Source organism: Sarcophilus harrisii, chromosome 6 (genome assembly GCF_902635505.1).
Source record: "Sarcophilus harrisii chromosome 6, mSarHar1.11, whole genome shotgun sequence".
Lineage (NCBI taxonomy): Eukaryota > Metazoa > Chordata > Mammalia > Dasyuromorphia > Dasyuridae > Sarcophilus > Sarcophilus harrisii.
In genome coordinates this window covers 78,425,164-78,713,521 of record NC_045431.1, presented here as the reverse complement: position 1 = coordinate 78,713,521, position 288,358 = coordinate 78,425,164, and the positions used below count along the sequence as shown (strand labels likewise).

Here is a 288,358-nt window from a genome sequence, read left to right as displayed (position 1 = left end):
CCATACTATATAAAGTCAAGGTAATATCTTTGGGACATTTTTAGTAAAAGGGGAGATAAATTCCATCTAATACCAATGAGATTAAAGGGATTTAGTTTGGTAATATGCCATAATTAAGATTTTATTTAAAAAGCCCAAGTCTGTCCCAGTTGTACTGAGCATCCTCTCTCCCCTTTGTATCTTTGAGAATCTTTTTTTGTAGCACTTGTTTATGTTGGGAGGATCAAGTTGTAAGCACAAAATGGAATTTTTTTTTAGCAGTTACTACTGTAGATTCAAAAATATCCACCATCCCCAACTTGAAATATTCTAGGCTCTTTACCAATACAAATATGGTGGACGTAATAGAAAAGAGAAAGGTTTAAGCACCATTTCTCCAAACATAATTCTGAAAGTCATCATGAATTCAGAACTGTTGAATTAAGAAGCATTTAAGTCCTTACTATGTACTAGGTACTGTCAGTCATTATATGTGGGGCAAGACAAAATTGAAATAGTCCTCGCCTTGAAGGAGCTTGCACTGGGGGAAGAAGAGGAGGAGAATACAAAATAAATAGAAGATAATTTAGAGGACACTAGCAAATGGGGAGAAGGAAAAGATTTCATAAAGAAGACAGAGTCTAACAAAATAAATGACATGGGAAAAGCTGGAGTATATCTTTATAGGAATCATTAAATATTAACTGAGAACTTACTTTATACCTAACTTGTACTATAAGAATTATTGGGAAATTGTTTTCTATTTGTGACAAAGATATGCAAAATGCCAGATTTTCCCCTTTCCAATAAAAACAAAATATATGTGATTGACTATACACTTCCCAGGTAGTGCAGTGACAGAGCAATGGGCTGGAAACTGGGAAGACTCATCTTCTTGAGTTCAAATCTGACCTCAGACACTTATTAGCTATGTGAGTCATTTAACCCCATTTGCCTTAGTTTCCTCATCTGTAAAATGGGCTGGAGATGGAAATGGCAAACCAATTCAGTATCTTTGCTAAGGAAACTCTAATAGGGTCGCAAAGAATTGGATACAACTGAAAAATGTTTCAATAACAATAACATACACTTTCTAAATGAATTAGTGGGGTTCAGTAAGTAGAGAACTAAATTTAGGGTTGAAGGACCTGGGTAGAATCCTGACTTTCTCACACTATTTACTACCAGCAAGTCTTTCCCCTTATCTTGGTCTTAATTGCTTTGTCTCTAAAATGAATGAGTTGGATTGAGTGGTTTCTAGGCTCTTTCAGCTCCAGATCTTAGTATGTAATTCTTTTTTAACATCAATATCTAGATTTTTTATATCAGCCTACTTCATATTTTCTACAAGTTATTCAACTGATACCAAAAGAATTGCCCCCAAGAAGATTGTAAAATTGCCAATAACAGTAGGGATTTTTATCAATATTATTTATCATTGGTTCTAGTGATTTATAAGTATTAAGTGTCATTAATAATTATTAATTCCAGTAATATTTAGACAACAAACGATTTTCAAATTACTTCTGTTGAGACAGAGTAACAAGTTATCTCTACCAAAGAGATCTCAGGCCCAAGTAGGAAGTCAGGAGACTTAGCAATGATCCTCTCTATATCTAACTGTGCTCCCTCACAGGAAGAGAAGGAAGATGATGATTGATAATGATGATGATGATAATGTATGTCTGTACATGATATGTGTCAATAAAACACCAATCATAAGCAATATCATCATACTTTATAATTAAAGACAAGAAAAATGTGGATGATTAATTTTCTAAAACTTTTAGCCACTTAAATTATATATTCATATGTGTATAATGTATAATTATACATTCAAATATGTAATGTAAACAATATATATATTCAATGATATTTTTGTGAGATTTCTCTGTAGACTTCAAGGCCTTTTGCAACTTATATTTAACAGAATCTTCACCTTTTGAAAATATATCAAACACAAACTGGATAGATTAAATCTGAAATGATATTTCCAAAGTCACAGAGAATTAGTATTACCTAAAATGACACATTTTAAAGTGATTATTTGATTTACATAATAAATTTTCTTGGTTTCACAATAAGCTCCCTTAAAATTACCTCACTGTGTATATTTTAAGCAATGCTTGAATTTACAAAATCCAATCAACACCCAAGTTTTCAGGACTGTAGCTCCTACATAGAGAAAAACACACACACATCTCTGATGTCCTAACATTTATGGCACAAATTTATCTTAGAATGCTTGAAATGGAGCCAGGGTTATATAGAGTACATACCAGTCCATCTGTTAGCAGCATCCTTGGCTACTTTATTTGCTTGCCCTAAAAAATTTTTAAAAGAAAGAAAAAAAAATCTTACTTGTTATATATAACCTCATATTGCACATTTACAAAAAATTAAATAATAAGAGAACTGATGTAAAAGATTCAAATATGGTTACAAACTGACCTCAGAAAGTTAGAAAGAAAGACCACTTAAGAGAGAAGACTTTCTTATTTGTTTTTAGAAAGCCTCCTGTTTTAATATGGTAAACTAAATTAGATCAGTGGAATAATTATTCACCTATGGAATGTTATTTGAAACAACCACTCCATCTACCAACCTACTTCCTCTGGGTCCCTAAAAATAGGAGTGTAAACTATCATCACCATAAAGCTCTCTTCAGTCAAGTCTTTAAAAATGAAAATGCATCCCTTAGACACCTGTTTTGAACCATGCTCAACAAAATTTCAGATCAAGCATAAAATTAATTAGTGGGAACAATTATTTTATATTTGATATCTTCTTGCTTGTAGCATATGCAATATTCCCTTCCAGGAGGGAGGTACATTTGGTCTAACTTCTTTCCCCTGAAAAAAAAAATCCTAACACTGGGATTCTTAAAAAGATTCTCTTCCCTTTCCCTCTCCTTCTCGCTTTTTCCTGTCCCTCTCCCTTTCTCTCTTCTCTTTACATCTCCCTTTTCCTCTTCCTTTCTCTCTTTTTCCTTCTCCCTCCCTCTTTTCCCTTTCCTTTTTCCCTCTCCCTTTTTCCTCTTCTTTTTTCCTCTCCTTCTCCCTCTACCTTTTCCCTTTACCCCTCCTTCTCCCTTCCTTTCCCTTTTTCCCTCTCCTTCTCTTTTTTTTCTCTCTCTCTCTTCTCCATCTCCCTCTCCCTTCTCTCTTTTCCTCTCCTTCTCTCTCTGATTCTCTCCCTCCCTCCCTTCTTCCTTCTTTTCCTCCCCATCCTTCAAAATTCCATGAGAAATTCCTTTGAATTCAGTTGATTTTACCTTTTCCCACTGAAAGAAAGCCAGAGAAGTTAAATTCATATTATCCCAATGATTTCTCACATAGTGATTATTTCAAATTATTCTTGCTAGTGCTTGCCTGATAATAGTAATATATCACTGACAGCACAAACTGTAAAATTTATCCCCTAGGGATTATTGAGAAATGAATAAGAGATAAAAGAGTTATGCTTGCACGAACAAAGGGTATGCCTTTAAAAAAAATCAATAGATAAATTATGTTCCTAAATAAATGGAAGAAGTGTACAAGGATAGGGCTGATTGTTTTACTCCAAGTGCTACAGTTATGAAAAAGTTCCATATCACATTAAAATCGGCTAACAAAATTCCAAATATTTTAAAAAGCAGCACTCTATAATTTCATTGCCTAAGGGCTGATACTGATGGGGCCGGCTCTTGAGTTCTCAAGGCCTGAGTCATACCTTCTCCCCCAGATACACTTATGTCTTTAATTTTCTGGTAGCAATATTTAGGGTTTGTAGAATTTTCTATCTTATGATCAATGGTAATGGTTTGGCAGGAGGAACACCTGACATTCACAAAGTGAATATAGTTTATTCTCTATAAGACAAAGTTCTGGGGCAGACAAAAGGGTTTTCAAGTGGAGGAGGAGAAAGAGAGGATGGGAGTACTACATATTTTACTGATGCAAACAGAAGACAGCAGAGAGAAATAGCTCATTTAGAGGTAGTACTCAGCAGTAACAAAAACAACAAAAAGAAGCCAGAGGATTTGGATTCAAATCTTGGCTTTGCCACTTAGTTCCTATGTGACTTTAGTTAAGTTTTCTGTTTCCTCAAATCTATGATGCTTTGGTACATGAAATATCAGTAAGAAAGAGAACAAATTATAAGTAGCAGGATCAAGTAATGGGGAATCCAATTAAAATTGTGAAACTACCAGAGCAAATGAGAGGCTGATATATTGGGTATCTGAAGTCTTTTTTTTTTTTTAAAGCTAAAAATGGCACAAAAAACTTTTTTGGGACATGCTTTATAAGCAAGGAAATAAATGAGACAAAATAGATTGGGCAAAGCACCTTGGTCAACAAGGGCAAGAAGAAATAAGTAAGCTACCAATGAGAAAAAGATGTTAGGGAGATAGTATGAAAAAATGAAAGCCTGATGGGATTTTATGGGAACCTGTGCCTTTTTGATGGGCCTACTCTTTTCAAAATTTTTTTTTTATTGCTGAGGCAATTGGAATTAAGTGACTTGCCCAGGGTCACACAGCTAGAAGTGTTAAAAGTGTCTGAGGCCAGATTTGAAATCAGGTCCTGCTGACTTCAGGGCCATTTAGCTGCCACTCCCTTTTCATTTCTTAAATGAGGCCTGGGACCTAAAACTTTTGGGATGTGAGGCCCTCAAAGTCAGTTTAGCATGCAAATTAGAATCAATGGTAGAAGTAGGTGAGGCTGTTGGTTCTCCCTCCTCCCAACATTCTAATTTTAGTCAGCCAAAAAGTACCTAGTGAAGACCTAACATGGCTGTCCTCCTTCTCATTGCCATTCGCTCTTGGCATGAATTACTTCCTAAGGAAAAACTTAGAAGAGAATAAAAAGAAGAAAGAGAAAAATCATTAAGTGACAATCTCAAGGGTAGGTGGATATTCTGAAACACTTCTGATTTCAATGGGTGCTCATTCACTAATTCAATAAACTTTTGTAAAATGTCAATCTGGGCAAGATAATCTCCCAAAGACAGAAATGGCAATGACCCTCTCAAAGCATGAACAATTAAAAAAGCGGTAAAGATATGAATAAGAATACTTATTAGACCATCAATGCACAATATAATTTCCCCATGTTACCCCTTTAGACCATGTTTTCCTTACATCTTCAGTAGAGAATCTACTTAATTCAACAAAGCCTTCTTTTCTTATAATAATGGGGACAGCAGGACCTGTGTGCCATTTGAGCTACCCATTAGTTTTTCATTCTTTCAAAATTACTTGCCTGCCTTCTTTTACTCATACATGTCCTCAGTAATAGCTTTTATGCCATATAAGTTGGCACCAAACTGTAGTTTGCTTATATCATTCATCAGGCATCTTTTCATTGTTCATCGAATTACATTTAATTTTAATTTCTCTGAAATTATATATCTTTTTTCACGATTCCCAGGATTAGATAGATGGTGAATGGAAGAATACCAGTGTTGCCAGAAATAGGTTTCTGTGACAGCAAATGGTTTAGAATCAAAGTAGGGAGAGTTCATTTTCATAAATGAGCTCTCTCCATTGTCCTGAATTCTGTCCCCAGCTCATTGAACATCTATGTGCCTACATATACATGTAATATAAATACGTGGGTACATATCCATATGTATATCTTCATGTACACAGAATGTGTCTAGATTTCGATATGTTTTGTTGTTTTCAGTTGTGTCCAACTCTTCCTGACCCCATTTGGGATCTTCTTGAAAAAGATATTGATTGGAGTGGCTGGCCATTTCTTTCTCTAGCTCATTTTACAGATAAGGAAACTGAGGCAAGCAGGGTTAAATAACTTATCCAAGGTCACACAGACAGTAACCGCCTGAGCTAGATCTGAACTCAAGAAGATGAGTCTACTCTAAGTAGTGAGCTACCTAGTTGCTTCATAATACAGTTTTCTTCTCTAGCTCAGTACCACCTCTTCCTTTCTCCATCACTAGACCCAGAAGAATATGAGTATGGCTTCAACCTTCTCAAACACTGGATTTGGGAGGTCTCCTCCCCTGGGACCTACTGAAATACAAGCAGGAAATGCCTAACCTAGCAAATCACCGAACAGCATTGTGAGTGGAAGTGGGGAACATATTTAAACCCTGTGAGCAGCTTGCGAATGGGAATGACCCCAAGATTCCTAAAATCGAGCATTAGCAATGGAAGACTGAGGGGAGACAGGGAGGCCTGAGCTGAGCCTTGGTGGAAGAAAAGTGGGGAAGGAGGATATTCCGGGCTGTTGGAGGGAAAAAAGGAATGTCAAGTTTGGGGGCGGAGGCAGCTTGTCTACTGCTGGTCCCAGACTGCTCCTTGAAGCCAGGCAATTGATGGGACGGTAGAGTCAGGAAGTCCCAAGGTCAAAGACGGCTTCAGATACTTATTAGCTGTGTGACCCTGTACAAGTCACTTCCCCTAAGTTACTTCAACTGTGAAAATGAACATGAAAATGGCACCTGCTTCCCAGAGTTATTGTGAGGTTCAGATGAGATAATAATTGTAAAGCACTTAGCCTGGCACATAGTTAGTGCTACATAAATGTTACCTATTATTATTTGTAGTAGTCACAGTAGAAGTAGTAGTAGCAGTGGTGATGGTAGTAATAGGATCTACCTTGCAGAACTGTGAGCCTTAAATGAGCTAATATTTGAAAAAAGTGTGAAGCTTTTGGTACAGAACAGGCATTATGTAAATGCTTATTTCCTTTCCTTGCCCTGAAATGTACAGTGCTTTTGCATACCTCATTTCCTGTGTATGAATGCATGCACACACACACACACACACACACACAGCCCCAAACACCCCCATATGTTTGGTCTCCATATTGCCAAAGCCTTTCTTGGCACCTCCCACTAAAGGTTGCCATTTATTTCAGAACGTACAGCGCCTATTATCAATGCAGCTCAATCAGCAACAGATCTTCTGATCAGAAAGCCAAAAAGGTGGTAGGAGGCCATTTACCAATCAATCAGTTAATCAAACACTCAGCTAACAGCTGTTAAGTATCCAGGTCATGTCAGGCACTCTCTAAGGTGCTGGAGATACAAATATGGCAGGTTTTCCAGAAACTTATGTTCTAGCAAGGGAGACACAAATCCGGATACAAGTATATTCAGAACAAAATTACCTTTGGTCCACCCCATCCTTTTAGAGATTAGGAACCTGAAGCCATAAAAGTGAACTAACTTTCCCTGAAGGATATAATTAATTAATAGCAAAGCACAAGCTCAGAGGGCTTTGTGATGCTGCTTCTGCTGGGATCTCCCACAGTGGAAGGCCATGGAGGGGCAGCTATTTTGTACAAGTCTGTGTCAAAGGAGGACATTACCCTCAGTAATGACTGACCTCCTGGAGTAAAGAAAGACAGACACTGCCTTATTTGTCTTTCATGTGCTTAGGTCTCATCTTCTCGGCTCTATCTTCAGAGTTTTCTCCCTTTTGAAATTACTTTATATTAACTTATCTATACACACGACCCATCTTCCCAGGAGAGTGCAAAGTCCTTCAGGGATGGTCTAGTTCATTCTTGTCTGTGGTTTGGCTTTTTCTTTGCATACAGTAGGCATTTAAATATTTGCTTCACTAAACTGAATTATAAACATATAGACAGCAAGAAGTATTCTCCTTGGTGTTTCAAACAAACATTTATTAAACACCTCCTCTATATATGCGACCTCTATAACAGTTCAATATGCTAGGTACTGGATATACTGATATAAAATAAGGTAGTTCCCAGCTTCCAGGAGCTTGTACTCCATTAGCACAGTGTTTTGCATATATTAGATCTTCAAAAAATTATTGTTCATAGTAACAGCACATGCACCCTACCAAATTAGAAAAGTCACAGAAATACCTGTCAATATAAATGTTGATCAATAGTTATAATAAAAGCAAGGATATTCTAAAAATAAGCTTGCCACTTAGCTCACTCCAGGCAAATAGCCAGGCAGCTAGGAAATGCAGTGGAAAGAGGACTGGATCTACATCAGGACAGACCTGAGTTCCAATTTGTCCTCAGAATCTGACCAGCTGTGTGACCCTGGGCAAGTCATTTAACTAAACTTTGCCTCAGTTTCCTCAACTGTAAAATAGAGACCACATTTACCTCAAAGGGTTATTGTGAAAATCAACTGTGTAGAAAATAATTGTAAAGTGCTTAACATTGTGCCTGTCACATAGTAAGCCCTAGATAAAGGTTAGCTATTTTGTAAATATTCTCCATGCTATGCCATCTGAATGCCTCTGGTAAGAACCGAAGCTACTAGTGAATTAAGGGGAGACTCACGGGTGGAGGCTCCATGCTGTTGTCTGGGACAGCCACCTTAACACTGAAGGCAGTAACAGGCATTCAGTGATGGGGAGAGCTGGGTGAAGGAATTGATTCTAACCCCTAAGAAGGCATTATAGATATTTATGGAAAGTAACAGGGTAAACCCTGGCTTCCCAAAGTCACTAAGGACCCGATGCAACAAGAGTTTGCTTTTATTTTCATGTTGAGAGTTACTGAGAAAATACATTCTAAGGCAGAAGTACCCCTTTGTACAATTTATAATCTCAGAGTGATCTGCCCAGGATCACGCAGTGGGGATATTACCAGAGGCTGGACTTTGGGTATCACTCAGTCTGAGGCCATTTTTTGGGTTACTATTGCACAGCTGCCTCTAATAAAAATACAATACCAACTTAAATGAATATGCCACTAAATATTTAAAGCATACCTTTGGAAATATTTTTTGCTTTACTAATCTGTCATAGGTCTTGGTTTCTGGGCAATCATCATAACAATTTTTTTCACCAGTTTCATCTGATAATATTTAATCCTGAAAATTCCCTGAGGCACTGTCAATGAAACTCTTTTTATTTTTATTTTTAATTAAGATAGCCTTAAGATTCTTCCATCATGTAATGTTATTTCTCCTTATCAAAAGCTTTATGGAATCCTTACTCTGTGGCTGATACTGGAGATGAAAAAGCAAAGAATCAAAAAAGAGTCCTTGGAGAATATATAAACATAAATTAGTAACTTATATAGTATATATTATAATATGTAGTATACAATTTATAAATTGAAATATAAAGTTAATACAAAGTTTGCATAAGAAAATTTAGGGTATAATAATTTTTTGGTGGGGAGCTCTGGAGGCAAAGGGGCTGAGTTCCACTCCCCTCAATCAACATTCAGATCCAGGAAAGATCTGAATGGTTAGGGGAGGTTTGTAGCTGAATCAGAAGATTCAATGAGTCTGAAGTGATAGAAGGATGCACTATAACCTCTCAGGGTGAGCACACCTGTACAAAGGTTCACAGCTGGAAATGGAATGTTGTCTCCAAGGAATAATCATAATAGCTGGAATTTCTATAATGCTTTGTTATTAATAGATTATTATCTCATTTGAGTTTCATCACAACCCTGGGAGGAAGATGCTCTTATCATAAAACCCCATTTTATGTTACAGATGAGGAAACAGATTAAGGGACTGGTCCAGGATCATAAAGCAAAAACTCAATTTGAATTCAGGTCTTCCTGATCACAGACCTCGGCTCTCTAACCACTACACTACCTAGTCTGCCAGTGTGGTTGGGCAGCCAAGCACAGAAAGGGGAATCATGTGGAATAACCTAGAAGGATAGAAAGGAGCCAGAATGAAGGGCTTTCAAGATCAAACGAGAGACTGTATTTTAAACTAAAAATAATAAGGCGTCTTTGGAGCTTTTGAAACAGAGAGTAAAGACAGCACTTTGCATCCCGAGGCCCCTCTTCTGAGCACTTTTTGGTCCCCTGGGTTAAGAGCACTATCCCTCTGAATAAGCTCAGTTCCAGCTCCACCTGCTGTAGAGACATTTCTTCAAAGTCCCAGCCAGAGGTTGGCAATCACTCCCCCACTAAGAAGCCTTGACTATTTACAAGGTCATTTGCAAAACATTTAGTATTAATTAACTAGCATTGTTATTTATCTTTTCTGGAGAGGTCTAGTTTCCATCACCAAACTGCAAACCTTTTCAAAGCCAGACATTGAGGCTCCTTAATATTCCCAACCTGGGGCAAACTGGGACCCTCCCCCATGGTAGGATGTACAAAAGAAAGTAACATATGATAACCTGGAAAGATAGGCCAGAGGCAGATTGTCAAAGGGGCAAAGAGCAGCTTTTTTTTTTTTTTTTTTTTTTTTTAGCAGAGAAAAACAAAGGTCAGCAGACCTTTCAGTAGGGAAGGGTAACCCCTTGACTATCCTCTCTAAGTAGAAAGACTCTAATTGATGGGTGTTTTCCTATAGTTAAGGCAGCAGCCCATTCATACTTTCTCTGCCCCCTGCCCTCCCACAAATATTCCAGAAAGGATCTCCCTAATATACTGAGGACCTTCTTCTTGATCTCTCCACACAGCGTAGGTACCTATGGAGCATACAGGCTGCTCCATTTGGTAGCAATCAGCAAGTACTTATTAAGTACTTTCAGCTACTATGATAGAGACCCCAAATCAAATGATCCCCGCCCTCAAGGGGTTTATATTTTCTAAGGCAAGGTCAGGAAACAATTATTTATGAAGTATATAAGGCATGATCCTAAGGGTCCATAACAAAAATACAAGTAAAAAAAAAAAAAAAAAAAAAAGTCAGTCTCTGCTTTCTTTCTAGGGCCTTGCAATTTGATGGAGGAAAACAACATGCGAAAGAAATGGGGAAATTGTATGAGGGGGGAGACATTAGAGAGAGGGGCCCCAGGAGTTGTACAGCTCTCCAGGCAAGGGGGCAAGGTCTGGAAATTCAGAAGCAGAATCTGAGAAACCAGGAATTAGGGGAAGCAGCATGCACATATGCAGGTGAACACAGAGTGCATAACAAAAGACACCAAAATAATTTTAGGGGAACTTCAAAATGTTTTCCTTCTTTACTCAGACTACCTGTCTGGTCCACTTCCCCTTCTTTCCTGCTGATATCTCTCTCTGAGGACATTTTTTTAAACCAATTTTTAAAAAAAATTTAAGCTTTGTGTTTTCAAAACATATGCATGCTTAATTTTTCAACACTGACCCTTGCAAAAGGTTCCAATTTGTTTTCCAAATTTCCTTCCCTTTCCCCTACACCCTCCCTTAGATGGCAAGCAATCCAATATATGTGATGACATCTTTTATGAGCTTTTGAGGCTTAATTTTTCATTGCTAACCTGCTATAGCCAATTATAAAAAACAAACAAATAAACAAAAAAACCCAACTTAGATATTTCTCCATTTAATTCCTTAAGATCTGGAACCATACAGCACTACTCTCCTTGGGCTCCCGGCTTCATGTCAGTGGCAAACCCTTTGGGGAAGCTGCTGTTTCTCCCTCTTAATGCAAACCAGAGGGCGGTCAAACAAAACTGTCTGGAGCTGTCTTTCATGAACTTTTGTATGTTTTTTGGCACCTGCAGGGAAAACACTCTGCTGGAGAGCCTTGAAGGCAGAAACACTCAGGTGACCTGGAAGACCTAGGTCTAGCTGATCCATGACTGGAACAAGAACATTCCCTACAACATGATTGACTAGTTCATGTTGTCATGAATTCTTCATATTGTGCTTGGAGACTCATGTTTAGGGGAAAATCTTCATGACTCCTTCAGGGAGGGAAAACCATTCTCTTTAAGGGCAATTGGGAGATACAAAGGACCAGGCTTGAATTCAATTGTGACCTCAGATAATAGCTGTGAGCCAGGACTTCAAGCTGACTCAAATAATCCGATCCATCCCAATCTGAGATCTATCATTTATTGCAATGCCATCGCCAGAGGAGGAGAACGAGTGGGATTTTGCCTGTTCCAAAGTGCCACCCCACAGAAGGTAATAAGCTTCGTTCAGCGCTGGCCTGCAGCAGAGAAGTGTGGATCTTGGACAGATACCTGAGTTACACTCCGGATTCCACACTAATCCAGAAGCATTGCCAGAAATGTGGTTGGGCAAAATTTGGCATGGAACTTTGTTCAAATCAACTGGAAGAATCCTCGGTTATCTCACTTATAAAAGGAGGCATAATAAAAGCATCTACTTCCCAGAATTGTTATAGGATCAAATGAGAGCGTCAAGTGCTCAGCAGAGGGCCTGCCATATAGTAAATGCTATTTAAACGTTAGCTTTTATTATCTCCTCAAGTAATCTATCCCATTTTTGGATTGTTTTAATGGGTGAATGAGCTTAAACTTTCTGATTTTCACACACTCTATACATGTATACATATCAGAGACCTTTAAACACTTGAAAATGGTTATCATCCCCCATCCCCTTTCTCCATACTACATATCCCCAGATTCTTCCATCCTTATATGGCATGAACCAGGGCCCTTCATCACGAGGGTTGGATAATGTCCAATTTAACAGTGTTCTTCCTAAAGTGAAATACCCAGGGCTGGCTTTCCTCAAGTCTCAGCTAAAGCCCAACTTACAGGAAGCCCTGACTGCTCCCTCTTAATTTTAGTGCTTTACCTCTGTTGATCATTTTCTATGTGTCTTGTTTATTCATAGTCACTTGCATATTACCTTTCTAATTCCTTTGTGAATTTTCCAGGTCAGGGACATCTTTTGCTTTTTTCTATATTCCAAACACCACTCAGCAAAAAATTCAGCAAGTAAAAGACACTTAATAAATGCTTATTGCCTGACTTACTGACTGGGGCACAGCAGGGTGGAGGAGGAGAAAATAACTATAACCTCTAGAGATATGGACATTTCCTCTCCCAGTGCAGCCTAAATACACATAAGCTTTCTTGGCTGCCTAAGGACTCTCTGTTGACTAATACAACCTTGGCAGTCCTCTGAATTCCTAGATCTTTCAAAGACTAGCTCCTGTGTTGTCACATCTCCCTCACCTTATACTTCTGAGGTTGATAAGCATGGCAGGATCTGGTATTCTTTGAACTTTTCAGTCAATTGTCTGACTGAAAAGATGTGATCTAATAGAGAATATCCTTTGTGAAACTTTACTATTCCTTTCTCATACGTATCTTCATCAAGAATATCTTTTGATACCTGTGCAGATAACTCTCATGATGATTTAACAGGCATGAGAAAGCAGGGTGATGGATCATTAGTTTTTGATTTCCCTCTTTTTTTTTTCTCCAGTAGTAATAACATCCATGATTTCTGTCCAAATGTTAAATCCTTCCTCTTTTCAAAGAACCTAAGAATCAATCCTATAATGTCCTTAAAATTGTCATCTCCAGCAAATGAGTCATTTAAAATTTAAAAATTGCTGATGTAGATTTAGAAACCTTTTCTGCATCAATAAGGATTTTTGGAAAAAATTTTTTTGCAGGCAATTACTTTTTTCTTCTTCAATTTTTTAAAACATTTTTGCTTAAAATTCTGAGATCTAACTTCTATTTATCCCCACTCCCCTTAGGTGGTAAGCTATCAGATATAGCTTATAACTGTACAATTATGTAAAACATTTCCATATTAGCCATTTTGTATAAGAAGACCTAAATAAAATGGAGGGAAAAAAAAAAGAAATAAAGGGGAAAACAGCTTTTTGAAATTGTCATATGTGCAAGTGAAAATGTTTGGAACTTTATCAAAAAACAAGGCAAACAATCAGAGATATGGCCATGCATATCATGTTTTTTCCTACTTAAAATCTTTCATTCTCCTTGCATATTGCTTCCATTCAAATTCCTGATCTGGCATTAAAAGCTTTCCACAATCTAATGACATTCTTATCTGTTCAGCCTTATTTCACGTTTCTTTCTTTCACTTTCACATACTCTCTACTCTAGCAAAATTAACCTACCTGTATTGGTTCATGCTCTTTTCTAGGCCTAACAAATGCTCTTCCTTTCAGCCTAAGTAAAATTGTCTACACTTTTTGCAAGTTTTCTAGGATCTTATCGGGTGATTAAAAACTTCCCTTCTCTCAAACTCCATACTTCATACAGAGTTTTGATCTGATTTACTCCAATGTATTTATAGAATAATACTGTACATATGGTTACCTATGTTATTGTCTTATATCCCTTTTACAAGGGGTCAGTCAAGTAACTAGCATTTACATGCTTACTGTCTGCCAGGCACTGGGGGGGAGGGGGGGAGGGGAAACCCAAGCCAAACCAAAAGCCATCTCTGCTCTTAAGAAGCCCACAGTCTAATGAGGAAGACAACATGCAAACACACTATGTTTAACTTATGGATAACTTATGGAGGTTTCAGAAAGAAGGCACTGAGATTAAGAAGGACTAGGAAAGGCTTCTTGCAGAAAGGTCAACTAGCTGAGACCTGAAGGAAGTGGGGAAAGTCAAGAGGCAGAGATGAGGAGGGAGAGTACTGAGGGAATGGGAGAAAGCAGTGGAAATGCTTGGAGTCAGGAGACAGAGCATCACGTGGGAGGACAGCAGGGAGGCCGGTGTCACTGGACTGCATGGTACACAGAGGGGACTGAGATATATGTGGCAGCAAAGAATTGGAAATTGAGGACAGGCCCATGAACTTGGGAATGGATGAACAACTTATGGTATATGAATGGTACCTTCATATGTTGTACTATAAGAAAAGATGAAGGGGGCAGTTTCAGAAAAAAAAAAATGTGAAGAGAGCAGAACCTGGAGAACAATTTATACAGTAACAGAAACATTGTAAAGATGATCAACTCTGACTTACTAACTCCGGTCCACACACTGACAAACCACAATTCCAAAGGATTCATGGTATTCTCCAGATAAGAGAAGCTAATGGACTAAGAGAACAGGTTGAAGCATATTTTCTTCTATTCATTTCTCTTTGGGTTTTTATTTTTGTTTGTTTTTGGAATGTGACTATTAGAGATAGTTGATTTGTATGTCTATGCATGTTTGTAATGGATTCTGTTTTTCTTTCCTTCTCAACACCTGGGGGAGGGAGAGAAGGAGGAAGAAAAATCTGGAACAGAAAATAATATATAATTGAATTTTTAAAAAAGATGAGTTTAGTTTTGGACATATTGGGTTTAAAATATTCATGAAACATCTAGTGTAAGATATCCAATAGGCAGGTGGAGCTATGAGATTGGAGGTTGGAGGGGAGAGGGTTAGGGTTCAACAAGTAGATCTGAAAATCATCTGCATAGAGATGATACTTGAAAACATGGGAACTGATGAGAACACCAATTAAAATAGTATAGAGGGAGATGACTCAGGACTGAGTTTTGCAGGATCTCCAATGCTTTACTGGATGAAGCTAAAGATTCAACAAGAGACAGAAGTGGTCAGACAAACAAGAAGAGAAACGAGAGAGAGTGACATAAAATTCTAAAAACAAAAGAATATGAAGAGGGTGACTAGCAGTGTCAAAGGCTGTAGGGAGATCAAAAAGGATGAGATTAGATTTGCCAATCAATCCATAAACATTCATTAAGCACCTCCATGCTACAGTGCCAGGCACTGTGCTCAGCTCTTGGGACACAAAAATTCTGCCCTCAAGAAGCTTACTGGCACTTTGAAGAAAGGAGGTTTGGTTGAAAGATGAGGTCAGAAGCCAGACCTTTACAAAGACTTGCCTTTCTTTGTATCCCTATCGCTTAGTAAGGAATTGGCAAATAGTTGATCACTTTGTTGGCCTAAGCTGTGAAGTGGTAGGTACAAATTCAAGGCAATGTTTGACATCTTCCTTTTCTGGTATCTCTGCCCCTTTGAGAAATGTGGGAAGGAATTTTCGAGTTGCTTTAATGTACATTTCTCTAATTATTAGTGATTTGGAGCATTTTTTCTCTATGGTTGTTCATAGTTAGATTTCATCCTTTGAAAACTTCCTGTTCATATCCTTTAACCATTTATCAATGGGATAATTTGTCCTTAAAATATAATTTTGAGCTAAAATTCATTTTAAGTTCTAAAATAGTCTCTTTTTTTCATAAAAATGGAAATGTATTGTAAAAGCAAAATTTCAGTGAAAATGAAATTGGTAGAGAATTGGGGGAAGAATAACTGCCAGATAGAATAAAAATGTTTGCATCATGATGATTTGCTAACTAGTTTTAGTTTCTACCTAATTTTACCCACAAAATGAAGTTATAATATTAATTAAATTACACTCCCTAGAAGAAGAGGGCTCTTTGAACTAATAAGAACATAATCTAACTAAGTAAAGCATTTTCTGAAGGTATGGAATAGGTATAAAAATATTAGGTTAACAGAGGAACAAGGCACAGTGAATAGAAGGTCAGGCCTGGAGTCAGGGGGACCTGAATTCAAATCTGACCTCAGACGTTTATTAGTTGTGTGACCCTGGGCAAGTCCTTTAACCCCATTTGCCTCAGTTTCCCCATCTGTAAAATGAAATGGGGGAAAAAAAGGGTCAAACCACTCTAGTATTTTCATCAAGAAAACCGTAAATAGGTTATGAGGAGTTGGATGCAACTGAAAAATGATTGATTCATGCAGTGGTAAAGAATCAGATCTCAAGACTAAGAAGACCTGGGTTCAAGTCCTATCTCTAATGTTCCCTGGCAGTGTAACTCTAAGCAAGTTATAAACTCTCAGGGCTCTGGGCAACTCTCCAAAACTATAGTTTCTAGAAAATGCTGACCTGCGATGACATAGTTTCCTCATCCTTTTAACCAATGAAACCACAAGAATCCTTACCCTATAATGGAAAAGCAAAAAGCAGTTTCTGAAAATGGAACTAGCTGACAAATAAGCTACAAGTGCTTCTCAATTGGATTTTTTTTTTCCTCCTTAAAAGCATACTATTTACCCCAAAGAGATACTAAAGAAGGGAAAGGGACCTGCATGTGCCAAAATGTTTGTGGCAGCCCTGTTTGTAGTGGCCAGAAGCTGGAAAATGAATGGATGCCCTTCAATTGGAGAATGGTTAGGTAAATTGTGGTATATGAATGTTATGGAATATTATTTTTCTGTAAGAAATGACCAGCAGGATGAATACAGAGAGGATTGGCGAGACTTACATGAACTGATGCTGAGCGAAATGAGCAGAACCAGGAGATCATTATATACCTCAACAACGATACTGTATGAGGATGTATTCTGATGGAAGTGGATTTCTTCAACAAAGACAAGATCTAACTTAGTTTCAATTGATCAAGGATGGACAGAAGCAGCTACACCCAAAGAAAGAACACTAGGAAATGAATGTAAATTGCTTGCATTTTTGTTCTTCTTCCCAGGTTATTTAAACCTTCTGAATCCAATTCTCCCTGAGCAACAAAAGAACTGTTCGGTTCTGCACACAAACATTGTATCTAAGATATACTGTAACCTCTTTAACTTGTATTGGACTGCTTGCCATCTGGGGGAGGGGATAGAGGGAGGGAGGGGAAAAGTCGGAACAGAAGTGAGTGCAAGGGATAATGTAAAAAATTACCCTGGCATGGGTTCTGGCAATAAAAAGTTATATATATATATATATATATATATATATATATATATATATATATATATATATATATATAAAGCATACTATTTGATGATAAGCCATGCTATCTGTGGACTTGTGTTACAATCAACTTTAAATTTTCTATGTTGAAGACCTCTCTATGACAAGGTATTGGTTCTAAGTTAAGATTCATAATTATTTAGAGAAACTCATGCAGTTGGTCTAGTTAAGAATGAAGAGAAAATTCAAATGCAGGTAATTTTTTATTCGATAAAGACCTTTTAAAACAAAAAAAAAGGAAAAAAAGAAGGAAGGAAGGAAAGGAGAGAAGGATAAGAAGGAAGGTGGAACTAGATTAGAAAAATGAAATATAAATCTACGTGTTCCTATTCATGTCATAGTATTTATTAACTTTTGTGATTCTTTATATCATCTTAAAACTATTATAGAATAATAATTCCAAGTGACTCAAGGGAAATGGAATATCATATGAAGAGTAACTGTGCAATAAAGCATTTTTAGCTTCTCTATGACATACCTATATACACTACAATAAAAATGTTGTGAGAAAAGTTTAAAGCTAATGGGCATGCAGTAATTACTCCCTAGGAAATGCATTATGAGGTTCTATCTAGAAATACTATCATACTGTTCCTGATCACAATCTACTAAATTACTAGTCTTGAGCACTAAACAGTACCCTTATGGCCTCGAAGAGTTAGAGAGATACTCTAGTAGCCTGGTGAAGGTGAATGTTTGGCACTGCTAGGATGAAGGGTTCAGGGACTTAAGAAGATATTCAGTCACTAGGCCAGTAGCAGGAAGGACGAAATGATCAGGAGGAAGGGGATTAATATCTTTAAGGGGCAGTAATTCCAAGGCAGGGTCAGGTTTCCAAAAGAGAAAGGTAATTAGAACAGAAAAAAGTTGGCCTCTCACCATTTTTTTCCTCTGCTTCATTTTACTATTTTCCTCTTTAACACATTTTCATCTCATAGTGTTCATCAGTCAGTCAATACACATTTAAGCACTTGCTATGTGTCAGGCACTGTGCTAAGCCTGTCATATTGGAACTGAAACTGGATCTATGAGTTCATTGGCAGAGGGGACTCCCAAGTGAAAAGATACTCTCGGCTAATGTACTCAGCACCTTTTTTGCAACTTTACCCTTTGAACGCTATCTAGGGCATTGATGGGTCAAGTATATTGCCAGTATGGGTCTGAACTAGTTTTTGGATTTGAAACAATCTCTACCCACCATACCCAGTAATTTCTCATAGACATACATAGTAAGTGCTTAATAAATGCTTGTTGATTGATTTACTGGCTAAAAATAGAAGTGAAGCATAAATTTGTTATTTGCTGATAAATTAAGTTTATATCAGCAATTACTTCCTTTATGTAGTCTTAGGCCTGATGCTTTCCTACTCAAATTTTCTCGCTAATATTTGATCTCTTCTACATTCTAATTCTGATTATTTGGTATTAAGGTTATTTGTGAATTATCTTTGTCTTATGTGCTATATTGCTCTTGGAGAGAAGACTTAGTAAAGTTTATAAGGGTTCACCTCTAGTCAGTCAACTAACAAGCACTTATCATAGAGGTTCTTAGCTTTTTTGGTACTACAGACTCCTTGGGCAATATGATAAAGCCTACAAAATTCTTCTCAAAATAAAAATTTTAAAAGCATAAAATAAAATACATAGGATCACAAAGAAACCAACTGTATTGAAACAAAACTATTTTTCCCCCATCTAAGTTCAAAGACATCTACTCTAAATTTACATACTCACCTCTTGGAAGTCCAAGGACTCCAGATAAAAAAAAAAAATTTCTCCAGCTTACTATATGCTATATATTAAGTGCTGGAGAAACAAAGAGAGGCAAAACCAATTCTAATAAGAGGTGATAGCATGTAAAGAACGAGATATAAAAAATATACATACAGAATAGATGCTCAATAATCTCAAAGGATGACAGAAAAGTCATCTATAAGGCAAGGAATTTTTCAGGCCAAAGTAACTCACAGAAACAACTTATTATATTGTTCATAGATTGAGGGATGGAGTGGACTTCAGAAGGCCTTTAGATTAACACATTTTGGATTTAATAGACGAGAGAGCACTTAGGCTACTGAATTTAAATGACTTGTGGAGAATCACCTGGGACACTAGCAATGAAAGGATTTGAACCTGGAGCCCAGACTCCAGAACCAAGACTCATTCTGTCATACCATGCTTGCATGGTGGGACTGTAGTATAAAGTGATAGGTTTCCCTCAGGGAAATCATGGATCCTTAAAGTTCTTATTTTAAGGGAGTGAGCATTTACTATCAGTCTAGTTTAAATTTCAAAATGCAACAATTTTCTTCTTACAGTCAAGACCAGAATTTTCTAATTATGAAAGTGGCTGCTAATGAAATTTCTTACTTTAAAAAAGAATAAAAAGTCAGGTTTTACTATTACAAATACTAAGCTATCCTTTTTTTTTTTTTTTTTTTTTGCTGTGTAATTTTTTAATGACAATTATCTCCCAGGGGATAACTGGGAAAAGGATGTGTTTACAATTTCCAAAAGAAATGCAAACTATTAGGTACTACTTTCATGAAAAATAATTCCAAAACAGCTAAGAAAAGAAATTGAACTGAAAAAATTCACTAATGTTTCACTTGATGCTTAGCAAACTGTCAAAGATGAAAACATATGAAAGCTGTCAATATTGGAGTGGTTCTTAGAAAGCCAACACTAATAGACAATTGGTGGAGCTGGAAATTTATTTAACTTTTTGGAAACACATTTGGAATTACATGAGAGAAGTCATGAAATTGTTCATGGTCTTTGGCCCTGAAATATCACTGTTGGGTACATTTCCAGTGAGGTCATAGAAAGAGGTCCCGTATTCACAGAAATATTTACAGCAATACTTTTTGCAGTGCAAAAAAGTGGAAACAAAAAAATGTCTATTGACTGGGTATTGGCTAAACAAACATCTATGAATACAAGGAACAGTGCTTATAATAAATAGCACATATAAAGAATTTAGAGAAATATAGGAAGACTTATAGGAGACATTGCAAAAAGCATTAAGCAGAAACAGAAATATGAGCAATGTATGTTGTTCAGTGATTTTTAAGTTAAGTCTGCCTCTTCATGACCCCATTTGGGGTTTTCTTGGCAGAGATACTACAGTGGTTTGCCATTTTCTTCTCCAGCTCATTTTACAGATGAGAAAACTGAGGCAAAAGGAGTTAACTTACCCAGAGTTACCTATGCAGCAAATAATTTGAACTCAGGAAGATGAATCTTTCTGATTCCAGGCTGATCATTCTATTCTATTTACTAAGCCACTGCACTGACATATAATGTATAGAATAATAATATGAAGACCCATGTCCATTTCTTTTGATAAATTGATTTTTTCACTTAATAGGTACTATATAAATATCTATCTTCCCCACCCCACCCCTTTTTTTTTTTGTAATAAGCTTAGGGTCATTAAATGGGATGGGAATGGGCGGTATAGATAGAAATTATTATGATAAAGGAAAAACCTGGATAAAACATTTTTCCCCTGAGGCAACTGGGGTTAAGTGACTTGTCCAGGGTCAAACAGCTAGGACGGTTTTAAGTGTTTGAGGCCACATTTGAACTTGGGTCCTCCTGACTTCAAGGGTGGCACTCTATCCACTGTGTCACCTATCTGCCCCAAAACATTTTTTTTGAAGGAATTTAGCTCTCATGGTAGCTGAGAATAATAAAGTCTTAGTTCACTACAAATCAGGAAACTATTCCCCTTTGCATTAAGTGTCTCATTAATATCACAGTACAACAAAACAGGGCTACTTTGCTATAAAAAGCTGGCAAAAAAATGTTTTTTTACTAATTAAAATGAAACTATATTGGAATACCATAATGTGTAGGATTTAACTGATTATCAATCTTTGTTTATACTCATTCAGCTACTGAAAAATATGGACAAAGAAAAACATTTGCTCTGAGTGAGTTAGAAAGAATTATAGAATCATAGGCTGAAGCTAGAAGGGACCTGCAATGTCAGCCTATCCCACCTTCTCTGAACAGGTCAGGGAAGTGCAATGATTTACCCAGAATCACACAGATACTAAGTGCCAGAGACATGATTTCAATCTAATTCCTCTACTCCAAAGTACTCTCTCCACTGTCTCATGCTGCCTCGGAAAAGGATCCGAGAATGTTCTAGAAAGAATGAAGACTTTTTCCCCCTTGAAAATGACTTATGGTTTGGGGAGAGGGAGATGATCAGCAGAACAAAGAGGTTATCACTTATTATAGAGAGCTAATCTGTGAAAAGTAGCTCTGGACCAGACAGGCAAGCTTTGATGTCTTATTTAACGAGCTGCCTGCACTTCTTCATGATGAGTCACCATAACTTCGCCCACTCTTGCTTTGATGTGATCTCTTTAGTGATTGCCATGTAGCTAGCTACATTTGATTTAAGTGGATCTCCATTAAAATAATCTATAATGACCCCTTTTTGGTGCCATCTAGGAGTGCTTTCTTCTGCTGTGAAAAGGGGTTCTGATGCCCACTTATTAGGTCCACTAATGGCAACATCAACATGGCAGGGAGTCACATCCTCAGTCATTATCTGGGCTCTTCAACCCTCCAGCAGTGAAAAGATGGGATGTTTTTCTGGTATGGCACCAGAGAATACAAGATCCCATTAGCAACCCATTTTTGTGGAATTGTTTTTTCATTTAAAATATTCTTTTAAAAAAATGGATATATTTGAGGTTTCTCTGGACAGGGGGAAAGAAAGAATATAAAGGAAAATTTAGGCAATATAAAAATACCAATAAAATTTATTTTACAAAAGGATGTTTCTACATTCAAAGTTACCTCATAGGGAACATTTTAATTCTCTCTGAGGTGTATCCTATAAAAATACAGCTTTGGTCTTTTACTTAAGTTAAATATTTTAGAGCTATGGAAAGACAAGTATATTCATCCCCTGCTGGTGTTCACTGAAATGGTTACACAATTTGTAATCCTGCAAGAAGTTACTATAAAAATTTATACTTTTCACTAAGAGACTTTACTATTCAGGCCAATGTAATGTAAAGAGGTTACTGAGAGTAAGAAAAGGCCTATGTAAATTGAGGGAATGCTCATTAATTGGGGCATGGCTGAACAGGATGTGACATATCATTGTGATGGAATATTACAGTGCTATAAGAAAAAATGAGCTAGATGATTTCTGAAAAACCTGGAAAGACTCATGTAAATTGATGCAAAGTGAAGTCAGCAGAACCATGAGAACACTGCACACAATAATAGCAACTGTAATGATGATCAACTATAAAAGATTTGGCTATTCTTTATCAAGACAATGATCAAAGACAATTTCAAAGGACTGATGATGGAAAATGCCATTTACCTCCAGAGAGAGAACTGATAAACTTTGAGTGCAAATTAAAGTATAATTTTTCCCTTGCTTGCTTCATCATTCATTTATCTATTTATTTATCTGCAATATGACTAATATGGAAATATATTGTGCTCGATTTCATATGAATGATATCACATCGCTTGTCTTCTCAATAGGTAGCACTATCTGAGATAAGAAAACTAGAAACAAAATATGTAGCCAATAGCTGGGCTACTATTTGGGACTGGAGGGACATTTTTTGGTCCAATTCTGTGACTCACCTATGGGAAAATTTTTTTCTCTACCAATGCAGATCTACAACTCAAAGAGATTTGCTGGAAGCACTAATGGTAACTTGCCTAGGATGACAAAGCTAGATTTTCCTTTATCCACATTGCCTGTGGTCTCTCTCTATGGAAAATTACTGGACCATAAAGAATGATATATATGAAGAATTCAGAGTAATGTGACAAGACTAAAAGGAAAAAAAGTGGAGCCCAAAGAACTCTATGCACAGTGATTTTAACAATGTACATAAAGACAAGAATAAGGGGGTAGGAGATAGGGAGAAACAACTCGGGGTAAAGTACAGTGGATACAGCATTGGGCTGGGTATCAGAAAGACTCATCTTCATGAGTTTAAATTTAGCCTTATAAACTTGCTTGTATGACCCTGGACAAGTCACTTAATCCTGATTGCCTCGGTTTCCTCATCTATAAAATGAGCTGGAGAAGGAAATGGCAAACCACACCAGTGTTTTTGCCAAGAAAACCTCAAATGGCATCACGAGATTTGCACAGGATGGAAAAATGACTGAACAACAAACAGTGGATAAAATCAACAAACAGCATGCCAACTAGCAAAATTAAAGCATACTTCCTCCTTTTTGTTAATGATCAGTAAACTACCAAAGGAGAAAGTGACAGGTACTATTAACAGAGATCTAACTAGGTGTTATTTGCTTAACTATTTATTGGGAATGCATTTCACAATGGGATTTGTTTGAATGTTGGCTGGGAAGTATCTGTTAGATAACATAAATGTATCAATAAATTTAAAAAGAAAATAAATGAAATACTTTAAATTAATCCAACCTAACTATGGTATTTAATGGGTAATGTAATTATACCCATTTAATATGCTTTCAAGTGCCAGGTTGGCTTTATTCCAAAGAAATTGTTGAGTATAGTAGTATAAAAATCTATTCTTTATATATTATCTTTCTCACATGTGCAAAAATGGCAAGAAACTTGAAACTGAATGAATGCCCATGAGTTGGAGAATGGCTGAATAAGTTATGGTATATGAATGTTATGGAATATTATTGTTCTATAAGAAATGACCAGCAGGATTTTAGAGAGGCCTTACATGAACTGATGCCGAATGAAGTGAGCATAACATTGTACATGGCAACAACAAGATATGATGATCAATTCTGATGGATGTGGCTCTTTCCAACAATGACATGGTTGATACTAGTTCTAATGATCTTGTGATGATGAGAGCCAGCTACACCCAGAGATAGGATTGTGGGAACTGATTGTGATTCATAACATAGCATTTTCACTCTTTCTGTGTATTTTATTTTCTTTCTCATTTTTTCCCCCCGGTTTGATTTGATTTTTCTTGTGCAAGATAGTTGTATAAATAAGTATGCATTTATTGGATTTAACATATATTGAACTACTTGCCATCTAGGGGAGGGAATGGGGGAAGAGGAGGAAAAATTGGAACACAAAATTTTGCATGGGCTAATGTTGAAGAATTATCCATGCATACGTTTTGAAAAATAAAAAGCTTTAATTAAAAAAAAAAAAAGCTGTTCAAACTTCCCCCAAAATATAACTAGATAAATAAGTAACATCTTTCTAAATTCTCTCAAAGCTTTCCTCTTATCATCTGCAGTTACAATAATCCTGAAAACAATATTTAAAATGTTTATCTAACTTGGTCACATTATGAGGTGCTCTAAACATGAAAAACATTAAATTTTTAGCCTTGGTTTCCAGGACAATTTTAACATTTTAACATTGTAGCTTATTTATCTGAACGATGTTTTTAATTTCCTCAAATACTATTAAATGTCCACCTTCACATAATATATACTCAAGGGTAGAGTCACAGAATCCAAAAGCATGTTTGTGATATACACCCTAACTTTGAGTTCTTTGCTTTTTGGGACATGCCCACAATTATGGCAGTAGGACAGGCAAATGCAATGGGGAAAATGCAAAACTCTGGAGCTGTGCCATGTTCCTGCAGTTTTCTGCTTCTTAATGACTTTTCTTTGGTACTTTTCTCCTACTGATTTCCCATGGTTCCACTGTGACATCCTCTTGATGGTAGTAGCGTATCTTTGGCTATAATCAAGATACTCAAGTAATAAATTAGTTTCTTATATGCCCCATTTGTCAAGTCTAACCCTGCATCTTGTGATCTTTGCCCCCTTAGATTTCAAAATGTTTATAATTTCTATGAACAGTTATTATTAAATGTTTCAGCATTCATTGAAACAACTCCAATGTACCATAAAAAATTGGAGGAATTTGTATAAGGTGTATTTTCCTAATACTAAGTCCTTCGTTAAAAAATTAAGTTGTTGAAAATATAATTGGGAAAATATTGCACAAAACCAGATTTCATTTTCTCATTCTTAGGGAGAAGGAATGCTGAGGGTAGTGGTGGGTGTGGGCAGAGAAGTAATGAACTGTTGGAGCAACATCACAGAATACCAAAGTTAGAAGGGTTCACAGAAATCATCTTGCTCAACCTGTAATTTGAATAGGAACCTACCACCCACTTACCTACCCACATGACATATCTGATAAAATCCAATCTCAGCTTAAAAACGGCCAATGAAGGGAACCCTACTATCTCCAGAGACATTGAACTCCAGTTTTAATTAATGAATACCTTGTCAAGAATGAAATACCTACTAGAGTTTATAAGCCATTTATAAATAATATGAAAACACTGAACAAAAAATTCTAATACACATATAAGAGACCTCATTAAGTCTCTACATTACACTCATTTTTAATACATTTGGGAGGGTAGTTAGGAGATAACTATTAATAGAGTTTTGCATATAGAGAAAGTAAGGCTTGCAAAAAGTTTAACTTTCCTTTGATAAGTCTAGATAGGATTCAGTAAGGACACAAGAAAGTTGTTTGAATAATGGAGGGAAGAGATCTGGTAGATCAAATGGTTAAATGACCCATTTTAAGCATCTGGTACACTTTCAGAACAAGTTCAGAATTAGGGGTGGCACAACCAAATAAACATACTGAAATAAATGCTTTTAAAATAGGACAATTGGTGATTTCTTCTATAATTAGGTGGTTAGACTTTTATAACCAATCCCTTCTCCTCCCTTAAATTTGAGAAGTTATCAAATTTCTTTTTTATCCTTACTTAGGTTTACAGATCAAACTGATACATTAAATTCATTATTTGCATTCCCAGTTTTCCCCCCAATTTAAAAAAATTTTATGGTACAGTGGATAGAGCACCAGCCTTGAAGCCAGAAGGACTGGAGTTCAACTCTCATCTCATCTTATCAATCTCTCATCTTGTAGATACTTGACACTTATTAGCTGTGTGACTCTGGGCAAGTCATTTAACCCCAATTATATCATTTAAAAAAAGTTTTGTGGTTCAAATTCTATCCCTCTCTCTACCCCTCCCCTTTCTCCCTTCCTGAGATGGTGAGCAATCAGATATGTTATACATGTGCAATTATGTAAAACATATAAGAACACTCGAATAAAATTAAAAATGAAAGAAAGAAAATGAAAAAAACCATACTTCAGTCTGTATTCAATCAATACCAATTCTTTTTCTGAAGGCTTCTTTCTCTGAAGTATGTTTCATCATTAGTCCTTTGGGGTTATCTTAGATCATTATATTGCTGAGAATAATGACATCATTCATAGTTCTTCACTGTACAATATTGCTGTTATTATGTACAATATTTTCCTGGTTCTGTTCTATGTATCAGTTCATGTATGTCTTTCCAGTTTTTTTTTTCTCAAAATCATCTTGATTGCTATTTCTTATATCCTAATAATATTCCATGATGAACATATACTATAGCTTGATTAGTTATTCTCCAATTAACAGACATCCCTTTGAGTTCCAAGTTTTAACAACCACAAAATGAGCTGCAATGATATTTTTGTACAAAAAAGTTCTTTCCACTTTTGGGGGGATGTTTTTGGAACATAGACCAAGCAGTGGTAGTACTGGATCAAAGAGTATGCACAGCCCTTTGAGCATAGTTCCAAATTCCTCTCCTGAATGGTTAGATCAGTTTACAACTCCACACAGAATACTAGTGTCCCAGTTTTCCCATACCCCTCTAACATCCAACATTTTCCTTTTCTGTCATATTAGACACTCTGATAGGTATGAGATGGTACTTCAGAATTATTTTAATGTGCATTTCTCTGATCAATAGTAATTTAAGGTATTTTTTCATATGATTATAGATACTTTTGATTTCTTTGTCTGGAAACTACCTGTTCATATCCTTCAACCATTTATACTTGGAGAATGAGTTATATTCTTATAAATTTGACTCAATTCTTTATATATTTGGAAAATGAGGTCTTTATCAGAGATACTTGTTGCAAAAGTCCCCTTCCCCTAATTTTCTGCTTTCCTTATAATTTGGTTAGATTGGTTTTGTTATTTTTATATAATCAAAAATTATCTATTTTTCATTTTGTAATGCTCTCTATATCTTCTTGGGTTCTAAATTTTTCCCTTATCTATAATCTGACAGATAAATTATTCCATGCTCTCCTAATCTGCTTGATAAACTATTCCATGCTTTCTAAATTTGCTTATGCTATCACCCTTTATGTGTAAATCATGTAACTATTTTGATCAATGTGGTACAACTCCTAGAGAGGATATAGCAATAACGCTAAGTCTATCTGTCCTTAATCCTAAGGCCACCTGATCTTGGAGTATGGTAGTTCCACAAACATTGCTGGCTGCCAGATAATATTCTGTTGGTCAGTGATAACAAAGTTTCTGAGATAATAATAAGGTACATACCAGACCACTCCTCAACTCCACCCCTAAGCCATAAAATTCAATAATGAGGTGCATACCAGACCACTCCTCAACTCCATCTCTAAGACCACTCCTTCAACTCTACCTCAAATCATAAAATTAGCATATCAGTGAAAAGAAGCATCCTATCTCCCCAACTTTTTCCCCACAAATTTATCTTTTTTGCTCTTGGTTCTTTGCTAACTTCTTTTGGAATTTAGTCCACTGATAGCAGCGCAATAAATCTTTACCCCTTAACTTGGAGACAAACTGAGTTAGAGAATTCTTTTGCCATATCTGCACCGATCTGGGGACTCAATGTTTTTGAGGTGCCTTATATGTCAACATTGGTATATGGTATGAGATATTTGTCTATACCTAATTTCTGTCAGTTTTCCCTGTAGTTTTTATCAAATAATTAATTTTTATTCCAAAAAACTGAATGTTTGGGTTTATGATATACTAGATTACTATGGTCATTTACTATAATGTAATTTATACCTAATCTATTTTATTTATCCACTACTCCATTTCTTAGCATGTACAAGATTGTTTCGGTAATTCCTGCTTTATAATACAATTTGAGATCTAGATCTATCTTCTTTCTCATTGTTTTTCATTGATTTCCTTGATATACTTGAGCTTTTGTTCTTCCAGATGAATTTTGTTATTATTTTTCCTAGCTCTATAAAACAATTTTTTGATAGTTTGATGGTATAGTACTGAAGAAACAGATTAATTAAGGTAGAATTGTAATTTTTATTATATTAGCTCAGCCTACCCATGAACTACTAATATTTTCCCAATTATTTAGATCTGACTTTATTTATATAAAAAGTGTTTTATAGTTGTATTCATATAGTTCTTGGGTTTGCCTTGGCAGGTAGACTCCTTTGTATTTTATATTGCCTACAATTATTTTAAATGAAATTTCTATTTGCTGCTAGATTTTGTAGGTAATATATAGAAATGTTGATGATTTATATGGGTTTATTTTGTATCCTGCAACTTTGCTGAAGTTATCAATAAGCATTTATTAAACATCTGCTACATGGGTAGGACCACAAATTGCCCTGACTTAACATTAAAAATATTAGCAAAAAGAGACAGAAGCTATCTAAGTAAATAAAGTAATTAGTAATTCTTTCACTGATTTACTTATAAAGGCTTCAGGATTTAAGGCTCTATTTACTGCAGATGTAAAGCACACTCGTCAAGAAGCAAACTTACGGATTTCTTCTACAACTTCAGGATCACATTCCTTGTATTTTTCTAATTCAGCCTTTAGCTGCTCCTTCTGCTGCTGGAGGGAAACAAGCTCCTTCAAGAAGGAGGCACGTTCTTCCTGTGTTCAAAATAATTTCATGAACTACAGTCATCACAAAGAAATATGGTTTAAGAAAAAGCTCAAATTGAATATGTATTTCCATGGGATTTTATCAAAGATGTAAAGCTGGGAAGAACCTCAGAGATCAAGTTTATTCCCTTCATTTTATGGATGACAAAACTGAGACCCAGAGTGTTTTAATTTATTTTCCCAAGGTTTCACAACTTTCACATTTGCAAGTGTCTTAAATATTATTTCAATCAGACTTTCCTGCCTCTAGTTCTCTATTTTTATATCATGCTACCTCTAATTTTATTTCTTCCACTGCCCAACACTTTAGTTAATGTCTACAGACTGATTATCACAAACTCAAACAAAAAGGTTAAGCTAAACACTAAATTATCTCCTTAGCGATTACTCCTTGCTTTGAAAAATATTTTTAACAGTTTGTGCTCTCCCCCATTCTGATGCAGATTACAACCCTCCAGGGTCTTCTCATATCCAATGACTTTTCCCATAAATTATTTTCAGAAGAGCTATCCCATGGACCTGAGAACTTGATCTTGGTCCACTAGAATGTTGGAGGTATTTAAATGCAAATCTCATTCTTGCAAAAACACTGACCAAGCATCTTTTTTTCCTTTTTGCAGTTGAACATTTGCAGGTCCTTCAGTGTTCTGTTCATCCAGAAACCATTAGTCAAATATAAATAAAGCAGTCACAATTCTTTCTCTCCCTCTGAAAGCTTATACTACTTTCAAGATGTAAGGATATGATGAAATGAGCATTATTTATGAGTATACAATGCAGGTATTGCTCAAACAAAAATCAGTCAATCAATAAACATTTATTAAGAACCAATTATGTGTCAGTACTGGTTAACTGCTAGGAATACTGTCTAAGAATGGCCAAGTTATGTATTAAAAAAAAAAAACCTTCAGTATTCAAACAGATTTACTATCTCACCAATGTGAATAACCTCTTCAACAAAGCAGACATCAAGGCTTTCTCATCTTGTGTGATTTCTGTTCATATCCTAATATAAATTTTTCACAGAACAACTCTGTATGTGGTTTTGCAGAGGAAATACCTTCCTAAATTTCTGTTTAAAACAGTGTTGGTGCAAATACTGGCTGTACGTTTCCCTCAAAATGTCTTGTGCAAAATGTATGTAGACCATAACTATGTTCTTAAAAAATTCATTTCATTCAAATAAAAATTTTTATTTATTTTTATCATCACTGCTCTAGTCATCCTATAGTCTTCACCACCATCTCTGACACTGACAGAATAATTCTCCAGATGCCAAATTTCAAAATTTCACTTTCTTAGCACTATACTTTCCATCCTTTTACCTCTCCTATATTCCTTACTTAATTCAAACTGACAAGTATTTATTATATTATATTATATTATATTATATTATATTATATTATATTACATTACATTATATTATATTGTTAAAACTATAAAATTACATACATTTAAGATAGCGTGGGGGAGGTTGAGAAAGATAAAGACAAAGAGTTAATCTTAACCCACCATACCACCTTTGTTTCATAGAAGGTCAAATATAAATTTTAAATGGAAATGTGATCTAATAAACAACTGAACTTTTTAGTCTCAGTTTTTCCTAACAGGTAGAAAGTTTTAAGTATGAAATTCAAGAAACCTTTATTATATATTTCTATTGTGTGAGAGTCCTTATTATAAAAATAAACAGAGCTTGCTCTCATTGAAAAACATAGTCTAATCAGGGGACAAACAGATGTACAGGTATGCTAAATACAAAGCAAAGGTCCAGGAATAGTGCATGAGAAACATGAGGGTTATTAATAGCTAACATTTATATAGAACTTCAGAGTTTAAAAGACAACATGCATATAATAGATCATTTAATTTTCATAGCAACCCTGTATGGTACAGGCCATGGGGCACAAAGTGGGTTGATAACTGGTGAATACTCCGATTCAGTTCTTTCTGACTCAAAGTCTAAAGCTCTATCCATTATGCAATACAGCCTCACTTTCAGTTTAGGACAGAGGGCTTCATGGTGTGTGTGAGGAGGGTGTTTGAGGTCAGTACCTGAGTTTCACCTTGAAGGAGAGCAGGTACATTCTAGACAGGTAGAATGGTACATGCACAGAAAAGGACAGGGAGACATACAATTTGGCTAGAGTGGTGAGTATATCAAGTATATGAAATGGGGTTCAAAGATTAGAACCAGATTCTTGATGACCTTGAATTTCAGGAGTAAGAGCTGATACTTTATGAGCACGTAATAGAGAGACACAGAAAGTTTATATGTAGAGGAGCAGCCACCACAAAGACATGTATTAAGAAGGAAGTTTTAGACCAGGAGATGGCAGATGAATTAGATAAGAATTAAAATTACTAGGAGTACACTGTTGGTACTTTATGAGAAAAAGGCAAATTGGAAGAGAAACAAGTTTGGAGGGATAATGTTAAATTCGATTTTGGATATGCAGTGTAGGAAGAGGTGTTAGTAGCTAATCCAGATGGAAGTGTCCAAAGCAGGAAACTGAGATACAGGATTATAGATGTAGGAGAAGATAACAGTTTTGTGGACACTGCGTAAAAGTAACAAAGGAAGCCATGGAAGAAGAGAACAACAACCGAATGTAAGGGCAAAAGGAAGATAAAACAACCTTTGGAAATATCTGTATTTTAGGGGCAGGAAGAAGATAAGGAGTCAGTAAAAGAGACAAAGGAAAAGAATCAACAAGGTAAGAAAATGAGAAAATATTCACAAGGGAGGAGATGTGGGATACTTACAAGAAGGTGTTAACTCAGTGGAATTATGGAGATGATAGTTCTTTGGTATACATATACTTAGTACTTAGCATGATGATGTAATGGTTCTCTAGTTCACACATAATCAGTATGATGTAATGATGTAATTATACAAAGATATATAAGGGCTGAGAAGGACTGAAAATGAGACATTCTATCTTTGACCATTGTCCTGGTGGCTTTCCTGTCTCCTACACTCTTCCACTAAGATCAAGAGTGAGTCAGTCAGAATCAGACAGACTGTGGAGGAGAGACTGAGTAAAGGAGAGTGTAATCACAAGAAAAGATGAATATGAGGAATTCAAAGAAATGTCAGAAGATTTTTATGATCTGATACAGAATGAAGGAAGCAGAACCAAGAGAGCACATAATATAACATTTCAAAAGAGACTAAATTCTAATGAATTTTTAAAAAAAATGTTATTAACATTTTTTGTTTTGGCATCATCTTCATTTTCAGATATAGTCTTTACTTCCCTGACAGACATCCCATGGTACAAAGAACCAAAGAAAGAAAAGAAAAATCAGTTCAGTAGAATTAATTAATAGATCAATTAAGTCTGAAAACATATGTGATAATTCACATATGGGGTTTCCCACTTCTGCAAAGAATGGAGGGGAGGCTGTATTTTCTCTTCTTGATTTCATTAAATTACACATATATTTTGTTTGTTTAATTGTTCTTTCCATTTACACTGCTATAGTCATTATGTAGGTAATTTCTGGATTCCACTTATTTAGCTCTGCATCGGTTCATGAGAGTTTTTGGATACTTCTCATTATTTATTATATTCATAATTTCAGCATATTAATATTTCATTATTCCTTGCCCTGGAACATTACAGCATCACTGCTCCCTCCAGAAAGTCTGCTCCATCTTTTGCCAAGAATTCCAAGTGAGTTCTGCCTGGATTGTGAAGGGATTCAGGCCAGTCTTCCTTCATTCTTTTCCTGAGCCTGTTTCTGTCTTTCTGGACTTAAAAATCATATCTTCTTTGGGAGGCATCTTTTCAGCTCCTTATTGTATGATGTACTCCCCACTAGAATGTAAGACCTTTGAGAGCAGACACTGTATATATATTTTTTGAGTTGTATTTGTATCCTTTGCAAATAGTACAATGCTTGGCACACAGTAAATAAATAATTCCCTTCTTTCTTTCCTTCTATTCTTCCTCCTTCCTTCCTTCCCCTTCCTTTCCGCTCTCTTCCTTATTTTTTTCTTTTCTATGACCCTCTCCTCCTTCCCTTCTTTCATTTCTATCTCCCTTTGTTGTTTCCTCCCTCCTTCTCTTTCTTCTTTCTCTCCCATTCTTATACCACAATTTGTTTAGCCTTTTCCCAATTGACAGTTATTACTTTGTTTCTAGTTCTTTGCTACTTCAAAAGTGCTGCCATAAATATTTTAGAACATATGTTTTGCCTTTCTATCTCTAGTAATGGGATTACTGGCTCAAAAGAGTATGGATATTTTAGTCCTCTTCACAATTCCAAATCACTTTTCAGAATGACTGGACCAAGGCAGAGCTTCACCAACAATATATTAGTATATTTATTTTTCCACAATCCTTTCAAGATTGACTAATTCCATCTCTTGTCTAATTTTGCTAATTCACTAAGCATGCAAGAGAACCTCTGTTATTTTTATGTATATAAATATTTATATTTATGTATATTATTAATGATTTCAGCAATCTTTTAAATGTCCAGGTATAGTTTATAAATGAGTTTGAGAATCATTTGTTCATATTCTTTTTGGAAATGGCCCTTGGTTTTATGTATTTATGTTAGTTTCTTGTATATCTCCAATATTTGGTCCTAATCAAACATATTTTATACAAATATTTTCTCTCAAAATTGGTGGCTTCCCTATCCTTGTCCTAATTGCATTGACTTTGTTTATGCAAAAGGTTTTCAATTTATGTAATCAAAATCTATTTTATCTTTTGATGAACTATAATGAACTAGCTCAGTTCTGGAGAATTAATAATGAAATATATCTACCTTCCTCTTCTCAGTAGAGAAATAGGGTTTGGAATATGAGATGCTGGGTAGACACTATCTTTGCTTAATTTTTTTCTTTGCTATGAGGAAGGGCTCTGTGTAGGATGAGGCAGAATTGAGGGGATGGTGGGACATGAAAATAAAATTCAAAAATAAATCTTTAAGAGAATATTTCTATTCATGATTGTGTTGTTTACTCAAATAAGAATGTATGAAAATGCTTTGAAAAATATATAATACTATAATTGTATAGTACTATTATTGTTTCTTTCTCATTAGTTGAGTGTCAGGGTCCTTTTTTATCATGAGAAGAGAAGTTCAAATGTTGCTGCCAAATCATGGGCTAACCAGGACCTTTTATTGCTGTCACCCAGGGAAAATCTGCTTTTAATTTGCTCTTCAATGTTTTTCTGGACTGAGAAATATAACAAAACTGATTTTTAAAAAAAAAATCTGTACAGCTAGTTCAAAGTAAATTAACTTTTTTTTTAAACTGCAAAGATCCTTTAAGTCATTTAAAATTCTCATGAGCACACAAAGGATGGTGTGGAGGTGGCATTCAGAAATGAGGAATTAATAGAAAACCACATCAAAGAGAATTAGTCCAAGCTAAAACCTAGCTTCATGATTACAGAAACATGCTGGGTGTAATATGCATTTCTTGTTCCAAGATCCTCTTTGTCTTTGGTCAATACCAGGGCATTATTGTCAAAGAAAATTAAAGATGGGAGAGAACTTACTGTGTCTTGCCGGCCAATTTTAGCTTTCTTGATGCTTTGTTGTAAATTCTCTTTCTTCTGATTCCCTTCTGAAAACTGGAGGAAGAAACAAAACAAAACATAAACAAAGGTAACTTACCAAGTGAATCATAAAGCATTAGTCTGCTAGGATTTTGTTGCATTTAGTGCCCAGTAAAATCAAAGGTGGCAATGGATTCTCCTATCACAAAGGTGAGAAAGAATGGTTCATTAGGGCTTCCTGAATTCTACTTCAAAGTTCTATGATTTTTAACAGCATGGATATTCCTTTCACTAACCCAGATCACAACCCCTCTATGTCTCAGTAGGTCAATGGCATCCAAAACGGTATTCAAAAGTTGCTGTGGTTGCAAAATTCAGAAGCACCATGGTATCAGAAGAGCTGAGTTTCAATTTTTGCTCTGCCACCTCCTATTTGTGTGATGTTGAGGGAATCACTTCCCCACTCTAAGGAGCTTGGTTTCTCCATCAGTAAAATGAGATGAGACTATATGATCTTCTGATCCTATTATCTTGTGGACAGGCTTGTAATAAGATGCTCACTGCTTAGCTATGATGGTCCATAGAAAAACACATGATCTACCAATAGCCATTTACTAACTATGTAATCTTAAACAATCCCTTCATTTTTCTAAGCCTCAGTGTCAGCATATGTAAAATGACTCAGTAGAACTAGCTATCTAGTGTTTTTTTTTTTTTTTTAGACTTCTAAATTTATGATTCTATTGGTTGCCAGAACATATTTTCACCGGCTTAAGTTTTCACGAACCCAGGGCTACTTCTCTGCCACAAGGAGATAATAAAGAAAGACTTTAGCAGAAAAGAATTTTAAAAATGTTTTTTAATATTTTCTTCTCATACTACTTTCAGTCTTTTCTCTGAGTCTTCAGTTTTCTCTTGGCAGTTTTCTTCAAACAATTTTAGATATTCTATTTCAATTTGATGCTTATACAAACTGATGATTTTGGGGAGAAGAAGTTTTTTTTTTTTTAATACAACTTCATTTTATGTCTTTTTCTCTCTGGCTTCGAAAGACTAAATTTACTTTCTTCAATTTGTTTTTACTGAGGTTAGGGACGATCATTCACTTCAGTCATCACACAATAATGAAGTTCGACTTTCTATCTCAACTATTAACAAAGTGGGATAACCAGTTAATAAAATGATATAACTGATTCAATACCAATATTGCTAATATATCTGCCATACTGTCTTAGGTCAGATAGGGCTGTGAAATACCTTCTTTAAGAAATAGAAAACCACCACACACACATACACACACACACACAAACCAACCCTAAAACCAAAACACCTTGAATTGATTTAGCCTAAAGAAGATCTCTAAGTCCTTCACTCAGGATAGTTAGCTGATACTTGGGACCAAACTTGGTGGATAGAGTGCTGGTCTTGAAGGATGGACCTGAATTCCAATCCAACTTCAGACATTAACTAACAGTGTGACAAATTGCTTAACCTCTGTCTGCCTCAGTTTCCTTATCTGTAAAGTAAGGATAATAATGTTTACCTCATAGGACTGTTGTGAGGATCAATTAAGAAAACATATATGGTGCTTTACAAATGTAAATGTATGATACTATTATTGTTATTACCAATAATGTGTGCTGCCCTCTATGTTTTTTCTTTATATAAGAATACAAAGGCATACAGACAAATGAAGCAAAAATTAAAGTTTTTCTTAATAATAGATTGTTATTTTTCAAAATACATGCAAAGATAGTTTTCAACATTTACCCTTGCATAACTTTGTGTTCTATATTTTTCTCTTTCTTCCCTCTTTTCCCCTCCCCTAGACAGTAAGTAATTTAATATAGGATAAACATATGCAATTCTTCTAAACATATTTCAACATTCATTATGCTGCACAAGAAAAATCAGATCAAAAAGGAAAAAAAAACAAGCAAACAAATAACAAAAGGTAAAAATACTATGTTGTGATCCACACTCAGTTCACACAATCCCTCTTTCTAATGCAGATGGCTCTCTCCATCACAAGTCTATTGGAATTGGCCTGAATCATCTTGTTGTTGAAAAGAGGCATGTCCATCAGAGTTGATCATCACATAATCTTGTTGCCGTGTACAATGTTCTCTTGGTTCTGCTCACTTCACTTAGGTTGACTTTATTTAAGTCTCTCCAGGCCTTTCTGAAATCATCCCACTGATTGTTTCTTATAGAACAATAATATTCCATTAGATTCATATACCATAACTTGTTCAGTCATTCCCCAAATGACAGGCATCCATGCAATTTTCAGTTCTTTGCCACTACCAAAAAAAAAAAGGGCTAAATGAAGGTTTTTCCAAGAGTTAGAGCTTACAAAATTCTTTATTTGTATCACGTCAATAGTTATATAAATTGTTCTCCTGGTTCTGATTATTTCATTCCTTATCAGGTTACAAAATTCTTCATTAAAAAAATAATATTGGTGTTGACATATGTTGCTCTGATTTTGCTCACTTTGCTTTATGTAAGTCAGTCTTTTTGGAATCATCTACTTCCTCATTTTTTTACTCCATCACATTCCACAAATCATCGGCACTTCTACAGAATACTGATAAAACCCACAAAAAAAGAGATATTTCACTTACAAATACTATAGAATGTATAAAATATAAGAACTATTTAAATATAACAACAGCAGCAGCAACAATAATAATAGCTAACATCTATATAGCATTACCTATATACCAGTTGCTCTGCTAAGTGATTTGCATTTATTATCATCTCATTTGATCCTTACAACCCTGGGAGATAGGTGCTATTATCCCCATTTTCCAGAAGAGGAAACTGAAGCACACAGAGATTTACTAAATTTCACAGGGTGCCAGAGTTAGTAAGCACCTAAGGCTGCATTTGAACTCAGGTCTTTCTAACTCCAGATCTAGGATACATTGTACTACCTTTCTATCTGTATAAACAACTATTTATTAAAATAAAGACAGCCTGAAATAATTGGAAAAATATTAATTGCTTACAGATAGGATGAGTCAATATAATAATAATGGAAATGCTACCTAAATTGATTTATTCAATGTTATACTAATCAAACTATCAAGAGATTGCTTTATAGAATTAGAAAAAAATTTATATAGAGAAAAAAAAGTCAAGATTCTCAAGAGAAATAAGGAGAAAAAATGGGAAGGAAGGGAGCTTATGAGTGCCAAATCTTCAGCCATACTACAAAATAGTAATTATTAAAATAATTTGGTATGGATTAAATTGATAAGTGGAGTAGACTGTACAAAATAAAGAAGTTCAAATATATTCAATACCCTATTATTCAATAAATAGGCAGCTAGTTGAGCAGTAGATAGAATGCTGGGCCTAGAATTGGGAAGACATCTTCCTGGGTCAACTCCAGACTCAGACACTCACTTACGGGTCAAGGTCACTTTACCCTGTTTGCCTCAGTTTCCTCATCTGTAAAATGAGATGGAGAAGAAAATGGCAGACTATTCAGTATCTTTGCCAAGAAAACCCCAAATGGGGTTGTGAAGAGTCAGGTATGATTGAAAAATGACTTAACAACAAAAATTCAATAAACATCAACATATTAGCTATTGGGATAAGGGCTTGATTCAATGCTGCTTAGAAATTAGATTGTCTATTTTAGCTATCCTGGAGACTTGTAGTTCTATGAGGCTGTGGCTACTTAGCGAGTACTCAGAAGGAGCAGTAAAGGAAGTTCTCACTGCTTAGAAAAAACCACACAGTAAAGGACATTTCATATTTATATGCTCAATACTCGGAATTGGTCAAATTAGCTGCCAAACTTTTTTATTCTATTACATATCTACTTAGGTTATTTATTTAAGTACATTATCTCCACAGTGATCAGTCTAAGCATTTCACTCAGTACACTAAGAAGATAAAAAGCTTCATGTAGAAATGAATGAAATATCATTAGCAGAAATTCGCTACAAGTATGGATTTAGGCCCATACTAAAAGGGGCTCAATAATTTTACAAAACTTCTCTTTTGTCTTTTTTTTCTGTAACTATTTATCTAGCTCAGCAAAGAAAATTCTCTTTATTAATGTCCCTGCAACTCTCTAATCCACCATTTTCATAATCTATAATCCATAATCACTCATCCTTAATTTAAACTGAATATTGTACAAATTTGAGAAGTTAACTGGCTTTCTCTAGGTCACAGAAGCTAGGATGGGCCGGAGGCAGGAAGTAAATCTAAGGCTGGCCTTCCATATATGCTACTTTACTAAATATTACAATAAATTTACCTGTGAAAAATTCTCTGTTGTGTTGTTTTCAATAAACTGATTGGAAGCTTAGGAAGTAGACACTTGGTTAAAAGCAGACAGTTTATCTTAGTCCACATGGGTGTTAATATAAAGGAAATAATTAGATGAAGGGAAACTTTTTGTCACTGATGACCACAGGAAACTGTCTTTTTTGCACATGTGATTTAGCAATATTTGAATTCTGGAAGAGGCCTGAATGTTCTCTGCTGAGAATAAAGGGTAATATCCTTAAGAAGTAGGGAGCTACACAACGTGTCTCTGCTGCTGATGTCCAACAAAAAAAAGCACTGTAAGCTTCCATTTTACATTTCCCTGGCCATTAATTCTTTTTTTTTTTTATTTTTTTTAATTTTTTTTTATTTTTTTATTTAATAGCCTTTAATTTACAGGATATATACATGGGTAACTTTACAGCATTAACAATTGCCAAACCTCTTGTTCCAAATTTTCACCTCTTACCCCACCCCACCCCCTCCCCTAAATGGCAGGATGACCAGTAGATGTTAAATATATTAAAATATAACTTATACACAATAAGTATACATGACCAAAACATTATTTTGCTGTACAAAAAGAATCAGACTCTGAATTATTGTACAATTAGCTTGTGAAGGAAATCAAAAATGCAGGTGTGCATAAATATAGGGATTTGGGAATTCAATGTAGTGGTTTTTAGTCATCTCCCAGAGTTCTTTTTCTGGGTATAGCTAGTTCAGTTCATTACTGCTCCATTAGAAATGATTTGGTTGATCTCGTTGCTGAGGATGGCCTGATCCATCAGGACTGGTCATCATCTAGTATTGTTGTTGAAGTATATAATGATCTCCTGGTCCTGCTCATTTCACTTAGCATCAGTTCGTGTAAGTCTCTCCAGGCCTTTCTGAAATCATCCTGTTGGTCATTTCTTACAGAACAGTAATATTCCATAATTTTCATATACCACAATTTATTCAGCCATTCTCCAACTGATGGACATCCATTCAGTTTCCAGTTTCTAGCCACTACAAAAAGGGCTGCCACAAACATTCGTGCACATACAGGTCCCTTTCCCTTCTTTATAATCTCTTTGGGATATAATCCCACCTGGCCATTAATTCTAATCCCCACCATGAATATGACCAATCAGGAATGCCCTGATGACATAACCAAACCAGTTATACCTCTTTATGAGAGGAATCATCTCAAAGGAAGGAGGAGGAGGGAGGGAGCAGCTGAGATAAATTCTGCTAAATGCTTAGGACCCACAACAAACTCAAAGCAGAGCACAGGTCTAAGACTGCGACTGCAAAAACAAGAGCTTCCCCTTAGAAGTGGTGAGAATGTGAATATGTCCTCCCTCAAGGACTCACTTGAAGTCCTTATTGTCATTCAAGGATATTATAGATTAACACTATGGTTCAATGTAAAATTATATCTGTATCTAGAAGAAATAATCTTCCTAAAGAACACAAGGAACCAGGCCACACTCCCCTGCTCAAAAATGATCCCTGGCTCCCTATTACCTCTAAGACAAAATGAAAACTCAGCCTTTCTTACCAGGCTCACTAGATTCTATGTTCTTGCCAGTTTGGAAAAACTGGCTTGCCTGCTGTTCCCCAGATGTACCACTCCATCCACCCATCTCTGTGTCTTTGTACAAGACTGCTCCTCTCCTTCCTGGCTTCTGCTTTTTATAGTACTTGAGCACAGCTCAGGGACCACTCACCAGTCCCCTTAGGAAGGCACCTCTTCCTCTAATTGTCAAATACACGCTAATCTTTGCATATCCACCTCCCATTAGCACATAAGCTCTTTTACTTTAGGGACTGTTTCATTTCTTAATGCAACTACCCTACACCTACCTAAGTGTCTTACACATAATAAGTGCTTAATAAATGCATTCTGTCTCTTCTTCCTTTTCAACCGCTCTCTATGTTCTCTCTCTCTGTCTCCCTCTCTCCCTCCCTCTCTGTCTGTCTCTGTCTCTGTCTGTTTCTCCCTCCTTCTCTCCCTCCCATCTCTCCCTTTTTCCCTCTCCTTCTCCCTATCTCTGTCCTTCACTCTCCCCCCTCTTTCTATCTCATTAAAGAAAGATCATAAGATGAACCATTAATTAACTGAGACTCAGCTTCACAGTTCAGTTACATAAATGACATCTGAGGTTTTGCACCAATCAGTTTGCTGAGGAAGTAGAAAAGGCAAATGAAAGATGTATCCCGAAACAGGAAGCTCAGTAATGAATAAAATAACCTGGCCTTAAAGGAGGAACACGGTATTCAAGGTCTGTCCCGTAGGCCCTCGGTAATCCACATGATGTTAAGAGCTACAGAGGACTTCCACTCAGGAGCTCCTGTACCAGTAAGTACTGAAACAATCAGGTCTCACTGACTACTGACTGATTCTTGGTATTCTGCTTAGATCACAAAGCCACAACCACTCAAAGCCACAATATATGACTCCCGTGTAAGTAGCTTTCTTATCACAGTGAAGGATCTACACTTTTCTTGGAAGTAATTTTTGCCACAGCTCCTGGCTAGTATTTTGGACTTAAATCAAATCGAGCCCTCACATGACAAGGGCTAACATGGCTCTTGAACTTCTGTGATGATATGATCTAAACTTCTAAAACCTGTTTTCTTGCAGTAACAAAATCAGCCAAGGATGATACAAGAATGGATATGCTATAAAAACCAGACTGCTGGATAGATTAATCTGAACTAGACAAAGATATAATGCTATGTTTTTCCTTTGAGAAATGAAATTCTGATTTTAAAATGGAAAGTAATTAAAGATTATTCTTTTCTTTAAAAAGAAATTCACAGTAAGAGACTTGTAAATCATAAGCTTCCTTAATCTATGTGAAATGTGATTCATTAAATTGCTACATACATAAAAATTTTCTACTGTGTGACCTGTGTAAAGTCAGAGATACCTATACAAGACAATAAAATAAAATGAGGGGAAAGGCCATAAAACCAATCTAAATTTTGTTATACTTACCACAAGTTCTTTATGTGGATAAATAAATCTAGCCATGGGATAGGTGTTTTAATCTAAAGATCTACAAATACAGGACACTGTAGTTTACTTGTACATTGGACATTAACCTATATTTTTGATAAAACAGGACGAAAAAAATAATGCCAAATGTATTTTAAAGAGAAAATCACTGCCTCAAGGAACTAATGGTCTACTCACTGAAGAAAGAGAAATGATTGATTCAAGCTGTACAGCCCAGAAGTCTTGAGCTACTTTCCTGACACAAAAGGATTACAAAGATATCATGTAGAGAGTAAGATGAAAAAATCTTAGGAGGGAGAAGTAAAAGGGAAAAGAATAGCAAAAGTAAAAAAAAAAAAAAAAATCATCCTAAAATTTCTGAACTTAAGATAATGATTTTCAGAAGATTTAGCTTTTCTAAGATTTTGGTGCCTTTCTCTTTTACAATCCAGAACTCTGCTATGGAAACTAGCTAAGTTCATGTGTTATAACCCACAACAACAACTACAACCAACTGCCCCAAACTTAAGTTGGAAGGGCATCTCAGAATATGAGACTTGGAAGGAGCATCATTTAGCCTAAACTTTCCCTACAATAAACAATCAAATTCTCCTGTACAAGTACATCTTGGAATGCTGGGTGCTATTTACACAACAGGCATTGAATAAAAACTTGCTGAATAACTCCATATATGGATATTTAGTCTTTGCTTGAAGATCTCAATGGAAAAAGAAACTCTCACCTCATCCAGGGACAAACTGGGCCACTTTTGGTGAGCTCTAATTCTGAGGAAGTTTCCTTCTATGGCGCTTTTGTTGTCCTTCTATAACTTCTACCTACTGCCCCTCTAGGGCTCTGTAGTATAGAAGCTTCAAGCCTAATCCCTGGTCTAAGGAAAAATCCTTCAAATACTTGAGGATAGCTGAGATATACCTCAGAGATCACAAGGTCCAATCCTTACCCGAGTAGTAATGCTCACTACAATTGGCTTTTGTTTCAAGACTTTTGTGAAAGTACAGACAATTCAAAGCATCCCCTTCCTCTTCCAGACTGAATTGCCAGCCTGCTGTGCTGGGCTTTAGCGAGAGTGACTTGAAAACAGGATGATACATTTAGAATTGGTTGGGTCCTCAGGAGAGTCACTTGGTCTTACATTTTACAAATGAGGAAACAGAGGCTCAGAATAAGTAAGTGACTGGTACAAAGTCATGCAGCTAATAATAATAATAATAATAATAATAACAACAACAACAATAGTTGACATTCACATAATGCTTACTACGTGCCAAGCATCTCATTTGATCCTCATAATACCCTAGAATATAGGTGCTATTACTAGCCCCATTTTAAAGATAAGGAAATTGAGACAAAAAGCCATGAAGTGACTTGTCTAGGTCATTCAGTTAGTAAGTATCTGAAGCTGAATTAGAATTCGGATCTTTGTGACTCCAGAACCCATGCTTTACCTTACCATGTCACTGAAGCTGAATTTCAAGGCCTTGCAAGGCCAATACTGTTAGGTCATGCTGTTGCATAGGGTTTTACAAATCACATATAAATAACATGAAAAAAATTGAACAAAACCTTCTAATACTTATATAAAAATACCAACTTAAGTATTTATAGTATGTGGGGTCGAGCAAGATTTGGGAGGTGGTAAGAAAAAAAGATAACTATACTAATTTTGTGGGAAGACAATGGGACCTGTGAAAACTAATCTTTCCCAGTTAGTCTAGAAAGGCTTCATCAACGAGACAAGATATAAAAAGCTATTTGAATAATGAGAGAGAAGAAATCTGATAAACAAATTATTTAAAGTATCCATCCAAATGTGGGTCTGGTGCAATCAAATCTAAATTGTAGAAAATTTTGGAAGATATAAAATTTTACATACCACTTTTTTCCTATGTGGGTATGTATAACTAAGGTGTAAGGAATGGGAGTGGGAGGATCAAAGTGGACCATGATATTAACTCTTTTTATTCTGTAAGCTGAGTAATGATGATAATGGCTAACTTTAAAGTCTGCAAATTGCTATACATACATTATCTCATTTAAGCCTTACAACAACCCTGTGAGGTGGGTATTAAAAAGATTATTATCTTTTATTTTTTAGATGAAGAAGCTGAGGTTTATGGAGGTTACATGACTTGAGTCTGGTCACCCAGATAATAATTAGTTCAAGAGGCAGCATTAGAAGCTAGGTCCTGGGTAGTGCCATGGATAGCACTGAGCCTGGAGTTAAGAAGGAGAATCTTCCCAAGTTCAAATCTGGCTTCAGGCACTTACTAACTGTGTCATCTGGACAAATCACTTAGTCCTGTTTGCTTCAAACAGGCTTTCTCCAGTATGGAATGGAGAAAGAAATAGCAAACCACTCCCAGGATCTTCAGTAAGAAAACCCCATGTAGCATTACAAAGAGTTGGACATGGCTGAAACAATGAAGAAAAAATAAAATAAACTTCTTTACCCAAAGTGCAATATGCTATCATACAAAGGTATGTAGTACCACAATTACAGATCTTTCATGTTATTTTCTCTGATTTAAAACCTTGAGTAAACTGATTTTCTTTTTTTAAAAAACAATATTCATTAAGAAAGATTCAATTAAACTCTGAATGCAGATTGAAGCCTACTTTTAAAAAATTTGTTTAAATTTTTTGCTTCTTTTAGCTTTTGCAATATGACTAATATGCAACAAATATTTTACTTCACGTGTATAATTGATATCATGCCTCCTCAATGCATGGGGGAAAGGTTGGAGGAAGGAAGGAAGTTTCGAACTTGACATTTTTTTAAAAAATGAATGTTAAAAATTAAGAAAAAAATTTAATTTTTAAAAGAGAAAAAAAAAGATTCCTCTACGAAATGACTAAAAATGTAAACAATTAATGTTCATCTTATGTAGAGATCAAATTTAAACCAATCTCAGTCACTTGGAAGAATATTAAATTCTTCCATAAGTAAGAAAGGCCTTTGAATGGGCTTACTAGCTGTTATATAGCTTACATGCTGTAAGCTATAGGAAAGGCTCTCTGGCCTTCATTTAGGCCATTGCCCTTTAGACAAATTTGAAAATCTTGACCAAGAGGTTTTCTAGAAAATAGTAAAGCAAATTAAAAGGGGATGAAGAAATGAAGATCTTGTCTAGAGGTAAATTATGAAATTAAACACTAATTAAGTAACTATGAAACCAGTGATTACAATAGGTGCTGGTGATTCAAGAGGCCTTGAACTGGAATTTCCATTCTACTGGGAAGACACACATAGTACATGGATAGTACAAGTACAATACAAGGAAAACTGAGGAAAGAGGGAACAGTGGCTCCTGAGTGAAAAGGGAAGGCTTGATAGATGAGGAGGAACCAAGGCTGAATCTTGAAGGAAAATAAGGATGTGGATAGTTGTTAAGATAGGATAGGAAACCCTGAAGGTATCAGAAGAACCAGAGAAAAGATCTAAGAAAAGGCACAAGTGTCTGGAGTGATTTAGGATAGGAGTAAACACCCCTAGGTGCCTCTGAGGACATTCGTTTATTACACCATAGTATGATAATTGATGTTCCTAATGATGACCATTAGCTTGTCTTTTCAGCTTTCCCTTTCTTGATGACTAAGGGCTTCCCTTTAATTAGCTCAACAGCTTAGGCAGGGTGCCTGGACCACCTGGGAAAGAGACAAAGCTCCCAGCCAGACAAACAAGGCTCAAGGAGTAGGCTGTGGGCAAATCACCACAAATATAGGATAAACGTACACTGAAAAGCGAAAAATGGCAGGCAGCAAGAGTGTCTGGGGGAAGCCACAAGCAAGAAAGGGTCAGTTTTGTGGATGATTTTCCATGTAGAGCTCGCTGCAAGTGCTACTATTATTTTGGTTGTTTTTCAGGAACATATACCCTTTGGAGACCCCAACATGACATTTTTCTTGACAAAGATCTGGGAGCGGTTTGCCATTTCCTTCTCCAGACCATTTTACAGATGAGGAAACTTGGGGTCACACAGCTAGTAAGTGGACTTGAACTTGGGTCTTCCTGATTTCATTCCATCTAGCCCCTAAGGAACCAACAGGGGCATTGTACCCTAAGATGCCACTAAGATTCGTTTATTGATTTTTTTTTTTAAGTACATGGCTTAATAAAAATGAAATGCAACCTTGAAGGCTCCATTCGGATGTTTCTCCTTTGTATATATAAAAGGTGTATAGTCCATGATGAATGTGAGTTAACTGCTGAAAGAAGATTTGGCTCACCTCAAGTGAGGAGTAAAATAGGAAGAAATTATTTCCAGCAAAATTATTTATTTTTTAAAAACAAATTTAGTTATCTCTTCCACATCACAGGAGTTTGGGGCATGGAAAATCTGCATAAAATCCCCTCATATAAAAGAAATCTGACTTTTTCTTTTCTTTTTCTTTTATGGGATGTTTACAGTATCTTATTATACAATTTGGATTAAATATTTGATTATAGGTTCTGTTATCTGTGGCCTTCACATGCTATCTGTGGCTTCCACAAAATTCCCCCTAAATTGCCATTTAATTTCTTATGCCAACCTACAATATATAAAAACCATGATGGTGTAAGTTGCAATGTGGAACTATGTATATTTTATAAATTTTGTACATTTTAAATATACATTTCAGATTTTTTTTTGAATTTTGAATTTTCTCGCCTTCCCTTTTGCCCAGTAAGAAGGCAAGCAGTGTGCTATTAATTTTTATACATGTGAAATCATGCAAAAAATATTTACATATTGGACTGTTTTCAAGGGGAAAAAAGCAGAAAAATAAAGAAAATGAAAAAAATTATTCAGCAAAGGTTTTTGAGAAGCTGGATTTGGAATCAGGATGTGGGAGAGCACAGTTCAAATCCCACTTAGCTCTGTGGGATACTAGGCATGTCAACTCAACCTTTGAGAGTCTTAGTTTCCATCTGTAAAATGTGATTACTAACAGCATCAACTACCCAGATCTGTTGTGAGGATTAAATACGAGTGCTTTTTAAATGCCAGCTATTATTATCTTTATCAATGTCGTGACACAGCTTGTGTAAAGGCAAAACAAATAAGAATTCTCCATGACTGGTCATGATATAAATAGCTCCTATTTATATGCAGCATTCAGGTTAGCGAAGACCTTTATACACATAATTACCTTATTTTATCCTCACAACAACCCTCTGAGATAAATGTTATTATTATCATTTTATAGATGAGGGACTTGAGGGTGATTTGGGTTAAACACTTTTGCCCAGAGTCACATAGCATGAAGGGTTGGAAGCAGGATCCATATCCAGATCTTCCCAGCTCTAATTCCAGTGCCTTTAGACACTGTGCTACAATGACATACTCCAAAGTGCATGGCGTAGTACCAGGCACATAGGAGATATTTAAGAAATGTTCATTTACTGAATTATGCCATTCTATTAACTGTTCTGGGCCTCCTATCATTCCTTACAACATCTCTTTGGTGAAATCTACAGCAGTGTGGAAGGGCTGGATCTAAACATCTACATGAGAAAGATTGGACAAATGGAATATACATATTGAACAAACTACCACATGTAGCTGGATCTGTTGAGTTTATCAATGTGGATATTTTAAAAGAATAGATTAGATATTAATTTTTCTTCTAAATTACTCTCATTAAGCAAGGTTAAAAAAAAAAAAAGGTTATTTCCTAAGTTCCAAAGGTTTCATAAAGGGTAAAATATACTTATTTTTAGTTTTTAAAAAATGTTTTTATAAAGTACAGGAAATACATGGCTATAAATTTGCCAGAGCTTAAACAAACAATCCACTGAATCTCAGCAAAGGTACATAGGCCTTAGAGTTTGGACATGTGACTGAGACATCACCACTACCACCTGGTGGCTGCAGGTTAAAGTTGCAATTTCAGGTTTTCTGAAGGTTACTAAACCGCTTCTAAAAAAAAAGTTCTGCAATATCATGTTATAAAGTAATGTAAGCATTATAGTTCTAAAGCATCCTTTGAAACTAGAAGGGAATCTTCTGGGTTGGAGTCATGAATTTCCAACAGATCAAAAGACACGACCAAGGGGATGAGGTTAAGACCAGAAACATTTCCTTCCCTCCAAATTTAGTTCACAAGTAACAATACAGACTCTTGGGTTCTAACAGAATCAGAGCTGGGAAGTGAATGGCCAGACTAAGGCTACTGCCTCCCTTCTTTATGGTTCTGGAGAGAAAAGTGAGGCAGGTAACCTTGCCCAGCCCTTCCTAATTTAAATACAATTTGCTTGCATGTCATGACATGGCCTCCCTAATTTCCTGGTCCTCTTTAAGAATGAAGGACAAACAAACATTAAGAAGTATTTTAAGTAATTATAAGAATCTAGCAGAAATATGTAAATTGTAAGTCGAATGATAAATAATTTTATTTATTTTTTATATAAAGTTTTTATCTTATACAATATGGAGCAGAAATATGCTAACATTGCTGACATAAGGCAAAATGGCATCTAAAACTAATACTACTGTATTTATATCAACTTTTATTTGTTACATAAAATTTCTCCATCTTCCACCCCAAGGCAAGGAAAGAGAAAAGAAAACATGATTTATATCCAAAGCATATCCAAATCAACTTAACAAGGATTATAGTAAAAGTACACTTGGACCATTTAGATTTAACAATGTTAATTTAAGATTTTGACTTTGGAATATCAAGTCCCAAATCTAATCTAATAATTGTCTTGACTTACAGGGATCAAAAAGCAAAAGTAGAAAAAAAAATTCTTTTTGGGGAAACACCCCAAAACATATCCAATAAGAAAGCCACCATACTTTTTTGATTCTGTAGTTATTATGATTACATATTTTATATGAATAAGAATATAATTATTCCCTTTACCAAATGCTAATTACTCTCAAACATCTAGAACAATTTACGTAAAAAGCTTTAGACAAGAACAAGAAATATATTATATTCAACATTAAATTACTATGTAACCAGAAGTACAATTCAATACATTGTCCCAGGAACCCAGAAGGAAATAACTAACTAAATATAACATTAAGTTACATACTAGGATTTAGTTTTTCTGGAAGCTTTAGAAATATCTCAAAATTTTTCTTTTTTCCCCCCCACTTTTTAAATGCTATCACTTACATTAAGTGACACTCATGCCTTGGTAAGCACCTGGTAATCAAACCACACTAAATCCAGGAAAATCTTCTCTCAAGTACAACAAATTAACACTATACTTGTTACCTTCTCCAATAGAAATTGGGGGGCTGGGGGGGAGAGGGAGGAGGTCTTCCCTGACTAGTAGGACTGCTGAAAAAACTAATCATAAACTAACAAGGATGATTCTAGAAAAAAATATGCTTCTGATTTTTTCTCCTTTACATGGCCATAAGCATTAAAAACAAACAAACAAACAAAAAACTCCATCACCACCACCAAAATTTTAAAATCTATCAAACAGAGATCAAAACAGAGACAGAATTTTGCTAGTAAGCTTTAAGATAGGGCCCTTTCTGATCAAATCCTCAGTACTTAGATACAAATGATAAGAATGATGATGATGTATGAAAAGATGCTCCAAGTCATTATTAATCAGAGAAATGCAAATTAAGACAACTCTAAGATACCACTACACACCTGTCAGATTGGCTAAGATGACAGAAAAAAATAATGATGATTGTTGGAGGGGATGCGGGAAAACTGGGACATTGATGCATTGTTGGTGGAGTTGTGAACGAATCCAACCATTTTGGAGAGTAGTTTGGAACTATGCTCAAAAAGTTATCAAACTGTGCATACCCTTTGATCCAGCAGTGTTACTACTGGGATTATATCCCAAAGAGATTATAAAAAAGGGAAAGGGACCTGTATGTGCACGAATGTTTGTGGCAGCCCTTTTTGTAGTGGCTAAAAACTGGAAACTGAATGGATGTCCATCAGTTGGAGAATGGTTGAATAAATTGTGGTATATGAAAATTATGGAATATTACTGTTCTGTAAGAAATGACCAACAGGATAATTTCAGAAAGGCCTGGAGAGACTTACATGAACTGATGCTGAGTGAAATGAGCAGGACCAGGAGATCATTATATACTTCAACAACAATACTATATGATGACCAGTTCTGATGGACCAGGCCATCCTCAGCAACGAGATCAACCAAATCATTTCTAATGGAGCAGTAATGAACTGAACTAGCTATGCCCAGAAAAAGAACTCTGGGAGATGACTAAAAACCATTACATTGAATTCCCAATCCCTATATTTATGCACACCTGCATTTTTGATTTCCTTCACAAGCTAATTGTACAATATTTCAGAGTCTGATTCTTTTTCTACAGCAAAATAACGTTTTGGTCAGGTATACTTATTGTGTATCTAATTTATATTTTAATATATTTAACATCTACTGGTCATCCTGCCATCTAGGGGAGGGGGTGGGGGTGGGGTAAGAGGTGAAAAATTGGAACAAGAGGTTTGGCAATTGTTAATGCTGTAAAGTTACCCATGTATATATCCTGTAAATAAAAGGCTATTAAATTAAAAAAAAAAAAAAGAATGATGATGATGATGATAGCTAACATTTACATAGTGCTTACTATGTGCCTAGCACTGTACTAAGCAATTTATAATTATCTCATTATATCTTCATAATAACCCTAGGAGGCAGATGCTATTATGTTCACTTTACCCTGGAGGGTAGGAAGGAAAGAAATAAGCATTTGTTAAGCACCTACTAAGTTCTAGGCATAGTAAACACTTTAAAAAAGATTCTTTTGAACTTTTACAACAACCTCTGGATGTAAGTACTATTTATCCCCATTTTATAGATGAGCAAACTGAGGCAAACAGAAGTTAAATAACTTGAACTTGCTCAAGTCGATCATAGTAAACAAGAGAGGCGGGATATGAATTCAGGTCTTCCTGATGCCAAAACTAATGATTTATCCATTGTATCACCTAGCTATGTGAGTCTCAGGTATAAGGCTAGAGGAATCCTGGAGAAGAAAATAATTACTGTACACTAGGGTTAGAAGGAAAAAAACTGAAATGAAAACTGGAAGACTTTAGCCATTGTGAACTCTTGTTCAGCCTAATCATACACACACACAGAGTATATCTCCATTCCCTTTCCTACTTCACCACCCTATATCCCCATGTTTTTTTCATTCTAATATACTGTTTTACATATAGCAAGTGTTTGAAAAACACGTGTTGCATTGAATACCATTGCAAATACTGTTCTTCTAACTCATGATTAATGCTGTTTTTTAAGTTTAAGAATGTTAAGTTAATTTTGGAGTTAAAAGCAAACTTAAGGATTTAGGTTAGACTGCTTCTAATTCTATGATCCCAGGTTGCAAAGGGAGATAAGCCCTTTCACCAGAAGGTAGGAAGACTCAAGGTTCAAGGTGTGAATGGAATAGGTAGAGCCAATTTCTGTTCTGACATTTTCTCAAGAATACAAATTAGATTGGGTGTAAGAGAATTCTTTGTTCAGAGAGCAGGAGGAGATGGGGAAAAGGAGAAAAGTGAGAATGTTTCATTTTATGACAGCTCACAAGACAAAAAGGAAATATTATTTAAGAAGCAGAATAATCTATAACACCTTTAAGAACATGTTTTGTAACTACTCTGAAAAGCTTTGATGTTCCAAGGCCAACGATAAGTGCTCAGGTAGTTAACTTCTCGGTAATGCATCCAGAATGTAGGTTTACAAATTTCCTCTTGGGGCAGTGTGTGAACCTGCAGATAAAGTATATGGACTTCTAATCTGTCCACACCTGTTGGCTATCACAACCTGATGTATTCTTGTTCTTGTTTTAACTTGAATCTTCCAGAAAGAAGTTACCTAATATACTAGACACCTTTATCTGTATCTTTTCATAGCTTCTAAGTCTTGGTGTAGAACCCATATTACTATAAACTCATTACTGGCCCATCTTTTTATTCTGATCATATATTTCCTCAGTGAATGTCCTTATGTGACTTCTAGTGCCCAAGTCACCAGCAGAAATACACCCAAGTCTCCATGCACTGGCCGTGTACCAGATGATAATGAGTCAAAGGGGATGAGCAAATTTCCAAGAAGGAGGTGGTCCTGAAGTGAGCATTTAGTAAATAGGCAGAGCTGCAGATGAAAGTAGTGTGGAGGGGTGGAAGAAAACAGAAGCCAAACAAAGAAGAAAACAGTTCAAATCTTAAAAAAGGAAAAAAGTTCCAATACCTTCCACAAACTTGCAACTCCATAGTGGACAGAATGCCTGCAAGTATAACACTTGAGGACCAATTTGTCCATATCTACCATTCTCTTATCTTAGAACTATATTAGGAATATCAGATATAAAGTAAGTACATAGAAAGGAAAAAAGAATATGGATGGGGTTACTGGAGATATTAATGTAACAAGATGAGATATTTAAGACATGGTCTTTGGTTTCAGTTGATAACATTAACCTGAGGTTCATTAGTTCTTTTCTTTTTTAATTTATAATTATGTTTCAATATAATTGATTTCCTTAATAATTCTATGTGTTGATTTTTTAAAAAAAATTTGTGCATTACAAAAACATTATTCTGAGAGGGAGGCCATGGGTATCACCAAACTGCTAGACAGGTCTGTGAACCAAAAAGATTAACACTCTGAAGTAGAAGTTTGGGATCAGTAGATAACTGTATAATGGGGAGTGTGCCAGATGTGGATCCAGAAAGACCAAAATTCAAATCTTGCTTCAGGGAAGACTTACATAACTCATTTAAGATTTGCAAAGAACTTTACATTTATTATCCTGTTTTTGTTGTTTAGTTATATGCTACTCTTCCTGCACCCATGAATCACAAGTCACTAGACCCTTCTACCCTCCACTATGTCCTTAAGTCTGTCCAAATTCCTGTTCCTTGTTCTCATGACACTATCCATCTTATCCTCAGTTCCCCCTTTTCCTTTTGCTTTCAATCTTTGTCAATATCAGAGTTTTTATTTGTTTGTTTGATTGCTTGTTTTGTTTTGTTTTTTACAATGAGCTCCCTTCTCATTATTTAAACTTCAGTTTTAGTATTTGATCTTCTAAAGAATAATCTGAATTAATTTCTTTAGGTACTGATTGATTTGACCTCCTTAGGATATAAAGGACTCTTAAAAGGCTTGTTCAGCACCCCAATTCAAGAGCATCGCTTTTGCAGTTCTCAGCTTTTCTTAGTCTAGTTCTCAAAGCCATGGTTACTATTGGAAAACGTGCAGATCTGACTATAGATGGGCATTTGTAGGCAAAGAGATGTTTCTACTTTTACTATGCTTTCCAGATTTGCCATAGCTATCCTTCCAAGGAGCAAGTATCTTTTAATTTCATGGCTATGGTCGCCATTTGCTGTAACCTTTGAGCCCCAAAATATAAAATCTGATATTGCTTCCATTTCTTCTTCTAATTGCCAGGAAGTAATGAGATGAAATGCCAAAATCTTAGTGTTGTTGTTGTTATTTTTAACGTTAAGCTTCAAGCTAGCTTTTACACTCTTCTCTCTTCTTTTTATTAAAGCTTTTTTTAAAAAATTTTTTCAAAAGATATGCACGGATTATTTTTCAACATTGATCCTTGCAAAACCTTGTGTTCCAATTTCCTCCTCCCTTCCCTTAACTCTCTCCCCTACATATAGTAAGTAATCCAACATATGTTAAACATGGTAAAATATATGTTAAATCCAATATATGCAAAAATATTTATACAATTGTCTTGTTGCACAAGAAAAATGAAATCAAAAAGGAAAAAAATGAGAAAGAAAATAAAATGCAAGCAAACAACAACAAAAGGAGTGAAAATGCTATGTTGTGAACCATACTCTGTTCCCACAGTCCTCTCTCTAGGTGTAGATGGCTCTCTTCATCACAAAGTCATTGGAACTGGCTTGAATCATCTCATTGTTGAGAAGAACCATATACATCAGAATTGATCACTGTATATTCTTGTTGTTGTTATATATCATGATCTCCTGATTCTGCTCATTTCACTTAGCATCAGTTCTTATAAGTCTATTCAAGTCTCTCTGAAATCATCCTCCTGGTCATTTCTTACAGAATAATAATGTTCCATAACATTCATATAGCATAATTTATTCAGCCATTCTCCAACTATAGGCATCCATTCATTTTCCAGTTTCTTGCCACTACAAAGAGGGTTGTAACAAACATTTTTGCACATGTGTGTCCCTTTCCCTCCTCTAAGATCTCTTTGGGATATAGGCCCAGTAGAAACCTGTTGGATCAAAGGATATGCACAGTTTTACAATCCTTTGGGCATAGTTCCAAATTGCTCTCCAGAATGGCTGGATCACTTCACAACTCTACCAACAATGTATTATACACTCTCCTCTTTCACTCTCATCAAAAGGTTTCTTAATTCTTCTTCACTTTTTGCTAAGTAGTATCACCTCAATCAAAACTTCAAGAAATATTGTGGTTAAATTCCAGAACTATCAGAACAAGGAAAAAATACTACAAGCAGCTAGAAAAAAATAATTCAAATATAGAGAAGCCCCAATAAGGATCCCTCAGGATCTAGCAGCATCCACATTAAAGGACCGAAAGGCCTAGAATCTGATATTCCGAAAGGCTAAGGAACTTGGTATGCAGCCAAGAATAACTTACTCAATCAAAATGAGCATTTTTTCCCAGGGAAGAGGATGGGCATTCAGTGAAATAGGGGAATTCCATCTATCTCTGAGGAAAAAAACTGGAACTAAAAAAAAAGTTTGATCTCCAAATATAGGACTCAAGAGAAGCAAAACATATTGTAGCATTCTGGCTTTTAATCTAGTCTGCTATCTGCTTCTGCTTTATGGGGGAGTTTACCCCATTCACATTTATAGTTAAAATTACTAATTCTCTATTTCCTGCCATCTTGTTTACCCCAGCTTATGCTTTTCTCCTTTCCTTCCCCCTTACCCCACTCCTCAGTATTAAACTTGTGAGCACTACTTACTTCATGCAGTCCTGCCTCTTTAAGATCTCTCCCCCCACCTTAGAGTCCCTCCCCTTTTCTTAACCCTTTTCCTCACAATTTCTGTATTCCCTTCTATTTAGCCTACTTCTTCCCTTTTTGCTTTTTCCCTCACACTTTTCAATGAGGTGGGAGAAGTTTCTCTGTAAATCGAATATGTCTAATATTTTTCTCCGTAAGCCAATTCTGATGCGTAAGATACACATGATGTTCATCTCCCTCCCTTCTTTCCCTCAAATATAATATGTTTCCTTTGCCTCTTTGTGAGATGTAGTATCTTCACTTTTCCCTTTTTCTGGTACAATTTCATTTTTACCTCTAGCTTCTTTTTAATATTATAACAGTAAAGCCAAATTATACATGTATTCTTTATGTATATTCATAGCAAATATAGTTCCCAAGATTTCTTTTTACCTTTTTATGTTTCTCTTGAGTCCTATTTTTCTACTATTACATTTTAGAGAAGAATATTACAAAAAAGAAAAGAGGAAAATCAAATTGTTAGTCTTAAAAATGAAAAGGGAGAACTTTCCACTAATGAAGAGGAAATTAGAACAATAATTAGGAGTTACTTTGCCCAACTTTATGCCAATAAATTCGATAACTTAAATGAAATACCTTCAAAAATATAGCTTGCTCAGATTAATAGAGGAAGAAGTAAATTGCTTAAATAGTCCCATTTCAGAAAAAGAAATAGAACAAGCTATTAATCAACTCCCTAAGAAAAAATCCCCATGACCAGATGGATTTACATGTGAATTCTACCAAACATTTAAAGAACAATTTGAAAAAAATAGAGAATGAAGGAGTCCTACCAAATTCCTTTTATGACATAGACATGGTACTGATACCTAAACTAGGTAGGTTGAAAACAGAGAAAGAAAATTATAGCCCAATCTCCCTAATGAATATTGGTGCAAAAATCTTAAATAAAATATTAGCAAAAAGATTACAGAAAATCATCCCCAGGATAATACATCATGACCAAGTAGGATTTATACCAGGAATGCAGGGCTGGTTCAATATTAGGAAAACTATTAGCATAATTGACTATATCAATAACCAGATCAACAAAAAACCATATGATCATCTCAATAGATGCAGAAAAAGCATTTGATAAAATCCAACATCCATTCCTATTAAAAACACTGGAGAGCATAGGAATAAATGGACTTTTCCTTTAAATAATCAGGAGCATCTATTTAAAACCATCAGTAAGCATCATATGTAATGGGGATAAACTGGAACCATTCCCAATGAGATCAGGAGTGAAACAAGGTTGCCCACTATCACCATTAGTATTCAATATTGTATTAGAAATGCTAGCTTCGAAATAGACTAGTTGATCAATGCAATAGGTTAAGTTCACAGGACAAAATAGTCAATAACTTTAATAATCTAGTTTTTGACAAACCCAAAAACCTCAGCTTTTGGGATAAGAATTCAATGTTTGACAAAAACTGCTGGGAAAATTGGAAATTAGTATGGCATAAACTAGGCATTGATCCACACTTAACACCGTACACCAAGATAAGGTCAAAATGGGTTCATGATCTAGGTATGAAGAACGAGATTATAAATAAATTAGTAGAACATAGGATAGTTTACCTCTCAGACGGAATTTGTGACCAAAGAAGAACTAGAGATCATTATTGATCACAAAATAGAAAATTTTGATTATATCAAGTTAAAAAGCTTTTGCACAAACAAAACTAATGCAAACAAGATTAGAAGGGAAGCAATAAACTGGAAAAACATTTTTACAGTTAAAGGTTCTGATAAAGGCTTCATTTCCAAAATATATAAAGAATTGACTCTAATTTATAAGAAATCGAGCCATTCTCCAATCGATAAAGGGTCAAAGGACAATTTTCAGATGATGAAATTGAAACTATTTCTACTCATAGAAATGTTCCAAGTCTCTACTGATCAGAAAAATGCAAATTAAAACAACTCTGAGATACCACTACACACCTGTCGGATTGGCTAAGATGACAGGAAAAGATAATGATGAATGTTGGAAGGGATGTGGGAAAACTGGGACAGTGAAGCATTGTTGGTGGAGTTGTGAACAGATCCAACCATTCTGGAGAGCAATTTGGAACTATGCTCAACAAGTTATCAAACTGTGCATAGCCTTTGATCCAGCAATGTTACTACTGGGTTTATATTCCAAAGAGATATTAAAGAAAGGAAAGGGACCAGTATGTTCAAAAATGTTTGTGGAAGCCTTTTTTTGTAGTGGCTAGAAACTGGAAATTGAATGGATGCCCATCAATGGTAGAATGGTTAAATAAACTGTGGTATATGAATGTTATGGAATATTATTGTTCTGTAAAAAATGACCAGCAGGATGATTTCAGAAAGGCCTAGAGAGACTTACATGAACTGATGCTTATGTGAAATGAGCAGAACCAGAATATCATTATACACTTCAACAACAATACTATATGAAGATAAATTCTGATGGAAGTGGATATCTTTGGCAATGAGAAGATCCAATTAAGTTCCAACTGATCAATGATGAATAGAACCAGCTACACTCAGAGAAAGAACACTGGGAAATGAATGTGGACTGCTTGCATTTTTGTTTTTCTTTCCATGTCATTTTTACCTTTCTGAATCAGATTTTTCTTGTACAACAAGAGAACTGTACAAATATATTCACATATATTGTATTTAAGATATACTTTAACATGTCTAACATGTATGAGACTGCCTGCCATCTAGGGGATAGGGTGGAGGGAAGGAAGGTTAAAGTGGAACAGAAGTGATTACAAGAACAATGTTGGAAAATTACCCATGCATATGTTCTGTCAATAAAAAGCTATAATAATAAAAAAAAATTGGGCAGGGGGATTTTATAAATAAGAACAATAAGAACAATATAGGAACAGAAGGTGATACAATATAAAGAGTATTGAGTGTAAGATCTAGACTAAAGTCATAGAAGAAGTGGTATAAAAGAGCTTAGAAAAACAGAGGACAATGATAGTCAGGAAAAGGGAAAGGGTTCCAGAGAAGACCATTGAATGGCATATGTAAAGCAGAAGGTAAGCAGAGACTTAACTTTGCTTACCTAAAAAGGAGGGATGTTACAAAATTAGGGCTGAGGCCTGAGTGACACTATAGTAAAAAGGAACAGGAGAAGAACAAAGGAACAGAGTACAGTAAATTGCTAAGGAAAGTAGGCAGTCAGAGATTAAGTAAAATCAAGACTCCCAAAGCAATGAATGTCACTAATTTCACTAAGTAAAACAATCAGAAACTTTTTCCCCCTTAAAATATATACATTTTGAATAGTTTATTGGTTCACTGAGTATATGTTTTAAAACCAAAGCTCAGAATTGATGGACTCTAGTAAAATGTATCAGATTAGGGTATATGATGGCATCAAAGGTAGCACAGATGTATAGAAAGATTTAATACTTACCAAAGGTTTCTACTGATTGAGCTGCTTTAATGCTGCTCATTTTTCCAGTGCAAAAAGTGTTATTTCCCAAAATAACAAAGAGAGAGGGGAAGGAAAATGCTCACCTTTTATACCACCTCTGGGGGGGAGTGTGTGTGTGGGAAACTGCCTTGATACAATTGCTATGAAATCCTCTTGTACTCAATTCCAAAACATATCATTATGAATAATTAGAGAAGTTTATACTAAAATTATTATTATAATTTAGTTATGCCCTAGGGAAACCTTTTTAAAAAATAGCTCTGAATCACTCTTTCATGTAGGGGAAAAAAATAAAAAGATTTTTAAAAAAAGAATTAAAATCTAAACAAGGAAAAATTTCAATATCTTTCATAAAAATGCAACTCCCTAGTGTATGGAATTGTTCTCATAATCCTCAAAGGGTTAAACTGAATGAGCTAGAATGTGTCTAAATACTTTAGCTTCTTATTAGCTTCTCATAAGGAGGAGGAAATATGGGAAGAGGAGGAGGAATAGATACACAAGTAGTATTAAGAGGAAGAAGCATTAATAGAGGTAAGGGTAATACTAATAGGAAGAGAAATAGACAAAGTGGGGAAAAAAGCAGCAATAGGAAGAAGAGGAGGAGAAAAAGGAAGAGGAACAAGTTACAAAACACTAAAAATGTCAACTTTTATTAAAGAACTAAATTAAATGTAACCAGGTATGCCATAATACACGACATGGACAATAAGTTTTGTGGATAACCAGAATGGAAAGATTATAATCTGGATTGGTATTATTCAGGAAAATTTCTAAATACATAGGGCTTGAGAAGAGCCTTGGAAGATGGCTGGGAACTACATGGCACTAAAAGGGAGAAAAGATTCCTGGCAAAGGGAAAGCACAAAGATCCAGATGTAATAAACTGAGCACAAGGGATCCTGGCTAGAGGGGAAGCTCTATGACTTGAAGGATAAGATAACTCCTTCAATAAAACAGCACCCAATCTTGCCCCTAGAGAGAAACACAACTTTTCTACTTTTAACACAGAGGTGTTTTATATATATGTGTGAGTATGTGCGGGGGGGGAACGGGGGACAGGGGAAGGAAGGAAAGAGCAGCAAGGGAGGGAAGAAAGAAAGATGATGTAAACAAAGGAAGGGAGAGTACTACACATGCAACAATTTTCAGTCTCTTTTCTTCTCCTTTAAGATAGCTCTTCATAGCAAGAAAACCTCATACACAATGACTACAACAATGTAAATGGAAAAAAACAACTACCACAAAACAATTGAAAATGAATGTTACAAAATTACAGAAAATAAACTTGGCCCCAAAGAGATATGAGAAAATGCTTCTTCCCACTCCTCTGCAGAGATGGGAGGCTTTTGGGTATGGAAAATTGCATATATTTTCAGATTTTTTCAATGTATGCGTTCATTTTGCTGATTTTCTTCTTTTTTTCCTTTTTTAAACTTTGGACAATATTTTTTGTTATATGGGCTGGTCTCTGGGAAAGAGTTGAGAGAGAGGAATACAGGGGAAAATTAAAGTGATGAGGAGAAAAAAAGATATAGAAGAAAGAGCTCTTCAAAAAGACTGTGGTTGTGATTGAAACCCTGCTGCCTGAGGGAGAAAAAAGCAAAAAATATCAGTCAAGACTCTTTGAACAGCTGTTCAGGAAGAAAAAAGTCAGCTCTTAGCTGACTGATAGCCCACATATGTACTTCAGGGTGCAGAGATAAAATTATTTAACTTGGCAGTTACTAAAACTTAGCTAAATCAGTTCTAAGCTCCATTAGTTCACTCCTCAAATGCAGAGCCAAAAGCATATGAGAACAAGGACTCGGGTATTTCTGTGTGACTGGTGAGAACTACCAAAATACCTGCTTCCCATACTATCCCTCACTACCTGGAAGCCAACAATGCACATGATAGATTAAAAAATAATAATAATAATGGCTAAAATAACAAAACATTATCACATGAAGCCTGTGTTCCTCAATGAAGTTTATTACTTCATGTAAAAAAAATTTCAAGAATAACACAGCATCATTCTTGTTCAGGAAGGCAACTTTCATAACTCTCTCTGAAATTCCAAATCCATTTTAGTTCTTAAGGAATTAATGGATTGCCTCTCAGATCTCTCACAGCTGCATAAATGGGGGCTTTTTTACCCTGAGAATTGAGAAGAAAACATGCCACTATTATAGATATTTCAGCTTATTGGTTAATATATCATTAAGCATGATGTTACTAAATAGGTCAATCTCAAATATATTCATTTTCATAATAGTACAATGGTAATAATTCCAAGGTTGGGCAAATTCAAAATTTTCATTGGCTTCCTATATAGGTCAAAATCCCAACTCTTGGGCCTGATATTCTGTGATCCCAAATTACTTTTTCATCCTTATCTTCCACTATTCCTCAAAATCAATGTTCTGTGGTGGCTAACTAAGCTGGTCCAAACCCTGAACACTGGATTCATATAATTTTCTTAAGAAGAATCTAAGTAACTTAAAATAGTATCTCACAGGATTGTTGTGAAGACCAAATGAGAGAAACAGAGAGAGAGAAAAGAAAGAGGAGGAAGAAGAGGAATAGGTGGAAGAGGAAGAAGAAAGGGGGAGCAAAAGAGAAGATGGAAAAAAAGGAGGAGAAGAAAGGGGAGGAGAGGGGAAGCAGAAGAAAGAGAAGATGGAAAAGGAGAGGAGGAGGAAGAGAAAACAGAAGAGGGAAAGAGTTGAACTAACCTTTAAACTATGCAAATATTAGTTATAGTTATATGGTCTTATAGCTATAGGTAGAGATTTGATCCTATAATTCTTTGTCTTTCCCACAGTACTTAGAATAATGCTAGGAGTATAGAAGGCACTGAAAAAAAATTGTTGAATACATGGATGGATGAATGCATTAATTTGATTCAATTTTTTTCAAAGTTTGATCGATATCTTTTTATTTCCACACTAGTCACAGGATCTTAGATTTAGATCTAAAAGAGACTTCAGAAATTATCTAATTCAATCTCTTCATTTTACATTTGAGGAAATTATAGAGCAATTTGGTGTCTTGGTCAAGATCACAAAGGTAGTCAAGAGAGGTTTGAACTTCAGTCAGAGGATCATAAAAAAGTGACCATAGCATCTCTAAGACTCTAAATCTAGTAGTTATTACACTATATTGGACTGATACAAGAAGACAGGACAAGGATTTCTTAGCAGAGGAAGGCTAGGGATACAATCAAGTAGAGCACAGTAGGAAAAAAATATTTTCCACCTCTAGTCCCAACAGTGGGTGCTTAATAGGAAATGGAGCTGACAGAGAGTTTCTCTTTTACTTTGAAAATCAATGCGCTCATTCCCCAAATGATAAATGGTCAAAGAATATGAACAATTTTCAGGTGAAGAAATTAAAACTGTCTCTATTCATATGCAAAAATTCTCTAAATCACTACTGATCAAAGAAATGCAAATTAAAACAACTCTGAGGTACCACTACACAACTCTCAGATTGGCTAAGATAACAGGAAAAGACATGATGAATACTGGAAGGGATATGGGAAAACTAGGACACTAATATATTATTGGTGGAGTTGTGTAGTGATCCAACCATTCTGGGACACTGTTAATACATTGTTGGTGGAGTTGTGAAGTGATCCGACCATTCTGGAAAGCAATGTGGAACTATGCCCAAAGGGCCATCAAATTGTGCATATCCTTGGATCCAGCAGTGTTTCTACTGGGCTTATATCCCAAAGAGATCTTAAAGGAGGGAAAGGGACCCACATGTGCAAAAATGTTTGTGGCAGCCCTCTTTGTATTGACAAGGAACTGGAAACTGAGTGAATGTCCATCAGTTGGAGAATGGCTGAATAAATTGTGATGTATGAATATTATGGAATATTATTGTTTTATAAAAAATGATCAGCAGGGTGCTTTCAGAAAGGCCTGAGAAGACTTACATGAACTGATGCTAAGTGAAGTAAGTAATTGTGCACAGCAACAAGAAGATCATGTTGTTATGGGCCAGAACTTGAAACAAGGTGCTAAGGCACTGGAATTGATAGAGATAATGCTTATGTTCACATATAGTTCACACCTTTAGAGTTCACACCTTTAAGAGAGTTCATACATTAGAGTTCACACCTTTAGAGAGCATATTTAAGGAGGAGCTCCCAAAGCTCACTAGAGACTTTGGGGTATTTACAAGTCAGAAGCCCATAAGCCCTCTCTCTTGGAGGAGGAGTCAGATTCATTCCAACTTCCACCTTTGTGCTGGCTGGAGGCTTTGGATTCAGAGAGAGTTAGAGGCTGAAGCTGGAAGAGACAAAGGACTAGCAGCAAGAGCTCTGGGAACCAAGGAGAGAGATAGGCTTCTAAGAAAGCTAACCGGCGCTATTTTGAAGGAGACAATAAAGAATCTGAACTTTTAGCTCCTGGCTGCATTTGAGGTGATTATTGATCTGAACTGAAATGAAGACTGCCTCCAGAAGCTCCCCAAGAAATCTGCTCCCAGAGAATATTATATTTTAGAGAAGAACATTACATCATATGATGATCAATTCTAATGAACATGGCTCTTTTCAACAATAAGGTGATTCAAACCAATTCCAATGGTCTTGTAGAGGGAGAGAGCCATCTGCAACCAGAAGAGGACTATGGGAACTGAATGTGTACCACAACATAGTTTTTTCACCTTTCTTGTTATTGTTTGCTTGCTTTTTTCCCTCATTTTTCTTTTTTGATCTGATTTTTCTTGTGCAACATGATAAATGTGGAAACATATAGAAGAACATATATTAGATTATTTGCTGACTGGGGAGGGAAAGGGGGAAGAGAAGGAGAAAAAAATGGAATACAAGGTTGTGCAAGGGTGAATGCTAAAAACTATTTTTGCATCTATTCTGAAAATAAAAAGCTATTAGCTAAAAAAATTTAAAAAAAAAAAGAAGAAAATCAATGGGCTCACCCATAGGTTTAAAAATTAGTTCTGATTACAACAGTTTTCCTTAGAGACCATAAGCTATATCAAATCTATGGTTATTTATTGAAAATTCAAATAACAAGATATAAATAACCAACATTTGGAAGGGATGGGAAAGTACCATTTAGAAGAAAAAGGCAAATAGTAAGGTGATATCAAAGGTTGGGGAAAAGGTATATTCTCATTCATTAGAAACAACTATGCATTGACATAATGTATTTTCCTTGAGGTCACAGAATGTTTTGTTTTTGTCCTCATATTCCCAGTGCCTGGTACAATGAGTACCTAGTAAATACATAAGTGAATTGTAAAAAAAAAAAAAAAAAAAAAGTTATGATGTATTGTACATTGAAGTTAACTGAAATGTAAATAGTTACTAAGCAAGCATAATCATTTACATTAAATTATCTTAATTTAAAATAAATGAAAAACTGCATAAAATAATTTACATGGCTGCTATTTAAAATATATGGTTTTCCATTTATTATAGGATAGATAAGGTCCACATCCGAACACAGAAAGTTACTATGATGACAAGATCAAAACATAAAAGAAAAAATGGTAAGAGAGATGAAAGTAATGCAAGAAAATTATGAAAAAAAGAATCCACAGTTTGGTAAATGAGGCCAAAAAAAAAAAAAAAATCCTGAAGAAAATAAAACCTTAAAAAACAGAATAGGCCAAATAGAGCACAAAAATCCAATGAAGAGAAGAAATCCTTGAAAAGCAGAATTAGCCAAATGAGCAAAGATATACAAAAATTTACTAAAGAGAAGAAAAGAGAGAGAGAGAAAGAGAGAGAGAGAGAGAGAAAACACGAACACTATTAAAAAGTAGAATTGGTCAAATGGAAAAGGAGGTACAAAAGCTCACTGAAGAAAACAATTTCTTAAAAGTTAGAATTGAGCAAGTGGAAACTAATGACTTTATGAAAAACCAAGAAACAATCAAACAAAATCAAAAGAATGAAAAAAAAAACAGAAGAAATGTGAAATGTCTCACTGAAAAAGAAACAGACTTGGAAAATAAATGAAGAAGACAAAATTTAGGAATTATTGGACTATCCTAAAATAATGATTAAAAAAAAAAAAAAGATAACCTAGACAGCATCTTTGAAGAAATTACCAGGGCAGCTAGGTGGCACAGTGGCTAGAGCACCAGCCCTGAACTCAGGAGGAACCGAGTTCAAATCTGACCTCAGACACTTAACACTTCCTAGCTTTGTGACCCTGGGCAAAAATTGCCACCAGATTCCAAAACCAGAGGGCAAAATAGAATCTCCTAAAAGAGATCCTCAAATGAAAACTCCTAGAAATATTATAGACAAATTCTAGGCTTCCCAGATCAAGGAGAAAATACTGCAAGAAGTCAAATACCATGAAGCCCACAGTTAAGATAACACATGATTTAGCAGCTTCTACATAAAGAGATCAGAAGGTTTGGAATATGATATTCTGAGATTACAAACTAGAAGTATCTAACTAGCAAATCTGAGTATCTTTCAGGGGGGAAAAAAGGACGTTCAATGAATAGAGAAATTTCAAGCATTCCTAATGAAAAGACTAGAGATGAATAAAAAATTTGAATTTCAAATAAAAGAATCATGAGAAACATAAAAAGATAAAAGAGCAAAGAGAGATCATAAGGGATTTGATAAGGTTAAGCTGTTTATATTCCTATATGGGAAAATGATACTTATAACTCCTAAAAACTTTATCATTATTAGGGAGACAGTTAGAAGGCTTACAGATAAACAGAAAGCAGAGTTGTGATTTGAATTGGATAGCATTATCTAAAAAAATTAAATTAAAGAATGAGAAAAAAGAATGCACTGGGAGAAGGGGAAAAGAAGAGGTAGAATGTGATATTATCTGCCATAAAAAAAGACCTGAAAAAGATTTTACAGTGGAGGGGTAAATGAGAGAAACAGGGGAGGGAGCACAAGAATCTTACTTTTTTATTGAAGTTTTTTATTTTCAAAACACATGCAAGGATAATTTTTCAACGTTGACCCTTGCACAACTTTGTGTTCCAATTCCCCCCCCCCCTTCCTCAAACTCCCTCCCCTAGGTGGCAAGTAATCCAAGATATGTTAAACATGGTAAAAATATGTTAAATCCAATTTAGGCATACATATTTATACAATTATCTTGCTACACAAGAAAAAACAGATCAAAAAGGAAAAAAATAAGAAAGAAAATAAAATTCAAGCAAACCACAACAAAAAAAGAGTGAAAATGTTAAGTTGTGATCCACATTCAGTTTCCACAGTTCTCTCTCTGGGTATAGATGGCTCTCTTCATCATAAGATCATTGGAACTGGCCTGAATCATCTCATTGTTGAAAAGAGTCACATGCAACAGAATTGATAATTGCATAATGTTGGTGAAGAACCTTATTCTCACTGGGAAAAGGGAATAATACACAAATTCAGTTGGGTGTAGAAATGTACCTCATCTTGTAAATAAAAAGTTATAATAATAAAAATAAAAAAGAAATACATGAAAAAAAAAAAAAAAAGAAATGTATCTTACCATACAGAAAAGTAGGAAGGGAAAGAAATAAGAGAAGGTAGGATAGGGACCTGATAGAAAGAAGGACTGTTTGGGAGAAGTAAACATTAGAAGCAAAACACTTGAGAATGGATAGAGTAAAAGGAGAGGAAGAGAGAAGGAGAGAGAGAGAGGGAGAGAGAGGGAGAAGGATAGATAGACAGGGGGAAATACATAATTGATTATCCTTACTGTGAAAAAATTTTTACATTGATCTTCTCTGATAAAGACTTCATTTCTCAAACATATAGGAAATAATGTCAAACTTATAGAAATATTAGCCATTCTTCAATTGATATTTGGGCAAAGGATATGAACAGGCAGTTTTCAGATAAAACAATTGAAGCTATCTAGAGTTACATGGGAAAAAATGCTTTAAATCATTCTTGATAAAAAAAAATTTTTAAATCACTCTTGATGAGAGAAATGCACATTAAAACAACTTTAAGCTATTACCTAGCACCTGCCAGATTGGCTAATAAGGCAGAAAGGGAAAATGACAAATGTTGAAAGGGATATGGGAAAATTAAAACACATAATGTATTATTGATGAAGCTGTATATGGATTCAACCATTCTGGAGAGTAATTTGGAAGCAATACTAGGCCTGCATCTCAAAAAGATAAAAAACAAAAAGGAAAGGACCTATGTGTATAAAAACATAGCAGCTCTTTTAGTGGTGACAAAGAATTGGAAATCAAGGGGATGTCTATCAATTGAGGAATGGTTGACAAAGTAGTATATGATTGTGACAGAATATCAATGTACTTTAAGAAATGATAAGCAGGATGCCCTCAGAAAAACATAGAAAGACTTATATGGACTAATGCTTAGTGAAATGAACAGAACCAGGAAAACACTGTGCATAGTAACAGCACTATTATATTATCTACTAAGAACACTTTAGCCATTCTCAACAATTCAATCACTCAAGACAATTCTGTAGGACTTATGATGAAACTTGCTATTCATCTACAAAGAAAGAACTGGTAGAACGCAGATCAAAGATAACTTCATTTTTCTTTAGTTTTTTTAGTCTTGTGATTTCTTTCAAAGAATGGCTTACATGGAAATGTGTTCTGCATAACTACACATGTATAACCCTATGTCAAATTGCCTGCCTTCTCAGTGGGGAGGGATAGAAAGGAAGGGAGAGAATTTGGAAGTCAAAATTTGAAAAAAAAAATTGTTAAAATTGTTTTTTACATGTAATTGGGAAAAAGTAAGATATTGAAAGAGATTTTAAAAAGAATCAACAAAAACTTACTAAGTGACTTCTGCTTATATGTGGGGGAAAGAATTATAGGAAAGCTATTATAAATTTTAAAGAAAATTTAATAAGCATTTAATAAACACTTATTATGTGTCAGGCACTGGTACTCAGTGCTTCACAAATATTATCTCGTTTCATTCTCATAACAACCTTAAAAGGTAAGTGCCAATTTCACTAGTATTTTACGGATAGAGAAGCTAAGGCATAAGTTAAGTGACTTCCCCAGGTTCACACAACTAGTAAATATTTGGGACAGAATCTGAACTCGGGTTTTCCCAACTCCAGGTACAGGGCTCTCTCCATTGTACCACTCAGTTGATAATAAACACCGAAGAAGCACCAGGCCAAATATGTATTCCAAATGCTTGATATTTAGGTAAAACAATACTGTCCCATCTCAGGGGTTCCTCATTCATCCGGACTCTGATCCACCTCAACCACAAAAGCTCCCTCATTTAAAAAAGAGAGCATTAGTGAGCTAGTGGAACCCTTCACCACCATGGAACCAATGAAAGCATGTGCCCTGGGTTATCTTGAAATGTGTCTGAAGACAGGCACACAGTCTATTACGACCAATTCATTTCCTTCCTAAAAATAAGTAATTTCTCACATGTCATGCTTATTTACCTGCAGATTTCTTAAACTCACTGCCAACGTCCAATGACAGACAGATCAGCTGAGCTGAAGCATTCTGAAGAGCCCACATTGTTAATCACACTTCAGCAAATCTCTTTTCTTAACAGACTGAGAAGCCAGAAGCTCCCAATCAGCAAAAGCAAAAAATAACACTGCTGTAAAAGCTTTTTACCACTTTAGGTAAGCTATTTCTCCTTTTAATCTGGGAACAGATGGAAGAAAGACTGGTTTCTGTTGTTTGTTCTTGTGTCTTTTCTCACACTTTTTCATTTCAAACTTTTCCTCTACTCAACAGTGACAATGTTCTCTTAATATAACTGACAATATAAAATACCAAATGCATGAAGCTCTACTTTCATAGATACTTAAATGACTCCCTCCTCACCAAAGCAACTAGACACTCCTCCTACAAATTCTATTTACTGCATGGATATGCAGTCATTTCCAATTGTGATCATTAGTATGATTTTATAATATTAATGACCCAACTCCTTCTCAAGTGTGACCTTTCCATTGGTACAACACAAAAACATGGCCCCCACTCCCCATCTTATAATAAATCCAATCACGGAATCATAGATTTCAAGATGCAAGGGACCTTGGAAGCCATTTAATATAACTGCCTCATTTTATAGATGAGGAAACTAATCATGAGAAATGGCTTAAGCAAGGTCACATAGTAAGAGACAAGTTTTGAACATGGTTCCTTTGACCCTTAAATCTAGTTTTCTTCCCACCTTGTCTCTATCCGACCTAATTTCACAAACCATGGAATCCTCCATAGAGGATCTGCCTACAAAGTTGGAGACCTTTCCAATTTTTGTTTCTGTTCATTGTTTGTGGCTGTCCACCTATAGTTCTGATTTTTTCTTTATTACTAACCTATCTCCTTTCCTGGTCATACATGCCTGAGATCCCTTTAGGCTATTTCTCTAATTCAAGGCATTCAGGGATGCTGAAAGCCTTATAAACTCTACTGATCTTTCCACTACCTTTTGAGTCACCTGTAATTATGATGTGTCTGAGACTGTAGTGCTCTATGTTTTGTGGTCATATAAAATGAAAGAATATGGAACAAAAAAAGGATCTTGGTGACAGGGAATCAGTTAATAGTACTAAAACATAGTGCAGTTTCCCAAATGTGACTTTGCCCACTATCCTTCAATAATCCAGGGATAGGCATAGTTCAATATCCAGCTGTACCACCAGTTCAAGATATCCAAATTGAGAGTGGAAATAATACTGCAAGCTCAATGGGTTTCACATCCCATTGTATGTTTTTTATCCAAGCAACATAACCTCTTTAGTCTTCTGGTGGTAGTCTCCTTCCATGGAGAATTAAAAATTAGTTGAGAGTTCTGATGGACCAGGCCATCCTCAGCAACGAGATCAACCAAATCATTTCCAATGGAGCAGTAATGAACTGAACCAGCTATGCCCAGAAAAAGAACCCTGGGAGATGACTAAAAACCATTACATTGAATTCCCAATCCCTATATTTATGCACACCTGCATTTTTGATTTCCTTCACAGGCTAATTGTACAATATTTCAGAGTCTGATTCTTTTTCTACAGCAAAATAACGTTTTGGTCATGTATACTTATTGTGTATCTAATTTATATTTTAATATATTTAACATCTACTGGTCATCCTGCCATCTAGGGGAGGGGGTGGGGGGGTAAGAGGTGAAAAATTGGAACAAGAGGTTTGGCAATTGTTAATGCTGTAAAGTTACCCATGCATATATCCTGTAAATAAAAGGCTATTAAATAATAAAAATAATAAAAATAAAAATAAAAATTAGTTGAGAGCATTCCAACTAAAAACAGAAACAAAACAATGGTGCCCATTTTTACTATTTTTATTTGATAAAGAATTGGAATTCTAGTGATTTAAATGAGACAGAAGATATTAGAAAGATTAATATTTTCTGAATAAGTCAAAAATTTTTTCAGATAATCTGAAAATGTCTAGAATGACCAACTAGAAAAAATTAAGAGACATTAAATGAGATCAGCAAGGTTACAAGATGGTAAGATTGACTCATAAAGTCATTTGCATTTTGATTTACCAATAAGAGTGAAGAAAATTTTTAAAAAGATAGCCCACTTACAATTGCAATAAAATGGATCAATAAATCAAATCCCCCCAAAATTCATGAATTAACTGCCTAGGAATATATATTATCCATATAAGAAATGACTAAAAACTATATGAAATAGAGGAAGACAAACTGGATGGACCATGGTCACAAATATATTATGATATTGTGAAAACTGTGTATTTTAAAATCAGCCGGAGTCAGGAATTCAGGTTAGGGGAAAACCGTCAGTCTTTATTCTCAGTGAAGAAAGATCAGAGGTGGAAGAGAATGGGCAATAGCAATGTGTGCAACTGAGTCAAGAAGCTAGCTAGATCAGCAGCCACAGGACCAGCAGCTCCCAGCATAGAACCCAGATTAATCTCTCCCAGTCTCTCTTCCTGTCTCTCTGCCTCCACCCACCAAAATCGTCATTTCCTATACAACACATCAGGACTTGCACAGAGAGTGGGCGGGAGCCATTCTTTATCCAAGCATGTATATTCATAGAGTATAGTCCAATTACTATTTAGACTCACGTGCTTGGGACCTCAGTGCATCAACTCAAGCCTCAGTCCATTACATGATATAGCAAAAATGACAATACTATCCAAATCAATTCACTTATATAATGCAGGGTCTAATTTAGCAATTTAATGCAATCAAAACAGCAAGAAGTTTCTTTAAACAAACAGAAAAAGTAATAATGAAATTTAAATGAAAAACAATGTGCAAGAATATTAAGAGGCTAAAAAAAAAACAAATTAAAGTACTTGTGCTTTTAGACTTTAAAAATATTGGAAAGTATCAAAAATATTTAGCAACATGCAAAAAGAAAAGAAATGCATAATATAAAAGGACAGAGAGAATCAAATGCAACAAAAGATTAGTATGATAAACTTTCATATAATAAAAACTGAGATGCAATTAGTTTAGCAAACATATTTGGGAAAAGTTGGTAAAAACTTGTTGGGAAATGGATTTAAACACACATTATAAGTACTATATAACTGAATTCCAGAGGTTGAAGAGATTTAAACATAAAAAATGAATTGTTAAAAAAGATGTTAGGAAGTACAATACTGTAAATATTTATTAAGGTTCAAGTAAATATACTTAAGCATGTCAAAATAAATATCTATACAACAAAAACAATATAAACCACATTGGGAACAATATCTATGGTGAACAAGAGAAATAAAAACTTGAGGTATAAAATATAGAACGACCTATGCCTTTATATCCTCTCACCCCAATCTAATTCCTATTCATATTCTTTGACTCCTAATATATAAGAAAATATCTTTTGGTCAAAAGTATTTGTCTATATATTTTGAGACATAAAATCCTTAGCTGAGATCTTTGATACAAAGCTGTTTTTCCCATTTGACCAACTCTTATCATAAATGTGTTCATTTTTGTACAAAAGGTTTTCTATTTCTTTTCCTTCCTTCTTTCTTTTTTCTTTTTGGAGGAAATTGGGGTTAAGTGACTTTCCTAGGTGACACAGCTAGTAAGTGTCTGAAGCCACATTTGAACTCAGGTCCTTCTGACTCTAGGGTTGCTGCTCCATCTATTGCACCAACTAGCTTCAATTTCGTGTAATCAAAATGTCAAAAATACCTATTTTATCTTTTGTAATAATCTATATCACCAATATATACATATAACCAATAATATATATTGGTTAAGAATTCATATCCTATCCAAAGCTGTGAAAGGAATATGATCTGCCTCTCTTGTAAGATTTTTATGATAGGTTTTTTACTATTCAGGTTACATGCCAATTTTGGATTTTTTATGGAATGTAGTATAAGAAGCTGCCCTAAGTCTATTTTTTGTCATACTATTTTCCAGTATCCCAACAGTTCTTATCAAATAGAAAGTTTTTTCCTGGGTAATATATGTTATCTGATTTATCGTACTTTGGTTTATTGAGTTCAAGTAATTGTTTCTTCTTTGTCTAGACTATTCTATTGATAGAACTAAATAAAACAAATCATTTTCAAAAGCATATATATTATATATGTTAATCTAATAAATAAAAATAAGCATATTAAAACAATTATTTAAAACAAATTAAAACTATGTTTATATTTATCAATTTAATTTAAAACAAAACAAAAAACCCATGAGGCTCCACTAGGCTGGCAGGAATCAGATTCATATTTTCAAAAACTGTTTTTCCTCATTTAAAGTATTTATTTTACTGACTAAAGTTGTACTAAGGTAGAACTACTAATGAAATATAATCATCATCTATGGCATTCTGCTTCTTTAACATCCTTCCTCAGGAACCAATGATAGCTAGCATACTTTGATACAACTAATCTAGATTTTCCTATTGCAAATATTTTTTGTTTTAAGGGTTCCCCATACTCAACAGTTATATAGAAAGCCTATATTTTCTAAGAAGAGGCTGCATAATCAAGAAATGGAACTTAAGTTATATTCAATTAAGTTCCATTACATTATATCACTCTGTAGGCTTTGCAATAGTCATTTATAATTTTTTGGTAATTTCCTGCTCTATGAACTTCCCCAGAATTCTTTTGCTCATTCTTTAAAATAATTTCCTTTTAATGACCTTTTTCATGGTTTGCAACATACTCCTCTTTTATCACTTCCCTTATTTGAAGGTCCACAAATTTCTCCTCTTTGATTTTTGGTCTCTCTGATTTTTAAAATTTTTTTCTTCAGATAAATATAATCTGTAACATTTTGATCTATAATGGTTTTTCAAAATTTTTTCATTAATCCAAGTTTAATGTATAAATTTTTTGGCAGGAACCTTTTTATTTTAAGAACTAGTGTTTGGATTACCAAATTTATTTCCTCCTGTAATTAATTATTTCCTTTGGAGTCAGTGGTTTAAAAAAAAAGGGGGGGGGGAATTTTTTTCACATGACTGTTATATTTACAAAGAAAGCAGTAATATTTGTTATACCCATGTTTTTTTTTTTGTTTGTTTTTTTAACTAGGGTTACAATTCCTTTCAGATCCTCTCAGGTATACCAAGAATACTTTTCAAACTTAATGGCTTGAGAGAAATTTTCTGGGGTTTGGGTCAAACACAATGTTGCCCCTGGCCTTGGGCTAGGTCTTTGGACTGAGGACTTGCCCAGAAAGCCAGGGGTTCCATGAGTAGCCTCAGCCTAGGGGCCTGCTCTGGTGGCACTGATTCACAAATTCAGTTCTCTCAGACTGGTCACTCAGACTCTGGGGCAACAATCTTGCACTTGGTTAGTTCCCTGATGGATTTTTTTCTCTCTCTTTTTCTTCCTGTATTTCTCCTGACTCCTCCAGTAGAATGATGTCTTGACTTGCCTGTGAATTGGATTTAAGTGGGGCAGAATCACACAAAGTTGTCGATCTGACTCCCTCTTCACGGACACCAATGGCAAGATAACAATGAAGATTGTGATAGGTCCTGGAGGCAGTGAATGATCCTGGACCCTTTGGTGTCTGACGAAGCTCTCAGAACTGCACAACATTTGCCCCAGTTGCCTTCACAACTGTTGGAGCAAATTGTCCTCTTCTACCCATTTCACCAGGGGGTAACATTCTGGGGTAGCTATCAGCCAACTCACCAATGGGTTTAAAGTCAACCTGATTTAGCCCAGGATGGTTTTAGGGAGGGGTAAGGGTAAGGGAGTGGCCCATGTCACAGCTTCCTGGAGTTACACAGGTGGACAGGAAAGGTGAATTGAGCAGTCCTGAAAAGGGTCCAGCAAGTCCTCACAGCAGAGGTGCCAGTCATCCCTCAACACCCCACATACTGGCCCACCCTATTATAAGACAGTAAGGATAGAAAAACTGGGGTTTCCACTTCAGAAACTCTCCTGTGGACAAATGTATACAAACTAGGAAAATTTTCCTTGCAGATTTTAAAAGAAGAAACTTAGCTGACAAGGGTTACAGAAATAAAGACAAACAAAAAAAAATTTTTTTTCCTTGGTTTGTAAGAATTTTATTGCATTGTAAACTAATTATAGATGGAATTTGTAACTGAAATGTAATATTTTGCTATAAACTTCCAAATTTTGGTTTGGAAATTTTTATAAATTCTGAAATATCCTAGTGAACTTCTAGAATCTGCACTCCATTAGAATTAAAGTATGTAAAAATAGCACACATTTCTATTACTATCTCCCTTCCCCTGGAGACTGACAGATTTGTTGTTTTAGTGTGAGGGAAGAAGGTAAAGAATGCTAAGAAAGTCTTAAAGCAAAGGAAATAAAAGAATGGTTTGCAGTCTAAAGCTTTTGTGCCTTAACAGGTTAAATTTGATACTAAAAGGATACTTTAACACTATTTTCTTCTGTGAATGATTCAATAGAATGTTATTGTTGGGATAAATTAAAAGTGAAAGCACCTAAAAGAAATTGAAATAGATTAAGTAACTTGAAATGTAAAAAAAAAAAATTGCAATTTATTAATACAATATAAGAAAAAGGAGTGATTCAATGAAGTATTAGACTAGGAAGTAAAGATGAGATAGACTTAAGACAATAGTGAATTTAAGAGAACTGTTGAACTAAGGTGCAATGAGAAAGATGCAGTTTTGAAATTTGTAGGGCTTTAATTAAAGTCCACTGGAAAAGAAAAAAGAAAATGAGAAAGTTTAAATGGCAGAGATTAGAGGAAAATGGGTAGAAATTTAAAGAAAGTTGGAATCCATTTGTACTAACAATATGAATTTGGGTTTGAAAGCAAAGGGTTTCAAACTATGGAAAGTGAGGTTTGAAGTGGTTTTGTTCTCATTAAAATAGAAAGGATATAATTAACTATTTTTCATATGGAATAATTTCAATACACCATTCTAAAATTCTGTCTTTAAAAGATCATTAAAAGGGTCCAATCTTTAGAACCTCAAGGGCCTCAAAAGAGGGGATGAGAATGTGAGACAGCCAACATAAATCTTTGAAACTGAGCAAATTGGAAACAATGAAGTCTAAGATTTGAGGTGGTGGCATCTAGGCACTTAGGAAAACTGAAATTTTAAATGCCATTTGTAATTGTAAATTTAGAGTTGACTGAGTTTGTCCTAAAATTAAATTAAATATGGTCTCTTTTAAAGTGAGATTTATTCTATGTGATATTTAATCTTTATAGATAGAACAGTACTTACTGCAAATTATACTTGATACTTGACTTCAAGGCATTAATGAGAATGAAAAGACTAATTATTTCAAATTTACTCTATAGTGGTTTTTGAATGCAATTAGTCAAGAATTCCAAACTAAAAGATGAATAAAGTGATTTTCTATGTTAGATGATTTGGAAATGCAATCAATTGAACTGATGTTATCTGACTGGTAATGTTTGTTTTATGTTTTAACAATCCATAATACCATCTATATAATTGTAAGGCTTCTAATATTTCTTGTATTGTGATATGTAGGGAATTGTTGTATTAAGAAATGCTATTAATTAGAAAAATGATACTAAGAAAATGATATAATTATTTCACCAGAAAATTAACTCCTCTTTTCATCAGTATGTATGAAATTATGAATTTAAATTAATTCTGTACGTTTTTCTTTACAGAGGCATTATATGTTTTTTGGGGGGGCTTGTCTAATTTTCTGCCCTTCCCTGGGTTTGCTGCCTTAGTGAGGTTGTAAAATATAATCAACAGTGGGAGAAGTTGCTGAAAAAATGCTAGAAAATTAATGAGAAATTAGAATATCTTACACTTGAAATAAGGGGGTTTATAAGTTTGTTTTATAGAGAATGGTTTTTATTAGATAGATTGTTTGGCCATTGCTTATGAAAATTATGAAAGTTACACCTGGAGTAGTACATATTGAAGTTACATCTCTGAGTCAATTTAGTCTTAACAGACCTCAGATTTAAAGATTTAATTTTATCTTAGAGATTAATATGTAAATTTCAGATAAGGAGAAGACTGGAGGCTTACAATGAATAGTCAATGTTTTGGGGGGTTTTGAGTAAATCATACTGAATTCACTACATGTGTGCAACTCCAGAATGTGATTGTTCTTAATTTCTAATGATTGATTTCTGCTCCAGGATAGATTTAAACTAGAAAGGATAAATAAAATAAGACCTTGTATTGTTTCCTGTTAACTATTATTGTAACAACATGAGAAAAACATTAACCATACTTAGTCCTTAACTTGTTATTTTAGCTAAAATATTTTAGGATTGAAATTTGTATATCACTCAAGGGAAATGTCATGTGTTACTCAAAGGGAGGGTGATCTGAAACTGCTATAGGTGCTTGGAAAGGTTGAGAGGACAACCTTGCTAAGGTAAGATTCTCTTAACTTAGTTTCCCTATTCCGCTATTTCCTTTATGTACAGGAAATTCTTCCACTCATTAATTCTGAGCTTGGCTATCACAGTCTGAGAATAATGTGGAATTTTGCTGTATGATTGGCTGTTCTAGAATAAAAGTTAACTGTCTCCTACCTGAAATCAAACAGAATTAAAGAAGCTTGTGTTCTATGAATGATTCATCAAGGAGGTCTTTTATTGGCTTATGGAACACTTAAAAAACATTTGTATAGATGAACAAGTAGGTATATATGGTCCTATTTATTCATAAGAAGTGGTTTTGTGCTGGGGGTCAGAAAAAAATTTCACATAAATTTATTTCAATTAGTTACATAGTACAATCAACTATGTAAAATGATGCCTTTCTCATAGATGAATTTTTTTTTTTTTTTGCTTGAAAAGAATAGGAGAGGCACTATGGTTTAAAAAAAAAAAAAGAACGAGGAATTAATTTTCTGATAGGATTTGAATAATTTTGGACAGAAAACGAACTGTGGCATAAATGCCGATAGTTATTATTCAGTCATTTTCTGTTATGTCTTACTATTCAAAACCCCAGTTAGGGTTTTCTAAAAGATACTAGAGCAGTTCATCATTTCCTTCTCCAGTTCATTTTACAGCTGAGGAACTGAAGCAAACAGGGTTAAGTGACTTGCTCAGGGTCACATGGCTAGTAAGTGTCTAAGGCCAGATTTAAACTCAGGACTTCCTGATTTTTTTTTTTTTTACTTCAGACCAGGAACTCTATCCACTGACCACCTAGTTATCCCATAGCATAAATGTAAAGGCTTAAATCTCCTTGAAAAAATATCATCATTTTACATCTTTTTTTCAAAGAGAATAAATTTTAATGATCTTGTGATGAAGAAAGCATCTATACCCAGAGAGAGGAATGTGAGAACTGAGGGTGGATCACAACATAGCATTTTCACTCTTTTTGTTGTTGTTTGCTTGCATTTTGTTTTCTTTCTCATTTTTTTCCCGTTTTGATTTGATTTTTTTTGTGCAGCAAGATAACTGTATAAATATGTATGCATATATTGGATTTAACATATATTTCTACCATGTTTAAAATATATTAGACTACTTGCCATTTAGGGGAGGAGGTGGAGGAAGAGGGGGAGCAATGGAACACAAAGTTTTGCAAGGGCTAATGTTGAAGAATTATCCATGCATAAGTTTTGAAAATAAAAGCTTTAATAAAAAAATAAAAAAATTAAAAATTAAAAAAATTAAAATTAGTAGAATTATACTAAAAAGACATCAACTGGGGAAATAATTTTTTCATCAAGTATCTCTGGCAAAAGTCTGATGTCACAGATAAATAAAAAACTGACATAAATGTACAAAGAATAGCCATTTCTTAATAGATAAATGTTCAAATGATATAATCTGTTTTCAAATGAATGAAAAAAATTAAAGGACCATATAGAATAGGCTCCAAATAACTAATAAGAGAATGTATAATTAAAACATCTCTGATTTCATTTTACACCCAACAAATTGGCAAAGATGCTACAAAATGGAAATGTCAACATTAGGGAAAGACAGGCACACTATTACAGTATTGGTAAAGCTGTGAATCTGTCCAAAAATTCTGAAAATAGTTTAATGAAAGAAAATTTACTAAGATGACCCAACAGTCTTACTCCTTGGCAAATATTTGAATGAGGTCAACTACTAAGAAAAAAATTACCATAACAAAATATTAATGAAGCATTTTTGTGGTTCTAAAATATGGGTGTGATGGAATATTACTATACTGGGAGACCTCAGATAGTCCAAATCTTTGATCCTACATAAGAAATGATAAATATGAAGAATTCAGGAAAATCTGGAAAGACTTGTATGAAATAATACTAAAAACACCAGAATTCAGATTAATGGAATGACCAATCTCTTCCAGAAAGCCTATTATGAAACATTTATCTTTTCTCCAGATTGATGCCACAAAAGACCATTTGTTGATTTGCTTTAACTTTTTCTTTAACTACAGAGGAGGACAATGACTAGGTAAAAGGGAGGATTTTACAATGATTTTTTTAAGGATCAAAAATTCTAATATAAATAGGTTGGATTTTTTTTTTTTTAAACAAACCGGGCTCTTTAGTAAGCCATTTGCTCTAGACTTATTTATAAATTATCATTCTGTGCTCATAGTCAAAGATTCAAAAACAAAATAATAAAATGAGCGTCTTTCAAAGGCAACTTTCAACATCATGTTGCCTAGTAAGCACAGTAAATAAGTAAACCCATTTTATCAACTTGCTCTTCAAAAAACTCTAAATTAGGGGTTCTTAACGTGTGTGTGTGTGTATGTGAGAGAGAGAGAGAGAGAGAGAGAGAGAGAGAAGAGAGAGAGAGAAGAGGAGGAGAGAGAAGAGAGAGAGAGAAAGAGGGAGGGAGAGACAGAGAGAGGAAGAGAGAGAGACACACACAGAGAGAGAAACAGACAGACAGGTAGAAATAGAGAGAAGGAGAGACAGAGAGAGAAGGAAAGGGAGAGGGAAAGGGAGGGAAGACTCCTTTGAAAGTCTGGTAACTCCTCCCTCCATTCACTCCTGCTACTCTGCCTGATTTAAACAAGAGATCCCTCCCAAGATAAACTCATAAATTCTCATCTCCCCACTCTGTTGCTAGGTCTAGGCTAGACTGACATCACCTCCTTTAACCTCCTCTTTCCTCAGTTTGGAGAGCAGACTATTGCTTTTCTCCCAAAACTTTCCCATAATTTCCTTGGTATTCCCCTTACTCCAGACCATCTCCAGCCTCCTTTTAAGCTCTCCCCTTCCCTTTAGGTAGTAAACTCCTTCAGGACAAAGACCATTTTTCTTTCTGTTAATTCTATCCCCAGGGCTTCGAACAGCGCCAGGTACTTAATAGAGACTCAAATGTTTATTGGATAGAAATGGATTAGAATACGGTATTTAAATGGATAAAACAAAATATTAGGATTACAAGGAGAACAATTATATTGAAGTAATTATCAATTAAAAAAAAAAAAAAACTAGCTTCAGGAGCCTGGAGCTAAGAAATTTTGCTCCAAAATAAAAAGTGAACATCTGCAATTCTGAGAATCAGTGAGATACTGTGAAAACAACATTAGACTGGTGTTAGGAGACTTGAGTTCACATTTCTCTCATGATCCTAGCAGTGTGACCATAGTGTGACCATTGATGTATCACATCAACTCTCCTCAAAACTCTTTTACCTCAAACCCCAAGAGTCTGAGGACCCTTGATCTAGAAAGCTAGCCTTAGAGTCAGAAAAACTTGGATTAAAATCTGGTGTCTGACAATTACAAATAGTGTGGCTATGGGCAGTGATTTTACTTTTCTGGTCTCAATTTCCTTAATGATAAAATGGAGATAACAGTATCTCTAGTACCCACTAACTGCTGTGGTGAGGCTCAATGTACAAACTTGAATGCACAATATCAACTTTATCTATAATTATCATTCCCTCTTCTTAATAACAGCAGCTAAGGTGATGCTCCACCTGGCTCCAGCCAGACCTGGAGTCAGGAAGCCCTGAATTCAAATGTGACCTCAGATAATTTGTGTGTCGTTGTTTGCCTCAGTTTCCTCATCTGTAAGATGGAGAAGGAAATGACAAACCACGCCAGTGTCTTTGCCAAGAAAACCCCAAATGGAGTTGGATATGACTGAACTCCACCTCTACAATGCTATCCACATTGTCACACATGGCTAGTACATCCTTTTATTCTGGCTTAACTGTTCTTTAAAAACCTACAAGAATGATTTTGGGGAAATGGATGCAAATAATCATTAAAACATTGAACATTTTTAAAATTAATATGGAAAAAAAATCATTTAATCTGTGTCTAAGTTTGCTCATCTACACAAGTCTGGAATAGATGGTCTCCGGGTTCCCTCCCAGATCTTAATATATGATCCTATGAAGTATGGAATGAACAATGGATTTTTGTCTATGAGACTTTTTGTAGATCTCAAACTCCAAATAATTACTGCAAGGTCATCTGTGAATAGGCACATTTCAAAGCTAATTTGAATACCATACATAATATATATGCTAATATGTATATTAGCATATCAAAACCAAGGCACTTTTCAATTACTCCAGCCTCAGGCAGATTTGTGGTTATCCCCAATCCACAAAGGATTTACCCAGAAGGATTGCATTTGGTGTAGTTTATTTTTATTTTTATTTTTTTTTGGGGGGGGGGGGGTTTGTGATAGCTACAATTCAAGGCAGATAGGATGGGGCTGGAAGAAGGGAAGAGCCTGGAAAATAAACTGAAAGCAAAGAGTCAGACTTTACGATTCTCCATTGTATCAGGGTTTGTTTTTTTCAGTGTTAGTTAGAATTGCTGACGAAGTTATGAGTTTTTAATGAAAGGTAATATCTAAGGCTTGCTATATAAAGCAAACAACAAAATTCTTATTAAGGCAAAGTTAGACTATAAAACAGTCAACAGTGTAATACTCTTGCTAGTGACTATTATCACAATTAAGGAAGATATATTATGAAAAAGAAGTTTATATTTATTAAAAGTATTTCCTTTTGAATAAAATCTCATTATAGGCCCTTAAATTGTATAAAAGGGACTATTTCCTTTCTTTGGTATTCAGTGGATCTCTCCTTCTTGAGAGGTACTCTTGGTAATTAAATGAAAATTATAATTTTTAACCATAGTAAGATAAAGTGGACTCAGTTTATTCCACCCCACCTCCAATAGGAAACTCTTTGTGAAGGTCCAGATTCAGAAATGGGATATCAAGAATCATTTTATCTAGTCCTTTCAATTCACAGAAATTTGAGGAAAGGAAACTGAGGTCCAGAAAGGGTTTAATTGAGATTTATTTTGTAAACAACAGAAAAGAAATATTAAGTATCATTTTAAGTTCCGTGCCACTCAATAGCTACCAGCTATCAGAGAATGAATTACAATAAATTCCTATATTTTCTTAAAATTAGTAAATTAAGTGCTTTTATGTTTTAGACCCAAAGACAACTCAAAATGAAATTTCCCTATATTTCTATATGAAAAAATTGCCAGGCCAAGTTCTAGAAATTAATAATGAGAAGAACTGAAAATAGCCCAAATCCATTTTCTGACAGCTATCCCAAATGAGATGAAAAGAAAATGTTTTCCAGGCTGAAAAGCTGAATGGAATTCTTTTTAAATATCCAGAGTCTGGCCATGGATAGAAACAAAAACCCAGAAAAGAGTGTAATGTTTGGAATTGACCCAATAAGGGAAAAGAAAGGAATTTGGGCTCAGAAGACAAATGCTGACATCAGTGTTAGTCCACTGGGTTAGCAGAATCACAATCTGGATGTTTAGTTCAGTAAAACTACTTAAAAATTCACAAGACATTTTGGAAAACAAATGGTAGTAGAGGACTCCAAAGATGGCAGGCTCATTAAAAATAATTAGATGTGACTGAAAGACACAGTTCAGTAAATTTCTTGTGAGCCCTAAATCAATGGTAATGAAATTGGCTTAAATGATATTAATTGGCTATAAATTTGGAGGCTTATACTGTGTTGTTGAAGTATTATATTAAAATAAATTTCTGTTTACCATCGGCCCATTAATACAAAGCTTGATTTAGAACAAAATAATTTGAGGTATTTGTCCAAGATAAAAATTGAATTTTTCTCTATCCAAATAAATTTTAATTAGTGGAAACATGAAAACTAAAAAGTCTTCGCTCTCATATTCAAAAATATCATGGAATTTGGAAGTACAATTAGAAACAAATCCTATTTAAGTCTCTGAGAGGATTTCATAAATGAATATTCAGAGTAGACATTAACATTAGACTACTTCAAGAATGAATCAGAACTAATAAACAAGAAAAATGCTACTATGAACAAGCCAGGTAATAATTTAAGATATTAAATTTAATAACAAAAAGTTAAAAAAAAAAAAAAAGTCCTGATAGGATTAAACACAGTGCCATGACCCTCCAAAAAGTTAAAAACCTCAAGTGCAGAGGGTTGGACTCATTCTCTCATAATCCTTTTACTGGAAGTCCTCTGGATACTGGTGACCTATCTTAAAATCTCATGATATTAATATCTGGATATCAATGGATTGCATAGGTTATCCACAAATTATCCCTCACTCACTCTTGGCATTTTGGGTCAACCCATCTCATTCTCATATCATACACCTTTACAATTTTTTACTCAACTTCTGCTCAACTCTCTCTAATTAATACTACAATATATTGCAATTTATTCCAATAACTTCACCATATAAAGCATGAGAAACAATGTAGGTTACAATCTAGATATTTTATATAAAACTACCACAACAAAAGATGCAATGAAATCCTATTGATTTGTTGTTGATACAAATCAGTTTCTGCCAAAAATAAACATACCACTCTCATTGCCATTCCCAACCATTTTGAGGCAAAAATTAGATGCACATTAAATAGACAACAAAAGTCAAGAGACATGAGTTCAAGTTGCCACTCTTGACCCATAAATGGATTATGTAAACAAGGGTATGACACTCAGTGTTAACTCTACTAAAAATTGCAGAAAAGTTGTCAAGTCTTTACTGATAAAGGAGAGTTTCTTCAGAATTTCCCCTTACCAATGAAATTATAGATTCAGGGGAAAAAAACCCCACAAAATATTTTGAGTAACATTTTTTAGCAATTTATTATAGTCCTAAAGATGTATTAATGATACAATATCATCAAAAAAATTCTCTTTATTATAATGGTGTAAAGTGGATTATTTTTTCTGTTAAAAAGTTTTTTTTTTTTTTAGCAATAAGTTAAAAGGGTAGACTCCAGGTAAAGAAGTTCCTTCTACTAAATGAATGGAAGATATCTATGACTTACTGGTTTAGTCTTTACCCAGAATCACTTAGAGGTAGTAATAGTCACAGACAGAATTTAATTTAAATAAATTAAATATTACGCTAAATATTTTGAGATATTTGCCCAAAGTAAATACTGAATTTTTCTCTATCTAAAGCATTTTTTTAAGTGAAAATATGAACACTGAAAAGTCTTAGCTCTTACTTCAAAAATAGCATGGAATTTAGATATACAAATAGAAACAAATTCTGTGTAAGCCTTAGAAGGCATTTCACAAATGAATGATATTCATAATAGATACATGAACTACTTCAATAATGAAAATCAGAACTATTAAACAAAAATAATGCTACTATCAACAAGCTAGGTAAAGATAGAAGGCACTAAATTTATAAGTAAAAAGAAAAACTAAAAAAAGTTCTGATAGAATTAAACAGTGTCATAAAATTTTGATTAAAGGCCACTAGGTTAGGCCTTCCTGACATTAAGCCTATTACTCTACCCTGCCATTGCTATCACTGAGAAACATTAACAAATCCTATTCTCCTTTCACAAAGAAAAGGCCTATTTTTTTCCCCTAACTCTTGCTTACCTGAGTTGACAATGTCTCTAGTTTTCGTTTCCTTGCATGCAACGCTTTGCTTGGAAAAGCCCAGAAATAATTAGATGTCCCAATCCTCTCAGAGTCCACCATGCCATCATCAACTAGACTTTGAAGAACTTCTTTCACTGACATAGCAGCTATCAGAAAGAAAAAGAGTATTTTAAACTTAATAACACACAAAGATAACACATGAATGAAAAATTGCATTAATGGCACTTAAGGCATACTTTATTCAAGAGGTCTGCTGAGTATACTAAAGAAAGCCAAAGACCTAAGTCAGTTTGCATGTGCCAGTATTTAATATGGGGAATGATACAATTAATTGCCTTTGATTTTCATGAGAGACAGCATGGTACAGAGGATAGAGGGTCAGGAGGAATTAGATTCAAGTCCAATCCCTGATACATGCTGTCTGTGTGATACTGGGCAAGTCACTTAATCCCTAGGCAACTCTAGATTGCAGGAGCCCCAATCCAGGGAGTCTCTACCATGGGAATTTGCCACATCAATGAAACCTATCACTTTGGATCCCCAAAAAACAAACAAAACCCAGCCATATAAGGAAGTTTGGGCAAGATTTAGAGTAGTCATTGGAAACAATCTTTTGAAATTATCCAACTTCTTTGAGTATGGGTCAAGGCAATACGCTGCTGAATATGTCAAACTTGATGCACTGAGTACGCTGGTCCCCTCTTCTCAAAGCCTTTGCCCCTCGGTCATCTCATGCTCACATTTATTTTCTTTAACTGTATTCTTGCTTTTGATAATAAAAAAACATCTCTTTTTATTAATTTTGAAATCTCCAGACATTCCTCAAAACTTTTGTGGGCCTTCCTAATAGTTAGTTCATAGCAAGCTGGCTCGTTTGACAAAGTTGCATGGCCAATGGTGGCAACTTGAACCCATCTCCTGACTTGAGTCTGGTTCTTCATCAACTATATGTTACCGCCTCAGAATGATTGGAGATGGGGATGGGGAAGAGATGGTAGAGATCCCCTGGACTAGTGTTTCTGCAGTTTATCCTGGGCAGTTGCCTAGAAGTTAAATGACTTGACCAGGATCACACAGCTAGCATATACCAGGGCTGGACTTGATCCCAGTTTCGGTTAACTTCTTGTATCTAATGTACCATATTGTATCTTGTGAAAATCAAAGGCATTTAGTAATAATGTCATTCCCCATGTTAAATACAGGCACATGTAAACTGACTTAAGCCTTTGAAATAAATAGAAAAGCCAACACACAACAGAATAATCTAGACATCTTAATAGCAAAGAGACTGCTTTGTCAATATGTTTATAGGACTTTCATCCATTTTTATTAATGACTAGATTCTTAAGAAAACAAAATGTTCAAATTAAATACAACTAGATACTGCAATTTAAGGTTCTAAAACAATGTAAAACATAAAGTGAATGTCTCACAAATATTCCAAGGGACCAGTGATCTCATCTATGTGAGAACTTCCTGTATCTCTGCGGACTGCAACCCATATCTATTTACTCCTTCCAAGATATCTTTGTCCCTGACTGCCCCCACGCTTCACCTATGGAGGGTCCTTAACAGACAGGACTTCTCTTGTTTTCTCTTAACTTTGTGGTGCTATTATACTAATGTAGCCCTCAGGCTATTCATTATGTTCTATTGGGAACGAATGTGTCACTGTGCAAGACTTAAATTTTTTTAACATTGAAAAGAAATTAGAGTCACTGAATCATGTCAGTTCCTTAACTGACCAGGGAATAAGAGTTCATCTGTGTATAATGATTTATTGAAAATACATAGTTATGAAAATGTAATTAAACAACTATTTGGTGCAATCAAAAGAATGATAGGCCGGGAATCAGGAAAACCTAAATTTACATTCACCCTCAGACATTCACTAAGTGGGTCATCCTACATAAGTCACAATCTATTTGCTTCAGTTTCCTCAATTGTAAATGTGGGAATAATAAAAGCCCTTACCTTATGGGGCTATTATGAGAATCAAATGAGATGTTTATAAAACACTAAACAGAGTCCCAGGCACACTTTGGTGCTGTATGAATACTAGCTATTATTGCTCTTGTTGTAAGGATCAAATGAACTAATAAAATAAAGTGCTTTGCAAATCTTAAAGAGTTACTAATCAGTATATAATTCAGAATTAACTCTTGCTCTTTAAATTTTTCAGAACTGAAATCAATTTTTGTCATCAAGTTCTCTATCTTCAGCTAAATTCTGTTAAATTAGGAGATATTGTATAACAGATAGCCTACAGAATTTGCAGTCAGAAAATCTGGGTTCATGTCAACACTTCCTGGTTTCATATACCTTCAAAAATCTAGCCAAGATGACTGCCTGAACAAAAGATAAGACTCAGCTGTTACAAACCAATTCTAGCAAACCCTTCAAGTCTCAACTAAACTGAAAATTGATGAAGAAATAAAAAGAGAAACTGCAATAAGTAACTTTTCCCAATCCAAAACTACACAAAAAGTCTGCCAGCAGTCTATGTGAAATAGGAAAAGGGTCCTAAACCAAGTAAAACTCACAGCCAGCCAGTGTGGCTCTGTGTTCAGATGAAGCAAGAGGCTCCCTAAGAAAGCTCCAGGGTGGTCAGAAAGCCCCAAATCTTAGAAAATCCAGAGAGCAGCAGCAGCAGGCAGCAACCACCATCTGACTACAGCACTCTGCCCAAGATACCCAAAGCCAGGATCTCTGAGGTCTCTAATATTCTGTCCTAGGATGCTGGAGTGAGCTCTGACAACATAGTGCTCTGAACCTTAAAGTTGAAAGGAGAATGAACCCTGAGAGGTGAAAGCAAGCTCAACAATTAGTTCTCCAAGGGAAAGAGACTAAGTAGGGTTGAAGACCTTAACCAAAATACACAAAGGGGCAAAGCCTGGCCTTGGCATACAGGCTCCAGGAAGTAAGGCTAGAAAGGAATAAATCAAAGAAACTTTCATCAATATCAACAATTATTTCAAGTCTGGAGACTATACTTCCCCAAAGAAGTATGTCTGTAACAACTTCAAGTTTAGACTCAAAGAAAAAAAAAGATTTTCTATAAGCTCTATATGAATACTTAGAACAAGTGAGCAAGAGATAAAAAATGAAATAAAATTTCTGGGAGAAAGAATTGGAAGGATAATAAATAACTTAGAAAAGAGAATGGTAAACTTTAACCAAGAAATAGATTACAGAAAACTTAAAAATAACAACAACAAAATGACTTTGCGATACAGCAAGAAATACGGAGCAAAATCTATAGGCTGAAAAAAATTTTTTTTATATTTTCAAAATATTTGATAGAAGAAAGTCAACTGGAAAAGATGTCAAAAAAATATTTTATGAATCAATGAACTTCCTGATTTAAAAAAAAAAAAAGTCTGGACACCATATGGCAAGAAGTCATAAATGAAAAATCTCCAGATCTAGTAGGACTAGAGGCCAAAGTAAAGATAAAAAAAAAAAAAAAAAAATCTACAGATCATCTCCTGGAATAAATACAGTAATGGCAAAGCCAAAATCCAGACTCCCTATGTCAAAGAAATAATGCCATAAACAATCAGAAAGAAGCAATTTGAAGGACAAAGAAATACATACAGTTGGGAATACATAAAACCTGGCAGTTTCAAATATAAATTAGAGGAGATCTTAGAAAATAATATTCTAAAAGATAAAAATATATAGGATAACAGTCAAGCTGAATATAATCCAACATGAGAAAAAAAAATAGATCTTTAATAGAATAAAAGACTTTCAAGAATTTCTAATGAAAAAGTCCAGAGTTAAGCAGGAACTTTGAAATGTAAACATAAAAGAACAGAGAAACCTAGAAAGGTAAATTTAGTTGAACAATTGAAAGGAGCTATATCATGATATAGTGCTGACATTCTGTTAATAGGAAATGAAATAAGTATACTTCAGAACTTTAATTATTTCAAAGGATATTGAGAGAGATAAACAAGAAAAAGAATGGTTTGAGGAATAGATTGATTTTGTTCTGAAGGTTTTAAAAGAGTAAAGAGAGGAGTAGGTAAAAGGAATACATTAGTATAGGAACAAAGGAGAAATGGTTGGAATTTGTTATTTCTTATCATTGGGATGTTTAAGAAAAGTATATAAACATGGAAGAAAGGGGAGGAATGGGCACCAGACTGTTGCAGGAATTTTCTTATCAATTTGATTAGTGAATGTCAATAATGCCAGAGGAACAAGCTTTATTACACCCAGAGTGTGAAATGCCCTAGTAGTTGGAGAATATGTGCTATTGACAATTCTTCAAGTAGTATTTTTATATAAGTAATATTTATATGTTATATAAAACAAATTTTAAAAAAGAGGATTGCTTATTACAGTACAGCTGGTTATTTTTTTTTTAAAATATGCTTGCTAAAGAGAATGTATATATTATTAGCAACAGGAAATACATAAGGGATATGTCCTTTATGTATAGTTAGTTTCACTGAAATCAAAAGGAACCATCTATCAGGTTAGACAAAGGAAATGGACATTCCAAAGACTGAAATTCTCCTTTAAAATTTTTTAAGCAATTAAGTCTTTTTTTTTCTTTCTTTCTTTCTTTTTTTACAAATTAGAGGAGGAATAAGGACCATATGTATACATAAACACTCAGAGTCTGATATAGAAATATATAAAGTTCAACAGAGAAATAAGTAGTATTAAAAGGAAAGTTAATAACTGGTCAACCTGCCATCTAGGGGAGGGGATGGGGGGAAGGAGGGGAAAAATTGGAGCAAAAGGTTTGGCAATTGTCAATGCTGTAAAATTACCCATACATAAATAACTTGCAAATAAAAAGCTATTTAAAAAAAAAAAAAAGAAAGAAAACAAGGTGGGAGTTGGATCATTAAATATAAAAAAATAAATAAATAAAGGAAGCTGTTCTTTGTTAAAAAAAAAAAAAAAAAAAAAAAAGGAAAGTTAATACCAAGGAGAAAATAATCTCACACACACACACACACACACACACACACACACACACAAGCATCTTGATGCTAAGGGGAAGGGGAAAGGGAAGGGCAGGTTTATAGTTTCCTAAAAAAACTTCTTTTTGTGTTCTATATTATGGAAATGCTCTTTTGGGGGGGGAGGGGTAAGGGGAGGTGTTAAAAAAACAAAAAAATTTAAATTTAAAGAATATATTTTAAAATATATGTTTGATCATGTTATAATAATCATATCTCTCCATAAATCAAAAAGAAAGAACACCAAAAAATAGCTCTCATAGACAAATGTTGAGACACAAAGAAACTAAACAAATCTGTTCACTGAGACCTAAAGATACCATTTCATGGAGAAGCTGAGATATCAGCTTTGAATGGAATTTGGAAGATAGAATTCAAATGCATTTTCAAACGTTTCATCAAAATTGAACTTTTTAGTTTTACTGTGCATTTTTTGTAACCATCCTTAGCTCCTTTTCCTTTTGGATTTATTTTATCCTCTCTATAACAATTGTCAAGAGATCTAATGCTGCTGTAATGAATAATTAGCCAATTTTGGCTTCCTGAAGACCAGGGTCTATTCCTGTCTCTGCTACATCCATTGTGTAGTCCTAACATGTTTGGTCACAGACAAGTCATTTAGACTCTCAATGTTCCAAGTATTTCTCTTCATCTTTGTGTTATAGAAGAACTTCAGATCTATGTCAGTGGAAGGTATTTCTCCACTAGGGAAAAATTCATATGAATGGAATCACAAAAATGACTACCACCACAATAGTCATAGTTAGGATTGATATCACTTTAAGATTTGCAAAATGTTTCAAATACATTATTATTTATCCTCATAATCTTGGGAGATAAATATTATTATGCTCATTTTCGATGAGAAAATTGACTCTGGAAGAGGTCAACAGAGTTGTCCAAGATCCCACAAGTTAAAGAAGCTTTAAATATGGTTCTTCTTGATTTCAAGTCTACTGTCCTTTGTATTCAAAATAAAAGGAAACAAACATAATAACACAAGTTGCAGAAAAGAAAAAGACCCATATACTAAAAACAAAAATAAACTAACAATAATAACAAAAAACAAAACAATCTAACCAAAATCCAACAGTAACCTCTTTGAATCTTTAAAGATATTAAAAACAAAGTAAAGTTGATACTTACTAATTCCTTTCTCTCTGGGAGCAATCTTCTCCATATCTTTCAACTGAAATACATCTTTCTGTTTAAAAGGTATAAATCAAAAGCATATATTTATTTTCCATTTGGTTTTTACATTTATTTCATCTCATTCATTCATTCATACATACATTTGCATTTTACAATCAAAAATAGTCAGGTACTGAAATATAAGTACAATGAAAGAAGTAATCTCTATTTACAAGCTAACCCAAGTTAAGTAAAAAAGCATCAATTAGGTGCTTACTATGTATTAGGTACACATACAAAATGGGGATACAAAAAAGGACAAAAACAGTCCCCTGCCCTTAAGAAGCTTACATTCTAATGGAGGAAACAAGGAATGACTACATACAAATAAGACACATATAGTATAAACTGGAAATAATCTTAGAGAGAAGATAATAGCATTCAGCTCTCTTTCTATAGTACCATGCTGCTTCATTGGAATGGTTGATAGGAGGCTAAGGGAAATGTGTGGGTTGAACAAATGTCTTGAAAGCTCAAAAGATTCTTAAGAAAATCTATACAACTGATATAGATTAAATGATACCTAGACTTTTCTTTCCCTTTTGCCTTTCCAAAGACTGTCAAAGACCATCACCATTTTATTTAGCCTAAGACAATATGGGAGGATCTCTATGCACATAAGAAATGGGAGAATGAGTAATGGTGACTTAAGGAAATAACATAATCGTGCTCTCTCTCTAACCACCAAAAACTTTTAGGAATATTGAGCTATACTTAAAGAATGGTGGTCAAGTTTAAAATGTAAAAAAATTCACATTGTTTAATCACAGGACTTCAAATTAGTAAAAAAAAAATAAATAAATAAAAATAAAAAAAAAGTTTTTTAATTGTAGTAAATTATTTGTCATTTTTTTCAAACACATTATCAAACATTTGAAAACAGCAGCTTCTTAGTCTTGTCTTCCGATTTGCCTAGATGGCATAATTTTTTTTAAAGGACTGAGCTTTCATTTTCTATTAATGAGAAGGCATGATTTGTCCAATGAATGGATAATGTCAGGAAGAAGAAAGGCTCAGAGAAAGCATAAAATTATGCCAAATGTCACCTGCTATTCAGGAAGCTTGCCAGCTTGGTCTGAAAGGCTATTATGGACCTCTCTAAGTCTAAGTATACTTACTTGTAAATGTGGAACCTTTAAGGTCTACCTCTACATCAATGATGATCCTCCGTAAAAATCTGCTACTAACATCATGAATAATTGTTTGAATTATTATTGATAATTCCTCTCTTTTTGGGAGAGGAGGCCAGAGTCTAGACCTATGATTTCACCTGTCTAAAGAACTTCCAGGGTGGGGAACTACCTGAAAGGTAGATAATTTGGCCATAGCCATATAGTCAGTATGTGTGAGAAGGCAGGACGAGCACTCCTGCTTTCCTGACTCTAAGTCCAGCCCTGTCATGGACTAACCACCCTCCCTTTCTCCACCTTCTCTGTTATCTTGCTAACAGAAAATCTATTGAAAATAATAAAAATGTGAAGAAAAAGTACTAACCGTCTCAAAAAAGATCTCCATCATACGAGTCCTTTTCTCTTCTGCACTCAATCCTTTTTTCTTCGACTAGAGAAAGAGTACAAACACTTCATTTTAAAACAATTTGACTGTGGAGATATAGTTGATATGATTGTACATCTATTACCTGTATCAGATTATTGCCATCTTGAGGAGAAGAAGAGGGAGACTAAAATAGAGAGAAGAAGTTAGAAGTGGAAATGAAATAAATTTTATGTTTCTTAGGGGGCAGGTCTGACAGTTCTGGTTTAATGTTGGAATTAACTGAAGCACTGAAAGGCAATTCAACAGTTAACAAAAGTTAGAATGAATATTCAAAAAAGGACAGACAAAGCTCTCAAAACCTGTACTATCAGCAAGTCTTGGGTACCCCCATTGTCTGATGGGCTCAATTCCACATAGGTGTGCCTTTTTAATGCCCTTTGGTAACCAGAAAGCCATGTCAATCTATAAGAAAAGCACAACTTGAATATAGACCCTGGACCAATTGAGTCTCAGAAATTACTTTCTTGATTTTTCATGGGAAAATAAGCTTAACTTACACTGGGGTAGAAATGAGTACTCTTTTAGGAAGCAGTTCTATCTCAAGACCACAGTAACATTGAGATATTATGATTTGTATCAATGGTCTTTGATGTATATAGATATAATAATTAAGATATAGACAAAGTAAATATTAATTAACAAGATTATTTACTTCATACTGTATCAGGCACTGCATTATAGGAGTTTATATTCAATCATAGAGATATTCAAAATGAATACAAAGTAAATTCAAAATAATTTTTATTATCTTAGTAAGGAAGATGCTAGTTTCTGGATACAGCTGTGGAGGGCATAGCAAAAGAGGGCTCATGGTCCAGTCATTTCTACCAAATGAATTTGTTAAATTCCACTCTACCATCATCATATATCCTGAAAGGGTACTTTCTCTCTACCATGCCCCATTTCAGTTTCCTTTTGTTGTTGTCTTTCCTCATTAGACTGTAAGCTTTTTGAGAGCAGGGTCTGCTTCCCCAACACTTAGGGCAGTACAGAAGCACAGCAGGTACCTAAGAGACAATTATTGATTTGAGAGGGAAGATCGGGAAAAGCTTCAGATATTAGCTAGAATTTGACCTGACTTTTGAAATAAACAAGTGATTTTAAGAGGAAATATAGCCTTTTCCCTTTCTATCCTGGTTCTTTCTAGAGTAGCACCAGGCACCTCTGCCGAGATGTGGATGCCCTCAAAGAAGTGAATTGCCATCTGAGAACTCCTTTTTAAGGATGCCCACCTGCCAAAGCACCCTGAGCTGGCAGATCTCCATGTCCTGAAGGCCAGGCACTCTCTAATGTCCCGTGGCTCTGTTAGGGAGCAGCTGCCATGGAGGCACTTCCCCTGGCACCTCACCAAGGAGGGCATTCAGGAGCTGCCTGCTACACTCCTGAAGTGTGAAGAAGTCCTGGGCAGGAAAGGCATGGCCTAAAAGTCTGGAGAGTGAGCAACCTGCCTGATTTACTCAGGTGAAGCTGACAGACACATACAAAGTACTGCTCCCCCAGTGCTGACAAGAAGGCTGAAGCCGGGGCTGGGTCAGTCAGCCAAAGAATTCCAATTCAGAAGTTGATTTGGTCATGATCATGGTCAACCTCCTCAATAAAAGCTGTAGAGATAGGTTTCTTATTGAATAAATTTTTTTAAAAGGGGAAGTATATTTCAGCCATAAAAATGGAAAATGGGATGTTCTATGTAACAACAAGAAGGCTACTCTGGCTGAATAATCCATATGTAATAAGGATAGGAAGGTTGGTTGGAAGCAAGTTGTGAAGAGCCTTAAATGCCAAATAGGAATTTGTGTTTTATCCGGATGGCAACATGAAGCCAATGGAATTTGAGGAATAGAGAAGTGACATATTTGTTTTTTCCTCTTTTAATGAAAATGATTTTGATTGTAAAATTATAACAAAATCAGATTTGGCAACTTATTTAGATAATTGAGATGAGGAGTGTAGAAGGATGATGGTTCTTTCAATAGAAATAAGAGAATTCAGAAGAGGAATGGATTTCGGGGAAAGAAAATGAGTTTTATTTTGGTTATGCCTTAATTTGAGAAGCCTATATGATCTTTCAGTTTCAATGTCCAGGAATTTGGTAATGGGGGACAAGAATGTGAAAGCTGGACATGTCAGTCTAGGAGTGATTAGCATAGATGTGAATAACTTGTTGAATCAGATGAGGTCACCAAATAAGAGACAAAAAGGAGCCACATTGGGAAGTGAAGGTGGGATATAGATGAGGAACAGCAAAGGAAAGTGAGAAGTCACAGCAAGATAGGCAAGAGAACCAAAAGAGATGCAGAGGAACAAAAGCTCAGAGAAGAAAGAATATCTAGGAAGAGAGACAATGCAACTCCTGAAGAACAATCAAGGATGAGAAATGGAAAAAAGGCTATTAGACTAGCAATTTTTAAAAATTCCTTAAAAAAAAAATCAACACCCCCCCCCTTAATGAGCTTGGAGGGAAAAAAAGAAAATAAAAACACAACTGCTTTAACAAACATTAGTAGTCATATAAAACAATTCTCTAATTAAGTCCAAAAATCTATGTCTCATTCTGCATACTGAGTATGTCACTTCTGTCAAGAGGTAGATGGTATTCCAGGCCAGCAATTAAAATAGCAGTGAGAACTCTGAAGAGAACAGTTTCAATAATGTGATCAGAAGCCAGACCAACAAAAGTTGAAAAATCAATAAGAAAGGAAATGGAGGCAACAATCATATGCAGCTTTTTCTGATATTAAATGGTCATTATAATGATACCAGATGAATAACTTCAATAAAAATCTCTCAAGGAGTCATAAAAGACCAATTATTACTTTTTTCTGCAAAATAGAAATAAAAGTAAATAAGGCTGAAGAATAAGAAATAGATGGGCATATGGTACTTGAGACTTTCAAAGTTCCCTATTTGGACAATTTCTTTTAAAGGTAATTTCATCTTTTTGTAAAATCAGAGGCTCTAATGATATTGCACCATAAGTTAAAGAATACTCGGGAACAACTCTACATATCATTACATCTCAACAGAAGACATATATATATATATATATATATATATATATATATATAAAAGTTACAGAGATAACTTGTACTGCTCTTCAACTATGTAAATATATGCTTAGTTTTACTAAAATTGTTTCTATGACAACCCCTGCTACTTCAAATTAAATAGCTATTAATTAACTCACAATCTGGTAAACTTTGCCTAGATCAAAAATACATTAAGATGATATAGAATTTCATATTTAAAACCTCCATCATCATGAGAAAATGTTTTATAAAGACTATTCGCAATTATCCTGTAGTATGTTCTTTATCAGAGATAACAATCAAAACAGTTTTAGTACTGGATTTAAGTTCTATAAAGAGCCCAGGTGTGAGGAACAGACTTTTTCCCACCTCAAAGGAAAAGGAAAAGCTGTGCCAGACAGACTTGGGCAGTTAACTCAGAACTATTAACTACCAAATTACTAGGAAGGGGGGATAGGATCAACCTGCATTAGTGACAATTTTTTTTTAAAGTTTATTTGAGCATGAGGGTGGTTCATTCACACCAATTTATTTATAGCCAGGTGGCTGGCTTAGTCTAACCACAAAGAAGCCGTTATCAGTTAAAATTACATCTGGAGCCACAGTAACTTCACACTTAAGTACCCTGGTCTGCCTGTCTGCACCACAATTTCAGCTAAAATACTGACCCTTCAGTTCAAAAACAAAAGGCTTCAAATTACAGTTAATATCAACAATCTAAACAGAGGTTTAAAAAAATTCAAGTGAAGTTAATAGGAAATAGTTAGGTGGGCCGTGAGAATGCACAAGAAACAGAATGAGGTTTGAAATTCTACTTGAATTTAGCAGCTCTGCCTAGAGCAACTATGACCTTAAGCACTATTTCTCTCTCAAAATAATCCCTTGAATAAGAAACTAGCTAGAGATGCACCTTGGAAAGCTACAGATTGATTTTATCATATACTTAACAAGAAAAGACCGCTATATCCAATAGGAAACTACAGTTTGCAATTAAATCCTTTTTCTTTTCTAGGTAGTAATAAAACAATCTCTCACTTCACACTTCTTTCCCAATAGACTACCACATGGTGGTTGAATTCTCCACTTTTGCTTTATGTTGGCTTAAATATTTCATAAATTCTTACGAAACATAAAAAGCTACAAAATAAAAGAAATGCCATTCATCCCCTTGTCTTTTGAACTATGGTGAATTTTTCTTTGATAATCTAATGTAAATTGCTGGTCTTTTACTTGGGCAGCTGCAGCCCCAGTCTTCCATTCCTTTACTCAGGGATCATTTATTTAGCACCTATTTGCCAGGCACATTGTCAGGGAGAGAAAATTATTTTTAACAATATAATATTTGTAGGAGATTTTGGGACCCAGCATTATAGTAGCTGTATGGCATTTTTTCACCCTTCACACAATTACTAAACTATTCTTCCTAATGCTTAAATCTAACCAAATCCTTTATCCCTACTCAAAAAACCTCATCGTCTGAAAAAAGTATAAGCTCTTTAGCCTAGCATTTAAGAGCACACATTTTCTGGGAAAAATCATGCTGAGAAGTGACATAAGCATTTGCCCAGGAGGCATAGGATGTATTTCTCTATTTGCCTTTTTCAAAAGGTTCAGAAAAGGAAAGAATTCAGCTATCACCTTCGCCTTTCAGTCCCCATCTTTTTATTCCCACAAGAATGTTTCTTCCTCCTCAAAAAGTTTCGAGGCAGGAGGTTTTTTTTTTTGTTGTTGTTATGGACAGAAGTTTCTTGATGAAATGATATTTCTAAATAAATAAAATAAACTATTTTCAAAGGAAGTCAATTACGTTGAAATATAAAAATATTCTTAACAAGCAAATTCATGAATTCCAAGTTAAGAACATCCCTTTTTTGTCCAGAACTCTTCAGTGTTCCATCCCACTTAACCTAGCATTACCTTTATATGGAAATGTATATATTCTTTTACCAGTAGGATCAATAATGATTATTAAGAACAAGGCAATGGCACTATGGATTGAAATAAATGAAAGTCCATCAAGAGCAATTTAGGAAATTTACCACTTTAGAATAAGCTGGAGAATAACAATCTTTTCATCTTGATTCCAGCCTTGAACAACTTAGTAACATAACATAAATGTTTGCTGTGCCAAATTTTAAATGACTTCATTTCTCCCCCAGTTTGCAAGTATTCAATGAAGCAAGAAAGTGTGTTAAGAAAGGAAATGGGGAACTCGATGTAGCTCTGACCTCGGGGAAAGCAAACTGAATCGTTAGGGGAAATGTATTTAAAGCCAGCATTTCTACATTTAGTAGTTGCGATCATAAGCAAATCCTAATTTGAATCTTAATTTACTTATATATAAAAAGCACCAAGTAGGCACTTGATAAATGCTAACTGACCAACTGTATCGCCTAGTTTTGTTGTGAAAAACAAATGAGACAAAATATAATCTCAAAATGTGGGGTTTTTTTTTTGGAGGGGGGGGGAAGAAGACTAGGAAAAGAAAAGAGAGGAGGAGAAAGGGAAGGAGATAGAGGAGGGAAGAGAAGGAAAAGGAGGAGGAAGGAAGGAAAAGAGAGGGAGGAGGAAGAGCAAGGGAAGGAGATGGAGGGGGAAGAGAAAGGAAAGGAGGAGGAAGGAAGGAAAAGAGAGGGAGGAGGAAGAGCAAGGGAAGGAGATGGAGGGGGAAGAGAAAGGAAAGGAGGAGGAAGGAAGGAAAAGAGAGGGAGGAGGAAGAGCAAGGGAAGGAGATGGAGGGGGAAGAGAAAGGAAAGAAAAGAGAGGAGGAGAGAGAAAGGGAAGGAGATGGAGGAAGAGAAGGAAAAGGGAGGAGGAAGGAAGGAAAAGAGAGGGAGGAGGAAGAGCAAGGGAAGGAGATGGAGGGGGAAGAGAAAGGAAAGGAGGAGGAAGGAAGGAAAAGAGAGGGAGGAGGAAGAGCAAGGGAAGGAGATGGAGGGGGAAGAGAAAGGAAAGAAAAGAGAGGGAGGAGGAAGAGCAAGGGAAGGAGATGGAGGGGGAAGAGAAGGAAAAGGAGGAGGAAGGAAGGAAAAGAGAGGGAGGAGGAAGAGCAAGGGAAGGAGATGGAGGGGGAAGAGAAAGGAAAGAAAGAGGAGGAAAGAGAAGGAAAGATGGAGGAAGAGAAGGAAAAGAGGAGAAGGAAGGAAAAGGAGGGAGGAGGAAGAGCAAGGAAGGAGATGGGGGAAAGAAGGAAAAGGAGGAGGAAGGAAGAAAAGAGAGGAGGAGGAAGCAAGGGAAGGAGAGATGGGAAGAGAAGGAAAAGGAGGAGGGAAGGAAGGAAAGAGAGGGAGGAGGAAGAGTAAAGGAAGGAGATGGAGGAAAGGATGGGAAGGAGGAGGAAGAGGGAAAGCAAGAGACCGGGGGAAGGAGGAAGAGAAGGCGAAAAAGAAAAGGAAGAGATGAAGAAGAGGGGAAAGAGGAGGGAGAGCCAGTGGAACACAGGGAGGTGGAAGAGAGGAGACGGGAGGGAGGGAGGAAGAGGGTGAGGAGAGGGAGCTGGGAGAGGAGTGGGGAGAAGGGAAAGAGGGAGGCGGAGGCGGAGGACGCGCTGGGGGCGGAAACAACGCGGGAGGAAGGGGGACCTGGGAGGGGAGGGGAAGGAGGGAGGGAAGGGGCCGGGAGGGGAGAGAGAGGGAGGGGGGAGGGCCAGGGAGGAAGAGGAGGGCCGGGAGGGAGGGGAGGAAGAGGAGGGCCGGGAGGGAGGGGAGGGGAAGAGGAAGGGCAGGGCGAGCGTTTGGGACAGCTTGCGGGGGGCGGCCGCAGGAGGAAGAGGAGGAGGAGGAGGACGGCGGCGCGGGCCCCCCGCTCTTCCCTCCCGGGCCGGGCCGCTCCCGCGTCCGGCTCCCCGCCGCGGCGCTTACCATGGCTGGGTGCGGAGAAGCTGCGGGCAGAGGCGGAGCCCAGCGGCCGAGGCGCGGGTTTGATTTTGGCGCCGGCTCCGCCCCTGCCCAGCCCCGCCCCGCCCCGCCCCGCCCCGCGGAGGCGGGGAGGGCAGCGCCCCCTGGCGGCCCGCGAGTGAGTGAGCAGGGCCACGGGGAGAGGAGAGGGCCCGAGCGAGTCTCTTTCTCCCCCTCCCCCCTCCCTCCCCCGCCTGCAGCGCCGCGTCTCTGGGCCCGCCCCTCCCCCGCCTGACTGCCGGAGACCTCCTCCCTCCCCGCCCCTCCCCCTCTCGCGCCCGCCTCTCCCGCCCACGGAAGAAGCCGTTTGCCGCGTGTCTGATTCCGCCCCCGGGGCCCGCCGGCCGGGCGTCCGTAACCGGGCAGTCAGCGTTTTCCGGGCGCTTGGTTGGGAGAGGGGCCGCCCCATCTTCACTGACTTCCTCCTTTCCTTCCTTTGTGAACCCGGGCCCCAAACGTGGTCCTAGGAAGGGCCCGGGCTGCCCCGGACGTGTCTTTTGCACGCAAAAGCTCGTAGCGCGCCTCTGCCTCCGTCTCTGCCCTCTCTCGCTCCTCTCTCTCCTGCGGCTTTCTGCGACTCTTTGTCTTTTGCTCTTGTATTTCTTCTGTCCTGTTAACGATGTGTGTTCGAGTCTGTTCTACTTAGGTGTCAGTCTCCTGATGCTCGCGGTCTACTTGGGCTCGATCTGCCCTGTATTCTATTCCTGCCTTTCTCTACCCTCTCTTTTCTCTTCCATTTCCCGATTTCTTACCTCCCCTCCCCCCTCCCCCGCCCCGTGTGTGTCTCTCTCTCTGTCTCACTGTCTCTGTCTCTCTCTGTCTCTGTCTCACTGTCTCTGTCTCTCTCGCTCTATTTTTCTATCTCTCACTGTCACTGTGTGTCTCTCTCTTTCCCCCTGTTATCTGTATCTCCATCTCTCTCTCTCCTCACTCTGTCTCACTGTCTCTGTCTCTCTCTCCTCACTCTGTCTCTCTGTCTCTGTCTCTCTCCTCACTCTGTCTCTATCTCACTGTCTCTGTCTCTCTCTCCTCACTCTGTCTCTCTGTCTCTGTCTCTCTGTCTCACTGTCTCTCTCTCCTCACTCTGTCTCTGTCTCTCTGTCTCACTGTCTCTGTCTCTCCTCACTCTGTCTCTATCTCACTGTCTCTGTCTCTCTCTCCTCACTCTGTCTCACTGTCTCTGTCTCGCTCGCTCTATTTTTCTATCTCTCACTGTCACTGTGTGTCTCTCTCTTTCCCCATTATCTGTATCTCCATCTCTCTCTCTCCTCACTCTGTCTCACTGTCTCTGTCTCTCTCGCTCTATTTTTCTCTCACTGTCACTGTGTTTCTCTCTCTTTCCCCTGTTATCTGTATCTCCATCTCTCTCTCTCCTCACTCTGGTCTCGCTCCTTCTCTTTTTCTCTCTCACTGTCACTGTGTGTCTCTCTCTTTCCCCATTATCTGTATCTCCATCTCTCTCTCTCCTCACTCTGTCTCACTGTCTCTGTCTCGCTTGCTCTATTTTTCTCTCTCACTGTCACTGTGTGTCTCTCTCTTTCCCCATTATCTGTATCTCCATCTCTCTCCTCACTCTGTCGCACTGTCTCTGTCTCTCTCGCTCTATTTTTCTCTCTCACTGTCACTGTGTGTCTCTGTCTTTCCCCATTATCTGTATCTCCATCTCTCTCTCTCCTCACTCTTCTCACGTCTGTCTCTCTGCCTATTTTCTATCTCTCACTGTCACTGTGTCTTCTGTTATCTTTCCATCTCTCTCCTCCTCTGTCTCTCATCTCACGTCTCTCTCCTGTCTCTTTCTCTCTCGTCTCCTCTGTCTCACTGTCTCTTCCTTCGCTCTATTTTTTCTCTCTCACTGTCACTGTGTTTCTCTCTCTTTCCCCATTATCTGTATCTCCATCTCTCTCTTTCTGTCTCTGTCTCACTGTCTCTGTCTCGCTCGCTCTATTTTTCTATCTCTCACTGTCACTGTGTTTCTCTCTCTTTCCCCTGTTATCTGTATCTCCATCTCTCTCTCTCCTCACTCTGTCTCACTGTCTCTGTCTCTCTCGCTCTATTTTTCTCTCTCACTGTCACTGTGTGTCTCTCTCTTTCCCCTGTTATCTGTATCTCCATCTCTCTCCTCACTGTCTCTCTATCTCACTGTCTCTGTCTCTCTCTCTGTCTCTCTCTGTCTTTTCTCCTCATGTACTGTTCTCTTCTCTTTCCTATTCTTCTCCATCTCTTCTCTCTCCTTGTTTGTCTCTTTCCTCACTGTCACTGTGTTCTGGTCTCCTGTTGTCAGTATCTATCTCTGTCTCTTTCCTTCCTGTTCCATCACTCTGTCTCTTTGCTCTTTCTCTGTCACTTCAGGTCGACCCCGTCCCATTCATTCCTCTATTTCATAATTCTATTATAGGGATGGTTTTCTCATAACTCCCTAAGTCTTGATCCTTTGATTATTACATGGACGCCGTCACATTTGACACTTTTAGTTTTAAAGCAAATCATTTACTTCAAGAAAGAATTTTATCATTTACTTCAAACAGTTGCCTGGGTCTCTTTCCCATTATCAATTACTAGATAGCTCTTTTAAATCTGATAGTTTGTCATGAAGGCATGTTCAGGGTACTAGGATACAAACTGGTGATATCTTGGTTAGTTAAAGTTTTGACTCCTCTCCAACTGCAATCACTTCTAATTCAAATGTAATATTATTTTCTTAAAAATCACCTTAAATGCTTAAAAGTTTTCTTTTGGATAGGGTCTATAAGGAGGAAAACAGCAAAACGCTCAGGCTGGCTATCTCTGGGCTATACAGACTAACCCAGTCAGCTCTCCACTTACCAGAATGCTGTGTTGTTCAATCAGAATCGAGTCTGTGGCAAATAATTAAGGTAGACTTAGAGCCAATGAGTCTAACCTGACTTTTCTTAAACAGAAAGGTAACTAGTTACCTGTTAAGCCCCTTTCTGCTTTTCCCTCTTGGAACAGAGTGGGGCAGAAGAGAGCAACATACACTTAAAGTTCAGGTAGTGGTACTGATTGATGGTCAATAGCTGGAACTTTAGTCTTTAGTCAATCAATCAGGAACTGACACCCAAAATAGACTAGTTTAAGGTCAATCTCTTAAACATCTCCAACAAACTGCTTTTCAGCCCTTGCTGTTTCTTTTTATTTTATTTTGAAAGTCTTCTCCGCACTCCAAGTTTCTTCCTTTCCTTCCACCAACTCCTTTCCATCGAGCAAGCATGATATGGAATATGTACAGAAAGTAATGCAAAAGATTTCCATATTAGGTATATAGCCAAAATAAATCAAATAAAAAGGTAAGAAAAAACATAGAAAGCTTAAAAATGCTCCAGTCTCCACTCAGAGTTCATCAAGTCTCTTTCTCTGGTGGTAGATAGGTTTTTTCATCATGTATTCTTTGTAATTATTGTAGATCCTTTATTGATCAGCAAGACTAAGTCTTTTATAGTTGATTATCACAATGCTATTACCATGCATAATGTTCTCTTGGTTCCCCCTGCTATTTTCCTCTTTCCTTTTCTCTCAGGTTATTTTTTTTAATTAAAGCTTTTTTATTTTCAAAATATATACATGTATAATTTTCAACATTCACCCTTACAAAAACTTGTGTTCTAATTTTTTCCCTCCCTTCCCTCCACCCTTTCTTTCAGGTTATAATACAGTCTTCAGTGTCAGCTTTCTTTCTTTAATACTTTTATTTCTCATACTTTTAAACTTTTCACTTAAAAAGTAACAACTTCCTTATTTTTTCCCAAAGATAACAATAGTCTTCTTAAAATTTTACCTGTGAGAAAAATGATTATCAATAATCAATGATTTGGGGAGGTTCAGATTTCCTCCTTTTTCTTTTATCCTCCTTTCAAGACCTCAGTCTCTGAAAACTGAGCTAAATTTCTCTTTTAATCAGACCCCATCCAGGTGGGGCAGTCATTGTGTTCAGTTCAGCTTTGGGTGGGAATGAATATTTTGAATAGATTGCCCAAGAAGGGGTTAACTTAAGAAGTAAATGACATAAACAACCTTTCTAATTTTCATTCTTTCATTAATTGTTAACCAATCAGAGTTGATTGTTCTCCTTGGGAACAATCTTCCAAAAGGCTATCTAAACTGTGAGTCACCATGATAGTCTTTGGTCTGAGAGACAGCCAAATGACTATCCTTTTATTAAAATGCTGGCCTTATTAATAACATTAAATTACATAGAAACTATAACTCTTAAATTTTTAAAAATGCCACACTTGTCTCCAAATATGAATATGATTTCTCATTTCCTTAGTTTTACCTTCTTTAGTTATAAAATAATTGAGGGACCATAATGCTTGGTATTTCTAATGTACTTAAAAAACCAATTGCCTACCATGTTTATCTGTAGCATCCTCTCTGAGCTACATCCCCAGAGAATGGCTAATACCCCCAAGTTCAAAGACATAGTCTATGAGTATTCATTCCTACTTAAAAATATAGTTCACAATCCCCTCTTGGTAAATTTATCTTTAATAGTAAATCAGTATTCATAATAAGCTCAAAGCAAAGGCATTTACTAAAATGGCACAGTAAAAACAGTAGCTTCAAAATATTTCCCCAATGTATATGAATGAATACTTCATTATATTTTTCTTATTTCCTGTAATGACTGGACTCAGGCCTTGGCCAAGGACCTCCTCAGAGGAAAGGGGAACAAAAAAGCATAACTATGTTGGTAAATATTTAGGGGAAGATCTTCTACCAGGTCAAAGTTGGATAAATATAAGTGACTTTCATTAAGCACTTCCAATCTTTGGTCCTGTTCCTTCCTCTGTAATTTTAGAATTTTGAAAGTTCTTCATAACCTGACCCTTTTCTACCACATAATTTACTCCCCTCCATGTATTCTAAAATCTAATGATTCTGGATTTACTGCTAGAGGAATACCTCAAACAAACATTCCATCTCTCCCCTCTGGCCATTTTCATTGGCTGTCTCCCTTGCCTAGAATTCTATTCCTCCTCATCCCTTCCTCTTCTACTTTGATCCCTTCAAGTTTCATTTCTAATTTCAGTTTATGCAAGATGACTATTTTCTACTCCTTAATATTAGTGTCTTCCTTCACATTACCTCCATTTTATTCTCTATATATCTTTTTTGTACATAGCTGTTTGAATGCTTTCTTTCCTTTCCTTTCCCTCTCCCCTCCATTAGATTGTGAGCTTCCTTAAAGGCAATTTAAAGGCAATCCTCTTCTTTATATCTCCATAGCTTAACATAATGCTTTCTATATCATAAGTGCTTAACAAATGTTTCTTGACTTGCTTTTAATTAGATGAACTCTAAGGTTCTTTCTAGCTTTTAATGTATGATCTTATGAAAGAAATAGTAACAATAACTGTTTTTCAGAAATAACCACAATCTTAACTATGAAACATTTTAAAGTTTGCAAAGCACTTATATATTCTAAAAGTTTGAACCTCACACCAACCCTTAACAATAGGTAATACAAATGTGATGATCTCCATTTTACAAGTGAGGAATCTGATGTTTACAGATTTAGAGATTTATCCTGGATCACATAGATACTGTCACTAATGGGAAGCAGACCCAGTTTTTTCCATCTTTAAGTTTAACTCACTATGTGCTGTGCGACACTTCCCAGATATGAAAAGAAACCCAGGATGTAAGGCTCTAGGAAAGTACTGTACCCTCATCATGGGATGGAAATGATGCTGGATTCTTAAAAGTCATTACAGGCCCAGTATGAGTTTTGGCGGATGGAAGAGAGATCTTTATGTTCTTCCTGCCTGTATGTCTGTTTTCTGAGAACCGACCCTAGCTAAGTGTAGAAAGACTTTTTATTGAGGCTGTCTGCAAGATTTTCTTTTAGCCATAAAATTCATAAAAGACAGACTAATGGTGTTGCCAGGATGGTACAAAGAGAACTTTCTTTCACTAATGAAATTATAGGACTTTGAAGATGTGAGGCTGAAGTTTGCTCCTGGGAGCAAAAGTATTAGTGTGTCTGCTATGATGCAATTTATTTTTTGTTGTAATTGGTGACACAAGTTGTTTATTCACTAATATATTTCATAAGTGACAATACATTTATTGTCTGCTAAAGGATAGACAAGTGGCACAATGGATAGAGCACTAGATCTGGATTCAGGAAGGCCTGAGTTCAGATCTGACTTCAGAGACTTACTAGCTATGTGACTCTGGTCAAGTAACTTGACCCTGTTTGCCTCAGTTTCCTTATCTGTAAAATGAGTTAGAGAAGGAAATGGCAAATTACTTTGCCAAGAAAACTCCAGAGAGAGTCATGAAGAGTCAGACACAATTGAACAAGTGAACAGTATTAAGAAAACCAAATAATTTATGAATATTCATTTTTAATGAAGTATGATGAAATCTAGAAAATAGGTATGTATATGAGCATGAAACAAGTTGATGTCTGCATAATCCTAGAGTACTGTATTTGTATTCTGAAGACTGGTATGAATCTCAGCTCTTGCTATTTTAGACAAATCACTTGTCCCATCTGGGCCTATTTCCTCCTTTAATGCATGGAAAACTATTGAAGCCCAAGTATTGCTAGAGTTAGGGATTAGAGCCAAGGACTAGTTTTTGAAGAAGTGGGATTAGAGAGGTATCCTTCCTCACCAGAAGGGCAGAACCTGATAAGCAGATCTTTCCAAGCAAGTAACTACATTATCATCCTTTCCTTTGTGTTGAATATTATAAAACTGTAACAAAACGGAATCACTTTTATCACATGGTTGGCTATTTTTCTTTACTCTTCATCCAAGGTTATTATGAGCATATAAATATTATTTGGAAATTTCTTTAAGCAGAGCCCTTGGCCTGACAGGAAGAAATTCCTGTATCCTCAAAATTGTTTATAACTTGAATAAAAGGGGCTTTGAGAAAATACAGGATGAAGCTTATTTCTTCCACAGTTTAAAATTAGGGGGTTATAATAAATCATTTCTGAGGTCCTCTTCCACTCTAAATCCTTTGCTCTATTCTTTAAAGAAGATATTCATACTCTAAAAAATCTCCCCTTGAGAAAGGGTAAGTTCCATTTTTATATAATGCATTCTATTGCCTTGTATCCTATAAGTGAGTAATTGTCTTGACTTACTGGATAAAACCATCAAATTTGGCCAGAATCTTGAAGTACAATGTTGGGAACTCTACCATACATCTATTTTTTTCATAGGTGTGGATTTCCTTGAAGATATAGGGTTTCACCGAAGTTTGGCAGTGGTTGAGACTCCTGAATTTGGATTTTCCATCTATTCCATACAAAGTATTTGAGAATCAGGAGTCACAGTGAAATAGACAGCAATTTTGGTGCCCAGAGCTAGAGAAAAGAAACATGTCCTCAGTTCAGCTAAGAGATGGGAGAAGATTTCAAAATATTGCAAAGCTGCTGCTTGGCAGAACAGTATGGTGGGTTGGGTAAAGAAGAAATTCACTTAGGGAGTGAAACCAGGAGAGTTGTGGGGGAATGGTATTTGGAAGTTATTTATCAGCTTCTTATTTTAACTAATTAATGTTGCTAAATTAGGTTGTTTATGCTGATGGAGAATGAAAGTGATCATTGTCCCTCTCAATTTTGGTACCCCAGAGAAAGTCTCATTTGTCTTGCCTTAATTATATCTCAAAGGATACCTCACTGGACCTCAGTTTCCTTATCTATAAAATTATTGATTTATATGATTCTTACTTTCCTTCCTTTCAGCTCTAAAAGTCTGTGATGTGTTATAGATTTTCAGGATTGGCACAAATCCACATTCTTCCTCCCTTCTAGTAATAATGGGTGTTGTACAAAGCAAACCTCCAGGACAAAAGTCAGCAACCTTTGAATTTGGGAAGGAGCCAGTGCTGTTGATACTCTTAAAATAACATAACCCATATCTAGATTTAAACCTATGGTTTCAAAAGAGAACATTTTGAAAGGCTTAATTATGTTTTGTCAACTAATGCCAGGGAAATGTTATGCCAACTTCATTTGTGCTAATTTATGCATTTCTACTATTTTATTTAATTTAAACTAGTGGATACAATGCAACAGAAATATCAGATAATAATTATTTGTCTCCAGAAAGCATCAAAAGGAAGAGAGAAAGGGAGAAGGACAGGAGGGACAGAAAAGGTAATATGATATTAGGGCATGAGGAGCTGGGAAGTAAAAAATAAATATCATGAGAGTCCTAGGCCTACACCCTATTCTAATATGAGTAGGTTACAGTTCACAGGTTTGTAGACTTAGAACTAGATGATAATGTAAAGCTTATTGTTTACTTTTAGATGAGGAAATGGAGGATGAATAGGGAAGGGACTTATTCAAGATCTCACCAGGATTCAAACCTATCTCTCTGTCTCTAAAATTTGATGATCTTCATGTATGACTGAATGGTACTGTTGCTAGTATCAGTTCTCCTTTAATTTCTGAGAATAATCTTCCTGTAGTAACCTCTACTTAAAAGAATATCTCATGACTGCTTCCTCTTCACATAAGATACAAACCATTGACCTAGAATTCAGGGCCTTCAATAATGTGCCTTTAATCTACCTTTCCAGCCTTCTTTCCAATTTCATTTTTATATATACTCTGTGTTCCAGCCAAATTGGATTACAAGTTATTCTCTGAACATAGTATATAATATTTCTATAGACTCAAAATGATCCTGTCATCCATGTCTAGAATGTTCTTGCTCCTCACCCCATCCTTTCTCAATTTTTAGCTTTAAAAAGATAAGAATTAATATTATTAATATTAGTAACAGTTTCTACTATATGGATTTCTACTGTATCGATTCTACAATGTATTTTATTGATTTCATGCTGTAATGGTTGTTATAATTGAGTTTACATCTTCCTAAAGTTACCTTTCTATATCCTTGAGTTGAGCTTAGGAATTTAGCTTTCATAAAATAGGGAATGAAGGAGTCCTACCAAATTCCTTCTATGACACAGACATGGTACTGATACCTAAACCAGGTAGGCTGAAAACAGAGAAAGAAAATTATAGACCAATCTCCCTAATGAATATTGATGCTAAAATCTTAAATAAGATATTAGCAAAAAGACTACAGAAAATCATCTCCAAGATAATACACTATGATCAAGTAGGATTTATACCAGGAATGCAGGGCTGGTTCAATATTAGGAAAACTATCAATATAATTGGCCATGTCAATAACCAAATTAACAAAAACCATATGATCATCTCAATAGATGCAGAAAAAGCATTTGATAAAATCCAACATCCATTCCTATTAAAAACACTTGAGAGTATAGGAATAAATGGACTTTTCCTTAAAATAATCAGCAGCATCTATTTAAAACCATCAGTAAGCATCATATGTAATGGAGACAAACTGCAACCATTCCCAATAAGATCTGGAGTGAAACAAGGTTGCACTATCACCGTTACTATTTAATATTGTATTAGAAACGCTAGCTATAGCAATAAGAGCTGAGAAAGAGATTAAAGGAATAAGAATAGGCAATGAGGAAGCCAAATTATCACTCTTTGCCGATGACATGATGGTATACTTAGAGAACCCCAGAGATTCTGCTAAAAAGTTATTAGAAATAATCCACAACTTTAGCAAAGTTGCTGGTTATAAAATAAACCCACATAAGTCATCAGCATTCTTATATATCACTAACAAAATCCAACAGTCAGAGTTACAAAGAGAAATTCCATTTAAAGTAACTACTGATAATATAAAATATTTAGGAATCTATCTGCCAAGGGAAAATCAGAAACTTTATGAGCAAAATTACAGACCACTTTTCACACAAATTAAGTCTGATCTAACCAATTGGAAAAATATTAAATGCTCTTGGATAGGGCGAGCAAATATAATAAAGATGACAATATTACCTAAACTAATCTATTTATTTAGCGCTATACCAATCAGACTCCCAAAAAACTATTTTAATGACCTAGAAAAAATAACAACAAAGTTCATATGGAAAAACAAAAGGTCAAGAAGTTCAAGGGAATTAATGAAAAAAAAATCAAATGATGGTGGCTTAGCTGTACCAGATCTAAAATTATATTATAGAGCAGCAGTTACCAAAACTATTTGGTATTGGCTAAGGAATAGATTAGTTGATCAGTGGAATAGATTAGGTTCAAGGGATAAAACAGTCAACAAATATAGCAACCTAGTCTTTGACAAACCCAAAGATCCCAGCTTTTGGGATAAGAACTTACTGTTTGATAAAAATTGCTGGGAAAATTGGAAACTAATATGGCAGAAACTAGGCATTGATCCATACTTAACGCCGTACACCAAGATAAGGTCAAAATGGGTTCATGACCTAGGCATAAAGAATGAAATTATTAATAAATTAGAGGAACATAGGATAGTTTACCTCTCAGACCTGTGGAAGGGGAAGGTCTTTATGACCAAAGCAGAACTAGAGATCATTACTGATCACAAAATAGAAAATTTCGATTATACCAAACTGAAAAGTTTTTGTACAAACAAAACTAATGCAGACAAGATTAGAAGGGAAGCAATAAACTGGGAAAATATTTTTACAGTCAAAGGTTCTGATAAAGGCCTCATTTCCAAAATATATAGAGAATTAACTCTAATTTATAAAAAATCAAGCCATTCTCCAATTGAAAAATGGTCAAAGGATATGAACAGACAATTCTCAGATGAAGAAATTGAAACTATTTCTAGTCATATGAAAAGATGCTCCAAGTCATTATTAATCAGAGAAATGCAAATTAAGACAACTCTAAGATACCACTACACACCTGTCAGATTGGCTAAGATGACAGGAAAAAATAATGATGATTGTTGGAGGGGATGCGGGAAAACTGGGACATTGATGCATTGTTGGTGGAGTTGTGAACGAATCCAACCATTTTGGAGAGTAGTTTGGAACTATGCTCAAAAAGTTATCAAACTGTGCATACCCTTTGATCCAGCAGTGTTACTACTGGGATTATATCCCAAAGAGATTATAAAGAAGGGAAAGGGACCTGTATGTGCACGAATGTTTGTGGCAGCCCTTTTTGTAGTGGCTAGAAACTGGAAACTGAATGGATGTCCATCAGTTGGAGAATGGCTGAATAAATTGTGGTATATGAAAATTATGGAATATTACTGTTCTGTAAGAAATGACCAACAGGATGATTTCAGAAAGGCCTGGAGAGACTTACACGAACTGATGCTGAGTGAAATGAGCAGGACCAGGAGATCATTATATACTTCAACAACAATACTAGATGATGACCAGTTCTGAGGGATCAGGCCATCCTCAGCAACGAGATCAACCAAATCATTTCTAATGGAGCAGTAATGAACTGAACTAGCTATACCCAGAAAAAGAACTCTGGGAGATGACTAAAAACCATTACATTGAATTCCCAGTCCCTATATTTATGCACACCTGCATCTTTGATTTCCTTCACAAGCTAATTGTACAATAATTCAGAGTCTGATTCTTTTTGTACAGCAAAATAATGTTTTGGTCATGTATACTTATTGTGTATCTAAGTTATATTTTAATATATTTAACATCTACTGGTCATCCTGCCATTTAGGGGAGGGGGGGGTAAGAGGCGAAAAATTGGAACAAGAGGTTTGGCAATTGTTAATGCTGTAAAGTTACCCATGTATATATCCTGTAAATTAAAGGCTATTAAATTAAAAAAAAAAAAAAAAAAAAAAAGGAATTTAGCTTTCCCTTTGAGTTAGTTTAAAAGAAAAGTTATCATTCTCCTGCTGTTATCCTCTGGGATATTTCCTAGATATTTGTTTGTTAAGCTCCACAAATTACTGGCCCAAAAGATACATTGTATATGCCCATTACCCATATCTATTCCCTTAACTACAGTTGTGATCCTCTATCCAAAACTGCATCCAAGATGCAGAGAGGTCCTATAAAACAATGAACATTCCTTAATTTTTAGACACAAGTGTCATTAACCTCACCTAAATACCAGTCCACTTTTCTCAGTATAGCCAACTGTATGTTCCTACCCTTATTATTTATCTTTTCTTCACGTCTACTGAAATCCTTTCTTTATAGCATGTCAATAAAGAGGGTCCTGTATACATATATTGTATTTAACTTCTACTTTAACATATTTAACATGTACTGGTCAACTTGCCATCTGGGGGAGGGGGTGGGGGGAAAGAGGGGAAAAATTGGAACAAAAATTCCAATTGTCAATGCTGAAAAATTACCCATGCATATAACTTGTAAATAAAAAGCTATAATAAAAAAAATAAAGAGGGTCCTCTCTTCCTTTTGGGATCCCTGGCTTTGCTGAGGTTGCCAGATGACCTGCTCTATTAATTATTACACATATCACTATTAACAAACTGATCTTGCTCAGAGGCTGTACTTTAGTCTACCCTTATAAAAATTTTCTTTATTTTTTAAAAATTAAATCAGTTTATAAAGACAGTTTTTTTCTAGACAGGGACAGCTCTGTTAAGGCTTCCTCCCTAAAGGTTCTTTTCTGATTGTCTAGTAGTTACTACTTTCTCCCTCCTCAATTTCCTTGATATTTACTTATTTGTGTAACCTAGGTTTCTCTGGCATTAGCCTTACATGGTACCCCCTGCATCCCCTATGGTATGTGTGGATAAGTGTGTTTGTGCTGGGGAGAGGGTAACCTTTTTTGATTGGCTGTCCTCCTCTTAAACACTGGCAAGACCAAACCACTGTTTTCCACTACTTTCTTTCTTCTGTGTATTTATCAACTGGTCCAAGGGTGAAGGGTAAAGAATCTGAGCTGACCTGTTGAGAGATCTTCCTTGCTCTGTTACCTGGATCTGTGAAAAGGGGTTTGGAGTGTTTGTCTCTGTTCTGTGTTGTTTGTTCTCCTCAGTTTCAGGTGCCAGAAGGGATCATCTTGGATGGGAAGCTCAAGCCATGGTAACCTTAGAGTCAAGATTGTTGCAGAGATGGTGCAGCCAGACATTAGGTGTGGAAGCCTTGAGCAAAGTGTTCCAGGACGTGAGCCCCAAAGGGTTTGGGCCTTGAAATTATGTCTGTGCTCTTTGGGAACTGAGCTAAAATATGAGCCTAATCCCCCTCCTCTCCTCAGAGACTGTAAGAAGGGGAAGAAATTATACTTCCCATATGTTGGGGGAACATGTCTATATTTGTGATTATATCTACTGAAGAAAATGTTTCTGTGTAAAAAAGCTAATTTGGCAGTCAGTATCTAATAGAACTGGGCTGCAGGGGTCTACATCTACTACACTTGGAAGAAGACCATAGGGTGGGGGCTGAAGCCATCATGGGAGAACTTAAAACTTCTAATCCTTTTAAGAGTCTTGAAATCCCTGGGAAAGAATAAAGTTTAATGTATCTAACTTTCAGACACTGTAGGCAAAGTAATCTATCTTACATGTGTAAAAGTTAAAATTCATATTCCCCATTGCAGAAATTGTTTTTCCTTACCCTATACCTTACAAACAATAAATGACAAGCCTTTGTCAATTTGAATAAAATTTCTCCTTTTTATTTCCACTTTACAAAAAAGAAAATTAAGATAGAGAGAGAATAAGTGAATGACTCAGGCCCATAACCTGATAAGTGTTTGAAACTATCTTTGAACTCAAGTCTCTAATTCTAGGCAGATCTAGCATTCCATCCACTTCTGTCTCCTAATTTAGTAAAGGACCATGCTCCAGCTCTTGTAGTCACTGAGAGAATATATAATACTGGTACTCAACTGGCCCAGTTCCAGGGAAATAACCTTTCAATCAGAATGAGAATTACTGAATGAAAAAGCAGATTTAGCTTCTGCCCCTAGAATAAAATCAATAAAAAGATGATTGAGTGAAAATACTGCTATATTTTGGCAGGAGAAGTACATTAAAAAAAATTCTTTTGATAAAAAGTTCAGCTGGTTAGTTTCATTTTGGATTTTTAAAAAATCCATTTGGAAGACTAAGGACATCTCAATGTCATTTTTTTGGAATGCCCTATTTTAAAAGCTTAATTTCTAAGGGTCCTGATTAGGAGAGAACTTGATCAGAGACCTTTTGGGAACAGAGAAGAAATCTGAGTGGCTTACCATTTCTTCATATATGTGTATGTGTGTGTGTAGTCCCCATTGCAAGTTGCCAATTTCCAAAGGTTTGGACAATAGTCATATTTCTAGTTAATCTAATGGCTATAAGAAATCAAAACTATTCCACCCAATCTAAAATAAGGAGAACAAAACCCATAAAATCATAGATTTAGTACTAGATGGAACTTTTGTGAACATCAAACCTAGAGGGTACAATGGAGGGATCATTTGCATTTGGAGTCTTCAAGACCTGAATTTCAAATATGACTTCAGACACTTTCTAGCTATATGACCTTGGGCAACTCATTTAACTGCTCAGTTTCTTCATCTTTAAAATGGACATAATAATAGATTCTATATCACAGGGTTGTTGAAAGGATAAAATGAGTTATTTGTAAAATGTTTTATAAATGTTAAAGTGCTCTCTCTCTCTATATATATATGTATATGTATATAATGATATATAGATATGCTAGCTATAACTATTACTCAATTGATAGATGAGAAAAGTGGGAGTGCCCTGCTCAAAAATCTCTAGAAGGTAAGATTCAAACTCATAGTCTTTTAACTACATAGTCATGAATCATTTAACACCTAAAAAGACATTTATTGAATTCATCTACAAAAAGGTTAAATTTGTTTTATTGATTAACTTTTGATTAATCATATTTTTAGACCGACAGAATTAGGTTATTTCATATAACCAATGTATTTTATTGTACATATATAACCTATCTCAGATTGCTTGCTGTCTTAGGAAAGGGGCATGTAAGGAAGGGAGGAAGAATAAAAATTTAGAACTCAAAATCTTATAAAAATGAATGTTGTAAACTATCTTTACATGTATTAGAAAAATAAAATTCTATTGAGAAACAAATAAATAAATAAAAGAATCCAATGCATTTTGCTGCATTAACAAATGGACAAGCTCATTTAGTTTTATGTGAGAAGTGTTTCCTGATGGAAATTCTGAGTTGTATTGAAACAGTAGGAAAGCTTTTGAAGTCATCTCTTATCTCTACTCTACTTCCTGCTGGGAAAGTGACGGATGCTCTTAGAGGTTAAAGGAGGCCCAGCTGGCAGTGGTCTTTGTTGCTTGATTGGAGATGGAGTGGGTACAGAGTCTTGGGGAAAAGGCAGGCTGCTGGAGGAACACATTTTTTGATAATCTTTTATAAATTAAGCTAATGCAGCTAATAAAGCAGAACTAAAGAAGATGCCCCACAGCAGGCATTGTTTTTAATCAGACTGTTTTGTCTTTTTTTTTTTTTTTTTTTTAAATTTCATCACATCTTATAGCCTTTCATTCATTAGGGTAAAGCAGCTGTAGCTTTGTCCCAGGGTGAGAAACCAAAAGGGCAGGATCATACCTTCACGGGAATTCTCCATTCTCTTTCCCACCCTCCCCAGGTGGCAGAGGGATCAGTCTTTTTCATCCACAGTCTTCTTCCCTAAGAAGCTTCATGTTCAGCAAGAAAGAAACCTTGGATTACTCAGAGTATGTTTTCTCCCTCATTGGTCACAACCCAGGGGAACCTTTGCAAGTTCACTCTCCTAGTGAGAAACCACACAAAATGAAAACTGGAAACAGATTTATGTTTGAAAAAAAAATCGCATCCTAATTTAAGAGAACTTAAAAAAAACATATTAACAATTACCTATGAGTTTGTGTGGATGAGGTTAAAGTCCACTAGAATGATGCCAGAATACTGAAAATTATTTTGATGTATGGAAGATACCTTGAAACAAATGGGGTATCATAAGATTTACATCTGTAAAGAAATTCGATTGAAACCCTTGTCTTCTGACTGCAAATTCAGTTCCTTATACCTGACTCCATCCTTTTAACTTTATGTGAAAGGAGAGACCAGATAATTTCTAGAGTGCTTACCATCAGCTCCAGAATTCCCATAGACTGAGCTTAAAAAAAAGAGCTCAAAGGCCATTTTATTAAACCCTTATTGACATATATAAAAGCAGAGGCTTGCAGGTGACTTCCCTAAGATGATACAGTTTAGGATGTAGGACAGTGATGTCAATCTCAAATAGAATGAGACCATTAAACTATACATAAAAATCTCCATAGGTTACACATTTACTTAAGCTAAATATTAACATTATCTGTGTTCTGTTGTATTTTTATTTGTCTTGTTATTATATTTCCCAATTACATTTTAATCTGCTTTGACTGCTATTTGACACCTGTAAGGTAATGGATGGGGCTCTAGACCTGGAATCAGGAAGAATTCTGGACCCTAGAGGGACTCACTAGCTGTGTGACTGTGAGCAGGTCACTTGACTTCTTTCAGACTAAGTCACCTATAAATTGAGAATATTGCCCACCTCATATTATTGTGAAGATTAAATGAGGCATCTTTGGTGAAAGTTCTTTGCTAACCTTAAAGCACTATAACTATGGTACTATTAGTAGCTTAAATCCTCTGATTCACTTCCAATCCCTTCCCCTGCATGGTTGTAATGTTACTGTTCTGTCAAGTGCTATGGTCTCCAACTGGTAGCCTAGCTTTAAATTCGAGGTATGAAAAGTATTTTTAATCACATTCCTCTGCACTTAGGAAAGCGGTCACAACTAGGAAAGTTTACTCCTAGGGCAAATATCACAATTTTTGCCCATGGAAGTGGTATGAAGACTTTTAACACAGGAAGGGAAGGGGTACTAATACCATCCAATAGGGAGCTAACAGAGACCCCAGGACATTGTTTTTGGATTAATACTGAAAGGTGCTTTGTGGTAGTGGGGATTGGAGGTTGGGGATAGAAAGAGTTCATCTGGTAGCTTCCTATTTTAATTACTTATTCTTGCTAACTAGGTACTAAGACTCTAGACTTCTGAAGTACTAAAAGTGATTTTAATGCTCTCTAAAATTCGGTGCTTTGGGGACGAGATCCTGGGTGGTCCGCCCTGCTTATAGCTCAGATGGCACATCACCCCCTTAAAATATATTTGCCACAAATGAAATGAGCAGGACCAGGAGAACACTGTATACAGTAATAGCAATGTTGTATGACGATTAATTGAAAAATTTAGTGCTTCTCAGAAATAAGTACAAACAAGGCAAGACAATTCCAAAGGACTCATGATGAAAAATACTACTCATTTTCAGAAAAAAAAACTGATGAAGTTTGAATTCAGATTGAAGTATACTTTTTCTTTATTTTTCATTTATTACAACATGGCTAACATGGAAATATATTTTGCATGCCTGAACATGTATAACCTATATCAAATAGCTTGCTCTCTGGACAGAATTTAAAACTCAAAAATTTTAAAAACCAAATATTAAAAATTGTTTTCACATGCAATTGAGGAAAAATAAAATTTAAAATTAAATATATGTATATACTTGGTACAAATGCTGCTGGAGCCCTGTGTTCTAAATGTTGTTGTGCTTCATCTCCAACTATATGTACATTCTTGGGCCACTAAAACTATTGCTTGAATTGGGTAGTAGTCAGGCTCTCGATTTTCTAAGTTCTGCCAGTATAAGCCCCAGTCAATGATTTGTGTTCCCCAGCTACCTGAAGCTTCTGATTCTGTTGATTCCCTCTCATAGATGTATTCTAAATGCTAAATAGCTTAGTGCCTTTAAACCTACTAGGAATTCTCACCGAAATCTCTATTATAGAGTACTGCCCACCACAAACTCTATCAGGGGTCCTCAAACTATGGCCCGTGGGCCAGATGCGGCAGCTGAGGACGTTTATCCCCCCTCACCCAGGGCTGTGAAGTTTCTTTATTAAAGGCCCACAAAACAAAGTTTTTGTTTTTACTATAGTCCGGTCCTCCAACAGTCTGAGGGACAGTGAACTGGCCCCCTATTTAAAAAGTTTGAGGACCCCTGCTAGATCATTTGACTTGCAGTTAAGAAGACTTGAGTTCAAATCCTGTCTCAATGAGCTATGTGACTCTACACAAATAGCTTGAATTTTGTCTTTCTAATTTCCTCATTTGCGAAATGGGGATAACAATAGCACCTTTTTCTCAGGGTTGTTGGATCAAACCAAATGTTTCTAAAGTGCTATATCCATGCTAGCTATTTTAAGGTCTTTCTTTTATTCAATGAAACAAGACTATAAGTTAAAATGAACTATGTTGCAACAACAAGCATTTATGAAGCCCCCAGTTGTGTCTAGTGCACTGTGCCAGGTAGAAACAAAGTCAAAATACACAGCTTTAAGGTACAAAGAAAAATGACCCATCACCCTGAAACCGAGAGGAAACAAGCTTTATTATAACATTTTGAGAGTTTGTGCACGGTCAATATACACATTTGAACTTTATTTCTTCTATATTTCATGACAGAATAAATTTAAAGTTTTTATTTGTAGACTAAAGCATCCAAAGTACCGTGGCACACATAATGCTGCACACACACACACACACACACACACACTTTTGATACAAGTTTCCATTCTCAACCTGAAACAAGCAGTCGGTATTTTGTTTTGTAAGAGAACCAATGAGAATATTTCAATATCAACTTCAGAGAGTGCAAGACATTATATGTTCTGTACATAAAACATGGAATAATGATGGAATGTTCAAACACCCACCCTCCCCCCCAAATACTTGCACACGCATCCATCCATACTTGCACACATGTACACACACACGCGCTCACACAATCCCTTCACATCCTCGTTCCCAGGAGTAGGAAAAGGGTCCAAAGTGGAGAATGAGCTAGCACTCTGGCACAGGTTTCCGCTACCGATGCTGATGAGAGAACATTCCCACGTCATAAAGCAAGAGCAGAAGCACTGAGAGTAAGGCCGGGTTGCTTTTTACAAACATCGAGTGCTTTACATTCATTTGAACAACATAGCCCATTGATCCATCTACTCTAGGATGCTAATTTTGTCCATATCATCTTCACATGCAGACCTCACGAGCAGTGCACACTATTTATCTTCAGAATGCATTGGGAGTTAGTTACATTATTGTAATGGGTAGTTTGCTGTCATTCAAAAGCAAAGCAAAAAAAAAATCATTTCTTTATAATAAACACATCTTTAATGGGCACTTCATTTCCATTATGGCAACACTAGATCCTTTGTTATAAAAAATATTAACAAAAATATAAAATTTAAAGCCCTGCAAATGGTATTGACAGCATCATGTTTTGAAGAAATATCAGAAGTTTGCAACAAATGTTTACCATGAAACATTTGCAGCAAAATTGCTGAAATTTTAACCTATGTAAAAATTCATTAATGCCTGTGTATGATTGAAATAAATGTGCATTTTCCCTTCATTTTCTTCTTCATTCTTTTAGGAACTAGGGATCAGAATGGATGTTACAAGATCCTAACAATTTATCCTAGTTAGAGTCTCCCCAGTACAGCCTGCTAAGCCCTTTAAAGCCTTCATATTAAAGCCTTGCATTGCTGGTGCTCCACTAGACCAACTTCTCAGCTGGTATTCTAGTCAACTAGATTATACATACCCTGTAAAGTCAATAGCACTTAGAACAGGAACTTTTGACAACCGGCTAGTGATTAACTAAAGATGAGCAACTGGGGTAGGGGGGGAGTTGTTTAATTACTGGAAAACATTTGGATAAAAATATTAAGTTTCTTAAAAAAAAAAAATGCAGATTTTTCACACTTTGGTCTTCAAACATTTGTTTTTGGAAGCTTGTAATCCAAGAGTTTCTGATTAATGAAGTGACAGTTTGGTCTCCCTGTGTCAAGCAGGGTAGTTCTGTAGGATGGCTATGGTAGATTGCTTTGTTCATGGACTTCTTACTAATTACTGGCAAGGTTTTATTCTAAGTGGGGGGTGGGGGGAGAGAAAGGGGGAAAGATCTGAATTTGTGGTTCTTTAAGTAACCTCATCATTATCACATATACTTGACAATGAAAAAAACAAAGAACCCTAGGGTCCTAATATCTCTCTAGATCTTTCTCATAGCATACCAAAAATAGTTTGACTTTGTTTAGGATGTGACAGTTATACATTTAAATCTTGCTCATTAGTATTTGATCAGAAGCACTTTTAGAATATGTTTCAGGGAAAAGGGATACAGTAAATGCACACATGTACATCAAGGAGGAAATGATATCTATATTTCAACATACAAGTATAAATATATATATATTTAAAACTTAGTGTTTCCTGGAGTGCCCAAAAGATATGTTTTTTTTTAAGCAACATTTAGATTGTGGGACAGATCAGAATTAGTTTCTAGTAAATTCCATTCCAGTTTGTACTATTATTGCAATTGAATATAAACAAAGCCAAGGGGCCTAAACAAGCATTTAGGTTCTTCCAGGTAGTATTAAGCCAGGTAAAAAGCATTGCTTAGATCCAGGATTAGTATTCCATATCAGAAGTGAAATGAATAGTTGGATTTAATGTTTTCTTAGTTCATGAACATAATTCAAATCTTATACAAATAGAAAATTCTCTTTAAGCAAAATATTCCTAAGACTGAAAGCCTGTGAAAAATGCTTAATATAAAGGCTTTGTTTTTCTCTTATATTCTGGGATAAACTAAAGTTAATTTAATTGTACCCATTTTGAGGCATAAAAACAATGTGAGAACTGTGGTGAGTCTGTCCTCCCTGACCTGCAGAGTATTAGGACAAACCAAAGTCAAAGTTGTAAGGCTTGCTGCCCATATTCTGGAAAAAAGTATTGTGATTGAACATTCTGAAAAGTTTTTATTGAATTTTACAACTACCTTGTAGGCTCAAAACAAAGACAAAGTTTAGAAATTCCACCTAAACAAGAGGTACCAAACCTCAAAGTACATCTCCCTTTAAAAAAAGTCTTTTACTAAGCTCAGTGGTTGGAGTAAAATGGTTAAAGAAAGATAAAAAGAAGGAAGAAGAAAGAAAAAAAGAAAGAAAGAAAAGAAAAATCTTCTGTAAGATAACTGATTAGTTCTTAAAATAAAAAGCTACAAACATCATTTTCGAATAGTTGTACAGATAGGAGATTTTAAAAAATAAAAAAAATCTAAGGTGCTTAAAAAAACCCTCCCAAATATTCTTTCACATAGCCACCATCTTGACTATAACTAAATAGAAAATTAAGAGAGCATAACAGAATTATTTTAAAAAATAATGGTGATACTTATAACCATTGAGCTAATTATGCTGAAAGTATTGCTTAAGATGGATTAACCTTGAGTTGAACTGTTTCATATGTTTCAAAAATTGCAAAAGTTTTCTTTTTAACTAAAAGGTGGCTATTACCACCATCAGGGAAAAATGGCCCAAATTTCTTCTTTAGAAGTTTCCAAAAAAGGGATTATGTCCCATGATTAAATTAAGTTGGGAAATAAAGGAATGTACCCAAAAAGACTAATATGAGGATGGTCTCCTCTTTCAGGGTGCTGCCTACTTCAATACATCATCAAATACTTGGCTATATATATATATGTATATATGTATATATATATAATACACTCTACCTTATCCTATAACCATGTATACAGAATCCCTTAACCTTTCTATTCATCAGACAGCAATAAATAACCATAATATGCTCTTACCTGTAATGTTCTCAAGGTAACACAACTTTGGTAACACTTGCTTTGAATGCTGAAACCATTCATCGATCACTTACACACCTTTGGCTGACCACCCCATGTCCTTCAAGGGCTACTTGTATGGCTCTCTGTCCTAGGCGCTACTATGTGTTCTACCATTTGTGCTGATGGGTTGAGGAAGGCAGAGATTACATTTTTGTGGAGTGACCAAAGGATAAAGTTGGGAGCATGGCACACATGGAAGAACTGGCTTTTTTTTTCTTATTACAACCCAATATGTTCATTTTGTATTAATGGGATTATTTGTTTATTGAAAGGTAGCATTAACTACTATAGTGTAACAATGATTTCAAAGCCTTAGGAATATCAGGTGCCCCTCCTGCAAGCATACTTTGTGTTCTGCTACCAGGTGAGCAAAAGAATGTGAAAAGAACACACAGAAAAGGTCTTTGATCAACAGATCCCAAATAAATGGGAAATTTGCATTGATTCTTATAGTGCTAATATCAAGGCATCTTGATCCCGAGAATCAGAGCAATAAGGATTTTGCAAGGCAGCCTTATTTTGTAAAAGGAACCTATTTAGTTATAGTTGCCGATGACGATGACTGAAGAATGCCACGAGGAATACATACCATGAAAGCTGAGGTCTAAAACACTCCCAGATTTTATATCTGAGTTAAATAACATATACCTACAGTAAGTTTTGTATCTGGAAGCTCTGAGCAAAAGCTACCATTCACAGGTTGAATAAACGTCTTCAATATTTTAGCTTTTCCAAAATGTCGATTCGTTTGATTCGCAAAATTGAGTCATCAGTGACGTAAATTTCTGTTCTACCAGCCAAAGTTCGCAGGTTTGAGATTCTGCTGTTTTAAAGGATTTGGGGAAAGAGTTTTCTTTTTTTAAACACTAAAGATGAATTATGGAAATCAGAGGAGCAGTCTTATAGTCTTAAGTAAACAGTTACATTTGAAAACAACCGTGAACAAATCCAATGGAGATTCTCTCAGACATGAAAATGAACTCACTCTAGCTGTAATTAGCTTCTGCATGGAGAAATCCAATCCAGGTTATAGTACAGGACAGTGGCGTAGGGTTACTCAGATGCCTGATGTTATTGCAAGTATCGATAGACCTTGAAACAGTGATTTCCAGAGTCTGCCACTACAACATGACCATCCGAAGTTAAAGCCAAGCCTTGAGGACCATAAAGTGGATCAGCAGATGTGTTAATGTAGGATAAAAATGATCCACTCCCATCGAAAACCTTAAGAAAAATAAAATTATTTGTTATGTCTGAGAGAAATAGCAAAGCTGCTAATAAGAATAATAAGAATTTCTCTTAACTTTATTAAATTCACTCCTTTTTTTAAGTTTTAAGGTGAGATCTGTGTGGGCAATCTAAACTTAAAAAAATGAATCCTGATTAAGAAAAAACTTGCTTTGGGGTGGGAGAAAAAAATAAGGCATGGAAAGAACAGATAATGAAAAATAGCTACACCTGTATTTACTCTCCCTGACTCTTCTTTAGTCTCTACTTTCTAGACAACTGGGAATGAATGGAAGAAAGTACAAAATTAAGAGTCGGGCAATGGAAGGGTTGGACATATGTTTGATAGAATCACTGTATACATTTATGTAAAAAAAAAATAGCACTGACAATTCTATTATCCTAGTTTCCCTACTTAAGTGGGAACAGTATTTTTAAGCAAAATGTAAAATGATTTTCTGATCTGTACATTTCAGTGACTTGGCTTTCTTTCATTTTCCCATTATTTGCTGCTGTAATAACTCTAAAGGATAATTATTTCTTCTATAAGAAACAGAATTTGGGTCTTCTTTATTTCCTTCACAAGGGCCTAATATAATTTTTATTAGATAATTGCTTTCTTTGTATGTAGATGCCTATGGGGAAATTAAGCAGTCTTCCAAATATGGTACTTAACATGTTTTTAGGATTTCAATTTGGTTTCTTTCAGGTAAATGACCTACAACAAGGTTTGTTAAAATTTTTATATCATGGATCCCTTCAGCATTTTGGTGAAATCTATGGATCTGCCTTTTAGAAAAATGATTTGTTACCTACATTCATAATTAAAGGAAAAGTTAAATTTCAATTAGAGGTTATTGAAACAAAAATGTACTTTTTTTCCTTATCTGAGTTCAAAAATTTTGAATTGTGTCTATGTATTCTTTAGACATCCACGGACCCTGGTTTAGAAATCTTGACGTTGAAGAATGCCAATTTTTAGTGACCATTTCATTGTGATATTTCAAGGATCACTTTGATTGGGGATAAGAAGACTGATTTGGTGCTTTCTAGATTCTAGAGTAAAGTTAATCTGAACAGAATTTGTACTAGTGGACAGAGTGGACAGGACCCTAGCTTTATACGACTATTCTCATTGATATAACTCATGTCATTCAAAGAACATGTGGGTACCTGATGTGCAAGGACAACAGAACAGTTTTTCTATTATTAGGCTATGGATTCAAGAGGATTCTCTGTAATCACTTATCTATCACTGTGATTTCTATATTTCCCCATCATCTTGACTCATATGCCCTGTTGGCATAATAATTGCCTTGTACTACTCTAAACTGACCCATTAAGAATGCAGAGGAATCCATTATTCATGACCCTCTATCCTCTGTTGTTCACCATTATCAAAATGCTGCTTTCAAAAAATATATCCATACGTCAACATTTTTAGTTACCTGGATTCTACTGTTTCCCCAGTCTGCTACAATGATATTTCCATTTGAATCCACTGCTACCCCTGTTGGGGCATTGAATTGTCCATTGCCTTCTCCATTAGAACCAAATTTTAACATGAATTCTCCTTCTTGATTAAATACCTGTATGGAATATTTTTTTAAAAATTAAATTAATGATAAAAGGAGCTGGAGCTGGGGTAAAGAGATGTAATAAAAGTGGTAGCAGTTGACAGTACCTTGACTGAATGATTATGAAAATCTGTAACAATAATTTCGTTGTTGCTGTTAACAGCTGCAAAATGAGGGCCTATAAAAGATATAAAAGAACAATTTGTGATGATAAAGTCAATATTATTAGCAACAATTATTAAGTAACCATGCTAGTTATAAAAAACCAACTCATATTAATTCAATAATTTAAGAAAAAAATCAAAGAATCAGATCCAAAAGGGACCTTGAGAGGTCACTTAGTCATTGTTTTGACTCAAGTCGAAGGGTCCCTATGATATTCTAGACTTAGGGTTCTGAAGAAATCATCTAATTCAGTCCTTCCATTTCACAGTCATAGCCTTGAGAAGTTAAATGACATCATCCATATTTTAGTCACCAGGATTTGAACTTAAGTTTTTGTATTCCAACCCCAGTTTTCTTTGCCTATTCTGCCTTCTTCAGGTCAAGATTAAGATTTCTAATAGTTCTAGTGAAGTGGAACAAGCAATAAGCAGTGAGAATCCATCCTTCATGCCATCATCTGAAAGTCACATCTATTGGCTTCCCTGAGTTCCTAGGGATTATTTACAAGAGCATCTTTTCTTTTGAGGAAAGACAGTATCTCTTCAGGCTGAGTAAAAGGTTTTATGTCAATAATATCTTTAATGTGTCAGAAAACCCACAATTGAAAATTTGGGGTGACAATCAGAACTTGGCAGAACTGGAGATAAAGCACAAACTAAGGTCAGGCACAAAGTGTTAAAATGTATGAAAAAGTCATTAAAGAAAACTTATGAAAATACTTTCAGCCACTTATTGCAGATATGGACACTTAAATGAAGTGGAGGACCTAACATGGAGTTATCAGAAGAAATGATACAAGATGCCATTCTCATTCTTGGGAAGTGCTCCTAAACTATGTTCTGTTAAAAAATCAGTCACCTACAAAGATTTTTTGGTTATTTACCTTGGGGTTCTTTAAATGGCTCCACAATTGTGCTGGGTATTTATTCTTTTTGTTCTTCAACATCATACTCATGAACTAGAGTTCTATGAAGTAGAACTCTGCTAAAAACAATATAATGGGTCCAACTTACATCTTTCCTTCTGCTCTTGTGGTTAACTGAGAAGCACTTTACATGCCTTAGCATGGCCTCAATCCCCAGCATCTTTCCAGTTTCAAAGAAACATGTTAGGGATTTGGCCTCTTCAACATGCTCCATCATCATGCATATGTGAGCAGAAGAAGCATAAAAAAGGGGATTTACATATTACCATCGAGTGTACCTGCAAACTGCCTGTCCCCATTTCCTCGGCTACCAAACCTGGTCACGATTTTCCCATTGGGCTGGAAGATGAACACACAGCATGCTTTGTTGTCCACCACTATGATGTGTCCGTTGCGGTCCACGGACACACCTTTTGGTCCCATCAGCTTTCCTGATCCAATTTTTGTCTGAAAGGTACAAAATGGATAGTGATCAGGTTGCAAGGAGAGTTTTAAATATTCTAGTATGTGGAAATAGTGGGGAAAAGAAACATTCCTAGAAAATGAAAAGATACAGTTCTGAATACCCCAAGGTATCATTATGTTGTTTAAATAAGTAATTAAATAAATAGCTAGAGAAATAAATAAAAGCCCCCTGATGAAATTATTGTTTTCTTTTTCAGAAGCCATAGTTGCCTTTCTATAGAAAGTGCTATTACTTGATATTTCTGAAACACTGGAGAGCAAGTTGGAGAAATGTACTGAATTTCATCCAGAGTCTGCAACTATTGGAAGGTCACTACAATAGTTAAATAATGAAAGTATTTTACCATATCATAGCAAAAGAAAAGCATTCAATTTCTCTAAACTTAAGGATAAAATATCAAGTAAATATTAACATTTGCCCTTTTCTGAATAGGCTGGATCTGATGTAATGCCTTTATAAGCTGAAACTGGGAAGCTCAAGCAATGGTTCAGGAGTCCAGACAAAGATGGACCTTGGTAAGGATGGATTCCATCATCACTTTTTGTATTCAACGGATTTGTGTTCACATCCCATTAAGTAATGATAGAAACAAAATAGACACATACCACATACCTACTCCCCCCCATCATCCCCTAAGATATTTGGGAGCAAGTACTCGGCACATGACAGAGGCCATTTATATCTCCCAAATACTAAGGGAAGCTGAAAACAGAGAAATGATGATGTCCTTTTATCGTCAACAGCTCCTATAACTGAACACTTGTCTCTGTCCTCCAAGGGAGCAACTTCCTTTTTTCCCTTTTTGTTATAAAAAGACATTTGTCCAACTAAATTTGATACAAGTATTTATTAAACATTTAGTACATTGCGCACAAGAATACAAAAGTGCTAAGGGTTAAAAAATATGGTTCCATCCCAGTAAAATCCATTTTACAGGGAAGAAAGAAACCTATCTACAAATGAGCAAATACAAAGTTTATATATTGAAGAATCAGATTGGCCTCTCATTGGGGATAATTGAACTAAGACAAATCAAACTGAGGGGTCAAAAGTCAGAAGTGAAGAACAATATCTGATCATGGGGAGGGGAAGAGGAGGTATAGAATCATCTTTGCAAAGACCTGGAGGTAGGAGATAAGATGTGATTTAATAGGAAAGAGCCAATAGGCTACAAAATGGTTAGAAAACAGGTTAGAAAGGTTTCTTCAAAGGTCAAATATAAGAATTTGTATTTTAGGGAAGCAAGCATGGTATGATAGAAAAATATATTGGTTTTAAAATCAGGACACCTGGACTTTAATCTAGCTTTTTAAATGCCTGTGTTATATTGGGCAAGTTACTTGCCTTGGACTTCAATTTCTTATTCTATAAAGTGAATGGGTTGGACAAATTGTATTCTGAGGTCTTTTCCAGTTCTTAATGTATGACCCTATTATCTTACAGGTAATAAGAAGCCATGGTAGCTTTTTGAGCAGGGGAATGGAATGGTCAGCTATTGCTTTAGAAATTCCCATTTGCTATTTATGTGGAAAATACTGAGCTAAGTGGAGTACTGGAAAACCTCAGATTTAAGTCCTGCCTCACCCTAATTAATAGCTGTGTGACCCTGGACAAGTCACTTAACCTGTTTGCTTCATCTATAAAATAAGGATAATAAAAACAAGTGCATTCTAGGGTTGTTAAAAGGATAAAAATGAGATAATATTTATAAAGTGCTTAGAATATTAATGATTACACAGTAGGTTCTTAATAAATGCTTGTTTTTATCCTGATATTAAGCTTTAAGGCTGACAAGGCACAAAAATGCATAATTATCTCATTTGATCTTTACAACAACCCTATGAAGTAGATGATATTATTGTACATATAATGAGGAAACTGAGGCTGAAACAGATAAAATGCAACCAGTAAGTAGCTGGAGAAAACTTCCAAGCTCCTATCCATCACTTTATCCACTATGCCATGCTTCTGTTCTCTAATTCGGAACTCCTGAAAAGTGACTCACAATCACAGTCTTAAATTCTATCCTTTGGCTTTCATCTCTTTCCATTCCCCTCGCTATGTTATTCATTTTCAGGATTTCAGCCATCATCTTTAGGCAAACAACTGACAAATCTATATTTCTATTTTCTATCTCTTTTGAAAGCCTCAATTCCTCATTTTCTACTGCCTGCTAGACATTACCACATAAACGTATGGCTGAAACCTCAAATTCAATGTGGCAAATGGATTATATTCCTCTGTAAAATACCACCTCCTCCAAAGATCACTGCAAACACCTCTTCCTCCCCCAAATATCATACATAAATATGTATGTATGTATATGTGTGTATGCCATATATATATATATATGTGTATATATATATATATATATATATATATATATATATATATATATATATGACAGACATATATATATATATGTAATATCCCACTTTGGAGTTTACAAAACACTTTGATCCTACCAGTTTTATAGCTTAGGTGACAATTACTAGCCTCCATTTTATATGTGAAGCCTGGATAAACTGTATTGGTGAAACAGTAAATTGGCATCAGGATATCAATCAATGTCTTTTGACAGCAAGACTGGGGCTTTCCCACTACACCACCTACCAATCCTACAGAAGATTCAAATATAGGGGAGAGTTGACAATTAGATTCTGTTGAGGTTTAAAAAAAAAATGAAACAAAGTGAATGTACTTTTTGTTTTGCCGAACATCCAATTAGAAGATGATGGATTTTTAAAAGAACAAGTTAATGATGTCAAAGTGGTATGTTTACATCTGTAGTTCTAGTAATTCCATTAGCACTAGGATCATTGAATCAGAGGAAGATGAAAGGTACCTTAGTTTAATTGCCACATTTTATAGATGAGGATACTGAGGTGCAGGGAAACTAAGTAAATGGCCCAATCTTTCTTTTAAGGGTACTTTTATTTTTAATTAACAAGTATTTATTATCTCCTTCTACTAACCCTTCCCCCACTGCCATCTAGAAAAGAAAAAAAAAAAAAAACAAACTCATAACAAATATATAGTCAAAGAAAGCAAATTTCCTCATTGGGTTGTTCAAAAATGTTTGTCTCATTATGCATCTTGGAGACTGGTCCAAATAGTATCAAATACGTAGTAATTGTCAGGGTTAGTATTCAAAGCCAGGTCCTCTGACTCCAGATTTTTTTAAAAATTTTTTTTTCATATCTAAAATAGTGAAGTTTAGTAACAGGTTAAATGAGCTTCTAGAGGATGGTCTGGGAATTCATAGCCATTTATAACATTTTTTAAGTGGGAAAAGAAAAGGCATTCTAAATTCTAAATAGCCAAGTTATAAACAAACTTTTTGGAATACAACCCCATCCTAAGTTAAGAACCGGCCTGAGCCACATCACACAGCTGCAAATAGGACACAAGTCCCATGACTCTATCTCCTGGCACTAAGCACTATCTTTGGTGGCCCAGCAGGCTGTCTGTGTTATCATCTGAATTTTTTATATTTATATCCTAGTGCTTAGCATGGTGTGAATCCAGAGTAGGTTCTTAACAGATTCTTGGTGACTGGTTGATCACTTTTTCCTACAGTTGTCTACTCTAGGTTTCACCTGAAAAAATGAAACTTTTTTTTAAAGAGTTAAATGATTCTATTACTCTTACTTTAAGTAACAATTAATAAATAGGGGCCAGCTAATTAGTGTAATAAATAGGGCATTGGGCTTAGAATCGGGAAGACACATTTTCCTGTGTTCAAATTCAGCCTCAGACACTTATTAGCTGTGTGGGAAAAATCACTTACTCTGCCTCTGGTTCTCATCTGTCAAATGATCTAGAGAAGGAAATGGCAAACCATTCTAATATCTCTGGCAAGAAAACCCCCAAAATGGGGCTATGGAGAATTAGATATGAGTGAAATGACTGAATCACAACAAATCATAGGGCATGATTTAGTTTGATGTGTGGATCAGGACAAAATAATAAAAGGGTTTTTTGTTTATTTCTTTGTCTGAGATTAGGCTATTTTTCCTAGGCTAGAAGTACAGCAGCCACTTCTGGGCCCTATCCTGATGTGGATGGTGATAGAAGCTTTGATTTGATCTGTTTTCAATAGGGATAGCATACTGGTTCTCAATTCCCAGTGATTCACCATGCTAGTGTTGGACCTGATTGGTTTTCATAATACTGTAGCTCAGAACTCCTGAGCTCAAGCAATCCACTAGTTTCAGCCTTCCCCAGTAACAAAGATATCAGGCAGCATCATTTCTGGACTAAAATAATTTTACATTAAGCTGAAGTATGACAAAACAGCCCCCAACACTGGCAATATGTGATAGACCTTTCTTAGTTCCCCATTCAATGGAGGTGGATAATTATCACCTAAGCTATAGAACTGGTAGGAACAAAGTGTTTTGTAAACTCCAAAATGGGATCGATCTCTCTCTCTCTCTCTCTCTCTCTCTCTCTCTCTCTCTCACTTTCTCTCTCTCTGTCTCTCTCTCTCACTTTCTCTCTCTCTCTCACTCTCTCTCTCTCACTTTCTCTGTTTCTCTGTCTCTCTCTCACTTTCTCTGTTTCTCTGTCTCTCTCTCTCTCACTTTCTCTTTCTCTCTCTAGACACATATGTGTGTGTGTATTTGCATGTGTACATATATATATACACATACACACAAATATTATATATATACATATTTATACACATACATACAAATATTATATATACATATTTATACACATACACAAATATTATATGTATATTTATACACATACACACAAATATTATATATATATTTATACACATACACACACAAATATTATATATATGTTTATACACATACACACACAAATTTCATATATATATATATATAGAGAGAGAGAGACAGACAGACAGACAGACAGACACCACAGGAGATCGACTACGAGGTGAAGAGTCACTAGGGTTCATCACTTTGGAAAGAGCAGACAAAACCAAAAACCAAAAGCTTACTTGAATAAAATTTTTGTGACCTGGCAAAGGCATTGTAACCCCATCCTAATTATAGCTCTCTTTATCTAGATTCTTACCCCATTCTCACATCACTACTCAAAACTTGGTTTACAAAAAAATTGAGTCCAGATTATAATTGTACTCTAAGTAGAAGATGAAGATACCAATAAGATGAAAATGAATAAAAAGCACCTTTAAGTACATTGAAGATATTTTTTAAATAAACATTTTAAAGCATTCACATTATGATTTTAATATGATGATTCTGTGTAGTTTTCAGAATATACTTCTATTTATTTTTTCTTCAAAGAGAACTCAATTTAGAGGTATGTTCAGAAGGAGATTATAGTCAAAACAATATGATATGTATTGGTCATCCTGCCATCTAGGAGAGGGGGTGGAGGAAAGGAGGGGGAAAATTGAAACAAAAGATTTGGCAATTGTCAATGCTGTAAAATTACCCATGCATATAACCTGTAAATAAAAAGCTATTTTAAAAAACAATATGATAATGGTGATAAAAAGGACAAACAAAAAATTCATAGTGGACTTGTTCCACTGACAACTGAAATTTTGCAATTACTTCCTCCCAACTCAAATATTGGAATTAAAAGATTTTACCATTTCTGAAAAAAAAGTAATCTCATTTTATTTAACATGAAATATGTATATTAAAAGATTAATATCTTCAAATATCATTAAAATAATGATAGATGAATAGTTCGAAAGTCAATTTGCTCATCATTCGGTCCAATTAAAAAAATTTATTGGGCATCTGGCATGTTTAAGGGCTTGCGCTAAGTCCCAAATGAGTTGTATGCAATTAATTAGCTAGCTGTATATAATTCTCCGTTAGTAAATTAGACATCTGGGAAGGAACATTAACTCTTTCTGTCTACAGTAAGGAGTAACTTAGCATATTATAATGGTCATACATGGTGTTATTGGAGTAGTTTGAAAAAATAATAAATAGTAAATTGGGCACTAGGAAACCTGGTAACAGCTTTTAGTGAATGTAGTACTAAAAAATACAGACCGCTGGGGTTTGTGCTTCCAATTGGTTCAGGTGCTTGTAAACCAACATAACCTGGCACAGCTAGCTTGTGGAATTGTTGGAGAAATGATTTCCTCTCCTGATCCTATATGTCTGAAATAGCCATTTTAGCTAAAGAACAAGCTGGCCATGGGCGCTTAGTCTAGATATTCTGAGATTCAATACTCAGGCTATCTTTGTATTTCTCAAAACATGCCAAGGGAAAGTCCTTCTGTGATAGTTCTTTTTTTTTTTTTCCAAGTCAGGTATGGGCCTGAGTACAGACAACTTGGGAAAAGGAAGAATGAAGATTCTTCTTCCATCATATAATTCACTGTTTATTAGATTTCTCACATAATGAAATCATAATAATGGTCCTGAAGAGAATCTAACAGTAAACTTGTATCTAGATAAAAATGGAAAGGACAGAAAATGTAGGAAAGTGATGGCAAAAGTTTCTTAAAGATCATGTCATTACATTGTTGGTGGAGCTGTGAACTGATCCAACCCTTCTGGAGAACAACTTGGAACTATACCAAAAGGACAATTAAACTGTGCAGACTCTCTGATCCAGCAATACCAGAAAAAGGTCTATTAAAAAGGGGAAAGGACCTACATGTACAAAAATATTTATAGCAGCCATTTTTGTGTCGGCAAAGAATTGGAAATTGGGGGATGTCCCTCTATTGAGGAATGTATGACATATGAATGTGACAATGTTATTGTTCTACAAGAAATAATGAGCAGGCTGATTTCAGAAAAACCTAGAGAAATATATGAATTGTTGCCAAGTGAATTGAACAGAACTAGGAGAACACTGTACACAGTAACAGCAACATTAGGTGATAATCAACTACAATAGACTTAGCTTTCCTTAGCAATACAGTGATCCAAGACAATTTCAAAAGACCCATGATGGAAAATGCTATCTACATCCAGAGAATGAACTGAATGCAGCATAGTATTTTTACTCTTTCCTTTTTTTTTCCTGTAGCTTTTTTTTGTTCTTTCACAATTTTAGTAATGTGAAAATATGTTATGCATGATTGGATATGTATAACCTATATCAGATTGCTTGTAGTCTTGAGGGGGACAGAAGGAGAAAAATTGGGAACTCAAAATCTTTCAAATAATGAATACTGAAAATTGTCTCTATACATAATGGAAAAAATAAAATACTATTAAAAAAAGACCACGTCATTATTTTCCTCCATAGAGAATGGCATCCCCATTTTTGGATGACCCATAGGCTTGCCTTTTAAAATCATGATTAGCAAGATGACACATTTGTCTATGAATTGAGGAGACAAAGCTCTATTACAAATGGAAAAAAGAATGAAAATAAATCATCACAAGTGAAGTTGTTCAGGATCCAGCAGTCTGTGTACTTAAAAGCTATAATCTGTCCAGATTATGAGTCTTGATCTTGAGTCCTTAGATTACACCAAAGGATCATAGATTGTGCTTAGATTGTATCTAGGTAAAGTCAATACATTTAAAATAATTATTTCAAGACACAATTTAGAGGAAGGCTTCTCAGCTTTGTGTCATGTATTCCTGCAGCAGTTTGGTGAAGCCTATGGAAGCTTTTTCAGAGTAACATTTTAAAAATGCATAAAATACAAAGGATTAAAAAAGGAAATAGATTATAATGAAATAGTTAAATAGTTTTTTTTTTTTAAATTCAGGGACATTAGGTTAAGAATTCCTGGTTTAGAGAAAATTTTGCCTCTTGGATTTGCTCAATTTCCCTAAAAAAGGCATTTTACTGCTAAAAAGTTTAATTTATAGCTAGTTTAGAAATAAATGCAGGGGCAGCTAGGTGGCGCAGTGGATAAAGCACCAGCCCTGAAGTCAGGAGAACCAGTGTTCAAATTTGATCTCAGACACTTAACACTTCCTAGCTGTGTGATCCTGGGCAAATCACTTAATCCCAATTGCCTCAGCAAAAAAAAGAAAGGAAAGGAAAAGGAAAAGGAAAAAAAAAAAAGAAAAGGAAAGGAAAGGAAAGGAAAGGAAAGGAAAGGAAAGGAGGGAGGGAGGGAGGGAGGAAGGAAAGGAAAGAAAGAAAGAAAGAAAGAAAGAAAAGTAATGTCATAGGGATGGATAACTGTTCTTAGAATCGGGAACAAAAGCCTTCTATTCCTTCCTTTGACACATACTGAATGGTACTTTTAAAAATTACAAATTACAGAGAAGGTACTAACTACTTGATTAGAGGGTTTGTTTTGTTATTGCTGGTGGTTTTTTTACCCACTAGTCCCTTTATACTAATAAAATCACAGGTCTTGCTCCTATCCCTTAACGGACATGCATGATGGGACGGTCTATTTTAATTAGATGGCTAAACACTTTCAGATGTATACTGAAGGTGACTGTCTCACCTTTTGATGCTATGACTAATCTCCTTAAAAAACTTACAACAGATTTCTATAAATATAAAAAAATTAAATAGAAATAATTCAAAATTATAGAATTGTCAATTACAGGAAAATTATGAATAACGGATTTTACACCTGACAGATATAAGAATGATTTCAAGGTCAGATGACTGAGCATGGACAGAATGATATTAAAACAAACAACCATTAGCACATCATTTCCATATGCAATAAGAGTGCTCAATAAAATCGATCTGTATTACTCTTGCATGAAGAATTGAAATTTAAAAAGCAGAAGCAGGATTAGGAGGCAAAGTTTAAATCCTTTCCCACTTTCAGAGTTGTTGTGAAGATCAAATGAGATAATATTTGCAAAAAAACCTTAGTATTTGTACAGTGAATAAGCGTACCATCCCTGGATTCAGGAAGACTTGATTACCAATTTGGTCTCAGACAGTGAACAGTTACTAGCTGCATGACCCTGGGCACTTAACCCCAAGTCCAATAAATGCTTAAAACAAAATACTAAGATTATGAAGGAAATTAACTATATTGAATTATAGTTGTCAAAATATTTTCTTAAAAAAGCTCATAGATCTTAAATTGAGAATCCTCATTCTAGGTAATGAAGGAATCAGCAATAGCTGGGGGTTGTGACAAGCTGAGCTAGGTAAGGTATGTTTTAAAAGGAGAATCTTTTCCAGAGGACAGAAATCTAGGCACAGAAGCTAAGTGAGCTTCCCCAGGGTCACACAGGAAGAAATCTCAATGAAAATTAATGCTAATAATTTCAATGATGATAATACAATCATGGATATTAAGCACAGGACTATAATATGAGGAACCAAAACATGGACACAAGGTCTGATTTTCTGAAGTTTCACATGTAACATTCACTTCAGTAGTTCAAATACCATAAAATGAAGAAAACAGATTTTCTTGTAGTATATAGATATAATTTCCACATCCTGAACAATGAATATTTCAGTAAGCAAAACTTTTCCTTTTCCTTTTAGACCTTGGATTTGTAGTCCATACTTTTCATCAAAAGATAATGTTGAAAATATGATGGACAGCAGCTTTCAATCCTCTAGGGGGTGAAAGTGTTCTTTAGTGAATTTTCTTTTACTATACAATATTACTGAATGAACGATCATCTTATTTAACATGTGCTTTATCCTGGTACTCCAATCTCCAATTTATCTAGAATATTTGAGCATCTGAATGAAAAGGATTTAATTTAGAAAGTTGTAGATAACGCCCAGAGAAAGAACTCTGGGTGATGACTAAAAACCATTACATTGAACTCCCAATCCCTATATTTATGCCTACCTGCATTTTTGATTTCCTTCACAAGCTAATTGTACAATATTTCAGAGTCTGATTCTTTTTGTACAGCAAAATAACGTTTTGGTCATGTATACTTATTGTGTATCTAATTTATATTTTAATATATTTAACATCTACTGGTCATCCTGCCATCTGGGGGAGGGGGTGGGGGGTAAGAGGTGAAAAATTGGAACAAGAGGTTTGGCAATTGTTAATGCTGTAAAGTTACCCATGCATATAACCTGTAAATTAAAGGCTATTAAATAAATTAATTAATTAAAAAAAAAAGAAAGAAAGTTGTAGATAAAAAAAAATCCTCTTCCTTAGTAAGTTTATCCCATTTCAACATTTTTTAAAATTAGTATTCAATAAATATTTTTAATATTACCACATTTTTTCCTCTGTATCTTTCTAGTCCTCCCTTCTAAAGAGCCATCTTTCAAAATAAATAGCATTTTAAAGAAAAAAAGTCTCAGAAGGGGAAAAAACATCATAACTAATCAATAAACTGGGGGAAAGGTTAAAATATGTGCAATATTTGTGGACCCTCTAGCTCTACAAAGGGATGGAATTTGAGATATATTTTGATATATCTTCTCTTTATTCACTGACATCATAAAATTTTATTTAATTTACTACAAAAATAAACAGCAAAATATATCAGTCATGCATCAAAGCTTTTTTATAGTAGGAAAATAAGATATCTTAAAATCATGGAAGGAAGGAATGAAGATAAAACATAGTCATAGATCTTAAGGATAATAGATTTAGAGATAGAAAGGACCTTAAAGATTATCTATCTGCTCTTCTTCCTCCCCCTCACTTATTTTACAGATGATGAAACAGACCTAGAGAGTTGAAAGGATTTTTAAAAATTATGTGGATAGCAAGCAACAGAACTATAATTTGAACCCAAATCTAGCACTTAAGTTTTAAGCATAAGTTATTAGATTTAAAAAATTCTGTATGTATTAAAGTAGCCAATTTGGTCACGGCTTATTCCAAATGGTTCAAAAAAAAGACATGAGTGAAAGAAAGGAGGAGGAAATGCAGGAGGAAGAGAGAAGCTTTCAATGGTTTATGCTGCCATAATTGTCCAAGTTTCTGTAAGTTTGAAAGCAGTGAAAGAAATGAACACAAAAGATGGCACTGAGATCCATTATATTTTAATTCATATTTTCACATGGTTACTCTAGCCTAGGTCCTAAATGTGAGATTTGGGAAGTTAACAAGTTGTCAGAAATTATTAAATTAATTTTCCTAAATTCTTTTTCTGGAAAAACAAAGAAAATTCATCTTCTATTCAGACTCATTGCTCTGTATTCAATTTCTATGGGGAACAAATAAGCTTCTCTTTGAGAATGCTGCATGTATGATTGAAACCATCAAGAAGCGAGTAAATACAGATCACCACTCATACCCCCAAAACACACATTGTATTGCCACTTAACATGGAAGCTGATGGATCTATTTCCTTATAATTAGTTGAAGAAAGACTTCCTCATCCCATTTTGTGCAATATTATACTAATTTGTTTTCCTAAATAAATTTACTGATCTAGAAATTGAGACAGCATCTCACTAATAACAATAAAAACAATAGCATGTGCTGAGGAAAAAGGAGAAATTTTCTTGCAAATTTTCCATGTTCATGAGAAATGGAAAAGAATTATTTGAACCTAAATTCTCCTAATTTTTTGGTTTTTCTACTACTATAAAACCAACTTTTATTTTTTTTACTTAAAATTTTAAAAATATTTTTTCTCAATTACATGTAAGAAAAAAATGTACATACTTCTTAAGATTTAGAGTTCTAAATTTTCTATCTACTTCTCTTCTTCCTCATTGAGAAAGCAAGCAATTTGATATAGATTATCCATATGGCGTTATGCATAACATATTTCCATATTAGCCAGGGTGTGAAAGAAAACACAGACTAAAAAAAGAAAAAATCCTAAGAAAAATAAAGTAAAAAAAATTGCTTCAATCTGCATTCAGCCTCCAAATATTTATCTTTTAAAATCTAGCCATCCATATTTAATCAGTGTGTTTCTTCATCAACCTTATTATAATATCATATTATTGCTCTTGATATTTTAAAAGCAATTTTGAGGGTGTGAGAGTGGATTGTTACTGAAATAATGATTCTTCTTTTTTTTTTTTTTTTTTTTGAAACATGTTCCTTTCTTTGTTCTTTTAGTTCCTGTCCAAGGTCAAATTCTTTATTATTAAACTTACCTTAAACTTTCCATCAGAAGAGAAAATGCTAACCCATTTATTATCATAATCTGCAATGATTATATCCCCACAAGGATGAACAGCTACCCCTGTTGGTCGCTGTAGTTGGCCAGGAGACCGTCCTCTTATGCCAAAACGACTTTTGAATTGGCCATCATTGGAAAATATCTGTTAAAAAAAAAGAAATAAGAAGTAGCACGAGAATTACTTGAAAGCGACACAAGAAAGACCATCTGTTACAATGAATACATTCAATTACACAGAAGAGGAACATGTTTCTATCCCTTGAGAAACATCCTGTTAACTAATTATCTAAGCTAATTTCTTACACACAGACCATATTGCCTAAGTGTTTTAGATCCTTAAATAATAAATATTGGAATCATATGCCTTCTCTCAAAAAGATCGTTTCAATTTTTAATTCCATTTTCTATATGACCCAGTGGATAAAACATTGTTGTTGTTTGTTATTCATTCTGGAAGAGGACCATAACATCAGGGGGGATGCCATGATGTGTAAGTGGGTTGTATTTAAGTGAGGATGGGCTCTGAAAAATCACCAGGATCATTTTCTCCTTCAAAGCCATCTGGGTCCAGTGGCGAGAGATAGATCAGGATGATTGGAGATGGTCATGAATGGAATAGAGCATTACACATGGAATTAGAAAGCTCCGAGTTCCTATCTAGCCTCAGCCAGTTATGCAATGTATGACTCTGGGCAAGTCACTTAAATCATAAAATGAAGATTAATAATAATAGCACCTAATTTTCAAGGCTGGTTGTGAGGATTAAGTGAGATAATATTAGGTAAAGCACTTTGCAAATCTTAAAAGGACCATATGAATGATAGCTGTTATTGTTAATTTTCAAATCATACCTGCACACATTGATTGTTGCTGTCTGCAATTAATATCTTTCCTGTTGTAGATGCAGCTACCCCCTGAAGATTTGTAAATTCTCCTTTATTTCTTCCTTTGGTACCTGAAAACAATCACAAAATAGTAGATGTTAAAAAACTACATAATTAGGTCTCTAAGTTCCCAAAAAGAAAATAATTAGGTTTCTTTCCATAGATGGTCTTTGTTTACTTCATAATGATTTTTGTTTCTTACCAACCTTTGATAATTAATAATTTTATTCTGTCCCCAACAACAGAATAAAATAAATCTAAGTCACATATAACAACACTTTTCTAAAAAAAAGAAAAAAAAAACGTTTAATACAATTAGATGGTTTAGGATCAAGTCTGCATTGTAATTCTTGATCTAGAATTGGAAGAAATGTCAAAAGTCATCCAGTCCAATTCTCTTTTGCTACAAATGAGTAAAGTGACATCAACTTGATCATGGTCACATAAGCTATAAACATCAGAAGTAGAATTTGAAAGATGACAAAAATAGGGAAAAGGTCCTACATGTGCAAAACAGGTTTGTAGCAACCCATTTTGTAGTGGCAAGGAATTGAAAGTTGAATGAATGCTCATCAGTCAGAGAAAGGCTAAATAAATTATGGTATATGAACATCATGGAATATTATTATTATATAAGAAACAAACAGCAGGATGATTTGAGAAAGTCCTGGAGAGACTTACATGAACTGATGCTGAGTGAAGTGAATAGAACCGGGAGAACATTATATACAGCAACAGCAAGATCATACAATGATCGATTCTGATGGACATGGCTCTTCTCAACAATGAGGTGACTCAAGCCAATTTCTTTTTTATTATTATTATTATTATAGTAACTTTTTATTGACAGAATCCATGCCAGGGTAATTTTTTTAAAACATTATCCCTTGCACTCACTTCTGTTCCGATTTTTCCCTCCCACCCTCCACCCCCTCCCCTAGATGGCAAGCAGTCCTATATATGTTGAATATGTCCTAGTATATCCTAGATACAAAGTATGTGTGCAGATCCAAACAGTTTTCTTGTTGCACAGGGAGAATTGGATTCAGAAGGTAGAAATAACCCGGGAAGAAAAACAAAAATGCAAACAGTTTACATTCATTTCCCAGTGTTTTTCTTTGGGTGTAGCTGCTTCTGTCCATCATTGATCAATTGAAACTGAATTAGGTCTCTTTGTCAAAGAAATCCACTTCCATCAGATTACATCTTCATACAGTATCGTTGTTGACGTATATAATGATCTCTTGGTTCTGCTCATTTCACTTAGCATCGGTTCATGTAAGTCTCTCCAAGCCTCTCTGTATTCATCTTGTTGGTCATTTCTTACAGAACAATAATATTCCATAACATTCATATACCACAATTTACCCAACCATTCTCCAATTGATGGGCATCCACTCAGTTTCCAGCTTCTAGCCACTACAAACAGGGCTGCCACAAACATTTTGGCACATACTGGTTCCTTTCCCTTCTTTAGTATCTCCTTGGGGTATAAGCCCAGTAGAAACACTGCTGGATCAAAGGGTATGCATAGTTTGATAACTTTTTGGGCATAATTCCAGATTGCTCTTCAGAATGGTTGGATTCGTTCACAGCTCCACCAACAATGTATCAGTGTTCTAGTTTTCCCGCATCCCCTCCAACAATCATCATTATTTTTTCCTGTCATCTTAGCCAATCTGACAGGTGTGTAGTGGTATCTCAGAGTTGTCTTAATTTGCATTTCTCTGATTAATAATGATTTGGAACACTCTTTCATATGAGTGGTAATGATTTCAATTTCATCATCTGAAAATTGTCTGTTGATATCCTTTGACCATTTATCAATTGGAGAATGGCTGACTCAAGCCAATTTCAATAGACTTGTGATGGAAAGAGCCATCTGTATCCAGCAAGAGGACTACAAGGACTAAATGTGGATCACAACATAATATTTTCACCTTTTGTTGTTGTTGTTGCTTTCTTCTTTTTTTTTCCCCCCTCTCATTTTTTTTTCTTTTTTGATTTGATTTTTCTTGCGGAGCATGACAAATGTGGAAATATGTTTAGAAGAATTTGCACATTTAACCTATATCATATTGCGTCTAAGGGAGGGGAGCAGGCAGAGAAGGAGGAAAATTTGGAATACAAGATTTTACAAGGGTAATGTTGAAAACTATCTTTGCACGTATTTGGAAAAATAAAATATCTTTAAAAAAAAAAAAGTAGAATTTGATTCCTTGTCTTGTAACAGTTATTTCTCTGGATTCTACTACTGGGATGTTCTTCCATCCCAGTCCTGGCAATTTGTTTGTTTTCCTGCCTTGGTGGTCTTCCCTTTACCTTATTCTGCATTAGCATTATCCTGTTATTCTTTCACTCTTTGACAGAAGAAGCCAGGTAGAGCAGGGAAAAGAGTATTGGGTATAGAGTTGAGAAGACCTAAGTTCAAATGTGACCATGTGGGCAAGTTGTTTAACTTCTGTCTGCCCTAGTTTTCTCCATTACAAAACAGTATCTATCTTCCAGTGTTGGGTCAAATGGAACCTTGCAAATAATTCTAAATGGCATTTAATAAAATCTCATTTCCTTCCTTCCTACCTTCCTTCCTTCCTTCCTTCCTTCCTTCTTTCTTTCCTTCCCTCCTTCTTTCCTCATGGTAGAATTTACACACTACCATGATTTAACAGGATTTAGTTCCACAAATATTTCAACAAAAATCCAATTATCAATATTTTTGTACATGCATATATTATGTCTATGTGTATGTGAGAACCAGAGGATCACTCTTAGTGTGGGAATTTCCTTCACCCATGCTGATTGCAGTTCATTTGTGACTAAGTCCTAGAAAGTTGCCTAAAGTATAAAGGGTTTAAATAATTTGTTCGGCATCACACAGCTGATAAATATCAAGGACGCATTTGAATCAAGGTGGGTTTTGTTTTGTGTATTTTTTTTACCCCATAATCTGCTCTCTATCCATTGCACCATGCTGTCTGTTTGAGGAAAAGGGCATTTTTGGAGGGTTGTAAGAAAATCCGACTGGCATCCACAAATGTTGGTTCTGCTTGAATGTAAGAGGATAACACTTCTTCTCTTTTCCTGCCTTTTAGGAATTAGATTGTTCTCTATGGTGTAGGTTTCACTTTACAAGATTCTAAATTCACAATGACTTTTTTTTTTTTTCCATTTACTGGTGAGGTACAGAAACCAAGAGCTATTTTATAACCAAAAAAATCCTATTTCCCATCTGAAGAACACAAAGCAATCAGTCAATATCAATTTCTTGATCTTCACTGACCTCTTAGTGATGGATAAGTGGAAGTATTTTTCCCCATTTAGCAGAGAGAGAAGCTGGGCTGTTAGCAGTACTTAGGAGAAAAACAGGACACCTGACTTGAACTCTATTTATCAAAATGTGAGGCTACAGAAAGTAAAAGATGAAAGCCCCAGATGGACTTTTTTTGAAGTAAAATTTTTTATGAGCATTATTTCTAAAGGAATGACAGTTATCCACATAGTGCATTTTCTTCCTACATACATAAATGCTACTCTGACAATGTCCATTCCAAGTTAATAAGCAAAGTATAAGGGAATTTTTTCCACCAAAGGACTCCTCCAAAGACTACCAGAAAACAAAATGAGGCAAGGAGAAAAAAATGTCAAGGAGTCTTAAAGGAGAGTAGATGTTTGCTGTATTTCAGAAATATTTAGAACTCATTTTAATTGAATTGGGAGACAGCATGATGTTGTTGTTATTCAGTTTAGTCAAGTCCAATTCTTCTTGGGTTTTCTTGGCAAAGTTATTGGAGTGGTTAGTTATTTCCTTCTTTAGCTCATTTGACAGATGAGGAAACTGAGGCAAAAGAGGGTTAAAGAGTTGCCCAGAGTCCCATAGTTAGTAAATGTCTGAAGCTGGATTTGAATTGAGGAATTCCTGACTCCAGGCTGGGCGCTCTATCCAATGTTGGGCTAAGAGTCAGAAAGACTTGAATTTAGAAAGACACATATCTGAAGCGTGCTTAATAAATGCCTGATGAGGTTGGTTAAGATGACAGGATAAGATAATGATAAATGTTGGAGGGGAGGTGGGAAAACTGGGACACTAATGCATTGTTAGTGGAATTGTGAACTCATCCAACCATTCTGAAAAACAATATGGAACTATACTCAAAGAGCTATTAAACTGTGCATACCCTTTAAATATATCCATCAGTGTCTCTACTGGGTCTGTATTCCAAAGAGATCAAAAAAAGGACCCACATTATGGCAGCCTTTTTGTAGTGGCAAGGAAGTGAAAAGTGAGAGGATGACCATCAGGTGGGAAATGGCTGAATAAGTTATGGAATATGAATATTACGGAATATTATTGTTCTGTAAGAAACGACCAGCAGGATGATTTCAGAGAGGCCTGGAGAGACTTACATGAACTGATGCTGAGTGAAGTGAGCAGAACCAAGAGAACATTGTACATAGTAACAAGTTTCTATGATGATCAAATTTTTCTCCCTTCCTTTTTTTATTATGGGTTTTTAATACAACTTCTGCAGACAGATTTCAGTAGAAATTTATTGTCTGAAACTGAGGAAAACTGAGGAAACTGAGGAAAACAGGGTCACAGAGCTAACAAAAAGAAATAGACCAGGCAGGGACATTTCTATGGGATTCCCATAATAGGTAGCTATTGTGTCAGGTCACATTTGAATTCAGATCTACCCTGACACCCTGATTATAAAATGAGGAAGTTGCTGATAGAAAGATTGTTATTATCTGGATCTTAAATCAACAAACCATCAACAACCTTAATTAATTTCTGAGATTCTCTCCCCTTTTTGTTTTTAGATCTATGTTCTCGGTTCTGAATAAGTAAGATTAGCATTATTGCCAGTATATTTCATAAATATATTTCAGTTTATTATGAAACTTTATCAGGAAATGTACATCATATATTAATTTTCAATTACATATAGATGTATAACAAAATCACACTGTCATCTTTGAAAATGAATATATCTTTGAGTCAGTATCTTCCTGATGGACAAATAAAAATATTCTCTTTTAACCAAATCAAGATGGGAATAATAGTCTATTGTTGAATTATAATCCAGAGTCATGTCTGTGTTGGATAATGAAAAAAAACTATTGGATTTATAGTGAGAGGGTCTGGATTTTAATTCTTGCTAATACCCACCGACAAACCCATGCAAATTTGAATGTCTACTGAAAAACAGCATATGATGATGTGTGCTGTGGAGATAACTCCTGATTGGCTGAGAGATGGAGGTTAATTGTGTTCTAGTCTCTATTTAGTCTAAGCAAATCTCTGCAACAGCAGTACCAGTAACCAGGATTCAAACTATTACATGTGGAGCATGCCCAAACCATGGGAATAACGAAAATGTATTATATTACCTATCATCTGCGCAACCTTGAGCAAAGCATTTAACCTCTCTGGGTCTCAGTTTCCTCATTTATAAAACGGGCAGACTGAACTAGATGACTTCTGATGTCTACATATGTATATGGATTCTTAAACATTTGGGTTCAAGTCCCAGACCCATTAGTTACTGCATATGTGACCTTAGACAATTTACTTTGAGCTCTCAGTTCCTCAATTATCTCATTTGTAAAATGAAGACCCACAAATGCATTATCTATGCTTCATAGAGTTGAAAGGATTAAATAACATGTGCTAAATTAGAAAGTGCTACATAAATGGAAATGAATGTAGTTAGTTCAGCCTGGAGCTAAAACAAAATAAGATGAATGTTCATAAGAAGAGAATAATTTGTGCTTCTGCTGGTTCTTTAAAAATTTTAGCTAACTCTACAAAATTATAAAAGCTCAGACAAATCATTTTTTGAAATCCTAAATATACACTGAAGCTTATCTGTATTCTATCCTAAAGTTTGTTAATGTGACATGCATTTTCCATAGACTTTATCCAGGAAATCTTTTAAATTTTACTTGATACAAAAGATTTCATCAAAAGACCCCAGTACTGATTTGATAATGCTAAATGTTTTTTGAAGTTGATTTTTAAAGGAGTATGAGAATAATCCCTTTAAAATTATAAAACAATTCTTCCTGAATTATTTTACCTTAATTAAGTTAGCAAGATACCAATTGCTTGCTATGTGCCAGGCAATCTGTTAAGCACTAAAATACAAAGAAAATTTTAAAAAATAGTCTCTATCTTTGAGAGTTTATATTCTTATGGGACAAACATGAAAATAACAAGATATGTGTGGAGTAGATATAATTTCAAAGGGGAAGGCACTAGCAGCCAGGAAACCTGGAGGGGCCTCTCACAGAAAGTGAGATTTGAAATATTTTTTAAAAAATTTAAGTTTAGATGAAGAGGGAAACTAGGTATAGAGGACAGGTAGAGAAAAGACATTGGACTTGGAGTGCAAAGAACAGTGAAGAGGCCAGTGGAGCTGAGGGTACAGAAAGAAGGAAAATTAAGAAAACTGGAGAAGTGAGAGGGACCAGTTATAGTAAGCTTTAAATAACAGAAAACTTTATATCTATCTGGTTCTAGAGATAGGGAAACAATGGAATTGATTGGGGAAGGGGATGAAAGGTAATATGGACAGATCTATAGGAAAATCATATTGGCAACTGAATGGATAATTGGATGGGAAGAGACTTGTATGAGAGAGAACATATTATATCACATTATAATGGGCTACCAAGCAGAGGAACTTATGAGCAGACCTAATGCTCATCAGCTAAGGGTATGTCTCTGTTCTAGCTTGAAGGAGCTGTGTGACCTTGACCAATTTAACTTTTCTAGCTTCATTTATAAAATAATGAGGCTGAATCTCTAAGCTGCTTTCCAATTCTAGCAATTTCTGAATTTATAAATGAATCTAATGACCAATTTAGCTGACTATCGTTACTAAAAATTAACCATATTCCACCTCTGAAGATAAGAGGCAAAAATCCAATCTTCAAACAACTTAGAAAAAACAGACTAGAAAAGTAATAAAAAAAAAATGCCCAAGTTTCTATAAGGATTTGCCATTTAAAAGCATGCTAATATGTTATCTCATTTAATCCTCCAAAGAGACTTGTGATGGATGTCTTATGGCTATTCCTCATTATACAGATGGGAAAACTGAGGCTAAATGAGTTCATATATGAGGTTACATAGCTAGCAAATAACAGAACCAGGCCAAGAACTCAGTTGTCCTCTGGGATTTGCCATGTTCTGGATGCACCCAAGTATTGCCTCGCTTTTGCCTCTGCTCTGAACTGAATGTAACTCAAGCCAGGTCATTGGTGTGAAATTCCCCTCAGCCCTCTCAGAGAGCACAGAATGAGGAGTAAACATTCTCATTGCCAATGAGAAGACTCTTTTGCCAATGACCAGTTTTGAGATGTCAGGATTGTATTCCCACAAATGTAATTTATATCTGAATTCCTGTAAAGTAGGGATTATTTTATTTTTCTCTTTGTATTCTTTGCACTTAGCTCAGTGCTTGACACGTAGTAAATGCTTAATAAATACTTTTTGTTACATCGTATTCAATGTTAAGAAGGGCTCTTCACCTCATCACAGGATATATTTACCTGAGAGTTATTTAAAACATCTGATTTCTATAATTGAGGTAATCACTATTTTGGTTCACTGTTAAGAGTCCCTTAATTTTCGTTTTTCCTATGAATATTTTCAGTCTTCATTTTATTATCTTAAATGAATGAAAAAGTGATTATTAAATACTTATTATGAGCCAGTCACCAAATCTATTCTTGTACCCCATCTCTAAAGGGAAATGGAGCTAAGAAAGGATAGTCCGTTCAAGGGATGAAATTTGGAGCTACATATAGTCTTCCTTAGTTATCAATGAAGCATGACTTTTCATCTGAAGTATGTATATTTGTTTCTCTCTGTGTGTCTGTCTCCCTCTCTCCTTCTGTCTGTCTTTGTCCCTCCCTCTCCCCCTTCTCTCTCTCCCCCCGCTCTGTCTCCCTTTCTCCTTCTCCCTCCCTCTTCTCTCCCTCTCCCCCTCTCTCTTTCTTTTCCTCTCTCTTTTTCTCTCTCCATCTCTCTCTCCCTCCCTCCTTCCCTCCTTCCCTCCTTTCCCACTCACTCTCTATCTCTGTCTTTCTCTCTGTCTCTGTCTCTTTATCTCTCTGCACATGAATGGCAGGGTTGGAAGAACCCACATAAGGCTAGGAACGAGAGCCACAAAAATGACAAAAGAATTTCTTCTTTCTAGGCATTTGAATCTAATCTAAACAACCTGAATGATTCCACAAACTCCATTTTAGACTGAAAGGCAAATGAGTACAAATGCCTATTACTAGGGAAATTTCCATTCAAAAGCCGTTTTTTTGTAGCCAGGATGATAGCATATTAATTACATATTTAAATTGCCTCTAAACTGCACTTTCACAACTTCCCACAGCTTCTGGTTTCTTCTCTTTGTTCAAGGACTTCCTTGAGGAGCTGACAAAATTAGCTTATGGTGTCTAGTCAGCAAACTGGGACACAGGAGAAAAGAATTCCTGACATTTCAAGGCCCTATTATCTTACACAGATGCTCAGATTACTTAACTAAGACATTTCCATTTCAAGGCAGTTTCGGAGATGGTGTTAGATCCCAATCATCATTCATTCATTAAGGCAACATAATTAGGTTTTCAGAGTTGAGAAGGAAGAAAAAATATTAAGTATCTCTTCTTTAGAAAACAAAAGTAGTAAAAAAAAAATTAATTTCAGATAGGAATCAAATCTTCTAAGCTCCCAAAATTTTGTATCAAAGTTGTATCCTAGAAAAGCCAAATACTCCCATTGATGTCATGGAAAGCTTTGGAATAAGCATGATATATTCACTCTACATAGAGTAATGTGACATTTATTTACACAGTTCTTTCTAGTTCATAGGGATTTATACAATCATCTCATCTGTGCCCAAGAACTGCCCTGTGGTGAAAGAAGGGTAAGTACAAGTATCCCCAATTTACAGATTAAGAAACTGAGGATCTGAGAAGTGGAGTAATTTGCCCAAGATTGCACCATTAATAAAAATAAAAAGCGGAGGCTTGAATTTTGATCTTCTTTTGCAAAATCCAGTGCTCTTTCCATGACACTACAAGTCAACACATTTATTAATTGCCTACAATGTACTACTACAGATACAGTGTCCTTGTATAAATCTTTGAGATGCCTATTATTGTGCACAGATTATTAATATATCATCAGCATGAACAAAATGTGATAATCAATTGAGTTCTAAGACAGCGGTGATTAACTGCCAGTGAAATCTGTATCTCTGTATGTTTCTCATTGAAAACAACTGGGTTCTGAACACTGACAAAGGCTTTCCTGCTTGTAACTAATGTGAACAGAGGTTTTCAGTTATCATTCTGGAGGGTCTAGCAGACCTCCCAGGCATGTGTGGGTAGCTAACACACAATTGCAGCTCTTCAGAATTCAGTTCAGAAATATTTTGCATGTGCCTATGTCCCAGTTAATAGCATGCAACAGCGGGGGAGGGGGAGGGGGAGGGGAAGAAGATGAAATCTAGATGTAGAATATAGCTCATGATGCAGTTAAAAAAAAAAAAAAAATCCTACACTCTGCTTAATAAATGCTTGTTGATTGATTGATTGATTGCACATCTCAGCCACCTGTGCACCCAAGCTGCAATTAACTATTCTAGTCCCAACAGCTGCTCTGCCAATGGATTTGTTACATCACCTCCATTATTGAAGAGATCAAACAATTAGTGTCATCACAGCCTTAATGAAGATTTAGCTTTAATCATTAAGGCGCAAGAGTCGATTAACAATGGAAAAAAAAACAACAAATGAAATCATGGAACTTTTAATATTAAATGATCTAGTTCAGCTTCTTTTTTTTTTAACTAAGGAAGTAACAAACTCAGAATGGTTAAATCCAGAGTCATTCAGGCAAAGCCAAGTTCTCTCAAAGAAAACTCCTGTAAATGTCATTAGGAATTTAGGAGTAAACACAGCTTAATTGTGTTTAAAGAGGAAAGAGGAGGAGGAGGAGGAAAAAGAAAAAAAAAAAAAGAAGATAACAAGCTGATTTTCTCTTTCCCTCATCTCTCCAATTTTTATCTTCTATTGTAGAATGTAATTAAATACTTGCTTCTATAAAAGGCATGTCAATTAACTTTCCTATGGCTACTCTACCATGACTTCTCAGACCAAAATATTCTTTGAAAGGAGTATTATACTACTTCTCTATATTTGTTGTCTTCCACTATTCTAATCTAAACACCTTGAGGGCAGGGACTATCTTGCTTTTGTATTTGTAGGACAGTGTTTGGAAAAAGATAACTTTATTTTCAATAGCTCATTCATTCATTCACTCACTCACATGAGTATTGAGTTACAGACCCAGAATTCAGAACTAGATCTTGACTCTAAATCCATCTCTCTTTCAACTCCACCATGATGCCTGAATAATAAAATGTTGCATCAGTAAGCTTCCATGTTTTCCTTACCTACTCGAAAGATTAAATCATCTTCAATGGGATTCTCTTTTCTTTTTCCAGTGCTGTACATACTTGCAGGTCTTTTCACAGCTTTTTGTTTCACATGACCACTTCCTGGAGACTTAACACGCCTCTTGACCCCTTCAGTTGTAGGAGACACATCTGCTGAACGAATCACTTTAAGTTTAAATGGGCTGCCTCGAATATGCTGGTCATAGAGTCTCAGGGACAGAGTAAAATCTCCTTCCTTCTGTACAGTATATAAGAATTCATAAGTACCATTTTTATTATCAAGTATTTCTCCATCGGCCACACTGCCATCAGGAGTACTCAGTTCAGCAGTGATATAAGCATTCCCAGATTTGCACAGCTCTCCATCTTTGTCCTTAGTTGTTATAGTGACGGACATGGGTTGTCCAATCACAGTCTGCCTCAGGCCTTCACCTGTAGCAACCGTCTCAGAGGCCACAGCATTGGTGGTTAAAATAGTCCCCAAGTTGTGAATAGATTTCTTAAGTCCTTCAGTCTCTACAATGAAATCAAGCTGATCATTTTCCCGCGGCTGCAAAGGGAAGTCTTGATCAGCAAGTTCATTGAGCTTCTCGCTCATCTGTTTTTTAACTAGCAAGACTTCCGTTTCAGTGCCATGGTTGAGAGCCTGAGCAGTAAAATTGCTACAGCTTTTGATGTTCTCCTGTCCCTCCAGCAGAGTATCCAGTTGTGATTGAAGGACCTGCAGCAATGTTAAGGCACCCAATTAGTGAAAGAATAATATTTGACCTTACAACTAGAAAAGACATTTCATTATTAGACAGATAAAATGAGATTGGTACAAGTAAGGATAAGGAGAAGAGATGGGAACAGATGGGGTGCTTTGTGATGGTGCTTTTAGCAGACAAGAAGATTCCAAACCTATTCAATGAATGGCTCTTACAATGTATAAATGGTGTTTATTTAACCTATTGAGGGTAAATTTCACTTTAAATGAGAAACTATTCACAGAATCATAAAATCATAGATCTAGAGCTGGAGGAAACCTTAAAGGATATTTACTACAACCCCTTCATCTTACTGATAAGGAAACTGGAGCCTGGAGAAAATAAGTGACTTGTCCAAAGTCCCAAGGGAACGCTTATAAGTAGTAGAGACAAGATTTGAATAGAAAGAAATATTCTAACCTCTTTATACTTAAGTTTTTTCCCCTTAAATTACCTTCCTTTCATACCATCTGTATAAAGGAGATACATAATTCTTTGTGGTTGTCTCTCCGATTTGAATGGGAGATCTTGAGAACAGTTCTATGAGTTTTTAATCTTTCTTTGTACAATCAGTGCCATACACATAATGAATACTTTAACAGATGCTTGTTTTGGTATATTTGAAGTCTCTGAAAATCTTAAGTGCTTCAGAATACTTAAAAGCAAACATTTCTCCTTTTCTCCTTTCCTTGTTCATTGCCTATTTCAAAGGGCACTGGGTTTTGATGTGAATAGGTGGGCACCTCACTATAAAGAACTTGTCAGATAAATAGATCCTCTTATCACCTGAAATATTCACTATTCTAAACCTTTCCTTTCCCCACTGCTGAGATCAAAACAAATAAAAAAAATGAACAAAAAACACTTTTGGGGCTGGAGTTGCCACCTACTTTTAATACTTTTTATTCTTAGTCAAACTAGCACACATACAGATTGCTTATCTGTGTTCAGGATAAAATTATTTGTAGGGAATGGTGTAGGTGTTAGTGAGCAAACAATGAAGATGAAGCAGTCAAGCTTTAGGGCTCTGATTAATGGAATGATTTACAAAGAGCCCAGAGGACTAAGGATGATTCACACTACCCACCTCTTGCCTAAGAGGTGAGGGACTTAAAACTCAGAATGAGACATGTATATTTAAGCAAGACAACTGTGGACATTTGTTTTGTGTATTTACTGTGATTGTTTTGGTTTTACTCATTTATTTTGTAATTGCTCCATTATGAGGAGATAGTGGGAAGGAGAGGTTAAATAAATGTTTATTTATTAAAATAATTTTTAAAAAGATCAGCTATTTGTACAGTAGAGTAACATGTGTGCATACATGTGCCTTTCTCTCTCCCTCCCTCTCTCCGTGTGTGTGTGTGTGTGTGTGTGTTGGGTAGGGAGAATAGAGAAGAATCATTTACTATTAATTGGTGCTTAAGATCCTAGATCTCAGTAGATAGTAGAAGGGGGAAAAAACATCTCTGAGCAACCATCTGAAGAGTTTATGAAGTACAAAAAGTACAGAATGACCTTCAGTACCCATTGGGGAATTTCTCTGTACTTTTGGATCCCAAAAAGGTAAACTCCTGATCCACAGATAGATAGCATGCACTTACTTGAAAAACAAGAAAACAAATCTGATTTTTAAAATTTTTTTGATATGATTAAAAAAAAAAATCAAAGACCTGAGCACTTACTTTGTGTTTAAGGCCATAATTCACCTCCAGCTCCATAAGCAGCACACTCTTGCGCACATTGAGAGTCTTCTGGAGCTCATCAAAGGTGGAATGGATGTCATCTACGATGCTAGCCTTTTGGTTGGTTAACTGATGGATGATTTCAGATATGAAATGAAGTGCAGAGTCTATCTCTGGGAGCCTGGGGAAGAAAATCATCAAAGATTACTCTTTGAGCTCAAAGTTTCTGCCCTTAAAAACAAACTGCTAACATTAGATTGTGAGCTACTTGAAGGCAGAAGCTTTTTTCTGGTCTCTTCTTGTATCTTCAGCCCCTGGAATAGTAGGAACAGTAGACATTTAGTTGTTCCTTGGTAATTGGTTAACATCACTAAACTGTACTGTTGCTAGTTCTCCGAATATGATGCATAATAAGAAAATAATTTCCACATCTTTCAACATGACTGTATATAAAGAGTTTTATAAAGCTCATCAGCTAAAGACATGTGAGTTATGATTTTGAGGAAGTCAGGAAGGAGTGTCAGGGTCTGTGATTTTATTGATTTGGAACCTATTAGTGATGAAACTCATTCTATATCAGTTCTGAGTTCTAAAAGAAAACTATCTGTATATAAAAAACACTATAAAAAATAAATATCTTTAAAAGAGTTAAGAACATTGATCAATTAGATCTGCAATTAGAGGATTCATGATGAAGAATGATTGAGAGGTAATGGACTCAAGATACAGCATCAGACATACAGTTTTGACTTTTACAAAGCACCTTTACATGCTTAAATTCCTTTTATCTTTACCTATAAGGTAAGTACTAAAAATATTATAGTACCCATATTATAGATAAGAAAACTGAGGCAGAGAAAGGTTTAGAGATTTACCCTAAATAGACATAGGCAAAGCAAGACACAGCTTTATTTCATTCTGATGGGCCTAAAGTCCCCAAAGCCAGCAATGGTCAATGGTGGGTGTCAGGCCAGAGCTTAAAAGAGATTGAATCCTGATAAAAATCACTTAATTGCTTTATAAGCACGCCCCTAGATTGTACTTTGTTTTTTTTTTTTTTTTTTTTTACACGAGCTGAATAAGTTGGATAGTCATCCTCCTGTTTATTACACAGCTGGGTCTGAGCACACGGTACAGAATCTGCTTCTGTGTTAAGTAGTCCATAGATGTTTCTATGAACAGTAGTGAAAATGGATGCGAAAACACCAGTTCTTAGAGAGGTAACATGACCCCACTAACCTATTTTAGGTGATAGCCCCACTAAGATGGATGATGAGGTGAAACATCACCCTCATGGCTGTGAATCAGGAAGGAAAAGTGAGACACGTCTCCTTACCTCTTGTTGACAGCATCGAGCTGGACTTGAAGGGAAGCTTTATGCTGTTCAACCACATCTTTGAGTGGGACAGTGGGATGTTCGGCGTGCTCCCCTTCTGTGCACTCTCGACACATGGCAGTCTCACAAGACTGGCAGTAAAATTCCATCACCTAGGAGACACAAGAGTAATTCCACCTCTGACATAAGGACAGATAACAGCATTTTTTCCCTCACTAGAGTGACATATTATAGTTGCCCCAAAACAAAAATAATAAAAATAATTATTAATACGTGGCTTAAGGAACAGAAAGCTGGAGTTAGGAAAACCTGAGTTAAAAAGCCATCTCAACCTTTTACTAGCTAAGTGATCCCAGCCAATTTAATAATCCTCTCTCTGTCTCTGCTTCCTCATCGGTAAAATGGGAATAATGATAGCAAGAATAACCTCATAGGAGGTTTGTTGTAAAATTGAAATGAGATACCACTTTGTAAACTTTAAAGAAATATATAAATATTAGCTATTAGTGTTATAATAGTTGATGTTTTTGCTTTATTTGTTATATATTTTATACCTTTTATATGTGTTATGAAAATTATATAAATATTAGCTATTAGTCTTATAATAGTTGATGTTTTTGCTTTATTTGTTAATATATATTTTATATCTTTTATATAGTGAGTGCTATGCAAATTATTATTTAGAAACTGCTTCAGAGTTCTGTTGTCTTTCAGTGGATTTTGCCTTTATATTATTGCCAACCCTGCAAATTGTTTCTGTAGTTCTTCCTGCTTCAATAATTGATATTACACAGTGTTCTGGGGTTTCAAAGGACTTATGTACATTATATTTTTAATCTTTCATTGGCTCCTAGGAAGTAAACAATAACTTCTATAATGCTTACTATGTGCCAGGCACTGCGCTAAGCACTTTACAAGTATTATCTCATTTGAATTTCCCAACAATCCTAAAAAAGTTAAGCAAACAGCATAAATCTAGCTAATAGAGCAAAAGTCAGTTAAAATGTATGTATGGATCCATCCACACCACATCCTGGGAATCATTTTCCTAAACTAGTCAATCTAGTTAAGATTAGAGATAAGAAATAACCTTAATTAGGTTAAAGGGTTTTTGCTCTTAAGTCCAATTACTACCTGAATCCATTTTCTAGGAACTAAGAACTCTTTTTTAAAATTAAAAGTTTTGGGGGAATTTTTATATCCAGTATTTCTGATAAATATAAACATTTTCCTAAATATATATTTCTAAAATATATAAAAAATTCTAAAATTTCAAATTTATAAGAATACAGGCCATTCCCCAGTTGATAAATGGTCAAAGGATAAGAATAGACAATTTTCAGATGAAGAAGTTAAAGCCATTTCTAGTCATATGAAAAATGCTTTAAATCATTAATGATTAGAGAAATTCAAATTAAGACAATTCTGAGGTATCACTTCACACCTCTCGGATTGGCTAAGATGATAAGAAAAGATAATGATGAATGTTGGAAGGGATGTAGGAAAATTAGGACACTAACACATTATTGGTGTAGTTGTGAAATGATCCAACCATTCTGGAAAGCAATCTGACAATTTCTCATCTTTGAAACATTGCTATTATCTTTGATTACCCTATCCCTTATCACTCATATGTGAGCTACCACCAATTCCAGTCAATTTGACCTCCATGACATTGCTTATATTTATCCATATCTTTTCAGGGTCACCACTTTATTTCATCCCTAGACTACTGCAGTAGTTTGTTACTCACATGAACTAATTTATCTTTCACATTGTTTCATTTTTAAATATAGCCTTTGCAAAGATGTCAAATCTCTTCCCAAAAATCTCTGCTTAATAATATTTGTATTTCCTTGCTTTGCAGCCAAAATCCCATAATCTGGCATCCTTATATTTTCCCAGCCTTATCTAATATTAATCCCCTTCATGCAGCTTATACTCTAGTTAAACTATTTATTACCCTTCAAACATAACCTTCATTTTCTTGCCTCAAATGTCAGTGCCTTTGCTCACACTGCTCCCTCTGCTGTTGTGTACTTCTGCCTTTCTACTCACTGAATTCCTACTAATCCTTTCAGATCCAACAAAAATGCTTCTCTTCCATGAAGTCTTTAATGGTCCTTTCTCCTTTTTATAACTGCTGTTCTTTCCCTCCTGGAAGTCGCATTTAGTTTTGTCCTAGACACTGCAAATGTACTTATTACATTGTATATTAGTTTGATATGTATTATTGCTGACCACATTTTAAGCTTCATGATGGCTAGGACTATTTGTAATCTAAACGTTATATTGCTCCCATAGCAAGTACAAAACTCTGTACACAGTATTTAATAAATATTTAATCAACAATATTAAAAATTTCTGATTTTTATGATACTTAATTTTTCCTTCTCTTTCACATATTCTGAAAATGAGATTTTTGTCTGGTTTAAAAATTATTTTCTACCATTTTGTGTTAATTCATTTGATAATATGGCAAATAGACTTATATTCCTTTCTTCCTGATCCATCTACATAGGGTTCAGGAAGGATATAAAACATGACAACTTATGGGAGAATGTTACATTTTTCCATGAAGTACTGGGTCTTGGGGAATTATTACTGATTAAAGGAGAATAGAAAACTACTTTTCTGGGGAGCTGACCTACCATTTCAGACTCTGATAAGTGTTGAGAGAGAGGAACTGTTGGAAGAAGGGTATTAATGAGTATGAAAAAAGGCCACATGGAAGTTTAAGATCAGTGAAAGATGGAGATTTCTTGGTTGAAGCAGAACAAGGAGATCCGGCTTTGGAAAAGTTTCCGATTCTAATTTTTTTTTTGGAGCAGAGATTTTTGGAACACAGATACTGTGCCCTGAAATCTAACCTCTGTCCCCATCTCTTTTTCAGAGACAAACACTGGCTATGACTTATTGTCCGGTTTTCCCTTATGAGAGTTGGGAGTCTTTGACAGAAGTGAACCCCAAATTATTATGGAGAGAAGGAATAAGAGAAACTGTAGTCATAGGGAGTACAGGCTATGATTACATTCTATTGTTTTGCTGTTCATTTCTATCTCAAATGTTTTATATTTCAATTCCAACTGTTGGCTTTTGTTTTCCTAACTGATGAGTCACCAAGAAATAAGCTAATTGGAGAAGATTCCAAGAGTTTTAGAATATGAGAGAGGACAAAATGAGCCAGAAAGATCTATTTATGATTGTTTAAAAATTATTAACACAAACATAAAAATATACCATATACCAAAAAAAGAACAGTCATTATGTACAGATTTTTAAGAAAAAAATTAATATGGAAAATATTATATTCAATTCAATGTTTAGTTTCAAAACTGTCTTACTTATGTATAGAACCTCCTTCATGGTAAAGGTCTATGACATCCCAATCCCCTGGGAGGAAGTAGAAGAATTGGAGGGGAGCCCAGGAAAGGGTTAGACCAACAATGGAAATCAGTTTGAAGCTTGGTCAAGTGCTGGGGGTGCTATTATATAGAACATGGGGCTGATAATGTCACTTTAGGGAGGAAACACACTCTCTAGATACTGATTTGGTATCTCTCTATGGGACCCCAGACCCAAACTCTAATCACCCCATCCTTGTTATTGCTATGCTGAGGTTACAAATATAGTCTTTGGGTCAGAAGGTAATTTAGATCTTCACAGGATATATTGATTTGGTATTATTCCAAATCAAATAATAATTTCCTTCACTTGTGGAAAATGTAGGAATCTAAAGCAGGCTAGAAACAAGGGAAACCAGAGACTGTCTCATGCAAAGGTCTTGGCAATAGCTTACAGCATGAATATACTTGGCAGACTCCCAAGATTTATTCCTGGCCCAAACATCAAAGATATTTTCTGCATTCTGCAACAATGGAAAGTGTCTTTCCAAAAGTAAAACCTAAGTGTGCTGTTTCTTTTATAATTCAGTCAAATTCAGCACACTATCAGCACTTATCAATCAATAAGAGAAAGATTTCAAGCAAAGGAGATAGTCATCCCATCTCCCTCTCTTATTTAATTAGCAATATTTTTAGTAGCAAAAAACTAGAAATGGGGTTATAATGCTGAACAAATTTTGGTATATGAACATAATACAGTATAATTGTGCTATAAGAAATGATAAAGGATATGAAGAATCATTTGAAATGATGGAAGATGTAGATGAACTGATGATAGAGTTAAATAAAGAGGCAGAATTGTATAGATAATAATTAGAATAATATACACAAAAATAACATTAAAAGGCTATCACAGAATGATTAACATTAATAACCAATCTTGGGCTCAACAAACTGATAATGGAACCCACCTTTCTCATCTCTGTAGTACAGTAGGGACTGTGGTTGAAGAATATAATATGCACTGTCAGACATAGTCCTCATGTCAATTGGTTTTACTTAACTGTTTCTCTGTTATAGGAGAGAGCTCAACGGGGATGAGGTTTAAGGTAAAGAAGTATGTAAAAATCAAATAAAACTTCAAAAAATATTGCTAGTGTCTGTTAGAGGCAAAAAGAAATTCTGCTCTTACATTCGCATTGTCATGTTCTGGTCCTCTGTGAAGGTAAATTATGATGATCTGATATTATAGAAAATATTATACAGAAATAATTTAAATACATTTTAAAAAATCACGAGGAAGAGTAATGCTGCCTTAAGCATTTTAGTTATTCTAAAAATATTCATAAACTATGTTTTTTTTTTTTAACAGAAAAACATAAAAAACAATACTGGAAAAATGTAGGATTTTCCCCTCACACACAATTGTCCCTTTGTCTGTGTTTGGGGGACTTTTGGGAACATGTCCCTAGTCAACATAGTTCCTATGGGCCTGCCAACACTCGTTTGCTTCCAAAAGATGAATGCATTATTTCCAGTTTGCTCATACCCGGCAATTTTAAAATGCCTTCATTCACAATTGTTCTGGCAGACAATAATCCTGTGCTATCACTACCATGAGGGGACCCAGTTTGCAGATGGAGGTCAAAGTCACAGAGAATTAAAAAGCTCTCCCCTGACAAGGCTTGGGTCATGTGAGCTAGTGATGGCAAGCTGCTCCTCTGCATCCTACCTCCCATAATAGGATTTCTGCCCATCACTCTGTGTGTGTTTGTGTGTGTGGGGGGGGGGGCTGGAGAAAGCGGGGCAAATTCTTTTATCTTATCCTCACTGCAAAAATTAGGAAAGAAAGAAAAAGAAATAAGGAAGGAAGGAAGGAAGGAAGAAGGAAGGAAGGAAGGAAGGAAGGAAGGGGGGAAGGAGGAAAGGAGGGAGGAAAGGAGGGAAGGAGGAAGGAAAGAAGGGAGGGAGGGAGGGAATAAGGAAGGGAGGGGAGAGAGGAAAGAAGGAAGGGAGAAAGGGAGGAAGGAAGGAAGGGAAAAAGGGAGGAAGGAAGAAAGGGAGAAAAGAAGGAAAGGAGAGAGGGAAGAAAGAAGGAAGAAAAGAAGAGAGGGAGGGAATAAGGAAGGGAGGGAGGAAAGAAGGAAAGGAGGAAGGAAGAAGGAAGGGAGGAAGGAAAGAAGGGAGGGAAGAAGGAAAGAAGGAAGGGAGGGAGGGAGGGAGGAAGAAGAAACACTGATCCAGTGGAGAGATAAAATACAGGTCAAAAGTCAATGATCTGAATGGGACCTTAGAATCAAAAACTAAGTTTTTAGTTTTTTCTTCCTCTAATTCATCCTCCATATGGTTGCCTAATTAATATTTTTGAAATCCAAGTCTGATCCTGTTAATCCCTTACTCATTCATCTTCATTGTCTGGAGGCCATATTTTCTTCTGTGGTTAATATTTTTTCTGTTAATTCATCTGCTTATGTTCAATGTCTTTAAGTTTTCCAGTAAATGAAAACTTTGGTAATTTCAGTCTGTTTCAGACTTTCTTTCCTCTGATATTGGTGGTTATCCCTCTCAGCCTCTTCCCACTCTGGACAATTTATGGTTTTTTAGATCTCTGCCCTAAATGACTGTTGGGTAGATAGAACTGAATGCCACTGGACACTGACATTTCTCTTTGGGTTAGTCTGCTGCATAATCCCTCACACATAGGCACACACACACACTTTCTCCTGTTCTTACTGTCCATTCTCTTTGTTTCTCAGTTCTCTGACCCAGTACTGGCTGGTCAAACTGCTTTCCACTGATGCTACAGAATTGCTTGCTATTGTCTGTTCAGGTCTTTGCAACACTAGCTTTATAGCATTGTTTGACACTGAAGAAAATATGGCCTCCAGATCTAGAAAATGAATTCAGGCAACTATGAATAATGTGAATAAAGTGAAATAAAAGAAAATGATTCAACAAAGGACTTAATGAGACAGAGGACCCTGTGGAATGTGAGGAGAACATAGAACCACAACACAATGTTCCTAAATGATTTAAAAGACAGACGAGAATTAGAATAGAATTTATAGCCTGCACAGCAGAAATAATGGGCTGGGGAAAAAAAACCAAACTGGGCTCTGTAATGGCAAACCTCACCAAAGAAACAAAAAGAGAACAGAATGGAAATGCAAATACACACAAAAAGGACAACCTAGAAGGAGCAATAAGCAATATTAAAAAATTCTTTCAAGATAGAGATGATTCCAAGCCTAGCACTTTTTTCCCATAACTAATAATGGCTAACATTTATATAGTGCCTACTGTGTCCCAGGCACTTTACTACAATTATTATCTTAGTTGATTCTCATAACAACCCTAGGTATTAATATTATGCCCATATAAGAGTTTTTTCTTGACCTTTTGTTTTTCCATATGAACTTTGTTGTTATTTTTTCTAGGTCATTAAAATAGTTTTTTGGGAGTCTGATTGGTATAGCGCTAAATAAATAGATTAGTTTAGGTAATATTGTCATCTTTATTATATTTGCTCGCCCTATCCAAGAGCATTTAATATTTTTCCAATTGGTTAGATCAGACTTAATTTGTGTGAAAAGTGGTCTGTAATTTTGCTCATAAAGTTTCTGATTTTCCCTTGGCAGATAGATTCCTAAATATTTTATATTATCAGTAGTTACTTTAAATGGAATTTCTCTTTGTAACTCTGACTGTTGGATTTTGTTAGTGATATATAAGAATGCTGATGACTTATGTGGGTTTATTTTATAACCAGCAACTTTGCTAAAGTTGTGGATTATTTCTAATAACTTTTTAGCAGAATCTCTGGGGTTCTCTAAGTATACCATCATGTCATCGGCAAAGAGTGATAATTTGGTTTCCTCATTGCCTATTCTTATTCCTTTAATCTCTTTCTCAGCTCTTATTGCTATAGCTAGCGTTTCTAATACAATATTAAATAGTAACGGTGATAGTGATGCCCATATAAGAGTTGAGGAAACTGAGGCAAACAGAAGTTAAGTGACTTGCTCAAGTTACGCAGCTACTAAGCACATGAGGATGAATTTCAACTCCAGTCTTCCTGATTTCAGCCCAAGTGTTCTAACCATAGCATCATGGTACTGTAAGAACTGCCCAGAACTCCTGAGCACAGAAAATGAAACATCATTTGAAAGAGTTCATAGATCTTCCCTAAAAAAATGTTTAATGAATTGAATTACTGGAGTTAGAAAAAAAGCTACCCTACTTATATCCAACTCCTGAGTATAATATCAGCATCTATTGTCTTTCCTAAGCTGGTCTCTTAGATTTATTTTGACAAAAAATATAATTGTATTCCCAAAAGTCAACCCATTCAATTCCATTAGGGTTAAGAATTTCAAACTCAATTTTTCTCACTTTAAATTCAGTCTTCTTCCACAAAAGCTACCAAGTTAGGTCTCTAAAATTAGTTCTAGAAGCTGTAATGGGTCATTTTAAAAGGCAGTTCCTGGTTTTTCTTTTATCTTTGTAGTCCTGGGTTTTTCACATATATCACACAATTTAATAGATGCTTATTTGATTGGACTAGATTACACAATTTAATTTCTTTGTTGGTAAGAGATTCAAGCAACTTACCTTCTTTGATGGCCAAAAACTCAAATAAGCAAAGATGTGTGTAAAAAGTTATCTGTGTCCCTTGGTTGGCTTGTGAGGCACGGAGCTAACTAAGAGAGAACATGGCTGACTGTGGACAGAGAACCCTTTTGGGGGCTGCATGCTCCTACCAAAACTGGATTATCATTTTTCTACTTTTTATGCAGGCTGTGCCAGACAGTTTAATTAGAAGCTAGATAGCATCAGAGTACTTTAATAAATGACAGAATCTGGTGCCTATGTCCTAATCTGTATCATGACAGCAGCTTCCTGGTATACAGGGAAGGACCTGTTTTATTAACTTTCAGACTCCTGAATTGTTTTAAGTGATTTACCCTGGCAATTAACTGCAGTGATCGATTTATCTGAAATGCAACAGGACTGATCTAGTTCCAGATGGGTATATATAAGGAAACCAGCTATTTAGAAAGCACAGTGGCCCCCAGTTGCCCTCTTCAAGGAAATAACGGGAGAATTCAAATCATATGCTACTAATTTTTCAAAGACTCTTGATGGCATATAAAATTTTACAACGTGAAGAATCCCAGCACTGAAAAAACATATGTGGCTTAACAAAAATGGGTTTATTCTCCTTCTGGGAAAGATCTCCTCACACCTCAGAAAGGTCTAAACTATTCAGACTGAAGCAGTTGGGATGGTGATAATGATGGCATGTAATTTCTGGCATAAATAAGAAAATAATTTTTAAAATGCTCATTCTAAAAGATGTTTTTAATTCATCTGAAGTTAAAACCTCTTAACTTCTTCATAAAACTGGAGGGATTAGAAGCTTGGAGCTGTCCCATTTTCAGGATCCTCCCTCCACTGTTTAACTGGGCTTCAGGAGCTAACAAAACATTTCTTTGCAATTCTCCCTCTCTTTCCCTCCAATTCTGCCTTCTCTTTCCTAAAGAATCAGAGAAATAGATGAAGGCTGTCAATTTTAGTCATTCCTATATTGTTTTGGTAACTCTAAAATTCCAGCTTTAGAAATTTTTACTCTCACCAGATTCTACAAGCCTTTTCTACATTAATAGAAACTGTTATAGAAGCCCATTTTATAAGGGCCTGCTTTGATTACATACTAACTGTGGGACTACATACAAATCATGTATCTCTCTAATCCTCAGTTTTTTTCATCTGTAAAGTGGTACAATAATGCTTGCCTTACCAACTCAAGAGTTTGATTATAAAGTCCCTTTGAATTTTAACATTAATGAATTTATGCATACTTATAATAGCTATTATAAAATTATGGTGATGACATTAAAACAACCATAGGTGTAATATATAGCATATGTAATATTATGTATTATATACACATGCATATGCATTGATATATACTCCCACATGCAAATGAATACACACACACACACACATATATATATATATATGCATAGTTTTGTAAATATATGTGCATACATATTGTATGAAGACAAAAAAAGGAGAGAAGGAAAAAAGAAAGGAAGGAAGAAAATAAAGAAAGAAAAGGAAGAAGGGAAAGAAGAAAGGAGGGAGGAAAGCAAAGAAGGAAGGGAAGGAAGGGAAAAGAAAAAAAAGAACACTTATGTACCTTCTGAGTTTTAGGATAAAGCTTCTCAGTTTGGCATTTAAAGCCTTCCTAGTCTGATTTTTCCCAGTCTATTCTTCCAGATTTATTTCACATTTCCTGCACCCCACCTCTCACATACTCTCTACTTTCTAGGCACATTAGCTTATTTTCCCCCCCTGTAATCAACCTTTCATCTTCTGACTCCCTGTCTAAATGCTCTTTTTACTTCTTAGAATCTCATGCTCCATTCAAGGATCAGGAATATCTTTCCCTCCCCAATTATTTTCCTTTTTGTCATAGATGATATGTTTATTTATCTGTGTACATAAATCCATTCAGTAGATTGTAAGTTCCAAACATTTTCATTTTTGTCTTCACATCCTAGCTCCTAGCACAAGTCTGGCATTATACCTTTGGCATCTGATACTATTCATATAATCTTGATCAACAAGCCCAGGTATCAGTTTCCTCCTCTATTAAAAAAAAAAAAAATGGGGGTTGACCTAGATAGCATGTAGGGATCCTTCCAGTTCTGGAATACTAAATAAATACTGAATAAATCAAACTGATTTGTCAAATATCACAGAGAAAGAGAGAGAAGAGAGAAACTTGGTCAGAAACTTTTGAAGTGTGTGGAAAAGGCAAGCGTGTGTATTTTTTTTAAAGCAATAACTTCTAATTAATCAAAGCTGTTGGTTTAGGAATTGCAAGCTCTCTTCTAAATGAGATGAATAAGATTTGTGGGAATAGGTCGCAGATTTTTCTGCCCTCTGGTTTGCTATCTGGATTCAATTTAAGCTCAATTTCTTATAAATTCTGTCAACTTATTGATGTTTTCTTTTAACTCAATCAACCCACAGTTTATGGATGTTATGGATCTCTCCATTATTGGATTTACGTTTATCATCAATCACTCCTTCTGCTGAAGTGACTCTCTTGACATTGGATACATTTTAAGATTTCTTTTACTTAAGTCAGACACATATTGCTACTATTTCTATGCATTTCTTACTCAGAAATTCTCAACTGAAATCCAACAATGTCTTTAAAATTGGCAACGGCTTGTAGGATAAGAGAAGTGTATATTAATCTAGTCGTCCAAGGCTTATACAGTACTTTCCTTACCACACTAAGAGGCAGGTGGTACTTTTATTCCCATTCTAAAAAGTGGAGAGAAAATAAAGTAAGATCAGCTATAGTTTATTATGATCCAAGTTTACACTAGCTAAAACAGTAAGATGTATAAATCTGCATCAAGGTTATAGACTGACTATAGTTGACTATTTACATATATATATATATATGTGTGTAGAAATATATACATACATATACATATAGTTGATATAGTTGACTATAGTCAACATGGTTTCAGGATCTGCACACTTCCATCATTCATAGGATTTCCACAGGATCATAGATTTGGAATAGAAAAGGAACCTAGAAACCTTCGAGTCCAATCCCTTCATTTTGCAGATGAGAAGACTGAGGCAGTTCCATATGCTGTTCAGTAATTCAAAATAATGCAATTGTATGACTTTGAAAATAAATAAAAAGTGAAGAAAAAATATGGTGTAGTGGAAAGTGTGTTGTACTAGTTTTGAATCCTAGTTCTGTTCTTACTACCCATGTGATCAAGAGCAAGTCAACTAAACTCCCTAAGTTTTAATTTACCCATCTGTAAAATGGGGTAGTTAGGTGGTGCTAGAGTGCATAGAGCAATGGTACTGAGTTCAAATCTTCATGAGTTCAAATCTGGCCTCAGATACTTATTAGCTGTTACTCTGGGCAAGTCATTTAATCTTGTGTGACTCAGTTTCCTTATCTGTAAAAAATTGGGCAGAGAAGAACATGGCAAAACATTCTTGTATCTTTGCCAAGAAAATCCTCAAAAGAAACAAAAAGTCAGACATGACTGAACAATAACAATTATACAAAATAATTATTGTAATCTGGTCTCTTCTAGCTCTAAATCTGTGATTCAAAAATAGTCTACAATGATTTGTAAAAGTGAAGAAATAGGGAGCCAAAGAGAGACCATGATATTTTGGGGTCAGATCCCAGTATTGAACTGAGAGAATGTATGAATCCAATGAAAGTGCTGGGCTACAGAAGTCAGTATTAAAGTCTGTTAAATCCATTAAAGTCCTTTTATAATGCTTTGTCATAGTGACGAGGTAGTAAAGTAGATAATAAAACAGGGACTCGAATCAGTTTGAACTGAGAACTGAGTTCAAATCCAGCCTCAGAGACTGACTACTTCTGTCTGTCTCAGTCTCTAACTTAAAATTGTTATAAAATTAGCACCTACATCCAGAGTTGTTGTGAAGATCAAATGAGATAATATTTGTAAAGTTCTTAGCAATACCTGACACATAGAAGGCATTTGATGAATGATTGTTTCTGTCCCTCTTTATAATATGGAATTGACTATAGGTTCTCAAAGGTTAAGTTTCTATCAATATGATCATCACCCTCATAATTACTAGTATTTTATTTCATTAGATCCTCAGAACAACCTTAATAAGCAAGGAAACTGGATGTGATTTGTCCAGAGTCTCATAGCTAGTAGATGTTTGAAGCAGAATTTGAACTCAAGCCTGACTCCAGATCCAATATTCTACCCATTGTGCCATCTAGTGACCACAACCTAGAAAGGGTTTAAGAATAGGAATTGATGGCTTTTGTTGTCCAAAAAAAAAAAAAAAAAAAGATTTAGATAATGAGTTTGGGGGGGGTGAGAGGGTGTTAGGGTAGGTTCATTAAAAATGGTCTTCAAAAGGATGGAGGAATTATAATCTTCATCAGAAGAAGAAATAACTACTCTGATATCACCTATTCTTTTGACTCCGGACATATTATATTCTAATATCCTGGGGATCAGCATTCACTGATCCAAATTTTCTAGCCTTTTGCAGATATTAATTTAAAAGATATTAACAGTGGAGTTGTTCTCTGAAAGGTACTAGAGAGATCCACTTTGCAATTCAGATAATTTCAACAAATATTTACTGTGTCTTTTATCATTATTTAGAATATAGAAACAATAGAAACCTTTAAAAAAATAGGATTAGAGAGGAACCAAGGATGTTTATTATTATTGTTGTATTATATAGTTCTAAAAATCCCTGCCTACAGACATAAAATATGGAATTTGGGTATTCTATACAACACAAAGAAAACACAAGAATCTCTGTAGATAAGTAGATTTACTGAGATTACAATTATAATTAATTGAAACTTCAGTTAAGGAGGACACAAAACAAACCTACATAAATCATGAGACTCATTATATTGCTTTAAAAAAAAAACCCACCTTAACCATGGGAAACAGAAAAATAATTTCAAGATAATTGTAAAATTCATTAAAAAAAAAATCAAGATGGGAGGTAAGGTATCAATCTATGCAGTATACCTAGGACATCAAATAAACTACAAAACATTTTTTTTTTACAGCAATAAAGAGCTTAAAATAATTAAAGACCTTTTCATTGGTCAGAGTCAACATGGCCCAGTAGATAGATTAAAGAATTCAGAGAAATTTGGGAACATTATACATATAAATGTATGTGTGTATATATATATAAATACATATATATATATCTGTATCTATATCTATAAATATATAAATACATATATATCTATATCTATATATGAATTAATGTAGAGTGAAAAAAACAGAACCAGAACAATTTACATACTGACCATGATAATATAAGGACGGCTAGGTGGAGTTTTAGGTAGAATACTAGGCTTGGAGTCAGGAAGACAATTCATCTTTCTGAATTCAAATGTGGCCTGAGATACTTACTAGCTGTGTGACCTTGGACAAGTAACTTAACTGTTTGCCTCAGTTTCCTCATTTGTAAAATGAGCTGGAGGAGAAAATGGCAAACCATTTCAATATCTTTTCCAAGACAATCTGAAATGGGGTCACAGAGAGTCAGATATAAATGAGAACAACTAAATAACTATAAGTAATGGTCTTTTTTTTCAAAGTAGGGCAGCAATGCTGATTTCCCAGATTAAGTCAGACTAATATTTTTTAAAAATTAATGAAATATCTAAAAGGAAAAAGGGGACTTGGGAACCTTTGAGATGATGAAGGAGCCTAAGTGAGTGCCCGCAGGTATTAAGCAAAAAAAAAAAAAATTAAAGCATGAGAGGGATGTGAGCCAAGTCTTCCAACATTAAAAAGGCAATATGGCATATTAGAAAGAGCTCTGGAATCAAAAGACCAAGGTTCAAATTCTACCTCTTCTTACTACCTATGTGATCTTAGACAAATCAATTAACTATCCTAAGCTTCCTTTTCCTTATTATAGTTGGGAGGCTGGATTAAATGCCAACTGTGGTCTCTTTCTAGTTCTTGATGTATTACACTGAAATCTTGCATATCAATTTGGCAACTGTGTGGACGACAAATTCGAGGAAACAAATACTGCAGGTGACATGCATACCTATACCTATATCTATTTATTTGCTTATGTAATACAAATATAAATTGTGAAGTTGTCCTTTGTATTATGATCTCTTTAATTTATCTGAAGTCATTTGTGCCTGTCAGTAAAAGAAAATGTGCTTTAATTTCAATCCTGAATTTCTTAATAAGAGACTGGATATTTTCCAATAATGACATTTGCAGTCAGACATATGGGCACTTAAGCTAACACACGATTATCCTTTACACCACAAATGCAGAATACCAATGTGCTAATTGTTCTTTCTGATTTGTAGATTTTAGCACCTATTCAGTCTGGCATCTGAGCTGAATCTGAAACTCAATGAAACATCTCATATCTCAGTGCATTTGGGTAATCCTTTCCTTCTTCTCTAGACTGTACTTCTCCTCATCTCTGTCAAAATCTTAATATTCTTTCAACAAAAACAGGTGCCATTGGCTCCATAAAGCTGCCTCTGATCCTTACAGTTGAAAGTGAACTCTCTTTTCCTAAATATTTCTTTAACACTTTAGATCTCTTCTTTATCCCTATCTTTTTGTACAGTGATATATATATTTCATATTTTCCCAGATGAATTAAAAATTCCATGAGTGCAATGACTATAATTTTTTCTCAATATTCCCAGAACCAAGGACAGTGACTTGTTCATAATAGATTGAATAAGTATTGTTTCCTCTCTAGCCACAACTCACTCTCCACTTCTCTGTCTCCCTCCCTCCCTTCTCCTCTCCCTCTCTCCCTCTTCTCTCTCTCTCTCCTTTCCTTCTTCCCTCCCTCTCTCACTCTCCCTCTGTCTCTCTCTTTCTCTCTGTCCCTCTCGTCTCTCTCTCTCTCTCTCTCTCTCTCTCTCTCTCTCTCTCACACATACTGCCTTCCCCTTAATGGTATCTCTATATGTGTTTGTATACACATAAGTAAATGGTAAATAGACACACATAGATATGCTGAATCAAACTGTGTGTTATTTTATGTGTAAGTGCATTATATCATTTTTTCATCCCAACCAAAAGAAAGAGTCCTTCCTTGCCCCCCATCTCACTTACATTTCCATCATGGTTGGGACAAGAAAGAGGTTTCCCCGCAGCCACAGCTGTGACTGTCTCCAGGATGGAAGACTCCTCTGTATTGCTGCCTGGTGTTCGCTGCAGCACGTCCATCAGGTTTGTGATGAAGAAGTTGTTCTGGAGCGCTGAAACCCCTTTCTCTGGCAAGATGGAGGTCTGGCGGCACACGGGGCACGACAGGGTTAAACTGTGCGCTGGGATGTAGTTCTGCAAACACCTAATGAAGAAAAAATGACAAGAGAAAGTCAGCGTGACAAAAGGAGCTAAATGAACCATGATTATACATAATATACACATACTCATATATACATAAATATCTGCATGTGAACAATTTTTAAAAGTACTTCGTAGCCAGCTGATTTCAGAAAATCCTGCAAAAACTTACATGAACTGATGTTAAGTGACGTGAGCAGAATCAGGAGAACTCTGTACACAGTAACAACAACATTAGACAATGATCAACTATGATGAATTTGGCTTTTTTCAGCAATGAAGTGATTCAAAACAATTCCCATAAACAGAGCCATCCACATCCAGAGAGAGAGCTATGAAGACTGAATGTGGATCAAAGCATAGTATTTTCATCTTTTGTGGTTGTTGAGTTGTTTGCTTGGTTTTTTTTTTTCTTGTACTTTTTTTTTGTTTCACCTTTGATATAATTTTTCTTTTTTTTTTATTTTCAAAACATATGCATGGATAATTTTTCAACACTGACCCCTGTAAAACTTTGCATTCTGAATTTTTCCCTCCTTCTCCCCAATCCCTCCCCTAGATAGCAAGTAATCCAATCAATATATGCTATACATGTTAAAATATATGTTAAAAACAATATACGTATACATATTTATTCAATTATCTTACTGCACAAGAAAAATCAGATCAAAAAGGAAAAAAATGGAAAGGAAAACAAAATGCAAGCAAACAACAAAAAAAGTGAAAATGCTATGTTGTGATCCACACTCAGTTCCCACAGTCCTCTCTCTGGGTAGATGGCTCTCTTCATCACAAGATCATTAGAACTCTCCTCAATTATCTCATTGTTGGACAGAGCCACATCCATTAGAATTGATCCTCATATAATCTTACTGTTGCTGTATACAATGATCTCCTGGTCCTGCTCATTTCACTCAGCATCAGTTCATGTAAGTCTCTCCAGGCCTTCTGAAATCATCCTGCTGGTCATTTCTTACCGAATAATAATATTCCATAACATTCATATACCACAATTTATTCAGCTATTCTCCAACTGATGGGCATCTACTCAGTTTCCAGTTTCTGGCCACTACAAAGAGACTTTCCACAAACATTCTTGCACATACAGGTCCCTTTCCTCTTTTAAGATCTTTTGGGATATAAATCCAGTATGATCTATTTTTTCTTGTGCAGCATGACAAATGTGGACATATGTTTAGAAGAATTGCACATTTCTAACCTATTGCTTGCCACCTAGGGAAGGGGTTGTGGGGGGGGAGAAGGAGAAAAATTTGGAACACAAGGTTTTGTAAAAATGAATTTTGAAAACTATCTTTGCATGTATTTAAAAAATAAAAAGTTTTTAAAAATAAAAAAGTAGGGGCAGCTAGGTGGCGCAGTGGACACAGCATCAGTCCTGAAATCAGGAGGGCCCGAGTTCAAATGTGATCTCAGACACTTAATACTTCCTGGCTGTGTGACCCTGGGCAAGTCACTTAACCCCAATTGCCTCAGCAAAATAAATAAATAAAATAAAAAATAAAAAAGTACTTCATAGATACTTTAAATAATTAGCCTTGCTATATTAAGAATAAGAATAAGCATTTCTCTAACAGCCCTTGGTCATTGAATAGTCATTGACTTAGACCAACCGAGAGCTGGAAAGACCTTAATTCAGACAGGCCAAGGTCACCCACTGCATCCTGGGCCCTGGGCTTAACTTATCTTTTGTCTCATCATGGGCTCTTTTCACTAGAGTGAGGCTGATGACTTGCGCAACTTTGCCTCATTCATGCCCACGTCAAGATATCACCCTTGTGATGTCATTGATCCTCTCTATGAAAGAATGAAGAATAACAGCTGTGTTCCAGGCACTTTGCCAAGAGCTTTTACAAATATTTCATTTGACCATCAAAACAACCTTGGAAAATAGGTGCTATTATTGTCTCCATTTTAAAAATAAGGAAATAGAAATAATCAGAAGGTAGGTAACTTGCCCAAGATCACACAGCTAGGAAATGTCAAGTGTCTTGAGGCCAGATTTGAATTCAGATCATCCTGATTCCAGAGTCAGTGCTCTACCCATTGTGCCACCTTACAACTCCTAAGTTAGAGTTTTCAGTGAATTTTGGTTGAGCAGGCAAAAGATTAAAATCCCCAATGGCAAGAAGTATGTTAAATACACTATCTTAAGTAGTGCGTCAAACTCTAGATGCCCAAGACTGTTTTCATTTTATTATTTTCTATTCCCAACATATTGGACTGTACTTGGCATACAGCAGACACTTAATAAATGCTTATTGACTTGATTTATACTTTTTTTATATCCCATCACACTGCCCAGCACATTTCTTTGTATAAATTAAGCATGACCGAGGAATTAAAGCAACGGAGTTGGTTGATGATTGGGCAATATAATTTATGGTTTAAGAGGAGAATTGATTCTCCTTCTCACCAACACAGCCTTCTTCAAGTGACATGAATAAGTTTGAGCCCAAATTCAAGATCAATATGAACTTGAGGTAGGAAACAGAAGAGGTGGTTACATAGTCAGCAATCTGTCCATCCACCTCCAAATTCTTTACAGAACATAATGTCCTTGTTTGGAAAGGACATTTCCTTTCCAAACAAGTAAAGCCACAACTTTAATAATTTTTATTTTAATAAATAAATTTGATATCAATTTAAAAATAAATCAACATGCTTAAGAAAAAAATTGTATTTGGATAAAAAAGGAAACAAATTACACAATAACTATTATATATTTAAAAGGAATAGCAAATTGTACACAATAGATCTTCAATTTCATATGCAATCATCTTTTTTATTATACTATGTTATGGAAATGCTTGTTTTAGGCCATAAATTAAAAATTAAATAAGTAAATTTTTTGAAAAAAATAAACGAGCCAATACATTTATCAAATATTTCCTAAGCACCAGGCACTGAGAATACAAATAGAGAAACAGTCCCTGACTTCAACAAGCTTGTATTCTGGGAATTAAAACTTAAAGTTCAATGGTTTACTTAGAGTGGAGCTTCCTCAAGCAGCAGAAACTAAGGCAGGGCACCTACAAATAGAAGAAGCAGAAGAAAGCTAAAAATGCCCTGGAACATCCTACAATTCAGCTGGAAGACAAGAATGCAAACAGCTAATGGGAAAACCACATGTGAGCATAGGGTTCTGAGGGGTTCTGACACCTTCCTCCCCAAACATTGTGAGTCTATTTAGATAGCAGTTTCAAATGACAAAACTAGCTTTCCATGTGTGCTTGGTGAAAGGACTCTCTCGGGACAAAGTTTCCCACCAGATCCATGTATAGACATGGAAATGACAATAAGTGGATTTAGGGAATCAGTGTGGTACAATGTGGGATACTGGCTTTGAAAGCAGAAAACCTGGCTTCAAATTTCAACACATTAATATTATATATGCTTTGTGATCTTGGGCAAGTCAGTTTTCACATCTATAAAGTGAGGATTTTGGAAGAGATGGCCTCTTCTTAACCTGACTTCATTGTGAAAGACTGAAAAATTAAATTTTTTCACAATAGGGTAGAGCAATACCACAGACCAGAATAACAATAACAGAAAATTCTTTGATCATCTCTTGGTACTTTAAACCTTCCAAAATAAACCAATATTAGACCATTTCATTTAGGCAAAGGCCAAAGTAAGCTAAATCTTTTGATGGAATGGAAAACTTTGACAGCCACTGAATTACTAAAAAAAAAAAAAATTCTCTCTATAGTGGGAAGTAAAACATTTTCACATGATGTGCATCCAATTACCATAGAAAATATACTTTTTTACTATAGTTAAATAAATGTTTTTTTAAAATCCCATGATATTATATGAATACCTAACTACTATCTATGTTAAAAAAAAGAAACCTTATTTAATAGTTGTAAATGTTTACTATCATTTTTATCCTGCATTAACAATATGGCAATATTAACAAAAGAGAGAAAGACATATTTTCCTATTCTTCAGAATGGATAGAGTGATTTAGGGGAATTTTTCCATCTGGAATAGGACCTCTCCAAGCAGCAAGAATTTAAGTAGAATACCTACAAAGGAGGTGGGTAGAAAGAATTAGGATCATAAAATAAGCTTCCCTGAAAATTGCATAGTTGAGGAATTCACAAACAGGTTTTGGTGTTGAAACACATCATATGACAATGAAATCTCAGCGTATAAATGCTAACGACTGAAAAATTATCTTTTGAAGTATCTGCAAGAATGAAGGTCTGTTCTTTTGACTTTGAGTCTTTCACAAATCCATTGATTTGTCAGATTGCATAGAATCTGACAGCCTGTGGGAGGAAGTGACAGGTTTTTAATTGGTCCTCACTGAGAACTCTCCACAAGGTGATGGTGGTTAGCAAAGGCAGTTTCAAAGAGGACAAAGATAAAAGCGAAATAAAAATTTTAAAAGCGAAAATGATGAGCTCCTTGCCGCTCCCTCCCCACCTTGTCAGAAATAATTAGTGGATGTTTGGTTGGTGTTTCTTAATTGCAGTTGTTTGAATAAAGCAAATAATTGGCAACTTATGATTATGTGACTAGATGTCTTAACAAGAGAACAAAAGACTCATTGTCTCATTGGGTAACTGTAGAGTTCTGGGAAAGTGCATGGCTGCTGTAGGTTGAGGAAGGACACTCTTCCATTGTCACACAGCCAAAATGCTTACTTACCTCTCACAGAAAGTGTGCAGACAGGGAAGTACTTTGGGGTTCTTGTAACGTTCCAGGCATATACTGCAAATCAGAAACTGCTTGTCAATCTGCCGCACCACAGGACTGGGGATGTTAGAACCTTCACTGGCCATCCTAGACCATTGGCATAAGGGTCCTGATTCCTTTTACCCTGCACGATGCTGCTAACACAGATAAAAAACCAAGACAGACAAAGAAAAGCATTTTTAAGCCACTTGGAAATAGCAGAGCCATCACTAGCATGCTCATTTTAGACATCCATTCATCAACATTGATTTTAATTGATCAGGATGGACCTGGAACTGTGATTCTAAATTTCTAAAGGTCTTCAAGTTCAACCCCCCTTGTTATACAGATCAGGAACTGAAATCCAAAGTTATCTGTCCAAGATCACAAGAATTTGAATCCATAATCTTTGAGTCCAATTCTACTACTTTTTCTACTGTTTCATCTGCCTCTACCAAAAGAAAGAATGAAAACAGTCATTTATTAAACATCTACTACGTATCGAGCACTGTGCTAAGTGTTTTACAAATACCATTTCATTTGATCCTCTCAACAATAGAAGGTAGGTGCCATTATTATGACCATTGTACAGATGGAGAAACTGAGAAAAGTTAATAACTTGATCGTGGTCACAGTGCTAAGTGAGTCTATGAAGCTGGATTTGAACTCTGGTCTCCCTGACTGCAGGACTGGTACTCTATGCACTGCACTACCTGCCTGACAAAAAGATTGATCATTGCCAGGCTCCTGGCAATGAGTCATTATGAACATAATATCAGTGATACTGGTAGAATCTAATTAAGGAGACTGGTGAGACATCAGAATTGCTAAACTATATTCAAACCTCATAAAACAGGAAGCCTACTGCTGCAGGGCACAAAGAGGGTGGACTCTATTGCTGGTTATTTTATTTGTTTTCAAAATAATTTGATTTACAAAGCTCCCTTAAGCACTTAAATACATTATACTTCCCTACCTTCCATTTTTTCATGTTTGGCTCATATTAAGAGCCTGGTAAATGTTTGTGGAATTGAATGGAAAAATGTTGCTCATACATCATTTTTGAAATAATTCAAAATTACTATTTTGTGGGGGCATCTGAGGATGCATATGTACCTCCTGTAGTAATTCAGTTTGATAATAAGATTAAAAACTGGAAAGGACCTTTCCAATTCTCCTTCCTCTCTTCAATCTCTGGGTTCCAAACATTTTTCTCTCTCAAATCAGCTTTCAAGAAAGGCTCTGACATTTATTTATAGCATCATTCAAATGACAGATGATAGCTTGAAGTGTTACCTCTCCTAAGGCAATTAGTACTTTAAACAATGATCAAAGTCTTAAGCTATGGGAATGGACATAGCTTACAGTGGATATCAGATTGCATTGTACATTAAGTTGTATATAGTGGGGGGCTCCAGGTAGATGTAGAGGGCCATTCCATTGCCCTGAAATCTTATCAATTTCCTAAGCACAATGACTTGGATAATCTCAACTTGGAGAAAATAGAAAACTGGGAAAACAAGTGCTTACAGTGATCATCAATCAACACACATTTATTAAGCGCTATTATGTGCCAGACATTGTGCAAAGGAGATACAAAGAAAAGTAAGAGCAGAGAATAGTAAAGGGTAGACCAATTTAGACCTCCAAAATCTTGCTAATTTTAGAGTTAGAAGACAGAGGATCAAAACCCACTTCAGTATTAAATTTCATCTTATTAGATTTGGTTCAAAGTTTCTGCTTATTAAGATTTTTTTTCCCCTTTGGGAATTTGGTTTCTGTCCTTTAGTGTATCCCTCCCAACTTCATGTAAGCCATGGATATAAGAAGTATTAAATCTATATCTTTGCCCAAGTCATCACTAATAATGTAGTAAAAGAGACATATAGCCCTTTATTGAAGACCTATTTCTAGGTGAACAGCCACTCCATTTATCAGTATTTGATTTGTTCAATACTTCAGCCAGTTCCAAACCCACTTAATTGTGCTATCATTAAACTTACATCTCTGCATCTTGTCCAAAAGGATATCATGAATGTCAAATGCCTTTGTGCAATCCAGGGACACAATGAACCTGACATTCCCCTGATTTACCAGTTTTTATATCAAATAAGGACAAATAGTTTGTGTAATGTGTTGTATGATGAAAAGAGAATGGAATTCAGACTAGGAAGACCTGGTTCTGCAACCAATTAACAGTATATGTCCATGAGAAAATAATAACCAATCTGGATCTCAGTTTCCTCATTTATAGAAAGATCATGTAAGACTTGATCTTCAAGGCCTTGTTTAGTTCTCAACATTCCATAATTCTAAGGTGTATGGCTTATTTTAATAAGTTCATTAGTGATCATCACTTTCGTTTTCAAAAGCTTATGAAATATTTTTTAAAATTACTTTAATTTTTGTATATACTCCATCTTAGCAAATGAACCTCCCCTTGTAAATTTTTGCCCACGTTCAGTAAAACTAGTGACAGCATGTGCAACATTCTAGAACTGCAGACCCCACCTCACTTCTTCAACAAAAGGGAGATTATTCATCTCTTCTTTTCTCCAAATCTGACCATTAAATATTCACAATATATTCAATTCTCTCCTCATGTCTCTCATCTCTATCTCTCTGTTTCTCTGACTCTCCCCAGCCTCCTCCTCCCCACCCCCTTTTCATTGTTTTCTTGGTTACTTCCCTATTTATTTCATTCTGCAACATTCCACATATATGTTCCCAATAGATTATGATTTTTAATGCTTCCTAAAATTCTTCTGGGAATTGAAGTCAAGTTCATTGACTCATGATTTGCAGATCTACCTTCTTTTTGATAAGTGGGATATTTGCCTCTCTCTAGTCTTGTAATACCTTTTCTTTCCTCCATTATTGAGTTTCATTTCCAACAAAGAAGTATACAGTAACATAGGAAGAGGCACTGGGTACAAGATCCCCCCTTCTTTTCACAACAGAAATGTCACTTGGCATTAAATTAAGCAAAAGAATGTATAGGAGTCTCCATAAAATGTAGTTGTAGGGAGATTCATGGTCTGGGGAGAAAGATAACCTAGATTTTAGTCTTAGGTCTGCTAGAAACTAGCTGTGTGACCGGGAGCAAATCAGTTTACCTATCTGGGCAGCAATTATAACCTGAGACGGGTCAGATGAGATGATATCTAAGCTTCCTTTTAGCCCTAACATTTGCTGAGTCAAGGGTTGGATGCTTCCACTATTTTCAAGATTCAATGAATTTTTAAAATAGGCAACAAGTACATGACACTGGGCTGGTCTCTTTACTCTCTAGGATTTTGAAATCTTAGATTCTCTTTCCTTTTACATTGTCAGCAAAAATAAGGGATTGTTGGGAAAATAAAATGGAATGGTAGTAACGTACTCTGCTAGAGACGCAAGACTGCAATTGTCAGAGGAAGCAAGTTAAAACCATGGGTGTGACAAGCTTTGTCTTTGTTATATTCTCATGGGAAGTTTATCATTAGTAGGACCTGTATAAGGTCATTCGGAAGGGAAATTGAGTATTGGAGAACAGAAGAATCAATGAAACAATGCTTCCTCTTCCACCTTCACCCCTCCCCAAAAAGGAAAGATAAATACTATGGTAAATATTTAATATCACATTGACATTATATTAGATTAATGTCTAAGACGCCGAATATAAGAGGTTAAGATCATATATCACATGTAGGAGAGAGATTGATGTTCATTGTCAGTGGAAAACAAATGTTGCATTATTACAGTATTTTACCCTAATTGCACGATTGCCATATGCATAGAGAGAGCTGTTTAATGCACTCTAGCGTTGAATTGGGAAAAGGAACATGTCATAGTAGGAAGAGAAAGAAGAGCTCTTTGCTACAATTCTAGTGTATAATAGGATACTGTACCAAATTCTGTAATTTGTTTTTTCTTTGGCAACAAATATTTACCTGCTTCTTCATGTAACATCTATTCATTCATTCATTCACTCATTCTATTCATTACCATCACTATTCAAAGTATTCATATCAACTGTACAAATACTAACTACTCGTGGGCATTTAGAGATAATTAAGACAAGGTCTTATTATCTTCATAGAACTTAAAACTAGATAATGTTCAACATTAGCCTGATGTTGAACACCAATGTTAATAAATACATTTAAGTATATCCCCAAAAGAGGTAAGATTAAAAAAAAAAAAAATCAAAGATCTTTAAAATGGAAAGGTGCCAAATTAAAAAGGCAGAAGTACTTTTTTTCTTGTGTTTGCAATTCTAAACAGAATTTATGCACTAAACATAACCTTGGGAAAAACACAAATCCTTCCCCAGCACTTTTTCATCACATAACATCTCTGGCATTCTTCCTGACCCATTCCACTCCCAGTTGCCCCAACATATAACCCACATTTCTGTGGGATTGAGGAGAAGCAATAAAAAAGACCCTATTAGGAATGGAGAAAATGAGAACAAACTCTTAAGTATATGTTTTCTAAGGTTTGGATTCCTTTGGGAAATCAACATATTTCATTTGGCTCACGGGTTATAGAGACAGCATAGCGTGGATTACACTGAAGCCTTAGGCTATTGGATTTAGTTTTTATAATTTCATATTTCTGGTATTTCTGGACTGCAACTTTTTCTTTTTTCTGTCATTTAAGATTTCTATCTCCATGGTAATAATGTATGATCTATTATTAACGAGTTAATGACAAAAAGCAGAGAAAATGCTGAATCGAGAATTTTGGAATTCTAGTGGTGTATGGGGTTGAGAGGGGAAAGAGGATTTGTCTAATCAGTAATGGCATAGGATTAAACAAGCATGATTGCAAAACATTGAGTCATCATTAAAGAGGAGATGTATGAATGTGTGTTATCACTCACAGGCAGTTAATTTTGATTATAAATGAGGACTGAAAGTAAGAAAGAAAGGGAAAATCAAAAAGAAAAGAAAAAGAAAATAGCCCATTTATACCAACTTCAGCTAAATAAAACTTAATTCAGAAGGGTTAGCCTATAAATTATCAGATCAGACGCTACATCTGTCCATACCATGCAGTGTCACAATGTCTATGTAAAATATAGGAAATCATAGAACACTGAAGCTGAAAAATAGGTCAGTAGGTTGTCCAATCCAATTCCCTCCTATAGGAAAGAATATCTACAAGCCACCCAAAATTCTCCATTGGAGAGGAAGTGTAGTGGAAAGAGAAGCATCAATTATAGCACTTAGAGACAAAAGAGACCCTGTAGAATCTGGCAGAGATCCATCTCATGCTGTGAAGCTGTGTGACTATGATACAGATGTATTTTTGACTCTCTTACTGTTTTCTTGTCATCAAACAATAAATATTTTTAAAGCACCTACTATGTCCCAGGCACTGTGTTAAGTGCTGGGAAATTGCTTTGCAAACTATGAAGAGCTATCTTGTTTCCAGGGATCTCATAACTTTCCTCTAATAGCTTCTCTCTTACCCCAAATCCATCCTTTTCTTTCAGCTACATATACCTATTTTTTCCTACTCTGACTTCTGGAAATTTGAGGAGCAGCTGGTTAGTTTCACAATAACCCTTCAGATTTCTGAAGTAAATTATTACATTAACCTTCAGCTTCTCTCCCCCTCCTAAGTCTGGCTCTCTATGATGGACAGTGTTTGAGCAAAGCAGACCAGTTTAAATGTAGTCTGGTAGCATGAAGCAATAAAAACAAGTGGGGTCTTCTACCCTTTATCAATCACTGGGCTACTTCTCTTCCCCTTGCTGACCTAAAACGATTGGGAAGGACACAGAGAAATAAAGCATCATGGGATTACAAAAGGCAGAAAGGGTCACAGCAAACCAGATTGCTTAGCACTAGACCCTTATTGTCTGTAGCAAAAGGAGATTACCATTCTTCATTTGGAATTGCACAAGGCACAGAGCCTCTACGGTATCCATGCCATGAAGAAAATATTTTGTCTTAACCATTTGAAATCTGTTTGCGAAGTTAATTAGGTTTGTGCTATCAAAATAATAGGTTTTTGAGGAAAGTAAGAAATGTGTTTAATACATAGAAAACAGGGGAAAATAGAGAGAATAGAATGGAAGATGTTAAAATAAGGTGAAAGATGATCTTTTTTCTAGGCATAAAGAAAAAAACATGGAGAGTCCCTTTAATGACAAGACCATTCTAATTATCAATGACCCACCTGCTACTCAATTTCTGGGCTACCCTAAAAATACAAATTCTAAAAGAAAAAATCAAATTCAAAGTCAAATCTTGTCAAATTCAGATAGTTGAATGGCAGACATCTTATTTTTCTAAGGGCAGATTGAAAATGCTCTGTGAATACAAAGCCACTTACATCAGAATACAGGGTTCAACATCAGAACTAATACCATAAAGCAACTAATGGTCATCTGCTTGCAAGTTACCACAAATATAGTAAAATTAATTTTATCTGCCACTTCTTTTATAATAAAGTAGTTCCTGAAATTAATCATTTTAAGCAAAAGTATTTATTTTTAGCAAATGTTAGAAGGGCAGACCAAAATGATATATGCTCATGGTTGAATATGGTAGCTTTAAGTGTCAGGTGTTGTTTGAGGAAAAAAGAAAAACCAAAGAAATTAAAGTGAAGGGTAATTTTTTTTCTCAAAATGACCAAGATTGAATATTTTTTTAGTTTTATCTCTTAGATAATAAAATCCAACAGGTTTCTGTCACTGCATAAGTCAAATCTTTACTACAGGATTACAAATTTAACTGGAAACAGGTGAATTGGTTTTGCTCTTAAAAGGTGCAGATCTATGCCAAATCAAGCACCGACTAAAATCCCATTTCTTTACAGTTTTTGTTAGAAGAAAAAAACTCATTGATTGAGGAAAGACTTTAGTGTGGTTTAAACTGAGTTTTAAATCGCCAAACTAAATAGTCATTTGTATCTTTCTAGGAGAAAATTGGACTGAAGCCTTTGGCCTTTCATTCCATTGGGAAAGAAAGCTGCTTTCATACCACACACACAAACTTCTCATTGTGTGCTAGGGAGGGGCATGCATTATTTAACATCACAGTTGGTTAGGAACAGAACTCTCAAGGAATCTGTGCTGAAATTAATAAAAATCATGAGGAAAAAGAGGTACATATTTGGAGAACTTTTAAATCCACCTGGCAGAGTCAAAAGAAGCCTGTATGTTATGGGGAAAAGTAAAAAAAAAAAAATTATTGGGGCTCATATGGATGCTCTTACATAGCCTCTTTAGGATTAAGAAAAAGGCTTCAATTTATTCATGAGCAATAGAATTGCAGAAACCTGATCTATGCAATGAAACCAAAGGGTAAAGAAGAATTTAAAAAATACCCTAGCTTGAGCCTACACCTGTCATTTAGATCCTGGACACTAAAATAGTCTTTTTTTCCATTTCCTTTCTCTCTTTAAGAAATGGGAATTTGTTTCCTACCTTTTAGTTCTAGAACACATTTATTGCATTTACTTCATTTCAAACAACAACTGTAATCATTTGTCTCTGCCTTTCTCCTTCCAAACTAATAATAATTAAAATGCACATACAAAAAAAAAAAAAAGGAATAAAAACTGGAGAAATCCCATTAGTGTAACAAATTCAGCCTGATGTTTTAGGATGCAATGCCCAGCCCAGAGACTCTTTCTCCATGCAATTCTGCTACAGAACTCCACCCAGATGTGAGACACTACTTCATGGCAGAAAGAATCATTAAGAAAAAGAAAACCCAAACCCCCAAATCATCTGCAGCATATTCTTTTGCTACTTATCAATGACATTTAGGATCCAAGGGAGTCAAGTCAAGTATTATATGAATGAATGGGTTTCTAATGGTAACCGAGAGCAGTGAAACTCAGGCCAGAAAGGAGGTGGGGTGGGGGATGGGCTACTTTAAATATTCCCTTTCACCCTTGAAAAGCTAGGGTGGAATTCAGTAGATGAAAGGTTTCATCCCTTTCTTTATGCTCCCCCCCCCACAAAAAATAATCAAAAGAATCCCTCCCAGTAGAATAAAACAAATTAAGATTAAATGCGCACACACACACACACACACAATAAAAAATAATAAAATTCTAGTAACTCACATTAGAGGCTTGATAAGCACAATCTTGCACGATTTTTCTCCCCACTCTTGTTAATCTGGTGCCTTTGTTTAAGCATAGAGTAAGTCTCCCTCTCTCTCTCTACTTCCTATAGTTACTGAGCATGCAGCATCACCATGAGAGAGAGAGAGGAAAAAAAAGAGCCAGAATAAAATAGGAGGAGAGATCAGATATCCACCTGGCATAATATTGAGCAAATCTGAATATTTAAGACCTACCCATCGCTGTAGATAAATAGAATAATCAACGAAGTAAAGTATTAAATCCTCCCAAGGGCTGTGGCTGCAGTTAGCTCCGCAATAATCCAAAGGAACAAAGCATATTCCTGTTAATGTCTCAAGTTTGGAAGCACTGCTTAAAATACCCTACCATACAGCACAGCCATGCTTAGCGACAGAGCCTAGCTTGGACTCTACATGTAGTGATGCTCCAATCCATGAAGAGGACAGATGAAAAGAAAAATGGAGGAAACAAGAGGAGCCCCAGTGAAGTCGTCATGAATTTTTTTTTTTCTGGGGCATTAACAAGTGGGAGACCCCCTTCAGGATTCAGACCAATCAATCTTTATTGAGTACATCTTTCTCTCACTCAGCTTGTATTGAAAAGACTGCAGCAAAGAGGGCAAAGCATTGTGGGATAGGGATGCAGCAGAGAGCTGCAATGAGATTCGCTGGGGGTTTTTTCGCCCTCCCTCCTCCTCCTCCACCCCTTCTGAGTCAGCAATCAGCTGTTTCAATGCTTTGCTGCGGAGGGGGTGGGGGGAAGGCGGGGTGGGGCTTGGGTGTATGGGGGAGCGGGAGGATGGGGCCCCTGAATTTGGAGGGTTAGTAAAGTACAAGATTGGGAGACGGCAACTAGTGTACTCCTCTCCCGGGGTGACGCAGCTCGGAAAAGCATCGCCTAAGTGACTCCTTAGCTTGATGGAGGATTGAAGCGATCTGAGGGAGAGGGAAAGGGAAAGGGAAAGGGAAAGGGATGACAGCCTCCAGATTCTAGGTGGGACGCGAAGTACACAAAGCTTGCTTCGGTATTTAAATTGAGAATTATCATATAAAAGATGCTAGGGCGCATGTGTAAAAAAACACGGGCGGGCGCACTTACTACTAGTTAGTTAGTAGGAAAAAGGCGGTTACTGAAACTTCTGATAAAATCTGAAAGGAAAAAACAACAACAACAATAACAACCAAAAAACGAACAAAGCCTAAATCTTGTTTTCTCGTCAGGATCACAGTGATGCAACCCAGACCTTGAAATTAGGAGAGCTTGGGTTCAAATGGTACCTCAGACATTTATTAACTGTTACCCAGGTCTCCGTTTCTGCACCTGTAAGATAGGGATGATAATAGCATTTACCTTATAGGGTTACTCTGTATAGTAAATAGGTTGATGTATGCAGAATGCCTTTGAAACCTTAAAGCATAAGTATCAATGTCAGCTTTATTGCTGGAGATAGGAGGTGGAGGGGTGAGAGAGGCAGGACTTAGGATTTTATTGGTATACGTCTCAGTTAAAAAAAACAAAACAAAACAACTTCTACGAAACAGAAAGGTTAAAGTTCTTTGCCTTCAACTCTCACTTGCAAAGGAGCCTTCTGCACTGAGATTTGTGACTTTCTATACACAGTGTGTGTCAAGATTTGAATGCGGGTAGGTCTGACTGACTGAGGTCAGTTCTCTCCTAGTAAGTAGTCATTAGTACATGTTAGAAGGTCTTCAAAATGACACTTAATATTATTACTTCAAGATGGTCGTGTAACAACAGATTTCCCAAATAAAATACCCCCTCCTTTTAGAGATCCTCTATACTCAAAGAACCATAATCAGGATAAGAGATTTGAGAGGACTATGTCTTGTTTATCCTATTAAAGTAACAACATGAAGTTACAGGTGAGGAACAAGAAATACAGTTTATAGATTCTATTTCCTGATTTTCCAACGAGAGTATTAAACCAAACAATATAAGTGTTATCCAAAAACTTGACAACAATTGAACAGCAGAGAAATCACATTGATTTTGCAATCCCCCAAAATAATTACATTTATTAAATATCTCCTATGTGCAAGGTGCTGTGTGAGATGCTGGGAATGCAAAAGAGGGAAAACCCTCAGAATTTTAGCCTCAGACAGCTTACAATCTAGTAGAAGGATGATACACAGTAAAAAAAAAAATTAATAATATTAAGTGTCTTGAGAGAGTTCAAAGATTATTTTTTACTAGGGATAGCTAGAAGACTCATGGAGAAGGTGGCTCTTGAATGAGCCTTGAATGGGAAGGATATCTAACAATAGAGCCAAAAATGCATTCTGAGACAGGGGATAGTATACATAAAAGTGCATGGAGAGGACAGAATGAGATCCAGGAACCATGAACTATCTGGTGTGGCTGGTGACACAAAGGTAACAGTAATTACCTGAAACACTCTGAAATAAGATTGGAAAAGTAGATTGAATCCAGATTGCAAATGGCCTTGAATGCCAAACTTATTCCAGAGGCAAAAGGGAATCACTAATGAGTTTGAGGTTTTTTTTGGTGGGGGAGGGGGGATGTACCACAATCAGATAATTTCCCATTTATAATGAAATTATTTTTGATAGAGGTATGAGTATTGAATTAGAAAAAGGAAAAATGACACAGGAAATCTGGGTGCGAGAATTGGAGGCAGCTCCTGACTTACAAATGCCCAATAGAGTGACTTCCCCTACATGGGATACCTTGAAACATTCCATTCTTTATATCAAGTGCCCCTTCCCTTTCCCCCTTGTTCCCTACCCTAGTCCACATTTTCTATCCCTCCTTCACTATTTTCTTTTCTTTTTTCTTTTTTTTTTTTTTTATTTAATAGCCTTTTATTTACAGGATATATACATGGGTAACTTTACAGCATTAACAATTGCCAAACCTCTTGTTCCAATTTTTCACCTCTTACACCCCCCCACCCCCTCCCCTAGATGGCAGGATGACCAGTAGATGTTAAATATATTAAAATATAAATTAGATACACAATAAGTATACCTGACCAAAACGTTATTTTGCTGTAGAAAAAGAATCAGACTCTGAAATATTGCACAATTAGCTTGCCTTCACTATTTTCTGATTGTTTTCAGGATACCCACCCCCCCCACGTGCTCCCTCTCCTATCTGACTTTCTGTCTCTTCTCTCCCCTCCCCTACTGTTCTTTTCTTCCTTGCATTCTCTTCCCTGGGCCAATCACATCATGATCACTATCCCAATAACAAAAGACTTGGCATCTGGAAGAACTGAGTTCCAATCCACCCTCAGATTTTGTACCTCATTTTGTACCTCATTTCTGCAAGTGTGAAGTGGAAATGATAATAACACCTCATAGGACTGTTGGGAGGATCAGATGAGTTAACGCATGTAAACTCTTTGCAAATCTTAAAGTCCTATGCACATACCAGCTATTGTTATCATAGAATCAGAGATCAGAGCCTGAAAAAATCTTGCACATCTTGTAGTCCGAGCCTCTCATTTTTATGAAGAGACAGATCCAGAGAATTGAGTAATTTGCTCAGAATCACATAGAGCCGGAAATGAAATCCAGATCCTCTGACTTAAAATCCAAACTTGCTACTTTCAATAACTGCTTTTCGTGCTCTAAAACCCCAGCTCTGCCCTTTTGTTCTACATCCACCATCGCAACAGCAGTCTCTAATTCTCATTGTCTTCTAGAACTCCAGGCTCCCTATTTGGTTCCTCAACGCGGGTCCCTTTGTCTTTCTCTTTCAAGAATGTTTGCCTCTGTTCTTCTATGGCCTGATAGAATTCTTGCTTTTAGCTGTGGGACTCCCCAAGAGCAGTACCCGGTTCCTTTTTGGAAGTTTTTTTTTTTTTTTCCAGGCTCCCTATTTGGTTCCTCAACGCGGGTCCCTTTGTCTTTTCTCTTTCAAGATTGTTTGCCTCTGTTCTTCTATGGCCTGATAGAATTCTTGCTTTTAGCTGTGGGACTCCCCAAGAGCAGTACCCGGTTCCTTTTTGGAAGTTTTTTTTTTTTTTTTTGATGGGGGGGAGTGACAGGGGGAAGCATGGGGAAAAGATGGGGTTGAGTAGGAAGGGCACTAGGGATGAAAGGGAAATCCTGGCTTCCTTTCTGGAAAAATAGTGCATTAGAAAGAACATCAGATTTGAAGCCAGGATACCTGGGCTTGAATCCAAGTGCTATTGCTGTGTGACCTTGGAAAAATGATTTAACCTCTCTGAGGTTTAATTTCCTTATGCTTTTAAAGATATTAGGATTAGATATCTCAAAAGTCCTTTCTAGCTTTAAATCTATGATCTTCTGATATATATGAGTTACAGAGATTTTTTTATGTATTCAAAGCATGACACAAAATGATGGACTTTGTATGAAGATGATTTTGACACTACTTTTACCTAGCTAAAAAACAGTAAGAACAAGATTCTAAGCATGCTCTCTCTCTCTCTGTCTCTGTGTTTCTGTCTCTCTGTCTCTGTGTGTATGTCTCTCTCTGTGTGTCTGTGTGTGTGTGTGTCTTTCTCTCACTGTCTTTGTGTCTCTTTCTTTGTGTGTCTCTGTGTCTCTGCCTCTGTGTATCTCTCTGTCTCTGTCTCTGTCTCTGTGTGTCTTTCTGTGTGTGTCTCTCTGTGTCTCTGTCTCTCTCATAAAGACACTGACTGATAGACATATAATCATTAAGGCAACAACATTACTTGTCAGTGAACTGAGCATTTATTAAGCATTGCCATGTAGGAGGCACTGCGTTAAATTCTGGGGATTAAAAGAAGTAGCAAAACCAGTCTCTGCCCTCAAAGAACTTCCATTCTTTTTTTTTTTTTCCCTTGAGGCAGTTGGGATTAAGTGACTTGTCCAGGATCACAGAGCTAGGAAGTGTTAAGCATCTGAGGTCACATTTAAACTCAGATCTTCCTGACTTCAGGGCTGGTGTTCCATCCATTGCACCACCTAGCTACCCCGTTTTTATTATTTAGTCATAGCTGATTCTTATGACCCCATTCAAAGTTTTCTTGATAAAGATAATAGTTTCTAATTTCTTCTTCAGCCTGTTTTACAGAGGAGGAAACTGAGGCACACAGAGGTACTCCCCTGTGTTAAGGCTATCTCCGGAGCTCCCCAGCGCTTCTACGCTCTTACCAAACTAATGTAACTTAACCAAAGTCACACAGTTAGAAACTACCTGAGGCTGAATTTGTACTCAGGTATTTTTGACGCCAGACCCAGTGCTCTGCCCCGAGCCACCTAGTAGTTGTGCATTTGAACTTAAAAAAAAAAAAAAAATCACATAGTAACATTATTTCTGTTCCATTTTATTTTATTTTGGTAAATATTTCCAAATTACATTTTAATCTGAATCCTGCTGCATTGCAGTATGTTGCAAAGTTGAAGTGCAGCTGGAGATCCCTGTGTTTGCCCTCAGCCTTCTCTCACGTTGCCTCCCTACTACAAGGGCAGGGAACTGGGAGTAAGCAGGCATTCTTGGATGGAACGAGGAAAGTTGATTAGGCAATGAGATGATGATGAAATGGGAATGAAGAAAAAAGATGGAAGAAACAACTTTATAGCCAAAGGGTAGAAGTCTATAAGCTGCAGCTGATATATCTAGTGATTCATTTTCCTTATCTCTGAGAATTCCAGAAAGCTTTTTTTTTTTTAATGTATATATATACAGTATCATCTGGGATGGAGGGGAAGGACCATTTCAAAATTAGGAAATGGGAACTGGAATGCAGCTGCCAGAGCAAGAAGTATGATAACCCAACCTTGCCCGACTCGGCAACCTTTCCAATTTCATAAAGAGAAAAAAAGGAATTCTGAACACAATGAACTTCAGTTGATGTGTGTATAAGTAATAATATGGAGGAAGGCAGCTAAGTGGCACAGTAGTTAGAGTGCCAGGAGGATTCTTGAGTTCCAATTAGGTTTCAGACACTTGTCAGCAGCCATCTTGGACAACCAAAACTTAAACAGGAAGCTCTAAAAGAACTAGCTTGCAAAGTGGTCACCCATCCTGTGCTTAGATTCTTTATGAATTAAAGTTTGAAAAATCATCAATTTTTATTGAGAAGTAAAGTTATTTGAACAATGATTTATCATAAAAATTATTTTTGAATATATGTCAATAGCTAGATCTTTCACTATATTGAACAACTAGATGGTACAGTCTATAGAGTACCAGGCCTGGTGGTACTTCGTCTTCATGAATTCAAATCCAGTCTCAGATACTTACTAATCCTGAACAAGTCGTTTAAGCCTGTTTATCTCAGTTTCCTTATCTTTAAAATGTGTTGGAGGAGGAAATGGCAAGCTACTTCAGGATCTTTTCCAGGAAAAAATGGGTCATGAAGAGGTGGACACAACTGAAAAATTACTAATTAACAACAACATATATATATGTATATATATATATATATATATATATATACATATATATATACACACACATTTTTACTTTTCCCTAAATTAATATTCTATTAGAAAGTAACTTAAAGAGACTCCATTTCTTTTAACTAGCTATCTAAAATGAGGGAAAAAAGACCTCTCCTCAGGATACTCTTGTAATTTTATGATCTGAGAATCAATTTGTCAAAGTGAACATTGCTATATAAGTAGAGAGGTAGACTCCAAACATCCCCAAATGTTCTGATTTTATATTCTGATCCCAGGGCGGGGCAGCCTTCGTAGAGGAAGGATGTCAGGGAAGTTCATTTTTTATTAAGCACTTCTTGGCTTCTCCCCAAGTTCTTCCTTTTACATTTTGAGTTTCCATTCATTCAGTTGAAACAAGTTTTTCAGTTATCAAACTCACAAAAAAAGAAGTAACAGCTTATGGAGTGATGAGGAGCCATCCCTCCTTAAATAGAAGGATAAGAAAGATTGAAGTACAGAAGCCACTTTGTTTGTGCCTGAAGTACCTAGATATGCCACAGTGAAATAGCTGCAGCAAATCAGAAGGTATCTCTCTCTGTCTGTCTCTCTTGTCTATCTGTCTGTCTGTCTGTCTGTCTCTCTCTCTCTCTCACACACACACACACACACACACACACACACACACACTTCTTTTCCTGAGGCCAGTTTCCTTACTTTCAGTATGGTATGAGAGGCTTAGACCCCACCAGGATCTCCTGTTATCAGGAACTCTGCTGAGGATTTCCCCCCTAGGTTTGAAGTTTATTTATTTATTTATTTTGGGGCAGTTGGCCAAGATCCAAGGCTAAACCAAACCTCTGGAGCTACAGAAGGATGATACAAACTTCATCTGTATCTCTGAGACCGAATAATTCAGACTTGACTATGTCTACTAAAAGCATGACCTATCTAGAGCATACAGGGTATAAGGTAAATCCTCTCTTCTACACAGATTTATAAAAAGTATTTTATTTTCCTCAGAACTGGGGTGCAAGACCATATCAATAGATCTGAAAATTAATTTCCAAGAAATGCTAAATGTCTGATCCATTCAACTGTGCACTGATTTAATTAATCACTGTGGTGGAAATGACTACAGCCTGGGAAGCAAGGATTCTGGGCTCTGTGACTTGTGCTAAATTGCCTGTTTCCTCTGGTGATTGGTCTTGACGACAGCAGACCTCCCTAATCTGGACAGATGTGAAGTCCTGGCAGTCTTGAGATGTAGAGTAGCGGAAAAGAAAAGCAGATTTTGGGCAAACAGCCATTTGTTTAATTAAACTCCATACCAGCTCACTTCTATATTATTTCCCCTCTGCTCCCTAATGTTTGTTATTATTTTTAAAGCAAGAAGTATGGTGGATGTAACAATGGGCATAGTATTGTTCTGAGCTCTGTAGCTTTTACAGAAGAGGTATAAACTATGACTTTTCTTCAAAAAACTTATAATCTATTAGCAAATATCACATCCCATCATCCTTTGAGGCTGCATTTGGAATCAGAATACCTAGCTTTAAATGCTGCTTCTACTTGCAGGAGTCCAATTTATTACTTAGATGGACTTTGACAAGTTGATCCATCTAGGAAAAAAGAAAGAGTTTTTTCACCTCTAACATCTATTCTAGCCCAAATCAATGATCTTAAAATCAATATGTAATAAACAAACACAAACATAAAATTGTTGAAAGCTTTCTATAATATCCTAGGACTGATTTCCCACTTAAACCATTCTAATGAAGAAAATAATTATCCTTTATAATGTTATTTTATTTAATGTATCATTTCCCCTGGAATCTTTTAAAGATATAAGATAGGTTATACTTGGCAACTCAAGAATGGTTTAAGTTAGAATTTCTTAAACTTTTTCCACTCATGACCTTTTTTCATCTGAGAAATTTTTAAATGACCCCGGGTGTATAGATATATAAAATGAGTATATAAATCAAACATTTATTGATAATAAATCATGATTTCATGACCTCAACATTGTTATGAGACTTCATATGGGGTCGCAAATCACAGTTTAAGAAGCTAGGGTTTAAATCATACCCTGCTTTGACTCTACCACTTATGTGGCCTGAGCAAAATCTCAGAATGAATTTAGGGTTACATTTTGGGGCTTCTTTATTATAAGATGAGGGTTTGGACTAGAAGACCCTTAATTAATCCTTCTAATTCTATGATATCATAAAGCACAGCAAATAATATGAATAAAATCTAATTAAATCCTGCATGTAGTTTGTGTCTGGGGGAAAGACAGACAGAAAGAAACAGATAGAGGATGGACTGAGGGAGGAGGAAAGGAGAGAGGGAGAGAGGGGAAATTACTTTAAGTGTTGAAGGAATTTATTAGAAAAAGAAATCCATGGAGGATAGAGAAATTAGAGAGGTCTGGGGAACTTGTGACCAGCCAGGCCTAGAAGAATGGGTAGGCTGTGAATAGGCAGAGGGGAGAAGGGCAAGCCTGTCTGGCTGGAAGTATAATGTGAACAAAGATCAAAACTAACCGAAAATGACCTTTTTCTCTTGGACTTTGCAGGGTTTAGAACTGAAGGGACCTTTAAAGGTCTTGGCCATTGTCATTTTGGTTTTTGAAATGATTCCCAGGAAGCATAGGGCTAGTCCCAAAGGCTTCCTCCTTTTCCATTTCCCTCATCCTTTAGCTGGCCTCTCACCATCCCCGCCCAGGGTCACAGCCGGATCTTTATGGGGACCATTGTAATGACTCTTTCCCAGCAGAGTTAGCAGTTACCATGGTGACAAGCCTCGCCTCCGGAGGGAGAGGAGCTCTCCAGCACACTGAAGGAATCTGCCTGGTTATGCTCACCCTACACCAAGGTTTGGGATGGGCTGCTGCTACTCAGCTCAGGCTAAGGGGCGCTTTTCCTTTTCTAGGGGCTCTCTTTCCAGTATGCATGACTAATATGAAAGCAGGCTTAGATTTAATGTAACCAGTGATTTAAACGGGGTGGGGGGAGAGTGAGAAGCAGATTGGTGGGTGAGCCCCAATCCCCCTTCATAAAAAGCAGCCGACCCAGAAGGCCCCCACAGGATAATCCCTGCTGATTCTGGAGAGTTACTCCTGGGAGGTGACTGGACAGCAAACAGGAGGTCCTCAGCATTTCTGGGCAACCCTCTCCTTCTTAAGGCATTCAGGAGTACATCTTGGGGTGGACAGAGAGGTGACAGATGTTTCTGTTATGTAAAAGTCCCATCTGCCCTCTCTTCTTCCTCCACTACCATCATCCATCCTTCTTCTTCCTGCCCACCATGTTCCTTAATGCTTTTGCTACTTATATAATAAACCAGCTGGCATAGATTACCACATAATGCCTGGCAGCTATCCCACATGAGGTTTTCCAGCTAATTTTTCCAGCCATTTCTGAGTTTGAACATTTAAGGAACTAGAGAAAAGGATTTAAAAAAAAAGGAAAATGTGAAAAAAGGCACTGTGGAGAGAGGTAAAGAGATATCACCCATTGATCCGCAAAGTGCTCCCCAGGTGGTTCTCTTCTAATTTTTCCAGCCATTTCTGAGTTTGAACATTTAAGGAACTAGAGAAAAGGATTTAAAAAAAAGGAAAATGTGAAAAAAGGCACTGTGGAGAGAGGTAAAGAGATATCACCCATTGATCCGCAAAGTGCTCCCCAGGTGGTTCTCTGAGACTCAGAGTTACAGATGAGATGCCAATTTGCATTAGTGGAAGTACTAACTGACTACAATAAGATTGAGAATAGTCCTATTTGGTTAGAACATGATTCCTGAAGTTGGGGGTGGGGAATTAATTGAAATAAGACTGGAAAGGTAGGTTGGAGCTAGAAGATACAGGTTTTCTTATCAGGGGGTAGGGATGATTAAGAGAGAGCATTTATTAGGCACCTACTATGTGCTGGCACAGAGGGATTGTGCAATATATATATATATATATATATATATATGCATTATATATACATACATACATATATTATCTCATTTATTCCTCACAACAACCTTGTGATACAGGTGCTATTATTTCTTCCATCTAACGACTGAGCAAACAGGCAGACACAGATTAGGTGATTTACTCAGGTTTATGTAAATACGCATTATTTGAGTTCAGATTTGAACTCAGGGTTTCCTGATTCTAGGCCCAGTGTTCTCTCTGTTGTGCCACATAGCTAGCTGCCTCTGTAATTCCAGTGAGGAATTAAAGAGCAATTAAAAAAAATTTTTTTTAAGTTAATACAATCTTAGGTTGCTTTAGTGTCCTGTATTAGGGAGATGATAGCTTTGGTATCCTGTTCTGATCAGGTCACATTTGGAGAATTGTGGCCACTTGAGGAGGAAAGAGTCTATTTTTAAGAGGACATTCACAAGATTGGAGGCTATCCAGATAAGGCTAACTAGAATGTTGAATGAAATGAATGGTTCAATTTCATATCATTTCATTATCCTTCGAAAGATCTGGCAGTGATTAGCCTGGAGAAAAGAAAACTTGGGAATAAAGGGGAAACAAGGGAACTATCTTCAAGCCTTCAAAACTTATTCTGCTTGTTTCTCCAAAGAGTAAAACGAGAAACAATGAGTAGAAATTGCAAAGAAACAAGTTTAGGCTTGATATCAAGTAGGAAATTTTCTTAAATTTAAACTATATTGTTGTTCAGTCATTTTTCAGTCACATCCAATGATCCCATTTGGGATTTTCTTGGCAAAGATACTGGAGTGGTTTTCCATTTCCTTCTCCAGCCTATTTTACAGATGAGAAAACCAAGGCGAATAGGGTTAAATGATTTACCTGGGGCTGCATGATTTTTAAGTGTCTGAGGCATATTTTGAACTCAGCTATTCCTGATTCCAGGTCCAGCAGTGAACCACTGTGCCACAAAAGTGAGAGAGTTATGAAGGCAGTGATTTTCTACTTCAGTGGAAGTCTTCAAGCATTAGAGGGACTTGTTTAGATATAGTTTGAACTGGATCACCATGAAAGTCTAATTCAGATTAGGTGAGTGAAAGATTTAACTAATGTGAGAAATAGAGTAAAAAGGCATAATCAGAAACTATATACAAGGTAAAAAGGAGTTAGGTTGGAGATGTAGTGAAAATGGTAGAGAGCATCTGAATGGTACAATGATATTCCTCAAAAAACCAATGATCTTCACCATCCTGCACAGAATCTTTTTGAAGAACTTGTGGGAAAATGGATAAAAGAATCCCATAGGATAAAGAGACAAGGAGGGGTGATGATTTTCTTTAGTAGAGGAAATATTCCCACCTGTTAATTCATACATAGATCCAACATAACAAAGCCATGGACAGTCAGCTGTCCTTGTAAATATCCATGAAGCTTCGCTCTATTTCTCTTTGAAGGATGGTATCTCCTTCCTCAATTCTAGAGGAATTGTCCTGGACTGATTAGGGACCTCTATAAGGTCAAGCTCCACTCAGGCCCAACTTTATCTGTAAAATAAGGTTAGATCAAAGAATGGGCTTATGGGATGGAGTCCTAGAAGGAATATTAGAGATCATCCTGTCCAACTTCTCTTCCATTTTTCAAAGGAATAAAGTCACTCCTTTGTGTGAGAAAGGCAGAAAGGCACAAAGTCACACATGTTAGAAATACTACAGGTGAGATTCCAATCTAGGTTTTCTGAATCCAGTTCTAGTATTTTTGTGTCTCTAAGATTCCAAAACATTTATACAATGCTTTAAGATATACTGTCATTGGATTTTTACAATGGTGGTTTATAGTTTCCAGTTTACAGATAGGGAAACTGGAGCTCAGAGAATTGACCTGATGAAGGTCATATAATTATTAAGCAAATAAGGCTGGGTTTCAACCCAAGTTTGACTAGACTCCATATCTTTCCATTATCATACAATTACCTCATAGAACTATCTCAATCAAAATCTTATGAGCCTTTCTCTTTCAAAATCTGACTGTGATAATGGATGTTTAAAAGTTAAGATGTTAAATTCCATAGGTAACATATTTGATTATTTCCTTTTGTTTTCTGGAGAAACAATACCTTAATCCAAAGGTCTCAGTTTAATGGTGGGAATGTCAGGCCCTGAACAGGGGAGGGGGAGATAATCTGGAGGACTGAGATCATTTTGATATTTCTTAGGTCATCCTTTGAGAGAGGCAGGCAAGGTATTTTCTTGGTGCTAAGCACTTGGGATACAAATACCTTATTAACAAAAAGATACCCTTTCTCTCAAGGACCTTAACATTCTAATAATGGAAGGCAATACACAAAAAGGAACAGAAAAGTTAAAAAAGTGGCGAAAGAAGGTACCGACTTAGAGGTATATATAATGCTGAAGTCCCTGGAAAGTCACAGAGTCAGAAACAGAATAAAGGTTGGCCAGCCTGGGTGAGAAAGATGTAAGCTTAAAAAGGTCAATGTTTTCCAATGTATCCAAAGTCATCTCCAGTCATCCTGAGTTATATCTGAATCCAGATGGCTCTGGAGGGGGAAATGAAGCCGTGACTTTGCACAGCCCTTCCTTACTTAAATCCAATTCACTTGCATGTCATGGCATCCCCTCCCTGATGTCAGGGCCCTCTTTAAGAAGGACAAACGATAACAATATCTTCCATAAAGATGTATGTAAAGAAGGCAATTTATAAGTAAAACAATTATCTCAGGATCAGCAAAGAATTCAAAACAAAATTCACATGAATCTCCCAAACACTTTAATAGATATAAATTAAACCCTGGTTATTTCCTAGCTCTGGATTAGCCTTCTGCTTGGATAAGTAGCTTGGAAGGACTTCACACTTACTGTAACTTTTGTAGATATAGAGAGGTGGAAATGTTATTTTGTTGCTTATGATACTTCTCCAAATGAGAGGTTTGGACCTGCTGATCTCTGAAGCCTCTTCCAGAGGCAACATTCTGTTATTCGCTACATGCTTTTATCTATTCCTCCTTATGGCCTCATTTTTTTTTCTCCTTGGGGAACAAAACCAGGATATTTTTATTATAATCATAATGGGAACAGCTGGGAGACACAGTGGATAGAGCTCTAGCCCTAGAGTCAGCCCCGAGTTCAAAAGTGACCCAGACGCTTACTAGCTGTGTGATCCTGGGCAAGTCACTTCACCATGCATGTTTACCTTAATTTCCTCACATGTAAAATAAGCTAGAGAAGGAGAAGGCAAGCCATTTCTGTATCTTTGCTAAGAAAACTCCCAACTCACAAAGAGTCAGACATAACTGAAAAAATGACTAAACAACAACAAAAAATTTGAGGGAATTAGACTGGTTCTGCTTGGCCCCCAAAAGCAAAATTAGAAGGAAGAAGTAAAAATTGTTAAGACATAATTTTAGGTTTAATATAAGGAAAAATGTCCTACTAATTAGAACAATCCAAAAACAGAATGGATACTCTTAGGAGATAGTGGATTCTCTCTCAATGGAGATCTTCAAGCAAATTGCATGTTATATATGAAAGGATATTCTCATTTAGGTATGGATTGGACAAGATGGCTCCAGTGGTCCCTTAAAACTACATAATGTGATTCTATGGCTTTAAAATGGCCTTAAGACTTATGGGTACTTCCTCCCTCTATCAGCTTCCAGTAAATGTCATTTAATTACCTTGTCTTGGGATCAAGAATTGTCAGTAAATCATGGTGGGAAACGAGTGTCCACCTGAAGAAGGTGGTGAGTAAGAGATGGGGGGGAAAAGGGGAAAAAGCAGGAAACTGGTAGATTGGGCTCCACAGGTACCATCTTAGTGTGGGATGAGAGTTAGCTTGGAAAAGTATAACAGCAAGCTTAAGACCTGCACATGCGATGTCCCACCAAAGGGCTGGCACAAAAGCTAAGATAACTTCCTATTCTTTTCTCTGGCATATAAGCTGTTTGCATAGGCCCATACTCTGGGCAATGTACTGTCACTATAGCAGCTAATTCTGAGTTTGAAATTTCCAGAGCCATGAAATTCACTTAATCTCCCTTAACCCTCAGCTTCTTTAAATGCAACATGGGGAGCATTACTAGTCTCAAATGAGATAATTTGGTTAAAATCTTAAAGTGTTAAGTAAGTGATAGTTAATAGATACTTCTTAGAGGGTTCTATCACTTAACTTTTTCTTCTTTACTGAAAAGAGATGCCTTCTCTCTCTCTCTCTCTCTCTCTCTCTCTCTCTCTCTGTTTCTCTCTCTCTCTCTCCTCGTTAATTCATTCCATTTTTGAAGAGTTCCAGTTGTTAGAAAGTTCCTTCTTACTCACGGTACTGTGCAATCATTTAAAAAACAACCACCCCAACATTACAGTAAAACCTATTCACAAACTGATAGCTAAAATAGATTGCTCATTGAAGAAAGGAAAAGTAATCGGCTGGTTTCAATGTTAGCTGGGACAATTATCATATTACACTTGGTAAGATTTCTCCCACAGTATAAAAGCTGGCTTTTCTAGTAGGTTCCTGGGTAACATACTGGTTCCCTACATACTTATCTCCTTTACCTTTAAATGCCTTCTGAGGACAAAGGCTACCTAGGAAAGGGAAAGGGAATTGGATAAACAATTTTGGCTGGGAATTGACCAAATAATCCCTGTGATTTAGGAAGTGATCTCCTTTCTTTGATTCTTTATTTTTCCCTTTGTAAAATGAGGGGGGTGGGTACAATATGTGACCTCTTTTCAGTTCTAACATCCTAGGATTCCAAGAAGTATAAACTTACAGGCCACAGAACCTGTTCTCTGTAGAAAACAACTTCACTGAGGCTCTGGAAATTAATAAATGAATGACAAATTAAAAAAACAATCACTATCTCTAAAAAAAACAACCCTCCTAAAGCTGCCAAACTTTTCTTGACTCTCATTTCCAGAAATCAATCCATAATATGTGTTTCAAACTCTGTCATTTAACAAAAGCAAGGAATGAATGGGGCATTTTGATAACTATTAGGAAACTCAGCAGGATGGCATTGAGGGGTAGTCCACACCCTGGCCTATCTCCAAATTCTATTTTTTTCCTGCTTGTGCCAGTTTACACATTCCTCCCAAGCTATCAGAGCTAATTTGTTTTGGGAGGCAACCTGGAATGGGGGGATAATCCTGGATATGTGTTCAGGTTCAAATTCTAGCTGGCCCTGCCTTATATTCCCTGGGTAATCAAGTCATTTATCTCTGTAGGCCTCGACTTCTTAATCTATAAAATGATTAAATTGGCATTCTGGAGAACAATTTGGAACCATGCCCAAAGGGCTATACAACTCTCTGTACCTTTGATCCAAGATTACCATCATTGAGTCTGTATCCCAAAGAGATGAAAGAGGAAAAGGACCCACATGTACAAGGATATTTATAGCAACTCTTCTTGTGGTGGCAAAGAATTAGAAATTGAGGGGATGTCCATCAATTGGGGAATGGCTGAACAATTTGTGGCATATGATCGTGTCTTCCATCCCCCGTTACATATCTGAAAGCTCCCCTGTTACTCATTCTCACCCATCTGTCTCCCAAGTAGGTAGTGCTGTAGTGTTTAGAATATGGGGCTTGAAATAAGGGAGATCTGCATTCAAATGTGACCTCCAGCATCACTAGCTGTGTGACCCTGGTCAAGTTTAGTGCCTACCTTCCAGGGTTATTGTGAAGTTCAAATGAGATAAATTTGCAAAGTGCTTAGGATGGTCGGTTATATAGTAAGTGTTTAATAAATATTTGTTCCTCCTCCCTTTCCCTTTCTGGGCTTTTGTTCTCTCAATGTTCTATGCCTAGAAAATACTTTACCTTTACCCAGTGATGACCTAGCCTTCCTTTTTCATGGCCCAACTCAGATATCACCTCCTTCCCCGATCCTCCCCCAGTGTCACAAGACCAGACTGGAGCAGAGAAGAGATTTGAACTCACATTTTCCCAATGCTGAGGCTGCCTCTCTAATCACTATGCTTTACCAAGACTTTTATAGGAGCTTAATAAACACTCAATTGAATCGAAAGGTCAGACCAAGTAAAAACATAAAAGTATGTTGGGGAGCAAAGAGCTCTCATTCCATAGCTGACCTCCTGTACTTAGTAGTGACTTACGAGTTCAGTTATAAATAAGCAAACACCAGAGGCAAACAGCAGGAATTCCCAAGATAGCAAAGAAACAGGAAATGCCTGACAAAAGAGCTTTCCGAATGAAAAGGTTGAAAACCTGACCACCTATAATGGCAAAGGGCAGAGAAAAAGAACTATTGCATCCTTCAGGAGGGGATTTTCCACAGAGGCAGTCCCCCTGGGATTAGAATGAAGATACATTTCATGAGAAAACAGAGAATAGAGTCCAATTTTATGAAGTTAAGAGGCAGCTTATCCCAGAAGGAGCTGGCCAGGAAGAATCACCTCATGAAAACCCAGAGGAATAGAACCGGAATCATTACAAAACACAGAATTAGGAAGAAAGCTAGGGGTGCCCTAAATGGAGAGAATAAACAAGGGATGAATTCCTACAACCAGTTGGCAAGGTGCTTTTGTTTTTTGTTTTTTTGAAATAAGGTAAATTAAGACAAACAGATGATCCCTCAAAAGTCCTCTCAATTATATGAGATCAAAGGGTTCAACTATCCTAGTCCTCCATTTGGAGTTTCCCTTCCTGAGGCCTCAGTTAAACATTAAGATTAAGTTTCTAAAATTTGTTATAAGAGAAGCTGAGGAGTGTTGAATGCAGACATATTATAACCCTTTCTCTCTCAGCAGCATCCCCACCCCCATCCCACCCACTCCTGTACCAGAGACATAGAGTCCCAATTTAACCATGGCCAGGTAGTTTATTAATTGAAAAATAGTTAAAAAACAACAACAACAAAAAAAAAAAACTCCTTATCCTACAGTGCTATTGTCATCCCCTGGCAGTGTTTAGGGTGCATTTTAACTACCCTCCCAATAGTCTCTTGGCCTCTGCCAACATTTCTTCCCACATTTCCCAGGCTTATTCTCACTTTTCAATAAGTAACGAACCATTTCCATAGGTTACAATCTTGAAACTCAAACCAAAGAATGAAAGAAATGGAGAAATGGCCTTTATTCATTGCAAAATGAATGAGTTTCTATTGGAGAAGGTGCAAGGGGCTTCTGTTTTTAAGGAGATCACATACAATGCATTTGCTCTGGACACTACTTGAAGTCTGTGGACAGTTCTGCCTTTGAGGACACAGCCTCATTGACTAAGGGAACCTCTGAAAAACCTTGTGTCATGGCCACTCAATATTAAAGCTGGAGATATGATCTATCTCTTTCACTTGGATTGTCTCTGAACACTGCAAAAACAAACTTAATTAGTTTGAACTCCACTGTGTTCATCAGTGGAGTTTAAGTAGAGGTTTAAGTATTTAAGTAGAGATAAAATTTACCTGAATTTTTGCAGGAAAATTTCCTAAAGAAAATGATATGTAAATAAGGTGACAGGAGGATTGTTTAACCTACTTAACACAATACATTTAAGCTCTTTAACTTGCTGTTTACATGACTATAATCTCAAATGATCTAATCCACTCTTAGCAGACCTAGTGGGACTTACATTTGGCCAGCAGTTAGATGGGATTACTACCCATTCATGAGAGAGAGAAATGAAAGTGTATTTTTAAAAAATATTTCGTAATTCAGACTTTATGAATTCACAAATAAAATGAATAAATAAATAAATGTATAAAAATTAAAATGAAGAGGAAAGAAAACTTTATCACTATGTTAATTCCCTTCTAGTCCAGTGAACAAAGATTTATTAAGGATCTGTGCTAGATGCTGGAGAAACAAAAGCAAAAATGACAAATGGTCCCTGTTCTCAAAGAGAACAGGTTTGCTCCTAGGCTATATTCTGTGAAAGTACTAGGAGATCTGGAAGGGCTCCCAGTAGAAGGTGCCACCTTAAATAATCCTTGAAGGAAGCTGATTCTAAGAACTAAAAAGAGAGCACAGCATGGAAGGACAGCCTATAGAAAAACATGGAATCAGGAGAGAGAATGATGAGCTCAGAGAATAACATGTTAAGCCAATTCAGTTGGAACACAAACTGTGTGAAGAAGAATATCACGAAAGATGTCCAGTAAACTAGGATAGAGCCAGGCTGAAAAGTTTAGATTTTTTATTCTAGAGGCAATAGGGAGCCACTGACTACTCTTGAGCATGGGAGTGACTAATATTATTAGATTTGTTGTTTGGGAAGATTATTTTTGAGGATATTTTGAGATGGAAAAGATGAGAAGCTAAAAATCTCAATTAGGAATCTATTAAAGCTGGGGATAAAAACCTGAAATAGGCCTTTATTAACCTGAATAAGTGAAATTTTATTGATATGAATATATATACACAAAGGAAAACAAATGTATTTTCTTACTTGTGCTTCTAGGTATTCCCAAAGTCAGAGGTGGGACTGAGAGAATAACTTTTTTTTTAAACTCTTATCCTAAGTTTCATCTACTAACACAACCGAGAGTATCTTTTTTTAGATTTTAAGTTTATTTAAATTAAATTTATATTTTAAATTAATTTTTTTAAACTGAGGAAGGCATGCTTGTTGCTTATTCTGAAGGCAATATAAGGTAACCTTTTTGATGTTCAAGTTAACCATGTACATGCACACATACACACCCCTCCAAAATGAAGAACTAGAAACTAAAATGACATATGATTTTAAAAATAGAAAAAAATCCCAATATAGCATTTTGGTTACTGGGCTTGAAATATCTATAGCAACTTTAAAGGAAAATATTTTCAGAATTGACCTTTGCTGTCCCTATGAACAGCTTTGGCAGGCACAGCCATTTGCCTTCCAACGAACAGGAGTTATGGGTCTCATTTTCTTGTTATTCAGATATATTCTTCACATCTGCAAACCATCATGCCTGTAGTCAGACATGTCCAGCTCCAAACAGGGCCCCCAATGAAGATGGTGGCTAAGCCAAATGGGATTGCTTAATAAAAAAATAAAGTGCTATAGTCTGCTAAAGAGGGAGAGATGAAGAGAAGAAAATGGACAAGACAGGAAAGAAAAAGAAAAAATTGTTTTTGATTTAAAAACTCTATCCATTCAACAAATTTATTTTGAGAACTTATAATACTATAGTACACATTGTTTAGTCCTGTGGGAGATAAAAAGAAATACTTCTGGTAAACCTATTACTTTTGATAGTCACTGATACTTTCTAGGTTTTATTTTTCTGGGATGACAAGAAGGGAATAGTATTAAATAAATAAAATGAATAAATGAATGAATAAATAAATGTATAAAAATTAAAATGAAGAGGAAAGAAAAAAATTTTTAAATAAAGAAGCTTCCTTCCCTCCCAATTATATTATAAAGAAAATCCATTATATCTAAGAAAAATATAAAATAGATATTAGAATATATTCCTACAGATGGGAATTTCATTAGGAATGACAACATAAGTCTCTTTTTCAATTATTGTATAAATAAAGATCGCATCTCTCAGAACAGCAGTAGCATTTTCTGTGGCTAGGGCAAGCTGCATTAAAATTGGAGATGGGGAAGATAGTTACCCCTGGAACAAAGGACTTGGGGGAGCCTTGAGGATTGGGGAAATCCTCACCTATGGTAAAACAGAGAAAAGGAAATTAGATTATGTGGGAGTATATGATTTTAGCTAACTGTCCTTGAGAAGCAGATGCTAAACTCAATTGTTTATATAAGTATTGTTAGCACATCAAAATTTCAGTGTTCTTGGGGAAAATCCTAAATTCTATCCTAGTCATGTCTTTGAGTTCTCCTTAAAAGTGATAGCTTGAGCCAGCATAAATCACTACAGAAGGATGAACTCACAGAGGACTTTCTTCCTAGAATCTCTGCTTTACCAAAGCCACTCTCACACACACAGACTGACTAGTAAAGAGGATAGGGATTATATAGAAGCTTCCTGTGAGCACTGGCACTTTGTGCTGCCAAGAGCTATGTTGCAAGTATATGGAAGCTACTCCTACTCTTAAATAAAATTTATGTGGTCCATCTCTTCTGAAAGGAGGAATATAGTGCACCAGATCATCTCTTAAGTATTCCTCTCCACAGAGGAAATAATTCATAAAAGGAATTTTCTAGCAATCATGAATTCTAAAGATTTCTCTAAAATAGTATTAAATTTTAAAAATGTAAATATTGGAGTTTATAATTTTATTCAAGATTATTTTAATGTTTTTGAATATTCATTTTTGTTGTTGTATTACTAAACTTAAAATAATAAAAACACGTCCTTAGTTTGTTACTGAGTGCACATATGTACCATAGACACATATATACACATACACACACACATGCACAACATCATACTCTATCCCAAGAAATAGGAAGGATGAAAAGTATAACCAAGTTATAACAACATTTACTGTTTGTTCTTTCTTAAAGAGAATGAGATGTAAATCTCTTTCTACAAGTAAATTAAGACAAATACTTGACATTTATATTATACTTTTATTACGACCTCACTTAACTCTCAAATAAAACTATAAAGTTATGCAAACATGATTATTATCCTATTTTTACAGAAATATTTTTCTGTATTGAAAAATACATGTGCAAAGTTGCATAAGAAGTGATATCGACAAGAACAAAATTAGAGATCTTACAAATTTCAATTTTAAAAAATATATCATGGTTTATATGACATTTTCCAAAAATTATTCTACTATTATACTTTTGTTGATCTATGTGTTGAAATTTCTTTATACAGGCCTATTCTTGTATAAAGAATTTAGCAATATAAGAAATCTGCATTTTAAATAGGGATATGCTGATGAATGTTTAACAATCATCTCTCTGGGGGGAAGGAATAGACTCACAATCCACTTTAGATTTAACCTGCATTATTAATATTTTCTTCATAAGTTTTTAAAAGTATAGACAATCAATGAAACAATAAATCAAGTCCTGATTTGTAGTATTTGTTTATTTCTGAGATATAAATGCTTAAAATGAAAATTTAATAATTGGCTTTCTGGTTGAAGCTGACTTCAGTATATCCTTGCCAGAGTTCTGCAGCTAGGAAATATCTAAGGCAGGATTCAAACTCAGGTCTCACTGACTCCAGTAAGAAGATCTGATCCTTTTCTTCCTTTGGTGAGTTCCTCCTGGAGCCTCATGAGGTGGCCACAGCATATCCTTTATATTAAGGTTTTATTGTTAAAGAAAAGCTTATTTTCTAGAAACCCTGAAGAACAAAGTAATATTTTCACATGCTTAAAAGGAACAAGAAAAAAGAACTTTTCACTGGTCATTCAACCAACACATTTACTTTAGTGTCTCTGCATTTTATCCACATTTCCTACAGGATGCAAGGAACAAGCTATTAAATGAAAAGACTGAAGAGTTAAGTAGTTGTCACTTCTTGGAAGAAATCCCAAAATGAAAATTCCCAGGAACATCATAGCCAAAATCCAGAGCTTTTTAGTCAAGAAAAAATACTGTAAAGTAACCAAAAAGAAAGAATTTAAATATTAAAGACCCACGAGGATCACACATGATTAAGTAGCCATCACTATAAAGGAATAGAGAGTTTGGAATATGATATTCCAGAAGGCAAAGAATATGGCTTACAGCCAAGAATAATTTACCCAGAAAAATCGAATATAATACTAAAAGAGAAAAAATGGATCTTTAATGAGATGAAAAGATTAGAGCTGGAGAGAAACTTTAAGATTTAAATACAAGTGAAAAGAAGCATAAAAGAGAAAACATGAATGAAAAATAATAAAGGATTAAGCAAGATAAACTGTTTACATTTAAATATGGGGAGATAAGGCATATGTTTCTTCTGAACCCTACCATCATCAGGGTTCACAGAGGGAGAACAATTAGACAAGATCTAGGAGTAGTTATTATATTTTATTATAAGTTACATCTCAATATTATGTTATTTTGATGATCTTAGATAAGAACAAAAAGAAAGAGAAAGAAGAATATAGTCAGGATGGGGAAAAGGAAAGAAAAGGGAAAATTATTTTTCACTATCAGGGTGCACAAATACACATCTTTACAAACAAGGAGTGGGGAGAACTTAATAACCTCATTATCATCTGAACTGATCAAAAGAAGGAAGATTATCCAGCTGAGTACAGAAATACATTCCATTCAATAGAAAAATAGGAGAGAAAAAGGAAAGGGGGGGGGGGAAGAGAATTAGAGAAAAAATAGATTAAGAGCAGCTAGGTGATGTTGGACTAATGATATATATACATATATTTTTTTTTGTTTTTTGGCTGAGGCAACTGGGGCTAAGTGACTTGCCCAGGGTCACACAGCTAGGAAGTGTTAAGAGTCCGAGGCCAGATTTGAACTCAGGTCCTCCTGACTTTAAGGGTGGTGCTCTGTCCACTGTGCCACCTAGCTGCCCCATAAATTTTTATTAGTGTAATGATTAGACAGTTTTCCAGAGGCCTAATGATGAAACATACTATTCACCTCCTGATGGAGGTAAAGGATTCAGAATGCAGAATAAGACAATTTTTTTTTTTGGACATGGCCAATGGGGAAATCTGTTTTGATTGACAACGTATATTTATAATGGATTTTAGTTTTTCTTGTGTTTTCAGTTAGAGGAGGGGTACTTTGAGTTGAGCAAACAGAACATAGATCTTGACTGATTAAAACAATTTTTTTCAAACGTTAAAGTAATAAGGTAATCTCTTAAACTGCAAAGACTAAACAGTTGAATTTTAAAGTATTATAATAGTGGGAGGTAGTGGGAGATAACAGCTAGTCTTGCATCTGAGCTCAAGTTCTGGCCTCTGATACATACAATTTAGGTGACTGGGCTTCGCTTTTAAACTGTCAGTGCCCTAGGCAGTTCTCTAAGATTAAAATTACAGAGAATACACTGCCTTGCTTTAAACTCTTTAGTCCAAGGATTCCTTTAGGGCAGCAAGATAAGCAATGGAAGAAGCATCTGGCTTGGAGTCAGGAAGAATCATTTTCCTGAGTTCAAATCCAGCCGCAGGCTGTGTGACTGGGAAAATCACTTAATCCTGTTTTCCTAAATTTCCTCATCTTTAAAATGAGTTGGAGGAGGAAATGGAAAACCATTCCAATATCTTTACCAAGAAACCTTGCAAAGAGTTACCAATGACTGAAAAAAAAACTCTTTAGATTGCTTGATTTTGGGGGAAGGGGCAGGTTAAGTAGGGAGGGAGAAAACTTAGAACCCAAAGTTTTACAAAAATGAATGTTGAAAATTATATTTACATATATTTGGGAAAATAAAATACTATTGGTTTGAAAAAGACCTCTGGAAAGGGCAAGAAAGGAGGATGATAGAGAAATCAAGACAACATAACCAAATAAAAATCTATCTAAAATATTCCAAAAATGAAAGAAAAAACCCCTTTATATCCTTAAAAATTATTGAGGCCCCTTCAAAGAGCTTTTGATTATATGGATCACACCTAATAATAGCTATCTTATTAGAAACTAAAACATCTTAGTACTACTATAAAAGTAGTTTTGACTTTGTGGGTCTCCTGAATAGGTTTCAGGTATCACCAAAGGCTCCTGGATTTCTGTCCTTATTCCATTAAACAGATAGGGAGATATCTGGTTGGTTATATCCAAACCAGTTTTCACTATGGGAGGGAAGGAGGCATTACTATGTCTCAAGCTGCCTCTGAAAACTGTTGCTACAGAAATTGAACCATTTTATCATGTCGCACACATAGGAATTAAAGTAATTTTCCTCCATCTGGTTTTTCCACTATATAGTACAAGGCAAATTGCAGTTTTCTTTGCCTTAAGTAGAATTTGGAGTAATGTAACAATAACACTTGGATAAAGCAGCCAATAGAATATCATCTCCAGGTGTGCACTTTGCTCTCTGTAATTCCCATGGACTGTGATGCCAACAGGTAATAAAGAATGTTTCAGGGGAAGAAATTATGGCACCTGGTCCTTCATGTATGGCTCAGGAACTCTGCAGTTGGAAGTGGAGGGCCCGGCTTAAAATGGGTGTGCTGGAGCCGGCTCACAAGATCTTCACTGTTAAATTTTCAGTATGAGCATTTACACTTCAAAAATTGGCACATGTAACAAATAAGGGCTTGATTTATTATTTTGTTGATTGACTAGACTTAAGAAAGTGATGAAGAAAATATTGATAATACAAAATAAGTTTAAAAGTATTACCATGTAATTAACACATACCTCTAAGACTAAACCTATATGGGCTCTTGAGCCTTTATAGAGAAATTATCAAAGCATATGACTAAAATTCCTTTTAAAATAAATTCTATTACTGTCTTGTGAAAAAAGAGAAAGAAAGCAAGAAAGAAAGGAAGAAAAAAAGAAAAAACGTCAGGAAAGAAGGAAGGAAGGAAGGATGGGGGGAAAGAGGGAAGGAAGGAAGGAAAAGATTACCTGCATACATTTATTTCCCTCAGAATACAGGAAACCAGCACACTTCCAGTTAAAACCCCATCTCAGCCATCTGTATGACTTTGGATATCTCACTCACTCTCTCTAAGTCATAGTTTCTTCATCTTTATAATTATATATATAATTCAAAGTGACCTCTAAAGACACATACCTTTAATTGTATGATCCTATGATTTTGCTTGATAGACTTGCCTTAATATATCATTTTCCCTACAGCTATATTCCATCCTTTCAAACAAACTAAAAAGAACCTTTCTTCTTCCTTTCCGATTTTATTTTTGAAAATTTTCAGTTCCAAATTCTCTCCTTCCCTCCTCTTACTCCCTCATGCATTAAAAAGACAAGAAATAGAATTAAACATTAATAGAAATAGAATTAAACCCATTAAACATATGAAGACATGCAAAACATATTTCTCCCCCTTTCTAGTGTGAATCTCTTCACCTATATTCCTGATCCTATCTCTTCCCATTTCTTCCAGAATCTCATTCTAATAATGAATGTTATTCATTTTAATTTATCACTTTATATCGCCTTTTTACTTTTGCCTTTAACCTCCAAAACACCTTCCCTCTAAAATTTAAAATAGCAACAGTAGTCATTTGGGTCAGGGTAGATTTAACATGCTCCATATATCAGACCATATCTCATTTGTCTTTCTGTTTCTTCTAGCACCTGGTAGAATGAACTATATATATAAATAGTAAGGGTTTGATTTATATTTATTGAGCTACATAAATTTCCAACTCTAAGCCTTTCCCTATGTTGCTTCTTCTGGTTTGATGGTTCTTTCCCACCTCCAATCTATTCAAATCTTATCCATCCTTTTAACTCTGTCCCAGGTTGGGTTCCCCCATGAATCTTTCTCAAGGGTATAAGGGTCTCTTCCTTTTCTTTTGTCATTTGCAGTCTGTATCATATGATTTATCACTCATGCTCCTGTTATCTTTTGTTCTTGAAGAGGACCATGGCATTAGGGAGATGATGTCATGACATGCAAGTGAGTTGGATTTAAGTCAGAGAGGGCTGGGCAAGCTCACCTGCCTCACTTTCTCCTCCAGAGCCATCTGGGTCTAAGGGCCAGATACAGGATGACCAAAGATGGTCTTGGATATAGTGGGAGAACTTGACCTTTTAAAGCTAAGATCTTTACCAGGTAGCTTCTCTTTGGCTACCTAAAACTCAAATGGAACATCATCAATGGATGGTATTCTTCCTTGTGTTGTATTCCCATATGTATTATTCCTGTACTTCCCCAATTGGACTGTAGGATGCTTGGTCCTTGTCTAAAAAGAATTGATTTCTGTGTAAGTTGATTATAGCTGTATAACCATGAAATCATATAATTTTTTTAAATGGTTATTTATATCCTTTATTTTTATGTCACCTACATTTCACACTCTCTATCTCTCTCCATCCTTTCCCAGAGAGCTATCTTTTATATAAAGAAGGGGGAAAAAACAAGAAAGTCCAGCAAAAATAACCCACATATTAAAAAAAAAAAAATCTGATGTTATATATAGTATTCACACCAATGCCTGCCTCTACAGAGAGATGCAGGTTCTACTTTGGGTCAAGCTTGGTAATTTTAATTTTTCAGCCTTCAGTTCAAGGAATCATATAATTGATGAGTAGGAAAGAATATCAGAAGTAATCTAAGGTCGCCCAAAATAGAAATTGTCTCTATTTGTGAAAGAACATTCATTTCAACTTTAATACCTTATTCTTCATGCATGATTTTAAATTCATAAGATTTAGAGGTGGGAGGAATCTTAAGATAAACTTATTCAACCAAGGCATTTTATGGAGGAGGAGGAAGTTAAGTGATTTCTCCATAACTGGCTTATCCAGGTCTGGATTTTTTCACTCCAAATATAGAGTTCCTTCCATATGTCGTAAATCAATCAAAAGGTATTTACTGAATACTTACTAAAGGCATATGATTAGCCCAATTGTTTAGATAAGGGCTTCTTAAACTTTTTCCATTTGTGACCCCTTTTGTGCCCAAGAAATTTTTACATGACCTCAGGTATATGGGTGTGTAAAACAGGTATACAAACCAAACATTTACAGTTAATAAATAATAATTTCACAATCCCCACTTTCAGTTATGAGTCCTTATATGGAGTCAGGACCCAAGTTTAAGAAGCTAAGGGTTTAAGGACCATGTTAATATGGCAATGGGCTTATTCCTTGTCTACAGACTAACTTTAGCCAGCTGCTTTGTGAACTTATGTCACTAATCATAAGGACAGCTAAGCAAAAGAGATTTCTATTAATGAAAATCTTTTGTGATGAATTCAGAGAAATAACTCACAAGACAGGCTTATGGATTAGAAGGGTTATCTTACATGTGAAGGCTAATCCCTCATCATCAAAATCTAGTCTATATTGTTATCCTAGGTACTCATTAGGCCTGATTCACAATATTTAACATTATTATCTCTGTTGCAATGAAATCATGAGGCAATAAATTACATGTTAAGTCAAAGGGCAGGTACAAAGTTTTATTTTCTGTGAATTATATTAAAAAGTGCATGGTTTTCAAGGCTAACCCCAAGTAAACCATAAAATTGTACACCAATTGTAGCTCTAACACAGAAATCAAGTACATTGTTGTATATTTATAGTCTCAATATATCTCCTTACTACTATATCAAATTCCTTGAAAGAGAAGCAGGACTTTATTTCCAGTTTCACAAGAAGAAGAGCATTAGTAGGTGTAGAATGCTTACTTTTGGTAATATTTTACCAAATTACTCTAATTACTCTAATAGCTGAACTTTTTCTGCTAAACTAGTCTTTTTAATAAAATTTCTTAAAATGTATAATATATATATAAATCTTTATAATGAGAATATATGAAAGGGATATATAGACCTAGGTTTCTGAGATCCACATGTAGCAAGGGATTGTCCTCTTTAGTGTAATTGCCTATGTTGTGAAATGTCAGTATTAATTCAGTTCATTGCTGGGGCCCCATCTGGGACAGCACTGAAAGTCTTGTGAGTTGTATGGGCCTGTAATGAGGTTAATAGCCACTAAAGGAGACAGGGTTCTTGACTCTCTTTGTCCTTGGTCATTAGTCCCTTATGTCTCTTTTGTTGCATGAATAAAAGTCCTATGTTTTGAAATCTTCAAAGCTGGAATACGTGAAACTGGTGGCTTCTCCTGGAGGGAGAACCACTGGTCTCCTTGATGTTCCTGGATTAAGACATTCCATCTCCCCCCTCTAGGCATCTTCTCTGGCTGTTCCCCATTCCTGGAATGCTCTCCTTCCTCATCTTTACCTTCTGGTTCCCTGGCTTCCTTCAAATCCCAGTCGAAATCCCATCTTCTGCAGGAAGCATTTTACCTCTAAGAATAAATAGAATAAATTTCCCATTTGTCCTGTACATAGCTTGTTTGAATATTTGGCTTGCATGTTTTCTCTTCCATTAGACTCTAAGCTCTTTGAAGGCAGGTACTATCTTTTCCCTTTCTTTGAATCTCTTAGTACAGTACCTGACATATAATTGTCACTTAATAAATGTTTATTGACTGAGAGCTAGGCATAAAAGCTCTCAAGTTGCTTCTGAATGAGGGGAATAAGATGGTTAAGAGAGAGATTGCCAAAGTTTGCCTGGGCTCTTTGAGTCAGGCAGGGGATTCTGCCAGGAATTATATATAGAATTAATTTAGGGAAAAATATAATGCAATGAGCTAGGAAAATGAAGAGTGAAAAATCAGAACCTAATCACACAAATGCACAGGAAGACCAGTTAGCACTTTCAAATACATGAATCTTAACCAACTAGCTTGTTGAGGAAGTGATTTAGGGAAAAAAAAAAATTATCTAGGAAAATAATTTTATTTATCTTGCTATAATTCTTGGCAGAAATTAAACCAACAGCACACACCCTAAAATAAAATATAGCCCAAATGGATGAGTAACTTTAATGTAAAAAGTCTTATCATTAAAATAAAACAAAATCGGAAGAGAATAAAAAGTGGTACCTTTTAGATCTATAGTTTGGGGAAGAGTCAAACACTAAACAAGAAATGAAATAGAATAAAAAAGGAAAAAAATGGGCAATTTTAATGATATGGTAATAAATAATTGACACAAAGTTTTAGGAAAAAAGTCTTGTAAAAATATTTCTAATTATGGTCTGAGATCCAACATACACAAGGATCTGATATAAATAGAATTTCCTAATAAAGAAGTGGTCAAAAGATGTGAACAGTTTCAAAAGTGAAATGCAAATAATAAATAACTATATGAAATTATTAAATTTAAAAGAAATTAAATAACCATAATAAATAACTAAATAGCTATAATAATAACTATCTGGAATAATTAAAGAGAGACAAATTAAATCTATTCTGGAGTTTCACTTCACACCCATTAAATTGGAAAAGATGACAAAAAATAGACACAAATATATTATTAATAAAGCTGTGAATTGGTTCAGACTTTCTAGAATGTAAAAAGTGAATCCCACTTCTGACACTTCTAATGTATGTGACCATGGGCAAATCATTTAAGTTTTCTAAACCTCAATTGCTTTGTCTGTCAAATGGGGAATGTAACACTTCTATTCTGTAGAGTTAACCTATGTGTGAAAAACTCATTTATAAATTTTAAAGAAGTTTAAAAAAAAAGAAGGAAGTTAATCATAATAAGCCTAAAACCAAACAAGGCCCAAGTGTCCTCCATTGCCTTTTGAAGGAAAAATAGTCCACAGGCAGATGGGGCTTAGAATCATTTAATTCAACAATCTCTCTTTTATTAGAGAAGTTGTTTTGACTATTCAAATGTTAATTCTCAAAAATTATACCCAATTCTTTACATTGTAAAAAAATTTTAAGAAGGAATTATGAGATAATCTTCAATGAACAAATATGTACATTCCTTATTAAGAATTAGAGTTCAAATAGTTTTCGACTAAAGGGGAAATTCCCTTATAACAATCTCTCTGGGATATCATAATTGTCTTGTCTTAATGGACTTTTGTTAACATGTTACTAGGAATCACATACCCGGTATGAAGGAACTAGGAAGAAGCAGAATTGATAGCTAGGCTGCTCCATTGTGAACCATCAAGTGAAAAGCAGGGCTAAAAACCACAAAAAAAATCATAGGATTGTTGATTTAGAGCTATCAAGGACTTAATGGGTGACTGCGTCCAGTCCTCTCATTTTATAAAACTGAGAAGAGGCAGCATTATCTATCATCAATGTCCAAGTGGACAAGAGTGAAATTTAGTCCAGTCTTTTTATTTTAAAGGTGAGGAAGCAAATGGAGACCTAGAGGGTTTAAACAACTTTCCCAGGCTTATACAAATAACAAAAAACAGTGAAGAGTCCAACCAAAATTCTCTGACTCCAAATTCAACATTTTTCATAAAACTGCACTGTCTCCTCCCTTCATTTCTTACCAGCTTCCTCCTCTGATTGCCTGGATCTTCTATTGTATAATGTTGTTTCAGTGATGGCTTTATCACTGAGAATGTATTTCACTTTGTGTATGTATATTGATTGTAATAGATTAACCAAACCTTCATCAGATCAGCCCTACTAATACTGCTGTGAAATAATATAGTTAATACATCATGACCAAGCCCTACCATACTGGAGACAAATACTCTGTAAAGTTGCAGATCTGAGATCTCGTCTCTAGCCTCTGATTGATAGAAGTCAGTGAGTCATAAAGATGATAATCATGTTATCTGACCTTTATACAGTAGTGTGCTGGAGCTAGCTCGAATCAGCTCATTTACTATGTAAGTATTTAGAAGTTGGAAATTAGAATTAGTAAATGCTACAGATTAGGGTTTGACTTATTGTTTTGTGGATATCTACACTTAAAGATAATGGAGAAAATGCTAATAATGTAAATTAAATTTAAAGGTGTATATATGCACAGTTCTTTTTTTTGGAGAGCTGGTTATTAAATATTTGTCATATATTTATATAATAGTTTATATATATTATTTTCATTGGGTAGACTTAACAATACTTCAAGATAAATATTGCACGCATTTTTGGCAGTGTTTTATATGATGAAATTTAGGTTCAGAAGTTAACTAATTTATAGAGATGAGATTCAAATCTATATTATAGGGTTGCAGATTTAGAACTAGAAGAGACCTTAGAGATTATCTACTTTATTCTTTGTTTCTTTCTTCCTCCTTTCTCCCTTCCTTCCTTCCTTCTTTCCTTCCCTCCTCCTCCTTTTCCCCCTCTTTTCCTTCCTCACCTCTCTTCCTTCCTCCCTCCCTCCCTCCCTTCCTTCCTTCCTTCATTCCTTCCTTCCTTTCCTTCTTTCCTCCCACCTCCTCTCTTTGCTTTTCAAATGAAGAACCAAAGTCCATGCTGCCAGTCACTAGTTTCTGGTTCTTGGGCACTGTGGCACTCTCCAGACCAACCTTCCCTCTACTTTCCCCAGACATGAAGGGGTATGTGTTAGAGAGGGACAGCTCCTTTCATTTATCAAGTGGTAAGTTCTCTAGAGCAGGGTAGAGAGGAATAAATGCAGAGAAGGGAATCAGTATAACCATTCTAAAGATTATTATCTGTGGTCTCAGATCTCTTTAAAAATCTATTTAAGTTTTTATAGTTTGACTTTTGATCACTCAAGAATGTCTCACATGTATTAACAATTCTTAGACAATTAACTGTCCCTCTCCCATGTAAGATTATTTCCTTTAGCATCATGTTTTCATAGCTGTAGTTTATATTAGAAGGATTGCTGAGTCTTTAGTTTTATTTGGTTGATTTGGATATTTGATCTTAGAAGGGATAAGAGCAATGAAGGGGTAATCGCTTCTTGGTAAAGGAAGTAAAGAGCTGTCAGGATAGAAGAAAGAAATGTGAAAGTCTCCACTGAAGTAGGTTTCAGGAGCAGAGAGAATACTACTAGCTTTGTGAGGATTTGCTGTAGTGGCCTGATGAACAAACCATTGGTTCTATGAGCTGTCTGATGGTACACAGAAATAGTTTTTTTAAAGGAAACCACCGTGAAAAATACTACATATCATAATATCACTTTAGCTATGAAATATTCCATTTCTACTTAGTAAGTAAGCTTGAGTTTGCTTCAATTGCAAACACCTAAAAAGGGAGAAGGGGGGAAAGATTGTCCATTTCATATGAGGTAAGATCTAGAGCTGGGGTGTGGGATAAGCACTTATAGAGTGCCTAGTTAGGGGAGGCTTTGCATTAAGCATTTTGCAAGTATTATTTAATTTAATCCTCACAACCATCCTTGTAAAGTAGGTCCCGTTATTATCCCCATTTTACAGCAGAAGAAACTAAGGTTAAGTGTCTTACCCCATCACACCACACAGCTGGTGAATGTCTCAGGCTGGATTTAATTTCAGGATTTCTAACTACTAGATCTGTGAGGAGGCCCAGTGAATAGAGTCCCGGGCCTAGAGTCAGGAAGACTCATCTTTGTGAATTCAAATATGTTTGTCTCAGTTTCCTTATTTGTAAAATCAGCTGGAGAAGGAAATGATGAGTCACTCCAATGTTAACTGCCAGTGGAGTCAAGAAGCAAAGAAAAAAAGGCAGCTGCCATCTGGATAAATGTGCATTTCTTTGTTCTTGAGAGGTTTACTTTCTCATGATGGGGTAACAAGTACTTATTTAAGAGCATCAGGAAGTGATTTGGGGACTGGAGTTAGCCAAAAAAAAGGGGGGGGGAAGAGAGACTAGTCTGGAAGTAGAGGAAGGAAGCAGCATGGAGTGAACAGTATTTAGGTATGAGTGCATTTAGTTTGATTTAAAAAGTGTGATAGAGGTTTGAGTGACTCCTGTATCCTTGGACACTTTGACAGAGGAGATCAAGGGAGTCAGGAAAAAGTGAGAAGAGAGTGAATTCGGTGAGTGTGTAAGGATGAAAGCAATTCAGTCCAGAATGCTGGAGAAAGTAGAGATGAGTGAGCTCCAACTGGGCTTTGAGCACTGACTGATCTGAAAAAAAAGTGTACAGGGGATAGGATAGTGATCAGGGTTTCTGAGCTCTTCCTAGTTCTTTATGGGAAGAAGGGTGTGTGTGTGTGTGTGTGTGTGTGTGTGTGTGTGGTGAGAGACAGACAGAGAGAGAAATAAAGAAAAAGAGGGAGGGAAGGAGACATGGAGAGAAGGAGGGACAGAGGGAAGGAAAGAGAGAGAGAAAAAGAAAGAGAGGGAGAGAGAGGGAGAAGACTCAAAAATAGAGAGCATATGGGGAGCTCCTGGGCCTCTAGGATCAGAAAAATCTCCTTCTTGGATAATCTTTCATCTTTGGTTCATTTTTCAACATGTAAGCCTGAAGTAAATTCAATCTGGTCATCAACAAAGGACAATTCTGTCTTTGTTTTATACAAACAGGTGTTCATGGCCGAACAGGAGCTATTTTTAGACCATTCCTTCTATCATTTACCCTGGATCATTGCCCTGAAAGAAGAGACCTTATGTTTTACCTGGGGTCTTTCAAGTCACCTTGTTTCACCCAGGTTCACTGTCAGACAATGAGAAGGTAGGCAAGGGTCTCTATCAAGTCAGTCAACTTTTAAGTGTTCACTATATATACAAAGCACTGAATTAGATGCTGACTGTACAAAGACAAAAGGGGACAGTCATTCCCCCTCTTTTCTAATGGAAAAGACAATAGAACATATCTAAATGCATATATAATAAACAAAACCAATACAAGGCAGTTTGGAAAGGGAGAGTACTAGTACATGGGGGGGAAGAGGAAGGCAATGATTGAATTGAGTACCAGCAGAAGTATAAATGGAGAGATTCTTCCTCCTAGTCAGAAGGTGCCTAAGAAAAGCAGAATGGATAAATGCTTCCCCAGACTAAAGCAAATGTTATTTTGTCCAGGAAAAGACAATAGGAAGTGATCCAGGAAAAGATAACAGGGAAGTAATCATTCTCTCTCTCCCTCCCTTTCTCTTTCTCTCTGAGAGGCAATTGGGGTTGTGACATCTAGTTAGTGTTAAGTGTCTGAGGGCAGCTTTGACCTCAGGTTCTCCTGACTCCAGGACTGGTGCTCTATCCACTGTACTATCTAACTGCTCCCCAAATATTCATCTTCAAAGAAGAACCAAACATAGGGCTGAACCTGGATTCCCTAGTGAAGTATTGGCAGTTGGGTTACAATGTAAGGTCATTGTTCTGGTTGGGTATTTCCACTAAAGGCAGAAGGCAATGAAGAGGGAGATAGAAACATTATTCTTAGAGGATTTGATATAGAGGATTGATCTTAGAGGATTCTTAGAGGATCTTAGAGGATAAAGATTAAGGTACTATCTAAATATCACACCATAAAACCATAGCCCATTTTTACTTTAATTTCTTAGTTGATATCTTTCATATCACAAATTTATGCTACATTAATATATATATATATATATAGAGAGAGAGAGAGAGAGACATGTCTAGGATCTCTTACAATAAGGGATCCCCTAATTCCTACATAAGCATTCAGGATTCCAAATGCATATCAGATATAGAGCAACTTTTAATTTATTTCACCCTTCTGAAAGTGAAATTACCCAAAAGCCTCATAGGAGCCCACAAACAGATGCAAAAAAATTATATAAAGTACTAAAATAGCTTATTGGTTCTATTCCTCTGATTTGGAGACTTCTAAACTCTTGAATTTGATTTTATCCATGAGACAACTTCCAAAGCCTGGGCTGCTCAGGAAATTTTCCTTCTCTTGGTAGAAAGCTAGGTTCTGGGCTGCTATTGCCTAAAAAAGTTAAAATCCCCTCTTCATACAAAAGGCAGGGGTTCAGGAATAATATTTTTGAATTCCCTTCTCAGGCAAACCCATATTGCTCACCATGTGCTTAATATCAGAAATCAACATAAACTTCCTAGCTGACATTTATATAGTACTCTAGAGTTTAAAAAAATAGCTTGCAGACATGATCTCATTTGATCTTCAGAATAAATCTATGCGATAATTATCAAAAGCATGATTTTCCCCCCTTTTATAGAAGAGGAAGCATAAAATGGCTTCCCATAGTTCCACAACTAGTCAGTGTCAGAGAAGAGATTCAAGCTCAGTTTTTTCCTGACTCTAAGAACAGCACTCTAGCCTCTATTCATAGTGGTGATCAAAACCAGAAAATTCTATAAAGTACACAGAGATATCTGTTTTGTGAGGCTGATGAAGAGACAATGGCTACAATCAAACTGACTTGCAAAATATTTTGCAAATTTTGAAGATAAATAAATATTATTAAACACATTTAAGTACAAAATTATTAAATAAATACTATTCATTACACATTATTATTGGTAGCAGTTATTTAAATAATAATAAAAATAAAGCAAATAAATTCAATATTTCCAAATAAATCCTAATAAAAGCTTTATCCCAATTGGCACAAAAAGATCTGTAGGGGCCAAAAGACTTTGATTTGAAAAGAAAATGCCAAATGAAGATAAATGACATCATACTAGATTAAAGGAAATAATCTTCTAAATATCAAGTATTATAAAACCGAGGGATGGGAATTGCCACCTAGATAGAGTTATTTAAACACTTCCTAGACCTCCACTTTCCTCCAGCAGTTTCCTGTGATGTGGTGCCCAAATCTGCTTGCTTGAGCTGAGTCATTTTGGTGCAGCAAAGAAACCATCTTGTCCTTTCCGGCTCAATTTACGCACTCCCAAATATCCTATGTTTCCAAACATACAGACTTTGTGGTGGTTGTGTGTGTCTCAAGGACAAATTCTAATCTTCAAGGGCAGACCTCTTACATAAACAAGTTCCGTCTAGACAAAAGAGTGTATGTTTGAGAAAAACAGAAATGCATTTAAAATCCTAGGGAGAGGATGTATCTTTTAGAGAGGATTGAGATGGAACTCAAAGGCAGGATGTGCAGAGACAATGGTTATTTTTTACCATTTGAGATCTGGGTATATGAAAGAATGAAATGAAAGCAAATGTTCTCCCGTAGAATTTTAAGTGAGCTTTTAGAAAAGACAGAAGGCCTGAGTCGGCAAGTTCTCATTCTCTAGAGGGAATTTACTATCACTATGATTTTACCCTTTTCCCCCACCTTAATTTCCCCTGTGCCTCTTTGAATCCTAAGGAGATGCTTGCTAGTGCTGTCAACCCAGTTATGGGGTTTGTCTCAGGCCAATAAGTAAGCTTTGCTACTTTTCTCACTGAGCATAAAAACAATTGTGAAAATTTCAAATTAGAGGTACTTTCTAGAGCCTTTTTCAGGCATGTCATTTGGTGAATGAATAAATGAATGAGTAAATGAATAAAAAGACATTTACTATGTTCTGGGTACTGTGTGTTAAGTACTGGGATATAAAGACAAAACGTAAAGCAATCCCTAACCTCAAGGAGCTTGTATTCTAATAGGGGAAGGAAGCACATATAGGAAAGTGGTAGCCAAGGAGGCATGTTTTGGAAAAGCCCAAGGATGTCATAGGAACTAATGTCAAAACACACTTGATTGGCTCATTCTTTCTAAGATGGAAGTGTTAATTTATGAATGTTTCCAGAGAAAGAGTTGGAAAGGAAGGAGACATGAGAAAATAATTTAGGAAGTATCTAGCATTTGTGGATATGGGCAATATGTTATCTGAGAAGCTTAGGAAGATTTATATGAATGGATACAAAGTAGAGTAGGCATAATCCGGAGAACAATTTATAGAAGAACAACATTGTAAAGACAAACAACTTTGACAAAAGTCTGATCAATTTAATTAACTGGCCACAATTTCAAAGGATCAATGATGAAAGACACGACCTGTTTCCTGACAGACAAGATAAAGAATAAGACACATTTTCACATGACCAACTTGAGAATTTGTTTCACTTGATTATACATGTATCTATAAAGTCTTTCCTTTTTCTTTTCTTCAATGGGAGGGGAGAAAAAAATGAATAATTGTTATTAAAAAAAATAAATAAATACTTTAGAAAAATAGATGGTTTTTAATTTTGGGGAATACTGTTTTATGGTCTAATCTAATTTGCTCCATACATGAAACAAGCTTGATTTACTTTAGAAACGAAAAATCAAAAACATTTATATTCTGTGTAAACCAAGGGGTTGGGAAACTAAGAAAAGAGGGAGTTCCAATCCCTCCTGTTTCAATAAGATTGCAGGCTTGGATTTTCTGGGAGGCCTAGAATATAAAAGAGTTCAGATCAATTCTCTATACGCCACAATACTATTCAGAGTTCATAAAATTGATCATTGTGGCTTTCTCCTCTTATCCTAGAAAAATGAAGATTACTTCAAAAGAATTAGACAAATACTGAGTAATCTAATATAGTCTGTGCTAATATTAACTAAAAGCATAGATAATAATGATGACATGCCTGGTATACAGTTGATGCTTAATAAATAAATGCTTGCTGATGAATGAAAGCTTCTAAGTCTCTTTTTCATTATCTCATTTCCTCCTCATAATAACAATATGAGAACAGAACAGTACTAAAGCTATTAGTATGCTCAGTTTACCCACAAGGAAATTAGCATAGAGAGGTTATAATTCACCCACGGACACATAAATGTCAGAGGAAATCTTTTCTGTTTCCAAGTCCAGCATTCTTATCATTATATCATATTTTCGATCCCAGAAACAGGCTGAGGCAAAAACAATCAGTTTCCTCAATGGGATTGCCTTGGTCCATTGGGATTTCCTTGATTGATTAGGCTTTCATTCAATTTGAGTTTGGTATATGACAGAAAAAATGGCTCACTTGCCTTTTGTGGTTAACCAGAAAAGCAAGTGAGCATAGCATGACAATGGTGGGAGCTGGAAGGACAGGGGAGACAGGATGGAGGCTCCATATTTCCTTTCCATTGCAGCAAGGAAATATCTTGTTGGCAGAACTCCCCCAAGAAATGAAGACAGGAAGTAAAAAGAACATCAGAGAATATCAATTTAAAAAAATGTTATTTTTTTTAATCTAAAAAAACTTTAGTCAGAGATAATTGTTTTTTTGAACCCCATTCCCTATGCAGTTTTGAGGTAGCACAAAAAAGGATTTGTCCAAGTTGGAAGAAATAAGAACATTCAAAGAAAAAAATACACAAAAATATCCTTTCAATAAGTAATTAGCCTCTTTTATTCTTTTCCATCTAGAGTCTCACAGTCATCTTCAGCATGAAAATTTAGCATTTGTGCATATAAACCTGATTCAGGTTTATATCCCACATTTACTGTGGAGAAGGAAAAGAATATTTAATCCAGGTTTTCTCTGTGCTTTATAAATTATTCATCAAACATGGTCTAAGGTTTTAAAAAAAAAAAAAGACCCCAGAGATGCAAAGGCTTCAAAATTATTCCAACCCTTTTTTCCCTTTGGTCTAGTTTTGCTCTAAGTGGAACCCAGTGCAAATCAGAATGATACAGCTGTCTTGTAGGTTCTAGTAGATTCTGAACAAAGCAGAAGATTTGTTCCCACTTCCTGATGACAGGAAACAAAATGACAGAAAATTCAAGTCAGACTGTTTATGATCACTTATTAAAATATAGTTTCATAAAGGGGAGGGAGGTAGACTTTCAGCTTATTATCTCTCAATTCTTTAAAAATTAAACACCTAGAAACAACCTAATCTCCTTCTAATGGAGGAAAATATAATGCTTGCAGGGGTGTGGTGAAGAGGAGTGGGAGGGAGAACATAAGTGGACATATACTCTTTCCATGGTAATGAAATATGAGTCTGCCTGGGGTTTCTGAAAATGTAGGCTTTTCTCTTTTTTGTTAAATGTGGAAAAGTCAGAAAGTCTAAATTAGCCTCCATTTTCTAACCTACTGGTAGGGATTCCTGGAAGAGAGAGTGAAAAGAGGAAGGCTGACTGCCTTAGGAAGGATGGGGCGGCCACAGGTGGAATTAGTTTGAAGGTTAGAGAATGCTGTGGAGGCTGGTAGGCTCCATACTTAAGGAAATCAGTATCCTTTCCCAATCTCTTCTCTGCTTTCAACCCTCCTTAGACCAAGGCTTTTCATTATACAGCAAATAGTTTTTAGACTTGTGTGTTTATCTTCAAAATAAGTGTTTCTGCTGGGTTTTGTTTTAAGCCCACAAACATTTCAAGGTAAGCATCTTCCCAACATTCACAGCCCCCCTTCCCCAATCTTCTCATTCAACTCCCCTCCCCAGACCAAGGCTTTTCATTATACAGCAAACAGTTTTTAGACTTGTGTGTTTATCTTCAAAATAAGTGTTTCTGCTGGGTTTTGTTTTAAGCCCACAAACATTTCAAGGTAAGCATCTTCCCAACATTCACAACCCCCTTTTCCCAGTCTTTTCTCTCCACTCAATCCCCTCCCCAGACCAGGGCTTTTCATTACACAGCAAACAGTTTTAGACTTCTGTGTTTATCTTCAAAATAAGTGTTTCTGCTGGGTTTTAAGTCCAGAAACATTTCAAGGAAGGCATCTTCCCACCATTCACAAACGAGAGATGCAGAATGGGTGGGAGGTATGGAGTGGAGAAAGAATAGAAGCAAATGATGAGCGAATTAAATTCAGTTTCTGGTAATGGATGAATTACTAAAGTTAAATAAAAAGAGGGAAAATACTTTCAAAGTTATAAAATCTGCCTATTTAAGACTCCAGGGTAAATTTTTTTCTGTTGGAATAAATACATTCCAGAGCTCTATTTCTTGCTTTTCATGTACCTAGATCACATGTTATTATTAATTAAAAAAAAAAAAAAACACAGGGTATACTTGCTTCCCCTTCATTGCCGTCCCTCTTGGCTCCCGTTCAAAGCTGCTTAATTTTGGAGTCTTAGCACTTCCAGCAGTCTCGTTTCTGACATGCACACTAGAGCCGAGCGGGGCTGGGCTGTCAAGAAACCTTCCTCCTGTCCTTCTGCCAGCACGACTCTGGCTTCTAACCACTGCAGTGACAGTTTCGGAAATGGATTACTTTACAGACTTTTTAAACATGCTAGCATCCACCCAGGAGTGAACGAAAAAAAAAAAAGGCACCTAAAATAGAAATTGGCAGCTCCCTGTGCATTGCCTGACACGAGCAGAATAACAAGTTAAACCACACACACACACACACACACACACACTCCAATTCCACAGCAATCTGGATGCATCTCAACCTTGCGCGGAAGTATTTTTCAGAGTTCAATAGCACAAGCAGACTAATGAATTATTGTGAAACGGTGACTTACTGCACTTATGGGGGAAAAAGCACATATACACAAGTCCCCAGGAGAAAGCTGTTGCTATCTTCTCTCTCTCTCTCCCTCTCTCTCTCTCCTCCTCGTCCCCCTGTCTGCTACGGGAGAGTTGTATGCTGATTTTGTGAAAAATCAATCAGACAATCATGAGACATTCCTCTTGTCTTCTTTCCTTCTTTCTCTCCCTCTGCTTTTGGGTCGCAGCTGCAATCTCTCCTTCTGATGGGATCTCAAGGTGAAGCTGCTTTGTCCCCTCCTATTTCAGAGTCAGAGGGATGGACTGAAGGTGGGAGGAAGGTCGGTCCTCGGATGGCTATCAGTTACGCAGTAAAAATAGACAAGAGGAGGGAAAACCCCCCTTCTGGCCGGATTCCGAATTGTCTTAACCCAATGTTCTCAGTCCAAAAGGTTCTCTAGTTGGTAATTTACATCCCGAGTGAAGTTCCAGCACATGAAGACATCTGTTTTTCATAAACTGAGAGGCCGCGGCCGATCTGGGATTATATTTTGTCAAACTGCGTCGGGCTTCGTAAAGCCCAAGTACGCCAGCTAATCCCAGGCACAAAGAGCTGGAAGATAAACAGCCAAGTTTGTGCCCGGTCCCAAAGAGATCTCCTGAGCGCCGATGACTAAGTGTTCCTATAGCCAGCCTCCAGGAAGGACCAATCACATCTCAATCCAGCTTATTAAGAGGTATTTGGCTCAATTTGCATTCCTTCCCCAGAAAACAAGTCCTTGGCTCCACCCCCACCCCCCAAAACGCCACCCACTATGAAAGCACAGCAAACGCTACCCCTCCGGGGAAAAGAACCTGAAATGAAGGAGGCTAAGACAGAGCCAAGGAGGACTGGCCCCTGGACTCACTGCTAAATTAGCTGAGCATGAAGGCAGCATCAGAAGTACGCTGATTATGGCACATCTCTCAGGACTGACTCAACCAGGAGTGGAGACACTCTGCTGTCCTGGAGACAATCTTCAGTTCTCTCCCTCACCCCCAGTCCCACCCCGGTGCCAGCATCGCCGGGCTCTGGGGCAGCATCCCATGGCTAGACTATAGCAGAGGTGACCGTCGTTGTTTGTCCACAGGACCATGACCTCAGGGAGGTGATGCCAAGGCATGCAAGGGAGTAGGATTTAAGTGAGGGAGGGTTGCCTCGGTTTGCCCTCCAGAGCCATCTGTCAGATATAGGTCAGGACGACTGAAGATGGCCCAGGATGCAATGGATGACCTTGGCCTTTTAAACTAAGGTCTTCAATAGGTACCCTAGCAACAGCCTTTTCTGGGTGGTCTCCCTCCATCATCCCTGCATAAAATCCATTCTCCACTAAACCAACAAAATACATTTCTTAAAAGATAGCTCTGGCCATGTCACCTCCCTATTCAATAAATTTCATTGACTCACTATTACATGCAGGATCAAACATAATGTGGTCTGCTTGGCATTTAAAGCCCTTTATGCCATTGCCTATTTCTTTCAAGTCTTCCAGCATGTGGCTCTCATTGGGATCTATTTTATGATCCAGCTCCAATGGCATCCTTGCTGTTCATTAAATCTGTCTCCTGACTCTTTCCATCCAACCATCCATCCATCCAACTGTTCCTAAATACATAGCAAATGAGTTATTTCCCACGTGTTTAGAATGTCCCTTCCCCCCCCCCCCCCACTTACTTATACCTCTTAAAATCATAAGATTGTAGATACAGAGCTGGAATGGATTCCATTGGACCATCGATCCCAGCTTCTTCATCTTACAAACGAAATAACTGAAACCAAGGAGTTAACTGATTTTCCCAGAGACACAGAGTAAGTGTGTGAAATGGGATTTGAATTCAGGACTTCCTGACTCTGTTGACAAATGTCAATAAAAAAATTAAAAAAAATTCTTTTTGGGTATACTCAGAAGAATGATATACAAGTCCTTGCCCTTCAGAATCTTATATTTAGATGTGGAGCTAGAACATGTACATGAATAACCATGCTCCAAGGCAGTTTATAGAGCATTCCACATTATAATAATAAGTGGCATTTATACAGCACTTTAGCTTTGCAATCATTTACATACATTATAGTTGAATAGAATGCTAGACCTGGAGTTCTCCAGTTCAAAACTGGCATCAGGTATTTAGTAGCTGTGTGATCCTCTGCAAGTCACTCATCCCTGATTGCCTCAATTTCTTCATTTGTAAAATGAACTGGAGAAAGAAAATGACAAACCATTCCAGTATTTTTGCTAAGAAAATCCCAAACGAGGTCATTGGTAACCCTTTTGAAAACTGTGTTCTTTGACTATTTATTTATTAGGAAAATGGCTCTGGATCTTATACCTGTGTCAATTCCTTATGCATATTGAAATAGCAAATATTTTAGGAGATATTTTGATACAAAAATATTTCCCAACTGAATTTCTTTTCTTATTGCATCTGCATTGATTTATTTTAGTATTAAGACCTTTAAATTGTATGCAATAAAAAAAAAAATCTTCTCTACTCCTTCTTTAGTAATGAATTTACCTTTAACCATAAGGCCCTAAATTAGGTCCTGCTTAAACAGATTCAGAACCCTCCTAATCCCTCCTAGAGATTCCCATCTCTAATTTCCCTATAGCCATCTACTCTTTTCTCCCTTCCTCCCTTTTAATCCATTGTAAGCACCTCTGGCAGATTAATCTTCTTAAAGGCAGGTCTGATTATGTCACATCACCCCACCCACTTGATTAAAAACTTTCAACTGGACTTTCTTTTCATAGGAAAAGGTCAAACTCCTTCACCCAGCATTGAGAGGCCTCCATAATCTGGTTCCTACCAGTATTTCCAGTCTTCATATTATTCCCCTTTTGGCACATTATACTCCAGCCAGAAATGAGCTCTTTACTTTTCTCTAAAGTGATTCTGTGTTCCTGCCCTTAGGACTTACCTTTCCTACTATTAAACTCTCTCCTGCTCTTTCTCTGCTAGCCAAAATCCTACTCATCTTTTAAGACTCAGTCAAAATGCCAAATTCTCTATGAAGTAATCCCAAATTGGGTAATCTGTTCTTTTGAACTCCTTTTGTATGTTTATAGTGCTTCTCATGGCACATATCACCTTCTTGCTAGGATTATAGTTAGTCATTTGTGTATCTTTCTCATTTCTGCCTTTCTAATTGTATACTCCAGGTCAGGGAATACATCTTATTCTTTGTAATGTTCACAATAGCAAGCATACAGTCTGTTATGTATAGTTTGCTAATACTGTGGCTTAATAAATATTTGTGGCTTAGTAAAGCCTGTGGCTTTATAAATATTTATTGAATGGATGAATAGTAAATAAATGGAAGGAGAAAATAGTAGTGCCATTAACTGAAGTACATCACCTGTTTTCTCATTTCTTCATGTTTATTTGCACTGTTCCCTGATCCAGATTATAAAAAGAAAAAGAAAACCCTTTTAACTATTATATACAGTTAAGCAAAACAAATCACACATCCACTCTAAGAACCATTAAATATCTACTAGTACCTACCCTCAGAGAACTTACATTCTATTAAAATACTCCCTTCTCATGCATCAAGATCTAGTTCCAATGGCACTTCCTATTATAAATTCAGGAATCCCTCAGGCTAGAAGTGATCTTTCCCTTATTTCATTTCAAAAGATTTTGTTCAATTATGTCTATGCCATAATCCAGAAAGGCATCCAGGCATAATGGGTAGAGCATTGGACTTGGAACTAGCAACCAACGGACTGGAATATCTTGTTAGACAGTCACTAGCCATGGGATAATGGGCAAGTCACTCAGCATTCTCCATCTATGTTCCCTATTTGTAAAATCAGGCTAAGAATATCTATGGTAATCTCAAATTGTTGTGAAGATTGAAAGTAGCAAAATGCTTTGCAGACTGTGTATAAACACATACAGAGAGAGGGAGAGAGAGAGAGAGAAAGAGAGAGAGAGAGAGAGAGAGACTACATATTACATATATGTTATATGAAACTATATCTATATATTTCCATTATTACTACTAATTATTTGTATTATATTTACTTATGCTCATGTCATATTACTCCACTAGGCTGTAAACTTCTTGAAGGTAGGTTTATATCTTGTTTATCCTGGTATCTCTTCAAGGCCCAACACACTATTTTTCACAAGGTAGGCACTTAATAAAGAAAGGAAGGGATAAAGAAAGGGAGAGAGAGATGGAAGAACGGGAAAAAAGGAAAGAAAGGACAACCAATCCAAAGTCTGTACTTGCTACAAGACATCCCAAAGCACAATGTCTTTTATCACCAAGCAAAAAAAGGAGTTGAGAAATAGACTTTTAGTTGTCTTATCATTGTGGATAGAGATCCTGCTTCATTTATTTTGAAGTCTCTAAAATCCTTTAAAAGGAAATCATGAAAGCTGATAAAAAATCACAAGTGGAAAAGAATAATCTAGTGAATGCATGCAAGGGAATGATGTAGAAATCCCATGATGGATTTTTATTTTGAATTAGGATTCAGGAGGAGCAAAAAGCATTTAAGCAATATTTCAAAATTACAGGAAGGCTGACAAGGAAATAACTGCAGGCTTCAATTAGTTCCAAAATATATTTTCTTAGAACAATTTCCTAAAATAACTAATATATTGACCTCACAGACTGGTCCATTATATACAGAGAGAAGGTATTGAGTCTCAAGGGATGTCAAGCATTAAGAGATAACACCACCAGGCTCCAGCCTTTACAATAATGTATTAAGAAAAGATACAGTAGGAAGCCAGGGCAAAAGCCAAGATAGGAAATCCTTAGGTCAGGAAACTTTTTTTTTTCCTGATTACAGTTTTCAAACTCTGCATGGGAGACACACTTATTTTAAATATTTCTTTTCCATTAATCTTTTTTTTTTTGCACTGAAGTAGAAGCATTTTTTAAAGTTTCAGATAAAATATTTAACTTTCCAAAAAAAGGAAAATAAAGTAAATTATAAAAATTGAACATAAAGTACTTTCTTTTCACCATCACACAACCGATGACACTGTGTAACTATGAATCATGGAATATTATCACATCTAAAGAAACAAGATTTGTGAGTGATAGACACATAGGTGAATAGAAAGATGCAACTTGGAGCATATTACCAATGATTCAGACACACAAAAAATGGGAGAAAGTCTGACAGAAAAAAAATCAAATGATTTGCCCAAAATCTCACAGTTAGTACGTCTAAAATAGGGATTTGAATCCCTAGATCAGCCTTCTCTATCAACTGAAATAATACCATTCTGGGGAGATAAGAGGCAGATGCTGGCTCAATGTAAGGAACAACTTTCTAAGACTTAACCAAAAGTAGAATGATTTGACCCAAGAGGCTGTGGGTTCCCCCCTCTATAAGGGGATATTGGGTGATCACTTTTTCATTATGTCATAAAGGGAGTTCTTTTGTAGGTACAAGTCAGACAACAGACCTCCAAGATTACTCAAACCCTGAAATTCTATGTTTTTTGCATCTTCAGCAGCGTGATTAGTCAATCAATAAACATTTATTAAGTGCCTCTGTTGTGGCAGGCACTGTGCCAAGCATTATATAATTTAAAGTACCCTGCACCAAGAAACAAGCTGTTTCAGATACTGCACTAACTGCCACATGTTTGGGGCAAGCCACTTTATCTTGCTGGGCCTCCGTTTTTGTTTTTTTTTTAGCTATAAAATGAAGGGAGCATATTGGACAACCTTTAAGGTATGTTCCAGCTGTAAATCTGCAAGGAATAATTATGCAGCATGTTCATCATAAGGCTAAAGTCTCATCTGTTCAGTTAATATAAGCTTAATATATTTAAATGAGGGCCTTATGACAGGTATTTCCCAATTTACAAACTATTTATGCTCCCGAAACTCATTTGTAAGTTGTCTGTCATTCAGAAGGCACTTTCCCATAAATAAAAACTGTAAACGGTCATTAGATTCCTACTTCAGCCCACAAAAGCCAAACTAATCAATGTATCAAGTGTTCTTTTCCCAAAACAACAGAATTCAGTCACCATATATAATCGAATTGTTATGGGAAAAACTGCCTTCCATTGTCTGACTAGGGATGCTCAGAACACATTATCCCTAGTCTAGCCCTGAAAGAGAGAATTCCCTCTCCTTCCCACCCCTTCCATTTGCTTAGCAGTGAAAACAGAAACTAGTTTCCCCAAAGCCAAACCACTCATGGTGGTTCCCATGGTCTGGACCAGAGGCCACACAGCAGGGTGAGTTCCCCAGGGAAAGTAAATGATCCGTTATGGTTTGGAGGGAGGTTAGACGTTGTATGTGTTGGAGGACAAGTGTTATGACCATCAGCCTATTGATCAAAGAAGCATAGAATTTTAGGTAGATACTAATAGCTATGTGCTTTAATATTCCCAAAGCACTTTACATCCTTTGATCTTTACAACAACTTCGGGTGGCAGGTCCTATAATGATCCCCATCTCACAAATGAGGGAATCGAAGGTGAGAAAGATTAAATATCTTACTTGGGATCACAGAACCAGTGTCTGAGACAGTATTTAAACTCAGGTCTTTCTACCTATACATTTTATTCACTGTGCTATCCCCTCTGTTCTTCAGTTTCCTCAGTTGTAATACTTGGCTTCTGCAGATCCTTCCATTTTCGGGTTTATCACTCAATGATCCTATATTGAGCTTAGTCTGAGCCAGCTTCCCAACATCCCCTTTTCCTCTAAGGAAGACCTCAGAGACCATCACTGACTCCCACATAGACCTGAACACACCTAACATTCTTATAAATTGTCACTCAGTACATGCTTGAAGACCTCTAGGGATGGGGAACTCACTACCTTATGAGACCATTTACTCTCTGCTCTAACTTTATCACTTTTGCTGAGGAAGAAACTGAGACCCAGTTTATTTCCTTAGGAGGTTCCAGGGATGGGCCACCCTATTTCCTTTTTTGCTGACATTAATTATTCCTCCTACCAAGTTTCTCTTCCACTGTGAAAGCCTTCTCCTGAGATTTTTTCTAAAAAATTGCTTTAAAATAAAAAACATCCCAGTGGTATCTCCCCCTTACCTTCTTCATACCCGACACCAGAGAATTCTTCCTTGGAACAAATAAATATGATTACTTGAGACAAATCTACATCCTGGTCATGTCTGACAATGTGGACCTCATTTCTCCATCTACTTTTCACCATTTCTGTTGAGAGGAGGGTCATAGATTCATCAACAGTGTTTTGTCAAAATTGCTCAGGGTTCTGAAATCTTTCAAGGTTGTTTTTCTTGTTTGTGATCCTTGTGTAAATTGTTCTTCTGGTCTTTCTCACTTTATTCTTCTTAAGTTCATACAAATCTTAAGATAATAATTATAATAATAACAACAACATTTAGGTAACATTTGCTCAGTGTCAGGCATTATGTTAAGTGCTTTAAATTACTATCTCATTTCACCCTCACAACAGAGCTGGAAAGGACTCTAAGCTTCAAATTTCTTTGCATTCTTCACATTCTTATTTCTTATAGTACAACACAATTTAATTACATTCACATGCCACAGTTAGTTGTTATTTCCTAACTGATGGGCACTTATTTTCTTTCTAGGTTTTTTGCTACCATAAAAATCCCTGCTATTAATAATTCTGTACACATGGAACCTTTCCCTCTGTCTTTGATCTCCCAGGGGCATGCACCTGGTAGTGGGATTGATGGATCAAAGAATATGTACAATTTAATGAGTTATCTGCTTTCCTCACTGTCACTACTTCATAGAAAATTTCCCCCGTTTCTCTGAATGCCTCATATTCATCATTTCTTCTGGCAAATTATATCTATCTATCTATCTATCTATATATATATATATGCACCATTGATTTTTAGTCATATCCCAGTTGATGAGCACCTGTTCAGTTTCCTGTTCTGGCTACCATAAAGAAGGCTATGAAGTGGGTCATTATTTTGTTTCATATAGAACCTTTCTGTCATTGAACTCCAAATGTCTCTATGCCCAGTCATGAGATTACTGGGATAAAGAGCATGAACAAATTGGTGGCTTTTGTGATTCCAAATTGTTTTCCAGAATAATTGGACACTCTCAGCTTCACTAATAATGCAGTAGCTTTGCATGATTTCTTCAAAAGGTGTCATCAAAAAAATCTGAAAATTCACCCTTTTCTCTTCTGGCTAACTTGTTAATACTGGTGATGAAATCCAATGATGATGAAGAAGAAGATGATGATAGCTAACACATTTAGAACTTTACGAGATGCTAAATATGAATCACATGTATTATCTCATTGGATCTTCACAATAACCTAGTGAAGTAAGTACTATTATTATACCAGTTTTACAAAAAAGATAACTGAAGATGCAAGAAGTTAAAGCCGCTCAGTACCTAAAGCAGAATTCAAGATCAGGTGTTCTTGACCCCAGATCTAATGCTTTTGTCTACTATCGCCCATCTACCTGTTGTGGAGACAAGCTCCCATTCCTAAGAGTTTTATACCCATTTCCCTCTAAGCTTTATCCTCGGTAATCTGAGTAAAAATTGGAGTTCCAATCTCTTGAATTATCGGTTAAAGCAGAAACTCTCATTGCTTTAGCTGATTCCCCTCAGGCTTTCCCAGAGCCTCAAATTCTCAGACTTGGTGGAAGCCAATAAACAAAGATCTCTTCCTATCCTGCCCTTGTCTGTATACCCCCAAGGTGGATCTACTACCTCCCAAGATAGTGCCTTCTTTTTTGGATAGCTCTGATAGGAAGTCTTTCCTTCTATTAATTTAGCTTCTGAAGTGAAGGAATACAATGAATTTTATCTGGAGGCAGGAACACCTGAGTTCAAATGTAGTCTCAGACAGTTACTAGCTGTGTGACTACGGAAAGGTCACAGCTATTGTCTACCTCAGTTTCCTCAGTGTCAAAATAGGGATAATAGCTGCTACCCCGAACAACTGTTGCAAGGATAAAATGAGGTAGTATGTATAAAGGGTGTTGTAAATCTTAAACCACCCTATGAATGTTGGCTATCTTGCAGTTTACTTTTTTATTGTTAGCTAAATGACAAACCACTCCAATATCTTTGCCAAGAAAATCTTACCAACAGTATGATCATGAAGGATCAGACATGGCTGAATGACTGAACAACGACAAAAACAACAACAACAATAATAACAGTATTATTATTGTTTTAATGGCAAATAGTTTTAGTGGCAGTTTTGATTCTTGGCAGCCAAATGGAACAAGTCAAATCCCTTTTTCTAATTTCTGCCCTTTAAACTATTTGAATGTCCACATTGTTTTTACCTAAAAATTCCCAATTTCTTCATTTGATCCTCACATAGCAACAAGAAGCTTTTAGTGCACTGGATAGAGCTGGAAAAGACCTTAGAAATCATATTAATTCCTTCATTTTACAGATAAGGAAACTGAGGCCCAATGAGGTTAAATTATTTGCCTAAATGAGACCTCAGCTAGTAAGAAGCAAAGGCAGAATTTGAATCATCGTGTTCTGACTTCAAATTCAGCGTTCTTTTCACTTGACTACCTTTTACTTTGGGCTGCCCTTCAAACAACTAAAAAGAGTGTTAAAAGCTTTTAAAAAAAAATCTGTGCCTGTGGTGCTAACTTTTTAATATTCGTTTCCAGACCTGACAGACATGAAGAGTGAGTCATTCTTGTTTTTTCAAAGAATCTGAGCCAAGCTACAGTATCCTCATGATATGGGCTGTGGCCCAAGAAAGGGGTTTTTGAAAGCAAGCAGTGAATGCAAAGAAAGAAAGCTGGAGGCCTCCTGTGTTCAAAGAGCAAGGGAGACACACCTGTTTGAGGTCATTATTTTCCTCCAACCCCACAGTAGCTTAGCACTATGGCATGCAAAGTATAAAGAGGAGACAGACTCCAATAGCTAATGGTTGAGAAAAAACATGTCTCAGTGGCAAAGAAAGTCAATCTGAAACAAAAAGTAAATCCCTGTTTTATCAAAACAGAAAGAAAAATTAGACCTAAGTCTAAGCTGGGATGCTACGCACAGTGACTGACGAAACTGAAAAAAGTTGGTTTTGAAGAGTAAGCCAGTCTAGATTGTTTTGATGAGTTTGGAAGATCAGGGTGAAGAGGAAAAATGTAGAACAATTTTCCTTTGCTTCTACCTAATTTACATACTCTTTCTCCCTCTCTCTCCCATGTGTGATGGTGGATTCCCCTTCCTTTCCCCCTTCTCTGCCCATCCACAGCTCCCACTTCCAAAAAGACACTTAAAATTTGTCAAGGATAGAGAAGGGGAAGAAAGGAAGGAAAAGTTAGAGAGAAATCTTTAAAAGGAAAGCCAGGAACCTGAGTTTATAATGAATTGGAGATAAAGAAATAGACTAGACCTATGATTTCTTTGCTATAATGATCTCCCAGGTAAGGAGACATCCTGTGCTAAGGCTGGATGGCACCTTCTCTGAAACTTATATAGAGTGTTAGAAAGTTGCCTGGAGCACAGGTGTCAAATATAGGGGCCATATTCAGCGACAATACCTCCTCCCACTGTCTCCCAAAGCAGATTAAAATATAATTGGGAAATATTTAACAAAATAAATTTTAAAACAGGATACAACAGAGATACCATTATTATTAATCTGGGGCTTTCTTTTTTTTTGGAGGCAAGGGACTTGTCTAAGCGTATATAGTTAGTAAATGTCTTGGGCCATATTTGAACTCAGGTCTTTCTAAATCCAGTCCTGGCAGTCTATCCACCGCCATCTAGCTTCTCCGGGGCTGTTTTTGTTTAAGTTGAACACCACTGTCTTAAAGCAGTGAGAAGTAATCTGTACAGAATCGGTCAAAGACAACTCTTGCATTCAGTTCTTCCAGTCCCTGCTTTCTACTCTATATTGCCTCCATTACATTGGTATATAAATATCTTAAAGAAACTGGGAGATGTCAATTAATCAACAGTTATTGAGTGTTCCCTAAAAGCTGGGCATATAAAGGCAAAAGACAATCCCTGGTCTTGAGGAGTTTACAGTCTGATTGGAGAGACATCTAGCAAACAACAATCAAAAGCATTTTGAAAAATCTTAGGAGACTGAGAGAGGAGCTAAAGTGAAGGGAAGATGGTTCACCCAATAAAATGGAGTCTGGGAAAAACAACAAACAACCTAATCAAATTAAGCTTCTTAAAGAGGCAGGTAGATTATATCTCCAGGTACAAGGTGGAGCTGAAACTTGGGTTTTGAATAGGAGGGAATGCCATCAGGCCAGATTTAGTTCTCAAAAATATAATTCAAATGAATTCAAGTACTTATTTTGTGCAGGCACTTTGGTAAATGCTGGGGATATAAAGAAGAAAAAGGAAAGGAAAGAGAAGAGGAGAAAAGAAAAGAAAGGGAAAGGAAAAAAGAAAAAAAGAAAAGAGTTCTTTCTGCTAAAGGAACTAAGAATAAGCACTTTTTTGTTTAAAAATATAAAACTGTCTCTATGACCTTGGATGGATTAGGAACTTGAGAAAATGTCTGGATTAAAGATCCTATTTTCTTCACATTCCTCATTAGGCTATCATTTTCCAAAAGGTTCCAAGGGATTGTTGAGTTAAGGAGTGATATCAGAGAATGAGTAGCCTTGGGGGGTGGGGAGAAAGGGCAAGATCCCGAGTTAATGTTTTCTGGTGTATTTGAAGTTTATTTACACAGCAGTGGTCAGCCAAATGCCAGGTTTGCCGTTCTCTTAATTTTCTCTTAATTTCCCTTTAGTACTGTATGGGTAAAGGCAGTCCGTTGTTTGGCAAATACACTCGATAGTTTGAAGACCTCAATACCAGGAAATACTTGGCCCGATAAAAAACTGAGCAGGACTGAGGCAGAGATAAGGGAGAGGCCGGTCCTTAGCAGGTAGAGCTTCCAAGTAGGACAATGACCAGGAGTGTATTCTCCCTATGGTTTGTCCCGTGCTGATAGCATTCTTCTGGCCGAGCAGACTCTTCTGTGCTCACATCAGATCTTCCCAGGGCCCTGTCTGCGTGCAGGACTAACTCCAGCCCTGGTCTGAATCTTTCCACTGAGCCCAGATGGCTCTGGAGGAGAAAGTGGGGCTGGTGACTTTGCACAGCCTCCCCTCACTTCCATCCAATGCATGGTTCTCTTTGAGAAGGAAGAACAAACAATAATAGGCTTTTGCCCTATTTTCTTTGATTCTTTGTTACATGTCTTTGATTCAGTTATAACCAGAAAAAAGAAGAGAGAATGAGCTTTTTCTTTAACAATGACAGAGGCCACATATGGCTCACAACATTGCCAAGTATGGACCAAACCAGATCACAATGTAACTGGGAATCATTTAACACAATAAATAAAAATACATCAAAAGAGAGGCATTTATATTATGTGGTTTTCTAAATCGACATGTGGCCCACAGGCATCCTCATGTATAGCTGAGTGGCCTGCTTCTATTTGATTTTGACATCCTCTAAATATATGTTTTTCTCTTTTTAACAAGGAGGTGATTCGGGCCAATTCCATTAGACTTGTGATGGAGAGAGCCATCTGCATCCAGAGAGATGACTATAGTGACTGAATATAGATCAGAGCGTAGTATTTCCACCTTTTTATTGTTGTTTGCTTGTTTTTTCTCTCTCATTTTTCCCCCTTTGATCTGATTTTTCTTGTGCAGCACGATAATTGTGAGAATATATGTAGAAGAAGTACACATGTTTAACCTATATTGGATCACTTGCTGTCTACAGGAGAGGATGCGATGAAGGGAGGGAGAAAAAATTTGGGACGCAAGATTTTGCAAGGGTGAATGTTGAAAACTATGCATATATTTTGAAAATAAAAATAAAATAAATATATGCTCCCCCATCCAGAGGGCTCCTAGATTCTTGACTGTAACTTTGAATAATAGCTGAACACGTAGATTGTGACTATTTCAGATCTTGCCTTGTGCCTGTGGCCTGAAGACTAGATTTAATGCTCCTTGGAATCGCTACTCAGATCATCATTCAGAAACTAACTGTTCCTACCCTTCTAGCCTTGCTACACCTTGCCCCCATGCACATATCTATAATTCCTTACAGTTCATCCCACAGGACACACCCATCCTTTGATGCCCAATCCAAAATTCCCTCTCTCATCATCTTCATTTGTTAGTTTTCCTTGAGTTTTAGCTAAAATCCTACCTTTTGTTAGATTGCTTTAAAATGAGAGCCTTCCCTTTGAGATTGTTGTTAAATATTTTGCATTCCCCCTCCCCCCAGTGGTTCCAAGTTCAATGCTCCATCTACTGCACCACATAGCTACCCTCAATTTGAGATTACTTCTAATTTACCCACCATCCTCTCCACTTCGTTATTTGCATGTTATCTCTCCCATTTGACTGTGAAGACTTTGTGGACTGGCAGGGGCTGTTTTTACTTTTTTTATACCTCCAGTGCTCAGTTTCTAGACACATTGTAGGCATTTAATAAATATTTGTTGACTTGAAATAGAATGGCCCAGCTGTTTCTTTATGAGGCTGAAATCCAAGTTAAACACCCTTGAAAAAAAATAACAATAATAATAAAAAATTTAAAGTGCATTTTAAAAATGAACCCCTGCACTCATTTTATCTTTCAGCCCTTGGATTCTTATCTTTTAAAATGGGTCAATCTGAATTTTATTCCTTTACTTTCTAAACATAGTACTCATGGTTGGTGCAAACTCACAGTAAGAAAGAGAGGAGTTTCCATCTGAGGAAGGAAACTTTTTAATCAGACCCTGGATAACTGATCACTGAGAGCACTTATTAGAATTACCAAGAACTACTTACTGTCTGGCTCCCTGGGCCCTCTCAGAAAAGGGACCTCTCTGGGAAACAGAATCTGTTTGACTTTGTTATCTAATTATCCTCTGGCCTACAAATGGGTATCAGAGGAAACAGCCCAATGACAGGTGGCTAGAAGCTGAGCTCCATAGACACACTGGGGGATTTTCCGCCTTGGCACCCAAAAACAGGAGGCTCATTGAGAGAGTCTGCAGCCATCTTCAGCAGAAGCATCTCCTCCCTGTTCTACTTCGAGAGAAATGCACTTTGTAAAAATGAGTTTTTCTAAAGTCTTCCAAATGCTTTCTAAGCCTTATCTAATTAGTGTTCACAATATCCCTGTGAAGAACATCTGGGGAAGGTAGCACAATTTCCCTTTTGCCAGTAAAGAAATTAAGCCAAAGAGAAATGCTGTTATTGCCTAGCTTTTATTAGAGTCATTCAGCTAGAAATAAAATTAAACTTCTCTGTTCTCTGTTGGAGAGAAACCCATGCTATATCTTTGGACTCTTAGCTAGCACACATGTGTATATATATATATATATATATATATATGCACAATTCATACAGACATGTATGTGTACAAATACACATATGTGCACGTATGTATATACAAATAGATATGTGAATGTATGTTTGTAGATATAGATGTATTTGTGATATGTAGAGTGTTACAAGTGATAAGTCATTCTGACTACCTTGCCCATCATCAACTACTTCTATAATTTGGTTCAACAGGTTAAGACAGGAGAAATATCAATAAATGAGGCTTTCACACTTTGGTAGATGGACACATAAAAGGGAACTTTTCTTGGCTTTCCATGTAGATGCCAATTAACTCCCAGCAGAGTCCAACACCTCAGGGGGACTATCTCAATGATTTCATGAGAGGCTAAGAATATAATTTTCCAACTGTATGCCAAAGGAACTCCAGTTTCATTATATAATGATATATACCTTCAGCCTCTCTAGTCAGATTTTCATTTTCATATATGTTATCTGCTGGTGTTGGTCCCTTGAGTTTCATAAACCTATTAGATAGCTAATGAATGAAAAAAAAAAAAAAAAAAACCTCAAAAAGAATTTTAAAAAATAGATTAAATCTACCAGCATGATTATTTTTATTAGCTCCAAAATACAAAGTCCTTGAGGGAAGAGACAATTATTTTTGTATGTGCCCAGCACGCACAGTATGCTACAAAATGGGCCCTTGGTAAATTTTGTGGTTGCTGTTGTTGATCAGTCATTTCAGTTATATCCAACTTTTCTGTGACCCCACTTGGGGTTTTCTTAGCAAAAATATTGGAGTGATCTGCCATTTCTGTCTCCAGAAGAGGATGAGGAACTGAGGCAATGAGGGTTAAGTGATGTGCCCAGGGTCACAAAGTTAGGAAATGTCTGAGGCCAAATTTGAATTCAGGAAGACCTGATGCTCTATGTACTGCATATACTTCAAATTGTCTGTGATACCTAATCACTGAAGTGCCTGAGATGTGCTCCCTCAAAACCAGACACACCAACACCTTTTCTATGCCATTGGTCAGGCTTGGGTAATACCCAAAAGGTAAAGAAATTGTGCTTTATGGTGGTGATGGGGGGAGGGAGCCCATAGTTTCTTTCTTTTTCTTTCTTTCTTTGTAAAGAAATTGTGCTTTATGATGGTGATGGGGGGAGGGAGCCCATAGTTTGTTTGTTTGTTTGTTTGTTTGTTTCTTTTTTAAATTTATAGCTTATTATTTACAAGATATATGCATGGGTAATTTTTCAGCACTGGTAGTTGCAAAATCTTTTGTTCCAGCTTTTCCCCTCCTTCCTCCCCACTCCCTCCCCCAGATGGCAGTTGACCAATACATGTTAAATATGTTAAAGTATAAGTTAGATACAATATAAGTACACATGTCCAAACAGTTGTTTTGCTGTACAAAAAGAATCGGACTTTGAAATAATGTACAATTAGCTGTGAAGGAAATAAAAAATGCAGGTGGCCAAAAATAGAGGGATTGGGAATTCTATGTAGTAGCCCATAGTTTCTTGAATGAAAAAAGAAAGTGTGAGTTCTGGGTGATAGGAGAGTGAGGTTACTGATAGTAGGTAGGATCCTTGCCCCTACTTCTCCTTCCATGGTCCTAAATGTTGGAAAACATTTAGGATAACCAACTTTTGTCCTTCAAGACCTTTCATAACTGGATCCTAGCCCTTTTGGATGCTGTGTCTCTAGGATCTCAACCCTCTCTGACAATGACACCTTTGTAGCAGGTAGAATGTAGAACATAAAGTTGGGAGAACTGGGTTCTAATTCAGGTAGAGACACTCACTAACTCTGTGTTTATGGACAACTCATAGCTTCTCCAGGTCTAGTTTTATAAAAGAAGCTAATAACACATGCTCCTCAGGACTGTTATGAGAAAAAGCACTTGGAAAACCTCTTGATCCTATAGAAAATTTTGTTATGATTCTAAGAGGCAGGATGCAAGAAAAGGAGAAGTATGTTGGGCAGGGGAGTCCAAGGAGACCAAAGTTCAAACTCCATTCTGCCAGATCCCACTTATACAGGGTGTTCCAAAAGTCAGTGAATTTTAAAATTATTTAAACTTAAGCTATTTGGGACACCTTGGACAGCGCTCAACAGTCTGCAAAGGACTTTACCTATATGACTTCATTTGGTATTTTTTAAAAAAATTTAATAGCCTTTTATTTACAGGATATATGCATGGGTAACTTTACAGCATTAACAATTGCCAAACCTCTTGTTCCAATTTTTCACCTCTTACCCCCCCACCCCCTCCCCTAGATGGCAGGATGACCAGTAGATGTTAAATATATTAAAATATAAATTAGATACACAATAAGTATACATGACCAAAACGTTATTTTGCTGTACAAAAAGAATCAGACTCTGAAATATTGTACAATTAGCTTGTGAAGGAAATCAAAAATGCATGTGTGCATAAATATAGGGATTGGGAATTCAATGTAATGGTTTTTAGTCATCTCCCAGAGTTCTTTTTCTGGGCATAGCTGGTTCAGTTCATTACTGCTCCATTGGAAATGATTTGGTTGATCTCGTTGCTGAGGATGGCCTGGTCCATCAGAACTGGTCATCATATAGTATTGTTGTTGAAGTATATGACTTCATTTGGTATTTAGGAGCTAGATGACTATGGGTACCTTCCTTCATCTCTTGGATCTTTAGTTTCCTCATCTGTAGATAATACAACTTGTTTCACAGGACCATAAAATCAGATCCCGAAGGATCCCTGAGTCCAATCTCCTCATTTTATGGAGAAGGAAACAAAAACGGCAAAGAGAAGGGACTTGCCCACAGTTAGACGACTGGTAAAAGCCCAGAGTTCAAACCCATGTGTTCCTGATTTCAGGAATGTTCCGTCAGCTATATCATCTTTCCATTGCTTTGGGGAGAGAAGCAGATAATCTATATAAAATATTTTGCAAATATCTAAGCCCTACATGAATGTTCACTAGTATCATTATAACCTTATGTAGAAACAGCCTCATTTTCTCATTATACAGGCAATCTTACTACTTTTCAATCAAATATCAAATACTAATAACTTCTAAACTTCAATTTAATTACCATAGAACCTATGAGAGACAATGATTTTATATAAAATGGAAACACCTTATATCAGATAGAGAAACACCTACAATATAAAAGACAATTTTTAAAAATCTCATTTTAGACATACTTAAAGATTAATTCAGACCTCTCCACCTTGATTGACTTCCCAAAGCAGGCCTTAAATGCATTCTCTTTATGCCTTTTTAAATTAGAAGGTACATCAGAAATAGAATGAATAAGTGAGTGAAAAAACATTTATTAGACACTAATCAAAGGATCATAGATTCAGAGCTTGAATTGACTTTTGAGGTTAAGGAGATAAAGAAAAACGTGGCCCTGAAGTTATACAAATTGCCCATGGTCAAGCAAGTTAGTATCTGAGTCAGGATTTGAACTTGGAGGCTAGCATTCTACTATACCAGCATTTCTCAAACTTCTGGGACTCGAGACTCCTTCATACTATTAAAGATTATGGAGGACCCCCAAAGAGCTTTTGTTTATGTGGGTTATTTCTATAGTATTTATTGTACTAGACATTTAAACATCTTAGCATTATTATAAAAATCATTTTAATTTTGTGGCCTGTCTGACAGGATCTAGGAAGCTCTGGTAGTTCCCAGATCATGCTTGGAGAACCAACGAGTTATATTATGCTAAGTCTCACTTCCAGTGTGCCAGGCCCTTTGGAAGGGCCCAAATGCTTTGACCAAGTTGCCATAAATCACTTCTCAGTTTAGCTGGAAACAGGACATTCCAGTCACATTCCAGTGCCTGGAGTTAGTCCCCTTCGATATTAATCTCCAGCTTTGAAGCTCCAATTAAGCCCAGCTGAGGCAAACCTCCTCACCGAATCCAAGTGGTACCAATGACCCTGGCAGGTGTCTTCCCTAGGGCCAACCAGGTGCTCTGAAAAGTTGGTGATGGTGATGGCAACAAGACTAGGGAGGAGATGGTCCCAGAGACAATCTTGCTTTGTTGACAATTTTCTTCTGCCCTTTCCTTTGATTCCTGAAGTTATCTGGAACTCCTCCCTTCCCAATCATTAATCAGGACACAGCTATCTGAAATATAGCTGGCCAAGCCAGTTTGCAGTGCCTCATTCCCCCAGCTCACATGAAGAAAAACTCTTTTGGTTCCTGACTTAACACACTGGTAGCCAAGAACAAATGCTCTAATTGCTCTGCAGTCCTTCCTTTATTACCAGAAATCCATCCTTCCCAACCATAGCAGCCTTTGAGCACATTTATGGGGCAGTAAAACTTTACTGCAGGCCAGTCCCAGCCTTTCCCACATTTCTGAATGAATCCCTCTCTGACTAGTGTCTACCCTCAATTTCTCCTTTGAAATGCTAGCATCCGTTCGACTCCTTTTAACATGGCAAACAAATTTAAAAGTGGCAAGAGGGAAGAAGTCCCTGGAGTCCTCACGGAGAAAGGCCAAGAGGGCAAATGTCCTGATATATCACATTTGCCCTCATCCCCTCCTCCTCGTGGTTCTCTCTACAATTTCCCCCCTTCCTTGCTCTCTTCCATCCAAAATTCATCAGAGAAGAAGCAGATCTAGTTCATTTCTCACCCCTTTAGTTTAGACTTCCACCTAAACCGGCAGCCGGAAATCCAACACAACCCCATCACTACTCCCCTGTCACCGCAATGAATGAGCAGCGAAGATGCCCCGACCATCCCAAGAAAAACTGGAAGGACACACTTAGAAGCCTACTTACTGGCTTTCCATAGCGATCATGGCTGGGCACCAGGGACGGAGCCCCAGCCTCCTTCTGCTCTGGGGCTTCAGCAGCTCCCTGCAGCAGTCACACAATCAATCCCCTTCTAGTCCCCAGGCAGCTCAGTGAAAGGGTGGCCCTAGCAAAAATATAAACAGCTTGTCAGCACAAGCCAAAGAGGCGGGACTGCAGTATCAGGGGATGAGGCTGGCCAATGATTAGCCTCTTTGGACTCTGCTTGTTTAAGATACTGAGTTTCATTGTGAAGTAGGGGAACAAGAAGGGGTGTGTGTGTGTGTGTGTGTGTATGTATGTTAGAAATTAAAATAGAGATAGCGACACAGAGAAAGAGAGGGAAGGAGAGAGGGAGATAGAGAGACAAAACACAGAGACAGAGAGATAGAGAGAGAGGAAAGAAAGAGGAGGGGGGAAGAGAGATGGAGGGAGAGAGAGAGACAGACAGAAACACAGAGAGAGAGGAGAGAAAGAGGAGAAGGGAAGAAAGAGATAGAGGGAGAGAAGGAGGGAGACAGAGAGAGAGACAAAAACACACAGAGAGACAAAAAGAAAGACAGAGACAGAGGAGAGGGGGAGAGAGAGATAGAGGGAGAGGAGGGAGACAGAGAGACAGAAATACACAAAGAGACAAAGACAGAGAAAGAGGACGGGGAGGGAGAAAGATGGAGGGAGGGAGAGAGAGATAGAAACATAGAGAGAGAGGAGAGAAAAAGGAGAAGGGAAGAGAGAGATAGAGGGAGAGAAGGAGGGAGACAGAGAGAGAAACACAGACAAAAAGAAAGACAGAGACAGAGAAAGAGGAGAAGGGGAGAGAGGGATAGAAGGAGGAAAGGAAGGAGACCGAAACAGAAACACACACAGAGACAGAGAGAGACAGAGAAAGAGGAGAGAGGGAGAGAAAGATAGAGGGAGGGAACAAGGGAGACAGAGAGACAGAAACACACAGACAGACAGACAGACAGAGAGGAGGGAGAGGGAGAGAAAAGGAGAGAGAAGAGGGGGACTGGAAGGGAGGGAGACTGTGCAGGGAAAGTTGAGGCCTCTCTATTTCATTCAAGCAGCAATCCATGTTGAAAAGTGAGTATCTCCAACTCCCTCACCCTTACCCCAGTCTTTTCAGGAAAGGAGAGGAGAACAGACTTACTACATAAATCACCATTCTTTTTTCCTCCTCTAGCCACTGGCATGTTCCCACCCTCTCTTTCCCCTCCCTCCTTTGCTTTCTAGAGTTAATAAAGAAGTTGGGTGTTTTCAATCCAAGAAGGAAGTTTGAGGCTTGAGAACAACTCACCAAACTTGTGGATCTGAGAGCTGGAGGGAAGAAAGAACCTCAGGGGCTGGCTGATATCTGACTAAGAATATATTTGTTGAATCTATTTTCTGAAAAAAATACTAATACTTGCCTCCTCTCCCAACCACGCCAAAATAAAACAAAACCTATAAAAGCACAGAGATATACAGATGGTCTGAGAGATAGACAGAGGGGATAGATAAGACAGAATGTTTCTTTTTCTTAGACATGTATGAGGCGGGGGAGAGGGAGGGGGCCCATAGTGACTATACACAGTGACTTATGGGCCTTACCTGCCTCAGCCCAGGTAAGTTCGCAGTCATTGCTTTCTGGCCGCCAGGCCCAGACTATCAAGAATTTAGCCTATCAAAGAGACAAAGCCTCTATAGTTTCTCTTCTGGCATGTCAATGCTCCTTGACTTTTCAATGACAAAGATCAAAATCAGGCGGAGAAAAACCAGCTCTTTATCTCCCTGTGTTGGTAAAGAGCTCACTTTGATAAAAAGAGAAATCAGGGATTGCTGGGTTGAAAAGATGTACCCTGTGTGTCTACTTTTTCTGTGGCTGCTATAGATGGACTAATTATTCCCTATGGTTAGAATGGTCTCCACCTCTCAGAATTTCTAAGTTCCTTTGAAGCTTATCTCAAGGACTATCTCTTACATGATATCTTTCTTTATAATCCCCAGTTGCTAGTCTAAATCTCCTCAACCTTTTTTCATTACTGTACTCCATCAACATGAAAAGAAATCAATTCTAAAGTTTCCAATGCAGATTCACATAAGAAATAAGATAGATATTAATTTCAATATGATAATGGAGTTGTTTGCCAAATATTCCATACCCCTTGACCCATGTGAATGTATATTCCAGATTGGGAACCCCCTGAGACATTATTGCTTCCATTGCTCCAAAAAAGATATTAATTTTAATACGATAATGGAGTTATTTGCCAAATATTCCATGCTCCTTGACCCAGTCTTATTCCCCATGGGAACCCCCTGAGACATTATTACTTCCATCGCTCCAAATTACTTTGTATTTTTCTTATATTTAGATCTATTGTATCTAATTATTTGTCTACATCGTGTCACTACCACATCCCTCCCCCAAAAAATATAACTGCAGAGACTTTTGTTTTTGACTATGTATCATGCACAGTACACCCAGAACAATGCTTGGCACATAGTAAATGCTTAATAAATGTTGACTGATTAATTCATATTTAGGCAATATCATGTTGTCATAACAATTAGTAAAAAAAATACTAATACAGTTGACACTAATTTGTCATCTCTAAAGTGAAATACCGAAATCATCATAATTATGTACAAAATGAGGAATGCTTGAACATCAAGAATATACACTTATTTTTAAAAAGGCAATTCAAGACCTCCAAGCCTTGAGTTAAAGGAGAATTGTGCTTTCTACTCTATGTTAGATTGAAAAAATAGTGACTCATGATTCCATCATGAAATGCTCTAAACACAGACTTTTTCCTAGAATTCCTACAGAACTCAGAAAGGCCTCTTCTGTTTCACTTGCCTCTTTTTATTACCATCACTCTAGATAAAATTGAGGGCAGTGTTGACTCACCAACTGGGATGTAACTGTCTCAGTTCTTTGATACTTCAGGGCACTAATGATACTCCAATCATCCTTGACTCTTCCCTCTCTCATACTTGACTCATCACATACCTGATATAGCCAATTATTATCAATTGTACCTCCACACAAGCTCTCTTCAATCTATTCCTTTCTCTCCATTCACGTACTACAATCCTCATCCAGATTTTCATATTAGCCTTTTTATTGGTGTTTTTGCTTTTAGTCTCTCACATAATCCACCCATACTCCACACAGATGGTAAAATAATCTTCTTAAGATAAGGTTCTGATAACCTTACTCCCCTGCTTAAAAGCCTTCAGTGGCTCACTATTTTTTTTTTTAATTTTAATTTTTCCCAGTTACATGTAAAAAACAACATTTTTGGTTATATGTGTACATTCATTTTTAAAAATATATTTCCTTACAAATTATGTTGGGAGAGAAAAATCATAAGAAAAGGGAAAAATTATGAGAGGGAAAAAAAAGAAAACTAAAAGAAAGTGAAAACAACACATATTGATTTACATTCAGACTTCATGGTTCTCTCTCTGGATGTGGATGGTGTTTTCCATCCAAAGTTTATAGGGATTGCCTGGAATCTGAACTTCTAAGAAGAATTAAGTCTGTCACAGTTGATCATGTTGCTATATACAATGTTTTCCTGGTTCTGCTTATTTCACTTAGCTTTTCTTTCCAGTTTGTTTATCATTTTTTATAAAACAATAATATTCCATTACTTTCATATGGCATAACTTATTCAGCCATTTCTCAATTGATGGGTATCTATTTAACTCATTTTCCAATTCTTTACCATCACAAAAAGAGCTGCTACAAATATTTTTGCACATGTGGATCCTTTCTCCTCTTTTATGATTTCTTTGTGATACAGACCCCGTAATGGCTGGCACTGCTGGGTCAAAGGTATGCCCAGTTTTATAGCCCTTTGGTCATAGTTCCAGATTGCTTTCCAGAATAGTTGGATCATTTCACTACTCAATCAACAATATGTTAGAACAACAATTCCAGTTTTCCCACATTCCTCCAATATCACTATTTTTTTTTTCTATCATTTAAAGTCTTCCATATCTGACTCTAATTTCTGTTGTCAAATTATTTCAATCATGTCTGACTCTTGGTGATCCCATTTGGGGTTTTCTTGGCAGAGTTACTAGAGTAGTTTGCCATTTCCTTTTCCGGCTTTTACACATAAGGAACCTGAAACAGAGTTAAGTGACTTGTTCAGGGTCCCCACAAATAAAAAGTGACTGAGGGCAGATTTGAACTCAGAAAGATGAGTCTTCCCAATTCCCGGTCCAGTGCTCTATGCACTGTGGCACCACCTAGCTGCCCCAATTTACTTTTAGTCTTATTTAACAATGCTACTGTCTTCTACAAATACAATATTTTAGCTCTTCACACTCAATCTCTGTGCACTGACACAGGTCATTGCTCTCATCTAGATTTTGTTTCCTCCTCTATTCAAAGAATATTTGTCTTCCTTCAAGACTCAGTTCAAATCTCAACTGTGTCCTAGAGCCTTCCCCGATTCCACCATTTACCAAATGCTTTTTGCTTCATTAGTTGCTTTGAATCATACTAATTTGTATAATTGTTGTGTCCTTTAAGTGGAATTTAAGCAGCTTCATCTCTGCTACCCATCACATATTTAATTGGAGCTGATAGGAGGAGGAGGAGGAAGAAGAAGACGAGGAAGAGGAGGAGGAGGAGAAGGAGGAGAAGGAAGGAGAGGAGGAGGGGGAGAAGGAGGAGGAGGAGGAGGAGGGGAAGGAAGAGGAGGAGGAGGAGGAAGAATAAAGGAAGGAGGAGGAGGAGGAGGAGGAGGAGGAGGGAAGGAAGAGGAGGAAGAGGAGGGGAAGGAAGAGGAGGAAGAGGAGGGGAAGGAAGAGGAGGAAGACGAGGAGGAGGAGGAGGAAAGGAAGAGGAGGGGAAGGAAGAGGAGGAAGAGGAGGAGGAGGAGGAGGAGGAAGAGGAGGAGGAGAAGAAGAAGAAGAAGAAGAAGAAGAAGAAGAAGAAGAAGAAGAAGAAGAAGAAGAAAAAGAAAGAAGAGAGAGAGAGAGAAGAGAAATAAAAGGTGAATGGAGGAGAGAGAACTAATTAATTAACAAGCATTTGTAAAATGTCAAGTATGTTTTAAGCATGGTGAGTATTCCTGCCAATAGGATAAATCACAATCCATCCATGACTATGTGTTCTAGTCCCTGTCCTTTCATCAATACTTTAAGCAATAGTGGCCAGGGTATATGTCCTTTTAACATTACATAGATATCAGGGCAAGATATGGATTGTATTTCTGTTTAATTCCTTATTCTTGCTATATTATACTCCTTTTCTGGTCACAAATCTCTTTAATAATAACTAGTCTATAATTTATCTTTGCCCTATGTGGCACAGTGGATTGGGACCAGACATGGAGTCAGGAAGACCTGAGTTCAAATTCAACCTCACATGCTTTCTAGCTGTGTGACTCTAGATAAGTCAATTGACCTCTGTCTGCCTCTATTTCCAAAACTGTAAAGTGGAGATAATACTATCACCTATTTTCCAAAGTTGCCATGAGGATAAAGTGAAATGATATTTGTAAAGTGCCCAGTAAATGGAAATAATAGGCACTTAATAAATGCTTCTCTTCTTCCCTCCTTTTTTTAATGCCTTACTTGATAATAATATCCAGAAGATCACTCACTGAATAGAGCTATCTCTGTTGCTGAATCTTTCAAGGTTTGATGATTCTTTATATTTGCATGGGGGAGTGTGACCTTTAAGGCAACATTTTGCTTTGAATGCCTTTTTAAATAGTCAGTTAAAAATATAAATAATGACATGTTGCATTTTCTGTATCTTCCTTATCTGTTCATTAAGGATGAGTCAGTTATGCCCGTAAAGATGTGTTGGTTGTAGGCACAGAAAGGACACTAAATAAAAGTTTCCTGAATTTGTTTAATTGAATCAATGTGGATGATCTCATCATCTAAGTCCTTTAACTCTGTATCATCCTTGGACATTCTTATCTATTTCCCCTTCATCTTCTAGGAAGAACTTGCCCAACACTGGAAGCCATTTCCTGGTTTTTTTCAATACGTCTCCATGTCAGCTTCAATGCCCTGTGTTCCCTCAATTTAACTATATGACAGATCCACTACCTTTCCTATAATACTTGTCCACAGTGGTACCTTTTACATAAGTTCTTATGCATACACAAGTCATTGTATGGTGATATTATACTCACTATACAATTTTCCAGATGGGATCTAGACCAAGCTGACCCCAAGTCATGGTTCATCTACATTGCTTTTCTCTCTCTCTTCCCCTTCCTTCCCCCTTTTCTTTCTTTCTTTCTTTTCTTTTTTTTTTTTTTTTTTTTGCTAAGGCAATTGGGGTTAAGTGACTTGCCCAGGGTCACACAGTCACACAGCTAGAAGTGTTAAGTGTTTGAAGACAGATTTGAACTCAGGTCCTCCTGACTTCAGGACTGGTGCTCTATCTACTGCGCTACCTAATTGCTCCTCTCCTTTTATTTCTCTTTCCTCTCTTCTTCTTTTTCCTTCTTCTTTTCCTTCTTCCTTTCTCTTCCTCCTTCTCCTCCTTCTTCTTCTCCTCCTCCTCTTCCTCTTCCTGCTCTACCTCCTCCTTCTTCTCCTCTTCCTCCTCCTGCTCCTTTTTCTCCTGCTCTCTCTTTTTTCTCTTGTTTTTTCTTTCTCCTCCTCCTCTTCCTTTTCCACCACTTCCTTCTTCTGCTCTTCTTCCTCCTACTCCTTCTCCTGTTGTTGCTTTTCTTTCTCTTCTGTTTTCTTCTTTTCTTTCTCCTCCTCTTCTTCCTCTTCCTCCTTTTTCCTTCTCCTGCTACTTCTCTCTCTCTCTCTCTCTCTCTCTCTCTCTCTCTCTCTCTCTTTCTCCCCTCCCTCTTCTCTTTTTCTCTTTCCACCTGGGTTCAAATTCCAAGTGTTATTTACTCCCTATATGACCTTTGGCAAATTCTTTAACTTTTCTAGCGCCCAGTTCCCTCATCTATAAAATGAAGGGGTGGGACTGGGTGATTTCTAAACTTCCTTCTCCTTTTAAAGTATTTTCGGGTATTTCTTCACAGTCCTAGTTGAAAGGAATCTCAGCAGCCCTGTCTAATCCGTATATGAAATGAATCCATCCAATGACACACCCAACAAATGGTTGTTCAATCTCTATTTGAAAACCTCCAAGAAATGGGAACCCACTGCCTCCCAAGGAGAACCACCCCACTGTGAACTGCTCTTACTATGAGACAGTTTTTCCTGCCATTTAGCCTAATTCTGCCTCTATAATTTCCATCCATTATAACTGGTTCTGCCCTGCGGGGCCTTTTCCAGAGGCTCTCTACCACCTCCTTCAACAGTAGGTCAGACAGCAGACACATTTCTTTCCTCTTACAAATTTATAGTCTAAAGACAGATAAAAGAAAACTTTTATGCTTATTATGTCTTTTCTCACTTACGTTTTTTTAATTGGAAGTCAAAAGAATATGTGAGTATGTGTTGTGATCTATGCTTTTGTGAAGAAACAACTTTGCTCTGGCCCATTTAATCTATGCTTATTTCCCAGAAAAGATAGGATATAAGATGAATTGTGCATAGATAGTTAAAAGGACCTGAGGAGAAGTTGTTCAGAAGTTTGAAGACAGCTCTCATCTCCCTCCCCTTGAATCTTCTCTTCCCAAGGATAAAGAGCCCTGGCTCTATCAAATGATTCTCATAGAATATGGACTCGATCCTCTTCTAGTTCCCCTTCTCCAGATGCTCTCTAGCTTATTTATGGTCTTAAACTCTTCTGCCTAATACTAAAGCTTAATACTACACTCCTGGTGAGATCGGATGAGAATAGAGTACAGTGGGATCTATTTAGTCATTTTCAGTCATGCCCAACTTTTTGTGATCCCAATTGGGGCTTTCTTGGCAAAATACTGATTGTTAGCCATTTCCTTCTCCAGCTCATTTTACAGATGAGGAAATGGAGGCAAATAGGATTAATTGACTTGCCCAGGGTCACACAGTGTTTAAGGCCAGATTGGAACTCATGAGGATGAACTTTCCTGATTCTAAGCCCAGTGCTCTGTGCACTATGGAACTGTCTAGCTGCACTTACATTTTATAGTTGAGGAAACTGAGGTACAGAATTTACTTGTTATCACATGGTTAGTGAAGAGAAGAGTCATTTGGGTCTCCTGACTTTAAATGAAATGTTTTCTCTCACACTAAGGATGTGTAGCATGGTAGACAGAAGCAGCCATGGAATCAGGGGGATCTGGATTCAAATCCTACCTCTGATACTTATTGGGTTTGTGACAGTAAGCAAATCATTTGACCTTTCAGTAATCTAGGTAGCTCTTTGAGACTTTCTTCAAAGAAGGTCCTGACCTGCTTTAATGGATGGTTTCCTCACCTGGAAATTTCCTATAGAAATATCTCTATAGTCTCTACTGGACTCAGAGATTAAAAGGACCCTCCCAATGACTTTCAAAGAGATTTTTTTACTTGCTAGTTGTGTGGATTGTGGGTAACATAGTCACAGGTTATAAGACTTGATTTCCTTATCTTTAAAATTGGCATAATACTACTACCTCCTTCATAGAGTTGTATTATATTTAATAGGATTACAAGTAATTCAAAAGATGATAGGAAGACTTTTATAAACAGCAAGACATTACATAAAGATAAGTAATTATTAAGCTAATTATAAACTCTACTACCTCCTTCAACAGTAGGTTGGACAGCAGACACAATTCTTTCCTCTTACAAACTTATAGTCTAAAGATAGATAAAAGAAAATATTTAACTTTTATGCTTACTATGTCTTTTCTTACTTTTTTTTTTATTGGAAGTCAGAAGAATATGTGAATATGTGTTGTGATCTATGTTTTTGTGAAGAACTTTGCTCTGGCCCACTTAATCTATGCTTATTTCCCAGAAAAGATAGGATATAAGATAAATTGTGCATAGAAAGTTTAGAAATAAAAGTGGAGGTTAGAAGAGATGTGTGTGTGTAGGTGTATAGATAGATGGATAAACTTGGGTATAGCTGGTTTAGAAATTGAAATGGAGGTTAGATGAGGAAGGCATTTCCATTCAAAATGGCAGAATTAAGTGGAAACTTGCTTCACTGACAAAGGTGCATCTTACCAACCATCCCTGAGGCCTGTTTCTTTCTTGACCACCACACCCCTTGTAGTTGGCTTAATACTATTATTAAAAATAATACACTGAATAATTATAGAGGTAGATGTGTACTTTAAAAATGTGGGCAGATGATATCACCACTTTCCACATTTTAAACCATAAGATTATGCAATTCTGTCAATGACTATGTGCCTTTTGAGAATGGTCATCATCCAATTAAAGGCCTTTCCTTGATCCAAAACAGGATGAATCTTAGTCACCCGAATCTTGGCAACCTGAAACTTCAATTATCCATAAAAGCAGAGCTTTATTTAATTCTTCCAAATGGCTAAAGCTTCAATTAACTGGGTTAATTCAATGTCCCACAGCCCACTCAGATGATCCAGAGGGTCCTAGTTGCTTGGATGCTAACACGTTGTGGGAAAAAAAGGGCTTATAAGGTATCAATTTTTCAGAGATTGACACAAGCTAAAGGCTCCACTTGGTTGTCAAGAGGCTATCAAATTTTGTATCACAAAAAAAAGTTGAAGTTACTTTTAAGTCATTGGCCATTACTTTTTAAAAATTTTATTTATTTAATATTTTCCCCCAGTTACATTCAAAACAAAATTGAAGCACTGATGATGGCATTCAAAGAATAGTTTTCAATAGTTCAAAATTGCCCTAAGGAAATGTAGCAAACAGTGTTCCAACAAACATGAGTCATTCCTGGGCTAATGTGTTACTTAATATTTTCACCAGTAACCTTAATGATGGAAGAACACATCCTTATTAAGTCTGCAGAGACCAAAAGTTTATGGAAGAAGTCATCATTTCCTTGGAAGATAGGATCAAAATGCTTGCAGACACTTAATTATTCAAACATCTCAAACCTTTTGAAACCACAAATGTTAATTTCTCCTGTGATGTAAGTCTGTTGTTTTAGTCATTTTATTTAGTCAGTAATATTAGCATTTAGAGAGATTTGTATCTCCCTTTTATTATTTTCAAACTCATATTAAGAAGGCATCCAGAAAACTAAATGGATGCCTATCAGTTGGAAAATGGCTGAACAAGTTATGGTATATGTAGATAACACAATACTATTGTGCTATAAGAAATGATGAGCAGGTTGATTTCAGAAAAGGCTGGGAAGATCTACATGAACTGATGCTGAGTGAAGTGAGCAGAACCAGAAGAATATTGTACACAGTAAGGACAAGATTATGTGATGATCCCCTGTGATGGACTTGGTTCTTCTCAACAATGCTGTGATTCAAGGCATTTCCAATAGACTTGGAATGGAAATGCCAATCATATCCAGAGAGAGAGAATTATGGAGACTGAATATGGATTGAAGTATAATATTTTTGTCTTTTGTTTGTTTGTTTCTTGTTTTTTTCCCCTTTTGGCCTGATTTTTCTTGCACATGTTATATATTATGTATATATAGAAATATGTTTAAAAGGATTGCACATATTTAATCTATATCAGATTGCTTGCTAAATTGAGGAGGGGGAGGTAAGGAAAGGAGGGAGAAAAATTTAGAACATAAATTTTTACAAAAATGAATGTTGAAAACTATCTTTACATAAATTTAGAAAAATAAAATGCTATTGAAAAAAAAATTAAAAAGCATCCAGAAAATTGGAGACTTGGTCAAAAATCAAATGAATGGGATTAGAACCTAATGGGTTCTATATGGGGTGATACAGCAAAGAGTAAAAACAAATGATAGAAATATAAGATGGCAGGGACTAGCCATGACAAATGTGGTTAAAAGGTAGCTAAAGTTCTTAGGCTAAACAGTGAGTACATTGATTATAATTTGTGAGAATTAAAACCATTCCCTAATTTATAAATGGTCTAAGAGATATGAACAGGCATTTATAAAGAGAAGAAATCAAAGCTATCTACAGCCATATGAAAAAATTCTACAAATCACTTCTAATTAGAGAAATTCAAATTAAAGTAATTTGAAATTCCCTTTCACACCCCTCAGAGTAGCCAAGATGATTAAAAGAAAAAAAGAAAAATGCTAAGTGCTAGAGTAGCAATGGGAAAACAGACACATTGATGTATTGTTGATGGGACTGTGAATGGTTACAAATTTTTTGGAAAGCAATTTGGAATTAATACAAAAACTTACTGAACATTGTTTTTTGATCCAGCTGTATCACTGCCAGGCCTATACCCAAATGAGATCAAAGAACTGGGAAAAAATTCTATCTACAGCATCTATCCATTTTTAGCAGCTCTTCTACAGGAAAAGGAAAGAAGGAAGGAAGGAAGGAAGGAAGGAAAGAAGGAAGGAAGGAAAGAAACTAAAGAGATACCCATTAATTGAGGAATGGCTAAATAATTTTAGTATATAAATATAATGGAATATTATAGCGCTATAAGAAATGAGGAGCTAGGGGAGGCAGCTAGGAGGTGTAGGGGATGGAACATAGATCTTGGAGTAAGGAGGACCTGAGTTCAAAAACAGCCTCAGACACTTGACATTTTACTGTGTGACCCTGGGCAAATCTTTAACCCTGGTTGCCTGCCAAAAAGAAAAAAAAGGAAAGAAGGAAATAGATGATTTCAAATAAACATAGAAAGACATGTGAGCTTATGTAGAGTGAAGTGAGTAAACAAGAAGAATAATTTATATTATTAGCATCATTATTTGTAAAGTGTACACTTTTGATGATTTTTTTTTTTATAAACTAAAGAATGGGATCAGAAAAACCAGTAGAATAATTTATATAATAACAACATTGTAAAGACAAGCAATTTTAACAGTAGTAAGAACTATGATCAATACAATGACTATCCTTGATTCCAGAGGACCATTGATAAAATATACTTTCTTTTTCACAGAAAGGTTATAGATTTAGGATGCAGAATAAGATATTCCATTTTTATTGCACAGTTAGTGAAGAAATTTATTTTGCTTTATTATGCAGACTTGTTACAAAGAATATTTTTTCCTTTCTTTTTCCCAGTGGGGTAGTGGGGGTATGAAGTAGAAAAGTAGATTTCTGTTAATTTAGAATAAATTAAAAATAAAGGTGGGGATCTACAGAGATGGATTGTTATATGTACTTTTATATGAGAGAGGTCACTGAATTGTTCATTGGGCTTAATTGTTTTACTTTGCTACAAGAGACTTTTTCTGAAGTCAATCTGTCTGTCTGTCTCTGTCTCTGTCTCTCTCTCTCTCTGTGTGTGTGTGTGTGTGTGTGTGTGTGTGTGTATAATCTGGAAATATTTGTAATGTCAAAACAAAAATTATTAATAAAATTGAAAAAATATTGAAAGAATGGATACACCAGAAATGGAACGGTTTTCATATATAAAGGAAAGAAGAAAGTACACAGATGTATTCAACAACAAAAAAATCTATTTAAAAGATTATCTGACAACATCTTAACTCAGTAGAGACATAGTGCTAGAGGGTACTGATCTCTTAGGATCTATGGTCCTGTCTTTTCCTTTCCTCCTCCCACAAACATTTTCACTGAGCCAGGTGTCCAGCCACATTCCCTTTTTTCCTTTTCCAAACTTGTTTTGCTTCTTACCATCTGGCTTTATGTGTTTGAATTGGCCTGAGAATTCTAAACAAAAGTACCTGGAAAACGAAGTCTAATTATATCTACGTACTTGGTGGACTTTTCACATTTTTTAACTCCTTGAGGATTCCACTCCCCACCCATTCCTTCTTCACCTTCTATTCTCTTGAGTTTCTAAATCCTTTCCTTTATCTGTGGTTCTGGGAACCCTTTCTCTGCCATCCTGGGGTGTTCTCCTCCCTACCCCCATCAAGCTCTTCAAAACACAAATCAACTCATCACTTACCTCCTTCAGGGAACTTTCTCCAATAGATTTCCCTGATGTTGTTCCCTTGTGTTGCCCTGTCCAGGCACTCCTCAGTGGTGTGATATATGTGTGTTCTGTTTCCTCAGAGAGACTGTAAGCTTTGAATTGAAGCCCTGGCTTCAATTTTAACCCTCTTATTCCTGAATTCCCAGAACAAGGGCTGAGAAGGCAAAGACTTCAGCAAAGACTGCTGCTATCTGAAAGGTATGGAGTCTTTACAAAACCTTCCCTCGGTCTTGGTGTGTTTAATTTTATCCTATATAGTTGGAGATAGAACTACTTGACCTGGGAGTGCAATAGTATTTAAACACACTAATGATTACAGCTTAGCCTTTGAGAAGAAAGCCCTAGAACTGCTTTTTTCTTTAACAGAGCTGCAGTTTTGGTTATATTCAAACATGAGTGTGAGTCACCTGGGCTTAAAAAAGGGAAATAGACTCTTTAGGATGCTTAAGCAAGAGTAGAGCTTTCCAGATTCTTCTCCCGTCCCTCTGGTAAGAGTGAGTATTGATAATATCTGTCCTTCACAATAAATGAGTAACTGGGAGAAGACAGAGAAGACTGCTGAGGTAAAAACAAAAGGCTTGGGGAATAAGACCTTTGCAAAAAGAAAGTCAAGAAATGGGAGGAACTGGACTTTCAGAATAAAAGAATATGAATGTTTCTGAATTCTTTGTCTCAAGTGAACACAAAATAAAGAGGAAGAAGTTTTAATTGGAGCACAATAAATTTAGATTAGTTCAAAAAAATCAAAAAGATCTAGATCTAGGTCATTCATCCAACCCCTTCATTCAACAGATGATGAAATTGATGTTATCAAAATTAAATGACTTATACAAAGTCATACAGGCAATGAGTGGCAAGTTGGATATGAAACAAGCACTCACTACACTGCCTTTTCTAAGCCAGAGTATTCCAAAAGGCTTGATACAGTTTTAAGCTTTAATAGTTTTCTAAAAGAGCATTAATAGCCTTAAGACTTTAATGTTTAAAATTGCACTGAAACTTTGGGGACACCTGTTATTGAGAATTGTAAAACAGGAACGCTTAAAATTAGATTCTTGGCTCTTCTGGGTAAAGTGCAACTCAAGGACCATCCCTATGTGGTCTTTCCCAATTTTCCCCCTCGCTGCTTGTGCCTTACCTACTGAAGTCATTCTGCATTTTATACTGTATTTATTTTTCATATACATACATGTGCACAGGTTGTCTCCTTCAATAAAACAAACATGAGCTTCATGAGGGCAGGGATGGTTTCATTTTTGTCTCTATATCCTCAGGGTCAAGCATACTATCCAGCACAAATTCCCTTGGCCTCGTGGATCCATCATTTTAAGTTAAGGTGGAAAAAAGCTTCCGAATCTCAACTTAACAAATTTCACAACCTTTAGGGGTTCTTAGCCTTTTTGAAAAAAAAATTGTGAGCCCCTTAGAAAATCAAGCAAAGTCTCTGAAGTTTTCCAGAATAATGTTTTAAATGTATAAAATACATACGGTTACAAAGGCAATCAATGTTGAAATGCAACTATCAAAATATATATGAAAAAATTCAGACACACATATATTTATTGCAATACTTCAATAACCTATGACTCTGTAATCACAGTATGGTATTCTCTTTGACAATATATAACATGCCTTCTCCTCCACCCTACCTCTTGCCCCTGCCCAAATTATGCTCTAGTAATTAATCTTGCTGAGTTATTGTGGTTGAAAAAATCCATCAGTTGGCAACCAACAGTGAGCCTCTCTGAATTTAAGCATATTGGTCATTGGATGCCAAAAGTACAATCTATGCTTGGGTCGGGGAATGGATATTTCAGTGTGTAATGTATACCACACACACACACACACACACACACACACATATACACATACACACACATAAACACATATACACCAGAATATACATATGATTTTTGAAAATTTATTAGCAAGTTTTAAGAGCTGTCTGCAGACTTAATCATGAGGCAAATCAATTTTTAAAAGCCAAAAATAAATTGCTTTGCTAACCAACACAAGTCGCATGAGAGTTGTGTCTAACAACCGAATACCTTTGAGGATATTTTCTCAGAGCCAAGCTTACTAGCTTTGTATATGATTTTCAAACTAGAAATTCTCAACAATCAATCATCAGCATTTTTGCATTCCTAAAGTGCTACAATAACACATTTCTCGTCAATAAATGTTAAGTCTAAAATAATCTATCTTCATTATTGAGACTTTTTAGGAATATTAGATTGTAAGCATCTTGAGAGTGACTTTTTTTTAATCCCCAACATCTAGCACAAGTTAAGTCGGTCATACATTTTTGTCATTGAAACATGGTGTATATCGTTCCTCTAATTCTAATTGACTTTCTTTCATTTTTTAACATTTATTTTTAATTTATAGCTAAAACAAGCACTTTTGTAACAGTATATTAAAGATAATTCCAAATGAAACTGCAAATCTATTGTGGACAATTTGCTACTCCATTAAAATATGTAATAAAGTTATCCTGTAAATTTCTTTTTTTCTTTTTTCCCTTCCCTCTCCTCTCACCATAGAGATAACTACCATTAGACATATTAGATAGATAGATAGATAGATAATTATTCTATACAAACTTATTTATCAGTTTTTTCTCTGGAAGCAAAGTATCTTTTTTTCATGTGTTGTTTATAAAGTTAATTAGGATATTTATAATAGTTAAGACTGTTTTGCTCAACATTGGTCTTAAAACACTATTGCTGGTACCATATACAATACTTTCTTGTTTCTGCTCATTTAATTCTTCATTATTTCCTGCAGTAGTTTCTAAGTTTTTCTAAAATCACTGAGCTCATCATTTCTTATAGCATAGTAGTATCCACCACAATCATACACTGTAATTTGTTCAGCCATTCCCCAGTTGATGGACATTCCTGCAACTTCCAGTTATTTGCCACTACAAATATATAAATATTTTAGAACAGATTTTTCCCCCTTTCCCCCAATCATGTTTGGAAATATACCTAATAATGGTATTGCTTTCTTTACCTACAGAGCTCAGTACTGCTTCCCACTTGTTCCCTTTTCTGCTTTGTTCTCCTCAGATTCAATTCTCTTGTTTTCCTTCATATTCAGCACATTGATCCATCATAGTCTTAACTAATGTTTCCAGCTCCTTTCCTTGATCCTTTTTTTTATATCCTCACTCCCTGGAGGTCATCTCTGCTGTTGCATGCCTGTCAAATCCCGACCCTAGCTCCTCCTTTAAGCACTAACCTAAATCCATGAGGCAAGAAACCCAGGGAAATTTATAAGAACTGATGAAGAGAGAAGAAGAAGAGAGAAGAAGAAGAAAGAAGAAGAAGAAAGAAGAAGAAGAAGAAGAAGAAGAAGAAGAATTTAAAGAACATATACAATGACTTCATAATGATAACAGCACTAAGGGGCCAATGGAATTTGGTTAATTGTAATGGACAAGCTTAGTTCAACAGAACTGATGATGAAATTATACACAAAAGTCACATATAAATCACATATATATATATATATAATCTGTCAGTCAGTAAACATTTATTAAGTGCCTACAAAGGGCAAGGTGTATCCCCAATGTTGGGGATACAAAGAAAGGCAAAAGACAGTTTCAGGAGAGGAAGAGGGAAAGGGTAGATATAGAGATGAGACAGACAGAATGACAGAAGGAAGAGAAGACAGACAGACACAAATATACAGAAAAAAGAAATAGAGACACAGAACAGACAGACGGACAGACAGACAGAAGAAAGGCAGGGTGCGGAGAGGCAGTATGTCATAGTGGAGAGAGAATCAGTCTTGGAGTCCATCCTTTGGTATGCCCTAGCTGTGTGACCTTAGGAAAGTGACAACCTCTCAGGAGTCCAGGCTACTAGCAGAGAGGATCTTCACTAATAGTTTGTTTCCTGAGGGAAGGTGAAGGGGAGAGGGGAGGGGGCACCCCAGGGGAAGTTGATTTCCATATTTTAATCCATTTAAATCATGTTCTAAAGCACTACTCCAGGAGCCTCATTCTAAAACAGCCTTATATAAAAAGTACAATCATTCCACAAAGCCATCGTAATTTTCTTTGCAATTAATTTTATTTCACAACAGTATTGGTCCTCTTGAGATTTTTACTTCTGCCTCTGCCTCTGTTACAATAAAAGAGTCTGAGAAAGTTTATTACTTCTCATTTCCCTATATTCTTGTTAATAATCATGGGATTTATGGAGGCAAAAATCTACAATGGAGAATAGAAACTAAGTACTAGAATCACCGTCTAATGACAGTCTCAGCTCTGCAACTCACAACTTGTGTGACCTTGGGCATTTAATGATCAGTGTCTCTGTGATGGACTTTTCTTTCCGAAGAGAAGGTTGCACTAAGACATGATCATGATATTCGTTGTTCCTTCTACCTCTGAATACTATGAAAACTATTACATGGTTTAGGTTTATGTAAAAGTAAAATCATTATTTTTTTGGTGGGGGAAGGGATACTTAACAGGAACTTCTAGCCCAATTAATCCCCAACTCCATTGCTTGGTGCTTTTATTTGACTTATCTGAATATATCTCTAGGAGGAATCCTAGAATTCTAAATAATTGTGCTCTTGGTAGAAAAACTGCCATGAAAACGATAACATTTATTAATGGGTTTAAGGAACTGTGGGAAGTACTGGGAATACAGATAAAAACTTCTGAAGACCCTACCCTCAGAGAACATCCAGAGATGTGTTTGTATGTATGTGTGTATGTGCATGTGCATGTGTGCATAATATATAACACATATGTCACATTTTGTTATTGTATACAGTTTATAATAATTTAACCTATAACAACATATAATATATTATGTTTTATTTATTATATTACATATAATAAATATATATTTGATATATTTAAGACATTACCTTATATTTTGCCATATATAATACATTTATGTGTATTTTTATTACTTTGTGAATGCATAAAGTAATAAAAACAGAATTGAGGAGGTAGAGATAACTAAAAGTTGAGGGGAATCAAAGAACATTTCCAGTAGAAAGTAGCATATAGACTGTGCTTTAAAGGAAGCTAAAAGACTGAGTTAAGAAAGGGGTACATTCCAGACATGGAGGAACACCCCATTCAAAGGAATGGAAGCAGGAGGTAGAAATATGTGCACTGGGAATATAAGTCCTGTAATGGAGAATATATAAAATTGAGTAATATGGAAGAAGACTAGGAAGGTAGGTAGGAAGGGTAGCATAGTGAATAGAGCACTGGCCTAAAGTCAGGAAGACTTTCTGAGTTTCTGAGTTTAAATCTGGTCTCAAACACTTACTATCTGTGTGACCCTGGACCAGTCACTTAACCCTGTCTGCTTCATTTTCTCATCTCTAAAATGTGATGGAGAAGAAAATGTAAATCACTGCAACATCTTTGCCAAGAAAACACCAAATGAGATTACAGAGAATCAGACAAAACTGGACAATTATAAGATAAGTGGGAGAAAGATGGTGAAAGGCTTTAAATATTAGCCTGAGAATGTTGTGTTTTATCTTAGAATCTTCAGAGAGCCATTTAAGACTTTTTTTTTTTTTTGCAAAAGCTCTTTTATTTTTCAAAATACAAGCAAAGATAGTTTTCAACATTCACCCTTATAAAATTTGTGTTGCAGATTTTTTCCTCCCTCCCTCCCCACCTGCATTAGACAGCAAGTAATCCAATATAGTTTAAACATGTGCAATTCTAAATATATTTCCACATTTGTTATTTCATGCAAAAAAAATCAGATCTAAAGGGAAAAGAAAGCATGAGAAAGAAAAAACCAAACAATAATAACAACAAAAAAGATAAAAAAAATACCATGTTTTGATCCACATTCAGTCTCTATAGTTCTCTCTCTCTGAATGGGGATGGCTCTTTCTATCACAAGACTGTTAGAACTGACCTGAATCACCTTACTGTTGAAAAGAACCATGTCCATCAGAATTGATCATCGTATAATCTTGTTGCCATGTACAATGTTCTCTTGGCTCTACTCTCTTCACTCAGCATCAGTTCATATAAGTCTCTCCAGGGCTCTCTGCAATCATCCTGTTGGTTGTTTCTTATAGAAAATAATATTCCATAACATTCATGTGCCACAACTTATTCAGCTATTCTCCAACTGATGGGCATCCAGTCAGTTTCCAGTTTGTTGCCCATGAACTGAAGAGATAGTGTTTTATCCAAGGAGCTCAGCCGAGGGATCTGTCCAGCAGAGACTTTGTGAGGAGGTGGAAGGTCCAGAAGCATATTAGGACACCAGGAGAAGAAAAAGAATATAGGGTCCTCCAGGGCCAGAAACATGTTTTGGCTACATGCAATCCCTATTCTTGATGTCTCATTCTATTTATGCATGTATTTTACCCCCTGTTAATTGTGTATATTTTGGGAAAGTTCACCCCAGGTTTATGAAGGAATTTCTTTTAAAGATCCTGTTCTTTAATAGTCAGGAGACATACTTAGCGCAAGGTAAAGATATTTGCTGAGTTTTAGTTTCCCCATCTATACTAGGAAAATAATAATATTTGCACCATCTACCTCACAAATAAGAATCTACTGAGTTAATGTTCATAAAAGCACTAAGTGCTTTCACTTAGTGTGAATTATCATGTTTGTTACCATCCCATAATATCTTGGATTCATTTTATATATACTATGAATCTATTAAGATATTGTCTCCTAAGGGAGAAGGCAAGTCCCTTGAGGGCAGGGATTATTTTATTTCTGTCTTGGTAACCCTTGGTAACCACTCAGCCTGGCATAGAGCAGTCATTTAATAGATTTTTTAAAAATTGCTTTTCAGCTAATTTAGTTGTGTCCAGCTCTTTGTGACACTATTTGAGGTTTTCTTGGCAAAGATACTGGAGTGCTCTGCTATTTTCTTCTCCAACTCTTTTAATAGATGGAAAAACAGGCAAACAGAATTAAGTGATTTGCCCAGGGTAACTGGTATCTGAGGCCAGATTTGAATAATGATTAAAAAATAAAGAAATAATGTCTTTCATATGCTATTCACTCAAATCATACATAAATGAGTGAAGTTATGATATGGTTATAATAAGGATTTTTCTTTGAACTACTGGCCCTTGAACTTATATCAAAACTCTTATGACATTGAAGATCAAATTGACAAATATGGCTTTAAGTGGATTTCTGTAGTCTTTCTTCTACAAAACTGATTTCCAACCCTGAGGCTTTTCCCATTAAGACCCTCCCTTAAAAGTCATCTCTAAAGCCTCTTGAGTTGTAAACCTCGAAAATGTTCTTTTATTTCTCATGTTCTCATGTGCTCATATTTACACTTACACATCTCATCCTTTCACTCTGTGGTTCACACCCTGATAATATAAAAAAGACTGCATGACATGGTGAAAACTACTGATTTTGGAGTCAGAGAGATTAAATTAGAATTGTGTTTCTACCTGTGTGAACTTGGGTAATCATTTAATCTTACTACCCTCCAGTTTTTGCTGAATACTGAAGGAATTTTGGAGAAGAAAGAGGTTACTCTTCTGAGTTAAAATCCCAACCATCCCTGCCACTTATTAGTAGCCATATGGCTTTTGGCCAGTCAACTCTCCGGGTCTTAATTTCCTTATCTATAAAATGAATAAGGAGCTGGATCGGATCTAAAATGTCCTTTTAGCTTTAAACCTGTAATTCTAAACATGGTACATTAACAAAAATATAGCATCTGTGTACTCAACAATACCACCACTAAGACTATATCCCAAAGATATAAAAGGGAAAGGTCCTATAAATACAAACATATGATAGCAGGATTTTTAATAGGGGCAAAGAATTGGAAATTTCCCCAAACTATGGTGTACTTCTTCAGGGACCTGATCTTGCCTTAAGAAATCTCTACATAATTGACCCTGATGGAATTATCTCTATGGGCCAAAGTGTGGAGGAAACTCTTCATTTGGTGAAGGGATTCCAGTTTATAGAAGTGCATAGAGAAGTCTGTCCAGCAAATTGAACATCAGATTAGCCTACAAGCAAGCTGCCTCTGAATGCTTCCTAAGAGTATTTTGAGAAAATTAATAAGTAAACATATTGAAGACTTATATAGCTTTTTATATTATGAAGAAACCACACATTGGAATTTACGATAACATGAAAAAATATTGCATATAGAAGTGTAGAATATATACAAATTATGTGTGTGTCTGTGACTATCATCCTAAAATGTCCAGTTTCTATAAAATTACCTCCCAAACTGTTTTTAGCTTAATAATTGTTGCAACTTCAAAGGATCTTTTAGTACCAAATCCTTGCTTTTCTCAAAGTTCTTTTTTACTAACTGCACTTACTCTATATTTTGATGTTTTCATTGGAACCTAGAAAGTCCCTTATTGAATTTATAAACTAAAGAAATTGTTCATTGCTTCTATATGCACAAAAAATAATGGGTGTGGGAAACATTTAATCAGTGCTTTGAGGTGCCTGAGTTAGGCAAACAGGATTAGTTGCTTTCTCTTAACTGAATATCCCTTTGCAGATTTTTAAAAAATTTAAACCAAAGTCTTTTTTCTCCATAAAGTGAATGTCCTATAACAAAAGATAATAACTTCAGAGGTCTAATTTGACTCATCACACATTTGAGTATAAGGTAAGTATGAAGTATATATATATATATTTTTTAAATTCAACATATACAGTGGTTAATTGGAGTGGCATTTTAAATTCAGGGGCTTATCTGACAATTATTTGAAGTTTGAGTGAACTTTATGTCAATACATTTAAAATACTATTCAATTTGATTCTAAAAGATACTTGCAGAATTCCAGAATTAGAAATTATTATTGAACATTTATTTTTCTAACTGGTGGATATCTCAAAATACATTCTTTAATCAAGAATAAATAACTTTTAAAGTTAAAAAAATGGACATGAAATCAGAAGATATGGACTAAAATCCTGACTCTTCCATAACTTATCTGACTTTGGGGAAGTCATTAATTCTGTTTCCTCATCTGCAAAATGAGACAATTGGATTTTATGATCTTTAAGTTCCCTTCCAAATCCAAATCTATGGTTGTTGCTGATGCCTCTCATTTCATCTCCAACTTTTCCATTGTTGAGATTTTAATGTGTAACTTGTACCTTGCATTTACCTAATATTTTAACATGTTTCCTCTGTTTGGATGTAGACTACTTGAGGGAAGGAACTGATTTTGTGATTTTGCGATTTTGCTTTTTTTTTTTTGGCATCCCCAGGGTTTATCACAGTGGCTGATATATAGCAAACATATAATAAATGCTTTTTGAGTTATTGATCAATTGATTGATAGATTAAAATACATCCATAACCAAGAGAACATTGTACAAGGCACCAACAAGACTATGAGATGATCAACTCTGATGAGTTGATGGATTTGACTATTTTCAATAATAAGGTGATTCAGGTCTACTCTAGTAGACTTGTGATAGAGACATCCATCTGCATCCAGAAACAGGACCATGGGGACTGAATGTGGATCACAACGTACTACTTTTATCTTTTTGTTGTTGTTTGCTTGCTTTTTTTCTTTCTCGTTTTTTCCCCCTTTTTAATCTAATTTTTTTTATGCGGCATGATAAATGTGGAAATATGTATAGAAGAATTGCATATGTTTGGCCTGTATTGGATTACTTTCTGTTTAGAGGAGAGGGGCAGGGGGAAAGAAGGAAGAAAAATTTGGAACCCAAGGTTTTGCAAGAATGAATGTTGAAAACTATCTTTCCATGTATTTTGAAAATAAAAAGCTATTTTATATAAATGTTAATTATTATTGTCTATCCTTCATATACATGCCTACAAACAAAAAATACTATCAACTTTAAGAAAACAAAATTGTTTATCCTTAGTGAGTCATTGCTGTTCTGTTAAGTTTTTTCTAACTTATATTTTAAAATGCTTCCATGAATTTTGATTGTAGCTTTCATTTTGAAGACCAAGCTACCCACTCTTTTTCCTTTCTGTCATTTCCTAGAGCCTATGGGGACAGCTTTTTCTTTCAAATGATGGAAGAAGGATGACAAGTAGTGAAGGTGGGTCTAGTCTAGTCTGCTAATAATGGGGTATCTGCTTGGGAAAGCTGTGTTCCCTGTCCCCACCCCTGTCAGCTGTCTTGACAAACTGGGGTTAATACCTACAGAGAGACTCTCAGTGCCCCCTGGGTGCAATCTTATTCCTTTAAGTAGAAGAAGAGATGATTTTGTTCAGAGTGCTATCCCTGGAGGCCCTCAAAGAATTCTTTACTAGGATACAGAGGATGAGAATCAGGATCATTTAGGTACATTAGCACCAGCGTATCAAATCACTGAAAACACAATGTTCTGCAAAGAAAGCTCCAGAAGTCTGACATACAGCATAAAGAAAACCTTAGAAAACTAATGAAACAATTCTTTCTCTTCCCTCTCTCCCTCCCTCCCTCCTTTTCTCCCTCCCTCCCTCCCTTCCTTCCTTCCTTCCTTCCTTCCTTCCTTCCTTCCTTCCTTCCTTCCTTCCTTCCTTCCTTCCTTCCTTCCATATTTTGGCCTCAGTTGCCTCCTCTGTAATGGCAGAAACCACAAGATCATAACTTTGGAGCTGAAAGGATTTCAGAGCCATCCAGTCCATCCCCACCTGTGTTCCAGATAAGGAAAGTAAATCAAGAGCAGAATTTGAACCTTTGTACTCTGACCCCAGGGCCATGCTGTTTCCATTGTACCCTGCCCTAGTTCCTCTCTATCAATGCTATTCCCTATGGTCCTATGCGGTTCCCCGAATTAAAGGGCTCAGGGGTCCTTCTCCTCTGGCAGGTGGCTTCTCGGTCTCTGAGGACCAGGATTCCACCTCATTTGCAGCTACCTGTTCAAGCTCACATCATTTCTAAAGGTTGAACTTCGTTACCTCTCTAGGCTAGTATAGTTGGCTGCACCCAAACTGTCTTATCAGCTTAATTCAATAAACACTCATCTCCACTCTTCCCCTCCATGAGATAAGGCCCCCGGAGACATCCTATAATAGGAGATGAAGAGTCAAATGCCTCCAGAGTCCATTGTACTTCCCCTGGGAATTCATTTCGATAAAAACCTTTCAAGATCACAGAGTAAGCTGGGGAGGGAAAAACCCCAGAGAGTGACGGGACGGAGTCAGACAGAAAGCACGTGCCCAAGTCAGCAGGGTCCTGAGAATGGGCCAAGATCTTTTCTGTCTCTCAGGCAAGTTGTGAATTGAGTCTAGACAAGGAAGTTCAAGAGGACCAGACCTTTTTTTCTGTTAACTATGGGATGGGCCTGAGAGAGCCTCCTACCTCCTTCTTACCATCTCCATTAAGTACCTTCTATAACTTAAAATAGGTAAATTCTAGGACACTGTTTGGATAAAGTGGAGAGGAAGGGATTTCCCCAGACACATAACACTAAGATGTGTCAGAGATTTAAACTCAAATATCCCTAAGGCTGAGAAGGTGTTGAGGGATGAAGGAAAGGATCTGAGTGGGTGTGAAGGGGGGGCAATGAGGTAGAGCAGGGAAAAGAGTTATGACATCAGGAAGACTGAGCCTAAGAGTTAAAATCCAGCTTCACATACTTATTAGCTATGGGACCCTGGACGGATCATTTAACTCTGCTTGCCTCAGGACTTTATTTATAAAATGAGATGGGGGCAACTAGTTGATGCAGTAGACAGAGCATCAGCCCTGAAGCCAGGAGGACCTGACTTCAAATCTGGTCTTATACACTTAACAATTCCCAGTTGTGTGGCCTTGGGCAAGTAACTTAACCCCAATTGGCTCAGCAATAATAATAATAATAATAATAATAATAATAATAATAATAATAATAAAATAAATAAAAATGAAATGAGATGAAGAAGGAAATCTATCTTTGCCATTCCTGTATTTTTGCCAAGAAAATCCCAAATGGTACCACAAAGAATTGACAGGACTGCATAACAACAACATTCCTACGACCTATCCTGGTTTTTCATCAATTGTACCAAGCCATTCCCATTACTTAGATCTTATTCACTGAATTTTATTATCAAAGGAGCTAAAAAAATATAATAATCAATCATGCATTCATTAAGCACTTATTGTGAACCAGGCACTAGGGATACAAAGAAAAAAATTAAAGCCATGATATCTTATATTTAGAGATGGCATCTAGTAAATACCCTCATTCTACAGATGGGAAAGAAGAGGTTCATGTGGCTAGTAAGGTTTTCCTCATTCTAAGTTGGATGATACTATGCTAGATCTCAGAGAAAAAAACCTTTCTTCAAGGAGCTTGGGTTCTATAACAGAGCTTCTAAATTGAGGTCCATGAATTTAGTTTTTAAAAAATATTTTATAACTGCATTTAATTGGGTTTTTCATAATTAAATGTATTTTATGTAATGCATTTTTAAATATTATTTTGAGAAAGGGTCTGTAAGTTTCACCAGACTGCCAAAGGGAGTCTACAGGATTGTCAAAGCCAGGTGCTCTGCTTTCTAGGCAAGGAGGAAGGATATTTATTCAAGGAGAGTAGCTATGTAACCAGCAATGTGAGTCGTTTCTATAAATGGTGCATTGTCTGTGGACTGTTTTCCTCTTGCTAAATGTCATCACTTTTGTAATACTGAGTGATGTATCTAAATATAAAAAGAGAGGGAAAATATTCATGGTTAGCAGAGGATTAGATCTGGAATCAGGAAGATTTGTCTCCTTGAGTTTAAATGTGATCTTAGATACTTAGCAGATGTCTGACCCTAAGGAAGTCACTTAACACTGTTTGCCTCAGTTTCCTCATCTGTAAAATGAGCTTGACAAGAAAAGGGTAAACCACTCCAGTATCTTTGCTGAGAAAATCCCAAATGAGGTCATGAAGAGTTGGTTGTGACTGAAAAATAACTAAACAGCAATAGAAATAAAATGAGGGGCCCACAATAGCGCATGGAACTCATTTATTGTTATTCAATCTATGTGCTCAAATGCAAGGAAGAGTCATTCTAAGTGACAAACCTCATTCTTGTCTTTATTTTAAGAACTTGCCACAATCACCCCAATTTTCAGCAACTCCCACCGCGATATCAATAGCTATCATCCTTGAGGCAAGATCCTCCTCCAGTAAAAAGATAATTATTCATTGAAGATTCAGATGATGATTAGTGGTTTTTAGCAATAAAATATTTTTAAATTAAGGTATGTACATTGTTCTTAGATGTAATACAGTCATGCACTTAATAAATATAGTATATATAAACTATAGCATAAATATAACTTATATGCACTGGGAAACCAAAAATGTCATTTTTGATTTATTGCAATATTCACTTTATTGCAGTGGTTTGGAACTGAGCTTGCAATGTTTCCAAGCAAGGAATGTGTCTCTGCATGTGTCTCTGTCTTTCTAGAGCTTAGCCCTGTACCTCAAACCTGGCACACAGTAGGTATTTACTAAATATTTCCTGAATGGAATTATAAGCTTTACTTATCTTAAGCTCTATTTTCAAGAGATGGCACGTTCTTTGGCCAAAGGCAGTCCAGAGATCAGGACATGGGAAATCTCATCTCTGCTTCTGGCTCTGTTCCCAATTAGTTGGGGAGGAAGGGAGTAGGGTTAATCATAACTACATCTCAGGGGTGCGGTAAAGACTAATAGGATAGCATCTGTGCAGCAAGCTGAGCCTCCTAGAAAAGAGATGGCATTAATACAAAACAGTGTTATTACAATAACACCACTTTCATCTATTTTTCCTCAATTAGTAAATTGTCCCACTAGTGGGACAATTACTAATTGAGGAAAAATAGTTGACTTTGTTTAGCTATAGGTGGAGAGGAGAGGTGACTTAACAATGGTAACATTTTCCAACTGAAAACAAATTTTTTTGATTCTTCCCCATTTTTTAATGGAAAGAAAACATGATCTTTCCTGGGCATCATGAACATACACACACACACACACACACACACACACACGCACACACATGTTCCATGCACTTTATGAAAGCTCTAATTTGTTGCTTGGTTTTTTTCCCCAGCAGTGGATGTTTTCAGAATTTGGCATGGTTTAGGAAGAATGTCTGGGCCTGTACCACACGGATGTTTTTCTAGTTAGTAACACAGATATAGCAATAAAATCTTCCAATTAAATATTGTCCTAAATACCACATAGGCACTAAATCAGTAGCAGCTGAATGCCTGAATGAAGGGTTCCTCCCCACAGTGGTGAAAAAGGTATGACAGGCAAATGGAAATTTACACCTTCTGGCTTCTCTGTGATCATATCACAAATTAGGTCTCGCTTGACTACCATTTTTAAAAAATTAGGTGGTCCAACTCCCCCACCCCAACACATACATTTTTTTTTTCTCTCCATCTGCCTGTCTCCATCTCTGTCTCTCTGTCTCTGTCTTTGGGTGTCTTTCTCTGTTTCTCTGTGTGTGTATGTCTCTGTCTCTCTGTCTCTGTTTCTCTCTGTGTGTGTCTCTCTCTGTGTGATTCTCTATCACTCTGTATGTTTCTCTCTTTATTTCTGTCTCTGTCTCTATCTGTCCCTCTGTCTCTGTTTGTCCCTCTCTCCCTGCCTCTGTCTTTCTACCTTCTCTCTCTCTCTCTCTATCTCTCTCTCTGTCTTTCTCTCTCTCTTTCTTTCTCTCTCTCTCTCTCTTTCTCTTTCTCTCTGTCTGTCTCTCTCTCTCTCTGTCTCTTTCTCTCTCTCTCTTTCTCTTTCTCTGTCTCCCCCTTTCTCCCTCCCTCCCTCTCTTGTCTCTGTCTGTCTCTGTCTTTCTCTCCCTTCCTTCCCTCTCCCTCTTTCCCTTATTCCCTCCCCTCTCTCCCCCCTCTCTTTTTTCTCTCTCTCCCTCCCTTTTTTTGTCTCTGTCTGTCTCTGTCTCTGTCTCTCTATTGTTGTAGTGATCTCCAACCTTTCTCTTCACATTTAAACCTCACTTTAAAATTCTCTCCTTTCCTTCATGGCTGTGACACCCAAACCTTTTCCCAGTGAAATGAGAACTTGAACTTCTTTCCTGAGAGACTTTACAAAGCAATCATGCTGATTTCATTATGAGTTACTGCCAACCAAGCATTTCTACCATCTCTTAGCCAGAAATACTAACTTAGCATAATTTCTGAAAAGGTTTGCTAAGCATTTCTCCAATGGCAAAATAAATTTCTAGTCCCCTTGTTATGTGGGCAGCATTAACGCTTACTAAAATAGAAAAAGGGAGGTAGCAGGCAGGAATGCCATCCTACTTTCTGATTCTTGCTTCCTCTCCATTTCCTTTTATGCTTTGTCTACATGGACCAGTGCCATATGAGCAATTTAACCCTCAGGAGTAGGAGATGAGGAAGAAGAGTATTCCGGGGATCAGGTTGGGTAGAGCCATGTAGATTGTTAGATTTAGAGTCAGGGAGACCTGTGTTCAAATTCTACTTCTGGATATTTGTTAGCTGTGTTATCTTGGGTAAATCATTTCACACTGAAATTAACTGATGTTAATATAGCTGATAAAGCTTTTTAAAGTTTAAACTTGCATGTTTTTTGGTCCTCACAAGAAGCTTTTCAGATGGGAGCCATTATCATCATTATTAGCTCTGTTAACTTCCTTGAGATTCAGTTTCCCAATCAACAAAATGCTCATAATGACTTCTCCACAGATTTGTGGAAAGGTTTAAATGATAAAGAAAAAGATAGTGGGGAGGAAGGGAACAAACATTTATTAAGCTCCTACTATGTTCTGGGTATTGTGATAAATGCTTTACAAATATTATGTTATTTGATGTAAAACAAATTGAGAAGTAGGAGAACATTATACATAGTAGAAGCATTATGGTATGATGATCTAATGTGAGTAACTTAGCTATTTTCCATCAGTACAATGATCCAAGATAATTCTGTAGGATTTACAGTGAAAGGTACTGTCCATCTCCAGAGATAGAGTTGGTACAGAGTGCAGATCAAAGATATTTTTTCTTTACTTTCTTTTTTTTTATACTCAGGATTTTTTGTCTGTTTTTTTCTTTCACAGAATGAATTACACAAAAATATGTTTTGCATGAGTACACATGTATAACCTATGTCAAAGTACTTGCCTTGGGAAGGGAAGGAGAGATTTGGAACTCAAAATCTAAAAAAGATGAAAGTTGAATTTGTTTTGACATGTAATTGGGAAAAATAAAAAATTAAATATTAAAAGATAACAAGGTCCTGGCTATGACATTGATTCCTGTGTCTTTCTCAACTATGTTACTGATTTAAAAAAAATAAAAACATGCTATTAATGAACTTGTTATTATGAGAAACAGCATAATATAGAGCAGTGATTCTTAAAGTGTGATCCAAAGGCCTGTGGAGGTTCCTGATACCCTTTCAAATCTGTGAGATCAAAACTATTTTTATAATAATGCAATGACATTATTTGCTAAATTCTCCTCCCTTTTCCAACTATATATCTGTGTGAGGCTGGATTTTGTTCAAATTCTTCAACTAAAATAACATAAAGCTATTAACTGATCACAGAAGCAGTTCTGAGAATCTAGCTGTCTGTCTCATATTAAGTCACACATTCCAGAGACTGCAAGAATATATCAAACAATGCTACTCTTCTCCCTAATGGTTTTCATTTTAGAAAATAATTTTTCATAAAAATGTGTTCTTTATGATAATATATAATTTTTATTATTCTTTTTAAATGAATATCAACAATATCAACATAAACAAAAGCCCTTTGGTGTCCTCAATAGTTTTAAAAATATAAAGAGGTCCTGAAAACAAAAGATTTGAGAACTACTGGTAGAGCAGATCTCTACCAGTAACCAGCCAATGACCAGCAAAGGGTCATTGATCTTAAGAGTCAGGGAGATCTGGATTCAAGTTTTGCTTCTGCTTTCTTGCTAGCCATGTAATAGGCATGTCACTTAACTTCTAAGGGCCCCCAAAGTCTCTTTCAGTTGCTCAAGTGGAAATGATGGAGGGAGTTATTCCCTACACTGATGAATCATAGATCCAGATGCTCTTCCATAAAAAGTCAGTCTATATATTGGACAAGGGTAACTTTCTATGATGAGTTCTATTATTCTATGAATTCATTTTCATCATGGTTGATTCTATGGCAAGAACCAGGCGTCATTCATTTCTTGCAGTGTCCCAAAAAAGGAGGTGTGGAGGGGGTGCTGAGTCAGTAATTCTCATGTCCTTGGTGTTTGTCCAAATCAAACCATCTTTGCAAAACTAATAATAATTGAAGTTAGAAGTAGCATAGGCGTGTGTTACCAAAATGCCTGACATCTCCCAGGAAATGGAAACCAAGAATTCAGGGGAGAGAAAAACTACTCTGTTCCATTATTCAGCAAATAAACATGTCTCACCAGTACTTACTGATAGCATGACTCCCCTATCAGACCCACTTGTCTGGCCTGTTGAGCATACCCAATCAATTATTGACATCTAGAAGGGATCCTGCCTGCTGGGAGAGTTGCCGTGGAAAAAAATTCCCTTTCTCTTTGAAATTCCTATTAAACTTGGATCTCACAGCAGATTCCCAGAGCCTGGACTCAGTCACCTGGGTACCTTTGAGTCATAAGGCTGGGAGAAGAAGAAAACAGAAGGCCTTCTGTTCTGATGAAACCCATGACAGCCCATTGAGGGGAAATCATTGTCTGAGATAGTCGCTGCCAAGTCTCAAAACTGGAGTCCCATGGATTGGCAGCCGCCCAGGTCTGGCAGGAGAGTTGGACGATAAAGCATGTGGGGAGCCAGCATCCTGGTGCCTGCTAAGGACAGATCCAGCATTGAAATAGCTCTCACACGGGACACCAGGGCTGCTAAGGAAATCTGACCTCAGAGCAATCCTGTTTGCCTTGCTTTCTAATGATACTACATTTAGGAGTTAGTGGTAGCTAAAGCCTTTGTGGTTTGGTGGAAAGAATACCAATCTGAGAAGTCTGGAGGCCTGAATTCAAGGCCAAGCTGTGCTCACTTAAGTGAGGTAACTTAGAAAAGTAATAATTCTGTAAGAAGATAGAAGTTTTCTTCAGAACTTGGTATCCTATTGCTTGCTGTCTTGAGAGGGGAAAGGGGGAAGGGAAAGAAAGGAGAGAGGAAAAATTTGGAACTCAAAATCTTACAAAAATGAATGTGGAAAACTATCTTTGCAGGTAACTGGAAAAAAATACTATTAAGTGCAAAAAAAAAGACTTTGTATCTTCAACCATCTTTTGACAAGTGTTTCTAAAACCAGTTTTTAAAATATTGTTGAATTTAGGTGGTCTCAGATTCCTGAACCATGCTATTCATTCATTCACTCATTCATTCAACACATATTTACTGAATGCTCACTCTAGGGTGCCATGAGGATTGATTGATTTTCTCTCTCTCTGTCTCTGCTTATATATGCATATATATGTGTGTGTGTGTGTATACATATATAATGTAAAAGAATATCCATTAAAGGAGATAAAAATTGAGTAAGGGAGATGACATTCTATATGTGAATATGCATAGAATTATATGGTAATTGTCATTGTTTTCATACAAAAGAAGATGGAGATATAATGCCCATTTGAGATGATCAGAAAAGACTTCACGGAGGAGATGATCAGAAAAGACTTCACGGAGGAGATGCTATTTGAACTTTGGCTTGAAGAATAAATAGGATTTTGACAGCTAGAAAAGAGGAAAGGAGGGCATTTTCAGGAAGAGGGAATGAATGAGGGCATTAAGATGAGAAAGATCAACATCTACATAGGAAATGGTTAAGTGGAGCCATTGGGTCAGAACTGATCATAAGGTAGAACTAAGAACAAATAGCTGGAAGCTGCAAAATTGTATATTTAGGTTTGATGTCAGAAAAACTTCCTAAGCATTAAAATTTGCCAGAAATGGAATGGGCTGCTTTGAGAGATGGGTTCCTTCCAGCAGAGGCTAGATGACCTTTGTCATATAGTGTTTCCTTTTAGGTATGAAATGACTGAAAAACAACATACAGGATTAAGTGACTGTCCAAGGTCATACAGATTAGAATAAGAGACAATGAAAAAATCACGATTCTCTTATTCCAAATCTACTCATCATAAACAAAATGATGAATATTTTTTGAAGAAATGATTAAACAAACTATGGTATATGAATATAATGGTATAATTTATAAAACGGAGATAATGTTATTGTTTCTCCTTTGTTTGTTAAGAGGACCAGTGGCATTAGGAATGGTCTTAACTCTTGAATAAATTGCATTTAAGTGAGGCAGAGTTGCACAAAGTTGTCAGCCTCATTCCAGCCTCATAGTTTAGTGGCAAGATAAAGATCAAGATGACTGGCTCAGGATGCAATAAGTGACCTTGACATCTTTGATCCCTGACCATGATCTTAAAGTACTCTACAATGCCTGCTTTAGTCATTTTCATGGCTATTGGAACAGATTGTTCTCATTCACCCATTCTGCCAGGGGAAGTCTTCATAAAACTCCCTAACTCCCTAACTCTTCAACAGGTTTTAAGCCCATTGGTGACCCTCAGCCTGGTTTAATCCATTTGCCTAAGACAGTTTACCAGGGTGGGCTGCTGCCCATGCTACAGCTTCCTGGAGCCAAAGATGAGAGTTGGATGAATAGCTTTGAAAAGGATTTGGCAAGCCCTAACACAAGAGGTCCTAGCTCTCCTTGAACATCCTGTACCCCTCAGATTTTAGGGAGATAATACAACATAGTACAAAGAGCACTTCTAGGTATTATGACTATAAGCAACTAGAAACACACACAAAACCAACTCATACTCATGGGTATGAGTTTTTTTTTAAGGTAGGCAGTTTTTTTCCTAGTCAACATATGCCACAATAATATCAACAAAAACAAATTTTAAAAAGCAGCCAAAGTGATAAATCTTAATGATCAATCTGAGTTTCAAATAACAGGAACAGAGCTCGCTTCTCTCAGTAGAAAAGTAAGAGAATGCAGTTACAAAGTGTCATACAAAAACAGAAGAGATTTCTGTATCGCTTGGTTTGGCTTGTCCTTTGTTACAAGGCTAGATTCTTGGATGGGGGAAGAGAGTCGGTCATAGGAAAATAACTATTGTATAAAAGGCAAAAGGTATGTGTGGGTGTGGGTAAGAGAGAGGGGGACAGAGGGAAGGAGAGAGGAAGGGAGGGAGTGTCAGCTTTATGCTAAACCACATGCATTTTGTGGGTGATGAGAGGATCTGGAGAGCAGCTGCCTTGTAGCCAATCAATATGGACCTTCTTCATCCCTCTGTCTTTTTTCTATCCAATTCAGAAGGAAAGTTCAAGATAATAATTATGCTAGACTCTATGTGCTGAATAATTATTCAAATAAAAGCCTATTTAAAAATACTAAGATATTATTCAAATTTCCCCCCATTCTTCTCTTGTGCCAGGAAGGAGGCAGGTAATAATTGTATTTTCCTTGTTGCACTTTGGATGAATGATGTATTGTCATTGTGTTGGGGTGAAAAACCATCCCTTGGTTTGTCTTCTTTTTATGAAAGGGTAGCACTGTTAGTCACAACAAGTGAGTCATTCAGCCCAGCATATATTTTCGTGGACAGAATTGTACCAACCATCCCCCAGCTGCAGCCTTCATTAATTCTTCCACGTGCCATCACCATCTGTTTTATGGATGGAGACAAAATGGTTACATCCCTCACTACCATACATCTGTTTGCATTGCATAAGCCTTATATGCAGAAGCAGGATGGTGCAGTTTGGACAATACCGAACCCTCCTTCCAGTCAGGAGTCCTAGTTTTAAATCTTAGTTCTGTACTTCCAATCAATCAGTTTGACCTTGAATAATTACCTTCAAATCTCTGGATCTCAAGTTTCCAATCTAAAACAAGCAGATTGGGCTAAAAGGCTTGAGATCTCTTCCAGTTCTAAATCTGTGACTTTTTTTTAATGTTTGAAGGTAAGACTTCCTGTACCCATTTGTATTTCTATATACAGATGCTATTCTCATCTGGGGTGCCCCAAAAGTTTCAGTGCAGTTTAATGTTTTTTAATAACAGGAGACTGTAACTATACTTTCATATCTACTGGGCTCCTATCTGAACTGAATTGTCAGTTGAAACTAGTCCTCATCATATGCAGTTCACAAAAGGGAATTCACTTTAATAGCTCCCAGATAGTAGCCTTAAGCATCAGTTTATTTTTACCATTTCTAAATTGCTCATGGCCTTTGATCAAGCAATCTACTAGGTTTGTACCCAAGGTCAAGGGCAGAAAATAAGGCCCATATGGACAGAAATATTCCTCACAGCACTGTTTGTAAGAGCAAAAAAGCTAGAAACAGACAGACCATCTGCTCAATGATTGGGGAATGAAGGAACAAAACGTGGCAAATTAATATAATGTGTTCTTGTTGAGCTTTAAGGAACAGCAAACACTAATAATTTTGGGAAAGACTTGTTTAAAGTGATACAGAACGGAGTATGCAGGACCAGGAGAACAACATATACTCCAAATGGCTACAGTAACCGAAATAAAGGCTCCAATAAATGGCAACAAAACCCAGATCAAATGCAATGAACAAAAGTGGTAATAAATTATTAAGGTTCATGCCCACAGCCTCATTGTCTAGTCTCTTAACATCTGACAAAAATATGTCACATACTCCGAGTATCACCAGTATTATTGTCTGTGATACCTCTTTCAAACCTTTTTATAAAGCTGTTTTTAGGGAATATATTTTCCTGTGGGGAGTATTTATTGAGTTTTGTTTGCTGGGTCAAAATAAAATGCATCAATTTATTGAATGAAACAAAAAAAGCCTACCAAGCAATGAGACTTTTCTAGGTCCCTACCATAATCTTCTTAGCTGTTATTTCATAGCATCCTGAAGGTTTCTTTTCCATTTAACAGGCTTTGAATAATATTTTTTCTTTTAATGATGTGAATGTTATGAAAGTGACAGATCCAATGGGAGTTCTACCCCAAAAGTAAAGTGAAATTCAGACCAGTTTCATCCCACACGAGCACACACACACACACACACACACACAAAACATCATCCACAACAAATATAAATAAGAGAAGCTATCATGTGGTGATTTTTTTAGTCATCAGTCCCAGGAGTACCATCATCCTTCAGATGATAAGTGACAGATTTAGAGAATGAAAAACAAATGATCACAATGAATTTTTTTTATATGAAATGTGACTTTGGGATAATCAATGAGTTGACATTTCCTGAGACAACCAATCAAGAGGGTTCGTTAGAGCTCATTTATTTCAAGTTCCAGTACCTGCTTAGAAGAGAGGGGCATATTAAACCACTACCTTTGCCCTTGCTATGACAGTCAATAGTGCTTTCCACGTGCTCATTAGCTCACAAAATTTTTTTTAAGGAAACTAGTTTCCTCTGCAACATATTGAATACATCACATAAGATATTTTAAAAATGTGTTTAATGGGTATTCAAGAAGTTTTTAAAAATCCAACAAGCTCTAATATGGCATTATTGAAAATAGATTTTTTAATTAATAGTTTAATAAATCACACTTATTATTTTGTTTTTACCACAGTAATTTATAGTTTTTAAAATTCTTTTCATCTTTAAACAGCATTAAAGAGAATTTGTTTTATTTCACTTTATTTTTTAGTGACAAGAATCTATTTTCTCTCTCACTCCCACTTTCTCCCAATTTAGAAGAAAGGAAGATAAAAATTCCATAATAATTAGACATAATCAAGTAAAACAAATTCCCATATTGTGTAAGGCTCCAAAATGTGCATTTCATTCAGCACCCTGAGTCCTACTAGCACCTTGCTATTAGAAAGTAAATAGCATGTATCATTATCATCAGCTCTCTGGAATCATGGTAGGTCATCAGTAGATCAGATTTCTTAAGTCTTGCCAAGTTTGTCTTTACAATGTTGTGGTTATATAAATTGCTCTCCATGTTCTACACACTTCCCTGTATATATACATTTCATAGATATTAGACCACATTTCTTTGAAATTATCCCTCTAATCAATTTTATAGTACAATAGTATTCAACACATTCATATGCCATAATTTGTTCAGATATTCCCCAATTATGTTCTTTGTTTTGTTTTCTGTTTTTTAGTTTTAGAAAGAAATTTATTAGGTCATTTGGTATCTGAAGAAAACTGGAAGAAGTCTCTGAGAGATTACACAAAATAGGATTTCAAAGAATACCAGCATGAACAGTAGCAGTTAAGCTATTTTGTAGAGAGGGCTGTTCCTAGGAGAGAACTATTGATATATATATATATATATATATATATATATAATATATAGAGAGAGAGAGAGAGAGAGAGAGAGAGAGAGAGAAAGATAAATAGATAGATATGTAAGTAAACATAATCATTCAAATTAAGACACATTGAGAGGCAAACAGCATTCAAATTTGGAAAACTCAAAAACAGATATGGGGATCATCTTTATTTCTAGTTCTTTTCCGTCACAAAAAGATACTGAGTAAATAGGCCATGTTTTAGAAAACAACTAAGTTAGTAAATAACCATGGAAGAAAGATGCTAGAGAACATTTTCAATTATCAAAGGTCTGATAATCTAATTTGTATGTCATCAATCACTTCTTTCTCCTTTTCTCTTTCCCATTGGTTCTTTTTTTTTTTTTTTTTTTTTTTTTGGCCATGTCTCTCTGTACATTGGAAGGCAGATTGAGACTGCCTTTGGAAAGCAAGTCAAGCAACTGGGTAGAATTTCCAGAGAGAGCAGGTCATTGCTTCTCCCTCCTGATATTGAAAAAAATGCAAACAATAAATCGCAAACATTAATAACAGAAGCAGATTACCTCAAAACAGGGATGCTTAATGTGAAGATTCTCTAAACTTAAAAAATATATATATTCGGAACAGAAGTGAGTGCAAGGGATAATGTTATAAAAAAATTACCCAGGCATGGGTTCTGTCAATGAAAAGTTATAATAAATATATATATATATATATATATATAGTAACCTGTATTTCACTATAGTTTTCTTTGTAATTCCATGAATTTTATTTAATGAATTTAAAATTATCTTGAGAAGGGACCCAAAGTCTTTATCAGATTGTCAAGAGTCCATTTTAAAAATTCTTGCCTGTTTTAAAAGGGAAGCTCACCTTGGCACAAAGTAAGCAGAATAATAACAGGCAAAGCTAAACTCTAATCTTGTCTCATATTTTGTGCCATATCAGAATTATTGACTTTAAAGGGATTGATCAAAGGAGATACTTGATCAACTTGATAAGATTACAGGGAAATGAGCCTTTGTTTGAGATTTTGGTTTTATGTTTGGCTACTTCTCAGTTCAACGTAGATCAGTTCGGTTGTTTTGGATTGTTATAAGAGTCACTCATATATTGTCCTATAAAAAGGAGTCTTCATCATGGACATGGACTTTTTTGCCCTTCCTAATATACAAAAATATTCCACTATCTTTGCCAAGAAAACCCTAAATGGAGTCAAGAAGAGTAGGACATGACTGAAATGACTAAACAACTACCACACTTTCCTTTTTCAACAGAGAGATCATGAGGGAACAGTAGAGCTAAGAGCATTCCTCTATTTGTATGTGATGGGCCAGGAGGGGATGGCTAGTACTCCCTCCCAGCTTTCAATAAATGCCTCTATCTTGGGAGAGATGAACCAACAGAAAGGTGAGTTCCTAGATTCTGAGTGACTAGACCCAGCAATGACAGAAACATACATGCTCTTAAAGAAAAACAACCATAAAAAGGACAACAAAGTAGAGAGAGTAGCTTAAGCCCCCAGTTCTAGAGTATCACTGATAATTCTTGGACCCAAGCTTCCTGGATAGACTAGTGGGAGGGGGTGTTTCCTGAGTTACGTATTTCAAAATCTACTCTTCGGTGAGAGGAGAAGTTCCTGGGGCAGTACTAGTCTCAAAGCTGACTCATTAGCAACTTCAAACTTGAAAGTTCTGGGACCTAACTTTCTGGAAAGAGGAGAAACATTTTTGGGCAAAGCTAGTCCTTGGAGTAAAGTGAGGATTACATGATCACCCTCACATTTAGAGGAGCATCAAGCTTCTGAAGTCGTGATATGGAGAAGGAAAAGATCTAGACTCTAAGTTCCAGTATTTTGGTTAGTTACTCAGAAGCTATAGGTTCAATGGGAAGAAACTTGCCTTGCTATCAACCTCAAGTGAATATTTCTTCTGAAGGAACTGTAAGCCTTCAAGCTAGTACCATAAGGGTACATGTCTTTCTGGGCCTCCGGGTGAAAGTAAAACTCAATAGAATGTTAGGATGATGGTTGCCTTGATAGGAAGACAACTTCTAAGTGCATTTCTTTTCTAAGCTGGGTTGGAAGGGTTCAAATTATAGAGCAGTATTATTCATCAGAGCACAAGGCTTTGAAGAAATATTTCTATCACTGGAAATTAAATTTTATTTAATCAATTGTTCACGGACTACTTTGAATCCTTTTTTAAAAATCTTCTGCCTTTTCTGTAAGATGGAATAAAATTGATCTATCCTATATATGATATAGGTAGCTCGGTAAATAAAGTGGTACAGTGAGTGGACAGAATATCTGACTTGGAATCAAGGAAAATCTGAGTTCAGATTTGGTCTCAAATATTTACTAACTCTATGATTCTGACCAAGTCACTTAACCTCTTTTAGTCTTTTTCTTCATCTTAAAAATGGGAATAATAGTTCCTACTTCACAGTTATTGTTACAAACTTTAAAGTATTATTAATGTGTTAGCTATTATTTTTGAATGGTTGCAGCAAATAAAGAACTGGCCATGAAAGAACAAAGCATTTTCCAAAACAACCTCATTAAAACCCCAGAAGAGCTCTATAGAACATATCCTTATAAATGTAGGATTAATGAACCTATTTCAATATTTGAAAGGATCTGTGACCTAATTGGTATAAATCTTGCTTTCATCAATCACAACTTTTCTATATCTTAGTAAAAAAATGATCTTTGGGAGTTCCTGTGACTAAAAAATTGTTCCACTATGGCTAAAATCATGATAAGCCTCTCCCAACTTAATCTAGCCTGGAAACAAAGGCCTCCTATTCAAATTTGCCAATTTGATAAGATCTGTTTGATCTTGTACTTAAAGGTATAACTTTTAAGAAACAAGGTTCACCTCCAACACCCAGTAAAGCTTTGGAGAGGTCTTTAGTCATAACAAAAATCTTCACATTTTGAATTTTTCTGCTCCTTGAAAAGGCAAAAGAGAAAAAGTAGTTGAATGGAACCTAAGCCTACTTCCAACAGCCACTTCAACTGTAACCTTTCCTATGCTACAGTTCAAAGCACTTGCCTTCTGGGTCACGCAGACCCAACTACTACTATTCAAATCTCTTTTCAGAGAGAAGGTTCCATCCTCATTCAAGGTACTTTGGGAATCTGGCAATTTCTTTTACCCCACTGAAATGCTCAGACCATAGAATTGAAGTAAATTATAGCAAAGAAAAAAAGCTTCTGTACGAATCTTAAAATTTAACAGAAAAATATTAAAATGCTCCTGGACCTGGCTTATTTTTCATGCAGGTTTTAAAGGTGAAGAAAATCCTGAGAACTGGGCATGGACACCAAATTAAGATCTTTCCTTTGCTTTTGTGTTATGTATGCCTTCTCTGCCAAATCTGCACAATTTATGACCAGCTAGTTGGTACAGTGGATAAAACATGGAATTTATAGTTGAAAAGATTTGACTTTGAATTCTACCGCAGATATTTATTAGATGTATGATCTTTGGCACATCAATTAACCTTTGTCTGCCTCAGTTTCCTCATTTGTAAAATGGGAGTAATAATAATTGCTCTTCCACAGGATTGTTGTGAGGATCAAATGAGATAATATATATAAAGTGCTTGGCAAACCCTAAAGTGCTACATAAACCCTAGCTATTACTTTTGATTTAAGATGTCTTTACTTGGGGCTATCTGAATGGCTTATGGTTAATGCCATGTTACTTTTCTTTTTTTTTCCCCCCCTTCTTTCAATAAGCCATTTGTTTGGAGGCTTTTGCTATTCTTATTAGCAAACTATGAACAATGGATTGCTTCAGTGAGTGATTCCACCAGAGCTTGGCAGAACTGTGGTTACAATTGTACTGTGATCTGTTTGGCTGGAGGTTAAAACTGAAAATGTTTTCACAATATAAGAATAGATGGGAGAAAGAATCTCACTGCCCCCTTTTGCCATTAATACCAAGCCCAGAGACACTCACTGCTATTTGGTCAAGGAATATAGCCTGACTTGATGAGTAGCATAATTCTTCATTAGAGAAATATAATGGGATATATTTACTGAGTTAGCAGAAGATCCGTATTACACAGTATTTTTATAGGAAGTTAGGTTTCATATGGGTTATATGAAAGATCTGTCATGTCATCAGTATAACCTGCACCCTCTACCAATATCCAGACACTTAAACTTCATAGATCAATATGGGGAGAGCTAAATACTCAAAGGAATTAATTTCTTTTGGGTCAATTACCCAAAAAGTGTCTAATGACAGATATGCATCCCTCCTTTGCTAATAGAAATCTGACTTTTGAATAGGCATTAAACCATAGATTTAGAACTAAAAAGGATTTAGACTACCTTTTAAAAGTTCACCTCCCTCCTCAGGCTGGGGTGGGGGGACAAATGGACTTGCTGGGTTCTTAGCTCATTTATCAGAGGCAAAATCTGAACCAAAGCTACACATGCTATCTGCAGCTGCACATGCTGCCTCTAATTATAGCCACCAACATTAAATGAGGTCAAATGGATGAAAGAATTACTTGTACACCATGATCTTAATTTATAATAGTAGTGTTGCTAAGATCATTTCAAATTCAGAAGTCACTGGATAAAGTAGGACAAGAGAAATCTAGGCTTGCCATGAGTGCTACCATAAAAATGATCTAAGATGAATAGTTTCAATGGCTTAATTAGCCAAGTCCTGATTTTTAAAAGTACCTATGTCTTTTTTCTTTTTGATGCTACAATCATTTTAATACACCTTCTCTTTCATTAAATTTTCTTTGTAATAAAGAAAATCTTAACCAAAACCTAACAGCCATGCAATCACAAATGGAACACATCTACTACTTTGTACCTGTAGTGCCCCTCCTCCTACCTCTTTACTGGGAGGAGGTATCTCTGTCTATTTTCTACTTATAATATTGATCATTGGAGCGTTATTATTAGATAAAGGTCTAAAAATGTTTTACCCTAATGTTATATCCTAGGTTATCAGATTAAAGAATAATATAAGAACCAGGGATTTGTAATAACTTTCTGATTGTCTAAGTCTACAAAAAAATCTCAAGTACATCTTTACTACTGGACATATATTGTGGGTGACCTTAGTACTCTGTCAAGATGGTGCAGGGAGTGCAAGGAGTTCAATGGGCACTAGATTTGCAGTGTGGTCATAGCCAAAGAAATTCTCTTTTCTTTTCTGACCATCAATCTCCTCATCTGAAAAATGAAGGGGTGTGTGTGTGTGTGTGTGTGTGTGTGTGTATAAAGTAATCTCTTAAGGTGAACAGAGTTCTGGGTTTGGAACCAGGAAAACCTGGTTCCAAATTCTCCTTGTGATACTTACTAGTTGTGTGCAGCCACTCCAACTCTTTGACCTCCAATTTTCTCATCTCTTAAATGAGGGTAACAATACCTGTAAGTCTAGCTGGTTGGGTTGATGTCCTAGCCATCTTTGGAGATGCTCCAAAGAGATGATAGATGCAAAATTCTCTGCAAATTTTAAAGCACGGTTGTCAGTTTCTATTGTTTCTATTTTTATTTCTTGCTCTAAATCTTATGATCTTGGCCACTTTAAGCATTCATTCCTACAATGAATTAATTCCCTTTTGATAGCTTTAGCGCATAGCATCATATTTCATTATTAAAAGCACCTGCAGGCTACATTTCAAAATTCAGCCTGGTATCCTGGAAAAAAGTGCTAAATGTACAGAACAACAAAGCTTTGGGATGGAGGATGCTGGTGACTGGGAGAAAACAAAGGTTCTGCTTTAAGCTATTCATTCATAATGCCCAAGAGGGTCTCTCTCTTATTCTTTGCTCCTTGACCTTTTAGGCTTAAAAGGAATGAAAAGTTGTGCTTTCAAAGAATCACAGTTTCTGAGGCTAGATTTAAATTCAGATCTTCCCAATTTTAGGCTCAGCACTCTATCCTTGTATCACTTAATTGTTTATTGTTTTATAGAATCTACATGTACATGGTATAAAAATAATTTTGTTTTTTTTCTAGGAAACCTGCACACTTTGGGTTCTAACCGAGAATTGTTCGATGCTATTATTCAAAGTTCAATTCTCTGTCTGCCAATCACTGTCTCCTTAGCTAAGCTACTTTTCAGCCCATTTCATTATGCTGTCCTGGTTATACACAAAAGGACACAGCTTTATGACCCAATCCCCACTCAGGGCAGCCTCTGGAAGGGACAAGCTGGTTGGTTGGCTCTTTCCTGATCACAATGCCTCCTCCCTCCTCTATTCACCTTCATGAGTTCTCTCCTAAAACCTCACATCCTTACCCTGTCCACAAACCAGGCAAATGAAGGTGACATTAGTACACCAAGGTTGCTAGGAGGGATCTTACATATAAGTTGACTTAGATTAACTCTAGAAAAGAGTCCTTCTTTTCAGTACTCTCCAAAAATAACCTTTGTTGATCTAATCTAAAATGGGAAGAAATTGATATTCTGGGCCCTTGGGACAGACAGTCCAAGAGTATTTAACAACTACTCTAAGTATCTGGAAGAAAAAAATTAAATTCAAACAGGGACAATGGGTGACAAATGTTATATAGGACCCAATGCCTAAAAAGGAAATTCAAATGTACTAAATACAACTAGCAGAACCAGGTCATTTGTGGCCAAGAGTCCTGAAGTCTATACTCACTGATACTTAGTGAATAAGATTTGGAGAGCCAATATTCATTTCCAGGACCACACCACATGCTGGGCTGGTACACCACTGTGCCATTCCATGGCCCTTGCCAGGATCAACTTACAGCTGAGGCCAGAAACACTGGCTGGGAATCAATGGTATGCGATTCATAATATAGGAATCTAACCATGTTTTTCCATGCCAAAGTTAGAATTCTGAAATTAAGCTCTACTGGGTTGAGATTAATATCTGGGTGGAAAAATCTGGCTCTAAAAGGACCATCTGCCCCTTCCAGCAAAGTCTGAGTCTGCTTCTACTCCTCGAGAAACATATTTCTGCCCATCAATATTTGGATCAAATCAGTAAGCTGGTTAACTGCTTGCAATAACCTTTACTGGGTCTGCTTAAATCCTGGTCCTTTTACTTTTTTTTTTTTTTTAATAGCCTTTTATTTACAAGTTATATGTATGGGTAACTTTACAGCATTGACAATTGCCAAACCTCTTGTTCCAATTTTTCACCTCTTACCCCCCATCCCTCCCCCAGAAGGCAGGATGACCAGTAGATGTTAAATATATTAAAATATAAATTAGATACACAATAAGTATACATGACCCAACTGTTATTTTGCTGTACAAAAAGAATCAGACTCTGAAATATTGTACAATTAGCTTGTGAAGGAAATCAAAAATGCATGTGTGCATAAATATAGGGATTGGGAATTCAATGTAATGGTTTTTAGTCATCACCCAGAGTTCTTTCTCTGGGCGTAGCTGGTTCAGTTCATTACTGCTCCATTGGAAATGATTTGGTTGATCTCATTGCTGAGGATGGCCAGGTCCATCAGAATCGGTCATCATATAGTATTGTTGTTGAAGTATATAATGATCTCCTGGTAATCCTGGTCCTTTTAAAAAGGCTTTGGAATGTTTTCCTTCTCCACCTAAATAAAGATTCATTGGTAGCTGCCACCTGTCCTTTCACCTTCTCTAAGGTGCCAAGAAGGGCAGCAGAATAGACATGGACATGGAAGGTTTTTCCATGGGCAACCAGCTTCCCATCTGCTACTGCTCTGATGCCAGAGAAACCTGGCATCTGCAATACCTCAACCCATGCCTTCCTGTGCCCATGCCCACTTGGCCCTGATAATTAGGACCTATGGTCACTGAAACTGAGCTACCATGAAAGAAAGCTACTAGACAGCCACACTTCTATGAATGAATGAATGTTCTCAGAACAAAAACTTTTAGTAAAGTCAGACTGAGCATAGAGGTAATCGGAAGTTCAGGTTTTTTTCAGGGATTGTTTGACAAGAGTAAGAGCTAAGGTTGAAGAATTCAGAGTGCTATCTTAGGTATTATCATTTGGAGGATCAGACTAGGTGTACCATGAAAACATATAGACCAGGTTATTTTTTTTCAGGTATTGAAATTGCCTTTGAGATAACTAACTCAGGAGACTAATATTTGGGCCATTGACTGGTGGCCTAAATATAAAATCCAGCTTAGGAAGTCTTAAACAAAGAAGCTACTTCCAACTGAATCAATATTTTACCTTTGTCAAGAACTCACACAAGAGTACCATTTCTATCCAGTCCCTAATTGAGGTTCAGAGAGGATGAAATACATATTCTGAAATATATGTCTAAACCTCTTCTGTAATTCCTACTGTTAATACAATTTTGGCAAGAAAGTCTTATATCATGCATTATCTTAGTTAATAGAGATGGTATATTTTTTCACCCATTGGCTACCTGGAGCAAGGTTGTAGAAACAATTATCTATATATAGTTTCTTGAACCTTACTAGATTATAAGATAATAGGATGGAGAGATAGAAGACAACTGACTGGGAGGGGATTGGAAACTGCGTGGATGCCCATCAATTGGGCAATGGCTGAATAAGTTATGGTATATGAATGTTATGGAATATTATTGTTCTATAAGAAATGATCAGCAGGATGATTTTAGAGAGCCCTGGAGAGACTTACATGAACTGATGCTAAGTGAAGTGAGTAAAACCAAGAGAACATTCTACATAGCAACAACGAGATTGATTATATGACAATAAATGCTGATGGATGTGGCTCTTTTTGAACAGTGAGGTGATTAAGGCCATTTCCAATGGTCTTGTGATAGAGAGAGCCATTTGCACCCAGAGAGAATCTATAGGGACTGAGAATGGATCAAACATAGTATTTTCACTTTTTTGTTGTTGTTTGCTTGTATTGTTTTCTTTCTCTTTTTTTTTTTCCTTTTTGATCTGATTTTTCTTGTGCAGCATGATAATTGTGGAAATATGTATAGAAAAACTGCACATGTCTAATATACGTTGGATTACTTGTCATCTAAGGGAGACAGTGGAGAGAAAAGAGGGAGAAAAAAATTTGAACTGCAAGGTTTTGCAAAGGTGAATGTTGAAAACTCTATGCATATATTTTGAAAATTAAAAGCTTTATTAAAAAATTTTAAAAAGAATTGCAAAAAATAAGAAAGTGTTTTCTCATATTAAAAACAAGAGAAAGCTCTATTCTCTGCTTTCTGTTTTTTTAAAAAATAGGAATAGGTAATAATTTTGTCGAAAGTTTTTTCTGCATCTATGGATATAGTCATATGCTTTTTGTTAGTTTTGTTATTGATATGGTCAATTATACTTACAGTTTTTCTAATATTGAACCAATCCTGCATTCCTTCTCTAAATCCAGCTTGATCAGAGTGTATGCTGATCTTTGTAACATATTGCTGTAGTCTTCTTGCTGGCATTTAATTAAAATTTTGGCATCAATATTTATTAGGGAAGTTAGTCTATTTCTTTTTCTGTTTTTGCTTCCCTGATTTATATGCAAGACAAGGAATTTGAAAGGATGCCTTCTTTATCTATTTTTTCAAATAGCTTATATAATACTGAAATTAATTATTCTTTCTTTATTTGGCAGAATTGACTTGTAAATTCATGTGGTCCTGGATTTTTTTTCTCTTCAGAAACCTATTTATGGCTTATTTAATTTCTTTTTTCTAAGATAAGATAATTAAAATAATATATTTTAAAATAAAATATTTCCTTCTCTGATTATCTGGGCAATTTATACTTTTGTAAACATTTATCCATTCATTTAGATTGTGATACTTGGATGAGATAACTTTTAATAAATGCATCAATTTCATCTTTGTTGGCTGTGCATTCATCTTTTTCATTTTTGATATTGATAATTTAGTTTTGTTCTTTTAAAAAATTGAATTAGACAATTGCTTATCTTTCTTACTTTTTTTTTTCATGGCTTCTACTTTTATTAGTCCATTTTTAACTTTCAATTTCATTAATCTCTTTTTTGGCTTTTCAGGATTTCAATTTTGGTGCTTAATTTGTTATGTTTTTTTGTTGCATGCCCAATTCATTGAGCTTTTATTAATGCAAGCATTTAGAAATGTATGTATACACACACACACACACACACATATATATATATATTTTCCCTCTTAAATACTGCTTTAGCTATATCCCCCAAATATGGGTATGTTATTTCATTATTGTTATTATCTTTAAGGAAATTATTGATTTTCCCCTATGATTTCTTATTTGATACATTAATTATTTGGTTTCCAATTAATTTTAGTTTATAGCTCAAAGGCCCCTTATTTAATGTAATTTTTATTTCATTATGGTCTAAAAGAAATACACTTAATATATCTGCTTTTCTGTATTTGTTTGGGAGATTTTTATTCCCTAATACATGTTCAATTTTTATGAAGGTTCTATATACAGCTGAAAAAAAAGGTATACTCTTTTCTATTTCTATCACATATTCTCCAGAAATCTATCATATCTGTTTTTTTTTTTTTTTAAATTCTATTTATTGTCTAGCTAACTTCTTTCTTGTTTATTTTATGTTTTGGTTTATCTAGTTATTAGAGGGAAACGTTGAGATTCCCCACTTGTATAGTTTGACTGTTTCCTCCTTAACTCATTTAAATTTTCCCTTTAAGCATCCAAGGATGCTATGCCATTATATATATAGTTGATATTATTTTGTTATCTCTGGTACCTTTTATCAAAATGTAATTTCTCAGATTATCTTTTAATTAAGTCTAATTTTACTTTTCTTTTGTCTTAGATCATGATTTCTATCCCAGCTTTTTTTTTAAACTTCAACTGAAGTATGATAGATCCTGTTCCAGTCCCTTAATTTTATTGTGTATCCTTTTGTCTCAAATGTGTCCCTTGTAAACAATATAACGTTGAATTTTGGTTTATAAGTCATTCTGCTATTTGCTTCAATTTTATGGGTGAGTTCATCCCATTCACAGTCATAGTTATGATTGCTAACTATATGTTTCCCTCCACCCTATTTCTTCTTATCCTTTTTTAAAAATCCTGTTCCTCCTGAAAAGTCTGTTTTGCTTCTGACCACTGCTTCCCTTATATCACCTCATTCTTTTCTCTTAGCACCTTCCTCTCTTACTTCCCTGTTAGAGAAAATGGATTTTTATATCAAATAAATGTCAGTCTACATTTTTCTCTTGAACCATTTCACATGAGATTGAACTCATGACTCACATTGACTGCCCTTCCTCATTTCTCCCTCTATTATAAAAACTCTTCCTTGTGCTCTTCTTATATGTGAGATCATTTCCCCCATTCTTCCTTTTTCTTTCCCTTTCTTCCAATACATCATTCTTTCTTGTCCTTTGACTATTTTGAGATTTTCTCCGCATAATAGATTTATACTCATTCCTTCTATGTAGACTAGACTACTAGTAGTCCTAATAAGTATAAAGTTATTAAGAGCTATATGTATTTTCTCATATAGGAATCTAAAAAAAAAAAAGCCCTCTATGATTTCTTTCGTATTTATCTATTCTCTTAAATCTGTTATTTAAATGTCAAATTTTCAATTATATTAGATGAAAATAATAATTTCATTAGAAATGCTTGAAAATTTTCTTTCATTTAATAGCCTTTTTTCACCTATAGTACCATACTCAGCCTTATTCTTGGCTGTAATCCTATTTCCTTTGCCTTCTAGAATATCATATTCTAAGTCCTCCACTCCTTTATCATGGTAGCTACTAAATCTTATATTTATATAGTTTCTTTCTGGCTGCTTGCAATCTTTTCTCTTGGGATCTCTTTTAGGACCTCTTTCATAAGGTGTATTGTTTCAATTTTTATTTCGTCTTCTGGTTCTAAGATATCTGGGCAGTTTTATAATTTCTTGAAATATGATGTCTAAACCTCTCATATTTTCAAATCATGGCTTTCAGATTGCCCAATGATTCTTATGTTTTTTCTTTTGATTTCATTCCAGATCAGTTGTATTTTCTCTGAGATAATTTCACATTTTATTCTGATTTTTCATTATTTTTACTTTTCTTGATGTCTTATGGAATCATTAGCTTTCACTTCCTCAATTCTAATGTTTAAACAATTATTTTTCTCAATGAAATTTTGTGTCTCTTTTACCAGGCTGTTAATTTTTTTTCATAATTTTCTTGCATCATTCCTATTTCTTTCACTAATTTTTCCTCTACTACTTTTATTTATTTGTTTATAGCTCTAAAAAACACCTCTTTAGCTTTTCTGGGAAATATTGTTGGATAGATTGTGTCCAATCGATATTTTTTGTCTTTGAGGTTTGATTTGTGAATGTTTTCAAATTTATTGTCTCCTGAACTTGTGTCTTGAGCTTCTCTTGTCACCACAGTAGTTTTGGACAATTAGAACGTGACAAAATTTTCTATTGCTACATATTCCAGAGAGAACAAAGGTAGTGGGAATTCATGAAAAGGAACATATGTTCCTTTACAAATAAAGAGGTTCAGAACACTTTCTTTAAAAATTCAGTAGAAATATTATTGAAAAAGTCTGAAATGCTCCATAATTAATATAAAGAAGTCCAAAACTTCCTGGGAATTTATAGTTTAGCAATGAGAATCTAGATTTTTAGGCCCACAGCTATAAGAAAGTTAATATTTTCCCATCATCATCATCATCATCATCATCATCATCATCATCACTTCCTACATTCCAGACCTTGTGCTAAACTCTGGAGATACAAAGAAAAGCCAAAGCATCTTTCCTGCTCTTAAGGAACTCGGTTTCAAATAGGGGAGACAACATGTCAATAACTCTTGTCTCTATCCCTATCTCTCTCTGTGAATATGCTTATATATATACATATATTATATTTGTAAAAATGAAGGTAATTCCCTAGATTTGTTAAATTTTTTTTAACAACAATAATCTCTACCAAGATTCTTCCCAGGGTGATGTTAATATTTATGACATAGTAGGAATATAAATATAATTATATAATATTTGCATCAATTTTGCCTATCTATCATATATTCAGTTTCTTCTGGACCAATTTCCAAATTGCTTTTGTTATTCCCATAGGATCACAGACCTGGAGCTATGGTAAAGACCTTAGGAGACATAGAGTCCAATCTTCCTATTTTATAGATGAGAATCCTGAGAATCAGAAAGGATAAGCAATGATTCTGTTAACACATAAGTAGTAGAAGGAAAAAGGTAGAATTTGAACCCAGGCCTCCTGACTCCAGATTCCCTTACACCAAATTCAGTGATCTTTCCTTACACCATGCTGTTTTACCTAGAGCTCAGAATCTTTCAGGATCATCTTGTAAAATGGTTCTTGACCAAGCATCTGTGAACAGAGATCTGTAGATAGAGAGGGTAGTGAAAAGTCTAGGAACTTGGATGGGAAAAATTACGTTTTAATTTTCAATAACTTCTAACTGAAATCATATTCTTTAATTATGATTTTTTAAAAGTTATTATTCCGTTATGGAATATCATTGTTCTATAAGAAACGATGATTTCAGAGAGGCCTGGAGAAACTTATATGAACTGATGCTAAGTGAAATGAGCAGAACCAGGAGATCATTGTACGGGGCAACAAGATTATACAACGATCAATTCTAATGGATATGGCCCTTTTCAACAATGAGATGATTCAGGCCAGTGCCAATGATCTTCTGATAAAGAGAGCCATCTACACCCAGAGAGAGGACTGTGGGAACTGAGTGTGGATCACAACATAGAATTTTTACTTTCTTTGTTGTTTGCTTGCATTTGGTTTCTTTCTCATTTTTTCCCCTTTTTGATCTGATTTTTCTCATGCAGTATGATACATAAATACGTATACATGTATTGAATTTAACATATTTTTAAACATGTTTAACATATATTGGATTTTTTGCCATCTGGGGGAGGGGGTGGGAAGGAAGGAAAAATTTGGAACATAATGTGTTTGCAAAGATCAAT

At 36.0% G+C, this 288,358-nt stretch overlaps 2 protein-coding genes across 10 annotated transcripts in view; both read right to left on the bottom strand.

Moving 5' to 3' along the window:
• MND1 (meiotic nuclear divisions 1) overlaps positions 1–98,496 on the bottom strand; it is a 101,274-nt gene extending 2,778 nt beyond the window's left edge. The window contains exons 1-7 of the mRNA XM_031944082.1: positions 98,197–98,496; positions 91,248–91,313; positions 89,709–89,766; positions 83,578–83,726; positions 34,655–34,729; positions 29,003–29,117; positions 2,259–2,303 (exon numbers count right to left, since the gene is read on the bottom strand). Coding sequence (XP_031799942.1) covers positions 2,259–2,303; positions 29,003–29,117; positions 34,655–34,729; positions 83,578–83,726; positions 89,709–89,766; positions 91,248–91,313; positions 98,197–98,199 — 511 coding nt within the window. The 5' untranslated portion in view covers positions 98,200–98,496. The remainder of the gene's footprint in view (positions 1–2,258; positions 2,304–29,002; positions 29,118–34,654; positions 34,730–83,577; positions 83,727–89,708; positions 89,767–91,247; positions 91,314–98,196) is intronic.
• An 18,015-nt stretch (positions 98,497–116,511) lies between these two features.
• On the bottom strand, positions 116,512–238,460 carry TRIM2 (tripartite motif containing 2). 9 transcript variants are annotated; one of them, XM_031941969.1, is made up of 12 exons: positions 238,313–238,460; positions 171,242–171,426; positions 166,331–166,568; positions 151,303–151,454; positions 149,967–150,147; positions 147,533–148,256; positions 137,037–137,140; positions 136,160–136,327; positions 124,005–124,185; positions 122,756–122,826; positions 122,520–122,660; positions 116,512–121,068 (listed from the first exon to the last, which is right to left on the bottom strand). In XM_031941969.1, exons 2-12 carry the CDS (start codon positions 171,373–171,375, stop codon positions 120,916–120,918), a joined length of 2,247 nt encoding a protein of 748 aa, XP_031797829.1. In that variant the 5' UTR covers positions 171,376–171,426; positions 238,313–238,460; the 3' UTR covers positions 116,512–120,915. The 9 variants fall into 9 exon arrangements, with proteins under 9 accessions (XP_031797829.1, XP_031797827.1, XP_031797832.1 ...); XM_031941967.1 differs by having other exon boundaries at positions 171,242–171,423; XM_031941972.1 differs by lacking the exon at positions 238,313–238,460 and adding an exon at positions 219,261–219,985.
• Positions 238,461–288,358: the final 49,898 nt, after the last annotated feature.

What these genes read in the sequence shown, in the direction of transcription:
- TRIM2 (XM_031941969.1), bottom strand. Translation starts at nt 171,375, where the DNA reads ATGGCCAGTGAAGGTTCTAACATCCCCAGTCCTGTGGTGCGGCAGATT. An exon ending in TGATTTAATCTTTCGAGTAG is followed by an intron (nt 137,141 to 147,532) that starts GTAAGGAAAACA and finishes GATTGTTTTCAG; the next exon opens with GTACCAAAGGAAGAAATAAA. An exon ending in TTCATAATCATTCAGTCAAG is followed by an intron (nt 122,661 to 122,755) that starts GTACTGTCAACT and finishes TATTCCATACAG; the next exon opens with GTATTTAATCAAGAAGGAGA.